Source organism: Phyllostomus hastatus, unplaced genomic scaffold (genome assembly GCF_019186645.2).
Source record: "Phyllostomus hastatus isolate PE091 unplaced genomic scaffold, TTU_PhHast_1.1 phas_scaffold_1674, whole genome shotgun sequence".
Taxonomy (NCBI): Eukaryota; Metazoa; Chordata; class Mammalia; order Chiroptera; family Phyllostomidae; genus Phyllostomus; species Phyllostomus hastatus.
The window spans coordinates 23,783,809-24,072,166 of NW_025334011.1; the positions used below are offsets into that span (position 1 = coordinate 23,783,809).

General features: G+C 43.1%; 2 protein-coding genes across 5 annotated transcripts; both read right to left on the reverse strand.

The window, feature by feature from the left end:
• Positions 1-614: 614 nt before the first annotated feature.
• Positions 615-69,793, reverse strand: NMT2 (N-myristoyltransferase 2). Of its 3 annotated transcripts, XM_045858240.1 has the most exons (13): positions 69,614-69,786; positions 43,738-43,873; positions 43,317-43,359; positions 39,376-39,520; positions 32,542-32,660; positions 32,354-32,445; positions 32,124-32,240; positions 31,109-31,279; positions 29,622-29,730; positions 21,664-21,834; positions 3,306-3,473; positions 1,279-1,416; positions 615-1,098 (listed from the first exon to the last, which is right to left on the reverse strand). In XM_045858240.1, exons 1-13 carry the CDS (start codon positions 69,639-69,641, stop codon positions 1,078-1,080), a joined length of 1,458 nt encoding a protein of 485 aa, XP_045714196.1. In that variant the 5' UTR covers positions 69,642-69,786; the 3' UTR covers positions 615-1,077. The 3 variants fall into 3 exon arrangements, with proteins under 3 accessions (XP_045714196.1, XP_045714195.1, XP_045714197.1); XM_045858239.1 differs by lacking the exon at positions 43,317-43,359 and having other exon boundaries at positions 69,614-69,793; XM_045858241.1 differs by lacking the exons at positions 1,279-1,416; positions 43,317-43,359 and having other exon boundaries at positions 69,614-69,793.
• A 33,157-nt stretch (positions 69,794-102,950) lies between these two features.
• On the reverse strand, positions 102,951-232,696 carry FAM171A1 (family with sequence similarity 171 member A1). Of its 2 annotated transcripts, none has more exons than XM_045858146.1 (8): positions 232,367-232,696; positions 158,470-158,697; positions 147,665-147,757; positions 139,275-139,433; positions 134,029-134,205; positions 109,644-109,760; positions 106,504-106,618; positions 102,951-105,884 (listed from the first exon to the last, which is right to left on the reverse strand). In XM_045858146.1, exons 1-8 carry the CDS (start codon positions 232,461-232,463, stop codon positions 104,186-104,188), a joined length of 2,685 nt encoding a protein of 894 aa, XP_045714102.1. In that variant the 5' UTR covers positions 232,464-232,696; the 3' UTR covers positions 102,951-104,185. The 2 variants fall into 2 exon arrangements, with proteins under 2 accessions (XP_045714102.1, XP_045714103.1); XM_045858147.1 differs by lacking the exon at positions 232,367-232,696 and adding an exon at positions 205,421-205,490.
• Positions 232,697-288,358: the final 55,662 nt, after the last annotated feature.

The following is a 288,358-nucleotide window of genomic DNA, read 5'->3' on the forward strand; positions in this document are numbered from 1 at the left end:
TCCCCTTGGACTATTGACAATATATGTATATATGTACACTGTGAAACTTGGTTTTTCAATTCTGGATAAAAACACCATCAGTAACAAAATTTGAATACTTATTTACAAATAAGACATTTTCCATTAGCATGACAGCTTTCATGATAAATTAAAGTCAGCATAAAGGAATATGTGCAATTTTGCATAAGTAATAAAAACATTCAAACTATCAATATCCTGATAGCACTGATAAGATCCACTAGGTATTTTCTTTGAGTTCAGCGCTTCCACTTCCTTTTCCTCCCCTATCCTTGCTGTGGCTGAGAGGAAACGAACTGGTGCAGCAGCAGCGGTCTAATCAGTTACAGTGCACGTACTCTTTCAGAGAACACATTTCATGTTTGCACAAAACTTTGCTTTTGAACTAATCCACTGACATGTTGAAAATTAAAGTACAAATTTATGTGTCTATTGATTTGGGAACTTTGCTTTTGGAGAAAAAAATGTACTAGTCACCAGTACATTTTCATCTTGCTCTACAAGTAAATATCCACCACTCATCATTGAGTTATGGAAGTGCTGATTTCGGAACTGTTCCCAATGGTAGCGTGGAAGGTGACACAAGGAAAAATTTCTCAAATGGATCCTTTATTCTGTTACACAGACAAACAGACCACCACTTGATAAACAGAAATGCAGCAGTTTATCTCCACACCTTAGCAAAGATTTTCTTATATGAGTCTGTGACTTCTGTTCCATCCATTAAAAGGGTCCCTTTCTAGAGAATGGAAAAATAGCTTCTCTTCATCAAGAGACAGCCGAAAGTCTGAAAATTAGAGGAATGTGCTCTTTGTACCCTTTCATCCCTCTTTCAAATGGGTAAGCCATGAAAAAAAAAAGAGTGTTAACATTCCAGCTGGAAATATGTAATATGGGTCAGATATGGATGGATGCTTTTTCATCTTGTCCAGTTGTTACCGACTGCATCGATTTCACTGAAGTTGTGCTTTTATTCTTCTTTGGAAAGAAGTTCCAGGAATCATTAAGTAGAATATTAACAAATGATGATGTCAGAGTTCTAGAAATGGAAACATTCAACTATTGTAATACAAGTCCAACCTAAAGGGAGGGAAGAAATGGAATAGTAAGAACAGGTAAGCACGAGAAATTAAATTATAATGTGGTATGATAGATCTGTATTTTTTAAAAGCTACTAAAAAACTTAACAATCCTAAGGGAAGTATGGAATTTCCTAAGTAAATTTATTAAGTTTACAAAGGGTATATCAACTTCTCTTACCTTTTCAGAATCTGTTCCTGGACACCTCCAATTGTACAAGTAATACTGTAAATTGCCATCTCCTATACCAAACTTGAGCTTTTCCAAGAATGTCTTATTTTCCATCAAATCTAGTGCATTGAATACATCAAATCCTTTCTGCCAATGTAAAAAGGATTTAAAATTGAAAATTTGAAAAGACTAGAGTGTTTTCTGTATTATGTATTTCAGCATAACATTGAATGCCTCTAATAACCTGAATATGCATTTATAATAAGATTCAATGTCTGTCATATATAGTATAGGTTAAGAATTCAGTTCAAAACTGTCTCATACAACTAGCAGTGAATCTGATGGAGTCAGCAAGATTGTTCAGAAATACTGAATCAAAATGTAGTACACTGCTAACAATGACATAAAATCTATTAAGAGTTCAGAAAATATTTTGTTCCTGTTTTAAAAGGAACTGTTGCCTAGATGGCTCCATCTCCAGAACTATTAGTTACTAGTCTTTCTAAATTCTGACTTATCTTAAGTAACAGCCAAGAAAACAAAGTTGTAAAACCTTTAAATAGTATATTTGTCTTTGGCTGATAGTGGGAAATAAATTCAGTGAAATTTAATAGTAAAAATGTAATGTCTTTAAAATGTTAGATACTAACTATGCAAAGTAATATACTGAGTTGGCCAAAAAGTCCATTTGGTTTTTTTTTTTGTAAAATGAAAGACACAGTCTTCTTTTTCACCAATAACTTCATTGATTTGGATATTTTGAGAATGTTGGCTGTCTCCCGTATGGTAGAACACTGATTTCTCTCAATGTCTTGATTTAATCATTATCAACGTCAGCTGGTCGGCCTGACCGTGAAGCATCGTCCAGCGAGAAACCTCCAGCCTGAAACTTCACAAACCACTTCTGACATGTTCAATCAGCCACAGCATCTTCTCCATACACTGCACAAAACTTTTTTTTTGGATTTCAGTTGTGTTTTAATCTTTCTTGAAATAATAAGGCATAAAAACATTGAAAATGTTGCATATTCATCGATATTCAGTATTAAAATGGCCACACAAAAATTCACTAGTTTTGAAGTTTTCTTTTTAAATGCACGCTGATATGACAGCTGTCACAAAAAGAATTTAACAAAATTGTTTCAAATGAAAGTAAAGACAACTAGGGCCACTAGAGCCATCTTATGGAAAAGCAACCAAATAAACTTTCTGGCCAACCCATTAGATGAAGCACCTAAATTTCTGCTTCTCAAGGTTTTTACCTCAAATAACTTATAGGACTTTATTGGGAAGTAGCTGAAATGAGTAATAGGATCAAAGAATAAGAATAATGTTGATTTGGAAACCCACTAGTAATGTATTTTTTTTTTGAAAAATAAATGATCAAATACTAGATAAATGAAAGGAAGACACTTTTGATGTGGTGTTCCCAATTTCTCATGAATGGTATTTTTTCATTTAGTAAAGTGCATCTGTTTACTGACTTCAATTTTTTTTAACGGAAAATGTTTATTTGTAGCAAGAATTTAACAATTATCCTAACTACCACACCACAGAAATAAAAAATAATATAAATATAGTAAGGTATATTATGAATTTAACTCCTTTTAAATTCTTTTAATTTGACCAGTAATCCCCTTAATTTTAAAAATAAAATATCTTTAGTTTTATAATTCAGAGACCATTTATTTAAATCAGAAAACTTGTTGCTAATTATTCATTGTAAAACAAACATTCATGTATTTTCCTTAGGTCATAGGATCATATATTCCTTATGGGTTTTATATATTCTTATATAAGTGTTTAAATTACCTACTTTATACAAAATGTCTTTTTGGTTAAGTTGCAATAGAATTAATGATGAAAAGAGCCACTAAATTCTTCTTTTGACTCATGGTAGAAAGTAAACAAACAAACAAAACAGAAAAACTCAAATGATTTCTTCCTGTGTGCAAGAAAATACAGTAAGATGCTTTATGTACTTTGACACACATACTTGGAAAAATACATAGGACAAAAAGCAGTGGATCTCTTACCAATTTAGCTATAATGAGCGCATCATTCATGAGGTCTAGCAGGGGTGTCTCGGTGTGAATGTTGTAGAAGGAGTAGGCAGCTTTGAGGCTCTTGTGAGCAGGGTGGTGCATGACTGTGGAGGGGAGTGTGTAGAAGCTCAGGAAGTCAGTAAGTTTACCACCGGAGTTCTAAAGAACAAAGGGAACATCAGGTAAATACCTCCTAGAAGAAATTTTATCCATGCATTTGAGCTAACTTTTTGACTTACACCACGACTTTCTGTTAGAACAAAAAAGCAGCAATTCATACTCCTCCCTTGGCAGTCTGATTTGGAGCCCTGTAGGGTACGCTATGTGGAGGCTGAGAAGGGCATGGGGTTGTAACCTTAGGCTAAGTGCTAGTTCATGATTTGAATAAAGAAGTTAATCAGTAGAAAGATTTAGAAGGAAAGCTTCCATTGGGATGACTAGTGAGTCTCTCTAGACTTATGGGAAAGTGATCAGAGTAGAATCATTGTTTTTGCAGAAATAAGAGAGCGCTAAGGATTTGAAGGCTGCCTTGTCTAACTAACAGACACTACATAACAGTTCACTTCATCTTGGCACAAAGTGAGAATTTTATTAGCTTAAAGCAAAGTTGGATAGAGTTTGAAGCTGTTTTTAGAAGCTCGTGACAGGCACTGGTACTGCACCAAAATATACATACGTGAATAACTGAGAAAATCTGATGCTATCAAAAATCAAAAGGGATGCAAAAGTGGTATTGATTTCATTATCTTGGGTATACTTTTCAATACAACCAATTAGCCAGTATTATTGAGCTGTTTTGGTTTTCAGAGGTTGCATATAATTCAAACATATCATAGTTTGAATTATACAGCTGAGGCGGCTAGTCCGAATGCATGCTCAATTCCATAGGGGTGGATCACTGGTATTTGAGTGTTTCTGACTCATTAAACATCTTTTTAGACATTAAATTAGAGACATTAAGCTACAGTGATTGTCTACTGCACAGGTGGCAAACGCAAGGCCCGCAGGCCAAATCTGGCCCTCCACCTTCTTTTACCCTGCCCAGCACCTTGTTTCTACCCAGAAGCAGTGCCGAGCTCCTTGCCCCTAGTTAAGGAGTAGTTACATTTGTGCAGTCCTAAAATTACATTCAGCCCTTTGAAGGCAACCGTGAAGCTAATGTGGGCCCTGGTGAAAATGAGTTTGACACCCCTGGTCTATTGTCTTGTATTAGCAGCTCAGTATTAGAGATGAATGAAAAACCTAAACTTTCAGCATTAATAAAGATTCTCAAATTAAAAAATAATACAAATTAAAAAACTCACTGGATGGGCTTAATAGTAGAGTGGAGATGACAGAGGACAGAATCACTAAACTTGAAGAATTCAGAATTTACCCAATCTGAACAAAAAAAAGAGAAAACAGACTGAAAAAAATATGAAGTCTCCGGGATCTGTGGGACAGTAACAAAAGAGCCAACACTTATTGTCACTGGAGTCTCGGGAGGAAAAGGAGAAAGCATGGAGCTGAAAGAGTATTTGAAGAAATAATGGCTAGCAATGTCCCAAATCTGACAAGATACACACAACAGGTTCAAGAAGCTGGGTGAGTCTTAACAGGATAAGTGCAAATAAATCCACTCCAAGATGCCTCATAGTTGAATTTCCAAAAAGTAAAGACAAAGAAAAATCTCAGAAGTAGCCATAGAGAAACAATGCACTACATATAGAATACCAATTTGACTGACAGAAGATTTTGCAACTGAAATCATAGAAGCCAGATGAAGTGATATTCTTTTAAGTGCAGAAAGAAAGGAACCATTAACCATAAATTCTATAGTTGGTGAAACTATCCTTTAGGAATGAAGGATAAATAAGGACATTTCAGACAAATGATAACTAGAAAAATCTGTTGCTAGTAAACATACTTTTAATATTGGCCAAAGGAAATTCTTCAAATAGAAACAAAATAATACAGAATCTTGGTGCATCAAGAAGGAAGAACAAACAACAGAAATAGCAGAGCCCTGACCAGTGCGTCTCAGCTGGTGGGGTGGCATTCCGCAAAGCAAACGGCTGCCAGTTCTGTTCCTGTTCAGGGCACATACTTAGGCTGCAGGTTTGGTACCCAGCTGGGGCACGTTCCAGAGGCAACTGATTGATGTTTCTCTCTCACATTAATGTTTCTTTCCCTCCCCCTCTCTGAAAGAAAGGAAAAAAGAAAAGGAAAAGGAAAAAAAGAAATACCAGAAATGTTGTTATACAATTGACCTTTGAACAACGTGGGATTTAGGGGCGCCAACTCCTCAGGCAGTTGAAAATCTGCATATAACTTTTGACTCCCTTGAAACTTAACTACTAATAGTCTACTGTTGACTGGAAGCCTTATTAATAACATTAATAGATAGTTACATATTTTGTATGTTTTAAGTATTATATCCTAAATCCTTACAATAAAGTCAGCTAGAAAAAAGAAAATGCTATTAAAATCATTAAAAATACATTTATAGTACTGTGTGTATGTATTGAAAAAAATCTGTATGTAAGTGGGCCCACACAGTTCAAACCTGTGTTGTTCAAGGGTCAGATGTATACTACAAAGTATGCTTCAACTCTTAAGTTTTACAAATTTACTTTATGATGGAAACAAAAACTGTAACACATTCTGATACTCAAGACCCTGATATTTAAAAGTTGAGAATGTAGAGGGACCTTAATGGAAATGAAGTCACTGGAAGTGGTAAAATGTTGATGATACCAGTAGACTATGAGCAGTCACACGTGTACATGTAATATACCTAGAGCAACCATCATGAAAGCTATACAAATACACTGAATGTGCTAAAAATAAATCAAGATGGAATCCTAAAAAATTCTCCAAGTAATGCACAGGAAGGGCAAGGAAAAAGAAACAGAGTAACAATACCAGAGGGATCAAGCAGAAATAAATAATAAAATGGCAGAGTTAAGCTCTAACATATTAATAATTATCAAATGTAAATGGTCTAAATATACCGATCAAAAAAGACTGGCAGCCCTGACAGGATGGGTCAGTTGGTTGGAGCATCATTCCATACACCAAAAAGGCTGCAGTTTCAATCCCCGATCAGGACATATACCCAGGATGCAGGTCCAATCCCTGGTAGGGGCATGTGTGGGAGGCATCCAGTCAATGTTTCTCTTTCACATCTATGTCTGTCTGCCTGTCTGTCTCTGTCTCCGTCTCCCTTCCTCTCTAAGTCAATAAACATATCCACAGTGATGATTAAAAAAACAAAGACTGGCAGAGTGGATAAAGAAACATGGCCCAACTTCATGCTGTTTGTAAGAAACTTGCTTCAAATTCAATGACATAGATTGAAAGTAAAAGGACTACAAAAAGATATATCATATAAACATTAATGTTTAAAAAGTAGAAATGGCTGTATTAATATTCAATAAAATGACTTAATAGCAAAGAAATTACTATAGACCAAGAAGGATATTACATGATGATAAAAAGATTGATCCACTAAGTAGACATAAAGGTCCGAAAGGTATAAGTACCAAAAAACCTCCAAATATATCAAGAAAAACTGCCAGAACTGTAAGGAGAAACAGACAAATACACAATTGTAGCTGGGAACTTCTACAGCTCTTTCATCAAGTAGAACTGCTAAAAAGAAAATCAGTAAGAATATTAAAAATCTGAACACAATCAACAGGATCTAATTGGCACACATGGAACATTCCACCTAAAAAGAGCAGAATATACATCTCATTAGCACACAGAACATATTAGGTCCATAGACCAAATGGGCCTAGAAGAAACCTCAAGAAGCCCAACAGAGCAGAAATCATACAGTGCACGTTCTCCAACCATAATGGAATGAAACTAGAAATCAACTGGAATTCCCTAAGCACATCAAAACTGAACAGTGGAATTTAAGTAATCCATGAGTCAGAGTCTCAAAGGAAATAAAAAAAAAATACATAGATGTGAATAAAAGTGAAAATAGAACATACCAAAATATGTAGGATTAAGGGATTAAGTTAAAGCAGTACAGAGAGGGATACTTACAGAAATAAATGCTTACATTGTAATAGGGGAAAGTCTGAATAATCTAGTCTCTCCCTCAAGGTATGAGAAAAAGTGGGGAAAAACCCCCCCTCAAAATCCAAAGCATGTAGAAGAAAATAATCACAGAATCAGAAATCAATGACACTGAAAATAGGAAAATAACAGAGAAAAAATCAATGAAACAAAAGCCTGCTTCTTGGAAAAAATATCAGTAAAATTGATGCAATGCTAGTAAGACTAACAAAAATAAAGAGAAAGTGTGAATCATCAATAGAAAGAATGAAATAAGAATTACCACTACAGATCTGCCAGCCATTAAAATAATAACAGAGGAGGAGTATGAACAAGTTTCCTCTAATTTGACAATTTCAAAGAAATGGACCAATTCCTCAAAAACCACCAACTATTAAAACTCAATCAAGATGAAACAGATTATCTGAATAGTCCTTATTTTAACAAAACACATTCTCTAAGGTTAGATGGTTTTAGCTGGAGAATTCTAGCAAACATTTAAGGAAATATCACCAATTCTACACAATCTCTTCTTGAAAACATAAGAGGAGGTAATACTTCCCAGCTCATTTTATTAGGCCCGTATTATCCTGATGCCTAAACCACACAATGAGAGTACAAAAACAAAAACAAAAAACACACAAAAAAACTCAAAACCCCTGCAGACCAAATATCTCTCAAGAGCTCAAAAAATACTCAACAAAATATCAATAATCCAAATTCAAAAATGTATAGAAAGTATACACCATAATCAAGTGGATTTTTTTCTAGTAATGTAAGGGTGGACAAACATTTGAAAATCAATCAATGTAATATATCATCAGACTAAAGAAGAAAACTCATGATCATAGTGATTGAAAAGTGAAAGTCACTGGGGAAATTTCAACACCCATTCATGATAAGAACTCTCAGTAAGTTAGGAATAGAGGGGGATAATTGCAAACTGGTAAGGTGCACTGACAAAAATTCTACAGCTAACATCATACCAAATGGTGGAAGTCTGAATGCTTTCTGCCTAATATGAAGATCAATGCAAGGATGTCAACCTTTACCACTCTTATTCAACGATGTATTGGAAGACCCAGACTCTAAATAAAAGGAATACAGATGAAAAGAGAAGATATAAAACTGTTCTAATTTGCAGATGACATGATTGTATATGTAGAAATCTCAAGAAATCTGCCCAATAAACTGGAACTAATAAGTGATTTTGGCAAGACTGCAGAATATAAAATCAACACATAAAAAGCAATTGTATTTGTATATACTAATGATGAACATGCTGAAACCAAAATTAACCCTGTGGAGGTCATGATCAAAAAAATTACACTGTAGGTCACACGTATCCAGGAGATACATTCATTACTAGTATGTGCTGAAGTGCAAAAAAAAAAAAAAAAAAAGAAGAAGAAGAAGAAATAAAAACACTGTAAATTTGCATTTATTATATTTATAGAATAAAATACATGATTTTTATTTATTTTCTGTTACAATCTATAAGTTAAACAAAGAAATATAAAAACATAAAGAATAAAAAATTTTCTTTTCAAATAACAAAAACATGGGTATTGCTAAAAATTACAACCAAAAAATGTCTTTAATGTTAATCAGAATCTTCAATAGTTAGCTTTGCAAAACATTTGTAACACCCATTGCAAATAATATTGCTGTGCTCAAGGCATAAATACTTTACACAACACTTGCAAAAATATTTTGATAAGTCACTTTGGATGTATAGCCCCTAACACATCTTTTTCTTTTTCTGCTTGTCTAGGGAGCCTTATCTATGCTGTCATTAGTTCCCTTCAATTTGTGTTTGAAACTGATAAAGTTTCAGGTGTAAAGGCTTGTGCACACCTGTAGAGATTTCTGAACACTTTACTTGTTCTGACACTAACTGCATGAGATTTCTAATAAATATTCCTTAATTTCCTAAGGAATAGGAAATAATAAATATTTCTAATATTTATTAGAAATATCCCTAAATATTTCTAATAAATACCTTATTTTCACATTGCTGTTCAGCATATGAATAGTCTGAGCATTTATCCTGCAATATTCAAAATTGTGTAGAATATAAATAACCACAGACCATCTTTTGGTGTTCCTGGCCACACTATATGCACCTATCATTTGGTCTACAGTATCAACTACCGTCTTCAGTTGATTGTAATATTCTATTATATCAGGCTTTCGTGAATCTAAATTTACAATGTCATCAAAATGCATACTTGAAACTAAAATTATGTTTTTCCTTTTTGGGGTATATGAGATATATAAGTGTGCAATCTGCACTAAAAGCAAATAAGTTGGATTTTTCAGGCCTGTTTTTAGAAGACACAAATTAAGGAGGTAGTTGGCATTTATTCTTATGAGCAGTACCTACGCATGAAAGTCACTTCTTTTTCAAGTCACGGATAAGGTTTATATCAGTGAACCAGTTACCTGCTGTAATGTTACCTCCTGAGGAGTAAATGGGTTCTGCAAGTCACTTGAATATGTCTGTTGGTTTATTACTAATCAAGTAAGGACCTTTGAGCTGCTTACTGGCATATATTTCAAGATTTCCTGTGTAAAATACCTTTGAATAAATCATAGTAAAATATTTATACCATATTTATTGGGCTCAGATGGAATATATTGTCTAAATCCACAAACCCTCTAAATCCAGGTAGCATTCCTTCTGTTATTACATCCTATACCATAGATAAATAATTTACAATTCTTTACAAATGCTGAGAAAATGTCTCTCACAGCTGCTAACTTGTCTACTTTTAGGAGTTCTAAGCAGGTAAGTTTGTCATCAAACTTGATACAATTATGAATAAATCTAAATCTCCGGAAAGATATCATAAATCTAAAAAGTTCAATCCCACTACCATTTGTAGCCCATAAATCCTGTAAATTTAGCCAACTGCTGCTATGTAAACCAGCTAGCTATGGGCCTAAAAATGCTTTTAATTCGATTTTGTCTATTCATTTAGCATCTCTTTCTCATGAAAAAAAAAAAAACCAGCTCAGGATAGAATCAATGTATTTATTTGTATATAGTAAGATTAGATCTAAAATACCAATTGTGATGCAGCAGTTCCAAGTTTCAAGTCCTGTCTTGGCATTTTTTGTGTGTTTGGCCAAACTAATGGAAGTCGACACAAAATATTCTGTGACCGTTTTCTAATTTGTCTTCTTATTGGATTTTCCCTCCATTCTGAATCTTTTTTCTTTCCAAAAAAACATACTCTTCATTCATGTCTAATTAATCTTTACTTTCTACACTAAAACTACCTTGCTCAGTATCCAAATCTTCTGAATAAACTTGCACATAAACTTCATCTTCTAAATCACTTTCATTTTAACATTCAACTTTTTCCATTCTCATCATCAGACTCGAGGAGCATTTGCTGAAGTTCTTAAATATCTCTTGGATTATTGAGTCAATATATTTTTCCAGCCATTTTCAACAATAAATTAAAAAAAGAAACAAAACACTACTTTGAAGCTCATGAAAAAAAAACAAACTAATCAACACTGACTTTGGAGTCTGTGGTATCTTTCAGATACAACTTACTATCAAATATCACATGCTTTTACAAAACACATGTTATAACCAAACTGATGGCTTAAACGTATGGCTTAACATTAGTCACATACAAACGTGCAGCTAGTCGTGACCTTGAACCTATGCACCTAATACCTAATATATGCAATAATATTTAAGACAATATTTAACAGTTTGTATCTCTCATCAGCTGCATCCTTTGCAGGGTTGAAAACAGGATACCATCATAATTACTCCAAGGAAAATGAAGCATCTAGGTATACACTTAAGAAAATATGAAACTCACACCAAGACACATTATAATTAAAATGGCAAAAGTTAAAGACAAAGAGTCCTAAAGCATTTTGGTCAAGATGGAGGAGTAGGCAGACACACTTTGTTTCCCTATGCAACCACAACAAGAATTACAACTAAATCTCAAATAATACCCAGAACTGTGAGAAAATTGAACCGTATGGAAGTCTGACAACCAAGAATTTAAAGAAGCCACATTCAATCAGATGGGTAGGAGGGGTGAAGACACAGAGACAGGGCAGAGAGGCGAGTAGACGCAGTGTATCATGGAGAGGCGGTGGTGGAATGGCCACAGTGCTTTCATATTCACATGTGGGGGATAAAAATTGGGAGGGACGCCTTGTGAGCGAGTGATCCCAGCCCCAGGACAGACCACACAGCCCAGGGTTCCAGCACTAGGAGATAAATCCCCATAATTTCTAGATGTACAAACCAGTGAGGCTTGGGTGGCAGAAGAAACTGCCGGATTTTGAGGAAACTCCGCTTAAGGACCCACACAGTCTTAAAATATATGCAAACCCACCCACTGTTGGGATTCAACACCGTGGTTAACAGTTGGAAGGGCACCAGTTGCATATGGGGAGTGGGTGAAGGGACTGGGAAGAGGGTGAACGCCGGGCAAACCTCCAGAAGCCAGGCAGTGGCACAGTCCGCTTTACAAGCCCTCTTCCCACACGGAGCCCCAAAGCCGTGAAGTGGGTTAACCCACGCTGGTGAATACCTAAGGCTCCACCCCACCCAATTTATAGGTGCCTTTTTACAATAGGTACTATTAAGATGGGGAGTCAAAGCAGCTTTACCTAGTACATGGAGACAAACACAGGGAGGCTGTGAAATTGAGAAGACAAGGAAATGTGGCCAAAATGAAAGAGCAGAACAAGACCCCAGAAAAATAACTAAACAAAACAGAGATAGCCAATCTATCGGATACAGAGTTGCAAACACTGGTGATTAGGATGCTCAGAGAACTCATTGAGTACAGCAACAACATAAAGGAAGAAATAAAGGCTACACTAAGTGAAATTAAGAAAAATCTACAGGGAACCAATGGTGAAGGGAAGGAAGCTGGGATTCAGATCAATGACTTGGAACATGAGGAAGTAATAAACATTCTATCAGAATAGGAAAAAGGAACAAGAATTCAAGAAAACGAGGATGGTGTGTGTAAGAAGACTCTGGGATATCTATACATGCCAACATCCGAGGCATTGGGATGCCAGAGGGAGAAGAGGAAGAACAAGAAATTAAAAACGTATTTGAAAAGATAATGAGGGAAGGCTTCCCTAGGTTGGCAAAGGAAGTGGACATGCAGGTCCAGGAAGCACAGAGAGTCCCAAACAAGTTGGACCCAAGAATGACCACACCAAGACACATTAAGGTTAAAATGACAGGGTTAAAGATAAGGAAAGAATCTTGGGAGCAGAAAGAGAAAAGCAGAGAGTTACCTACAGAGGAGTACCCAGAGGACTGTCAGCTGTTTTCTTGGGAGAAACACTGCAGGCAGGAAGGGACTGGCAAGAAGTATTCAGGGTGATGCAAGGCAGAGATCTACAGCCTAGATTGTTCTATCCAGCAAAGCCATCATTTGGAGTGGAGGGAAAGATGGAGTGCTTCCTAGGCAGGGTAAAGCTGAAGGAGTTCATCACCACCAAGCCATTGTTACATGGGATGTTGAAGGGACTTATTTTGGAAAAAGGGGAAGATCAAAACTATGAACATTAAAAAGGCAACAAATTTACAACTATCAACAACTGAATCTAAAAAAAACCCAAACCAAACTAGGCAAACAACCAGAACAGGAACAGAATCATAGGTATGGAGATCATTTGGTGGGTTATCACCTGGGAGAAAGAATGTGGGAAAAGGTGCAGGGATTAAAAAGTGTAATTGGTAGGTACAGAATAAACAAGAGGATGTTTAAAATAGTATAGGAAATGGAGAAGCCAAAGGGCTTATTTGCATGACCCATGGACATGAACTGTGGCGTGTGCTGCTGGAGGGAAGGGTGTACCAGGTAGAGGAATGCAAAGGGAGAAAAATTACTGTAGTAACATAATCAATAAAATAAACTTTTAAAAAAGCAGTAAGAGAAAGATGGTTAGTTACATATAAGGGAGCTCCCATAAGACTACCAGCTGATTTCTTAATGGAAACATTTCAGGCCAGAGGGACTGGCATGAAATATTCAAAATGATGAAAAGCAAGGTCCCACAACCAAGACTACTTTACCCAACAAGGTTATCATTTAAAATTGAAGGGTACATAAAAAGCTTCCCAGACAAGATAAAAATTAAAGGAGTTTGTTATCACCAAACCACTATGACAAAAAATGGTAAAGGGAGAAGAAGAAGAAAAAGGAAGGAGAAAAAAAATAAGGGGAAGGAAAAGAAGATGAAAGAGAAAAATACTTAAAAGAATAAAATGGCAATAAATACATATCTATCAATAATCACTTTAAATGTAAATGCTTAAATGCTCCAATCAAATAACATAAGGTAGCTGAATGGATTAGAAAACAAGACCCATAAATATGCTGGCTAAAAAACACCCAACTCAGAAGGAAAGATAGAGACAGACTAACAGCCAAGGGGTAGAGAAAGATATATCATGCAAATAGAAAGGAAAGAGAAAGCTGGGGTAGCAATACTTATATCTGACAAAACACACTTTAAAACAAAGGATACAGTAAGAGACAAAGAAGGACACATCATAATGATAAAGGGAGCAATCCAACAAGAGGATATAACACTTATAAACATTTATGCACAAAACACAGGAGCACCTAAATATGTAAAGCAAATACTGATAGACATAAAGGGAGTGGCTGACAGGAGCACAGTCATAGTAGAGGATTTTTAACATCCATCAACAAACAGAAAATTTTCCAAACAGCAGCCTTAAAATGACACACTAGACCAGATGGATTTAACTGATAACTTTGGAGCATTTCATTCCAAAGAAGCAGAATACACATACTTTTCAAGTGCTCAAAGGATGTATTCTAGAATAGAGTGCATTAGGACACAAAAACAAGTTAATAAATTTATGGAGATTGAAATCATATCAAAAATCTTTGCTGACCATTATGGTATAAAACTAGAAATCAATCACAAAAATGAAAAACACACAAAGGCTCGGAAGCTAAATAACATGTTACTAAACAATAAATGGGTTAACAATCAAATCAAGGAAGAAATCAAAAGATACTTTGAAACAAATATAAATGAGAACACAACCCAAAAATCTATGGGACACAGCAAAAGCAGTCCTTGGAGGAAAATTCATAGCATTACAGGCCTAATTCAAGAAACAAGAAAAAATCTCAAATGAACAATCTAACTTTACAACTAAAGGAACTAGAAAGAGAACAAAGCCCAGAGTCAGTACAAGAAATGAAATAATAAAGATCACAGCAGAAATAAACAAAGTTTTTAAAAAAGTACAGAATAAATCAGTGAAACCAAGAGCTGGTTTTTTGAAAGATAAACAAGATCGACAAACCTTTAACCAGAATCATCATGAAAAAAACAGACAGAACCCAAATAAATAAAATCAGAAATGAAAGAGGACGAGTAACAACATACCACAAAAATACAAAGGACTGTAAGAAAATACTAGGAATAACTATATGTTAAATAGGAAAATCTGGATGAAGTGGATAAATTCCTAGAAACATACAATCTTCCAAAACTGAATCAGGAAGAATCAGAGTATTTGAATAAATTACAACTTATAAAACTGAAGCAATAATCAAAAACTCCCAATGAAAAAAAGTCCTGGGCTGGATGTCTTCACAGGTGAATTTTACCAAACATTCAAAGAGGAACTAACACATCTCCTTCTTAAACTATTCCAAAAAATTCAAGAGGAGGAAAGACTCCCAAGCTCATCTTATGAGGCCATCATTATTCCAATTCCAAAACCAAAGACACTACAAAGAAAATTACAGGCCAACATCCCTGATGAACACAGATACTAAAATTCTGAAAAAAAATTAGCAAACTGGATCCAGCAATACATTAAAAAGATCATACACCATGATCAAGTGGCATTCATTCCTGGGATGCAAGGTTTGTACGATATCCTCAAATTAATGAATGTGATATACCACATTAAAAAATGAAGGATAAAAACCACACGCTCATATTGATAGGTGCAGAGAAAGCATTTATAAAATCCAGCACCCATTTATGATAAAAACTCTCAGCAAAGTGGAAACAAAGGGAACATACCTAACCATAATAAGGGTATATATATGACCAACCCACAGCCAACATCATACTCAAAGGGCAAAAGATGGATGTCCGCTTTCACCTCTCTTATTTCTTATTCAACATAGTACTGGAAGTCCTATGTTAACCACAGCAATCGGACAAAAAGAGGAAATACCATGTTTTCGGACCATAAGATGCACCTAGGTTCTAGAGGAGGAAAATAGGAAAAAAAAATTTGAAGCAAAAAATGTGGTAAAATATTTAATAACATAAATAACATAATATTTCACCAAAGTAAATATAAAGCTACATTTGGACTATAAGACACACCCCCATTTTCCTCCCAAATTTGGGGAAAAGGTGCATCTTATAGTGTGAAAAATATGGTAAAAGGCATGCAAATCAGAATGGAAGAAGTAAAACTGTCACTATTTGCAGATGATATATTGTATCAGATAACCCTAAATAATCCACCAAATAATTATTAGAACTGATAAATGAAATCAGTTAAGTAGCAGGATACAAACTGAACATCCAGAAATCAGTTGCATCTTTTTACACCAATAATGAACTATCATATAGTGAGACTAAGAAAACAATCCTATTTACAATTGCATAAAAAAAACCCCTAAGAATAAATTTAACAAAGGAGGTAAAAGATGTGTACCTGGAAGACTGTAATACACTGAAGAAACTGAAGAAGATACAAATAAGTGGAGGCATACCCTGTGTTCATGGATAGGAAGGATTAACATCATTAAAATGTCCATACTACCCAAATCAATCTATAGATTCAATGCAATCCCTACCAAGATACCAATGGTGTATTTCACAAAACTAAAACAAATATTAAAAAAATTTATATGGAACCACAAAAGATCTCAATAGGCACGACAATCTTGAGAAAGAAGAACAAAGTTGAAGGAATCACTCTTCCTAATATGAGACTATACTGCAAAGTCGTAATAATCAAAACGGCATGGTAGTGGCATTAAAACAGACATTGAGATTAATGGCACAGAACAGAGAAGCCCAAAATAAACTCATGCCTTTATGGTTAGTTAACATTTGACAAAGGAGGCAAGAACATACAATGGGGTAAAGATAGTCTCTTCAATAAGTGGTATTGGGAAAATTGGACAACTTTGTGCAAAAAAATAAAATTAGACCCCCTCTTACACCACACACAAGTATAATTTCAAAATGGATTCAAGACCTAAATGCTAGATTCTAAACCATAAAAATCCTAGAAGAAAACACAGACAGTAAAATCTCAGACATTTCTCATAGCAATATTTTTTCTGACACATCACCTCAAGCAAGGGAAAGAAAAGAAAAAATAAACAAATGGGACTATGTCAAATTAAAAAGTTTTTGCACAGAAAAGGAAACCATCAACAAAATGAGAAGACAGCTCACTAAATAGAACATATTTTCCAATGATATATCTGATAGTGGGTTAATATTCAAATTATAAACAACTTATAAAACTCAACACCAAAAAACCCTAAACAATCCAATTAAAATATGGGCACAAGCCCTACCTGGGTGGCTCAGCTGGTTGGAGCATGGTGCTGTACACCAAAAGGTTGTGGGTTCAATCCCTAGTCACAGCACATCCCTAGGCTGCAGGTTGGGTCACCAGTAGGAGTACATATGGGAGGAAACTGATTGATGTTTCTCTCTCTCTCTCTCAAATTACTAAACATATTCTTGAGTGAGGATTAAAAAAATTTTTTTAATGGGCAAACAACCTGAATAGACACTTCTCCAAAGAGGACATACACATGGCCAATAGACATATGAAAAGATGCTTGACATAACTAATCAGAGATATGCAATGCTTGAAGTCACTAATCAGAGAACTGCAAATTAAACCATAATGAGATATCACTTCATAGCTGCCAGAATAGCTATCATCAATAAATCGACAAACAACAAGTGCTGACAAGGATGTAGAGAAAAAGGAACCCTTGTGCACTGTTGGGGAGGCAGACTAGAACAGCCACTGTGGGAAGCAGCATGCAGTGACCTCAAAAAATTAAAACTCTAACTGCCTTATGACCCAGCAATTCCACTTCTGGGAATACAGCCAAAGAAACCTGAAACACTGATTCAAAAGAATGCATGCACTCCTGTGTTCAGTGCAGCATTATTTACAACAGCCAAGATTTGGAAGCAGCCCGAGTGTCCATCATTAGTTGAGTGGACAAAAAAACCTATGGTACATTTACACAATGGAGTACTACTGGGATGTAAAAAAAGAAGAAAATTTTACCCTTGCAACAGCATGGATGGACTTAGAGAGCATTATACTAAGTGAAATAAGCCAGTCAGAGAAAGACAAATACCATATAATTTCACATGTGTGGGATCTAATGGACAAACTGAACTAACAAGCAAAATAGAGACTGACTCATAGATAGGGAACAGACTGACAGCTGTCAGAGCTAGGGGTGGGGTTGGGGGCTGTGTGAAAAAGGTGAAGGGATTAAGGAAAAAAAAAAGCCTCATAGACAAAGACAACAGCACAGTGATTACCAGAGAGAAAGTGAGGGTGGAGGAGGTAGAAGAGAGTAAAGGGAGGATAAATGGTGATGAATCGAGACTTGACTTGGGGGGTGAACACAGGATACACTATACGGATGTCATATTATAGAACTGTACACCTGAAACCCGTATCATTTTATGAACCAATAAAATTCAGTTAAAAGAAAACATGTACAGGATCTGCATGGTAAAAGTTACAGAATGCTGATAAAATATATGGAGACATACCATGTTCAAATATTCGAAGACTTGTCAATTCTCTCCAAATTAATCTCTAGATTTAATGTAATTCTTTTTTTTTTTAATATTTTATTTATTTATTTTGAGGGAGGGAAGGGAGGGGGGGAGAGAGAGAGAGAGAGAGAGAGAGAGAAACATCAATGTGCGGTTGCTGGGGGTTATGGCCTGCAACCCAGGAATGTACCCTGGCTGGGAATCGAACCTGGGACACTTTGGTTCCCAGCCCGCACTCAATCCACTGAGCTATGCCAGCCAGGGCTGATTTAATGTAATTCTTATCAAAATATTTTGTAGACAAACTTAATCTAAAATTTATATGAAAAGTCAAAGCAAATAGACTAGCTAAAACAATCTGAACAAAGAAGAAAAAAGTGAGAGAAACCACTCTATCCAATTTTAACACATACTACAGAGCTTTAACAACCAGGACAGTGTGGCACTGGTAGGGGACAGATGCAGAGAACAATGGAACAGAACAGAGAACCAAGAAATATACCATAATACAAAGTATTAATTTCTAGCATATAGAAAAACTTTTACAAATTGAGATTAAGGCCAAAAATAAAAACAGGCAAAATATATGAACAGCACACTCATGTAAGAAAAAAATGGCTAACAGATTTATGATAAGATATTCAAATTCACCCATAATAACAACATAAAAATGAAAAACAAGACACAATTTGATACCCATCAGACTGGCTTACGTTTGAAGTCGGATAATACCCTCAAATGGTAGCGAGGATGTGCAGAACAGGACTTCCACGCACTGCTAAGAGATACCTGGCAATCTCTAGTGATGTTGGAGATGCGTGCGACCCTTAGACTCAGCCGTTCGACTTCTAAGTAGTTAATGCGAGGGCAGCAGTTCTCAAAATGTGGTCTGTGGGTACCTGAGACCCTTGGGGCCTGTGACGTGGAGACCCTTTCCCTAAGATCACCAGGAAGCTATCTGCCTTGTTTTCCATGCGGACATCTGCACTGGGAGTGCAGGAGCTACGGTGGGCACGACTGCTGGTGCCTCGGCACCAAACTAGGCAGTGGCACCACACCGCACCATGGGGCACTTAATTCACCGTCACCACACCCTCTCAGTTAAAAACAGGTTGCACATGTGTCCTTGATTAAGAATTACTTTCATTAACTCTCAACCCTTAACTCATCTTTTTAATCCTCTGTGGGAAGCCTTCTGCTGCAGACTGAAACACAAACGCTGTCTGAAGAAGTCCTCAGGCAACTGAGGGGTGAGCTGAACTAGCCAGTGTTCCCTGCAACACCACTTTGCTGTGGGACTGGCATGCTGGTCACTCAGCCGTGGCTGTCTGGCACATCCTGAAGGTCAATGATGTGAGTCTTAAACTTCAGGGAAAGGACTGGCAGGATTTGCTGCCGATAATAACATCTGAGCTTTCAGGAGCAAGGTAAAGTTTGGAAAGCCCAGTATCCTCCACCAGGAGCTAAATTTTGTATTTTCTGATGATACAATGGTGGTAATATCAATGAATGTGATTTTTTTATTACCTAATGAAATGTCAGTATTTGGAAGACCTATGTAACTCAGTGAACCAGTATCTTCCAAATGATTGATATATGATATTCCAAACTCACTGGTAAAAGAGTCATTCAAAAAACAAGATAGGCCTGTGGATTTTAATCTAACAGAGTATGAAAATTCATTAATATGATTCAGATACCCACAACTACCTGAAAAAGCTATTAAAATACTCATTTCTTTTCCATACTTCAATACTCTGTGTGAAGGATTTTTTTCATATACTTCAACCAAAACAGTGTGTCACAACACACTGAATGCAGAAGATGTGAGAACCAAGGTGTCTTCTATTAAGTCAGACATTTAAGAGACTTGCAAAAAGGTAAAACAATACCATTCTTTTAACTAATTTTGTTACTTTAAAAAATAGTTATTTTTCATACAAAATATGTCATTTAGGTAAAATGTAATGGACTTATTGTTATACAGTTATTAAATAATATATTTTTCCAATTATTCTTTTTTTAACTGAGCTACAATTGACATGTAACATTGTTAATTTCATGTGAACAACACCATTTGGTATTACGTATACATTGTGAAATGATCACCACAGTAAGTCTACTTAACATGCATCAATCACCTCACAGAGTTACAAGTTTTTTTTCTTATGCTAAGAACTTTTAAGGTCTACTCTCTTAGCAAATTTCAAATGTACAACACAGTATTGTTAACTAAAGTCACCATATTCTGCATCACGTGCCCATGACTCCCTTATTTGATAACTGAGAGTTTATACCTTTGACCACCTTCACACTGATCACCCCCAACCCCCACTTCTCATTTCTGGTGACTGCTAATCTATTTTCTATGAGGATTTTTTTTTAAAGATTCCCCATAAGTGAGATCATATAGTATTGGCTTTGTCTGACTTACAAAATAATATTTTAAAATTTGTTTTAATTTTGAATACAGTAAATATATGTAGGTAAAACTCACAAGAATAAAAAGTTCTTTGGGGTCCTCAATAATTCCTAAAAGGGTGAAAGAGTCCTGAGATCAAAAACTTTGGGAACTGTTACTCTGGAGAAACTTGCACAAGTGTGTACAGGTTTGTACACAAAGATAACCACTCCAGAACCACTCCAGCACTGTTTTAGAAACAAAAGTTTAAAAACAAAGGCTGCTCAAATGTTTTTCAGAAATACTGTCCGAATTCATGCTGTCTGCTCCCACCATTACTGCCTCCCTTGGCCGCCACCCTGCATCCAGACCCTGCCTGACAACGCTGAAAACATGCCTGCAGCTCCGTTCTCACAGCTGCACAGCGAATGGGCCTCTGCAGTAGCATCTACCTGACTGCCTCGCTCCTTTCTCTCCTCCAGGTACTTAACAGTTTAAATCCCAACTTCTTGACCCAACCCAACTTCAACCAAAAGACCTTCTAAGTGGAACAGCATTTGTACAGCAAATTCTAAGCTTTTTAAAAAACGGTTTACAAATCACTATGTTAAACTCATCTAACCAATAATCAGGAATTGTACTGTTACTTTTCCTTCCTTCCTCTAAACAGGGTTAAGTAGGTGAGTCTCAGACAAAGGCAGTTCAGTTCATTTTGCAAAACCAAAGGAATATTAAACTTTGGAATGTATCTACCTCAAAGGAGGTCATCCAAATTGGACTTTTTCAAAACTGAGAAAGCAATTAATCACACAGGTAGCAGCAGAAAAGCATCATGATTTCCCACTCACAAGTAGTAAAAGCAAGCTTTTAGCCAGGAATGGAAATTGCAAGAAAACTGGTTCTAGAAGGGTGAGCAGAAGCTAGTAGAGAAGCAGTAATTCATGGAAGAAGAGGAAAGAGATGGCACTCTATGATCTTTCTGAAAAAGGGACTCAATGGCACAGTCCTTTCACACTTCTCTGCACTATCATATCACCTTATCTTTACCTCCACTACAAACGTGTCAACAATGTGCTCCTTGGGGAGGAACCAGTGGGCTACTTCTTCTTCATCCATCACCGGAGCAAGATGAAACCGCTTCAGGTAACTGTTGGTTAATTCTCTAACTGCTTTGACATCTCTTGGTTCCATTGGTCTTAAGCCCGAAGTCTTTGTCACCTTGTCAGAGTGAAAACAGAACAAATTGGGAAGTTTAAATACAGAGGGGTAAAACGTACTTTGCACTAAAGTGTGGTCTGCAGACCAGCCACGTCAGCGTCACAGGGAAGCTTGTCAGAACTGCAGACTTTGGGATCTGTCCCAGACTTACCAAGTCAGAATCTTGCAGTTTAGCAAGATTCCCTGGTGATTCGTCTACACACTAAAGTTTGAGAAGCACTGAGTTAGAATATATGCTAGACAACATGTTGTATCTTATCTTTGCGTGCCAGATCTTTGGTGAATATTGCCCATGACCCAAACAAAATCAAAGGAACACTCCAGGTTGATCTATATACTAATGGCAAGAATTCTAACAGCCTAGATGACAGGGCAGAGCAATCTTAGCATGTGTTCTGGGTACTGTGCCTTAAACTGCCTTGTCTGACATTCTGAAAACACAATGGAAAAAAGCTCAGACATTTATTTCAATGATCTACGAAAAGGATATAGCTATTTGTTCTCATAAGCAACAACAGTGAAATCCTATTGATCAGAAAGGGAAGGCAAGTGTTTTAATAGCCAAGATTTGTCTAAAGGCAAATGGCTGGCTGCCAAGAACTGGTTGTGGCCTCTCATGCCATCTTTTAAATAAAGGTGATCAGCACAGGCATGGGAGCCCATTCTTTCAAAGCATCACGAATTTTCATTAAGTCACAGGAATACAATAACCTAAGGGTCAGGACATCTGGATCTGTTCGACCTCCTGTCCTGAAAAGAGATCCAGACACCACTGAGCTCTCTAGGAACTGCCTAGACACCAGCACACGAGAAGTGAGTACACCCACTCCACGTGCTTGTTTGAACAGACAAGATACCAAAAACTTAGAAATGCAATTTCATTTTCCCAGTTAATTTGATGTTTTTGAAGAAATATTAGATACATTTAATTGATAACTTGTATATAAACACTGCTACTTTAACTTTTCTGTCCTAATTATTTCTAAATATATTAGGAGCTGCCTCTGAAATTAGATCATTATGATCCCTGCATACCCCAGACTAATGGAAAACAGGTTTTCATTTTGTGTGCTGGCTCTGCTTGATGTTAGCAGTTGTGCTGAGGTCTCCAAGGTTCTGTGACAAAGAATGCTGATTGATTATTGATTGGTGAGGGGAAGGAGATGGGAAATACATTTTTTGTATCTATAGACCCAGTAGTTCTTAGCTAAATATTTACTATATAAAACTCAGTTGTAACTTAAGTAATCTATAAAGACACAGTTATACAGCTGAAATAGTTTTATGGTCTAAATTGAGAGAATCTAAGTTCTTAACACTTACAATAATAGAGAAATCATAGTTCTAGCTTTTGTGGATCTCAAAGCGAAAGGACAAGAAATCTCCAGGTTCTTGTTTCCATCCCAGGCTAACCCTTCAGGCAAGCAGGGCAATACCAGCCTGAGTCTGTACTGAATGAACGTCTGTGTTTTGTACCACAGTCATTTATAGAGAGGTGAACGCTACAGACATGGAAGAAAGTCACTGTCGGCTATGAAAAGATGATGCTTCTGTGGCCTGACATTTATATGCAAGCCAGGCGTGAAATTGCAATTTTCTTTTGTTTCCCCTAAACAATACTAATACTAAAACACAGTTTTAGTATTGGTAGAATTTTTATACTGTAATTCATGGGAAGAGGGAATCTATGTGTTTCTAAATTCTGTTAAATGTAATAAACATGTATTTCTAAATGCTACTCAGAAGACCAAAACCATATATGTTGCATACTGGAGTCATTAAAAAAGATTGTTTTCTGCTATGAGGATGACCTTGATAAATTTTAAATGACTTTTCTTAATATTAGATTTTTTTCTTTTGTTACTGGCTCAGTACCAATCAACAATATCAAGCCATTAGATTAATCAATGAAAGCAACAGGATACACAATGTGTTAATACAGAAAATTCAGAAATGAAGAAAAGGCTTGCCAACTTCCTTCTAAAGCAAAATATGTATATTTTTTATTTTTGATATTTTTAGAGAGAAGGGAAGGGAGGGAGATAGAGAAGGAGAGAAACATTGATGTGAGAAACATTGATCGGTTTGTGGTTTCCTGACCCAGGACCAAATCTGTAACCCCGGCATGTGCCCCAACCTGGAACCTAACCCATGAGCCCCTCTGCTCCGCCGCCTCAGTGTGTGGGACAATGCCCAACAAGCCGAGCCGACCATCCAGGACTAAAGCAAAATATTCGTCAGTAGCACAGTTTCCACGAATTCAACACTCATACTGCCCAGTCACTAAACCAACGTCCTGAAAGCAGCTATTCTCAAGTACTCAAAAACTAGGCTCTGAAAGATCAGGTACTTCCAAGCCCTAGCTGGTGTAGCTCAGTGGATTGAGTGCGGGCTGGGAACCAAAGTGTCACAGGTTCGATTCCCAGCCAGGGCACATGCCTGGGTTGCAGGCTACGGCCCCCAGCAACCGCACACTGATGTTTCTCTCTCTCTCTCTCTTCCTCCCTCCCTTCGCTCTCTAAAAATAAATAAATAAAATCTTAAAAATAATCAAGTACTTCCACTTTGCTAATGTGGTTATAGCCATCCACATTTGTAATTTCTAATTTCTAATGTTAGAAATTAGACATTTTAAAACAATATATATATGTATGTATATATATAGTGCTCATATATATATATATATACACACACACATATCTAATATATAGGAACACAAATTTCATACAGCCTGTGGAAAGACTTCATAGTACATTTGTAAGATAATGAAAGTAAAAAGTGCAAACTATGTTTTAGTATTATTATAAAAAGTGGTGACTTCACGGACCGCCTGAAAGGGCCTCAGGGACTCTGAGAGCTGCTATCTCGAGTCTCCAAAGGCCGGAGACATGGGCAGTGGAATGCAGAGGAGGAACATTCAGGGCAATTTCTCCCTGTGTGTTTGGGCAAACAGACAGGGAGAAAATAAATAAACTTAGCAATTTATAAGCACTTTGAGTTTTTACAGAAGCATTAAAGCAGAAAAGAACGACAGACAATTTCAGCTATAAAAAATATAAGGTCCTAGAAAACAAGGGGCAAATATTTCCTTTTGCTGACCAACGATGCCTTATGTATCTCAGGGCCTAAACTTGCCTCTTTCTGACATCATGAAGTCACATACTCTTCAAAAAGTCTACAGAAGCATGAAATAAATTTTAACATGTAAAACAGAAACATTCAATTATAGCTGTTGTCTTCAGGAAGAGATGGGAAGAACTTAAAACTTAGGTAAACATAGTAACTTTGGCATAATCTGGAGTGAAGTGGTAATATGTTCTGAGTGTTCAATAAAAAGCAAAAACTGTTTTCCAGTAACTGAGAAAAATCTCAAATTTCATAAGCAAACTCTGTATCTCAATCAGACTTACTTTCCCACAGTCCAACTAACATGCATTCCTCACTGGACTCCATGTATATTGAAATGTGTGTAAAAGCTGCCGATAAGGTCATAAAGGAATAAAGCTCAGAGTCTATCAAAAAACAGAAGCAGTGTTTGTCCAACCATGTGGCATGAATGTTGCAGGGGTGTCCAACCTTTTGGCTCTCTGGGCCACACTGGAAGAAGAGGAGTTGTCTTGGGCCACACATTAAATACACAAACACTAACAAAAACTGATGAGCAAAACAATGTTTTAAGCAAATTTACAATTTTGTGTTAGACTGCATTCGTAGCCATCTGGGCCATATGCAACCCATGGGCCGTAGGCTGGACACCCCTGTAAGCCAAGGTTCCAGAGTGAGGATGTAAGCAATGACTACAGTCACTTATTTAATTTTTAAAAGGAGCAGTAGGACACTAAACACTAAAAAAATCATCTACTGCCAGTAAATCTGGAATATCTCATTGTTTTAGCATACCTTCACAAGCAATGCAGCAGGAATGATGGGAGATTCATCTGACTCCTGCTCTTTATCTAATTCAGATTTTTCCACTTTTAAGAGCACTGACCAAAAAACCCCAACTTTCTTTTGAAATGCTCAATACAAGTTAAAGACAAACCAACGTTACGGTTGAGAAACACATTACTCTTGGAAAAAACCCTAGCATCTTACATAGCAGTAGCCAATGGTGTGGGCTTCAAGATAGTTCTGTCCTGACGTTAAACCTCTGGTAAATGAGTCTGGTGTTTCCACGTCCTCTTCTGTGAAATGGGGAAAATGACCTGCCCGTCTATGACTGTCATGAATAATAAATGAGGCCAAGGATGCACAATGTCTAGCATGATGCTGGCCACAATAAGGGTTACCCCATATTTAGGGGTCCACAACAAAGGTAGAAAGCAAGCACAAGAAGCAAAAACAAGAATAATGAATCAGAAAATAAGACATGCACAGAGCCAAAGTTGCACTCACTGAGGTTCTTCTCTTTGTGCTTAATCATACAAAACTGTTCTAAAAAGACGTGAGTGCTAGTGGTGGCATCACCCCTCTGGGCCCCCGTGAGAGGAGCAAGTTCCCTGGAGTAGCTACAGTGTCCTGCTCCTAACTTGAGAGATCGCTGTAGGCACCTTCCAATTTTCCAATCCAGTGGGACCTCAGTTCTCGAAATTAATTTGCTCTGGAAAACTGTTCCAGAAGTGCTTTGTTTGAAAACTGAATCTCTGTTTGTCACCTGAGAGTTGCGTGATTGATCATACAGGTATCAGCACGAAAGGGTTGTTGGGTAGAGAATCGAGACCTGAAATCTGTCAGACAATCAAGGCGTTTTTTTTCTGTGAACAACTTGGAAGAGAATGGAATTGTTCAAGACCCAAGACGTTTGAGGTTTGACTGTATCTGTCCCTTTATCTCTTCCACTCTTTTTTTATTATTAATTTACTCTTTATCTTTCTTCCCTTCTCTATGACTTAAAAGGGGGAGGGTGACTGGAACATGCCAACGAGAGCTGTCTGGACCCTGACGTTGTGCTTTCCCGTCTTGGCCTACGCTCTGCTGACTGCATCGGGAGACATTTGGTGGGACTGGGCCATGACGCCTGCCCAACAGGTGTGCTAAGAGTTGATGGCAGAAGCTAAGGGATCTAACAGGCAAAACACGGGATCTGGGGCTTGCATCCCAAGACCTCCACTTATGAATGATGGGCCCCGTCTAAGTGTCAGATTTATAAGCATTAGCCTTTTCACCTTAAAAATTAGGATAAGAAGTGCCAAATTCAAAAGGTTATTTTGAGAATATACTGAATAACATGTATGGGAGTACTTTATAAATTTTAGTTCACTGGGGAAAATAAAAACCAATGCCTGACCAGTGATTTATTACCGACTGTTATCTGCCTTGACTGGTTCTTACACAAAAACATGAAGCCTGATGGACACAGTCAAGTCAAAAATACTTTTAGCAGCTCTGATTCTAACTATCCTGAATAAATCAATGATAGGTACTAAAACTCCTTATTCTTCATTCCATTTTGGGCAACCTACATGTAAGTGGGTACCTTCCTTAGATACAGGCTAGACTGCCTCAGGTTCAACACGCTAAAATCTGCGGAGGTCAAAGCAGAACAGCACTGGGCTCTAGTGAGAAAGGCAGGTGTGCTTGAAGTTTCTAATTCAACTCACAGAAAGCAAAGCAGCGAACAACGGAAAAGGAAGACACTACACAGGGCGTGCTTCGTCTCAGCGGGTTGCTGTGCCCTGTTCTTCTCACTGCCATTTGCGCCCCTGTGACTCTGTCTCTCTCGGTTGCTCTGGGTCTTGGCCATTAGCAGAAATTGTTTCTGGCTCCAACAGAACCCACAAATATTGTCTCTCATGATGACAGTGTGACCTCTCTGAACATTTTCCTATTTTTCCATTTCAGAGCCCTAGCTTGAGAGGGCTGCTGCTTCTTCCCCAAGTTGTGTGGAGGCTCCTTCTTCACATCACTGCATTTTCTATATTACCATCTGCTCTGATCTATGTTCCCCCTCCCTCTCTGGCCTCACGGAGAGGCAGGGAGCTCATCCGTTTGAGCCCCCACTTCTCAACAACGGCTAAGACAGAAGGGAAGAACATTCCTTCCGCCCCATCTGCCAGGCAGCGAAGCCCACGAATGAAGACCCCAGCACCTCCAGCATCTGTTTCCTTCCCCTCCACTTCTCTCCTTATTAAATTCTGTCTCTGGTCAGACATCAGGTGATTCTCATTTATTATCAGAAAAAGACTTCAATTCACGTAGTTATTGATTACACACATTTGGCAAACATACGACTGGCCAGAAGACAAAAGGAGCTAGAGTATGCTGCACCTAGAATGGTCACAGGCGGGGCTCCCACACATTCCAGAGGAACATGGCTCCATTCTACCTGTCTCCCTCAACCAAGCTGAAGTGTGTAATAAGACTACGTTGTAAATATCCCCCAAGCAGAATAATTCTGAAGAAACCAAAACTCCAAATAAAAAGTCTCATCTGTGGTGGACAGACTCTAAGATGGCCCCGAGTGAGGTCTGCCTCCTTGTGATCCACTCTTTCAAATGTGGGTGGCCCCGGGACTTGTATCTAACTGATGAAATATGGTGACTGGATGTCACTTTTGTGATTTGGGAATAAGGTTCTAACATCCCTTTTGCCAGGAGATTCTCTCTAGGACTCTCTCCTCACTGGCTTTGGTGAAGCAAGCTGCCACACTGTGAGCAGCCCCACAGAGAATCCCACGTGGCGAAGAACTGAGGTTGGCTTCGCCTGACAGCCTGCAAGAACTGAGGCCCTCAGTCCAGCTGCCCACACGGCACTCAGGCCTGACAATGGCCATGTGTGCTCGGCAGTGGATCCATCCCTGTCAAGTTTTCAGACGAGACCTGGCTGACACCTAGATGGCAGCTTCACGAGAGACCCTGAAGCAGAGGCCATGGCTAAGCTGTGCCTTCATTCCTGACAGACAGAATCTGGGAGACGGTGAGTGTGTCATTTAAGCTGCTACGTTTGCAGTCACTTGTTACAGAGCAATAGATAACTAATGCAGTATCCAAGCCAAGAATGGAAGCACATTTAAATTTTTACAATAGAATATTACTCAGCAATAAAAGAGAATGAACAATAAAGTAATAATGAAAAAAAAGAATGAAATCTTCCCATTTGCAACAACATGGATGGACCTAGAGAGTATTATGCTAAGTGAAATAAGTCAGAGAAGGACAAATATTGTATGATTTCACTTATATGTGGAATCTAAAAACAAAAACAAATGAAAAAACAAAACAGCAACAGATCCACAGATGCAGGGAACAAGTTGATGGTTGCCAAAGGGGAGGGTGTTAAGAGAATGGGTAAAATAAAAAAAAAATTTTTAATGATAGAAATGAATACATTTCCCCCTATTAAAATAGAGACATTTTTTTTTTATATTGGGAATTTGCTACTTTAAAAAGATGATAATTTATTAAGACATTATTTCCTCTCCCAGGTCTCTCCCTCTAAACTTTATGCCTTAGTTCCATTGAGTTAAGATTTCATCAGAACTCCGAAACTTTTCTTCCCTCTTACTTAACAGACCATGAATACTCAAAATTTCAAAACTTACATGTCTTGAGATCAAGCCCAAGCAACCACAAACTGAGGAACTTAAAAAGTCTTAAAGACAAATGAACTGGTATTTCCAAGGGAACTCCCTTACTTCTCCTAGCCCTTAGTTCTATGCAGACTTCCCAGCTGCCCAGTCATATCTGCAGACACATGAGTCAGTTTTTAAGACCCCTGCAAGTAATTCTTTCTACACTAAAAGCTTCAGTTGTTACAGTCTTGAAACACTGCAAGTCACTTTTACTTACATCTGGAAGTCTGTACAGTTTCATTGTTCTCTGTAAAGTCATGTTTCTACTCAAGTGAGAAAATTTCACTTCTACCAATTTTCTGGGGTTTAGTGATCGATGCCAGTATCTGGAATACAAAAAAGGTTTGAGAATCAAACTGATTTCTAACTCTCCAAATTTTTACTCTGTCTCAGCTCAGCTGTGGTAGAACATTTAATGAACACTTACGTTGTGTCTGGCCGTTGCTGGATGCTGGCTGGCCCTCTTCTAATGCAGTTATTTTAGAAGGCCTTTTTTTTTGGCCTCTAAAATGTATCCTACATTCCTAATTCTGTTTCTTTGTAGTTTGTGATCTTTCATCTTTCAATAAAGAGGAATCTTAAAACTGTAAAAGTCATATTAATAATGACCAATTTGCAAGTATTAAATAACCATTGCTGATTCTACAGAAAGCAAACCAAAAAGTTTAAAAACCTGAAAGCAGCCCTGGCCAGCGTGGCTCAGCTGGCTGAAGCATTGTCCCATGAACTGAAAGGTCTCGGATGTGATTCCCAGTTGGGGCACATACCTAGGTCGGTCCCCGGTCAGGGCACGTACGAGAGGCAACAGATTGATGTTTCTCTCCCTCTCTCCCCTCCTCCCTTCTACCAATCAGTAAGCAAGTCCTCAAGTGAGGAAAAAAACCCAAACATAAAAATATTCTCCCTAAAGTAGTAGCCTTCATGTTTGTAACACAAACCAAAGAAAACAACTTTTTGAGAAACTAGCTTGAATTTCTTAAGTGATTCTAATTTATGTACTGGGATGAATGATTTCTATTAATATGTACCTGTGAAGTCTTATTAACTCTGTTTATTTATTAATAATTCAATAGGACACAGTAATTTTACAGTTTTATTTTTTATACTATGTCTATCTGACATTTCATTTTACTTGAATCAATAAAAATAGTGGAGGGAGAGAAACTCTGATTCTTCAGAAATAGATTAGCCAACAGACAACCGGATAAACAACTTTCTCACTGGCTTAACCTTTGAAAGCTTGATAAGAGCAGACAGAGTCATAAAAACAGAGCTTAAGCCTCTTGAACAAGTATGTCTGGGCTTTTCGACTGATGTTTATCAAGCTTTTGGAACAGCACTGCAGAGCATGGTATAAGACTGAGTGTTTAGAGAAGGGAAAAAAATGGCACCATTCTGGATATCTCCACATCACGATGCCCTGGGTTTCCCCAAGGTAGAGACAGACTGGTCTTCTAAATGGAAGACAATGAAATGCAGCTCCAGATCACTGGGATACAAGTGCCTGTGTGGTACTGAAAAGGCTGGGCTCACTGGTTCTTGCTTCTAGTCTCCATCTCTGCTATCAACCAACTACATGACCGTGGATAAGCCAAATTCCCTCTGAGCAACATGTGAGGAGAATAATATTGTACTTTTAGCAACAGGGCAGGGAGGGTCAGTGCTTAGGTGCAGTAAGATGCAAAGTAAGGGCGTTGCTATTACCTGCATGTGGCCACTGGCTTAGGGAGAACCACACCAGCGGTATAAACAGCCTGGAAAATCCCTTCCAGGTTCACTCTTCTAGTTATTTCTCGAATTAACACTGGGGCAACCCGTTTGGATCTCAATTTCTTATGAACACAAAGAAAGTTGATTTCAACCATCTTCTTCACACTAAGAAATAAAGATGTCAAAAATCAGAGAAAACATAAGATGAAAATATTTTAAAATATAAAACAATAAACATAAAATTTCAAAGAATAAGAAACTGAAAGGCCTCCTGAAATATAATATTTAAAAAAAATATTAAGAAAAATATTCTATGGCCCTGGCTGGCGTAGCTCAGTGGATTGAGCGCGGGCTGCAAACCAAAGTGTCACAGGTTCAATTCCAAGTCAGGGTACATGCCTGGGTTGCAGGCCATGACCCCCAGCAACTGCACATTGATGTTTCTCTCTCTATCTCCGTCCCTTCCCTCTTTAAAAATAAAATGGATAAAATCTTTAAAAAAAAAAGAAAAACATTCTATCATCTAGACATTTCACAAATTCAGATCAATATACTATTTCCCGTACGCCCCTGACAAAATGATTATAACTCTAGATCATGGAGATACAATGTCCCTTTTTCTGCCCAGAAATAAATCTGAAGCACCTATTTATAGCTTTATTTATTCTGCATATATGCATGTATATATAATGTGTGAATATGTACACAATACACATCTGTGTGTCTGTGTGTGTGTATGAGACTAAGAGGCACAGGGAGAAAAGAGAGAGTTGTCTTTTTCTGTTGTTCACAGGCCAATATTTTTAAAAACTAATAAACTTTATTTTTTTGGAGCAGTTTTAAGTTGACAGCAAAACCAAGCAGAATGTACAGAGTTCCCATTTACCCATGCCTGCCCCCCCACTCTCTCTAGCAACAGCCTGCAGAAGTACTTTTAAAAACCTATTACAATGGCAATTCTTGAAAAAGCAACATATCAAAGCTGACATGGGCAATCTGTAATACGTACCTGTCGTAAATCCGAATGTTGGCTGGGATGGCACTTATGAACCCTACCAGTTTTTTGTTTGAAGACACTCTGACTCCACAGTGCCACTGCAGAAGCCAGCCCGGGGGACGCAGAGCCCTGAAGTCAATGCGGGTGAGGAGAACAGGTGCCAATTAGTGTCCTAGAATACAGCAACAGCTGGGGACGTGCCTACCCCCACCCATCACGGCTCCCCTGACCCGCAGACTCACCACAGCAGGAACTCAGGCGAGTAGTCAAACCGGAACATGTTGTCGTCATCCTCCACGTAATTCTCATTTAACAAGGTATATAACTCCTTGAGCTACAAGACCAAAAGGGTGTCCTGTCTGTGGTGCTCAGAACCAACTCAGAAGCAATCCGCATGAATGCGGGTGTTGAATTTAAGAGTTTTACTCACCACTTCTGCATTACCCAAATCTAAAGTGTCCCACATAAAACCCTGTGGCAAGGAATATGGTTCTTGACGCACATTGTCTTTATCTGCTTCAATTGCACCATGAGACGTTATCACTTCATCTGCAGAAAAAGAGAAAAGGAGACAAAAAGAGAATATTCAGTTACAAAGCACTCTGATGATCCAAAATGGTCCATTACATACAATACAATCATATTTGGGGTCCTTGGGTTTAATATAATCTTTAAACAATTTCTTTCACACCACAGTTCACACCTAGTCTTTAAAAATAGACTATTATTTCAGCTACCTGTAGAGTGAAAAAGGGTGGCTAGGTAGTGGTGGAGAATAACCGCTACTTCACCACTGAAAGGAGAAATTCTCTGTCACGCAGTGATGAAGTGCATCACGAATTGGTAGTGATTTCCCAGTCTCAACCCTGAAATTACACCACCATGGGAGACAACATAAGTCTGATGACAGACTCAGAGATGCTCCCTTTTTATTCTGCACTTCAACAAGCTGGGGGTGGGGTGTGGAAGGGGAACTGGGGAGGAGGGCTGCAGGGATCTCTGACCCCTTCCAGCAAAATCTAAAACTTACGTTTTGTTCATTCCCTCCCCCCTTGACCCTGCCCCCTGCCCACTAGTTGTCATCTGCTCTCCATCTATGAGCCTATCTCCATTTTCCTCTCCAGCTTGAAGAAAAAGCACTCATGGACATGGACAGCAGTGTGGTCATTGCTGGGGGAAGTGGGGCACAGGGGACTAGATGGTAATGGAAAAATGCAATAAAGATTAAATCAAAAAATAAAAAACAGACAGTATCTAAACTGAAGATAAGGTTTATCTATTAGGACTAAGATACTTTAAAATTAAACTACCTATTATTCCCTAGATGCATCTTCCCAGAAGCTGCTAATTTTTGCTACCATAATATTGTGACAAACTAGCAGTCATAAGGGCAAAGTTTAAAAACATACAATTGGAGAGTACAAGTGAATATGAGTGTGTGTTTACACAGTGAACCATGGATTCATGTCCAAACATACCGAATTATGGATTAAGTCTAAAATGTGTTGAAGTATTCTAGAAACATAATAAACAATGAATCAAGAATATAGCTGAATAGTTTAACACTATAATATGAAATCTTAAAAGTTCTATACTTTTATTTTTTAAAACATACTTAAAATATTCTATTTAACATTGAGTTTTCTTTCTAAATAAAACAGGAGGCTCAAATATATGATACTCTCAGAAGTCAAGAACTATTGACGCAAAATAAATGTCAAATTGTTGGCTAGTCAAGTAACAAGTACCACTCATGGATTTTAAAAATTCATTCCTGCATTACATACTTTTAGCAATGGTACCTACAGAAATTATAAGTTGAACTAGAGGAATCATAAATTATATTTGGCCACAAACACACAATTAAATAGTTGTGATCAAGGACTAAAAACATAACTATAGTTCAATACCAGAAACAGAAAAAGGTCCCACAAAACAAATTAAATTAAATTATGTCTCTCCACCTAGACTGCTGGCAGAGCAGTTCAAGTCATCACCGTCTCTAGCAATTTTCACAAAGGTACCCTTTTTCAATTTCTCCTCTGCAGCTTCCCTATGTGGCTGGGATAAAACCCAGGCACACCTGCACTGCCCAGCTCCTCAGGCTTAGCCACACTGACCACCCTTAGGCTGGCCCCCGCTCAGGGCCATGGCGAGGCCCTCCCCATGCTCATCACGGGGCTGGCCACTTGAGTTTTTTCAGATACAAGCTTACATGCACCTTCCCCTGACTAAAGCTTTTTCCTACCTAGAGTATATCCTCTCCTCCAACCTCCACCTGGGCACCACTTATCCTACTTCCACACTAGTTTTGCCAGTATGTACCTCAGTGGCTGACATTTAATAACAGACACTCAACAAATCTCTCCTAAATATAACTCAGCCACGGAAAACGAAGGGAACCCTGCCTTGTGCACAGCATGGGCAGACCTTGAGGGCATTATCCTAAGTGAGATAAATCGGACAGAGAAAGACAAATATCATATGATCTCATATGGGGAATCTTAAAAAAAAGAAAACAAAAAAGCTAGAGAAAATAGACTGGTGGTCGTCAGAGGCAGGAGGTGGAGGGTAGGGAAGTGGGTGAAGGAAGTCAGAAGGTACAAACTTTCAGTTAATAAGATAAGTAAGTCCTGTAATGTACAGCATGGTCACTATAATCAATAAAACTATACTGCATATTTGAAAGTTGCTATGACAATAAATTTTAAAAGTTCTCATTACAAAAAAATTCTGTAACTCTGTGTGGTGACAGATGCTAACTAGACTTACTATGGTGATCATTTTGCAATATAGAAATATATTGAAACTTTATGTTATACACCTGAAACTAACATAATGTTGTATGCCATTTGTACAAATAATAAACAAACAAATAATAAAACCAGAAGGAGGAACCCTGGTCTCTGCTGATTACAAACAACCCTCAGGTACAGGTTCTTATCATCACAGACCTTTCGACAGATGGAGGTCGCAGGGTTTGTACCAGCTCCAAGGGGTTTCCTTTCCTCTTCTTTCTAACCCCTGACTTTGTTCCATTCATCTTATCTCTACTCTACCAGCACATCTCCAAAGTAATACCTTAGACTTCCTCCAGTCAGCCCAAGTGGCCAGATTCCCAGCTGCTCCCTTAGTCCCTTCAGACCTTTGCTTAGGGCTTCCCTATCCACACAACACCAGAGGACCATTGCGTTCAAGCAGCTGCAAATAGCCGACTGTGTTTAGACTGACCTGGGAAATAGCTCTGGAGAGAAACAGTCTCCCTGACTTTCACACATTCTCCCCTACCTCAGGCTCCCTCTTCAGTACCAGGGGTTCTCGGAACCAGAGAATCCTGCAAGGATTTAGGGGAGAGGACCCAGGCTATCTTCCCAAAGAGGTATACTGGGGTCAGGTGCCCTAGAGGTGGCTTTCTTTTCCCCAAGGCAGTGACCTAAAAGCTACCAACAGCTTGCCAAGTAGCATTCAGCCAAACCCATACATTTGGATCAATAAACTACATCCTTTAAGCTAACAGTCACTCAATTCAATGCCATTTAAAATCCTGTAAATTTACTTCAACAGAGTCTTCCTCTGTTACCATATACACTTCTAGAGCCTGAAAGAAAAGGGAAGGAGGAAAATTTCCTTCTTTCACACTCTGAAACTCATGCTTTTTAAGCTGCTTGGGGTGGGCATGGGTGGGAGACAAAGGGTAACTTCAAAAAAGTTTGAAAATCATTATTTGAAGGCACAGAGAAGAATGCTTCCCTAATTTATATGCTGAAACAGATCATTTGTACATAACTGGGCTATTAAGAGTTTTAGATGGCAATTAATCATTTATATTACACAGATTCTGGAACCCAAACAAACCAGAAAGAAAAAAATAGAAATAATTGAGACTCCTGGTCAAGATGGCAGCATAGATAAACACGGCTTACCTCCTCACACAACCACATCACAATTACAAGTAAATTATAGAACAACCATTACTCAGAACTGGCAGAGAGTGAGATGAATGGAAATCTGACAACTACAGAATTAAAGAAACCACATCCATCCAGATGGGTAAGAGGGGCTGAGATGCAGAACAGGCTGGTCCCACATACACATATGGTGGATAAAAATTTGGGAGGGTTATCTCAGGAGTCAGGAGTCCCAGCCCCATACCAGATCCCCAGGCCAGGGTTCCAGTGTCAGGACGATAAATCCCCATAACTTCTAGCTGCAAAAACTAGTAGGGATTGAGTTGGTGGAAGAAACTTCTAGAGTCACAAGCAGTTCCTCTTAAAAGAAGCCACACACGAACTTACTCAGACTCTTTCCCTCTGAAATCCAGCACTGGGGTAGCAGCTTAAAAGGCACCAGTGGCAGACAGGGAGGAACTGAAGTGTCTGGCATCAAGGAGAGAGCTGGGGGACAGTTTTCTTCCAGACAGAAAGGTAGGTAGAGCCACAGAGCCAGCACATGGGCACCATATCTGAGACTCCATCAACCTGGTTAACACTGTTTGCCCAACCCTGGAGATCCCTTGAAACTCTTCCCACCCAATTTACAGCTGTTAACAGAATCTTTTCCATATGAATGGCTAGTCTGGGCTCAGCTTCACAACTTCCTAAATCCTCTCAAACAAGCAGCAGTTGGCCTCAGTGACCCCTGAGCCCCCCCCCCGCCCCCCAACCCAGCCCTTGTACCTCTTGCTAATTGTCCCCAGGCACAGCACTAGTAGCAGCCAGCATACATTCATAGTTTGGCTTCGCATGGGAATCTCCAAGCACAGCACAAATAGCAGCCATCTCAGATTGCTTTATTATAGCTCAGGCAGGGTGCCCCAAGCCAAACACAGGTGGGGACTGACCTTGGCCTACACCACCTGGGAAACCCCAGGACTTGTGCACCCAACGGACAGCTACAGACCACGCTGGAGCACCACTACCCTGCCCCTGCACAGCTAATCTTCCACAGAGGGTGGATGTTAGTGGTCAGTGGTCACAGCCAATCTTTGCAGCTGACCTCCCTGGGTAAATCCCTCCCATTGATCTGCCATCAGGACCAAGGCTCAATTACAAGAGGAGGGTATACTCAGCCCACATGAAGGGTACACCCTGAGTACCCAACTTAGGTGATAGAGGAGGCCGTGCCACTGGAACCTATAGGTCACCTACTACATTAGGCCACACTAGCAAGACAGGGAGTCATAGCAGCTCTACCTAATACATATAAACAAACACAGGGAGGCTGCCAAAACGAGCAGACAAAGAAACATGTCCCAAATGAAAGAACATATCAAAACGCCAGAAAAAGAATTAAACAAAATGGCGATAAGCAATCTACCAGATGCAGAGCTCAAAACAATGGTTATAAGGATGCTCAAGGAACTTAGTGAGGACCTCGACAGCATAAAAAAGATCCAGTCAGAATCAAAGGATACGCTAATTGAAATAAAGAACAATTTACAAGGAAACAACAGAGTGGATGAGGCCGAGAATCATATCAATGATTTGGAACATAACGAAGCAAAAAAACAACAAATCAGAACAACAAGAAGAAAAAAGAATCCAAAAAAAAACAAGGTTAGTATAAGCAGCCTCTGGGACTACTCCAAGAGGTCCAACATTTGCATCATAGGGGTACCAGAGGAGAAGAGAAAAAGCAAGAAACTAGAAATCTATTTGAAAAAATAATGAAACAAAATTACCCTAATTTGGTGATGGAAACAGACATGTAAGTCCAAGGAACACAGAGAGTCCCACACAAGACACATGCAAAGAGGCCACTCCAAGACACATCATAATTAAAATGGTAAAGAATAAAGAGAAAGAGAAAATCTTAAAAGCAGCAAAATAAAAGCAGCTAATTACCTACAAAGGAGCTCCCATAGGACTGTCAGCTGTCAGAAAGTCAAAAGAAATTTTGCAGGCTAGAAGGGATTGGCAAAAAATATTCAAAGTCATAAAAAGCCTGGATCTATAGCCAAGAGTGCTCTACCCAATGAAGCTATCATTTAGAATCAAAGGGCAGATAAAGAGCTTTCCAGATAAGAAAAAAACTAGAGTTTGTCATCATCAAACCATTATTATATGAAATGTTAAAGGGACTTATTTAAGAAAAGAAATAAAAACTATGAACAACAAAATAGCAATAAATATACACCATCAACAACTGAATCTAAAAAACAAACTAAGCAAACAAGAACAGAGACAGAATCACAGATATGGAAAGCATTTTGATGGTTGCCAGATGGGAGGTGAATATAAGCAAATGGGTGAAGAGGTAAGGGGATTAAGAAATACAAATAGGTAGTTACAGAACAGTCCTATGTCAAGTACAGTAGCCAAGGAACTTATATGCATGACCCATGGACATGAACAGTGGTGTGGGGATTATCTGAGGGAGTGGGGAGTGCTGGATGGAGGGGGACCAAGGGGGAAAAATTGGAACAGGTATAACAGAATAATCAATAAAATATAGTAAAAATTTTTTTAAAAGTAGAAATAATTATATAATGAGGTATCATTGTTTAACATATAGCAAAGCAGCAGATTTAGCTTTAACATATTTATAAACATTTATGTGGCATTCATATCATCCCCCCCCCCTTTTTTTACATAATGTGAAGGGGGAACAATTAAATGGCATTTATTGAAACTGAAGCAGTAAAAGTCTAAGTGAAACGTCCCAGAGTAGGCAAAGTGCTGAGGAAAGAGGCCTATTATGATGGTTCTTACCTGACCCAAAGCCCTGAGGAAGTCTTTTATGAGGTGCCCCAATTCTCTTGTTATACTGGAATACTACTACATTGGTTATAATCAACACCAATGGTGAGTGTTGAGGATCTTGGTGTTAAACTGTGCAAAATTTTCCATTTCTGTAAGATTTCATACGTCAAATTTTCTGTCTTTGGGAATAACTGAGATGTGAGACTGCTAAAAATTCATGTGTAGGAAATACAGCTCCATGAAGCTCAGAATCAAAAAACAGCGTGTGGGGTTTTTACAAAAAACCCTCCTTTTATAGGTTTTTTACATAGGCTAATGTTTCAAGTGAGAGAAAACTGGATTTTTTTATAGGGGTAGAAATTAGATTAAAATTGCTGTTACTGAAAACCAATGTCACTACTCAATACATATCTACATTTTAAGAAAGAAAGTATTATGTTTGTGTCAAGTTCTAATTTGTGGTATGAAACAAGTTATAAAAGTAAAGTAAAGCCTCTTTTGTATTTTTTGTTGGTTGTTAACACAGCTTTGTTTGGGGGGGCAGGGGAGGCAGAAAAGCTTACTTAGTTTGGGTACCGGCTGTGTGTCCCAAAACTGGTATCTGTGTTTGGCAGCCTCATCGATGTTCCTGGCGGGGCCCTGGCACGCCGATAACAGCTCCATTGCTCTCTGGATATCCTGCAACTTCTGCATTGGAATGGCAGGACTCTACAACAGCAAAGACACACAGACACAAACTATGAGGAAGCTGCCACCGCTCTAAAACCTGGGGCAGAGACATGTGCATCTATCTGCCTTGGAGACTATAGCACCAAAAATTGAACAGTCCTCCTCTAAACCTGGTCAGGGCCTTGGGTTCATGTATGCTAACATATTAAAATATAAGCAAACATACGATGTTAGAGATAACCATAACTCTATAGTTTTGCTGGGGCTGTGACAGTTTGGAGAATTTAAGATAAATCAAACTACCCTTTGCTTTAGTTTCCCACCCACTGGCAAATGGTCTTCACCATGACTCGTCTGAGCGGAGCAGCAAAAGGAAGTGACATGCAAAGCATGCATACTGTCGCACCAGCCAGTCAGCCACTAGCCTTGGTTTCACTGTTAGGGTTATGCTCTGCAGTAGCAATGTGAGGACAAAGGAAGTAACTTCCAGGATGGAAACTAGGCAGACAAGGGAAATTTCAGTTCATTAAGAAGAAAGAAGTAAATCTGAATTTAGTACTGAGCTGGGAAGGTAGTGGATCAGGAAAGGAAACCTCTAAGGATGCCTTCCTCCTGGGCCATCCCCTATCTCCTAACCTGGGCGCCCTTCCTGAAATAAACCTTCCAACAGGGACCAGCAGTTCCCTCTGAGCTCAAATCCTTGGCAGCCCTGGCCTGTTCTCCCCAACCCAAGTGTTCAAAACTAACCTTTTTAAAATAAAACACATTCTCACTCTATAAAATTGAGGCTACCTTTAAATTATAAAGTTCCTTCCTCAAAGCCAATATTCCTCTCATCACTGATGATTCCCCAGCTCTTTTTTCTTTTTAAAACCCTCAAATAAGGTCATACTGCATGGAAAATGAAACTATCCTGGAAATGAGGGAATAGTATATAGGACTGAAACTAGAAATTGGTGAGTTTTTTTCAATGTGCAAAATTACTGATTAGTTTCAGCGTGTTGATGCCGTCCAAAGAATGCTCTTCACTGTAGTTCAAAGAGGTTAGAAGGAATTTCAGAGCCCTTATGTTTCCTGTATGCCAGCGCACCAGGGGCACCGAGGAGGGGGACCTTGGCCCTCGACAGTCTATAAGCAGAAGCTCTGAACTTCTGCTCAACTTGGACCCTTAATAGTGTGATCTGGGGCAAATCTTTCAACCTGGAAGCTTAACTTGTTTGACCAGGTACAAAACAGGGTTATTTAATACAGACTGTCCTGGGGATGCTTTACTCACTGGGTTCCCAGAGGATTCTTGACACTAAAATGATTCAAGGAAACAAAGCACTGGAGTCCAACCAGAGGTAGGTTAAAGTCTACCGTCTTCCCTTACAAGTCCAACAGCATCACCCAAGGCTGCCGTGATTTCTGTAAGCTATTTACCTTGTATTTTGATTTAAGTCTAAATTGTAAGGGTCATATCTCCATTACACATACTCAATTAACAAAATACTTTTGCTGTTCTAAAAAGGCTATTTTTAAATTTCCATTTGTGTCTCTTTTGAACCTCCAACATAAAAGTAACTGGTTTCTAGCAAAGTGAAACTTACATCCAATTGGAACCCCCAACACAGTGTGTTAGAACACCTACACCTCAAACAGGAAGCATATTCCCACTAATCACGCTTGAACACTCACCCACCGATCTTCAAAAAGGGAAAGCAGAACCCACTCTTTCAGAAATCCCCCTACAGTGTCTGCACTGGATGTGTCATGGCAATTCTTCTTTCCTGACAAGAGTTAAGTCCTCTAACACCAATACATCGAAACTAAACTATTTTGTGACAAACACAAATCAGCAGCTTTGTGCCAAAGGAGCCAATGATATCCCAGTCCTGTGGAGGGGCACGCTGAGTGCTTTCTGCTCGACCTCCTTAGCCTCGACAGGGTGACCAGCAGTGTTTCCATGAAATCACCATTTACACACATTTATATCCCACTGGGATTAATTTATATCCCAATAGCATATAATTACTTTAAATGCTTTCTAGAAGTAGATTTGAGTAAGCAGAATTTTCAAATCCATGGTGACAAAGCAGAAGGAAAACTCAGCTATGATAAATTCTTAAACCTATCCATCCACCTTCAGCAGTAGCACCACCTGGGGAGAAACGAATAGTGTTAGGAAAGGTGAGAGTGTACCCCAGCTCGGCATGAGCTTCTCACTATATATTCCTATTAAAGAGTCAGACAGGCCTCTTTTCGTCCACATCTGTCACTTGTGATCTAAGTACAGTGGCTGTTCTCTTTACCCATTATTTTTCAAATTCAGTACTTTGGAAATCTACAAGAATCCAGAGAAATTATTTCATTTTGGTTCTTGATTGTACACCAGAATATTCTCTAAACAGTGTCCACTATAGCCTGGCCAGGTGGTTCAACTGGTTGGAGCGTCGTCCTGCACACCAAAGGTTGTGGGTTTGATTCCTAGCTGGGGTGCGTGCAGAAGGCAACCTATCAATGTTTCGCTCTGTCTCTGTCTCTCTGTCTCTTTCTCTCTCTCCTGCTTCTTCTCTCTCTCTAAAATTAATAAACGTATCCTCAGGTGAGGAACAACAAAAAAAACAATAAACAGGGATCACTATAATATATGGTGCTATCTAGAGCTGGCATCAGCTTAAAAGAAAGGAGCTTAAGTTTTTAAAAAATACAACAGAGAGTAGCCCATATTAAAACAATTTTAACTTATTCTTAATAAAAAAGGAAAAGAATTTTTCTACCACATAATGCTAAGTTCCTCCAGCCTTGGCTGGCTCTAGTTTCTAATAAGTGACCAGAAAGGGGAAGGGTTAAAAATCACTAGGGGTTACAAAGATGGCAGAAGCTGATGGTGATGACAGAAGCAATAAGGAAATGGCCACAACGGAATATAAGTGATACCTCATTTATCTGATGAAGCAACGTTTAGAAATGGGAAAAGAAAATCTTGCAAGCTTATGGTGTACCTTATACGAGTTACCTTGGAAATTATGTCCGGTGGATAGAATATTTATTACCTGAGAACCAAGGTGAAAAGCTAGGGAGGAAGACTCCATTTTCTTCTCACCCCACAAAGGCAGTCAGGGGAAAATTGGGGCAAGTAATTTTCCTTCTCAGTGATTCCTGGTCCTTATGTGTAAAACAGGCGACAATAACAAAACTACCTGCAAGATTCACTTTATGCGATACATACAATGCAAACTTCGTACAAGAAAAAAATTTTAATTCCACAAAACTTGCATAATAGTTATAACTGCCATGTAGACAGAGTGCTTTACAATACAAAAACCATTTAATAAGAATGATCTACTTGTAGCCTCATAACAACCCCATGAGTTGAGGAGAAGTCATCATCCCCACTTTGCAGATGAGGCGATGGGCTTAGAAAGGCAGAATCCTGTGCAAAGGCCAAGCTCTAGAGCCATGAGGCCAGGACAGAGCCCGGGTTCCCATCCCACCTCCTGAACCCTTCCTGTGACATGTACTACAATCATCAAAACAACTCTGTTTCATTATGCTTCTAATTTGACCCCTTTTTGCTGTGAGTTTTGTTGCTCCAAGGAGGCTCTGTGCTTCCCTGGGCCCAGCACACAAGGCCTGTGCCCACAGCTAGGGTGACTGGGGTTGCCCTAGAGAAAGGGGTGCCTGCCATCTGCACCACCAGTCTGCCAACACAGTGCCCAGCCAGATAACTTCTGACTTGGTTTAAATGGGTGTTTCTTCAGGGGAAACATTAGGAGCTAATTCCCACCCTTGGCAATGGACTTAAGAATGGCCACTGAAGACTGGACTGATTCAAAGTCAACATAAGACTTACCCGTGGCTGCTCCCGCTGAAATCTGCTGCCAGATGGTGTTGTGCTATTCAGATAATTAGACAGACACCCAGAAAAATTAAAATGTGAATATCTTCTAAACTAAAAGTCATCAAATATTAAGTGTAGCTTCAAAAAAAAACCCCTAATAACTCACATTGAGACTTTGTTCTATGATTACAATCTACATACTAATTTGCTGAGAAATATGCAGGTGGCATTCTAGCACACCCAAAGGCACAGCATGTACCTCTTTGTTATTGGGTGCTGACGTTGACCTAAGGGTATAAGTACCCTCCAGTTACTATCAGTAGGGTCACAGCAAAACCCTAACTACACCGCTGACCCAACAAGGGCTAAACTGCACAGACCTGCTCTCACATGCATGAGCAATGACACAGATTAAAATAAACACAGCTCTCACTTTTGAAGGCTGCTGAATCTTGATCTCCTGGGAATCAGATGCAGAGTCTGACTTGGTGCCTCCGGAATTTGGTTTCTCCTTTTTTCTCTTCTGTTTCTTCTTTTTCTTTTTGGCACCCAAGTCCCCTCTGGGACTTCTGTTAGGGAATTCACAAAGGATAAAACAACAACAAATCATTATATAAAGTTAATCACTTAGAACATTTTGTCATACATGGAAAAAAACACTACGTTAGGATGTATGATACTGTGATTTACAAGAAACATATATATTTGATAATACAGATGACCAAATATATATTTTAATATATATTTAATATATTATTAAATTTAATATTATAATATTATCTAACATATTATATATTATAATATATTAAATTTAATATAATATATCAATAAATATATATTAGATGCATTATTATACAATGTATAATTGTATGATATATAAATATAAATTTATATAAATTTAACATAAATATAAATATAATTATAAATAATATATTAATATTACATATGTTATTTATTATTTATAAATATATATTTAATATATAATATAATACTATATATTAAAGATTTTATTTATTTATTTTTAGAGAGGGAAGGGAGGGAGAAAGAGAGAGAGAGAGAAACATCAATGTGCGGTTGCTGGAGGTCATGGCCTGCAACCTAGGCATGTACCCTGACTGGGAATCGAACCTGCGACACTTTGGTTTGCAGCCCGCGCTCAATCCACTGAGCTATGCCAGCCAGGGTCTTTTTTTTTTTTTTTTACAGATTTTATTTATTTATTATATTAAATATATTTTTTAATATATATTTGGTTTTCATTGATGGTTCCTGGCTGACAGCTCCTGAATCCCTTGGAATTTCCTAACAGGATGAGAGCTTAAAGATGTCTCTTACGTTAATGAGGTGACTTCTGGAAGCACCTAAAAGATGGTTGCCAGTAGAATCAATCATGTGATTAGACAGTTGGAACTTTCAGTGTCAACCACAACCCTCTGGGGATAACAGGGAGCAGGAGAATGGCCAGTGGTTTCATTGCTCATGCCTGTGTGATGAAACCTTCATAAAAACCCGAAACGACAGGGTTTGAATAGTTCTCAGGATAGTGGAGGTGCTGGGGTGGGAGGGCGTGTGCCTGGAGAGAAAACGGAAGATCCAGATCTGTATGCTTCCCTGTGCCTTACCCTGTGCATCTCTTCCATCTGATAATCCCGAGTTACTGTATTTTGCCATGTATGATGCACACTTTTTTTGCCCAAATTTTTGAGGGTAAAATAAGAATGCACAGTATACATGGGTCGTACTAATTCTATATCTATATAAATGTTATTTCTTCTATTTGTGCTTAAGGCATTAAAAGTGTAACTCTAGAAAGCAATAACAATATCCATATGCAAAATACCCTGGAATACGATAATCAGTTTTATTTCTAAACATAAATAAATTAAAAATTGAATTAAAAAATTAAAAGGAAAGATTTTTTTTCCCTGAAAGGTTGGGCCAAAAACATGGGTGTGCATTATACACAGCAAAATACAGTATATCCTTTGATAATACACTAATGATCTAGTAAGTAAAAGGTTCCCTGAGTTGTGCGAGTTGCTCTAGTAAATTAATCTAACTCAAGGAGAGGGGCTCTTGGGAACCTCTGGTCTGGCAGAAGTGCATGTAAAAACCTGGGCTTGTGACTTGTCTGAACCCTTACCCTGGGGGATCTGAGGCTGTCTCTGAGTAGACAGAATCAGAATTGAGCTGAATTCTCAGATACTCTGCTGCTGTATAAGAATCGCTTGGTGTTGTATGGGAGGCGCCCCACCACCACACACTCACATTCGAATTGGGTCCAGGAACCCAAAATAGATGTAAGTGGGAAATGAATTTCGTCAGATTAGGAAGTTAACAGGACAAGTAACTCAGGAGAGTATTAGTCTGCACTCAGTCATACTGCAGGATGCTTAGATGTCATCTCAGCAGGAAAATTGTAGATATAAACCACATTTTATAACAGAAGTCAAATTGCTTTCACAGTTATCACTGCTGCACTGATCTACTTAGTCAGCTTTTTAAAGGGAGCGATACATGTTGTAAAAAAATCCATTATACCTGGCTGGCGTAGCTCAGTGGATTGAGCGGGGGCTGCAAACCAAAGTGTCGCAGGTTCGATTCCCAGTCAGGGCACATGCCTGGGTTGCAGGCCACGGCCCCCAGCAACCGCACATTGATGTCTCTCTCTCTCCCTCCCTTCCCTCTCTAAAAATAAATAAATAAAATCTTAAAAAAAATCCATTATAAACATCTCTTGGGTAAAACAAATCACTAATCTTGACACAATAGAACCAAAGAAACTGCTTCTGTTCAGAGGGGGCAATTTTTCTTGGAAAAAAAAAAACTTTTACTAAAAGGATTAGCAATAAAAAAAACTCTACATGAAAGAAAAAAAACATTCACTGGTAAAACACTTCTGTTTGGAACCTTGCCATCTCCTGAAGAGCAAAAGAAACACGGGAGATTTAAAGCTTTCATTCACTGGGGCCTGTCCTGGCCTATACTCAGGAGGTAAATGAAAATTTAGAATCAGGGATTGTTATTGAACTTTTGCCTGATGTAGGGGAAAGTGATGGAAATAATCAGATCTGTTCCATGGTTCTCAATTAGCTCTACTGGTCCCCGCCCATTATACTTCTTGAATTTTTACCTAATTATAAAAATACATATTCATCATAGAAGACAAATATGTCATTAATATATTAACATCCTTCATATAGCATTGTCCCTTAAAGATAAATCAATAGTTGTTCTGGTATATATTCTTCTAACATTGTCTTTCTTCTCTAAGGATGCTTTTGTTTTTACTATAAATAAGTTTTAAGCAAAAGTTGAATCCTAACCATACCATTTTGAAACCTTTTTTTCTCCTTCCACTTCACAATATAATTTCTTTTCATGTCACAATATATTGAGCTACCTCATTTCTTTTTAGCTACTGGATAGTATTCCATCATGTAAATATATCATATTTCATTCCTATATTAAAAATGCTGCTGCCAAAAATATTCTGGTACTTACATCTTTGTTCATTCATGATAGTATGTCCGAAGGTGGACATGCATGTACAGTTTTGGTTTTCGTAGACAAATGAGACTACTTTAATAAATACTGTACCAATTTCCACTCCACCAACAGTAAATTGGACAGTTTCTGGCTCTGCATGGAAGGAGCTTGGAAGTCATCATTTCATCCTAACAGACTGAAAAATCAGCATTCTTCAACGTGTAAAAAGGTGACACAGGGCAAACTGCTGCCCCCAAGGCTGCAGAGACAGAGGCGAACACAGAGTCACAGCCCCAGGAGCAGAGACTCTCCAGCTGAAACCAGCACAGGAGCCACTACCCGGGTGTGAAACCTCAGCTGTAACTGCGAGACTGCATGTGGACAAGCCTGAGAGTTAAGAAGTCCAGGGGGCCCATCAGAGGGGTCTCCCACCCTTTTGTGAGTTTTACTTCCAGGAGCCCAAGAAAGTTCCCACCGTAAAGATTGAAGAAAAGTCCCCTTGGGCTTCCACCAGGGGACAGGGAAAGGGAATCATTTTGAAATAGCCAGAGTACTCTGTTCTTCCCAACAGGGTTTGCCCTCAGGAGAGACCAGGCAACCCACAGCTTAACCGGCTGGCAGACTGTCAGAGCCTAACTGACCTGGGGAAGGGAAATACCCAACTCCAGTCCATTCTAGCCACTCTGTGCCAGTTAAGGGGGCTGGAGAAAACTGACAAGTGCTTTAGTGAGGCACAGCCTCGCTAAAGGCTGGGGCCTGATCATAGAACTGTAGAACACGTCCCCTCCCCCCACATCTCACCATCGCTAAAAACCTATTTACAGCAGTTCCTTTACCCAGTATATCATGTCCAGCTAACAAGAAAAAATTACAAGGCATGCTCAGACACCAAAAATACAACTGGAAAAGACAGAGCAAGCATAAGAACCAGACATGGCAGGGATGTTGAAATTACCAGACCAGGAATTTAAAACATCTATGATTAATATGCTAAGGGCTCAAATGGACAAAGTAGACAGCATAAAAGAATAGATGGGCAAGGTTAACACAGAGATGAAAATTCTAAGAAAGAACCAAAGAGAAATGCTAGCGATCAAACAAACTGTAACCGAAATGAAGAATGCCTTTGGCAGGCTTGTTAGCAGACCAGACACAGCTGAGAAAAGAATTTCTGACTTACAGGACACAGCAATGGAAATCTTCATAGAAACCTCCCAAACTAAAAAGCGAAGAGAACAAGGACCGAAAAAACAAAACAGAATATCCAAGGACCGTGGGATACCTAAAAAGGTATAACATACACATAATGGGAATAACTGATAGAGAAGAAAGAGAAAGTACAGACAAAATATTTGAAGCAATAATAACTGAGAATTTCCCAAAATTAATGTAAAACATCAAACCACGTATCCACAAAGCTCAGAGAACACTAAACAGGATAGATGCCAGAAAAAAATCCCCTCCAATCAATCAAACAAACAACAACAACAACCTTACACCTCGGTATATAATTTGAGACTACAAAAAAAAAAATCACCCTGGCTGGCATAGCTCAGAGGATTGAGCGCGGGCTGCGAACCAAAGTGTCGCAGGTTCGATTCCCAGTCAGGGCACATGCCTGGGTTGCAGGCCACGGCCCCCAGCAACCGCACATTGATGTTTCTCCCTCTCTCTCTCCCCCACTTCCCTCTCTAAAAATAAATAAATAAAATCTTTAAAAAAATCAAAAATTTAAAAAAATCCTGAAATAAGCCCAAGGGGAAACTAGAGGAGCTTAGAAAACACCTTGCCTAAATAAAGGAACAAAGAACAGGAAACACGAATGTCGATTTCCCTACTTCTTTGCCAGCACTGAAACATTACCAGTCTTTTTACCTTCTGTCCCCAAGTCTTTTTTTCTACCCCCAAGTCTTTAGGTAGGGAAAAAACTTGTAGATTTAATTTTCTTTATTTAATCAGGTGTGAGGGTACGCATGCTTATCAACCATTTATATTTTTCCATTAATTGCTCATTCTTATCCTTTTTTCCTTAGCCATCTTTTAAAAATTGATTTGTAGGTGCTCTTTATTAAAAGTACAAATAGAATCTATCATGTATTAGATATTTTTACTTTGGGCACTTTAAACTCATTCAATCCTTGCTACAGCCCTATGAAATACTACTTTTTGCTTATACTACACTGTCTAGTTTGTTGTATATTATTTAGATTACAAATACTTTACCCAGTTTATTTTTTAGCTTTCAGCTTTACTTATGGTATCATTTCCTGTACAGACATTTAAAATTCTTATAGAGTCTAACACTTAAATACTTCCTCTTGTGGCTTCTTGGCATTTAAATCTTGCTTAGATAGGACTTCCCTATTCCAAAATTACATAAGCACACTTCCATACATTCCTTTCTATATGACTTTTGTAAAAAAATATTTCACTTCCTAATTCACTTAGAATAAAAGGTGTATAATGTGAAGTATCGTGTCATTTCTTTTTTTTTTTTTTTTTCAATTGGTTCCAGAGAGAGGAGAAGGGAGGGAGAAACAGAGGGAGGGAAACATTGCTGTGAGAAACATTGACCAGTTGCCTCCTGCAGAGACCATGACCAGGGACCGAACCCGCAACCCAGGCACATGTGCTGACTGGGACTCAAACCTGAGACCTTTTGGTTTGTGGAATGACACCCAACTAACTGAGCCACACAGGCCAGGGCTCGGGTCTGTATTGCCCAAAGACAGATATAATAAGAGAGGCAAATATGCCTACTTCGTAGATGCAATTACCTAGTGAGGTTCTCTTTTTGCCTGACCCTGCTCTACGTCCAAGCACTTTCGAAACATCTAAAAATTCTTTGATACTTCTCCTAAGAAGAGGTGGGGTCCCTCCCCCTCCCCTTAAATCTGGGCAGGGTTGTCACTCTGCTCTTAACACAGAAGAAATGACACTATGTGACTTCTGCAGGTAGGTCACAAAACACAGTTTCTACCTGGCTACTTTGGGATGTTCACCCTTGGGGCAACCTGGAGCCACGTGAGAGGTCTGACTGCCCCAACCACCAGGCTGACAGTGCCGCTGAGCATCCAGGCAGCAGCTGGCACCAGCTAGCAGCCGTGGGAGGGAGGACTCTTGGATGATCAGCTTGGTCAGTCTGCGGAAGACTCCCCAAGGCAATGTCTGACTGCACCTGCACAAGAGGCCCCAAGTGAGAAACTGCCTTTTCCAGCATGCTTACCCACAAAATCCACAAGTATGATAAAAAAATGTTTTAAGTCACCAGATTGGTAATACAAACCAGAACAGAAATTTAGAACCTGAAAATCAAGCACTGCTCTAACAAAACCCTGAAACACAAGGCATCGGCACCAAGACCAGGTGGAAAGACCCTGAGGAGACTGTTGGCAGAAGTCTGATGGCCTTGAGGAGGCTACTGGAGAGGGCTTGAAGAAAATACAGAAAATATTTCATTTCATGATTATTTCAATGATTTCTTCATTTTCAAATAAAGAAAACTTTGAGGAAAAATGACCCTTGTTATGCAGTAGAGGAGCATTTATAAAACCAGTGCCAGCAATAATGTGGAAAATAGAAGATGTTCCTAACGAACTTGACCTAACTAAAGAGATTTCTGGGCAGAGGGCTGAAAGTGCTGACTTGCTGACCATTCCAGACAAAAAGCCTTGTAGGTTCCTGAGGGAAGTGCCTTGTGCATCCTCTCTGAACAACATGCTTCCAAGAATCTGTGTGTCACGGCAGCTTCACCAGGAGCTCAAGGAAGAGAAAAACCTATCCGGAAGAGATCTGTGGGTAACTTGCGTTTAATGGACTGATTAAAAATGGAATCATAAAAAGCTCATGACATTTTTTAAAGAGTTACTTTGGCTTGGAAAACAGAGAGCAGAAGAAAATGAAGAGGACTTCGGACCCTCCGTCTTTTACAAAGCAGGAAGCAGACAGAGGGGGCCACTCAGATGCAAAGTCAGTTCTCTTTTGGAAGATGTCTTAAAGGGCACAACCAAGAACCCAGAGGACAGCGGTCTGAGCCAGGGAGAACAGCTCCCAGAGAACGGGGCTGAGTTTGAGCCAAGGAACCAGCAGCACATTACTAAATAGATTTCAGAGCTGCTACGAACCAGACCGGGGTGTGCTCCCTATTTTCCCCTTTTGGAATAGTGGCTCTACTACCTCTGTCCACCACTTCAGGATGGGCGTGTGGAGAGCAGAACACGTATCTGCTCAGTTCCCAGGTACTCAAATCGACTACGAGGGGTGCCTCACCCACACCTGGACTTGGTTTAGATGACGAGATCCTCTACTTGAAGCCTGAGCCTAATTAATACACAGGCTAAAACACAATATGATTTTGGAGAGGGCCTTAGGGAGGGTAAATGTATGCTGCATGTAGGGGAATGTAAATAATTTTCAGCCAGAAGGACTTTTCAACATGTCCTCAAAATTTTTATTGGATCCTACCCAATGAAAAATGGAACTTAGACCCCTCCCTTTGAAAGTGACTCACAGGGAATCATTCACAATAAATGTGTCAATACATGACTTCTGAGTGTAGGTGAAAAAAGGCCACGAAGCTCCTACCCACTTCTCATGAAATCAAGTTCTTTCCATCAGAGGACCTTGAGATCTGCCACGCTGGTGAGACCACAGGCAACCATGCTGGGTGAGAAACCAGCAGGTCTCTGGCCAGCCCCGTGAGGGAGCCAACGCGGAGGCCCGGGCCAGTGCAGCCCTTGGCTGACTGCAGCCCTGGCCAAAATCTAACTGCCACCTCAAGAGAAACCCCCAGTGAGAACTCCCTCGAACTGTGCCCTTTCCAAATTCCTAACCCACAGGATGTGTGAGTATAATAAACCACTTGTTGGTTTGTTATACAGCAATAGTGACTGGAGCATAAAGATCCAACAGTGAACAAACTGAAGTCCCATCCTGTGAGACATACATTCTTAGGCAACAGACGACGCACAAAGGGGAGGCTTTCGGGGAGTGACCTCGACAGGGCCTGCAAGTGTGCAGCCTAGTGGCTGGCTGGCGTGGAGTTAGTCTTTCAATCAATACTGACAATTGCTATTATTCCACACTTAAACACATTGTTTCCCCTGCTAGGACACCTTTCTACCCATCATTTCCTGGCAAATTGCTTGTCACTCAAAATGCAGGCCCGAAACCACCTCTTCCAAGAAACCTTGCTTCTTCCCTAATCTGAATCAGATGCCCCCTAGCTCAATGAGCCCCCTGCCATCTGAGCACCATTCCATCCGGCACACTCTACACCTGGTGTTCTCATCTGCTCTTCCCACTAGAATATGTGCTCCTTCAGAACAGAGTCTCTCATTTCTCTATAAAATGTGTGAATAAGAGAAAATATATATATTGCTCTCTTTCCCCCATTCCTGGCACAGAGCTCCTAAAACCCTTGTCATTTCCTGGGTGAAAAGGAGTGTCTTTTGTTCTACTAAAGTGACCTGGTGGCTTCCTGGATGGGAGCCAATCACTAGAAAGACCAAGCACCCTGATTAGAAGCTTGGTATTTTCAGCCCCACCCTTCCATTCTCCAGAGAGAGGAGAGGGGCTACAAATGGGATTAGTGATCAGTCAAGCCCACTCGTGAAGCCTCCATAAAAGTCCCGACAGTGTAGGGCCAGGGAGCTTCTGGGCGGGCAAACACATGGAGGTGTGGGATGGTGCAGCACCTGCTGAGGGCACAGGGGAAGGATGTGGGTTCCGCAGCCCTCCCACGTGCCTTGCCCTACACGCCCCTTCCATCTGGGTGTTCATCTGTATTATAATGAACTGGTTAACAGTAAGTAAATGACCTTCCTGAATTCTGTGAATTTAAATTAACCAAACCTGAGGAGCTGGTCAGTCAGAAGCACAGGTGACCACCTGGACTTGGGATTGTCATTTGAAGTAAGGAAGTGGCAGTCATGCAAAACTGCAAAATTTAGCTAAATTGCGGGACACCCAGCTGGTGTAGGAACCCCCACACCACACACACACACACACACTGGTGTCAGAAGTGCTGTGTGCGTGTGACAGTAGCATGACAGCAAAAGAGAAGCAAGGAGGCAAACTGGGTTTTCCCCACTCAGATGTGCGGTAAACATCATTCTTGCTCACCAGTATGTTGAATTCCCTCTCCTGCAGGCAACTGAGAGTATGTTGCATACACTTCCCACCCCTTGAGATGAGGCACAGGTGAGCAGTTTGCTTAGCTGATGGAAGATAAGTCATTCAAAGACTTTTCAGGCTTTGTTCCCTCAATGTTCCAAAGGCTGGCACCTTGTAAAGTGTTGCTCCCATATGAAAGCGTGGAGAGCCTTTCCAGGGGTGTCCAACCCATGGCCCACGACCCAGATGCAGCCCAAGATGGCTATGAGTGTGGCTCAATACAAAATCATAAATTTACTTAAAACCCTTTTTTGGCTCATCAGTTTTCATTAGTGTTTGTGTATTTAATGTGTGGCCCAAGACAACTCTTCTTCCAGTGTGGCCCAGAGACACCAAAAGGTCGAACACCCCTGCTAGAGTTCTCTCTGCTGAATGCCTCTTCCAGCCAAGTCCTGCACAGCCTTGTCAAGATGATGGCAATGGGGCTGATGGCGTGTGCTTTAGCCTAAGCCCGAGTCCCTCAGAGGATCAGAGGCCCCCGCCTGCACACATGTAGGGGAGGTGGCAGACAAACCTTTGCTGACTTATGCAACAGAACTGTAGTGCCGTTTTTATCACATCATAACTTAAGAGTATCTTAACTGATACAAAGTGCTACTAGCCTCATCACCCACACTCTCTTTCTGTCAGTTATCCGTGTATTAAAAATCATACTCTTTTTAAATTTAAAATGGATAATGTGTTCCTCTACAAGGCCAAAATATGAAAGGTATGTTCAATATTGAGAAAAACTGTTTAAGAGGCAACTGCTTGGGCTACAGCTTCATATTTCCCTGTTTCAAGTCCTACAATAGAAAGTGCTCATTTTTGGAGACAGATTGAGACCCTGCCAAATGGCACCCTAGTGGTCTAAAAATAGTAATGTATTCCCACCTCAAAATGAGCAGTTTATTTTCTTCAGTAGAATCAAATCTGTATTATTGTGATGTTTATATTTAAAATCATCTGGTGGCTAAGGACTCCCATAAATATCTGACTAGAAATTGGGCTAAACAAACATATCACAGCCAGATACTGGAGCTCAAAATACACCACGGGTAAGTACGTCAAAATCTCTGATTTGGGAGTTTGAATATTTCAGGCGTTGCTCCCTCAATGTTCCCATAGCTGGCACCTTGTAAAGCAGTGAACTTGCTGTATTGTGAGTACATGATTTATGTATGCATGTGTTAGTGGGGGGATGGAGTTACAAAAGAAAGCTGTTTATATCTGTCTCCCTAAGGTCTCTAATGCTTCTATGCCCAAAACATGTAGATTTTTTATAACAAAGGCTTGTTGAATGAATGAGTGATTAATTCTGGCTCTTGAGTTGGCTCTAATTACATATTGTCAGGTGGTAAAATACCTCAGAAGGCTAAAATTCTCCCTATCTGGACAGTAAAGTCAAAGGCAGATGTATTCACTGAGCATCTACTATGTGCTTGGCACTGTGTCGAGGGGACGGTGGTAACTGAGATCATCCAGAACACGGCCTTGGCTTCACAACCCAGAGAGTTATCCCTCTCCTGCCTCATCCTTTCACTACTGCTGGTTATGGCTCTTATAGAAGTCACTAGGAGCCCAGGATCTCACAGCTTTTCTGTCCAATACACCCAGTTAAAAGTATCTCCACATTTGCAAGAAGCTTTCATCCAGACGGATACAGGCTGAGAAGTGATGGCTGGCACGGGTGCCTATCCAGCTGGATGAACATAGCTACACCAATGAAGAATCCAGACATGTTTGTCCTGCATGTGAGTTAATTTTTCCTAAAACAAATAAATTAAACTCGTGGAAACTGGTATGGATATAGAGACAAAAGATAAAAATAGCAGACAATCTCATCAAAGATTTCTTAAATCTGTTTACATTACCTGTTCTATAACTTATAGGACACTTGTAAAAAGAAGTTTTCTGTTAAGGTACATTTTGGTAGCTAATTAATAGTATGTACCAATGGTATTGTTAAAATTGTGCTGTTATTTTGATATAATTAAGAAACTAGAATCATTTTTGTTAACTCTAGTTTGTCAAAGTTTTATTTTTCCCTCTCAAATATAAATTGACAGGGACCAGCAGAAATTGGCACTAAATTAGCCATTCCCTGCTCTAAACTCCCAGATGTATCTGGTGGTATTTATACAGTGATGAGAAGCAGAGCTGCCCAACCCTTAAGTTAGAGCTACTTTCCATTCCCCAGAAGCTTCAAGGAGAAAGAATTTGAGAATGAGAGCTGACAGACCCACCAACCACCTCACACTCATTAGGATAACTATAGTCAAAAAAGGTAATTTTTTGTTGTTGGCGAAGATGTGGTGGGAATATAAAATGGGGCAAGCAAGAGCTTTCGACAAACAGTCTGGCAGTTCCTCAACATGCTAAACAGAGTTACAACATGACCCAGCAATTTCACAGCCAGGAATATATAGCCAAGAGAAATGAACATATATCCACACAAAAATCTGTACACGCATATTCAAAGCAGCACAGACAAAAAGTGGAAAACACCCAAATGTCCATCAACTGATGAATAAAGAAAATATGGTATATCCACACAATGGAATATCACTGAGCAAAAAAATGAAGTATGACACATGCTACAACGTGGATGAACCTTGAAAACATTATGCTAAGTGAAAGAAGCTAATCATGAAGGACACACAGGATATGCTTTCATTTATATAAAAATTCCAGACTAGGCAAATATACAGAAATAGAAAATAGATTGGCAGTTGCCGAGGGCTGAGAGGATGAGGGGGGTTGGACGGTGTCAGCTAAGGGATGCAGGGTTTCTTCTGGGGACAATGCAGATGTTCCAAAGTTGGCTGTGGTGATGGCTGCACACTCAGTAAATATACTAAACACCAATGAAGTATAGAGTATGTGAATTATACATCAACAAAGCTGTTTTAAAAATTGGGAAATGAAATTCTTGTCTCTGGGGGTGGTAAGATATTGCTAAGGCCTCAGGACAATAAAAGAAAATACCTGCTTGTGAAGATTCTTTTTGGAAATCCAATGAAGAAAAACTGACTCAGATACCCAGTACTTAAGGCTGGTTACTGAATTACAGAAGTTTAGCCATGGATATTATGCAGACTTTTATAGATTTCTATTGGCACTTTAAGAACAGGCATTCCATTTCCCATTTCCCCAAGAATTCATATGAAAGATACACAATGAAAGCCTTTGAATTTTGCTACCCCAGAAAGGACAGATACTGTCTGTGTCTAGAGAGAATCTCTGGCATATTCAAACCCCAAGAGTAAACCAATAAACTCCTTAGCCATGCAGATGTCAAATATTCAATAAGCACATCCAGCAAATCCCTTCAAAGATGTATTCAAGGATTCCACAGAGAGGGCTTAATGGAATGAACAAAAAACACATCATTTTACAATGAAGTGTAAACATGTCAGAGTTGCTCCATGAGAAACAAGAGAGGCAGAAACTATTGGCTGACCCCCCAAATCCATCTCCCCCACTCTCCCCCTAGCTCACAGTGAGATAGCACTTCCCAGCACCTCACACTGAGGTATGGCCATGTGACTGAGTTCTGGCCTGTGGGACAGGAGTAAAAGTGACATCTGCCCCTTGGCTGGCCCAGAGACCCTCCTGGGCATGCTCCTCCGCACACACTCCTTCCCCATGCAGACTTGACGCAAGTGCAGGGTGAGGCACTAGAGGAGAGCACAGCCACACGATGGGGAAAGCTAGACTCTGACAGAATGAAGGGAAGTCCCCAGGCCAACCCTCTGAACACCTGGCCCAGGGCTGTCCCGTGAATAAGAAGAAAACGCTATTGTGCAGAGCAATTACACATTGGGGTCTCCGTGCTGTAGTGGCTTAGTCTATCATAACTAATACATTAATTTTAAGGGTGACATGCCTACTCAATTTATGGCAATGTGAATGCCAAAGGTAAGAAACAAGTTTAGATTTGATAGGATTCCACCAGGGAGATCACTGAGCTCCTCCCCACAAGAACCATTAGTAGTCTGATGTTATATTTTACAATCCCCCTCCTTGATTTCTAGTTTCCTGCATAGAATATGGTGGGATTATAGGTAATTTCAATCTTCACTGTATTTTCATGCATTTTCTAAATTGTCTACGATGATCACAACCCTTTTGCAACTAAAACATTATTAAAATACAACTGAGTTCAGGAAGAAATAAACAGATCAGGGAAACAGCACACATGGCCCAGTAACAGCCCATGGTATATGGGGACTCGAGATTTGATAACAATTGCATCATAAATCGGTGGTGAAAAATGAACTTTTCAATAAATAGTATCAGAAAAACTGACTTCCTATATGGAGGAAAATTTAATCAGTTTGCTACTTCCCATGAGTGACAAAAACAAATTCCAAAGGAGTTACAAACCCAAACTTGGAAAACAAAACCTTAAGACTGGAGACAGTGCTTTTAGTTGGTTCAGTTAACATCGATCCAGTGCCTAGAACAGGGTCTGGCATATAGTAGACGGTGAAGTCAATATCTGTTGACTGGGTAACTGAAAGAATAAGAAAATAACTTCATAATGTCAGTGAAGGAAAGAACTGCTTAACCAAGGACCCAGGGTATAAACCAACAGCTAAAAGGGGATAGCCCAACTACATCAAAGTTAAGCATTTTGTGGCAGTGATTATAAACCAAATTTTAAAGCTACAGAATGAGGCAAGATTTTTTAAAAACATATGATAAAATGTTACTAGTCAGAACATACAAGAAGCTCTTTCCCCTTCTCATTCTGTCTCCAGTACAGCACAGAGAAGCAGCATGATATCCTCACCAGGACTGCAGGTGTTAGCTGGAGCCTGGCCACTTGGTTCTGAATCCTGGCTCTGCTGCTTCCTCCTAGCTGTGTGACTTAGAGCCTATTATTTAACCTATATGTGCCTCTGTTTCCATACCTGTAAAAGGATGATGTTTTCAATAAACAGTGTTATAAAAATGGTGAGGATGACTTAATATATCAGTATTAGTAGTTGGCACATAGAAATCACACAATAAATGTTACATATTATTATAAATAATCTGTTCTATTTTTCTTCATATAACTTATAGTTAGCTAAAATGTACTATTTATTCATTTGTCTTCCTCTAACTAGAATGTAAGATCCATAAAACAGCATTTTCCATTGTATTCTCAGCACTTAAAACAGGGTCTAACATATAAAAAGTCCTCAATAGATATTTGCTGGATGAATGAGAAATCAATGTAAAAATCAATAAGAAGGCAAGAGACTGACAGAAGAATGGGCTGAGGATATGAATAAGCAACTCGCAACAGAGGAAACTAACAGCCAACGAATTATGAAAAGATGCTCGACCTCACCAGCAGTAAGAAAAATGAAAATATCTCACATTCTACTTTTCATCCACTTATTTGCCAAACATTGTGAAGTCTAATGCTATAAGAAAAATGTGAGGAAAGGGAACATTCATATATTGCTGGTGAAATGTAAGCTGATGTAACCACTTTGGACAATAAGCTGGCGCTGCCACCATCACCAGCATCATCACTGTCATGGTCACAGCAGCTAACATTTAGCACACGATGTGTCAGGCACTGTACTGAGCACCTTACAGACATCGACTTTGTAAATTGTCACAACTTTGTGTGGTACGTCCTCTGTTATGATCATTTCTATTTCATAGAAGAGGAAACTGAAATATAGAGAGGTTAATAAGTAACTTGTGAAGGTCACATGGCAAATGATGGCAAAGCCAGGACTCGATCCAGCTGACCTGGCTTCAGAATCCATGTAATTCCTACACTCTACTATTGTTTATACATTTTCACTGGCTGAACATCTTGTTATTATCAGCAGATATTTATTAGCAATTTTTAGGTCTTCTTTTATGAACTGTCTATCTAGGATCACTGATAAATTTGTACTAGCCTACTTGTGTTGTACTGAATCGTAACAGATCTTTATTCCTGTGTGTGTGTGTGTGTGTGTGTGTGTGTGTGTGTGTGTGTTCGGAAAACCAAGTTACTTTACTAGAGGGAAAGGCACTACAAGGGAGAAAACATGAGAAGGTTTTGGTGCAGTTAATGGAAAACAGCCGAGGTAACTCAAAGGCACACCACACTGCCCTGATGATGGAAGAGAATTCACACACAGCTATGGAAGTCAGCCAAGGCAGAGTCAAATTCTCCCATGTACTAGCCACAAGCCTGTCCTCATGCTGGGTCAGGGCACCCATCTTACACAAGTTGATCATGTGGCCACCCAGTTCAATAATGGATTCCGCCTGTAGTGCAGGTTCTTGAAGACATTACATGAGTGAGATGAGTGAGTCTGTTTCTTGTCAGAGGCTCATCTATGCAATTTCAGTAACAGCTTCTTCAGCCTTCTTCTCCCCAAGGGTAATGCACAGCCCAGAGCAAGAAGCAAACCTTCCACCTGCCAGCATCTGGCTTCAGAATGGCCAGAGCTAAAGACTTCAACTGTCTCATTGGTTAGGTAGCTTCATCTCCTTCTCAACGAGTCCTTCTCCCCTTGGGATTGATGTAGAAAAACATCTGTCAGAGTCTCTTCAAAGCCCCACCATCTGTGGTCAAAGCAGAAAGGCCTAAAGAAGGCCTTGGAAGGCTCAGAGCTCAAAGCTCCCCCAAAGCTTATGGCCAGTGAGGGGCGGAACTCAATAATGACCTTTATCATTACAAAGATCAACCAAGGTGGTAGGTGGCTGCAGCTAGTGAGTCTGAAGCATTGGGCAGAGGTCACAGTGGGCCCAGCCAACCACTGCTGTGTTTACACAGGTGTCAGCAGCAGGGGGTGACTGCTTCGGGGCAGTGGCTTAACCAGAAGCCCTGGGTGCAACACAGGCCTGGCTGGCGCAGAACCCCGATGACACCCTGGGCTAGCTTCTGCTCTGTGCTTTGTTAACTAATCCCCCTCTCTGAGAGACGGAGTTGTTTCCAAATTTTCAATTCTTTCCATTCTTACCATCATCCTATGTGGGAACATATGTTGTATCTCATTAGACTTCTCTTTCCATAATTATTATATTACCAGCAAACAAATTTCGTACCCCCACCCCAAAAAACCCAATTCTAAAGAGTTAACATTTAAGTCATAATAAAATTTAATCAAGATTCACTGGCCAGAAACTAGTCTAATGTGAAGTTTAGTTCGTGAAGACCTGTCTTTGCAGATTGTCCAAGATCAAAATAAAGTAGGACACTTAAATGCTAAAATGATGTTTTATATATCTTTTAGATCATTACATATCATTGAAAGACTGAATACAAATTATTCAGCTATTTAACACATAAATTTCTTAAAGGCTTACTTCTTTGCCTCTTAGGTAAACTGTTCCTAAAAATGAAATGATGAACAGGAAAGTAGAAAAATCAGTTTAAAAAAAAAAGCTTGAAGAAGCTGGCAGTGTGTATCCTCCATGGTAGTCCAAATTAGTGAAAAATCACCCTATTTCCTACACCTTCAATCCCCCGTGCTCACAAGTTTTTTTTCTGATAGAATAGCTAACATACACTAGCTCCCACTTATATGACCTTTGTCATTTCTGGGCCTTTCAGAGTTTATGAAGAGAAGATAATAAGTCACAAAAATCTTTTTCTGGCTGAGATTCATTTCAGTAGTGTTAGTATTTTATATTCAATAATATTAATTTGTGTCAGCAAAGTTAATAATTTCCTGTGCTTTTCAAATTATACTTCTATTTCTAAATTCCCTTGCATATCTAATTTTAATTCCTTCCTCTTTTCTACATCCCAATGCTGATCATGGACCTAGTCAATTCTTTCATTAAAGGAATGTTCCATATTAGATTAAAATTCTTGTCGTTACAGAGTGTGGCAAACAATTACGATTTCCGCCCCCCAGAAAAATCTTGTGAGGGAGTGGGGCCAAGCTATGGATGGTAGTGGAAAACTGCCGTCTGAGGCGGTCCCGCCCGTGAGGAGGAGCAGTGAAGCTGCGACAGGGATGAGATGAGGGTCAGTCCTAACCTGGAACAGACCCCGGCACATGCAGGCTAAGGGATTCCAGGGACAGATGGCTCAGGGGCAGAGAATGACTAGAACAGAGAAAACAGGATAGTGCCATTGAGTAGAAGGGCTGAGAGATAAGTCTGTGACATGTGACCAAAAACAAAGGCCAGAAATGAGATGGAAAACAGGACTTCCATGGGCAAAGTGAAGGGTCACAGGCAAAGGTGAGGCTCTGCAAAGGGCACTTCTCACCAGCAATCTCAAAGATACACGTGATGTTCTCAAACACAGAAGAAAACTATCTCCCAAATCCAGAAGAGAGCTAAAGGTCATGATCTGCTTTGGGACAGTAGAGGAAAGAGACAAGGACAGAAACATCCCAGAGCTCAGAGAAAAGGAACTGATAGTACCTACAAGGACAGCTTAAAGTTGGGACAAGCCAGGGGAGAAGGCAGGAATGGGGTCTCTTTTGCCAACACTTACCTTTTCCCTCTTACCCTCAGGCTGTGGCAGCAGAGAAGTAACCCACGAAGAGCAATGGGGCATGGTGGGAGCAGGAGGCACAAGGTGTACGGTCCACCCACAGGCCTGTCGTACTGATTGTTCAGCCCAATTTCTTCCTGGCCTCTGTTATCCCCGAGGGTAGGGACCAGGCCCAGGACAAAGTATGTACTTGTTAAATCATAAAACTTTGAGAGACAAACTCTTCAATTCACCGCTGAAGACACACTTTCCCAGACAGGTTAAGTGACTATTCTAAAATCAAACTGAAGGTTAGTGACAGAGGTTCCTGCCTCCTGGATTAATGCTTATTTCAACACACCACACTGCCTCCCTAAAACTTATTAGCTGAAAAAGGTTTTAAAATATTAAGAAATATTCTGAAATAAAAAAATACTCTGGAGAAGTGTTACACATTCAAGGATACTAATTTCAGCACTGTTAGTGCAAAATACTGGAAATAACCTCATGATCTATCAACAGAGCAAATTAAAAATAATGATACAACCATTCAACATCAAAACATACATCCTTTTAAAAGATGAGGTTTATCTATGTGGTTTGATATATATAGTGACTTCCAATGTATACTGTTAAGTGGAAAACTGAAGAGCAGCAATGGAACAGCATGCTACCATTTGCAGGGAATGCACGTGCAAGCACAAGCATGTGCACACACGGGTACAGACCACCACCAGAAGGACAGCCAGAAACTGGCAAGAGTAGCTGCTTATGGGAGGGAAGCTCAGTGCTGAAAGAATGAGACTTACTTTGCACTGGATACTCTTTTGTGCCTTTTAAATTTTGTACCATAGGCTCAAACTACCTATTCAAAATACTGAATAATTAAAAAATTAAGGCATCTATAAAGCCAAAGCTAATGTACAGATGTAATATTAGTTAGCATACAGGTTGGGCTGTGTTGGGTGGAGTCCCAAAATCACTGTAGCATCTGACACAGGGGCTCAATTTCAATTCTATTTCATGGGAAAGTCTCAGCTTCCCTCAATGGGCAGGTCAGGGGTAGGGATTCAACAGGAAGAAGATGGGCAGGCTGCTCCCTTTACTTTGCTCTCAGCCACCAGGATGTCTGCTTCTCACCACATGTACACTCCAGCCAGTGGGAAGGAGGAGAAAGACAGCCCATGTTCCAGGAAAAAAACGGGGTTGCTTTGGAGAAGGGGCCCAACAATAGTGGCCTAAGCAAATGATGATCCTCTCTATAGAGCCACAAGATGAACTGGCCAGCAATTTCACATGATCAGGAGAGGGCTTTCCAATGCCTTGGAAAGAAGTTCAAGGTATAGACTAATAGGAACTTCCAGGACAATAGATATGGCCTTTCTCCATTTTTGTAAACACATGTGAATAGGAAAATGTACAACTGAACATATACCACAGCACGGCTTTTTCCTTGATGATAGTCTAACATTTTATATTAATAATGGTATGCTTTTGCAAAAATAACTTTTTTAAAAAACTTCATTTGGAAAAACAAAACTCTGCTTTCACTGGCTCTTTCTTCAGGTTCTATAAAATGTTAATAAGTACCCAGAGGGTGGTTAAGAACAAGTATTACTGCTACCCTCCCTACAGCCCCCAAAAAACCAAATGAAGAAACTATAGGAAATTATCATATTAACTGAATCACAATCTTTCTCTAGGAAAGTACTACCTGAGCTTGAACACTGAGTGAACACAGTGGTGGGAATAAAGGGGCCCATCCGTGGTGTGTGTACTAAACCAGTAACAGAAGCACAACGTGCTAACAAAACAGAAACTATTGAAGCTAAAATCCCAAGTCAGTAAGGGACATCCACCAGATCACTTTTGCACTGGATTTCCTCCTGCGGCTGGGAGAGCATAACATGTCACTAACTTACAGGGGCTCAAAGCAGCCACAAAAGCACTCTGTAATACTGTAATAAATAATACTGTAATACAGGTGGGTATGTGAAATATCAGGGGTATCACTTTGTAAAGTATATGATTGTCTAACCACTATGCTGTACACCCGAAACTAATATAAGTAATATTGAATGGCAGCTGTAATTGAAAAATATAATTTAAAAAGAAAAAACACTGTCCACCCATCTCAGGAGCCAAACAGGCAGGGCAGGAGAGCTGGTCCCTGCTTGCTGCCAGGTTTCCTCGTCATCCAGAGATGCTCACATCACATTCCACAGCCCACCTGCTGCCTCTTAGAGGAAACTGACTCTGTGGAGGCCTGACTGACTACAGGGCAGAGGGTAGGGTTGTGGGGGCACCTGGAAGATGCTAATATATCTGAGGCTACACTGGGGCAGCTACTGAATGAACCTTACAGAAAGGAGATGAGACAGCTGTGAAAGAAAAATAAAAGAAAAAAGATCTCACTGCAATTGTAGTGATGCCATAATTAAAAGCAATCCTTTAACCCTGACTAGGTGGCTCCACTGATTGGAGCATCATCCCTGTGCACCAAAAGGTTGAGGGTTCGATCCCTGGTCGGCACATTCCTATAGGAGGCAACCAATCGACGCCTCTCTGTCTCTCTAAAAATCAGTGAACATATCCCTCAGGTGAGGAATAAAAAAATAAATAATCCTTTCAGAGACTTGAAGAGACCCTTTAAAGGGTTCTCTGTAATCAAACTGCAATATATTTTTAAACAAATAAATGCTTTCAATTTTTAAAAAATTCAATGACATTAGTATAACCATTACACTGGTGGATTTTGCCTCCAGAGGCACTCAGGTTGGTAATCTAGGAGTTATGGAAAGATAACCTTCACACATTATCAAACAAATTGCTCTATTTTGTTTATTTATGGTCCATGAGACCATGAAGTTTACTGAAAAGGCAAGAGTTCACAGTCAGTGAGAGGCCCAAGACCTTGGTTTGAATTTGAGATGTGGCCTGCATAAATTATTTAGCCTCAGTTTCCTCATCTGTTGTAATGATGCAATAAGAAAAACTGTATATACAAAGCAGGAGGCACCAACCTGTACTTCAAAAAATTAGCTGCTATTTTACCATGGTGGGTCCTATACAGCATAGACACCCACCACCACAAACTCTACAGTCCAAGTCCATTTAACTAGAATTGGAAAAAGAAATCCTTCATATGTTAATATTTCTAATGCCCATAGGGAACATTTTTTAAATTAGAAGTTAATTTGTCAACAGGGACTAAGAACACCTGGGATACCTTCAATAAACCTTTATGAAGCTACCAATGTGTGCAATGTATTGGATTGGCCAAAAAGTCAATATGTTGTGTTTTTTTTTTCATAAAAATAAAAAAAGGACACAGTTTTTATTTTCACTAGTAACTTTATTGATGTGGCTATTTTGAGTATGCTGGCTATGTCCCTGTATTGGTTTCTAGTGGGTAAAGGCCAGAGGTGCTGCTAAGCATCTTCTAGTGCATAAGACAGCCCCACAGCAAAGAATTATTCTGCCAAAATGTCAATAGTACCAAGAAACTCCACAAACCACTTCTGACACATTCACAGAACCTTCTCCATACACTGCACAAATCTTTCTTTTGCATTTCAGTTGTGTTTCTACCTTTCTTGAAATAACAAAACATAAAATGCCAAAAACGTGTATTTTTCCTGTCTTCAATATTAAAATGGCTGCACAAAAATTCACCAATTTTGATTTTTTTAAAAAATGCACGATGAAACGATAGCTATCACAGTATAATCTAACAAAATTGTTTCAAATGAACTTAAAGATAACTAAGCACTAATAGAGCCATAGTACAGAAGAACTAAACAAACTTTCTGGCCAACCTAATAGCACCAGCTATTGCAAGCATGGGAGACTGCGAGTGCTGTCTCCATGCTCATAGTCTACCTGCAGGCAGACAGGTAGACAAAGACTCATGTACTGAAGGTGTCAAACTCATTTACTATCTCCTTCTGTGATAAATACTTTGACTGCAGACTTCAGTAAAGGTGTGGCCCTAAATGGCCTTTGCAAAGGTGTACCATGTGATAATCCCCTCCCTCCACCTTCCCACCTTCTCCCACAGCTGAATGGACCAAGCCTTGCTGTCCAGAAACCAATGAGATCCTTTCTGCAGAATGTGAACCAAAATACAGAGTCTTCATGCAGTTAGTAGCTAACTAATGGAAGGAAGAAGGCTAGAGAGATAGGTAGACCCTGAATTCGTGAACTGCTGATCCTCAATTTTAATTCTAATATAGTTCTGCCATACTTTATTTTGAGGTAACCTACTGCATGTTTAAAATAAAACCTTCCTTAATTTGAGTCAGTTTGTAGATGATGTTACACACACACCTTCAACAATGGACATAAAGAACTCTGTTGCCCACTTACCAGCCATGTGACCCTGGACAAGTCACTTATCTCTATGAGTCACAGATTTTTTGCAGTAAAACGATGATCTGCCTGAGAAGATGAGTGGGGAGATGGGGGCAGGGGAATGTGACTGGTGGAAAGGTGCCATGTGAAGGATACATTCAATAAAGGCTAGAGGGCCTTTGGTGATAATGACCATGGAAGGCTTCATAAAAGAAAGGACAGTGGAACTGGACCCTGAATTTGGTGAAGAGGTGGAGTTCTCACAGCCAATCTCAACAATGCACAGAAGTAACAACATACTGCACAGAGTCACTTCAATTTTTTGGAGAAAAGAGCAGTGTTTTGGACAATTAAGAGACTACTCTCAGAAGGAGAGAGGACTCCCAAGGACAACTACAGGAAATGATACAACAAAGGAACATGGGCAGTAATAAATCCCTTTGGTGAACAATGATGTCTGGTATTGAACTTGAAGTTTTCTGCCCTATGCTATAATCAAACACTCCCTCATTATTTACAAAACCATCAGAAAATGATGTGCACAAGCAAATGCTTTATATTAGTGGTTCTAGAGGTGAATCACAGCTAACTGCATTAGCCAGGGTCAAGTGTTTGAGGGGAAATACTAAAGGGGTCCAAAACATTAGGAGCTAGTGATGGGGGAGCTGGCAGCAGCCTGGATGTGCCAGAGGACCATGAAAATCCCAGTCCCCAAGAAATCCTCAACCATATGCATGACCCCAGCCATTCTGTTGATCTATTAAAGAAAAGAATTATCCCAGAAGGTAAAAGGATGTGGAAACCCTTGGGTTATAGAAAGACAGAGAGAAAATCCTAGAGGCTTCTAGATTAAAAACATGTCCAAACAAAAAAAGAATAAGGTTTCCCACAGAAGAAATGGAAGCAGATTGGCAAAGAAACAACATCTGTGCCACTAAAGCTAGAAGATAATAAAAACAATTTTATGGAGATTGAAGGAAAATGATTATCATAGAATTACATGCATACCAGACTGTGGCTTACTCATGAGAGCAAATGAAAGGCATCTTCAAACATATAAGAATTCAGAAAAAATAAGATATAAAGAGAGTGAGATGCAAGTATTTTATCATACATAAACTACTACTTTCAATTAACATAAATCATATTTCATTCATGGACTTCCAGTATTACCCACAAAATGAAATAATCTTTTTAGTTCATAAAGAAAATTCTATGAAAATGAAAGAAAAGCATATACAGGAATATTTGCACTGGGAGCAAAATAATCTAATGTGGTAGTTTCCTTTTATCTGAGGCTCTCGTTTTGACTTGATATGTCTGAAACAACTAGGAAATACATTATACTCGATTGTGGGGGTAAATTAATTGTTTCGGGCCACAAGGATGCTATTTAGTAAATTACTGCTTTGTGCACTGACCCATTCCTAGTTGTCTCAGTGATAATTCACCTTTAAAAGGTAAAGCATTTACCTATACATTCCACCAAAGGCTTTTTGTCATTTAATTTAAATTGGCAGAGAATGAAGAAGCTAAGTGTAAAAATGGAGAGTTAATTTTCTTAATTTAAATTTTTTTTCCTTAATCTTCACCCAAGGATATGTCTTTTATTGATTTTACAGAGAGTGGAAGGGAAAGAGAGAATGACAGATAGAGAAACATTGATCAGTTGCCTCCCACACACACCCTGACCAGGGATGCAACCCACAACTTAGTTATGTGTCCTGATCAGGATGGAACCACAAACTTTTGGTGTATGGGACGACACTCCAACCAACCTAGCCACCTGGCCACGGCAGGAGGGTCAAATTTTCACATTACACACATGAGCTGCTTAAGAAAAAAAAATCTAGGTTTATACTGATCCATTAATGCACGAACCAAAAAACCCATAAGTACTATCCCAAATTTGGCAGACATTATCTGAATTTAAACCCAAAAAAAGCAGTCCAACAAGCAAAGCAACTTGAATTTTTACTACTCTCTCTGTATCTTAAGAGGTTTCAAAAAAATCCATGATATCAATCTCTCCCCCTAGGAGCTATGTTATCTGCTCTGGGTTAAGACATTTCAGTCTACTGGGCATTCTTAAATTTTTAGTGAGCATGTTATCATATATTTAATGTGCTGATGTACAAAACTAAAAACTGAAGAGGGCGTGGAGATGACTTTGGGTGCTAATCTGGGAACTTCACACAGCCTATAGCAAGGTAGCTAGGGACAGGCCCAGATCAATGGCAAAGAGATGAATAATTCTTTGTACTGTGGGCATTCTTAACTGTGTAAACAAAGAAGAACGAATCAAATCTTCAAAAGAACAAAGCAAAACAGACAGAAATTACGGGGGAGAAAGGAAAGTCCTAGGTTTTCTCTAGAAAGATAATGGACAGGCAGTGAAGTTTTGGGGTAATCTATCACATTTGGATCTGAGCCCATTTCCGGCTATTGCTATTGTTTCAAAAACATATCTACCATAAGGCAAATTTCTATCACTGCATAAACAAAACTCAGTCTCAAGATTTCTGTAGAATTTCCTTGACTTGAATTATAACACTGGGTATTGACAGCTGCCACTGAAATATTCACTGCAAAAATAATTTCTTTAAAAAGTGACTCACAAATAGGATATACATTTACTCAGCTTCTCTTTTTCTTGATCTTTTAATATTTTATAACACATTGAAGCTCAGTAAAAGTTCCTTCCTTAAATAAATCTTCCAGCAGACGTTAAATAGAATATAAATGATTTACACTTCAAATCACCAGTCATTTACAGAATCCTCTGCATGAACTGAATAAATAAGCCATCTGTGACTAAGGCCTCCCGTATCATGGTTTTTAAGCTGACCCAGTTCTTCATCAATCACCAGGGTTTGCAAAATCTCACTTCTAAGGGGCATCATGAGATACCCTGTGCCTGCACATAGTTTGAATCCAACAGGGAAAAGGGTAATGTGAACACCACCTTGAAGGGCGCCAGCCTTTATTTAAAATAACCCCCGCATCCCCTGCCACTAAAAAGAGAACTTCTATAGCACCCTTAACCGGAAGCAATCTTTTCTCCAACGGAGAGCAAGTGAAGTCTGCGGGGGAGAAAAAGGAGCTCGTGAAAAGCCAGGAGAAAGCCTATCAGGTGTGAAAACGCACTGCGTGCCATTTGGCCTTGAAGATCAAAAGCCGGCCCTATAAGCTGCGTCTGGTCAGGGCTGCGCGAGCGGACCCCCAACCCGCAGTAAACCAGGGGATGGGACCTACTCTTAAGAGCTTTGCAGACATGCTCTGCGGACGCCCTCGGCGAGGCTACCCTGCGCGTTGTCAAGGGCGGCCGGGCCGGGACCCCCTAGGCGCCCCCAGTCCGATTGGGCTCCGGGCGGGGGCCACGACGCGGGTAACTCAACTTTCCGCAGTTCCCGGTCCACAGGAGCAGAGGCAAATCTAAACCACTCCCCTGCCAGTAGCTTCCCTTTTTTTCTGGTGGTGGCGGTAGCTGGAGGAGGGGTGGGAGGGTTTGGAGGTACTTCAGGAGAGGACGACAAGGAGCGAAGAGAGGACGAGGACTCCCCACAAGCCCGGCAGCCATAAAGGGAAGGGGACCGCGCCTCCCCTCGGTCCCACCGAGTCACACTCGGGCCGGGCCGGGGGCGGGAATAGGCGAGGTCCGGCGGGCCGCAGGGCAGGTGACAGCGGTGTCGCGAGTCCCCGCACTGGGGCCTCCGGCCTCCCCGCCCACCACGGGGCCTCGCCGCCTAGGCGCCACTGAGCCCGCCTGCCGCGCGACCCGACCCACGCGGGGACCCCCGCCCCCTCGGAGCGGCCGCCGGGCGCCTCCCGAACCCCGCGACCCGCGTCCGAGCGGAGCCCGAGGTGCTCGTGCACCTACCCCTTGGCGTGCTCGGTCTCCTCCTCATTGTCCCCGTCTATCCCGCAAGTGTCCTGGTCGTCCAGCTCCAGGCTCTGCTGGCTGGCCGCAGACTCGCTGTCCTCCGCCATCGCGGCGGCGCGGGCTGCGGAGGCGGCACTGGGGCCGCGGCGGCTACGGCGGCGCGAGCAGCTCCCTCTAGTGCCTCCCACCGTCTTTTCAGAGCCCGAGTCTTCGGCTCCCGTCAGGCCTGAGCCCGCCCACCGCGCCGGGGGCGGGGCTGGGGCTCCGCGCGCAGCTTGCCGCGAAGGGTAAAGGGGCTGGAAGGGGCGATGTGGGGGAGACCAGCGAGCTGCGGCTGAAAGCTGTAGGACGGGCGCCAGGGGCGAGCCCTGGAACCCAAGACTGTCCGGTCGGTGTCTCAGCCTTGGGCCTGTCTCCGAGTGCCGCAACCTGAATGCAGATGTCAGATCCTGCAGTCTTCATTTTTGGATCACAGGTCACACGATTTCACATCTCTACAGGTCAGCGAACGCTTTTCACCATTACAGAGAATTTTGACTCAGGAGCTGACGTGGTAGGGACAGAGATTTTTAGAAGCCATCCCCACCCCATCCCCCATGTACATTTTTTAAAAATTCCATTGTATGTCTATAGGTAAATTTCCAATACAGTAGCAAATCAAAGTCAAAGTCAAAACAGGGCTTTCAGCCTTTCCTTCTCCTCATTCCAGCCAGGCTCACAGCCCTGAACTCTTTACAGAAAAACTCTGGAGCTGCCCGTTTTCCCTGTGAAACAGGTAGAATAAAATGTTCCCCCAAACTGCCAAATTGCTCCATCGAGTTAAGCCCTGCCAGAAAGATGGCAGTTATCAATAGGTAGTTACAAAACAATGGTCCAGAAATTACCCTGCATTCTTTCAAGTTTGTTTTTCATATCTAAAGCCAAGCCATCAATCACGAGGTCCAGCTCAATACCTGATGGGGCAAGTGCTTTCCTGCATGCCATAATAAGAGCTCCACAATCTCAGAGTGCTTAGCTTTGCTGACATATGGGGACATGTGTTCCAAAGAAGGAAAAGCCTACTAAGCTACTGCCTGATGGGTTAACCCCAGCGACTTTCTTGTGCACAAGCCATAAACACCCTTAAGCCCCACATTTGGGACCCTATCTCAGTGTTCTCTCCCTCTGCAGAGCCTCACTAAATCTACTTTTGCTTTTATCAGTGTTCCTAGTCTAAATTCTTTTACACCAGGAGACAAGAACCCAAACTTGTTGGTAACAGTTGGATACCACAGACTGTTGGCTCAGACCTCTCCGGGTGGGGCAGGGGCAAGGAACGGTGATGTTGTCCATGATACTGAGGAATTATGCTAGAGGATTGGACAGTTTCAGGCAGACCAATTGGGCTTCCCCAAGTCTAGGTCATGACCTAGACCTCCAAGAAAAACTCAGTGCTTTCTAGGTTGAAATGATCTCTTTCTGTAAATGTGGGTGGCAAAGGAGGTGTTCCATGGATTGCCACATAAAAGGCAGGTGAAATTCAGACTCCTATTTGCTGTTGCTCTCCGTACACAGAAGCCTTTCCTTTCCTTTGCTGGTGTTCAAGGTCTCGCCAGGCCATGGAAGATTTTACAGAGACAGTGGAAAGATAGTTACCAGAAAGTACTCAGTGAGGGAAATAAGACTTTTAAAAACCACCTGAAATTTTTTTTGCATAGGGTATTGGGAGCATTTTGTGGCTTTTCCCCCCAGAATGGGGTCTATACCTTTAAAATGCAATGAGAGAAGCATCTAAAGACAAAAATTACGGAATGGTTTCAAGGTCCACCAGCCTTTTATGACAGACTGTTGTTCCGTAAGAAGTGCAAAATGGGTCAAGACACGAAGGAAATTCAACACTGCCTTTCAAAATCGCTACTGTTTCTGAGGTAGTAAGTCCCAGGTAGCCTCTGCCTTCAAACTTTAGGATAAAGGCAAATACAGATTAATGAGTTCCCTGCACTCACCCCTGTAAACATGAAGAGTTGGGTAACAAACTGGGTTGGGTAACCAGTGGGTTCCTGACAAAGTCTATTAGATCAGTCACTATAGCCTATCAGAAGTGGTCATTAGAAGATTTCTAAAACTAGAAAGCAAAGGAAACTCAGCAGGCATATTTATTTGAATTTTTAAGAAGCTTTAACTAAGAACCTCTCAAAAACAATAAGAAAAAAATAATCCCAGGAAAATAAAATCAGACCATCAAAAACAATGGCAAACAGGGGCCATCTCTTCCCCAGGATGAAAAGGAGTTGGCTGAGATGCCTGCTCCATATCGGATTGAGGTATTATATAATAGAAATGTTTGTCATTGTCAGTCATTTGAAGGCGGTCAAAGTTGGCAGACGCCCTGGAAATGACCTTAAATCCTATTGTCATGTATAGAAACCCACTCTGCTTCTAAAAATGTTTGTGTCTGGTTTAATTCCAGCGTGTGGGGGATTGGAACCAAGCAGCATCTGCTGGAATCTCAGATCCAGGATTTACTTGGGGAGAGGGAGTGCTGTAGAGGGGCTATCAGGGCACTAAAAGAGGTGCTTGGGAATTTCCTGTCTGCCTGACTCATCTGCTGTTACAGATACAAGACCATAGTTGCATAATTGGTCTTGTTTTATTTAAACTATTATAATTTTATCTTTCTAAAAAAGTTATAGTAGTATACACATAACATAAAATTTACCATCTTAACCATTTCTAAACGTGTAGTTCAATAGTGTTAAGTATATTCACATTGTCGTGTAAGCAGTCTTTAGACCTTTTCATCTTGCAAAACTGAAACTATTCAGGTTCAACATATTCCCCTTTCCCCTTCCCCTCAGCCCCAGGCAACCACATTATACTTTCTATCCCTGTAAATCTGACCACTCTAGGTACTTTATACAAATGCATAGTAGTCATACAGTACTTCTTCTTTGTGAAATGGCTTATTTCACTCAGCATAACATCCTCAAGGTTCATGTATGTTGTAGCATGTGTCAGAATTTCCTTCTCTTTTAAGGCTGAATAATATCCCATTGTATGTATGTATGTATATACTACATTTTCCTTATCCATTTATCCAACAATGGACATTGGGTTGCGTCCACATCTTGGCAGCTGTGAATAATTCTGCCATGACCATGGGTGTATAAATATCTGTTTGCAACCCTGCTTTCAATAATTTGGGGTCCATACACAGAAATTGAATTGCTGTGTCATGCAGTAGCTCTATTTTTAATACTTTGAGGAAACACCATGCTGTTTTCCATAGCAGCTTCACCATGTTACACTCCCATCAACAGTGTGCAAGGTGGGGGTGGTGAACCACACCTTTAATAACGAGGAGTAAATATGCCTGCTCATTGCTCCAAAGAGAGACACCATCTCTCTCCCAAGGCTATTTGCTATATAATTATCCTTGTAAACATTGTCCAGAACAAAGAACAGTCAAGTGTCCTGCTTTCGAGATGTGGAGAAATATGTTTGACCCTTGGAGAATTGTCTCTGAACAGTATGCCTTATCTCCTCAATTCCCTTACAGTCTTCTTGAAGTCAGCAATCATGTCATACTAGTTCTATAATCCACATCTCTAGTAAGTTGATAGTGGTTCCCAAAAGATATGTCTGTGTTCTCTCCCCCTGTAAATGTGCCCTTGTTCGGAGAAAGGATCTTTGAGGTTGTAATTAACTTAAGGATCTCAAGATGAGATCACTTGATGAGATCCTGGATTCCTCAGGTGAGCCCTAAATCCAACAACAGATCCTTCTAAGAGAAAAGCAAAGGGAAATTAGAGAGACAAAAGAGGAGGGCAGTAATTATTTGGGAGTGCTACTCCTTTTGATGGGCTTCAGAAAAGAAAAATTAAAAATGCAACTGTTGATCCTCACCCCTTCTATGGTTGAAAAGCCATTGTCAGAAACATAAATAATAAATCCAGTGAGGTATAGGGACTTGGTAGACACTTCCATGATGAGAGTTGAGGGGTGTCGCACATATACCACAGTGGGCAGGCAGCTGGGGTAAGCAGCGGAAGAGTACTGGACTGCACGGTAGAATGCCAGGGGCATTTCAGGCTCAACCCCTACTAGCTATGTGACCTTTGGAAGTCTCTAAACCCTGTAGAGCACGGGTGGCAAACACAAGGCCCCTGGGCCGTCCACCTTGTTTTATCCGGCTTGGCAGCGCCAAGCTCTCACTTGCCTGTTAAGGAGTAATTATATTTATACAGTCCTAAAATTATATTTGGCCCTTTGAAGGCAACTGTGAGGCTGATGTGGCCCCCGGTGAAAATGAGTTTGACACCCCTGCTGTAGAGTGTCAGTTATCTTACCTATAAAATGGGACATTATTATCTACCTTACCTGTACCACCTTGTTACTCTAAGGCTCCTCAGCTAGTTATATAAGAAGCGGTGCAAAAGGAAGTACTTCAGAGATTGTCAAGCACAACACAGATGAATATGTGGCAGGAGATAGAATAGGAATCCCTGAGACACTGCGGCTGTCATCAGTCAGTATCCTGATTTCCAAGATTCACCTTGTCACCCCTGATAATAATTATCATTGTAGTTCCCTGCCTGAGTGGGCCATCAAGGAGGATTGTAGGAAATCACATGTATAGAAGCTTAAGTAAAAACCCTATAAAACCTGTGACCCCTCAATAGAAGGGAGCCATTCCCTGGCCAGAGAGGGCCTGCTCCCATTTCTTGGGAAGCGTTTTCCTTAATAAATGTCCCGCTTGCTTTGTTTTACAATATCTGTGTGCTCAGTCCAATTCTTTGTTCACAACCACCAAGAGCCTGGTGCTATATCCAGCTGCAACATACAGAATTCACACAGGCTGGGCATGATGTCAAGCATGGCAGCACTTACCTTCCAGGGAAATACTCTGTTTGTCACTGTCCATTGTTGTTGTTTTTAAGCCCTGTCGAAGTTTACACATTCAAGTAGTCCAGTTTAGTGTGACAGATATGACATCACAGCATTGCTGGTATGTTTTCCAGAGGAGGTAGGCTTTGAGATGAATTTGGAATAAAATAAAGACTTCTTGGATCTTGGGTAGAGAGCAGGATTGTCTGATGACATGTCAGAGGAGAAATAAGAAAATCGAACATCTTTTGCATAATTGGCAGGGAAAGGATCTGTGAGTGCAAATGCAAGGTGATGTAATTAGGATAATTTGATAAAGAGTCTCAAAATCAAATGTGAATAAATTGGATCCACTGAAGAAGCATCCACCAATTATGTTGTCAAGAATGCAGGTGGGAGAAATGAATTTAACTACAGTGTCTGCATGCAAAACTGCCATTTAGTGTGATTTATTTCATATGAGAAATGACCTCAGACTATCCCAGAGATTTACAGGGAGGAAAAAAAAAACAAGACAAACACACACACACACAAATTTTAAAAACAAGAAAAATCCCCTAACATTCAGCAATGAACCAATTTGCAGGAAGGAACGGGAGATTGTTCAGAGGTTCCATGCCTGAGGGAGCGTGGCAACGGTAATCAGATGATCTGGGGACATGTGTTGTGTGCTTAAATGTAGTTACCAAGCTTTCTTATAAATACAATGAGGTATAATTGCATTTTAAATTAATTCCTATCATGCCAGCCTTTCAGTTATTTATGTTCATTTTTATTTTGCATGTCAAATAGATTTTTTAAAATATATAATACAATTCAAGAGGATGTGTTCGAGGTAGGCACTGTTTTATTAACAAGTATATATTGTGTATTTTCTCTGTAGATGATGATGATGAAACAAATGTGTATTTACTACATGTCAGATGTCGAAGTAAAGACTTTCAAATATATTCTATCATATTAATCTCTACAACAGCTCTGTGATGTAGGTATTATTCTCATTTTCCGTTTTGGAATCTGAGCCTCAGAGAGGTTATGTAACTTATCCAAAACAGCGTCTTAGCAAACCCTTACAGCACTGTGGTGCTGTGGGGCAATTGCCTGCTTTCTTGTTGGAGCAGACGCTTGTCTACACAATGTGCCACTTTGTGCTTGTCATCAGAACCCACCATCCTTGTCAACATTGCAGATGCCAGCTACTCAGTCTAGTTGCCTCTCTCCCACTCAGAGGTGGCACTTAGATCCTGTTTGGTTAATGACACATAAAGATGCCTCCTGGGGGCCACTGGGGGAATTTTAAGCCACCTGGCAGAGGGAAAATATAGATCCTCTGAGCTATAGGACTGTCTCTTGTTGGCTTCTTTGGGGGGAGAAAAAGAATCTCCTAGTGTTTCTGTGCCTTGTGCCTGGATAACATCTTACTTGCAGCTGACAGCATGCCATCAACAGAGGCAAGGCAGGCTTGCCTGGGTGCCTGAGTTCTCACCACCCGCTTGGAGGGGGAAGTCTCTCCCAGGGAGACCAGGGCAGCCTGCCTACAGCTACAGGCCATCAAGCCACCCTGCATGAAAGCATGACCCAAAAGAGAGTTTGAAGACCAAATTAGGTTCCCCTTTTTGGGAATTTGAACTGAAGATACAGGGAGATGGTTGTTCATTTGGCACAGGAGGGAGTAATAAAAGCAAAACAAAAATGGAAAGCACATAGGCTAAGAGAAAAGCTGAGTCATGTCAAGGCAGAGCAGTTCACTCCAGTGAATACCATTCATAAACTACTAATGCTCAGGGGAGGGCAGGCAACCAAAGGGGAGACAGTGGGGGCCAGTTACCCCTGTTCACTCTATGTTCTATGATGCTATGGCCAGTGCACCCCCAGGACTAGGACTCAGGAAACAGAGCAGCCTTGGCCTTCTGCTCCATCATCAGTACCATGCTGTTTCTTTGGCGAATCTCCAAACACACCAGCATGTTCTTAATTTGCTTCAGACTTCCTTGTCATTCATTGTCCCAATCAGCCCCAAACCTGTACACCAGTTGCTGTCAATGTCTTGGACCCAGAGCAGCCACCCAGTTCAGCTGTCTCTGTGAGGCCTGGCTGTAAGGCCTATTCTTTCTGGTTTCTTGTTTGCTTCACTGTTCCAAGTAGTGATAGGGGAAATCCCACCCCCAGCCCGATGTAGGCTGAGACACGTCCTGCACACAAAACAGCCTGCCTACCACAGCTCATCAGCCTCTTCTACTAAACCCCGATTTCCTTAACCTCGTATATTAGTTTGCTTGGGCTGCCATAACAATAAAAGTGGCTTAAATGACTGAAATTTATTTTCCCATAGTTGTAGAGGCTGGAAGTCTAAGATTAAAGTGCCATGAGTGTTAGCTTCTGGTGAGAGCTCGTTTCCTGACTTGTAGGTGGCCATCTTCCTGCTCCGACCCCACACGGCCTTTCCTGGGTTGGTGTGCAGAGGGAGAGGGAGCCTCAGTGAGCTCTGCCGTCTATTCTCACCAGGACGCTGTCCTACTGGATCAGGCCCCACCCTTATGACCTCAGTTAACCTTAATTGCTTCCTTAGCACCATCATCTCTGAACACAGTCGTATTGGGTGTTAGGGCTTTAGTATATAAATTAGGATAGGGGGATGAAAGTTAGTCTGTGGCGCCTTGAAAGTAGTAGCCATAACTGACTCAGCTTTTAACCCCCATCAGAGCCCAGTCCTGACATTCCTCAGTGTCTAGGGACTGCCATTTCAGGGAAGTCATGCATGAAATGACAGAGCTGGAATTTTAATTCAGGTCTTCCAAGCACCAAATCAAATGTTGGACACCTATGGGACCTAAAGGAAGAATAAGATGTGGTTTGTCCTCTAGGAACTTAATCTTGTTATGGTGGCAGGCCAAATAATTGACATAAATTATAGTCTAAAGCATCATGCCATGGTGAGTGGCCCCAATGGGAAGCATAGAAGAGGGTTCTGGAAGGGGTAGGACATGAGTGGGCCCTAAGAGGCTGGTTTGCTTTGGGACTTTGGGGAGGAAAAGGAAGGGTACTGTAGCCAGAAAACCTTGGGATGTGAGATCTGAAATGGAGGTCTGAGACTCAGTGTGGTAGTCCAGGATGTATGAGGAGACCAGCTGGGCTGGACAGAAGTATAACATGGGGCGAGAGTTCAAGAATAATCCAGGCAGGAGGGACCAGATCTGGACAGTTTTGGAAGATTCTGAATTTGAGGATGACATCTTAAAGTCTGAAGTAATTTTTGCACTCAGACCAGTAGTTCTGACATTTTAAACCAACCATTTAAAAATTACTATAAAATGTATTCATTTCTTTTAGTCAAAAGAATTATTTCATGGCTATGGCAATCAATGTTGAAAAGCTTAGGAAAGATATATTTTATCATATGGATTATTGATGTGGTTGTGCAGAAGGTGCTATAATTTTAAAGTTAGAAGTATACTCAATATTCTTAAGTATATTTTATTAATTATGCTATTAGAGTTGTCCCATTTTTTCTCCCTTTTATCCTCCTCCACCCTGCACCCCTCCCCCAGCATTTCTGACCCCCCCCCCTTAGTTCATGTCCATGGGTTGTACCTATAAGTTCCTTGGTTTCTCCATTTCCTATACTTCTCTTAACGTCCCCCTGCCTTTTTTTGTGCCTACCATTTATGCTTCTTACTCCCTGTACCTTTTCCCCATTCTCCCCCTTCCCCTCTCCACTGATAACCCTCCATGTGATCTCCATTTCTGTGAGTCTGTTCCTGTTCTAGTTGTTTGGTTAGTTTTTGTTTTTTAGGTTCAGTTGTTGATAGTTGTGAGTTTGTTGTCATTTTACTGTTCTTATTTTTTATCTTCTTCTTTTTCTTAGATAAATCCCTTTAACATTTCATATAATAAGGGTTTGGTGATGATGAACTCCTTTAACTTGACCTTATCTGGGAAGCACTTCATCTGCCCTTCCATTCATTCTAAATGAGAGCTTTACTGGATAGAGTAATCTTGGATGTAGGTCCTTGCCTTTCATGACTTTGAAATCTTCTTTCTAGCCCCTTCTTGCCTGTAAGGTTTCTCTTGAGAAATCTGCTGATAGTCTTATGGGAACTACTTTGTAGGTAACTGTCTCCTTTTCTCTTGCTGCTTTTAAGATTCTCTCCTTATCTTTAAACTTGGGTAATGTCATTATGATGGCCTTGGTGTGTGCTTCCTTGAGTCCAACTTTTTTGGGACTCACTGAGCTTCCTAGACTTCCTGGAAGTCTATTTCCTTTGCCAGATTGGGGACGTTCTCCTTCATTATGTTTTCAAATAAGTTTTCAATTTCTTGATCTTGTCCCTCTGGCACTTCTATGATTTGGATGTTAAAACATTTAAAATTGTCCCAGAAGTTCCTAAGCCTCTCCTCATGTTTTTGAATTCTTGCTTCTATATTCTTTTCCAGTTGGATGTTTATTTCTTTCTTTTGTTCCAAATTGTTGATTTGAGTCCTGGTTTCCTTCCCTTCACTGTTGGTTCCCTGTATATTTTCCCTTACTTCACTTTTCATAGCCTTTGTTTCTTCCTTTATTTTGCAACCATACTCAATCATTTCTGTGAGTATCCTGATTACCAGTGTTTTGAACTATGCATCTGATAGGTTGTCTATCTCCTCATCACTTAGTTCTTTTTCTGAAATTTTGATCTGTACTTTCATTTGGGCTATATTTCTTCATCTCAGCACCTCTGTTACATAGTAAGGGGCAGAGCCTTAGGTATTTGCCAGGGTGGGGCAATGTTGCTGTGTGGTAGTGCTATATGTGGGGGAGGGGTATGAGAGGGAACAATGTCACTTGCTAGCTTGCTGGGCTATTGCCCCACTTTCTGTCACTTCCCTTGCTTCCCACAAGTGGCTTGTGCCCTTTCAGGTGCTGATTCCTGGGTGGGTGGGCTTTTGTATGTTCTAGGATCCTGTGGGTCTCTCCAACGGATTCTCCTGTGAGACTGGGATTTTCTCCTGCTGCCACAGCTCCCACAGATTTGTACAGCCAGAGGTTTTGAGGCTTTATTTCTTTGTGCTGGATCCCTGGATTGTGTCATCTGTCTCACTCCCCAGTTGTTCCTCCCAGCTAATCCACACGCAAATGGGGGATATTTCAATCCTGCAGCCACACCTCACCTGCTCCACCCCAGCTTCCCATCTCTGCCCCTCCTACCGGTCTGGATGAATGTTTCTTCTTCAACTCCTTGGTTGTTGGACTTCCATGCAGTTAAATTTTCTGGCAGTTCTGGTTGTTTTTAGATTGGTTGTTTTCCTTCTTTTTGTTGTGAGAGGAAGTGAGGCGTACCTACCTACACCTCCATCTTGACCAGACAGAAGTGCACTCTAATTCAAGATGAAATTTCAAGTGAATTCTTTGTATAACGAAGTATAACTTTTCATATTTTTTCAACCAATATATTGGATTGTATAACACCTATAGTCATGCTTTATTCTATAACTTGCTTTTTGTGTTTCTAAGGCTATTTATTATTTGGGAGGAATGAACTTGTGGGGATATATTTCAGAGATCAAGCTTGACTCGAGAATTTTCATATATATATTTCAGGAGAAAACTGAAGAACATTATATATTTTAAAGAGAATAACATGAAAGACTGCATGTTTAATTACATGCAATTCCTTAGAAAAATGGTCAAAAGCCATACCTACTCTTGGGAGAATATTCAGACACTGTGATAAAATGAACTGCTCTCTAAATGTTAAGAAATTCAAAGCTTGAAGGGCACTCACTACTCTCCCACTCTTCACTGTCAGCAGTGTGTCATCATACTGTCCTCTAACACTCATCCGGATCTGCCCCTAAAGCCAGTGACGTCTGAAAATTATTGTGAGACATTTTGCATTTTTAAACACAAATTTAAGTCAGAGCTTTTAGGAAGTGTGGGTATTTAAGAGAACTCCTTCCTTTATATGTATGTGTATGTCTGTAACTCTTTCAATGGTGTAACATTAAAAGAAGTTACCTTTTTAATATTCACATTGCTTTAAGAGATAATCCTTTTGGATGACATCACACAACCATCCATATTTAGCTGGTACTTTGGTTTTACTTATTCTTTCAACATCTGACTGCATACCATTTCCCCAACCTTGGGCATGTTTGGAGCTTAGGAGAACAGCCATTGGGACTATAAGACTCAAGCTAATTGTACCTCCTCCCCAACTCAGTGTTAAGTTTAACAGTCAATTTTGGATTGAGTGTTCTGCATCCCATTATTTCACATGCAGTCCTTTCTTATTCTCACTCTTTTTCTTCATTTAAATCAACAAATGGTTACCCTGCTAGTCTCTGCCCCTAGCCTTTTCCCTTTTTCTTTCTCTCCCTTTGGGTAACATAAAAACATACGATGGCAAATGTCATTCTACTTCTTGGAGTCTTCAGGAACCAGATATCTCTGGAGGGCAGATGCAGTATAATAGGTGGTGAAGGTCAAGTTGACTATGTGAAGCTCAGGCTTTTGTTTAGCTCTCCTATGGGTTCTTCTACTGGGGCCCAGAGCCTTTGACTACTGCAGTTTTTAGCAGAGGAAGAACACACTGGTACTTTAAAGTCCTTCTGCTGCTTTCAACATAGATCAGTCCAAAGGAAGGGACAAAGCGAGAGTACGTGGGTTTCAGGGCAGCTGAATATTCAGTTCCCTTTGAAACCTCTGGTGAGCCATCCTTCATTCTTAGACAAGTATGAGTAAGGACACCTTGCAGCTGAGCACAGGCAAAAGTGCTGGCTCCTACCTGCCTCCTGCCTGAGCATTCACGGTTCCTAACCAGGCCCTGGCTCTGACTTGACACATTGAATCTGGACTGTTCAATCAAGTTCATTTACTCCCTGGCTCTAAACTGCCTGCATCTCAGCTTACCCTTTTCTGGCACTTTACCTCTGGCTTTGATCCTGGATTTCAGAATGTGATACTACTTTCTTCATGCTGATTTTCTAGCCTAGATTTATTCTCCCTGCTGTTCTGGATTCCCAGCCTTGGTTTCAGACAGGACAGGGCTGACAATCATGACCAGATCCTTGTTAAGCATATGGGTCCTTGGCTCTCTGTGCAGTTGGCCATTGGACGCAACCATACAGATGCATTTAGGCTCCAGTCTCTTCAGATCTTTCAGGCAAGTCGCCACACAAGTGGCTGCGTTTGGTCACCGGTTGTGCAAGGTCTCAAATGAACCCTTGGTGATTTGGAGGACCAGCATTATTAGCAGAAGCCTCATCAGATAGAAAGTGTGATGGAGACAGTAGAATGCCTGCCGAGAGTCGGGTGACATCAGCTGTGAAGGCCTTCTTTCTGTTTCCAGATGGGTCAGGAGTTGTAAACAATGGTTCTCCCTGCTGGTGGTGCCCCTAAGCCTGCACCGGCCCCTTCCCGCCGCTGGCACTGTGAAGTTCCACCTTCGGGTTCCATCAGAGAGAGCACACCGTCTCACCCCACCCCCAAGTGTCCAGAGTTTCATAAGACTTTTATTTCAACTCAGCTTTACAAGATAATGCCCTGCAGCCCCAGGGCGTCCCCAGGCTCCATTTCCATCCCCACCTAACAGGATAAGCAGGAGAAGGTCTACCCTGACCCTCTCTCTAAGTCCTTCGGTTCCCCACTATGGCTCGGAGTCTCAGGACCCGGACTCGCCAGCCCCACCCCGTCATGCTGAAGGGGTGTTCGGACGTGGAGCTGGAGAAGGGTTCAACATCACCCGGAAGCTGGTTACTTCAGAACAGGCCTCTCTGCTCCCACAGGTGCACAGAGGGAATTCTGTTCTCCACTGCTGCTGTTGGCAGGGTCTACACTTGGAGTTTCCCCAGACAACCCCTTCCCTGGGGTGTCTGCCAGCCCCCAGGTGAGGTTCTACCACTTCATGGACTGAACCATTCTTGCCTTGATTTCCCCTTTTGACCCAGAGCAGTGGCCCACTCATTGGTCACATTTTTTTATCCTTAAAGTCATTTTTTTCAGAGACCCATTGCTGTGGGGGTTCCCCCCACCCGCTGTGACTAACAAGCCCCTCCACCATTTCCTTAACTTTAAGTGCTGCAGAGAAGGGGTTGGGTATGAGTTGCCCAAACGGCACTAAGCACCTTACATAGATGGGACTACTCCCCAGGAAGACAATTTTGCCAAACCAAAGACAAAGGTCCTACTAGACCTTTCTCCCAGGCCAGTGACTGTTACTTGCTGTACATTTAGGCAATTTAAATAATTCTTCCACGAATTAAAAGGTCCCTACCTCTAGTCATTGTGAGTAAGTAGGAAATACGAGTAGTAGCTTCTGCCTTTATAAAAATTTGGGTATAATGCCTTTCTTTCTGCTGAAGGGAAGGGATGTCAGAGTCTTATCTCCAGCATCCACGAGCTGTATAATCCTGGGTCTTATTTTCAATTCCTCTCCTTTTTTACAAGGTAGAGAGTGTTCTCTGTGTCTGCCTGGGAGCAGAAGAAATTCTTTGTGCGGTGGGTAATTACAGATGAGGAGAGAAGGTTTACTTTCATCAAAATTTTCTAAATTACCTGTTGTACTGATCGCTCCAATCACACCTCGCTTTCTTTTTAAGTAGCTGTGACAGTGCAAGCTCTCCCACAGCACATTCTGCACGCCTCTATTGTGGCATTTCTCAGAGCTGTAGTGCATTAGAGGTGACTTCTGGGGGCTTGTGTGAGTAATCCACAGACATTTAATTTCAGTTCTCCTTGTATAACAAGTGACTGAATCAAATGAAGCATTCTTTAATACCAGGCTTTAGGAAAATAAAAAGCCTATTCATGAGGATGTGGACAAAGGAAAAGATAAAAATTGCAAATGAAAAACTCTAATTTCATAACCCTGGCTCTACAGAAGAAGGTTCTTAGGGGCTGGACATTTCTCTTCAAGAAAGATTTTGTGGGAAAAGCATCAATAATGGCAATGACTTTCTTATGCCAGGACTTGGCTGCCTTTGGCTTCCCCTCTCTGATACTTTTTTTTTTGTTCTTATGGAAGTTTGGGAAGGGCCAGGTTGAGTCTCAACATGTCATCTGAATAAGCAACATGTCACTGCAGCAACCCCTACGGGGGCTTAGCCCTCTGGGTGAGCTCTTCTGTCAGCTCGGGTTTTTCAGAGCATCCCCACTGGTCCTCCTTCCCCAAGGCAATTGGCAGCACGTGGGCATGGCTCGTCTTTTATCATACTGTTTACTTTTACATGCAGGTACCATACTTACTAATGCCAGACCGTGATGCATCTCTCTGTACCTCTGTGCTAACCACTTCCTACCATGGAACGTCTTGCAACCTTTCTACCTGAACCCGGAACCTCAGCATGGCCACACCAGTTTATAACACACACAGCCCCAACGCACAGGGAAACTTTTACCTTTCATGGTTCCAATAAGATGAGATCATCACAAACAGAACTTGAGAATGATCCCTTACACTTGACGCTATGACTGCTTGCATGAGTGACCTTTGGGGACAAAACCCTGTCACATTTATCTCTGATTCCCAGGACTTTGTTTAGTGTTTTTGGCATAATTGGAACCTGAGAAATAACTATTCTAAATATCGAATGACACTGCTTGAACTAAAACAACACACGCTGTTATTAAGGATTTATTCTCTACTTTTTCAGCCTTTAAGGCTGTAGGTATACACAAGAGGACTCATTAGAAAAACTGGAAAGATAAAGAAGGACCAAATTTCTTATTCAACAGGGAATTATTACTTAGCAGAATTCACCCAGCTTCTCCAAATGAGAAAGGAAACAGGGATTAGTTAATGCAAATTCAAATTAAAAATAGCAACATAGATATGCATAGATTTTTTTTTTCAGTGCTCACTCCTCCCCAAATATCTTGGGTGTTGAATGCTTTGGATAGATCATGCCAGAAAATCCATATGTAGGACAAATAGCATGGGAAAAATTTCACCAGCTATATCAAGTTCCTGATGTATTGTCTTTGAAGGTTCTCAAATAATTCTATCTTTAGAGTAGAATATCTGTTTCTAATGGGCTCAGCTTGGGCTAGTTTCCCACTGTTGTCGTTCACAGCTGTGCATCGCCTCTATCTGGTCAGCGGAACCAGACCTGGTCTAACCTTTCATTAAATCTGCAGCTGGGGAGATTGGACCAGGTGACGTCTGAAGGCCTTTGCCTCCTCATTCTGTGATGACATGAAACTGTCAGACTAGATCTGAAAACAGTGATCCTCTCTCTGCATGTTTTTCTCCCATTTCTCTGGGTCACAGCTTGGAGGGAACTTGCTGAGGTTATTTTTTTTAATAAATAAATAAACAAAGTTTATTTTGGATAAAATATGTGAAAGTCAAGCCGATTCTCATTATTCACAATAGGAACATTCTGTAAAGTCAACATGAATGCTGAATTAGTGAATACTGAACTATTACACCATCAAACTCTAATCCCAGGGTCATCAAACTGTGGTCCCGGGGACAAATCCAGCCTTCCATTTGTTTCAGTAAATAGATTTGCATTGGAACACAGAAGCAAATGCCCACTTGCTTACGTATTTTCTATAGCTTCCTTTGGCCACACGGCAGAGTAGAGCAGCTGCAGCAGAAATGATGTCCCACAAAGCCTAAGATATTTACTCTGTTTTACTGAAGTTTGTCAGCCCTGGCTCCAATTTGTTCAATGAGCACTGATTGAGTACTTACACTACGTGCAATTTCTCAAATTTAAAATATTACCTATGTAATCATTTGACTTTCTTTCCCAGTGATCTTATCTTGAGTGAAGTTAATTTTTAAAATCCCTTTGAGGGCTCAATTTTAGTACTTTTGCTCTCCCTAACCCTTACCTGAGGGTTAAATGTAGAGATCCTGCTGCTAGCCCAGAAGACCATGGCTGGGTGCTAGCTCCCCAGGCCTTTTCTCCTTCCGGATGTGAGCCCCATTCTGCGCGCAGTGAAATGCCCTTCTTGGTGGTATCCCCCTCTCCTCCTTCCACTCAGTTCTCTCTTTTTGATACTTTTTTTTTTTTTAAGCATAACAGTGCAACTAGTAGCTAAGAACAAATCCTTGTTACCACTGCCTAGGTCAAGAGTTTTCAAACTTTTTTTTTAATTGAAATTGTTTTAGCCCTGGCTGGTGTGGCTCAGTGCATTGAGCGCCAGTCTGTGAACCAAAGGGTCACTGGTTCAATTCCCAGTCAGGACACATGCCTGGATTTTGAGCCAGGTCCCCAGTATGAGGTGCGAGAGAAGCAACCACACATTGATAGTTCTCTTTCTCTCTTTCTCCCTCCCTTCTTCTCTATCTAAAAATAAAATAAATAAAATCTTAAAAAAATTAAAGTGACCATTTTAGAAAAAGTAACTACACAAGGTCCCTAATATATATAAATCAGTAACGATTTTAAGATCTGTCTTGGCTTCCTATCTCACAGGACCCCAGAACACTTTAGAATAATTTTAACATCCATTGTTTAGGGTACTGAAGAAACAAATTATGGAAAAAGTACATATCAGTGAAAATACGCCTCTTGCTCCTTTAGCTGTTACAAACGTATGGCAAAATGAAATAAGACCAGTTTAGGTCTACTTTAAGGGAGTTTTCTTTGAGTTCTTTTATTTCCCCATTTATATTTATGGAGGCATTATGACCTGGGTCAACCAAATAAAAAAAAAATGGAATAGGAAGCCAAAGACTGTGAGTCATGCAGAACCAGATCCAATTAAAAGAATGATGAACAAGAAATGTCCAACATCACAGCGTGAGGTTGAGGTTAAAGAATGAAACTCTCCTGTAGTGTAACAAGAATAGAGTCAATGTCATGGGCTTGTAACCAAAGTCAGAGAGAACGTCTAGTATAGACTTTCAGTCGGGAACTTTCGGCTAGCTTACTTACCCATTCCTGGAGCTAAGTTAATGGCCAGGCTTCCATCTAGGCTTCTGCTGCAGGGGAATGCAAAATAATGACTTAGGCTGGGAGGCCACCTGCTCTCTCTCTTGCTCCTACGATACCACCCGCCATCCGCATGCCTCTGTGTTTAGCTGGAGAATCATGCCTCCCTCAGACCCTGCACCTCTGCTGCCAGATAGTCCCCTGCTGATCTACAGTAAGAATCTGGCTTTTCTGACCACACCAGACTCCAGATTTTGACATTCTCAGATATCTTGAAGTGCAGGCTCTATTAAAACATTTGTTAACATCATATATTTGCAAAATAATATTTTCTTTCTCTGGTAGCCCAGGCATGTCTGTTTCTTGTGGGATCTATGGAAAGCTGTGATAAGCAATCAGTATACTCCAACACTTTGAATTTTTCTACCAAATCTTGTGTCAGATGTTGGTAGGCATGTTATCTGAGTTTTGATTTCTGCCACTACATAAAAAGGACTGCCAGCTTCTCAAACCATGTAGAGTTGTTCTCGTTATTTTCTACTCTACTCAGCCAACCTCACGTTTTAGGGTCTGTTACTTATAACTTCCTTCTTTATGGAAAAAAACTGTATACATGAAGATGAAGCAGAAAACACAGTTCTCACAGACAATAAAAGGAATGCATTAGAGCACATTTCAAAAGTTTAATGGCATTTAGTTCGATCACGGCTCCAATTCAATTTCCCTGTGATTCTGTTGACTTTTTCTCCTACTTTCTGTCAGTTGCATTGTCTTTTTTTTTCTTTTTCTTTCTCTGGTAGCAAAATGACTCTAGCAGTTTCAGTTTTCACTGTGCAGAAAGAGTGTCTTTTTCCTCCAGTGGGTGAACAAAAGAGTGTCTAATTTCATTCTGATTAGACCAGTTTAAACCACATGCTCATTCCTCAACCAGTCACTGGATGAGGAAGGTGTGTTGTGTTCATCATCTGCAGCCAAATCAGGGCCTAGCTCTCCAATCAATCCTACCTTAGCCGCACAGCTGCTGTGTAACAGGGTTAGGACAGATGGGAGCAGGAAGGCCACCAACCATGTGCGCCATACCCCTTGGAGAATCGATGGACTAATCAACTGCAGGGGACAGTGTTGTGTTCTGCATAGGTGGAGGCCGGCAGCCCACTCCCGTGCCTAGTGATGTGGTGAGATGGGAGAGCAGCATCCAAAGACGGGGGGCCTGGCAGGCAACTCCAGGGTGTCCAAGACACCGAGAGAAACACGTTCTTCTGCTTTGTCTAAAGGACACCTTAAAATAGCATGACTGCCAATGCAGTGCCCTGGGAAGAAAAAGCTTTTAAAAATAGTACAAAAAACTAAATCTTGGAACTTAAAAATCATACTTTTGTGAAGATTTCAGTCTGCTGCCTGCCTGCTGATCATTTCTTTGGTTGCCCATCAGGTAGTAAGGCCAAAAAGGTATTCTTATTATTGTGATAGTTATGGCTCTCAGTCTACAAACTTATAGAAGGGACATCCATTTCTTTATTTTCTAGGGCACCTAGATGTAACTCTGAGACCCAGTCCCCTGGATTAGTGGGAAGCCAATCTCAGTCATTATGGGGCCATCTCCAGTCTCTCAAGGGTGTACAAAGATGCCAAAGGGTCTTAACTGGCGCCATTGCACTGGGGTGCCAAGTAGGTACTCCTTTGCTGTATCTTTCCTCATGGGCTTCTGCTCGACAGTTGTGGTCCAGGTCTGCGTGACTCCTCTTGGTCCAGCAAGAATAGTGCCCCTGAGCGTTGTTAGGGCAGGAGCTTCTCAGGCAAGACTGGTCAGTCTGGTGCTCAGCATCCTTCCACATACGCCCAACCACCCCTTGTCTCTTCACACATTTTCAGCCTCCTTCACCTCTTCTCCCTGCTGTTGACCTTCGAGTCTCTAAAAACACCATTTCTCCTCCTTGTCAGAGTTAATAGTGTCAGGGCATTCTTAACACAAATTACTTAAATTAGGTGATGCTTTCACGCAAGATGGTAATCTGGGTGCTCTGAAGAAATGGAATAGACTCTCCTACATGCTTGAAAGAGAATGGAGGGCTAAAGATAGGCCACACCAGTGTAACCTGGATGTAAAGAAGTCTGACTTATCGCATAATCAAATACAATGTATGCTTTGTTTCTCTAGCACTGTCCCTTCATAGGGGTGGGGAAAGTTTCCTCTCTTGAAAACTGTCGGGTGGGTGACATTTCTGGTCAATCTCAAGCAACAACCATCTTACAGACCATTAGTGACACAATCAGTCTCAATACATTAATCAGAATTCCCAGTCAGCCTTGTGAGCAGTCAGAATTTCTGCTGGTTTTGTTATTAAATCTTTTCTCCCCAGGTGGGACCGGCCGTAAAGGAGACTATGTGGTCTAGCTTCTTTGCTCACTGAGGTATCTGGACCTGGGCATGGGTGCCGGCAGCTGGAGTTTGCAGCACCATTTTGTCTAAAGAAATCCTCCAAAATTCTCCCTCTCACTGTCTCATGAGCCTTTAATACGTGGACTGACACCTTTCCTTTGTAAGTGCCGCACCCTGAATGGACACTCTGCCACACCAGCATCAACCTCCGGCAGAGTCCCTTCTGCCTGATTCGTTCAAAGCCGTGCACACAAGGTGATCTTTATGCTCAAGAGGTTAGAGCCTGGAGTTCGAGGGTAATCTGCGCCTGACCGCCCCGACCCCTCTGAGCTCTGCCACGTGTGGCTGCACCATTATTTAGCAAGAGGTGTCCCCACTCTGTGCTTCTGAAAATGCCTGTCACCACTGGAACCAATAAGCAGGGACAGGGATTGAATCTTCATGGGCACTTCATTCGGATGGCCGGTGATCTGAAGATGGTGGGTTATACACTCTAACAGATCGTCTTACATTCCATTTGAAGCCAACCATTTTTATAAGGAGAAGAAAAGTGTAGGTAAGGGATTTAGAATTCACAGAAAAGGCTAATCAGATAAAAAGCTGCTGCATTTTTTCATTCGTTGACCAGCGATTCGTTATTTTTTAAGGTTTTATTTATTTATTTTTAGAGAGGTAAAGGGAGGGAGAAGAGAGGGGGAGAAAAATCAATATGTGGATGCCTCTCATATGCCCCCTTCTGGGGACCTAGCTGGCAACCCAGGCATGTGCCCTGGACTGGGAATCAAACTGGTGATTCTTTGGTTCTCAGGCCAGCACTCTCTGCACTGAGCCACACCAGCCAAGGCTGACTGGTGATTCTTTAGCTGTGCCCTGGGCTGTGGACGTTTCTCCCTGGGACACAGTGGCTCAGACACTATCTTGACGGCTTGCAGTCTTCCTGGGGCACAAAGGTAGAACGCTTATGGTCTCCTGGAGGCAGAGTGGGTTACACTTTTAGTTCCTGAAACAATAGCTTTTTACATACGTTAATTACTAAGCTTATTGATTATTACCTAAAACCAAAATTCTCCAACTCTTGAGCCCCCCATCATTTCCACACGCAGGCAGCTGATGTTCCACCTTAAGTCGCACTGTATGTGTATTTTCTCTAACCATCAGAATTTGTCTTTCAGAGATGCTCATTCTGATCACAGCTGTTAAGACCTTGGACCATTCTGAGAGGGAAGCATTTCCACAATCTTCTAGGGGTCTAGGGCTCCTATTCTGCATGAAACCCATATTGCCCTTCCTTTGACTTTTTCCATGTGAATTAGCTTCAATCCCTTAGTGGGTTGGGTCACCCCTCAGGGGAGAAAGTTTCATTTGTAGCCTTCAAAGTCTTACATCCTGTTTGCTTGCACTGTTCGTACCTCAAATACACACATTTGTGTCCTCAGCAAACGTAAGTCATTAGGAGAGCCAGGGAGGAGGGCTCTGCCTTCTGTGGGTCACAGCAGTTTTCTGGGTGAAGGGGTTGGAGCACCTTCCCCAGAGCCAAGTGCTGTGGCTACAGGATCTGGGGGACCTGGGACTGGTCAGCAGTCCCACAGCCTGCAATAAGAAAGCAAATTTCCTATCAATATCCATTTAGACAACCTAAAAACTACCCTGGGGCTGATTGCTCTTGGATCTCAGAGGCCAGACGAAGTCTTCACTCTGTTATTGTTCCAGCCACCAGCACGCAGGCCTGCGAAGAGATGACAGGAGAGCACTGGCAGGGTTTTCGGCTGCAGATCCACACACTGAAACGATCAGCACTGACTTTGTCATGGAAACAGACACCAGATAACCATACTCCTGAGTGACCTCATTGAGAGTGTGGTGACCCAACCCACTAAGGGTTTCTGGAATCCTGAATTCTTGGGACAGGTCACTGTTATAGGCGTCAGAGGACAAAGGGAGAAAAAAATATTGTGTCATATGGAGGCATTTTTCTAATGATCCCAAAGGTTATTCTCAAATGAAAATATTATATCACTACTCTGGAATTCCTGAAATCCAAGAGATCCTGACTCAGCAATGGTGCCGTCCTCCAGGAGCTGATGTCCCCAAGGACAAAGGGCAAAGTTTTTTTGGTGAAAGGAGTCCTACCGTTTAGTTAATTAACACATCCATCCCCTTGCCTTTTTTTTTCCTGGTGGAAAGAATTCAGTCCCCACTGTCTTAGTAACTTTCAAGTATGTAATACAGTGTTATCAGCTGTAGTCACCGTGCTACAGACCTTGTTCATCTCGTAGCTAAAAAGTTTACACCTTTCTACTGACCTCTGTTCTCCTAGCCACTGGCAACTACTTTTCTCTGCTGTTCTATGAGTTTGACGTTTATTTTCCCTATAGATTCCACATACAGGTGATACCATGCAGTATTTGTCTTTCTCAGGCTTACTTCACTTGACATAATGCCCCCTAAGTCCATTTGTGTTGTTATAGATATCAGGATTACATTTTTTATTCATTTAAAATAAATGGCCCTGGCTGGTGTGGCTCAGTAGGTTGAGTCCAGGCCTGTGAACCGAAAAGTCGCCTGTTCAATTCCCAGTCAGGGCACATGCCTGGGTTGCAGGCCAGGTCCCCGGCTAGGGGATTGCACGAGGCAGCCAACTGATGGTTCTCTCACACGTTAATGTTTTTCTCCCTCTCTTTCACTCTCTCTTCCCCTCTCTCTAAAAATAAATAAATAAAATATTTAAAAAATAAATAAATGAAATGAAATGAAATAATTAAGGTACAGTAGAAAAATTCTGAATGTTATGTGGTTGTCAGTTCAGCTCTCCATCTTCCAGTACATTTATCTGGAGTCCTGGGCCTGAAGAGAAAACATCTGAACAAATGCAACTTGGGAATCAGAGCTAAGTCCTGGCAAACAGACTAAAAGCCAACCTCATCCTATCCTTGGTTCCTGTTGCCTCCTCTCCTCTGTTCTCTGAAAACTCTCTTGACTTCTGGAACTGAGTGCAAGTCTCACCTGGTTCTTGGAACTTCCCAGACTTCTTTTCATCTTAGCCCTTATCTGCTTCACCTTTGGATTTTGGTGAAATGTACTGGACTTTGTATCAGCAGACAGGGCACCTACCCCTAAAATGACAGCTGTGGTTGACATTGACATTGGAGCTCGGGTCAATGAGTTGGCTGTGTTTATTTTCTGTCCTTGGGGCTTATTATACGAGTGCATGTTAAGGCAACATGCAATCATACAGACAGTTACAAATGGATTTGGCCCTGGGCAAGTTCATGGATGTATCTTGCAAGGTGCATAGAAGATTTAATGTAGGTTTTAAAAGAAACAAAAAAAGCTGAGTCAGTTTTTTAAAAAAAGGAGGTGGGGGGACTTTTAAATTAATGAAAACTAATTAAATAGACAAAAACATGGGATTTAAAAACTTACTTTCCACATTAATCAGATAATTTCTGCGTCTTAGCTTTGATGAAAATCTTTGTTCTTACTCCATCCTTAATATCAAGAGCAGAGACTGTGTTTCTTGCAAACTGAGTTAGAGAATGATTTTGATCACCATTCACAACATTCACAATTTTTATGCACCTTTTGTGTATCCATCATGGGGTAATACTATATATAATTCCAAGGCAGAGGAAGTCAAGAATGCTCTTCAGCTTTCATTCACAGAATGGCCAGTACCTAAAATCTAGCAAAATAAGAACTGTTGTTCTGTCATGGTGACTTATGAGAGCAATAATGTGGTTGTATGAGTTATTTAGGATTTTATGATGGTAATTTCCATATACTTCCATAGGAGTCAGGGTGAAAACTTCCAGAAGTATATATTCCAATGTATTTACTTTTTCAAGCACAAACATGCTTTCAAATGTCTATGTTGTAATGCATTTGCATAATTTAATGCAAACAGATATCCCATTTTTACTGACTAGGTTATTTGTAGAGCTGAACTGCCAGGTGTGGGTCTGCTCATTGAGACCACAAGCCAAACTGAAAGTAAGTCTTCTGTAATCACGAATTTCAATAGTAAAAGCAAGAGTCCAACAGAGAGAAGTGCCAGCTCTCCCAATGTTCCATTTTCCCCATGGATTGGCATGAGGAGAAAGTCAGCATGGACATGGGGTATCTTACCGCAGAAGGTGCTGCCGTTTTATGGACCCAGGGGCACGGGGCAGGGCAGTGCACCAGATCATGAGTGGGGAGGACAGCTTCCCCTCTGAGGTGAGGCCTGCCGGGAAAGCTTTATAAATTGCTTATGGTTGGACCTGAAAATCACACATTGTTATTTTATTTTATTTTATTTTATTTTATTTTATTTTGTTATTGTTTCAGACAGAAGAAGAAGAAGGAGAGGGGGGTGGGGGGGAACAGTGATTTGTTGTTCCACTTACTTATGCATTCATTGGTTGCTTCTTCTATGTGCCCTGACCAGGGATCAAACTTACAACCTTGGCGTATCAGGATGATGCTCTGGCCAACTGAGATACCCAACCAGGGCAGCAGACAGGGCTGCACATTGGGTTTTAACCAGGCACAGGACTTCCCAGTTTATTGGGTTACATCTGGCCTATAGTATGCTTTATTTCTGAGTTCTGTTAAATACTAGTGACAAGGAAGCTTGAACTAACTGAAAGGAAAGGGGAATTTATTAGAAGGGTATGAAACATTTTAAATAATGGAAGGAAGAGGATGAATAATACAATTATAGGGATGACAGTGATGTGGCTGCACTTTGGAATCAACCAGAACCAGAGTCTTGAACGTGGCCAGGGCTCTCCTCCCAGTTCTTCTCCGTGTGTTAGTTTATTTTCTCTTCTTGCGGCCCGTCTGCCTTAGGCAAAAGGGAGTCTTCACTGGAAAGTTACTGGGGTGGCTCAGGTAATGAAGGGAATATGGCTAATAACAGCAATATCAGAGCTTCATATATTGTAGCTCCACCTTCGCCCTACCTTTCCCAGTTCTAGTTAAAGAAAAACAACAAGTCTGATTGGCCCTTACCTGGATCAATCACTGTGAATGTGAACCAATCACTCTGCTCTCATAGCAGAAACTTGGCCATTGGGCCTCACCTTTTCGGGCAGTGTTCCCAGAGAGGAAAGGATTATTACCCAGAAAGAGGAATGTGTCCTTAAACACATGAAAAGAAATGTCATTTTGTTACTCTAAAATCATAAAGGAAGGATTATTGAGAAAACTTGGCAAACAACTTTGCATCTGCCAAAATACTTATTTTATAAATAGAGGAACATCAAAAGTCACTACATGGTTCATTAACTTTGTTTTTATAACTTTTTAGTAAATTCATTTATCAGCCAGTTGGGTTTTTTTTGTTTTTTTTTGTTTTTGTTTGTTTTGTTTTTAGCTCTTATACCTTCTCTCTCTCTCTTCCCCTTTACACACACACACAGCCCACTGTGCAAGCCCCAGGAAACAAACTGAAAGGAAGGTGAGCTTTCTGTTGTTGGAAGGAATCATATTTTCTCTTTCCCTCTTGATTTCCACCTTCCCTGTGCTACAGTTTTAGTTAAATAGCCTGTATCATTAATTCAGTAAGTGTATCTTGGAAATAAACACGCCTTTTCCAACCATAAGATCTTCCTGAAGTTCCAAATTTTATTCCGTTTGCCCAGTGATGAAGTTGTTTAAATCAGTGTGCTGTAGTCCTACTAGACTGGAAGGAACCACGGTAGTTCTAGCTCATGTGAGGGCAGCTGCCGCTCACCTGACATAAAACTTCATTGCCGTCCACGATGCCACCCTGGGCCATTTATTTATTGATGTTCTGTCTCATTCCCGTAATGGCTTGAGAGGAGCAAGCTTCAGATTTGTAGAATATAATCTTTTAAAAAACAACGATCTTTCATATGAGACTAAGTGTCACATGGCGAAAAATCATTCCTGCTCCGTGTTGTTCCTTTTCTGAAGATGCCTCCCTCCAGCTTCCTTTTACCCTCCAATCCAAAAAAGGGCAAACCTCCTCCCTGGGAAATAACTTTTCCTCTTCTCTCGTAGAAGAAAATGAAAACCTGTCTTTCTGACCTCTTTCAACGTAAAATGTAATTGATCTCCAATGCAATTTGAGCTATTCCCTATTTCCAGCTAGTTCTTTTATACCCGTCATCAGCTGTGCCCCCTTTGTGTGTCTCCTGATGTCAAACATGAAATTTTCCACTGCTGGGCATTTGATCTCACGGTAACCTACTTTCCCGCCGTCTCTGGCCTTTAAGGTGTGACTGGTGTCCTAGGGTGTGAAAACACCCGGCCTTGGGGAGTAGGTATCAAGTTATCTTTCTGAGGCTCAAAGGATCCCTCAGGACCTCAGTTACTGCCACCAGGCTTCTTTGAGGAATTTGAAATTGAAACATTATTTATGAAACAAAATTTTTAGCCTTCCATAAGAAAATACCACTGTTTTGTGTGAATTTCAGAGTAGCAGAGAGCATAGGGAAGTTAGTCTGCCTTTGAAATGACGGAAGAACTGATCTCACAGGTCGTGCTGAGGATGCAGTGAGCCCACCCGTGGGTTTTTGTGGAGGTTTCTTTGCACAGACATGATCAAATCATCGGCCACTCAACCTCCAGCCCCTCTACTGTCTCCTGAGGTCAGGGGGGTGGGACTGAAAGTTCCAACCTTCTAATCTCTCGGTTGGCTCCCCTGACAACCGCCTCCCCCCTCCCTCTTCCTTAGATGCGTTCCAGAAGTCCTGCCATTAACATAAACTCTGGTATGGTTTAAAGGGTTTTGTTGTGACTATCAAGACACTTTTATCACTTAGGAAATTCCAAGGGTTTACAGGTCCTGTGCCAGGAACAGGGATGAAGGCCATATATATATATATATTTCTTATCATAAACCACAACATCACACCTTGTTTCACCTGCCTCCCAAACCTCCCTTAATGATGAAGTCCCTCATTTAATTTGTGCTAGTTTGAGTTTGGTGTCTGTCATTTGCAACCACAAGAACATTGTCAAATGCCAATGGGACGTGATTGGTTGGAACCTCACACACGTGGGCGGGTGTGGGTGGTGAGACTGCGACTGCGGTGGGAGACAGTGAGGGGCTATCACAGCTGCGCCTTTTAGAAACGGGGTGGGGACAGGCCCAGGAGACACTAGCATATGATACTTCTCTATGTAAGCATTTATTTTACCCTACAGCAAGCACAAGGCTTCTGGATCAGAGGCAGGCCAGTATTTACTTACAAAATACCTTTACACTGTTATTCCATCCCCATTTTGCCCCTCGGAGATGCAAGGGCACGGAATGAAGGCAGATGGTTTCTTTTTTGGACATATAGTGAGTGACTTTACTATAGACAGAAAACCCCAAATTATGATATTTGGTGTTAACATAGGAACAACCTTACTACACCGCTGACTACCGGATAGCACAGTGTATCTTCCGCCTCTCTTAACCACCCCCCCTCCTCCCCCAGCCACCTTCTTCTGCCACAGAGGGAAAGAAACTTTAGCTTTCTAAAGGATACAGATCCTCTCTGGGAAGAGAAGCGGGTGGTTCCTCTGCATTACAATGAATGTAAATGAAGATAAACGTTGGCTAATGAATGGCTCCAGGGCGGATAAATCTGCTACTCTCTCTGCAGCAATCCACTCCATCTCTTTCAGGTGCCGAGGTGGCCAGTAAATTTGCTCAGAAAACCCTGGCCAGCCAGATACATGAAATATCCACCTTGTTTCCTGACACCAGGTGGAACTGATAGGACTTGGTGCATGAATTTGGGTGGTGAGGTTGGCATTAGTTTGTAGGGTGACCCTGAGGGTTCTGGCTAGGGAAAGTGTGTGTGGTGAGGCTGTTTACTGGGGGAACGGATGTGGGGGGAACCTAGGAGAGCTGGGCTTGGGGGGGGGGGGCAGGGAGAGCCACAAGAGGACGGCGATGCCTCCATCTTGGGACAAACTGAGTTGGAGGTGCTTGACGGTCATGTGGATGGAGACGCACGGTCAGCAGCTGGGAACCAGGGTCTGAATCTCAACAGCAGACCCAGGCAGCAGACACAACCGTTGGAGTCCTTCACAGGCCGTGGGCGCGACACCAGGGGAACGTGCAGCACCTGAACAGAACACAGGACAGTTCAACCGGCGGTACGAACAGAGCAGAGGAGAGCCCCGGTCACACCTGTCAGGAATATACACGCCACTCGGCTTGGGGGACTCTCACTGAACACACTTGCCCTCCCCAACTACAGATCCAGGGTAGCACAACCAACCTGCTCTGGAAACAAGGGGAAAAACCATCATTTCCAGAGCGTTCCAGTAGAAGGTGCCGCAAATTATATTCAGACTTTCCAAAACAGCGGTGTAGAAGCCTGACTGTGTGTCCGAATCAGCTGGAGAAATGCCTTAAAAAACTTCCAGTGACAGGTTCCACTTGCAAAGATGCTTCCTCAGATGGGTCTGTGGCAGTGCCCGATGGCTTCAGTATTTTTTTTTTTTTTATCTCCCCAGGGGATGCATGTGGATTTGTACTGCTGCTCTAAAGGTATTGGCCAGTGATTGTGGTCTTCCTACAAGAGCAACTAAATAAAGAATGAAGAGGCCACTGCTGTGTTTTTGCAAAGATATTTACCTTTGGGATTAGTAGCAAGTAAACTATGGGCATTGGGCTCCTACCCTAAGTTACCGCTTGTGTAAGCAGTGCACTCATAAGCGTCTGTACACCAACATGTAAGGCTGCACCTTCACGGAGCCCACTGGCTAACGATGAACACTTGGCAACCATCCTGCTCACACAAAGGAGAAGCTTGTAGAAGGCAGCAAGCAGAGGAAAACAGAGACCCTGTTGTTTTGCCTACCATTTTCCAAAAAAGCTGAGAAGCAGCTGGTCTAACACAGGATGATCATTGTTACACTGTAGCAAGAGGCTCAGGGAACTACAGGATACAAAGAATGATTAAGAGAAGTAACAAATTGTATTTGTACCATAATTTACAAGGAATTTACAAATATTGGTTGTGTTACTTGAACTCAACCCATCCAGAGAGGTGAGCAGAGCAGGGACCACCAACCCCCTCCCCAGCCAGACAAGTTAATTAGCTGTCTGATCATTGGTGACAGGGCTGACTCTCAGAGGTATTCTGAGCCCAGGGGACCATGCAAGTCCAGGCTTCTTACCAAAACCCTGGAATTTTAATAATTAGCATGGCTGCCAATGCCTTCTATTCTAATTGTCGAGTGTGTAATGGACACAGAAGGTGAACAGATGGTAGAGGGTGTGGAAGGGCTGGCAGGAAGCACGGGGCTGGAGGGGCAGCATGAGGTGGACACACACAGGGCTAGGTGTTAGGAGATGGGGCCCTGTCTCATGCTATGGTCTGAGTGTTTGTGTCCCACCAAAAATTCTTAGGTTGAAATTGTAATGCCCAAGGTGATGGTATTCAGAGATGAGGCCTCTGAGAGCTGCTTAGGTCAGGAGGGTACAGCCCTCATGAATGGGTTTGTGGCCTGTGAAAGAGACCTCACCGAGCTCTCACCCACCCTGCTATGTGGGGTCGCAGTGAGAAGTCTTTGACCTGAAAGAGCGTCCGCACCAGAACCTGACCACAATCATAGACTTCCAGGTTCCAGAACTGTGGTGGTTCATTACTCACCCAGTCTAGGGTTTTGTTGTTGTTGTTGTTGTTGTTGTTGTTATAGCTAAAGACTGAGTGGACTAAGACACTCCATGCGGTCACGGGGAGGTCATCGCAACACTGTTGCCTTCAGTACCCTACTGTGAGGTTATCACACCTCTTTCCTGTTCTAGATTCTCAGGCTCTCTAACTCCTGTTCATCCAGCTGAGGTGTAAATGGTGTTACAGGGATGATTAGCTACTTCTCAGGTACCAGAATACCAGCATCAAACAAGTCACAATCACTGTGAAGAATAACAAAAAATTTACCAGGAACTTTGGTGTGTATTTATATCCATAGCTTTGAAAATAATTTTTCGGGGGGGGGGGGCGGGAGGGAAGGCTTGCAGTTTCTCCTTCCTTTAAAGAGCTCAGCTGGAGCTGCCCAGCGTCTGCTCTGTCCTTCTCGCCCACCTGCTCCTGTCGTGCCACAGAGCAGGGCCACCAGCACGCCCACCTCAACAGGTTCTCTGTGGTGTGGTAGGCTGACACCAAAGTCTCAAAACACAACTGCAGCTTGTTTTAATTATGGTGTCAAGAGCAAATAAGAAGTCATGGAATTTTGAAACAGTTGAAAAATCACCACCCATTTCTATCCATGCACTCATCTTTATCCCCTTGTCCTCCAATTGGAGAGGTCTGCAAAAGTAAAATCTAATAGAGGGTGAACACGAGAAAGGGCATCGAGTTTTTCATACCTGTGGCCTGATTACTTTTAGCTTTTATGGTCCTACTTCCTTTTTGGTTCTGGTCTCACTTTCCCGAGTGCTTTGCTTCACTGCTTTAGCATTGATCTGTTTTAGTTCATTACAAGTGAAATCCCAAACGCACAAGGTCTTTGTCATTTAAATGATGCTGTGTATCTCCTGTTATGGTTCATGGCACATTCTTTCATAAATTCCTCCACCATCCAGCAGCCAGACCAGGACCATGAGAAGGCAGGTGGTTCTTTTCCCCATGAATGGCGCACATATTGCACCCTGAGTTACATTCACGCCCGGTGAGCAATTCCACCTAGATTTTTCTGTTCTAATTAGAGGTTTCCATGTGAAGCTTCAAAACAAACAAGAGACCAGGTACTGGAGCCAGGCAGCCCTTCGTTCACATGCTGCTCCCTCGGTGCTAGTGGTGTGCCGGAGGAGACTTAGGAGGGATGACTTGAAGTGTCAGGGATTTCTCAAGCTCGTTGTTAGAAAGGGAGATTATTAAAGTTTTAATTTTATAAACTTATGACTAATTATATTAAAAACAGAGGTAATAAATACTCAAAATTCATCAGTCCCTCGTATTTACTATACTTGATTCTTCTCATTGACGGTAGTTACGCTCTATAAAGTTGCTGAGGACACTGAATGAGGGAATGTGATGTTAGATCACCGTTCCGAGCAGAAATACAGAGTGAGGTGCCTGCGAGCCTCTGGTCACAGCATCCTTATCAGCTGACCAATATATAGTCTTGTTTTATGTATTAGTGCCCTAACATTGAACTCATGGCCAGTGGCACTGCATCTCATGCGTGAATGAAGCTTACCTAACACGTGTACTTCTTCTGTAAGGCACATTGTAAATCTTCTGGACCTTCGGAGAACTAGACAAACACTTCAGCACTGGGCTTGGGGGCCACCTCACAGTGCAGTCGCCAATGAAAGCACATGAATGTAGAGAATGTGGGAACATGGTATTGGGCAACTCAAATCTTTCATTGCTCTGCACATGTCCATGAATGACTGCGAAAACACGGCAAGGATTGATTTTGGGGTTACAAATAAATTTCAGCAGGTTTGCACATATGGAACCTGCAAACAATTAGGATCAACTATTTGACTATACTCTTGAGGTCACTTACCTTTATTGTATCTGTGGAAATATAGCTGTGTGCAACAGTGCATTTCTTCCCAACACTTAAAAAAATTACTGATTTTAGAGAGAGAAGGGAGAGAAGAGAAACGTCAATTTGTTGTTCCACACATTTATGCATTCGTTGGTTGATTCTTGTGTGTGCCCTGACCAGAAATCGAACCCACAACCTTGGTGTTTCAGGATGATGCTCTGACCAACTGAGCTACTTGACCAGAGCCTGGCCCCCCAACTCTTGAGAGCAGTGATGTCACTCGAGTTGCTTGAAACTGGCCACGTTGGAGTGTTCACACCATGGAAATCGGCAACGCCACAACCAAGGCTTGATTTGTTGACTGTCTAGATTTAAGAAAGCTATGGAGAAAATGCTAATAATGCAGATTCAACTTAAAACTGTGTCACGTCTAAACCGTGTGGTGATTGCTGGGAGGAGGGTGGTATAAAGGTAACTATATGGTATGGGAACAATTCAATAAAGATTAAATTTAAAAAACTTGGGGAGGGAATAGAATACTGATCCCTACTAAAAAAAAAACCAGTATCATGTCTAGACCATTAGACTGTGACAACACAGCAAATTGAGGAAATATTCTTACAGTATCCAGAAACTGTTACCTGACTCAGCAAAGAATCCAGACTGTGGTGGATGAACAAGTGACATTCTGGCTTGTGTCTTTGTTGTTGCAGCTTCATCTTAACCATTCATGTAAAAAAATTCTATTAATGTTCATGTCAGAGCTACATCCCTTTGTCAATTGCTATATGACAAAAATCCACGAAAGCATTCTCTGAGAACTGTCAAATGGAATTTACAATTATGTATTTTGTTAGGATTTGTAAGTTGTACCTTTAATCAGGAGCATTTATAACTTAAATTCACTCATGTCCAGAGACCTGGGGGTTTAAGCAGCATGCCCCTGCTTCTAGCTGAGTGGCCTCAGTTACTTAACCCTCCAAACCTCAATACTTACGTTTAAAACAGAGTAATAGATAGATAAACCTTCATAACAAGGTTTTGAGAATTGAATGCATTGTTGTTCCCAATATATCATTTCCAGGGTAGATACTCAATGAAGGTCAGACCCCCTCTCCTCACCTGGAAGACCAAAGCAGGTCCAAGCCACCCCTGGGCACACCCATCCTGTCTTCTCATGGCTGGCCCTGGACCAGTTATCCCCATTAAGTCTCAACTAAGTCAGGTGAAAACTCACCACTAGGTGGCACAAGCAAGATGCCTTTGATGGCTTTAGTTCTTCAGGCAGTGTGATTGATGCAGGACATTACGACATATTTTACCCTCACCAGGCTAGAGAAGGTAAATAAAATGTTTACAGTCTGCAGCCACAGTGCTCTGTGCAGGCAGTTCGGGTCTGGTGATCAGTGCTGGCACCCGAGTGAAAATGTAACCCTGTGAGCCTCATTTTTGGGCCAGTGAAAATGATTAAGCCCCATCTTTGGCAGAATCACCTTCCCTTCGGCAAACCCTGTTTTCCTAGACACATGGTGTCTTCTGGCCACTGCTGGCTGCTCCACACTCTCCATACTCGTGGTAGACCCGGGTGCCTCCAGCCTGATGGGAGGCCAGGAAAGCCCCCTTGCCCCCAACTTCCTGCCAGATCTCCCACAACCGGTGCTGTCAGGTCCTTCTGGAGACCAATGCTCTAAGGAGTGACTGCCCTGGCAGCAACCTTGGGCAGAGTGCGAAGGGCTGGGGACCTCCCAGCATCCCCCGTCACCTCGGTCTGACCCTGCGTACTCTTGGACAGGCCACTTACCTTTTCTTTGGACAGTAGGTGACGAAGGGCCTCTCCCTGTGGTCTCAGTGGGGTCTGCAAGGGCTTGCCTGCCACCTATTGGTGGGATTGTCCACTCCCAGAGGTTCCTTCATTTGTTAAATCACAGACACCCATTTATTTGTTTATTTTTTAAATCACCATCTGAGGGTATATTTATTGATTTTTTTTTTTTTAGAGAGAGAGAAGAAGGGAGGTGGTGGGGGGGGGGAGAGAGAGAGAGAGAAACATTGACGTGAGAGAGAAACATCAATTGGTTGCCTCCCATAGGGTACTTGAATCGGTTGCCCCAACCGGTTATGGAGCCGGCACCCTTTCGATGCACAGGACAACGCCCAGCCGAGCAACCCTGCCTGGGCCACAGACACCCATTCAGACGTCCCGACACTGTGGGGGGATCTCTCAACAGCTTTCCCTCTTAAAAGCAAAATACTAAACATCAACACTTTAGAATTAAAGTATTAAAAATCAGCCTGGTTAGTTTCCCGCCTGCCTGGAATTCACGAATAAAGATTTTGTAAAAAAGCTATTCCTATAAACATAGCTAGCTTCATTTATTTCCAGTAATCTCTTCCATGTTCCGATGTCTCCATTAATTATTCTGAGGAATGGTTTTACACATCTGGGATGGTTCTGGCCACTTAATGAGGTCTTTTGGAAGCTATTCCAAGGTGAATCAATACTGAACATAAAAGAAAACATCAGTTTCCTGTGAAGTGCAGACATCTCTCCCTATCTGAAACAGCTCACGATGTTATTTCATATTCTTGAATGAAATGAAACACAGCAAAGGTAGACTTTTAAGGACTTAAATCATAGTGTAAATGTATGGTCTTTGGATATAAGTCTAACCAATTGGCATTTAGACTGCCAAGAAAGGAACAGCAGATTCTTCATAACAACTTTGAAACAAGTAATGGCTCAGATGAATGAAAAAGACCACAAGATAGCTTTTTTTCCCTTCAGAGTTTATTTTGAATGTTCATTTTTGGATAACCAAGCAGCTCTTTAAGGAGAATGCACAGAAGAGTCATTCTGGCACTTTTGGATAGTACATAAGATTCTTTTTTTTAATAGTCACACTCAGTCCACTTGCTCAGTCCATACTCCATGTTAGGAGAGCAAGATCAGCCCATAGGATTCCAGCGTTAATACGTAACTGTATATACAAACAGCCAATAAAACCATAATGGTGGCCAGGGGCCAAAGGGATGGGGGGGTCTCTAAGGTGTCCTCTAGTCTATCTTAGCTACACAGAATCCACGTCACACAGGAGAACGAGAGTACACTGCGCTGGAGTCAGAACTCTGCGCACCAACGGGCACTTGGCAGCATGCAGTTCAAAGAAAAGGGGCATCGTTTAATAACTTTATAAAATCCAGGCAGTTCCGTTACAGGAGTTAAGAAAAACAAAGAGGATAAGTGAGGGACTGTCTGTTGTCACTGTAAAAAAGGCACTTGGAGTTAATGGGACCAGAATTGAGGGATTCTCAGCTGATAAAAAATTTCAGTACAATTCTATTAAAAGGCTTGGATGTTACGAGATGACACTCAGGAGTTCCTGAAAAGAGACACAGAAATAAACCACCAAGAAGCAGAACGGATGAAAACGAAGGACTAGAACCTTGACAACCAAACTGGGTTTTATAAAAATAGTGAACCAGAAATGAAACCCAAGCAAAGCAAAAACCTAAGCAAAGTAAGAGCATGAAGCAGCAATGCATAGCTTTCCTTTGAGGTAATGAGTACCTCGAGACACTAAGTGCCAAGCTAATTTCTCAATCATAACTTCATAGGAGCATCATCATGATAAAACTGACTCAAGCAATGCAAAAAGAGTTTCATCTGTTCCCAGAATCTGAAGGAAAACTGAGGTTATCATTAGAACCCAGCAACATCACTTGGGGTTTTTCAGTGTCCTCGGAGGGGGGACACATCGAGTATGTGGAGGGACATTCAGACACTGCGTTTGGCCACCTCCCCAGTGGTGGCGAGGCGTCCCTTTACTAACCGTCTTTCTTCTGAGTCGTCGCTGTGATTCCTTTCTGACGTTCACACGGACGACAACGGAAACGCCCGCTGGCCACGGCTGCCCTCGCTCAGCTTCCTCCACAAACACACACGCACTTCCCGAAGTAAGACTTTTTGGCAATTTTGTTAGACAGGGTGACTCTGCGTGCACTCACTTAATGTTAAATGCCATCAGGGGTCTCTCTTCCCGCTTCTGCCAGGGGCTCTTCTTGTCCTCTCCTTGATCATCGTCGTCATCGTCTTCGTCATCCTCGTGAGCAGATCTCTGATCGGGGCTGGCTAAGGGCTCCGCGGGGACGTCCGCAGTTCGTTTGGTCGTCTCCTCCTGCAGGCTGGGCAGCTGGCCGCCGCTTCTGCGGCTAGAGCTGTCCAACAAGCATCGCAGGGCACTGTCATCAGGGGTGCAGACGGTGGTGCCACAATCACTGCCACTTTGGTCCATGTCTTCCAGGTAGACGAGCTGCGTGTAGGCAGTGCTGTCCGCCGCCCTTGGCTCCTTCTGAGGATGCTCCTGGACTGGTGGGTGGTTCTGTGGGAGAGACAAAGGATCTCCTCTTCCCTTCCGGGCGGATTTTGGTTCATTCATATCCACACCCGAGTCCAAACTGGCATCGTTACTTCCGTTCCTTCCAGCTCTTTGGAGATCTATGTAAGAGTGTCTGACATGCGCGTTGGACCTGCCGTCCAGGGAGACGAACCAGGCCCGGGGGTGTGGGAGCGGCTTCCCGCCACCGAGTTCCATCAGGGCCTTCTCGGTTAGGAGCTGGACCTCGCTGTTCATCTGGGCCAAGGCCGCATCGTTCAGGGATGCTGGGATGGACAGAGACTCCGACATGGACGCGTTCTGCGGGCTCCACTCCCGGCTGCCTGCGTCTTGCAAGTGCTGCTGAGAGATTGCCTGGCAGGATAAGGGCTGGGCTTGGATCTGGGAGGAGGGGTGCGGGAAGATCCCCGCATGGGGGCTGGAGAGCTCGGCCTGTAGTCTCTCGATTTCCAGCTGCTGGTCTGCCGGGACGACCAGGGGCTGGCCCACGTATGAGTGGTCCCCGGGGAGTTTCATGTAGTGAGCGGGGATGACCAAGGCGGGCAACACTTTTCTGTAAACGCTGTCATTGACCTGGTCAACGGAACTGCAGCACACCAACTGGCCGGGCCGCGGAAAAGACGTAGGCCTTTCCAGGTGGTCTACGGATCGAGACATCATACATTCAGTAGGTCTGCGGTCAAGCAGCTGTTCTTTTTCGGGAGAGGAGGGCGTGGGGTACATGTGTTCCTGAATGGTGAGCTTACTTGCTGTGGAAATATGGGTAATGGAGGCCTGGCTGTCTCTATCTTGCTTCTCAAACAAAGGCTGTGACAGCATGGCATTGTAACTCCTCCTGTAGTCACTGCTGCCAGGGGACTCATAGCCTTCCCTTTCCACAGATTTCCTGGACTTTAAGGGGAAAATCTCAACGGACTTGTGGTAGTCCTTCCCCAGCGTCCCACTCGGCGTCAGGTTATCAAAGGAGATTTGGCTTTTATCCTCTTCCTTATGAGACAGTAGTTCCTCCCGAGAGCTGAATTCTTGGGAGGTGCTGTAGGAGAGCTTTAGCATGGGGGTGTGCATGTCCACTTCTCCGTTGGAAGACATCATTTCCAGATGGACGCCGCTCATCAGCTCCTTTGTGCCCGGGGCATCCGGGCGGCTGTGGCTGGTGACGGAAAGTGGGCCTGGGAATTCCGACTCCCGGCGGGCGAACAGCAAGTTGATGTGAGACATGGAGGTGGACTGATCTCTTTTGGAACTCTCCAAGGCTGCGGGAAGCTGCAGTTTTCTATGGTGCTGACGAGGTTTCAAGCACTTCCGCCTGCAATCAAAGAGACAACAATCCAAACCCACAGATTAAAGATGCTCCTCATGGTCAAGTTTCAAGTAAAACCCTAACTCGCAACTGCCAAAGAAAGAAACAAGACAACACAACTCATCGGCAGCGGCGGCAGCCGGAAGCCTGCTCTCCCCACACCCTCAGCCTGATTTTGATTCACAGCAGCACCATCCACAGACTTCACCCTCAGGCTTTATAAGTGTATCCGAGTTATTCATTCAAAAGCAGTTACCCGAAGAATCGACAATCAACATTCTTGCAAACGGAATAGACGAGGCATCACGATAAAAATACTTCTGCTTTGTCCTTGAGAATTTCATGCCTTAATCAGTGTTTAGGGATATTCTGAACAAATCACAGGACAACTGTCAGACATTTCTGTTATAACACCCCTTCTAAGCAGCGTTATATACAGTGTGCCTCCCGTGTCCTTTGCTCGTTTGCAAGTTAGATGACAAATGTTCCATTTGTAGACATTTTTTTTTATGAGGAAAAAAGGGACCTCAATCAGAGAGAGGGAAAAAAAAAGAGATCTTCATATCAATACTTGCACAAGACATTCTAAATGAAAAAAGATATTGCCAAAATGGTAAAACGTTACCTGCAGTAATATAAAAGGAGACACAGCAAAACCAAAAGTATGAAAGCCATTCCTCCTAAAATGGCCAAAAGAAACACCGTGTGATACGTGGTGATGTCCTGTGTGACCACGGGACCTGGAAGGCCAGAAAAGGGCATTTTAGATTGGTGAACCCTTCAAGTATAAAGAGGGATAATGAATAAAAACGTCATGTTTTTATTACTGTTACGGGCCTGGAGCAGGGCAGATGCAAACACCCTTCAGACGATGTCACAAGGTCACGCAGCGAGGAGGGATGACCGCGCCGGCGGCACTGAGGTGGCCGTGGCCAGGGGCACCCTGAGTGCTCACACTGCCTGCAGCCTGTCAAGGGTCCCTCCCTGGCTGAGAGAGCCACATGCGTTCAGCATTCTGAACTCGTGAATTTAATAAAAGCAAATGGATGCACGATAATATAACGAGTGGGGCTCTTATGCTCAGAGAGACATGGCGTGGGTATCAGGAGATTTTATATGACAGGAGAAAAAAATCACAGGATTTTATTCTCGCTTTCACTGGGTGGTCGTTAGGACAGTGTGCAGGCCCTTTGCCTAAATAAATCGGTTGAGACCTACAAAAGGAACGGACCCTGACTTAAATCCACCCCTAGCTTATTACAGGGTGTCAAGTGTTTCTGAAGGCCTTCCATTTTTTAAAAATAAAATCCTCCTCTGCAGTGACTTTTCAAAATGATTAACCTTATGTGGCCACAGATCTCCCCAGAATTTATAGACCAGATTATCAGAGATAAGCAGACTTTTTCATTTACATTGTAAAGAATCTCAAGAGGTGCTGTGACTTAACTCTTTATGTTCAGTAGTTGTAAGAATGTATCTTAATGTCACTGGCAGCGGATCCACAGTGACAGCACCCCCCCACCCACCCGCCCCTGGGGCCACATCACGCTCTCTGGGCCCTTCCCGGTGCCCAGGTGCCCTGGCAGGGCCCTGAAGGCGGGAAGGCAGGAGTGCGGTTTTATGTTGTTTCTGAGGCGTAAGGTTCTGATTACTAAACACCAAAAACACGCATTTGCTTATTGATTTTTGATACTCTAAGGGATAGATTTCTTGAAAAATCTCTTAAAGGAGACAAATCTCTTAAAAGCTTGACAAACCCAAAAAGGTTTACTAGTTTTTGTAAACAGTGACATTACTGAAGTTCCCAGATGACACCATTCTCTCTCAAATGTAATCCGCTTCAGTGGGGTGGAGTTTATATTTACCAAAGTTGGAAAAATGTCTGACAACTATATCCTGCCTTAATCACACGGAGAAACAACTGTGTTGCACAAAGACCTCCATGGGCATGGGGCACACACAACAATCACTTCCAAATCACTGAAGCTCGATTCTTTTAAGTGCTTAAAATGTTATTATTTTAACTTCTGCCCATGGAAACCTTTATAAAATTCACAGGCATACTTTATTTCCTTCTTAGCCGGAGAATTAAAGAGGAAAGCCCTAATTATGTTCTAGCTGGTACAGGGCTCATGAAGACACCGCCTCACTGTAATTTGTTTTAATAACAGCGACGGCTGTGAGATTAGCAACATATGTGTTTCTACATTAAATGCCATTGGGGCTGTGCTATGCACGCTTTTTATAGATTTTTCCTTCCCTGCTAGGAAGCTCCAGCGGACCCACACCCAGCAGTTCTTTCTCCCCTCTTTACAAAAGTACCTATTAATCTGTCACACGACGGGAAAAGGGATGGCCAAGGTTGTTTGAAACAGGTCTAAAATGAAAGTTGACTTTAATGCTTTGTGCTCTCTACTTTGGTGCTTAAGGAATTTCTTTTCTTCCTTACTCTTCATCATATTCTAGAGAGTTCCAATTTGGAGATTGGGTCACGCCTATATTGCTGCAAGAACAGTATCCTAAAGGGAAGCACTCTGTCAACACAGACGTGACGTGTGCACTTCCTCAGTATGGGAATATAAAGTAGATGGTGACGGATCTTTCCACACCCATCTAGGAATGGCCTCCAACAAATTAGCTGCTTTGGGAGTCTCAGTGTTCAGCCCAGTGGTTATTCCATGGCTAAAATATTCTGGACTCCCATTTTGGAACTGCCTTCAGGATTAATTTACAAGAGGCTCCTTTCAATCCCAGCACACTTTGACCTAGGCTCAGTTGCCCACTTCACTCGCCAGGCTGGGATGTGCATGACTTTCAGATGTGCCCACGAAAAACCAGGAATCGTCTGCACATAAAGATGTGCCATCAGTGAGGAGTTTCACCAAGGAAGGCAGTCCAGGGATACAGATTTGAAATGCATTTTGAGCAATGGAACCAACACTGGAAATAACTCTCCTAAGGTGACCATTTCGAAAAACGATGCTGGTCCTGGCTGGGTAGCTCTGTTGGTTAGAGCACCATCCCAAAATGCTAAGGTTGTGGGTTTGATCCCTGGCCAGGGCCCATACAAGAGAGAACCAATGAATGCACAACTAAGTGGAACAGCAAATTAATGTTTCTCTTTCTCTAAAACCAATCAGTCAAAAAATTGGAAAACAAAACAAAACAAAACCAAAAACCCAATTCTGGAATGCTCACTGGGATAAATTAGGGCACAAAGGTTAAAAAAAAATAAACTTTTAGTCACGCTTTAAAAAATACAAGTTCATTCACATTTCCTAAATGGAGATGCATATTCTTCTAGATACAAAGCTATTGGTTGGCTCTTCCTAACCCTTTCAGAAACGCCAGATTGAGCTTTTTGCCCCAAGAACTCCATGACGACTTTCTGTGAGTCCCTCTGTTGCATGCCTTTCCCTGCGTGTTCGCTTACACCAGGCCACAGCTGTTTCAGGAATGAGGGAGGAGGTCTGAGCTGCCTCTGTGGGCTTTAGATTAAGAATTTCCTATGGCAGCTGTCTAAGAAAAACAGAGCCACGAGACAAGATGATTTTCTATGCATTATTCTTATCCTACATGGGAGAGTTCCAACCAGAACTCCCCCACCCCCACGAAATAACTCAGTTTCATCATCTGATTTTTCAGACTCTCAACCATTCCTGAGTAAGATTTGATGTCACTGCTGAAGTTATTTTCAAAAGCGCACTCAGCCTGACCCCTCAGAGACATCATTCCCTGTGACTGCAGGTGCTGGCTGCATGTTACCTGGGTTGGGAGGAGGCATGGCTGCCACCCAGTACCCCAGCTGAGGGGCGATGTACGTCCACGTCAGCTGGCTGCCCTCCTGGTGCACGAGGCCTAGGCCACTCTTCAGCCACGTCCCTGTGGGGTGCAGAGAAAAATTTCAGTTCTAGGCATGCTGACTTCCTATTTAAGGCTTAGGCACGTTGTACAAGTCACCTAAAATGTCACGTTCACAACCGATGAGGTGGCCAAAATGGGCTGCATACAGCTTTCTGTAGAGATTCTTTCCAACTTGCTTCACTTCAGATTTTCTTTGCCTTCCTTACTAAATTCCCTTCAACCACTTTATCAAACATTCCTGCTTCCAAACACAGACAATTTTAGCAGAAGTCTTTGGAGTTTAGGAGGAGCATAAAGGTAGCATGACAGGGGTTGGTGGAAGTGGGAAGTGGGGGAAATCCAGCGCTGTTTATATTATTTAACCTCGAACATGTAAGTGAATTTCCTATATGGAATCACAGACTGGCTACATCAGAATTGCCTAGGAAAGGTTTTTTTTTAGTATATACATAGATTCATTGGTCCATCTTTGCCAACACTGACCCAGAAAGCCTGACGTAGGTGACTATTTTCAGAAATTTCCAGTTGGTGCTGGTGCTGGAAGAACACGGAGTAAGTCCAAGTCTGTTCTTTTGGTTATTACTTTGACTTGCATTTAACATTAACGAGAACCCACTATGTGCTGGCTAGTCACAGTAGGTAATGTTTCATAAACACTCATCTCTCGCTCGGTATCCGGAGAGGATCGGTTCCGGACCTCCAGAGATACCCAGACTCAGGGACGCTCCAACCCCCTGTGTAAGAACAACGGGTGCAGCTGGCCCTCCGCACCTGTGGACGCCCAAGCTCGAATCGAAAATACGTACGGTGGGAACTCGGTTCTTGAACTTAATTGATCCTGGAAAACTGTTCAATAAGCAATTTGTTCGAAAACCAAATCTCCTTTGTGTGCCACCTGAGAGATGTGTGACTGATCGCACAGGTATCAGCCTGAAAGGGCTGTAGGCAAGAATTGAGACCTGGAGTCTTGCTCAACAACCGAGACATTTTTCCGATGATCAACTTGGTCAAGAATTGCATTGTTGAGAACCAAGATGTCTGAGAACCGCGTTTTGACTGTACTGTTTTCAGTCTGTGGTTGGTCGAATCCACAGATGCAAAAACCATGGATACAAAGAGCTGGTAGTACATTATCTATAATTCTCACGACAACCCTGTGAAGTTGGACCTTTTCCCTTTTCGAATGAGGACACTGAAGACTGGTGTGCTACGAAACTCTTCTAGGGCCTCCCAGTGGTCGCAGCGGAGCAGGGCGCCTAGGTAGGTCCTTCCACCCAAGGCTGGTGCTCGTGCTTCCGCTCTCCTGTGCTGCATCCTAGATGACTTGAATCAAAAGTGTTCGATGACTTTTTCACTTTGTAGGGTTTCTAGGAACAGACTCATTGCCCAGTCATTCAGCTGTCACCTGTCTTACCTGCAGAGAACCTCACTTTGAGACCCGTGATGGAGTCTGGCAGCAGACACAAGGGAGTGTGCTGGCCAGGCCCTGCAAGGGCACATGAACACTCACCCCACCAACCAGCAAAGACACTGGCCATCTCTGCAGGCTCCTGCTCTGCCTCAATGCCCACGGTGCTCCTGCCTAGCTCAGCTCCCTCCTGCAATCATCTACCATGTGAAACAGCCCTCGTCCACTTGAGACTAAATGCACCAACTGTGCACCAAACAATCTACCCTGCAGGCTCCAAATCCTTGCCTTGCCTGTGTACACATATCACCGAGGTGGCAATCATGGATTTTTTTTTCTTCCTCTTGAAGAAAGAAATAATAGTTGGGGCTGCTTTAAGGGACTTATCAGTTGCCATAGCAACACTCAAATGCAGTGGGAGGAAAGGTGCACACTGATGCCTCCGAGCTTGTACACCTCTGCTGACTGCAGCTGAACAAAGAACTGGAAAAGCCGGGGTCAGCAGGCGCCTTGCACCATCTGACTATCCTGTGTGACAGGCTGAACCACGGCTCCAGGCGCTTCTGCTCAAGTTAGATGACAATACCAACGGGAAGATTTCCAAAATGAGTATGGGGACAAGGATGCCTAATTCCAATTCTTCTACTGAATGCCAACCCAGAGATGATTAAGCCACTCAGGGCATCACTCACTTCTCCGAGGCTAATGAGGAAACAGATGCAGAGGACGTATGACACAGGAAGTGAAAGGGTTTCTATATTTGGTACTAACGTTTCCTTGAAGGTAGAGAACGAATTGCTTGTGACTGTTTCCACTACTCCCTGCCCTCTGGGACCCCCTACTGAATAGCTCATGACTTACACACCACACCCCACTCCCACACATGCTCTCCCACAATAGCAGCCCTGCTGGGATCTCCGTATCAGCCAGGAAGTGGCTGCACATTCTTTGGTTTAGTTTTCCCCAGATTAGAATTTTGAGTCATTGCTCTTCAAATGGAGCGGATGCTGGGTTAGGCTAACGGGGACCCACACGGAAAGGTCTGGAAGCTCAGAGTCTTAATTCCTGTACATTTGAAGGCAAACTACCTAAATGAGTCGCTAAGTTGTCTCTGCCTTCTACAACACAACACAGCACTGGGAAACACTTTAAAAATGCCTCCCAGTTACACTGGGGATAAGTCTCATGGGTGGGCACAACACTCCATCCAGCCAATGAGTCTCTACATCCAGCCTGGAGGGCCTTCTGTCCAGCAGCAGCAGCGGTGGTGATGCGGGTGGGAGCCAGAAAGGCCAGTGACGAAAGGACATGCAGCTGCTTTGGGAGCACAGGGAGGAAAGAGTGTCCCCTGGGGTGCGCAGAGAAGGCTTCCAGTTGAATTGAGCTTTGATGAACTGGTGGGGACTGTCAGTTGGTGGTGGAGGGGGTGGAGTAGAAGGAAGGAGGAGGGGATTGCATACAAGAAGGCTTGCAAGATGTAGTGGGTGGGATGGAGGTGCAGGGAGGGAGGGAGCTGCTGGCGGGTGCTGGAAAGGAGTTTAGTGCTTGCTTGCCAACGGCTGGGTGGGGCTTCAATGCCATCAGCAATAGGAGGCCCCTGGGACCTGGAAGTGGAGGCACAGCTGGTGGAGCTTTCCTCACTGCCTGTGCCTCTGCCACTGCTCCCACCCCCTTCACACTTCCTGGTCCGTCCTCATCACACGCTCTTCCACCCAAGCCTGTGTGTGACCTGGCCAACAACGGTTGCTTCAGCCTCACAGTTTCTGTGTTTTCCAAAAATCTACCAATCTTTTAAGGTTCAAGTCACACCATGCATTTTCCCAAGTTCCTCCAGCACTCAAGAATCTTCCACAACGGTGCCCTCCCAGGGTGTGTGTTCCTGCATCACTGATTTTCCAGAAGCATCTGCCCCCCATTGGCCTACCTCACCTCCTCTCTCAGACCAGAGGCTCTGCATGAGTGGGCCGAGTCTTAGTTTCCTTTGTCTTCTTCTCAGCACACAGAAGTCTCCTTGGTGTGGGAGACCGGTAGTACTTAAGGAGCAGTGAAAACTAGACATGCAACTTCAAAAATAATACCAGATGACCTTCTGTGGAAAGTTGGGCTGGTCAGCAGGCAAGATCTCCTGACAAAACTGAGGTTCAGATTGTGACTCCATCCTTTCCAACTAAAGGGAACAGAGCCAGCTGAGTAAGAGGCATTGCTTTTGGCCTAAGTTTTCCATAGAATGTACTCGTACTCAGGATACAAAGGGTGACGCTACTGAGATTCAACGATCATGCAAGCATCATTTTGTAGGAGGAGTAGGAGGAAACAAGCTACAGGGAACACGAGAGTGAAGGAACTGCGTACTGGAGATTGTGCCTCCCGTGACTGAGTCCTGACGCTGCAGGGAGAGGACACTTTCCCCAACTGAGCAGTTGGCGCGCAATGGAGGGGTTTCTGGTGCTCACAGCTGGGGAACTGCGCCTGGACCTTCCTGGTGACACCAACAGCAGAGCACAGACCTCTGAATAGGCTCCTTGGTTTGATGAGGTCATGTGACTGCTGGATCCAATTCAGCCAGGGTGCTTAACGGGGGTCTCTCTCATCCATATGGGGCCCCAGGCACAGCTCGACAGAACTGGAGAGGGACCAGGCTGCTCCTGCTGTGTGGACAAGGAAAGCTCCACCCGTAAGGCCTCTGCTTGTTCTCCTTTTCTGCCCCCAAGCCTGCTGAATGGGGCAGCCACTGCGTGCTCCCAGGTTGGAACAACTGCCCGAAGGCCTGTCCTGACTAAGCTCGTTTCCTCTGTGGTCCAGACACAGAGCAGCCCCTGACATCATCACAGCAGCCCAGCAACTGCTTCCTCTGTTCACTTCACCCCTGTGCTCCTCTTTCTCCTTGCTCTGGACTGGTCCCTCCCAGCCTCTTCCCTTTGAGGCCTTGCTACTGACTCACTCAGAGTCCTCTTCAAAAGTGGGCAGATGCTGGGAACATGCCGCGTGTCCGGGCAGGTCACCTGATACAGGTGTGCATGCAGGACCCTGTGTTTCCTTGTGTTGTCCCACGAGCCCAGCCCGGAGGCCACCTTCTTCCAGCACAGCTGCTCCAGCTCAGAGCATAGCTGACTGTCAGCTGGGTCACTTGGGAGTAGGCTGGTGGCCAGGAGCACCTCTTTGCTCTGCCCAAGGTCTGTGGCATGTCTATTTCCGGGACCATATGTGTGTGGAGGTTATACGGCAATCCTGGCATCATCACCGTTTGGAAATTCTGCATTACAGAAATTTCTAGCCTGGTGGTTTCCAAATAGTTTTTAAAAGCATTTGAACTCCATAATGCTCTTTCATGTGACCTTAAGCCATAGTTAATACACAGAACAGATCAAGGATAAGCCTTTCTGCGTGAAGGTGAAGAGAACCCCCCCTCTCAACAGCAACTCCCGACATCTCCTGAACACGGTTTGCCAGTTATTTTTTGTGTAACTTGGGTCTGATTTGCCATCATTGAAAAGGCAGTTTTATATAATTCTAAAAAGCATCATTTATTCCTGCCTTATAAAACAGAATATCATTTTGATTTTTCCCGATAGCTCAGGGTCATGATTATGACGGACTACAATGTGAGGCTCTAAAATACTGCTGTCCTTAGGTCCCTACTGAGGAACATGGCATCGTTTGCTCTCACACTGAACTCCCACCCACACCCGTGTTCGTTTCCCATCCCTTCCTTCCCCTTTCCCCCCTCCCTCTCCCCTGCTCTCTTCCTCCCCCTGTCCTCCCCCGCTCCCTGTGTGCTGTCGTCAGTGTGTCTACAATCCGCCCTGCTCCCTCACCACCAAGGGCCCCCAAGCCCCACCCAGGGTGGTCCGCTGCTGGGACCACCTAGCTAACCCACCTCACTAAAACTGTCTGTGGAAGATTGTCTGTGGAGCAGGCAGGGTGATGGACTGGGGAACAAGACAGTGGTATTCTGAATCCAAGTCTGGTATTTTTTCGTCTTCCACACTACACCCACAGGTCAGTTTCTGTGTGAAATGTCATTCTCTAGAGTTAAACCTTACACAATGGAAAGGTTTAGAGATATTTTTGAGAATAAATGCTTTGTTGAAAAATCATCCTCATCCTTTGAAAATGACTTAGATATGTATTCAGCTGGCAAGGTTCACTGTGTATAAAGAGCACCATGAGCTCCTAACTTGGAAGCTACACCAAACACCAAGGATTATCACACACAGCAACTGATGGACAGAAAAAGATACACCTCGTGCTGGTCTGTATGATCTGATGGGGCCTCTCAGCAATCACCAAGGGTGCTGCTGGCTTGCTTGGTTCCCAAGCAGTGATGAAATCAACTTTTATTTACAAAATACAAAGAAAAGTGAGCTCAAAATGGTCATCAAAACGGAAAAGAACTCTACAATATGAAAAACGGCCCAGCACACAAGGTCTAATTTGAACACGACCCACAGAGCTCAGCCTGGCCTGGTTTTCCTGCCTGGAAGCCCCACGTTAGCTTACCGCCAGGCTACCACATCTCAGCATCCGCTAACAAGCAGAAAAACCTGGTATTAGGAGCACGACTGATTTTGAAAAGGAAACTGTAGGTGAAAACCCACTCTTGACCTGATTACAAACTGAAGTTGGTACCTTGCACAGGAGCAATGTGCAGGGACACGAGTGCCCACTCTGGCGCTGACACTGGTGACCATGTGGGACTGCAGGTCACTGGGAAAAGAGAAGTCCAGCAGGGAAAGGGTGAACTGGCCCCAACATAAGATAATCCTGCACATGGATTCCAGCTGTGCCTGTGAATTCCAGCTGTGCCACTTTCTGGTGGTGTGACCTGGGGCCTTGCCAAGGGTGGCCAGCAGAGGACCTGCAGGTCCTCCGTGATGTCACTGAGGGAGGGGGGCAGTCCAGGAGCTTTGGTTTCACATCTCTTTTGTCATGTAATCCATGAACATCCTCATGGTCTAAGTACTCACAGTGGGTGTTCTGCTTCCTGTTGAACATCTTCTAACTGGCACACTTTCCCTGAAAGGGGCTGGACTGAGTTCTACAGGATCTATAAGCTGGGGCACATGAAGAAATTCCACAGCCACTCAGAAACCCATCCCAGAGCAGTTCTTTGAAATTAAGAGGTGGACATTCACACATGACATTTGGTCATCTTCACTCCTGAATTTAATTTCATTGTGAAACAGCTGGTAACATCTATGGAGAGAGGTGAGACACATATGTGCATGACACAGGCAGGAACTCAGACAGCAGGAGCCCACGGCTGTCCCGCCACCCTGCTCTGGTTGGTGACCCTTGGGCTGCGGTGACTACTGCTGAATAATCAGTATGGTGTGGGCATTAGCTGGTTTGAGGAACAACCGTCTCAAGAGAAGTGTGCGCCTCTCAGATCCAAAGCTAGTGCTTATCAGCATCACAGTCGCCAACTGCAGTCATGGGGCCTGTCCAGATCCCCCAGCATGCTAAGTTTCTCTAGGAACCACATGCCTGACTTTTCCAGGCTTTCATCTGTGTTACCTTAACCTATAGCCTCTACCACACTTTTCTACCAACTGTGCACATAGGAGTACTGAGGTCTCTCTTATGCATGCCTTAACAAAACTGGGACAAGATCGCTTACTACAATCAGAATGTAAGAATCCATCATATTCATCAGAGTAGCAGAAACAGGGCCAATTTCTACTTTTATGATATTGTGCAGCAGCCTTCCTTTTTCCCAATTGAAAGTCTATGCCTTCGAGTATCTATGTTTCCTTCTTTGCATTATTTTTCCATGAAATCTGTAAGAAACATTCCTTGTTAATTACATAGCAAAGCATTAACCTGGTGGTCAATTATCTAATCATTCTTGTTGAAAGCAATCAAACTGAAGAGCAAAAGTTTTGTACAGATGGCTGGATTCGTATAGCTTTAGGCAAGTACATTTCAGGACCGGTTTAAACAAGAATAAAATTAAGGGAAACTTGCTATAAACAACATCCTTCTGTTCAAATAATAAAGATCACAGATATGTTGAATTATTAGAAATTAAAACAAGAAAGGAATCTATGCTCAGCTACAACATGTTCCCAGGGTACTTTTAGGGTAGTTTTTTAAAAAATAGATTCTTAAAAATAAATGTAATTAAGCAACTGATCCCACTCCACCCCCTACCCTTGCTGCTTTAAACTTTAGATGAGTTATCACAAGATTACTGAAACAAGTTTTGGGAGACAGCAATAATGGGAAACTATACAGATTCTGGCAGAGTTATAGAAAGCTTATGCCTTAAATAGTAGCCAGAAGTAGTAGAATATATAATGGCACTAATAAAAATTAATGAGAGAATTCTGAACTTACAATAGGTATACATAAATTTTCCAGAAAGTAGTTCATCAGACTACAGGCTAATTAGGCCCATATGGAGAGAAATTTTGTTCATTAGCTAGTAAATCTAATATCCATCTTGCAATTACATCTCAGAGGGGACAGGGTGGATTAGCAGACCAGGATTCCAGGAGGCACAGCCACTGATGGCCAGCCTTTGAAAACCTGCTCAAAATGAGGGATAGTGCGAGAGAGAAGTTTATAAACAGCTGGACAGATGCAGTAAGATGCTCCAGACCAGTGCTTTTGTTATAGTGGCGATCTGGTAAAAATGCAGATTCTCACTCAGTGGGTCTGGAGTGAAGCAGTAGATTCTGCAGTTCCAGCGGGATCCCCATCTGTGGACCACATTGTGAAGAGCAAAGCTCTAATTTAGTCACACTTTTGTGGGTGTGGTGATTCTTTCAGAAACCCCGAGGCCACTTCCCACCATGTGGCTGTGGTATATCAGCCAGGCAACCAGTGCTTGAAGCAACTTCAGAAATATTTCTAAGACATTTAAGAAATAATGTAGTTACTTGTCTGACAACAGGCCAGGAGCTGGCAAACTGAAATACAGCAGATCCTCAAATAATGTCGCTTTCTTATAACGTTGATGGTGAGATGCCTTGGGAACTTAACTCTGGTTCACATCAAGTAGCCTATGGTACAGTTGGTTTTGTTACATGTCCTTTTGCTTAAAGTTGTAGTTTCCAAGAGCCTACCGAGGAGGATGTGAAGTGAGGACTCCCTGTGCCTACAGGAAGTAGTACCCCTGTTGTTGCGCCCTTGTTTTAAGGTGAGGCAGGAGATAGGCAGGAAGGAAGCTCCAGAGGCCCCTCAGGGCTGAGGTAGAAAACACCTATACATGACAAAGACCCCCTAAGACGGGTTGTTCCTGTTTTCTGGGATAACTCTGAATCATAGAATGCGTCTGCACGCTACCCCTGATTCATTATAATATCATTATAATGAAATAACATTGTGGGACTCCCTTCTCCAGTAGCCAATCAAGAAAGTCATGGGAAACCACGCATGCGCAGTAGCTTTGAAATCCAACTCCTTGTACCTGAGCAGGAAAAGCCCGCCAAAGACTAGCAAGGGGGCTTCTGCCCCTATAAGAATAGAATCCCCCAGCCCACGTGCCCTTTTTTTCTGCTCAGAGCTGGCCCACTCCCGTGTCCTGTGGAGTGTACTATCACTTAATAAACCTCCCCTCTTTCTTTATGCTATAAACTTTGTGTGTTCGGTTCAATTCTTTGTCCTCGATCACTAAGAACCGGGTTACCTGTGCACACCTGTGACAAAAGGGCAGTGCTGCTTAGTGAGCTGGTTTGTTTGTGTGTGGCCAAATTCGTTCTAACCTTAAGATCTTTGTGTTGACTGTTTTTTCTGCCCAGAGCATGCTACCCACACGACAGTCCCATGTTAGGCTCCTGGTTCAGGATCTCAGCTCAAACATCACCTCTCCAAAGGGTCTGACCAGCTAATCATTCCCTCTGACATCACTGTGCTTAACCATCTTACTGTACTTATGCCACCTGAGTAAACTGGCTCGCTGTCTCCATTTAGAACAAAAGCTTCATAATTGCAGGGACCTTCCCCGACTTGTTTCATCATTGCTTTATCCCAGAGCCTAGAAGACAGTAATATCAGGCACAAAGATGTTCAATAACTTTTTGCTGAAATGAATGGTTTGATTTTTTTTTAAAGAGAGGCCAAAAATAGAAGTCGATGGCAAATCTTTCAACTTTTAAAAGTTGGCCAGGGTATTAAAGCACAACAAACAAATGCCCCCAGATCAACTGTGTGGGCCAAACTGAACACACCTGGGGATGGGGTGTGGTTTGGCATTCCCAGATTCAGTCCATTATCATGTTAAGCCACTGTAAGTCTTGCCACAGAAGCAGGGATGTACAAAAATCTGATGTACTACAGAAGGAACGGGAGCTGAATGCTGAAGGAAGTCTGGTTTGCACCCCCCTTTCTCTGCTCGCTCTGATCCCTGGATGTGCAAATGAGCACTTCACTGGGCTCCGTTTCAGCTTCTTCCTGATGAAGGAAGAGTGTGGCCCCCGACCTACCGGGTTGTGTTGCAAATAGTGATGAAAACTGTTGGTTTATACTAACACCTGTTTTGCTAATGGATAAGCTCAGCTGAGCATGAGTAGGAAAAAATGCTTTTTTCAAATGATATTCTTTCCAGCCCCTTCAATTCAGATACACTTCAAACTGCACATTTGAAATGGCTGGGTCACCACATACAACTACATCCATGTGATATATAACAGAGTAAGCAAGGATGCTTTTGGGGAGACCTATAATGAAGCATCTTCTGTGCAGGCTGGGTTTGCAAAATATCTGTGTTCTGTGTATGTGTGTGCATGTGGGTGGTGCACAGGAAGGGGTGATTCACGGGAGGAGGCACAAAGAACCAAGATATTAAGAATGTAAACACGTCTGGTGATGTTTTGGGTGTTTTCTGTGCTGTCTCTCTTCAGTCTTACACAAGCCTGAAAGGTAGGTATTCTAGATCTCATTTCGGAGGGGAGAAACATGAGGTGCAGAGAGGTCCCTGATTTGCCCAAGAAGAGGCCCACCCCTAATATTTGCAGAACTCAAGGCAAGAGTACAAATGAAGGTTCATATACAATATATCTAAATATTTAATTTATAAAGCAAGTGATCACATTGTTAAATAAATGTGCCCTCTCCTTCCACCATAATTTTAAAATAGCCTAAAGGCCAGGGTCCAATGTAGAATCCCTAGATTTCTCAGAGCTCACAGGAAAGGAGAGTTAGCTTGTGACCTACCCCCCTTCTCTACTCATGCCCAACCTTAAGCACAAGGATGAAGACCCCCCATCCACTGACATGTGCAAGCTCATTTCCCAGCCACTTCTTTGCAATGTCTCTGGCCTGGGGGTGTGCCTGTGACATGAGTATGTGAGTGGACAAGTTTGCCCTTGGGAGATGGACCTGAGGGAAAGGACCAGGAAGCCAGATTAGACCTGTTTGGGCAGGGAATTCTGGGGCCTTGGGGACCAGGAAGATGTTCTATAAAGGCGGGCTCAGCTTCCAGGTGGCCACACCCCTTTGGCTCAGAGGACATCTTATCCCATGGGGAAGGGGCACAGCTAAATGAGGACCAGAGTGAGGCCCTCGTAAAAGGGGGCTGAGAGCCGGAGTCCCTCTTGCTCTGCCCAAATAGCAAGGCTACTAAGAGGTAAAATTTTATTCTGAAAGACCTATCTAAAAGGTTTCCTCGGTAATGTACACTTTCCCAAGATTAAATCTTAAGTGTTGATGAAACTCTACCTAAAAAAGATACGAGGTAAGGACTACGATTCATACCAATGAGTCCCAGATGAGACTAATGTACAAAACTACTTTTAAAAGAAAAATAAATATCCCTATACAATGTGTTGACTTTATTTAAAAAATCATAGTGTGTTAAATATGCCCTCATATGAAAGAGCTTAGAGCTCAGACAAAAGTATAAAACTAAAACAAATTTGTAAAGGGAACCTGAAGCCATGTTACTGAGGGAACTAGTCACCTGCAACTTAAACACTGACAACAGGTGGCCAGGGCAGGGCTCCTTTCGAGCTCGGTGCACCTACGGTTCAATCTCCTACCACTTTTCTCTAGGTGAACTCACCATGAAGTCTTCCTCTTTCAGCATACGCTGATTTCCTGCTTTGTTACTATGCTAGGTTGTGTCTTTCATGTATCACATCTGTCACTGTTCAGTTCTCACTAGTCCTATTCTATTACATAGTCCATTCATACATGCAGATAAGGCAATACAAGTATCCGATGGTTTTAAATTCTGTATTAAGAGGGTGAGGGACAAGGAGACTTGGAGGAAGGAGGTCAAAAGGAACAAACTTCCAGTTACAAGATAAATAAGAACGAGAGCTGTAATGTACAATATGATGATGTAATAACATGAGAGATGTAACATACAACTTGATTTCTAGTTAACGCTGCTGCATGGTATATATGAATGTTAAGAGAGTAGGTCCTAAGTGTTTTCATCACAAGAAAAAAACCTTTTTCTTCATTTTTGCATCTCTATGAGATGATGGGTGTTAACTAAAGTTATCATTTTAATCATTTCACAATGTATGGTAAGTCTAATCATTAGCTGTGTACCTTGAACTTATAGAGTGTTGTATGTCAATTATAGCTCAGTACAACTGTAAAAAATTCTGAGCTCAGATGAGGTAGAATCTTTTGCATATCAACTTTTAAAAGATTATTATCAAAACCAAAACCCAGATTTAAAAATCCTGGTGGACAATTCCCAGACCCCAAAGAAGCTCTTGGGGTCTACAGGCCCCCAGTGGGAGAAACATGGGGTCTCACTCAAGAAGAGCCTGGACATCTGGGATCTCCATCCATCCCAAGTCCCAGCCTTGGTTTCCTCCCCTGTGGAGTGAGCACAACACTACCCATTGCTGGAGAGACCATGGGCACTGAGTGTTACCCAGGACAAGAGCAGGGTGGGTAGAAGTTCGGATTGCTGGCTGCTAGCGGGCTCGCTCCTGGTGAAACACCTGCTCTGTACACCAGGGGACCGGCAGCTCTACTCACTCAAATTAAAAGGCATCACTTATTCTGAAGCATTAAGAGTTATTTGAAAATAGGGAAAGAGCAGTAACATTCAAAATATGGAACAACTGGTAGAGCACGGGTACCAGCTCATCAGATTGGGTGTCTGGGACACACCAGCCGTGCAGCAGTCCTGGCTGAGACGGGGAGACTCAATTCAAAGGCATTAGGCATTTGCTGTGCCTGTCCTTCTCTCCTCTACGATGCTTCACCAAAAACGTGCTAAACAAATACGGGCAATAACGGTTATAACAGTAATGGCTAACACTTACAGAGAGCCCTTCAGCGAGTGCCAGGAACTACTTTAAGTGTTCTCCATTCACAATAAGTCCATGAGGTAAGGACAAAGACTGTTATTCCCATTTGGTATATCAGAAAACCGAGGTTAACCCAGAGGTTAAAGGACTTACTGAAGATCACACAGCTAGTAATCCAAAGAGGAGCCAGTATTCCTGTCCAAGCTGCAACTGCTGGGCTACATGCTCTCCGTATCCTGTACTCCTGCTGTTGGGTTGGCCAAACAGTTCGTTTGGTTTTTCTGTAAGATGGCTCTAATAGTGCTTAGTTGCTTTGAACTTCATTTGAAATGATTTTGTTACATTGTATTGTGGCAGCTGTCATATCAGCATGCATTTAAGAAAAGCTTACCAAAATTGGTGAATTTTTGTGCAGCCATTTTAATATTGAAGATGGAAGAAAATATGCAATATTTTCAGCATATTATGCTTTATTATTTCAAGAAAGGTAAAAATGTAACTGAAACGCAAAAAAGGATTTGTACAGCGTGTGGAGAAGGTGCTATGGCTGACTGAACAAAGTGGTTTGTGAAGTTTCATGCTAGGGATTTCTCACTGGACGATGCTCCACAGTCGGGTGGACCAGCTGAAGTTGATAGCGATCAAATTGAGATATTGAGAAAAATCAATGTTCTACCATGTAGGAGGTAGCCATCATGCTCAAAATATCCAAATCAAAGTTACTGGTAAAAGTGGAAAATGTATCTTTTTATTTTATGGAAAAGATCATATGGACTTTTTGGCCAACCCAAGACACACTGTACAACCAGAGCAATATTCAAATCTATCAAGAGCACTTTTACCTTTTAACTACTCATTTCAGCGGCAATAACTGAAAACAGAAGATGTTTAAAAAGTATTTGGTTCTGACATAAGCTATGGCAGCTTTACTTCCCTAATTATTTTTCACCCAGGCTGAGAACAGAGCAACCATGTTGGATGCAGGGCTTGAAGTTTGGACCAAGCGGCCCCAAAGCAAGAGGCCTCTGGGCTCCCAGGTGACGGGGAAGCCAGCGGGAGGATACAGACTGGCCACAGATAATCCACAGAGTGAATATTCTGTAAGTGGTAATTAAGAGTTGACCGTAACGTAAGACACATTTTTTCTTTTAGGAGGAACATATTGATCTAAGACCACAAAGTGGGCAACAGTCATTTGTAAAGCTTGCCAAAAATGGTTTCAGTTAAACTCAAGCATGGAAAGTTCTAGCTCTATATGAAGGGACACTTTAGGAAATTAAGTCTCTGCGAATAAGGTTTCAAAACAAAAGGGGCCCCGGACCGCCACCACAATATAGCAAGCGTGGTGGCATTATTCTCTAAAAATTCTCATTTGGTGGCGTGGGGGGGTGGGTGGGCTACAAACACAAAAGGCCTGACAATTCTTAGGAATGGATTGGTATTACAAGATTGTTTTTGAGTTGCCAGGCAACATTGAAAAACAAATGTCCATGTTCCGAGATCACTCTCCATTCATCCTCCCCACGGACAGCTCGCGTGTTCGCCGCCGCACTCCCCTCCTCCTGGACCACGGAGCGGAACCCCGCAACTGGGATGCGGCCGGCCCGTCGTGGCAACAAGACACCAATCTGTGTCTCAGGCACAAATCCCAGTTTGTTGGCCACCCGGCAGCCAAGGTCTCAGGCAAGACAGTGTTCTCACCGGACTGTTCTCACTGGCACCCAGATCGAGCCCTCTGCCTTCAGCGCTCTCTGCTGCTGCGCGGCTCCGGGCAGCCTTCCTGGAGGGTACACTGCCACTCTCTCCCTCCTGCACAGCGAACCGAAGCCCCGCCGCCGATCCACTTACACGGGCAATTGTCACATCTGGGAAAAAGAAGGTAGACTTTCCACGGGAGTTATTTCTTTGTTTCTAAGGAAGAGCCTTCCCTGCGGGAAGAACACCTTTCCCAGGGCTGTGTTGGCAGCACTCTAAAAGACAGGTTAGTCTGCTCTGCTCTGCTCTGCTCCCCGGTGTGTTAAAGGACAGGAAAGTCCGTTCCCTCAACCATCAAGTCTCTTCTTTTCGAAGAAAGTAAAGATGAAGCATCTGGTTCAAAAATTGACATCACACATGTAAATACATACTTAATATGACAGAAACGAGCTCCCTTCTTTCGTTCTAACTTTCACCTAACACACATAACGCAGTTCACCCGGCAATTCAGTCGCTTCCCCTCAGCACTGCGTGTCCCTTTCCATCTGGGCACGTGGCTCGTGACATTTACAGAAAAAGAGATGCTAGCGACATTTCCATTTTCTTATGTTACAAACGTAATTTAGAGCTTTAAGAACTCCCACCCCTTCCTCCGAAAAGCAATGAAATGGAGCAACATCTTAGCTCTGTGTTTTAGATCCAGCTCCACCTTCCAGGGCGGCTGGCCACGACTTACCAAAAGGACTAGCTCAGGGAGCCCAGCATCGACAGGAACACTCACGCTCTGAAGCAGAAACAAACCCACTACAGGCCAATCCTGAGTGGGCATCCCTAGTGCCCGATCCATATGTGCCATACATAAGACGCTGGTTCAGTAACCACCATTTCTATAGCAACCCACACACACTCTGCAGGCTGTGCTTCGGAAAGGCAGTTAGAACTGGATTCCACAATGCAGCTTCGCTTAGAACACACTTTTATTTCTGTCATCTCATTAGAATGAGTATTCAAATCAAGTAACCTAAGTTATCATCAGACAGCAGAAACCTGTCACACACGTAACAGTAATTCTCCATTTCTTTGCCACTCAATGTCCGTCGGTGCCTTTAAATTCAAACCACTGACCTGGTTTGCTTGCACAGCAGGGACCATTCCCCAGGGCAACAAGTCAGATCACAGGCTGACAACCTGGGACGTCGGACAGCCATCTGCCGTCCCAGTTATGGGCAAAAGAGAGCACATGCGTGTAAAAGCGAGCTGACACAGTCATCTCTCACTTTCCAGAAAGCCTCAGCTACAGCACGGTCACCATGACCAACACGTCAAACTGGCCCCTGCACAGGACAGATCTGAAGGTGTGTGTGTCCACTGTGTCCCTCCCCTGAGGCACATCCTGACCCCCTGCCACTGGCACCGGCCTTGCACCTTTGCTCAGAGGAGGGAGCACCATTAGAAGACTATAAATTAAAGACATCTGCGAATTCCTCAAAGGAAAAGACTTGCTAAATCGAGTCCCTTCTTGCATGATAAATCAAGTGGCATTTTAACACAATGGCTCCAGCACTGCATGTAAATGCAGCAAAAATTTCAATTCCAGTATATACAACTTGAGCTTCTTAAAAAAATTTTTTCCCCAAGGGTACACATAACATTAGCCAACTCATATTGTTGCAACATACTAGACACAATCCAACTTTATGTTCTAAGATGGTGTTAATCTGTTATGTTACCCTCTAATGAGCATGTGGGTTGAAACATGGAGATGCTAAATAATGGGAAATTCTTTGCCTGTTTCAAAAGAAAAAATTAAAAGACAACTGTAGCCACTAAACATAAACGACAATCTTGATAAATGGCACTGCCAATACTGACTCCACTCTACGGGGGCCTGGGGGCAGCAGCCCCAGGTTTCTCTCCCAAATGTTCAGTCACTCACCACACATGGATTGAAGTATTTGGGTGAGTGATAAAATGTGATTTTATTTTTTCAAATAGCAGTCCCAGAGTACTAAAAAAGAATTTCATCATTCTTTAGAGAGTCTGAAATCTTGCCCTACAAAGAAGGTGTTATCACTCTGAGCATCCACAGTCACTTCTGGCAGAATGCTGGAGGGTTCTCTGGATAAGGGCAAGTGCGAACGGTGACTGAACCAGACACCCCGGGTTGGTCCTGCACAGTGTGTAGGGTGTATCTGCATTCTTATACTGAATGGTAAGAGCTTCCCTGAGGAATGCATTTGAGATCAGGGAAAACAAAATGTTCTGCAACAGGCCAGAGAGTAAATATTTTTAGTTAGTGGGGACATACAGACTGTCACAGCCCCTCAGCTCCATGGGTGTAGTGAGACAGCACCCCCATAGCCCGTTTGCGAACAACTGGGCACAACTGTGTGCCTATGTCACAGTCTATCAACTGAGTGGCTTATAAATAACAGAAATTCACTTCCCACACTTCTGGAGGCTAGAAGTCCAAGATCAAGGTGGCATGAGGTTTAGTATCTGGTGAGGACCTGCTTCCTGATTCATCGATTACACACACCTTCTGTGTCCGCACATGGCAGAAGGGACCAGCGATCTCCCTGCAGTCCCTTTTATAAGCGCACTAATGCCATTCATGGGGGCTGTACCCTCGTGACCAAATCCCCTCCCAAAGGCCCCACCTCCTAACACCATCACACTGGAATCAGGTTTCAACACGTGAGCTTTGTGGGGGTGTACAAACATTCAGTCTCTAGTATCCAATAAAACTTTATTTAGGTAAGCTCACATTTCAATTTTTGTAATTTTCATGTGTCATGAGATACTCTTTTTCTTTGGATTCTTTCAACCATTTAAAAATATAAAAACCATTCTTAGCTTTTGGGCCACAGTTGGCTTTATACTTATTTAGGTGAAAAAATTTTAATGAATTCACAAATTTCTATCTCTGGCTGTTAAACACTTTGAAATTGTAATTACTTAAACATATCTCAAAAGTAGATAATTTAAAGTGTTAAACTGGTTTGAAGTGATTATCATACTTGAATTAATCATAAGTAGCAGTTAATTAGTAAATAGTTATATACTTAAGATGTATTCCTATTTTTTTTCCTGATCTGATAATACCACCTTGGAACTTTTTAACTGAAATAATTTAGTTTATACTTAAATAATATTATCGATTACATATATTAGTAGTAAAAAACATGAAATATATAGGCTTCTATTGAGTTTAGTAAGTGAAGAACATATGGTTATTTGACTGTGTCCATCCAATCTTAGAGATAACGTTTACAGAAAACACAACTTAATTCATTTGATTATTTTTGAATAGCTATTCAAACATTGGCTTTTTCTCTGCACACAATCTGTGACGGCCAGAAATCTGGCAGTTATGTTCTTCACTGTTGATGCTGAGCTAAAAAGACCATTTACACAGAAAGAGATCACCTACACAATGAAGATTCCCAACGGGAACAGGCCCCATGCCGTGGGAATGACTTCTAGAGGACTGGATAACTTCAGAGGCTTCAATGATTTCTACTTCGTGTTAGTTTTCTATTGCTGCTGTAACAAACTACCACAAATTTCGGGGCTTAAAACAACACAAATTTATTCTCTTACAGTTTCAGAGGTCAGAAGTCCAGTTTCACTGGGCTATAGGGAAGGTGTCAGAAGGCAGGTTCCTTCTGGAGGCTGTGAGGGGAGAAGCTGTTTCCTTGCCCTTTGCAGCTTCTCCTGGATGCTTGTACTTCTTAAATCGTGGCCACTTTCTCCATATTCACTCCTAGCTCTGCTTCATTGCTGTCTCCTGGTTCTGGCTTCCCCTGCATCCTTCTGAAGGACTGCTGTGATAGCAGTGGGCCCATCTTGATGGCCCAGGAGAATTTCCTCATCGCCAGACTCTTAATCACATCTCCCCAGTCCCACCACCATGTGAAGGAATACTCACAGGGTCCCAGGGATTACGATGTAGACGTGTTTGAGAGGCCATTATTCAGTCTGCCCCACATACAAATTTTTCCTAAAATAAATTTTTATTTGTGAGTTGTATAAAAACTAATATGAGGAAGGCTGGTGCTCCCATGGGCCTATGCCACATTGTTGTGACACATGAGGTCTGTCCAGAAGCCATCCAGCCAGGTACTATGAGAAACAGAGACACTTCCTGAAGTGCACACGAGACACAAGAAACACTGTACAGAGGACAGTGATGCCTCAGTTCCCTTCAAAGTAGGCATCTTGGCACCTTACACAGTTCTCCCAATCACCATCGGCTGACCCTGAATCTCATCAACAGTCTGAAATCTCTTCCTTTTCAAAGATGATTTTAATTTTGGGAAAAGCCAGAAGTTGCAGGGTGCCAAATCTGGGCTGTAGAGGGGCTGAGTCAACCCTCTACAATCTGGGTGATTTGATGTGTTGCCCAAAAACTCTGCATGAGACGCAATGCATGAGTGGGCATGTTGTCGTAATGAAGCTGCCAATCACTAGTTGCCCATAGCTACAGCCTTCTGAATCATCCGAATAGTTTCTGCAGAGGAATGTTCAAGCTTAACACAAAATTTGATGCAGATTTGTTGCTCTACTCGCTCAGTCATTTTAAATGTGATGGCCACACAGTACACAAGCTAACTCAACAGCATCTACTGTCCCCATTGACTAGTGCAGTGAAGTCGTCATTGTTCACACATGCACATTCCAGTCCAGTCTCCTTGGCTGCCAGGGTACACTGATGTCATGAAAACCATCTCATTATATTAACAATGGCTAACTTTTTCCAGACAAATGTTGAATATATGTATAAATTCCTAGAGAAAGCTTCATTGTACAGTTGATACTGGAACAATGCAGGAGCTGGGGAGGCTGATCCCCTGCACAGTCCAAAGTGCTGTGTATAATTTTCTATTCCCCCCAAACTTAGTCATCCCTTAGGATCCACAGGGGGTGACTGGTTTGAGAACCACCCTCACAGTTACCAGAATGTGCCAACACTCACGTCCCTTATAGAAGATGGCACAGAACAGTGCACACAGCGGCCCTCCGCATTCGTGGATTCCCAACCACAGGCTGAAAACACTGTTTCAACCCACAGTTGGTTGCATCTATGGATACAAGACCTGGGGATATTGACAGTTAACAGTATGTTTACTGGGAAAAAAATCCATGTATAAATGGACCCATGAAGTTCAAATTGTTCAAAGTCAACATCATGTTATTAGGCACATAAACTTTTACACTCCCAGCCCTACTTATCTATATTTGAGTATAGTCATTCAAAAAAGAGGAGGCAGGAAGAAAGAAAAAATAATGGCAGCAAGATGGAGACAATCTGATACAGGGGTCCTTTCTCTGAATACCATGTGTATGCACACAGACAGGTGAGGGTAAACTCTATGTGTACAGTCACTGTAAGTGCAGATGTTACACTGTCACAGCTTTACCTGTCCTGACTCTAAAAACATCTGATTCAATAAATATTTTAGTTGGGTACCTAGTATGTGCCCAAACTATTTTTTTTAAGATTTTATTTATTTATTTTTTTAGAGAGGGGAAGGGAGAGAGAGGAGAGAGAGAAACATCAATGTGTGGTTGCCTCTCACCCTCCCCCTACTGGGGGCCTGGCCTACAACTCAGGCACGTGCGCTGACTGGGAATTGAACTGGCAACCCTTGGTTCGCAGGTGGGCACTCAATCCACCGAACCATACAAGCTAGGGCCAAAAACTATTCTTGATTACAAGGATTCAAAGACTTGACAAGGACACAGATAATAACTAAGAAACTACAACACCATGTCCTTATATGCTTCTAGTATCACTATAATAGGTACAATGTGTCTAAATAACTGTTTAGTGGATAGAGAAAGGGATTTGAAAGGCGAGATGGTGCTCACACAAAGTGGAAGGCTGTGAGGGAGTCCTGAGCATTCGCAGGAAGGGTGAGTAGTTGATTGTGGCAGCAACAAGGGCGTGCAGGACACAGGGGATGGTCAAGAGGCGGGGAGACAGGCGGGCCAGCTTTGAGGAGATGAGCGCCATGAGAGGCAGCGTGGACTGCCTCACGGTGAGTTGCTCTACGACACTCACAGGTGGGAAAGTGGTCTGTTATTTTGAAAGACAGCTCAGGTAGCAATGCAGAAGACCTACTGGAGGGAAGGAGAGGCAGACGGCAGTGAGACCAGGGGCGGAAATTGACCAGAGAAGAGGGAAGCTTCAGAACTAAGGCAGCGGTACCATTGAGGAGGAGAGGTGAGGACAAGGTGGAGAAACGCCGACCTGACATTCACATGACTCTGCAGGCGTCCAGACACGGCTGCTTGGGGAAGTGGAGAAAAGAACACACTGGGGATAACTCAGGTTGCTATTGCGATGGTCTGGTAGATGACACCCTTAACCAGAGAAGAGACACAGATGAACAGGAGACAGGTTGGAGTGAGGGGAGTTGCTGAGTCTCAGTTTTAGACACGGAGAATTTGAGTTTCGGGTAGGACACCCAGAAAGAGATGTCTCACAGACATGAGACACCCAGAGCAGAGACTCAGACAAGGGTGCGCAGATAACTGTGGGAGTGTGAGAAGTGCTGAGATGCCCCTCCGACTGCACAGAAAGTAAGTTAGGAGCTGGGCACAGGGCGAAGCCCAGGGACTGGCAGATGATGAGGACGCAGCGGGGGCACTGAGTCAGAAAGCCAAGAAAGGTGGGCCCTCTACAGAGGACAGAAAACCATCAAATGCTGCAGAGGTATCTGTCCGAGAGGATGAGAAGGTCACCTCTGTTCACAGTCAGGCTGCTGCTGGCGAACTCAGGACATTTGCTTCAGGAGAGTGGCAAGGTGGAAGAGGGACTGCAGTGTGGAGAGAAATGGGGGCAGCACACAGGAAGCAGTCCTTCCAGAAACCTGGGAAAGCAGCTTGGATGGCATGGTACCGGGAAGCCTCTACAGAACGGGGAGAACTTTGCATACCTAACAGACTCTTAGGGCATGCTTGTTTGGTGCACCAGGCACTGTACTGAGCTTCTTACAATATCAACTCATTTACTCCTTGGTGTGGTTGACTTTATGTGTCAACTTGGTTAGGCCACAGTTTCCAGATATCTGTTCAAGTGTGTTTGGATGTTGCTCTGAAGTTATTTTTAAGACAAGACTAACATGTAAGTCAGCAGACTGGGTACAGCAGATTACTCTTTATTACATCGGTGAGCCTCATCTAATCAGTTGAAGGCCTTAGAAAACAAAGACTGACCTCCCACAAGGAAGAGGAAATTTTGCCAGCAGACTACCTTGGGCTCAAATTGCAACACTGGCTATTCTCTGAATTTCCAGCCTGCTGGTCCTCCCTGCAGAGTTTGGACTTGTCAGCCTCCATAGCTGTGTGAGCCAATCCCTTAAAATTTCTCTCTTTCCACACATGCAGGCACACATTCACACACACAACACTGTTTCTCTGGGGAACTCTGACTAGTACACTGTTTGTAACAACACTGGGTACTATTATTATCCCCACTGTACAACTAAGGAAGCACAGACAGGTGAAGTAACTTGGCCACGGCCATGCAGCATGTGGGTGGCAGTGCCCTGTGAGCCCCTGCTCTTTCATCCTCACCTGAGGACATTTGTTCATTGCTGTTAGAGAGAGAGGAAGGGAGAGAGAAACACTGATAGGAGAGACACAGTGATCTGTTGCCTCCCATATGCACCCGGACCAGGGACTGGACCTGCAACCTAGGTATGTGCCCTGACAGGGAGTTGAACCCACAGCATCCTTCGGTTACAGGACGGCGCTCCCACCAACTGAGCCACACCGTTCAGGGCTGATTCCCGGCTCTTAACCACATGCTGTGCTGCTCCAGAATGACTCAATGATGTTCAGGGTCAACCGGAAGGGCTAATGGAAGGGGCAGAATATACAAGGAATGAAAATAAACAAATGTAGTCTTGTTCAAATGAGAAAACAGGCACAAGTGATTTGCCCAAAGTGGGACTTACAATGTTACAAGGAGCAGAACCCAGGTTTTCAGGGTATAAAATGCAAGCTTTCCCCTTTCTCTTTCCTATTTTCTCTCCATTCCTCTTTGCCCATGTCCTTTGCCCCATCAGAAGTCCCCTGCTCTTCACACACTCTCTCTGTCACACCCCCCAGCGTTGCTCTCTCCTGGTGGCCCAGGGCTCCTTCTGTCCTCAAAAGCCACCGAGCTGCAGAGAACACATGCCAGTGACAAAGTGCCCTTCTCACTGAGGGCAGCGCAACCACCCACCCACCATCGCCAGGTTCCATGTGTCTGGTAAACTCACTGAATCCCACACAAAGAGTTATGGGGTCTGTTAGTAATTATTCAAAGCGTAAAAACAAAACAACTCCCCACCCCTACCCCCAGAAAGACCAACAGGCATTTGGTTCCAAAATTAAATTTCTATAAACTACTCAAGAAATTAGCTGTCTTTGTAAACACACTTGGTGTTAAAAAACCTCCCAGTAATCTGGATTGGGCTGCTTGAAAGCCAGTGTTTTCAAGCGTGACTTCCTGGGACCGGGCACCAAAGGCTGCGAGGCCAAGGTGCCGCCAGGGCCCTAAGCACACGCACGAGCTGCCGCAGCGTTACTCTGAGTGTCGATGACAAAACGTCCTGAAGGAAAATCTGGAAATGTGTAGTAAAGCTTCCAAATGTGCACATTTTTAACCCAGCAATTCTACTTCTTCCAAAATTTTATCTCAGAGAAATAATCATGACTGTGTATAAAGGTTTACTATAAAGATAGTTATCATGCGTTGGTGAGAATATTAATGTTCTTCCTGACTGTAGGGGATTGAGCCCCTGAATCATAATGGACCCATGTGATGGGATACTATGCATTCATTAATGTTAACACTGCAGAAGAGTAGCTGATGCTATGGAAGGACGTTCATGACATGCAAGTGATTTTAAAAGCATGTTATAGAACAGTACATAGCACATAATCCCATTTCTGTTAAATACGTACTTTGTGGAAGGCAGCCTCCTGGAGGCCCCTACATCCCCACCGCCAAGTGCACACGCGCCTGGGCAGCCACCCCACCCCCACTGTTGGGCTTCCTGACCGAGAGCGTCTGCAAAGAAATGACAGTATGCTACGCTGACATCAGGTTATAAAAGACTGTGACTTCCATTTTATCCACTTGTGCTTTTTTAATTTTAATTTTTATTTCTTCTGTTTTTATTTCTGTTCTTCTAATTTTATTTTCCCTTGGATCATTCAGTCTGGTGGAAGCAAGCTGCTGTGCTGTGAGCAACCCCCAGAGTGGCCCACGTGGGGAAGGACTAAAGCCTCTGTGAGAGACCAGGGGCGTGCTCGCCAGCCCCCGTTGAGCCTCGAGACGAGTGCGGCCCTGGCTGACAGCCTGTCTGCAGCCTTGCCAGAACCACCAGGCTGACTGTGCCTGTGTTCCCGACCCTCCAAAACTGTGCGATGACAGGTGTTCACTATCGTCTAAAGCTGCTGGGCTTGGGGGCAATTTGTTACCTGGCAATAGATAACTAATCCATGTGTGCACTGTGAAATGACTGAAGGAATATGATCCAAAATATTGTTAGTGGTTCTTTCTAGGTGGTGGAATAATAATTTTTCTTTTCTTTTTTTTTTTTTGCTGTGCAATGTTGGCAATGTCTTCCTTTTTTTCAGAAAACAGTAAAAGACAACCACAAGACCAAGAGAGATCATATACCTTCTAAAGAATCAAAGTATAAAGATTAGGGGAGCCATAATAACATTTAAAGATTCTTTTCAAGTAAATTAGCTTAAATGTGCAAAAAAGGGAAAGAAAAAAAAACTCCAAACAGCATGCCTGAACGGCACAGTGGAGTAAGCGCCACCCACCGGAACCACGCCACACCTGTGAGCAGTAGCGTTCAGGAGAGAAGACTTGCACGAGCCTCCCGAAAGAAAAACCAACCAGAAATGACGAAGTCATCTGTTAGCCGGCTGTCAGCACAGGTGTCTCGCTTACCCAGCTTCTGGTCAAATCGCCATGCTGCGACATAGGCATTGTGCCTCAGACTGCTCTGTGTGGCCAGGGGCACGGTGACATAGATGGGGCCGTCCACCAGCACCGGCGTTCCATCGCTGCTGAGCAAGTGCACGCTGACCGCTGTGACTGGGCTCAGGTCGTACCGGGTGCCGTTTCCTGTAAGCAAGAGGCATTCTCCATCACATGCACACAAAGACCTGCATGGGTGGGGCTGTGGGCACCGTCTCCAAAACTAAAACAGACAGCTACCAGTTGCTGGGTACTGTGCCTCCCATCTGCCAGGGACTGTGCTGAGCACTTGACACCACAGTCCTCCCCTCAACTGTCTAAGGTAGAGAACATCCCCATTTTACACAGAGAGAAACTGAGGCTCAGAGAGGGTCCTAATGGGAGCTGGACTAATGGCACAGAGTAGTTGGTGTTAGGGATCCACAGTCTGGCTGCACATTCTAATTACTGTGCCTTGCTTTAAAAAACTGCCTCGAAAGGGGAGGACCGTCCCTAATGTGACAGGGAGGGGTGTGTGGAAATCCCTGAAACTGACCCCTACACAGAGGGAGCCCCATGCACATGTTAATTACTTGGCAGATCGCCAAAATGAAACCCAGTATTTTTAAGTAGAGATTGCCGTAAAAAGAAAAAAGTATATTTCTTCAAGGAGTGCTTCAAAATATTAACTTACTTCTACTAAAAGTACACCATTGAAAACTTGGGCTTGAAATATTTATGAGTTATTTTAGTTGCCAATGTTATTTTGATCTGTTTAAAAGGAATTTAATACACCAATTATTCTGCATTAGAGGCCTTTTATCCAAGCCAGTGCTTTAATGACTGTCTACTTTACAGATAAATTAGGCAATGCTTATGAGAGCAACATTATATTTATACACGTAAGCAATCCATTTTAGAAAAACTTTTTTTCCAGTGAAATGTAATCACAAAATGTATTCTGTCATAACTGTAAATCTTGCCTTAAACACAGTGACAAAAACACAATACTAAAAAAATTTTAAGCTACATTAGAACATAGTCTGTAGGATTTCTTATTAAGTTATTTACATACTTACCTACCCACCAATTATCTGAGCAAATTCAAACCTTCAATCAGGACTAAATTTAAACATTTAAAGCCTGTGAATGAAAAGGGGGCCCCATACTAAACCTGACCAGCTCAGGGGAGGCCTGTGAGGCCTTGCAAACTCAGAGACCTAAAGTAACCACACAGGATGGTCTGAAATGAAACCTTCTGAACTGAAAGCAAGCTAAGACAGGTAGGTAGTCTTGTCCTAGGGCAGAATCTTCCCTGACAAAGGTCAATATCACCTTAACTGAGCCTGTCTGTTGTACTTTTGCATCTAAGATAACACACCTTTGGATTGTCAGAGTAATTCCTTTTTTTGCTAGGCCCCTCGGGGCACAACCGCCCCTCCCCAGTGCAGGACCACAGAGCCCTCATGGTCACCTTGTTCTCCCTCACACCATCTCCACCTGCCGTCAGTATTAACTGTTACCTGTCCCGGACCCACCGATGGAGAAGAAGTATTTCTCTCTTCATTTTTCTCTTCATCCAGTCTCAGAGATTTCCATGCTTTGCTTTCTTTCTCCTGCCTCCCTGATCTACTACCAGTGAATTTTACATCACCCTCCTTTCACCCCCTCCTTTCATTCTGATGTATAAAATGAGCAAAACTGTGTTCTCTGGAGCATTTTCTTAATTTGTTGAGATTTGGCTTCCTGGCGATTGTCAGTTCAGCTCAAGTAAACTCATAAAACATTTTAATGTTTCTTAGTGAACTGTAGGGTTTCAACAAGTTAGAGCTAAGCCCTTCGTGGGGCAATGTCTGTGCAGCGAATGACAGCGGTATCCTTGTGATTTATGCCAGCATCTGTTTTTCAGTGTAGGGAAAGGTGAGGAAATGGGACTCGGATCCAAAGGTCCGCATTGGGGTCATAGATTCAAGTTCTGAAATCTTTTTGTCTGACCATTTCATTTCAGATAAAGAAAGCCAAAACCCAGAATTTACCAGGTTTCTGGTCAAAACATCCTGTGGTGGAGTTGACCTAAACGTGCACGAAGGTGACACAGAAGCAGAGCCAGGTCTGCAAGGGGTACCTCTCTGCTAGGTTCTGAGGGGTTCTCTCCATGAGACAAATTAAGTTACTTACTAGACGCCACAGAAACAACTCAGAGATAATGGCTTCAGCTAGGTAGTGCTGCCTCCTTCCTCAAAGCTGAGGCGGGAAGTCTGAAGAGGGAAGCAGCAGGTAGAGTGGGAAAGCATTCCAGACTCGGCGTCATCCATCCTTTCCCCCACTTCACTCTGCCTCCCAACTCCCAGCAGTGGGAGCCCTGGTTCCCCCACTCATCACCTTGGCATTCTCCCTTTCTGTTATCTCGCATATTCCTGGCCCAGGAAGCAGGGTTCCTGTACCAGGCACTTAGGTGGCCTCCGGCAAATGACTTCACTCCTCCCAGGTTTGTTTCACTTATCTGCCAAACTGAGGGGGTTGGACTACATGCTTTCCTGTGAGTCTCCGGGAAGAAACAGACTCAGCTATAAATATTTGGAAGTTAAGTGCAGCCCTGCAGAAAAGGGCATGTTAATTTAATGCAATATACATTAAGTTCATGTGATTCAACGTTCTTTTAAAAGTCCTCTGTCTGAAGACACTGCAGGCACGTCTGTCTGCATACTGAGGCCTCCCCTCTCAGTGCCCCACTACATGCCTTCCAGATAACCCTCTCCCAGCCCTCCCACTTTCCTTACTCTGGAAAAATTCATACTCCGAAAGGCTAAGTTGTTCCTCCTCCAGTCCTTGTGTTGAGACTGTAACTCTACGTAACATTCTGAGCTCTGTGTACCAGGGGGTCTTTCCTTTCTGTTCCATCTTGTTATCTGGCTCCTGTCATGTCTGCATGAAGACAGGTGTCAGGCCGAAGCAGCAGGGCTGGGACAGCAACACTGGCCCACACTCGGCACCTCCAATTTGTAACATGAGGGGTTTTGCTCAGACAGCATTTAGGGTTCTGTCTGGCTTTGAATCCCATTACTGACTTTTCTGGACTGCACGACAGTTTCACCCATTAGTCATTTAACTGACTCCCCTCTGTCTTCCTGGAGTTACCAGAAGTATCAACAATTTCTAGAAAACCCATTGGGGCCATCCCAGAGCAATGCTGTGCTTTCTTAGCAACCACAGGGGACAGTATAATGTTGTGCAGGCATGGTACGTGGCCCTACGTGACGCCAGGAAATTAACAGAGCAGATGGAAGGGCATGAGCAAGTGAGGAAGTGACTGACATCTCCATGTGGCTACATCTCTCTATTTACAGTTCTCGAAGTTCCCTCCAAACTGGACACAGCCCCCTTAGGACACTCCAAGGAAGCCAGCCTTCAGAGCACTGTCCCACTGCATCCATGGCATCCGTCCGCTTTCACGGAACTCTAGTTATGACCTGTCACCTCACACAGGTACGTATGGTCCAGGCTCTCACGCAAAGCTGAAATTTCCTAGATGCAGTTTATAAAACAGGAGGCAAATGGCTACGGGGCAGAGGAGAAGCTGTGCACAGTGACCTGGAGGTGGGTGCCCAGTGGGTGAGCCGCTGGGCTGGTACAGGGGGTCCGCACGGCCACACTCTCACAGGTGCTGGCGACCACACTGTGGGCGGCTGGCTGCCTTTCCTGTTAGCACTGACAGAATTCTTCCCAGGTCAACTTACCCATTATTTCAGTGGAAGAGAAGTTGAATGTAACCTTCCAAAGACCTCTCTTCCCTCTAAAATAACAGTGATTTAAAAAAAAAACTGCACCAAAATCAATGGTCCTTTGCCTTTCTGTTCTTCTTTCCCCATCATCTCAGATTTCATAATTCATTCAAGAGCTCTAGGAAGTGGGGCACAGAAAAACTAATGAGCTCCCTGCAATGAGGTCGTGTCTCCGAGTTTGGGTTTTGTGGTTGTGCACCACTTTGTCAGGGAGACTGGGGGAGATCCCACCATGGCCTCAGGGTATACTTTATCATGTTCAAAACACGAGTTTTCTCCCAGGGCTGTGCATTGAAAGTAAAAATGAACACTTTTTCCCCATAATGTTTACTTAAGATGACTACCATGCATCTGTCCGATTACTGACTATGAATGGCATCACGATCACATAAAAATTAAAGGAAGAAGAAAAATTTCCAAAAACAAGTACCGCGTATGGAAGGAAAGTAAATGACAAATCACCAGGTCATCGATCTATAACCAGTAACTAACTAATGTTCTACAAAGTGGATCAGACGTTGCAGGTTCAGAAGCTTTTTCGGAGCGACCAGTTACCCAGTTACGTAATCATTCCGAAGTGATATTCAATGGAAGTGCCCCTGGGAAGTGCAGTACTACCTACCCATCAGGATCAAACCCAGAACAGCCTCTGGTTTCCGAGTTTACGCTGTGACTAGACAGACACCAAGTGTCCGGGAAAAGAAGAGTGGAGACAAGAAAGTGATTCTGGACTTGAGAACGCACCACGCTGCCATCGCCAGGAGGACTGGGCCCCGGTAGCACCCATCGCCTGATGGGCTGTGCTGCTGGCCGTGAGCAGAGGCAGGAGGCACCTGTCTCCAGTCTTTACTGATCAGATTTACCACAAATTTTCTGGCTGGTGGCTTTTACTTTCTCTGATATTTTGGGGGTGGAGAGCACTGGTTTGCTCACCTCAGATCAGCCCTAGTGCCACCTTCCCTCCGGGCTGTGACTGACACATGGGTGGGTGGGTGGGGCTGTGCACCTCTGCAAAGGCCAGCAAGGCAGGCTGCTCCACCAAATACCGGGTCCCAGGGTCCCCGGGGTCAGGTGGAGAGAGTCCCCAGGGTCAGGTGGAGAGAGGCTGAGGGCAGAGGGGCAGAAAACCAACTCTGATCTTATACTTAAAAAGAATTACAATTTCAATTAAAAAAATTCTACTCTGAATTAAAGGTAGTCAGTCTACCAAAGGAGAGTTCAGAGAAAGGGCTTAAGGCAGTTGGTACCAGCAGAAAGGCTCAAGGAGACAGTCACTAAAACTCTGCAGTGGTGCAGAGTGAATTCCTTAAGTAACAGTTTCAATGCACTTGAACTTGGAGAAAGAGCTCCCTCCCCTTTGCAACTTCACTTCTCTCATTTAGTGAAAACACTTCAAGCCACATACAAAGATTCAAACACAGAAGCCTGGCTGAAAAAGGAAGAGACTCAAATTACCTGTTCCGTTTCCATCTAATCCTCGCAAGTACGGAAAACTGTCCACCTCGGAGGGGGAGCCGGCGGCGGTGAGGAAGGCGGTCAGGTCGCTGTAGCTGGTGTTCTCGGGCAACCGCAGAGACCTCCTCTGGAAGTGCACGCGCGGCTGCGGCCGGGCACCTGCGGAAATTAACCTTTGAGTTGCATCCCCAAGGAGCAGTGTCTGTTTTCAGAAAATGCCGAAGGAGGAAGTGCTTCTCCAAGGTTTCAGCAGGGCTTCCCCTGCCCCGCCCTCCCCTCATCGCCTCCCATCCCCCCTTCACACAGGACATGGAGATGTGACAACACGCTATTATGGGGATAGAAATAATAGCCCATTGTCACATTCGTTTCAACACAGGATGTTATTTAGGTTTTTAACAAAAAGCTTTCCAAGTGCTATTTGTGAGCAGTCTTTTCACTGCACGCACTCGCCCGTGGTCAGGGGTGACATCTTGGGAAACAAAGCCCATGTAAGGGAAACAAGCAGATGACACTCGAGATCCCCTTTGACGGGGTGCAAACACATCCCTCTCTGTCTGGTAAAACCTGGTCGAGCTCCCAGACCCAAATGAAGCAGGGCCAGGGAATGAACTGTGCGGCCTGGATGAGAAATGCAAAAAAAGAGCCTGGCAGGAATGAGCACATTTCCCTCCATGGAAGCTGCCGTTTGGCATCCAGTCTCCTCCAGAGGGTGCATCCTATTTGTGACAGATCACAGTGCAGATTTTATGAGGAGGCTCTTCTAGTAATGTGGAGTGATGCTCCTTCCCCAGGCCCCACTCTGTGCAGAAGGACGGTGGAGATGGCAGGCCCCGTCATTCCCGTGACACTATCCGCAGTTTGACTTTGCTCTGGGCCTTGTTTTGATTGTAACGCCTGAACCTGTTTCACCTAACACTGCGGTGACAGTCACAGGACGAAAAGGTGCCGAGTCATTTTGCATAAACCCAGCAAAAACATCATTTAGACAAAAATTAGTAGAAATAGAAGTTACAGCATTTGTCTAAAAAAGTACATGTTCCTCCCAATTAAAGTGGTTGCTCAAAGGCAGGAGTCGGTCTCTACACCCTGGTCATCATTTATGCCACCCCCGGGTGGAGGCGGACCACACGGCTGGTGGGGGTCATGCTCCCCAATGCATGGTGGTCTGGCCCAAAGCCCTGCCCAGAGTTGGGCATCCCTATGCTTGAGGGTTCGTTTTAACTCCGGACCAGAAATTTTTAAAGGCACACAGCTATCTAAAAGCGTTTTAGAACAAGGGAGTTCTACAGCTCAAAGGTGCAACTAGCCCACGTCTCTTCCCACAGGTGAGACCACGGGAGCCCAAAGGACTGACCGCCACACAGGCATGGGGGGCAGGCTGCCTTGACCACGGACAAGGTGCTCACAGTGCTCCCCAAACTCCTAAAAATCACTGATTAGATTTCTCAAAGGACTGCTTCTCCACTCCGTAAACCGGCCCAGCATCAGGGTCCATGGCAGCCGGGTGCCCAGAGCCACGACAGTCCTGTGCAACTCTGGTCACCCCTGAAACTAAGGGGGCACACGTGGCAGCCCTGCTCCAGACCATTGGTGGCCCGCCTTCACCCCTGAAACAGACCTTCGGTCATGTACTAGCAGCCATGTGTCGTGTGATATGTTTATTTCTGTATCTTGTGACTTGCATCTCTTGGTCTGGTCTTCTTTCCTCGGCCTTCCTGCTGTCACCTCCTGGGTCTGCACAGAGTTTGAATGCCACACGCTTCCCAGGCCTGGAGCTGTTTGCTTCTCACAGTCCCTTCCCTCCACTCCCCAAAGGTGCTGTGGCCTCTTTGGTCCCCCTCCCCACTGCCCTCAGAGATGGAAAGTCAAAGCCAACCCTGTTTTTCCCCTCCTCACTCCCAACTACACAGCAACGGTCATTACTCCTGATATATTTTTTCAGTGAGAGTGAACTTTCTGAGATTTAATTTCCCTTTCTCTACTGTTTGCCAGCTTAAAAATGTTGCTGATGCCTGGATTTCACACAGTGGGGGGACAAAGGACCTACTAAGATAAAGAGTGATGTGTCTAAAGTGTGACAGGGCAAAGAGGGAGCTTGTCCTTGTGAACGTTAAGACAGAATGCAGAGTCCCACTGGTTACCCCAAACAGGGCGGGATACGTGCCCCCTCCTGGGCCTAGGAACAGCCCCAGTGAGACGGGCAGGTTGAGGTCCTTGTGACGTCTCCCTGATTACACTAGACCAGGACGAGGAGAAAGGGAGTCACCCTGCACCCAAGGAAAGCACCCCAGCCCAGCCTTACGGGGTTGGCCTGGGACCCGGAAACCACGACCAAGGCGGCTCCCCGGCTCCCAGGGGCCCCAGGATCTTGTCCCAGTTCTGTGCCTGTCTGTCTGTCTGTCTGTCTCTCTTGTACCTTCTCTTGCTCTCTAATGTGCCATGCTTTTTAGTGGGAGATGCATCTCTCCACTCCCTACATCAGTTCCCTCTCTCCCCCTGCTGCCTCTCTTCCCTTTTGTTCGGGAGAAGTTGGTCCCTGGCCAGACACCTGGGTCTGCCTGCTGTGGCTGGGGGTGGGGGGCACAGAGGGGCCATGCTGGGGCAGGGCTGCTACAAGGGTATGTGGCCGGCCCGGCTGACTTGACACATGCTGTGGCCAGCAAGGCCTGGGCACCGTCTGCTGAGGGAGCAAACACGCACCACCACGGAGCTCTGGCAGGGCCTCTGCCTGGCGAAATGACCCAGGAAACACCTGAGGGGTGTAAGGGTTGAGGCTATGCTAAGCCGTGGTGTAAATAAAATTTAAGTGGTGTGTGTGGGGTTGGGAGAGCATAATGTCCTTAAGTTTATCTTCATGTTGGAGCGGCTAAATTCCCCACTTTTCAGGAAGGGCGGCGACTGTGTGGGAAGGGAGAAGGAGAGTGGACGGGACAGTCTGTGGGTCTTCTCCAGATGTCTCTCGCCCACACCCCCACCGCTGCTGTTCCAGCCTTCCTCTGGTCTTCTCCACCGCCATCCCCCACATGCTCAGACCCTCCTCTACCGAAAACACTGGGGCGCCCTGCCCTCTCTCGGCACTTTAAAATCTTCCTTCCCTCTTTTCTGTTTGTTTTCTTCCAAGGTCAACCCAAGTACCTAAACTCTTGCTTGTTTTATTGTAAGACTTGGCTCAACCAACTATTTTTGCCTTTGTCAACAACCTTCTCTACATCCTTTTCCTCCCCAACCAACAAATATACCCATTTCTAGGTGAGGACCTAGAAAAATAACAATAAAACGTGATTTTAACTGCTGTTTCCATAAGCAGGTGTTTTCTCTCTTTCCACCCAACCCCAGTGACGCAGCTTCTACCCCCAGCACCCACTTCCCCGGGGTGGGGGTGGAGGTCAGCTGATGACGGTGTGATCTGCTGACCCTACGACCATTTCCCAGCCCTCCTCCTCAGCCGACCTCTTCACAATGGACAACACTGTTCCCCGCCCCTGCCCAGCAACCCTCCTCCTCGGCATTCATGGCCCTGAACTCTGGTCTCTCCAGAGTCAGCCCACTCCTTCTTCTGCAAGTACTGTTCTCCTCCTCCTCCCTCCGACAGAACAGCCCCTGCCACCCTTGCCGCGGCCATTGCTGGGCTCTGTCCTCACCGACTCCCCTCCGCTGCCACACACTGGGCTGTCACCTTCCTCTCCAGCCGGGGACTGGCTGCCAAGCTCCGTGTCTGCATTTCCTCTGCCTTCTAGGCACCGCAACCCGGACGCCCACCAAGCCCTCTAAAATCCTCCTCTGCCTTGCCTCCCCCTGAACAATAGCCCATTTTCCCCAACCTCGGGTTCGACTCCAGGTCGGCACCATCGCTTGCCCTTCTTGCTATCCTGCACATTGGCTCCAGGGCCAGGATGGGCCGACCTGCCCTTGTTAACATTTCTAGCATCATCTTGTCCTCCCCTTCTGCCTCCGCCCCACATCACCCCACATTACCCCTGGCCTTAACTATGGCAAAAGCCTCTTAACTGGCCCCTTGCTTCAGACTTACCCCTTTTCGTCTACTCACATAATGACTTTTCTAAAATTCCACTCTGCTTACGTCCTTTCCCTGCCAAGAACTCTTCAGTGGGCCCATACCACTTACCAAAGGAACAATGGCAGCAACCACGAGAGACCAACAAGATCCAAACTACTACTCCATCTGCCCATAAGTTCAGCGCTTTAAGAATTTCAAAAGTTTTTATATACATATTATTCTATTTAATATTCACTACACACAGTCATGTGAAGAAGGAACTCTCGCCTCTATAGGTGAGAAAATTGAGGCTCAAAGAGGTAAGTGACTTGCCCAAAGTCACTCTGTCTGTAAGGGGCAGAATGAATTCTGTCCATTCGGACCTCCGTGTCCCCGCCTAGCACACCATCCCACATCAGAGGGGATGGTCTACCACTGCCAGCCGGCTCTCCGCCTCTGCCGAGTGGGACTGCCCAGCTCTCGGCTCCTGCACACGTGGCCACACTCCGTGCCGTGGCTGAAGCTTCTTCCCATCCTCGACTTGCAAATCAACATTCTTCCATGTCGCCTCCTCTATGCAGCCTTTCCTGATCCCACCCCAGGGCCTAAACTCTATTCCCATCTTTCTCACAGCCCTGATCTTTCCCTGTCCTGTGTTATGCTCATTTGTATATCTGCACATCTCCCTGATCAGTGGGCACCACTGGAGGAGAGCACAGGCAGTGGAATCACCTTAGCTCTATTTTTCAATCTTTCCTCTACCACCTTCTAGTTCAGTGACTTTGGCCTTCAGGTTCTTTACCCTTAAAATGGACATAAATCACATCTGTCTCACAGTATGGTTGTTAGGGTGCCAGATCAGGACACATATGTGTGACACCTAATGGTACCCCTCTTGGTACGTAACAGGTGCAGGATAAGCAATGATTCTCATCTCTTCTCCCCTGTCAGACGGAAGCTCCTTAATCACAGGTACTCTGTGAAACCCATCACACTGTGTCCTGTGTATAGCTGGTACTCAACAAAGTTTACAGAACTGAATGTAAAGCTGAGTTACACTGAGCAACTCACTATGTACTAATAATAGTCTGTCTCAATTCCGACTAGGTCAGGGTTCCTCAGTCTTGGCCCCATTAACATTTCGGACCAGGTGGTTCTTTGTTGGGGAACAGGGGCCATCCCACACATTTCAGTGTGTCCAACAGCATGAGTGGCCTACACCCACTTAATGCCGGTAGCAGCTCCCAAGTCAGGACATCACCAGACATTGCCCAATGTCCCTGGGGACAAAAGTGCCCTTAGCTGAAAACCACTGTACACGACACGGTGAGCACCCTCACGCTGACCCAACGACACGGCCGAGGGTATCCTCTGCAGCGGGCCCAGGCTGTGGAAGGGAAAGGACACAGGCTCTGCCATCTGGAACTCAAGAGTAAAGAAGATAGTCATGGAAACAGCTTAGTTCTCACAGTGTTTTCACTGCTAAAACAAGAGATCTATGCTAAAAAAAAAAGTACAGGAGAAACTTCAAGAGAGAGCCACCAACTGTCCCAGAGAAAAGAAGTTCCGTAGGTGCTACCCGAGACCTATATCCGAGGCTGTGCGGAGGCAGATGGAAGCGACTGCGCACCTGGAAGAAGGTTTTTGTGTCCGGAAGGCTGAGGACCTCTGTGGGAGCCAAGTGCGGGCTGCACGGGGCCCAGGGGCAGAGGGCGAGGCTTGTGAAGGGCCTGGTATGTCCACTCAGGTGTGGACTTGATGAGGCTGGCCCTGTAGGCTCTAAGATAAAGATGACATACTCCTTGCACTTCAGGTTTAAAAATTCTAGTTGGGGAGGTAAGGCATACTCCCAAATATGGCGGAAAGCAGGGTAGCATAATAAGATTGAGAACCCCCAGCTGGAGGGTTAAATCCATGCTTCCGGTTACAGATTAGAACAAGAGGGGCAGCAAGGGAGTGAGGGATGCGTGGAACCCCAGGGCAGGAGCCAGAGGGATGGAAGACCTAGCGGCGCCTGGCTCTGGGTGGGCTCAGGGCCGCTCTGGGACGACAAGGCAGGGGTTCGTGGATTTCACCGGAATGCTGCGGCTCTGACAGGACGCTACTGATCCCCAGTCTGCTTCTCTCTCCCCTGCCACCACCTGGCCCCCTTTTCTCACGCACACTTCCTATTCCTTTCTCATTGGGGCTGTGGGTGGCCTGGTCTGGCTGCAGACCCATTGCACCACAGGACCTTTCAGCTGAGATTCTCGCTTCTTCTGGGTTCTTACTTACTTAGTGCAATGTCATTAAAAGAAAGAGGAAGAAGTGCTGATGGCTCCAGCTTTTCTCTCCCGGTTGGACCCCAGCCCCTGGCCCCACTGTGGGGTGGGGTACAAGCCCCCTGGCAGCTGAGGCTGAAGAGCAAGGCACCAACGTGACTCCCATCTCCAGAGAAGGCGCAGAAAAGCCCTCCTACACCCTGAAGTAAACGGGGGAGCACAGCTTGTCTGTATTAGAGACATTAATTACAGCTGTTAGCCTCTTGCCATCGTTTCAACCGGACTAGCGAAAGACTACAGTTTCCTGTGTTAGTAAAGACCATGAGAAGGAAGCGTAAACATTCCCTCATTTCAAGAAAACTATGGTCTCACCCCCATGTTCACTGCAGCATTATTTATAATCCCCAACACATGGAAACAACCTGAGTGTCCTTCAGTGGGTGAATGGAGAAAGAAAATGTGGTCCATATAGACAATGGAGTATTATTCAGCCATAAAGAGAAAAAATACTGCTGTTTGTGACAACATGGATGGACCTTGAGTGTGTTATGTTAAATATAGTAAGTCAGACAAATATTGTATGACGTCACTTACATGTAGAATCTTAAAAAGAAACAGAGAACAGACTGGTGATGGCCAGAGGTGGCAGGGGGTGATGCGTGGGTGAAATGGATGAAGGTTGTCGAAAGGTACAAACTTCCAGTTATAAAATAAGTAAGTCCTGGAGATGTGATGTATAGCATGGTGCCTCTAGTTCATAACACTGTATTGCACATCTGAATATTGCTAAGAGAATAGATCTTAAAAGTTATCATAAGAAAAAAATTAGTAACTATGCATGGTGATACGTATTAACTAGACATAGTGTGGCGATGATATATATGTGTGTGTGTGTATATAAATAAAGTACTTATATATATATAAAATCATTATGTTGTACACCTAAAACTAGGAGAAAAGGAAAACCATTATGTTTTAGTTGTGAAACAATAAGAGCAGAGCTAATCAAAGAAAAACTGGAGGGACCTCGGCTGATGAGCGTAGGCCGCGGTGCGGTTCTAATCAGAATGGGAGCCGAGGTCCTGGGTCTGCTCTCTCAGGGGAGAGAAAAGAAGGTGCCTCGTGGCTTTCACTGTGCTCCTTCCCCACCTCGAGTTACACGTCTATTGGACGTGTCTACACATTTTCTCTTCAAACCCATCTTCTAGGAGCAGTGGCTACACGCTCACCTCAGCTAAATAAAAAAAGAAATGAGTTCGGCTCATTTGCAAATGGCACACGAGTATGATTAGATAAAGAATTAGTAGCATAAATAGCATTGGAACACAGAAGTAAGTAAATAAAAACTAATGTGGTGAAGCATTAAAATCCAGGAAACAGCATTTTTGAGGCCCATGACTTAGGTGGAAGAAAATGACCTCAGCACAGAAACACATTTGACACAAGCTTTATTCCCATTGTAAGCCAACATCAACCAAAGGGAGAGTCCCTCAAGCTCTCTGTGTCCCCTCAAGAGAGGTTAGAAGGGGGAGGCATAGTTACACACATTGCTGTATGTGACGTGGATTAAACTAGGGACAACACAGGATGAAAAGCCACACTTGAATGCTCACAAATGTTTTTCCGTTTTGACTGGGGGGTACTTTTTATCGTGATAAAACCCCTGTAACATTAAATGTACCATCCTAGCCATTTTTCAGTGTATAGTTTAGTGGTGTTAAGTGTATTTACATTGTTGTGCAACAGATGTCTAGAATCACTTCATTTTGCAAACAAACTGTATGCTCGAATGCTGACAGTCCTTTCAAGAGCAACCGTGTCTACTGGTTAGTGAGGCACAGGCCGGGTCCTGGCTCTGACCTCAGGAGGCAGACACCCTCTCCTTCAGAGAAAGAAAGGTGTGGTGTGGACAGAGTGGGGGGGCCCCTTCTTTTCTCTCAACATGTAACAGTTGTGCCTATAAAACGAGATCACACCCAATGGACAGTTTTACCAAAATTCAAGTGCGCCGTGCCCCAGCTTTGGATAAATTCACTGTCGTCACTATCTGACAATCAGCTGTCCCTCAAAAGATTTTCGTAGTTAGCCCTAAAGTGACTGTTGCTTCTCTTTTTAAATATTCAGCATACCTTGGAATCCTGAGACTATTTGGACAACATCTTCATAAACCATTAGCGTGGCGGACCGTTCCGGAAGCAGACCAAGGCTCAGTGAAGAAAACACTGCAGAAACAGAAACAGACATTAAGGAAATTGTGACATAAATATATGTTTAGTCTCTGCCCTGGTTCCTGACACAGAGCTCCTAAATCCCATGTAATTTCCTGAGTGATGGGGGTGACAGGGGTGTCTTTGTTTTAATGAGGGGACTCTGGGTGGCTGCTGCATTGGGGCTGGTCACCAGGAAGATCAAGCCATGATTAGAACTTGGGAATCTGAAGCCCCACCCCCATTCTCTGGGAGAAGGAAAGGGCGGGAGATTGAGTTAATGACTGGGCATCCCTATGTGATGAAATCTCAAGGAAAACCCCCAAAGTAGGGGATCTGCAGTGCTTCTGGGCTGACGAATACACGTGCGTGCCAGGATGAAGCAGCACCCCAACTGCACAGGGACCGAAGCTGCTGCACTCAGAACCCTTCCAGATCTCGCCCCATGGACCTCTCCTTCCAGCTGTCCACCTGTATTCTTTACAATATGCTTTATAACAAAGGATGATGTATGTTAAATGTTTCCCTGAGTCCTATGAGCCATGTAGCAAATTATTGAACCTGAGGGGGGGCTCATGGAGACGTCTGATTTTGGCTGGTCAGTCAGAAGTCAAGAGGCAACCTGGGACTTAAGTCGGAAGTGGAGAGGGTGTGTGGGACTGAGCCCTGAACCTGTGAGGGCCACACTAACTCCGGGTAGTTCACTAGTTAACGTCAGAACTGAAGTGAGTGGCAGGACGTGCAGTCAGTGTCCAGAGAGTTGGAGAATTGACCAGTTTGAGGAAAACACCCACTTGTTTGGTGTCAGAAGTGAGAGAAGGGAAACAGCTTTTCCTTTCAGAGAGACTTTCGCTTTGTCATGGGAGTGCCGCCATCCCTCAGGTGACAGTGGTTTATCCTACAACTGCCAGCCACTGTTTCATTTGTTAAAGGTTTTTGGTAAAGCATTTGAATCTCTTCACATAGGAATATGTAAAAAGTTATAATATACACACTATAAACATGTAGAATACTCATATATATATCATTAGATATTAACATGAACAAAGACTTCAAAAGTATGTGCTAAGGTTATTGTGTGCCTGATGATAAAAGAATATTCTGGGAACTAATAAGATGATAGAACTCGTGCTATTTCACTTTATTTATTTATTTTAAATTATACTTTATTGTTAATGCTATTACAATAGCACTAGTTGTCCCAATTTCTCCCCTTTGGCCCCCTCCACCCAGCCCTGCCCCCCAACACCCTCAGGAAATCCCCACACCGTTGTTTGTGTCCATGGGTTGTGCCTGTATGTTCTTTGGCTACTCCATTCCCTCTGCTATACTTTGCATCCCCATGGCTATTCTGTAACTACCAATTAGTACCTCTTAATCCCCTCACCTTTTTCACCCAGCCCCGACCCCCCTCCCGCCTGGCAACCATCAAAATGTTTTCTGTAGCTAGGTTTCTGTATCTGTTCTGCTTGTTTGTTTATTATTATTTTTAGATTCAATTGTTGATAGATATGTATTTATTGCCATTTTAGTCATATTTTTTATCTTCTTCTTAAAGTAGACCCTTTTATTTAAAAAAAAATAATTTATTTACTTTTTTTTTGGAGAGAGGAGAAGGGAGGGAGAAAGAGAAGGACAGAAACATCAATGTGTGGTTGTCTCTCACATGTCCCCCCACTGGGGACGTGGCCTGCAACCCAGGCATGTGCCCTGACTGGGAATCAACTGGAGACCCTTTGGTTCACAGGCCTGCACTCAATCCACTGAGCAACACCAGCCAGGGCTTAAAGAAACCCTTTAATGCAGGGGTCTCCATGTAGACTGGGCTGTGGACTTGGACCAGTACTGGTCCAAGCTTGTTAGGAACTGGGCCGTCCAGCAGGAGGTGGGCTTGAATGTCACGCATTTGAATCCTCCTGAAACCATGTCCCTGCCCATCCCCCTGACCCCATCCATGGAAAAACTGTCTTCCATGAAACCAGTCCCTGGTTCCAAGATGTTTATGAAATATTAAAGTTTAAGATTTCATATAATACTTTTTTGGTGGTGATGAATTCCTTTAGCCTTTTCTTGCCTGAGGGGCTCTTTATCTGTCAATTCTAAATGATAGCTTTGTTGGGTAGAGTTATCTTGGTTGTGAGTCCTTGCCTTTCATGACTTTGAATACTTCTTTCCAGCCCCTTCTTGCCTGTAAGGTTTCTTTTGAGAAATCAGCTGATAGTCTTATGGAAGCTCCCTTATAGGTAGCTAACTGCTTTTCCCTTGCTGCTTTTAAAATTCTTTGTATTTAACCTCTAGCATTTTAATTATGATGTGTTTTGGTGTGGGCCTCTCTGGGTTGATCTTGTGTGGGACTCTCTGTGCATCCTGGATTTATATGTTTATTTCCTTCACCAAGTTAAGGAAGTTTTCTGTCATTATTTTTTCAAATGGGTTTCCAAAACTTGTGCTATTTCAAAAATTAAGTACCCCGGACTTCTAACTAAAAGATTCACAAAGCCTACAAGTTTCTGAGTAAACCATGAATTTAAGAGAAAACAAATAAACATATTATGGAATAATAGTCACTAATGTTACTGAACCCTTCCTAACTTGCCAGACATTGTTCTGTGTTTTAATTTTGGTGATTTATTGAAATCTCAAAACAACTCTGTGCAATAGGCATTATTAACATACCCATTTGACAAGTAAGGAAACAGGTTTATAGATAAGGGATTAACTTGTCCAAGATCGTGCAGGGGGAAAATACTGGAGCTGGGATTTGAAGTCTGGATTCTGTTCTCAATCACCATGCTTCAAGAACTCATATTCAAAGTTCAAGTGTCTAAGTTAAAAGAGGACAAACATGAGGCCTGGAGAGGTAAAGTGACTTTCAGGGAAAATACTAGGAACCAGAAATATTAAATGCCAAGAATATCAGTGACTTAGCATTACTGGCTCTTAGTTGTGCCAAGGGAACCAGTCAGCCGGCCTTGAATGTAACCCCTCTACAGAGGCACCATACTTAGCTGCCACTACCTACAAGGCCCAGTGGTCCATGTGTGGAATAGATCAGAGCTGGAGCCAGTGGGCCTTCAAGGGCTCTTCATTAGGAGGGGGCTATATGGCAAGTGCCATGAGAAAGCTAAGAAGGCACCATGGTGCTACCAAAAACAGCCTAGCAGTTCCTGCAAATGTTAAACACAGTTTCCATGGGAGCCAGCAATTCCACTCCCGGGTATATACTCAAGAGAGCTGAGAATATGTTCCCACAAAAACCTGTGCATAAATGTCCACAGCAACATTAGTCATAATAGCCAAAGAGTAGAAACAACCTGATGTCCATCAACCAATGAAAAGGAAAACAAAGTGTGCTCTATCCACGCAATGGAATATTGTTCACCCATAAAAAGGAACAAAGTGCTGATTCAGGCTGCAACATGAATGGACCTTGACAACATTATGTTAAGTGAATGATGCCAGATACAAAAGGTCATGTATTACAGGATTCCGTTTACCTGCACTATCCATAGTGACAGATTAGTGGTTGCCAGGGGCTGGAGAGAGTAAGAAAGAATAAGCTGATGCAAATTGGTGTGGGTATTTTTGAGGGTGAGGAAAATATTCTGGGATCAGACAGTGGTGATTGTTACATAAACTTGTGAACTGAACACTTCAGAATGGTGAATTTTATGGTATATGAATTATATTCCAAATACAAAATAAAAACAAGTATTTAAGAGAGAAAAAAGAATCCATCTTAGGGGCTCAATGTTGGGAGAAAAATCCACACCAGGTTGGAGGAGTGGGGATCAGGTAGTGCCTGAGAGCTAGAGCTAATGGGAGGAACCCTAACTGAGACAAATCTTGCAAAACCACTTCAAAGGTAAACTTAACCTTCGTTAACAATAACACCTTCACTTGGTAGGACCATGCCTAATGGCCAGAGAGAAAGGGCCAGATTATTCTGCCTGTAGGAAACTACTCACCTCAAAGCTCAGGCAGGTGTTGCACTCCCTGTGTCTCCAAGCACAGGTGCCTGGACACTGTCCTGCTCCATGAGAGAGCTCGAGACCTCTGTGCTGGCTGGGGGGCAGGGCGGGGAACTCTGGGCTCTGAAACCACCTGTGATCATCTCGGATGTGTGTGACCATCACAAGGTGTTTTAAAAACGTTTCTAACAAAAACATTTGGTACTTCCATATAAGAAGCATCTGTTCTAGCAAACTGTTTCTCAAACCTTATTTTGTATAGGAGGAAAAAAACACATTTCTTGTCATGAGTGTGCTGTGTGGTGGTAAAGGCACCAGAAGGGGCTTCCTGAAGCAGGAGGGAGAGGACTGTGAACCTCCGATGGACCGAGTGCCCCAGTGGGAGGGAGGTGGCAGAGATGCTCAGGTCTGCTGGTAGGTGGTATTTTAACCGTCATAGGGGAGATGCTGACTAGCGGCTGGAGGTTCTTGTCATGCCAAGGAGAGGTGTGTTCTCCGATAGGCAGAGAAGAGGGGACATCTCACTCTACCTGGGAGAGTCAGGAAGATTTAATGCCACACTGGGCACTTGAGGACAGAAGGCAAACTTTCCTTCTTTTTTTTTTTTCTCCCAATCTGTCATTTGCCTTTTCATATTCTTTTTTTTTTTAAGATTTTATTTATTTAGTTTTAGAGAGGGAAGGGAGGGAGAAAGAGAGAGAGAGAAACATCAATGTGCGGTTGCTGGGGGTCATGGCCTGCAACCCAGGCATGTGTCCTGACTGGGAATTGAACCTGCGATGCCTGGTTCGCAGCCGCGCTCAATCCACTGAGCTATGCCAGCCAGGGCAGAAGGCAAACTTTCCAAGAGAACAACGGTGGAGTAATAATAGTGCAGGCAAATAGGAAGAGAGTATAATGTCAGATTCCTGCAGAGAATAGCAAATTGCTCAGGATGACTGGACCGTGACATATGTAAGGGAGAGGCGGCTGGGGCAGGAGGGTCTGTGTGTTGTGTTTAGTCTAAACATTATCCCAAGGACACCAAAAGACTTTAGGAAGATGTGTAAATTTATATATACATGCGCACATGTGTGCGTTTATACATATACCTGTATTTTGCCATGTATAATGTGACTTTTTTGCCTGAATTTTTTAGGGAAAAATAAGGATGTGCATTATACATATGTACTGCTAATTCTATATTTATATAAATATTCTTAATTCCTTTGTTTTGCTTAGGCATTAAAAGTATAACTCTAGAAAGCAATAATGATATCCATACATAGAATAATACCCTGGAATACGATAATAGATTTTATTTCTAAATATAACTAAACAAAAATTGAATTAAAAATTTAAACAAAAGATTTTTTCCTGAAAGTCTGGGTCAAAAATGTGGGTGCACATTATACACGGCAAAATATATATAGGAGTTCTCTCCAGAAAGTATCCAGCCATGTACTATGAAAAATAGAGACATTTACAGAAGACAACACAAGATACAAGAAACATTGTACATCAGACAAGGATGCCTCAGTCCCCTCCAAAGTAGGCAACTTGGGACCTCACACAGTTCTCCCAGCACCTCTCCCACTGTTCAAAATACTTTGCAAAACCCTTTGTTGTAATCGCCATCAGCTGCCCCATTGTATTTCCCTGAATCTCATTGACAGTTTGAAAACTCTTCCCTTTCAAAGGTGATTTTAGTTTTGGGAAAAGACAGAAGTCGCAGGGTGCCAAATCTGGGCTGTAGGTGGGCCAAGTCACCTGGGTGACTTGAAGTTTCACCAAAAAAACCGCACCAGACGTGACGCACGAACCGAAGCATTGCCATGATGAAGCTGCCAATCACCCGTTGCCCCCAGCTGTGGCCTTCTGAATCATCCAAATAGTTTCCATGGAGGAATGTTCAAGTTTAATGCAAAACTCTATGCAAATTTGTTGCTCTACTCAGTCATTTTGAATGTGATGGCCACACAGTATATGTGTTCACTCAATGTCATCTACTGCCCCCACTGACTAGTACAGTGAAGTCATCATTGTTCACACATGTGCATTCCAGTCCACTCTCCTGGACTGCCAGGTTACATCAATGTCACACAAACCATTCTCGTTATATTAACAATAGCTGGATTTTTTCTGGACAGACCTCACACACACGTATGTGTGTGTGTATATGTATACACATGCACACATATATATACACACACACAAATATCTATATATAATGACACCAATGCTTAGTAAAATAGAGGGTGGTTTGAATAAGCTAGCCAGCCACTGCTGCAGTAGTCCTGGACCACTGCAAAAGGTCCAGGGGGCAATCACTATGGAGATGAAAATAATCAAGATGTGGAATTACAGTCCTTAGTTGATGGATTACATTTTATATAGCTAAATTTGTTTTACCTATTTGCCAAGCTGAGTCATCCACCCACCCTGAATCTATATGTCCTTCCTTGAAGGAGAAAAATATGTGTATCTCCCAGGAACTAGTCAAGGATGAAAAAAGAAATCCACTCCAAAATCTCATATGCATGCTTATTCAAACAAAACCATGTGTGTACATGTAGTAAAGAAAGCATTTGTTTTCTTTAGTTTCAAGTTTTTAACATGCAGGGTGGTCAAAAGTATGTTTACAGTTGTAAGTATGTGAAACAGTTTGTTCTTTTATTATTTACTTATTACATTATTTGCCTTCTTATTATTATTGTCATTACTTTGTATCCTTACTTATGATTTGTCTTTTAGGTTATGATAGCTGATAATTTAACCTGTTTGTCCACCCCTGCATTTTACAAGAGGCTTCCAACTTTTCTCTCTTCCTCATCCAATTATCTGGAATACCAGAAGTACTAGTTGGCTTCCAAAATTATGCATGAAAAAAATAATCTTCTCTGCTTTTCACAACAGACCAGTCTAAATTTTGGCCACATTTTCTGTGAGAGCCTAGTCAAAAGAATCTTTCTTATGTTGACAAGGCAACTGGAGAAAAATAACCAGAGACATGGGAAGGCCCTTGAAATTCAGTCTTATTGTTACAGGATGCAGCCAAGAGGGGGAACCCCAAATAAGCATTTGAAATGGGGTCCAGAACTCAAGGTGTCCAGGAGATTTTAAGATGTCTCCATCCCTTCCCCCACAGGTGTGAGTTGGCGGAAGGGGCACACAGAGCAAGAACATGCAGGGCAGCTTTGCAGCTAATCCATGGCATGGTCATTTAACATACCTATAGCCTTTGGCTGGTCACTTAGATATGCTATACTATGGTCATGCTCAAGGCCAGGGGGATGGAAAGGGACCTCCCCCCAAAGATGTGACTTGGGGGGGAGGTCCCCAGAGTTACAGCACCTGCGTGGGAGCTTGGAGAAGATTGGCTCCATGACGTGGGGTCACACCTGCCCAGACCCACAATGGCGACCAGAAAAGCTGGAGAAGACAGCAGATTGAGGGCAAGTGTGCCCAAGTGTAGGAGGAGTTGGAAATGGGGCTGCAGAGGAAGATTGGCGCGGGGATTTAAACCCAGACACGGCAGCCATTGGTGGGGGGAACCACCCAGCCTTGACAGAGTGGGGACTCCCGCAGCCCTGAGGGAGAGAACCATGCGGTTTTGGCTGAGTGGGGACTCCCGTGGCCCTGGGAGAGAGGACCACGTGCCTTTGCCAGAATGGGGACCCCGCAGCTTTAGAAGGGGAACCACCACCTGGTTTTAGCAGAGATCCCGGCGACTCAGCTGAGGGTGCTGGGAACCCAGGGAGGTCTTCCAGTCAAGATCGAGTATTAACTGGGAATAACCAGAGGACTGCCTGAGCCATGGACTTCTATTTCCTTTCCTGAGATATGGTACTCTGGACTGGGCAAAGGGGGAAGGAAGGACTGTGTCTGTTTGTGGGTGTTTTAAGGGACTTTAGGATTTTTGATAAAGAGATTAGGTCACTACTTTAAGTTTGTATAGCATTAAATAAACATTTCCTTTCCTTTTCATGAATCTCTGGCATTGAGAGACGTCTTTCCTCGGGTGGCGGACATAACGGACCTGGGGGCTTCTTTCAATAATAGTATATCGTCCCAGGCCCCCCTTGTTTGTTCTGTAACATTATTAATTTAGGTTAGAAATGAGAAATGTGGGCTCAGAGAGCACGATGGGCCCACACGTGCAGGGCTGGCTGCGGCAGGCAGGGGAGAGCCAGGTACCTTCATGCCTGGTCCAAAGCTCTTCCACTTAAACTACACTGTCCCCATTATTTGACTCATTTAAGAAAATGTACACTAGGGGAATGACTGCTTTTTCTCAAATGATCATGTTAACAAAGTCCAAATGAATAAATTACAGTTGATTCTCATTATTGGTGAGTGAGCCACCTCACTAAGATGTATCTGCAATCTCCAAATCAATACTTGTGGTGCTTCACCTGTGCACGCACAGAGCAGTTGAAGACCTGCGCCTCTGACGTGCACATTCCCGGTTCAGGCCAAACAAGGCAACACCACGCTGCCTTCTTGTTTTAGCTCTCAGGCCGCAAGCATCCCTTTTTGTGATCTCTTTGGGCTTTCTGGATTTTGACTGCTCAGTATTTCTTGGATTTATCCCTATTTTTCTAAAATTACCCTAAATGGTCTTTTCAGTAATATCTATATGATCTTCTATAGCTCACAAAAACAGTGGTCTCAACCTCTAGTGAAAACTTTTATCCATAGGAGGAGAGGGGTTGTTTGTTAAAATGCAAACTCCTGGGTTACCCTCCCCAAATAAATAGTTGAGTCCTGACATCTCTATGTTTTTTACAAGCACCTCCTGGTGCTAATAACCATTCACCCTCAAGACTCAGTTCCCCTCTCACGCCCTCTCAAAAGCCCTCGTTCACTCACCTAGGCCGGTTAACAGTCCTCCTAGGCACACACATGTGCACACACACACACGCCACACTTAGCTCCCATGTGTCCCCAGAGGCAGCAGGGACCTTGGTGAAGTGCGTCCAGTGTTCTGTGGCACAGAGATGAGCACTAACGTGGGTACTTTGCCAGGCGCTGTGCTGGATGCCGCATATTTACAGAGCACCTATTGTGTTTTAGGCACTGTAAGCTAGCTCACGTATGTTCACTACTTTTTAATCAGAATGACTCTGTGAGGTGGTACTAGCTCCAATGTACAGACACTGGCATCAAAGCTAGAGGGGCTCAAGCACAGCCTGGGAGCCAGAACCCAGGTCACTTGGTGTCCCAAACCCACGCTCCCCCTATTATCCTGCCAGCCGTCAGCCTATCCCTGTTGCTCTTCTAATGGTGTGAATATATGTATGTTGTGGTCTGTGCACTGGATGGAGCCTTAAGTAAGGGGACAGGAGAGACCTAAGGGCTGCTCCCCACCTACCCCACCCCAAGCCGAATCTGTGTCAGGCACTATTCTCACTCCCTGTGGTGGACAGCTACTTTGAAGTGGTGAATGGTAAAGTGACACTGTGATGTAAAATAAGGAATATGTATTTGGTCGTGGTCTCCATTCTGAGTACAGAGCTTCTAAAACCTTTGGCATTTCCTAAGTGATGAGAGCTATAGAGGTGTCTTTTGTTAACTCATAATAAGCCCCTTTTGGCCACGCTGGAGTTTATGTTATAATGTAATACAACATAACATATTATATACTATAGCGGTCTTCGGAAAGCCCACTTAAGTTATCTAGGGATAACCTAAGGATGGGAGGTGGTTGCCAGGAACCAACCACACGTGAGAGGGTTGGAACTTTCAGGGGAGGGGACAGGGCCTGGAGGTTGAATCCATCACCCAGAGCCAAAGATTTAGTCAATCATGTCTATGTACTGAAGCCTCCATAGAAACCCAAAAGGGCAGGTTTGGATAGCCTCTGGGCTGGTGCACGCGTGGAGGTGTTGGGAGGGGTGCACACCTGGAGAACCTGAAAGTCCTGTGCTCCTTCCCACACACGTTGCCTGATGCATCTCTTCAAGCTTCCAGTTTCTTTAGTAGCCTTTATAATAAATCAGTAATCTAGTAAGTACATTATTTCTCTCAGTTCTGTGAGCTATTCTAGCAAATTGGTCAATCCCCAAGGAGGAGGTTGTAGGAACCCCCGATTTATATACAGCCAGTCAGTCAGAAGCACAGGTGTCAACCTGGACTTTCCATTGGCATCTGAATCGGGGTGTGTGTGTGTGGGGGGGGGGTTGTGGCAGTCTCATGGGGCTGATCCCTTAACCTGTGGGTTCTGACGCTGTCTCCAGGTTGACAGTGTCAGAATTGAGTTCAATTGTAGGACACCCAGCTAGTATCTGAGAATCTGAGAAGAGTTTGATGTGTACAGAAAGAAGCCCGTGTTTGGGGATGAGAGGTGTGCAAAGTGAAGCGGAGTACTGAGTGAGAGGAAACACACAGAAGTGTTTCCCTCAGCAGGTGAGAAGGGGGAGGAGAAAGGCCGTCTCACCAAGACGCCCCTCATCTTTGGCCGGCTTTGCTCTGAGGGCCAGGGCACTGCCCCATGCATCGGCCTGGTTGTGACCAGGGAGGTACAGAACAGGACGCTGCAGAAGTGAGCAGACGCGCTAAGGCTTTGACGCTATAGTTCGTATAGGAAGGTGGCGCCCCACCACCTTCACAACCAACCCCAACTTTCTCCCTATAAAGAGGTCCCACAAGGTAAAGCAGAGACTAAGCAAATATTTTCCTGATTGTCTGACTTTCACTTTCAAAATAATTTCTGTGTCTGACTGTCACTAGCCTGACCATGAACTCTGTCTTAGAGAAAGGTTAAGAACACCTTACCAGGTAATCGGATTGGCTTCCACGGGGCAGAGTTTGGCACGTAGGCGTGTTTCGTGGCGGTGACGATCAACTGACTGCCCAGCTTATACCGGAACTTGATGAAGACGACACCATCTGTCCCTGAGGTGCCAGAGGCGATGGAGACCTGGTTGGTGAAAATCTCGATGCGCGCATCTGGGACTGGCTGATGGGTGCTGGCGTCACTGATGTGGACCTTCAGTGTGACCTCTGCAAGAGGAGAAAGCAATATAAAACCAACTGGGTCCCTTTGTTACAGGGTGCAGCCAAGAGGGGAGCCCAAATAGGGATTTGGAATGGGGTCCAGAACTCAAGGTGTTAAGGAAATATTAAGATGTCCTCACCCCCACCCCTTCAGGTATCAGTTGGGGGAAGGGACAGATGGAGCAGGGCCATTGAGAGCTGTTTTGCATAGCAACAGCTTTGCAGATAACCTCTGCCTGGTCATTTAACATATCTGTAACATTTAACTAGTTATAAAGATATGTTAAATAGCTGTGGCCAGGCTCTGAGCCGGGGGAATGGAAGTAACTTCCCCACCAAGATGTAAGGGGGGGGCAGGTCCCCCGAGTTACAGCGCCTGCGTGGGAGCTTGGAGAAGACTGGCTCCCTGACACGGGGCCACACCTGCCCGGACTCACGATGGCAGCCCAGTAAAGCTGGAAGGATATGAGAGTGATGGCAAGTGAAGCCGATTATGGGAGGAATTGGAAATGGGGCTGCAAAGGAAGATTGGCGTGGGGATTTAAAACCGAGCTGTGGCAGCCATTGCTGGGAGAACCATGCAGTTTTGGCTGAGTGGGGACCCCCACAGCTTTAGAAGGGGGAACCACCACCTGGCTTTATCAGAGATCCTGGTGATACAGCTGATGGTGCTGGGAAGTGAGAGAGGCCTACCAGCTGAGACGGATTGCTGGGAAGAACCAGAGACTGCCTGAGCCACGGACTTCTATTTCTTTTCCTGAGATATGGTACCCCAGACTGGGCAAAGGGGGAAGGAAGGAAGGACTGTGCATGTTTGTGGGTGTTTTAAGGGACTTTGGGATTTTGATGAAGACATTAGGTCACTACTTTAAGTCTGTACAGCATTAAATAAACATTTCCTTTCCTTTTCATGAATTTCTGGCATTGAGGGATGTCTTTCCTCTGGCAGCAGACATAACGGACCTGGGGGGTTCCTTTCGGGTAATAGTATATCGTCCCAGGCCCCCCCTTGTTGTTCTGTAACACCTTGAGCAGTGATTCTGCTATAGATGCTACAGGAGGTGGCAAGTGCAATATGATAAGAAAATTGAGGTCTACACCCAAAATATTTTAACAAGGGAAAATCTCCTTCTTAGAGATCCCATTTTATTTTACATGATTTCCTATTTTGTTCAAAACCACTGGCCCTCACAAACTGTGTTCTCTTCACTCCTCCCTGCTCACACCAATGAATAATTGAGATAAAAATTCCATCCCTTTAAGACATTGTACAGCAAACACAATACTCTTTTATCCTTCCCAGTGCTGCCTGCAAACACGGCCTGAAGAGGCTCAAGTTGCTGCAGAAAGACCCTGAAGGCTCAAAGATGTGCAGCCATAGTCTTCGAAGGTCCCAGCGAACGTGGACATGACCAACCCAGGATCACTGGGCTGCTAATCATGAAGACGACCCAAACGTGGTCCAAAATGTCATGCAAAGGGAGAACCCATAGAGTGGGAGGAGAGAAGATCAGAAGAAGAAAAAAGTACATATATGAAAAGATAAATGAAGCTGAGTCAGTAATATTGGCAAGAAAACATAATGAATGCAGAAAATGGACAGATCCAAATTAATGTTCAAATACTAAAACTAAATGGATCATGTTCAATCCATGCAAGAGATGTTTACTGAGCTGCTGCTACTCTGTGCCTAGAATTGAGAGTATGTGTGCAAACGACTACACTAGTGATGAAGAAAAGGAGTACACGGGCACGTGCTAAGCCTGGGGGACGTCTGGTGCAGGCACAAAGGGGGCACTGGTGGAACAGCATGGGCAAAGGCTCAGAGGCAGGAAAAAGCCATGTGTGCTCCCTAAAAAACAGAACAGGTTCTGAAGGCTGGACGAAGAGTGCGAGGGGCCTGGGGCCCCGTGGGAGACACGGCTAGAGAGGCCAGCGGGGGCCGGGTCTCTCAAGGCTTTAGAAGCGATCTGAAAGGATCGTACTCTACCCCGAGGGCAATGGGAAGGCATGGGGGTTTTAAACAGGGAAGTGGACATCAAACTTACATGACAGAAACATCTGGCTCTAGATAAAGGACAAACTGGGGCAGAGACAAGACTGAAGACTGAGCTTCCAGTTAAGAGGCCTCTGTAATACCCCAGAAGAGGTACGGGGCCCAGACTCCAGCATCACAACGACGTCAATGAAAGGACCATGTCCCGAAACAGCCAGAGGTGTATCCTGCTCCAACAAACGTCATTTTCTTAAAATGCTTGCTATCCAAAGCTCTTCCACAAATGGGGCAACCACACTGAAAAGGGTTTCTTTTGCTTCGAGAACCTCCACCTTGGTAACTTGTCAGCTACCTTATGATACTGAAGCAACCTTTTCAATACCGTGAATGTCAGGTAGTCAATCATCTTCTCACTCATTTTTTCACATACTGACTTAATACATTTCTGGACTAGATGACCATAAAGAAGAGCTAAAGATCCCTAGACCTAGGGACTCCCACGTCTGTGACAAATAAATGTCTCAAAACCTTGCAGAGAAAAAAAAGTGCTAGGGAAACTGAACTTGGTTGCTCCATACTACAGAAGAAACCCAGTGCCAAAAGAGTGATAAAACCAACACCATGAAAATCAAGGACACGACATCACAGAACCTATGCAGTCAATTCCCTCCAATCTTATCACTGCCGTGTTAATGGAGGTTTGCAGGATGTACCCCACACTCGTTTTCTCATTAACTCGGTCTTCCCTGTCCGCAGGCGGTGTGCAGAGTTGTAACATCAATGACCTCAGCTTTCATTAACATTCCCACAGCAGTCCTCTACACCAGGGCATGAGAAGGGGGCTTTGTAGGGCTGCATGGAGGACTCGTGCAATGTTATGGTAATGCAACATTTATTGACAATCGGGGTTACAAGATTTCTGCTTGGTCTCCACTGTTTGCTGGAAGGGCAAAAACAGCTGAGATCTGGAAGAAGCTGAAAGATTCCTAAGTAAACACAGAAAGAACGAGTTCTACTGAAATCACTGTCCTCAAGTCTACCACTTGATTTTTTTCTAAAACAGGAAGCCGAATTTATGTTCTGCGATTGTGTACTTTGAAAGCGATTATTTAGCTACTTCTTTTAGTGTGACAGGACATGAAAAAATGTCAATATACCTAGGTAATAACTATAGATCACCGGGGTATTTTGTTAGTTTTGTTGTTTGCTTTATTCATATGATAGTATATCATGAACAGTCCTCCAGTTCAACAGCACTAGATTGAGTTCATTTTTAAAAAAACAGATTTTACTTTTTTGCAATAGTTTCAGATTCACAGAAATATCGAGCAGGAGTTGTTGAAATTTCCCACTGGGGTATCATTTTTCTGGAGTAACACTTAGAATTAGATTATCCATTCAACAACAAAGAGAATTATTCATACCACAGGAGTAACCTTATGACTAGGTGAGTGAGTCCCTATTTACTGCCCCTAAATCACTCTGCAGGTCAAAGGAAGATGCTACAAATGGCTCCAGGCCCGAGTGTGCATTGAGATGCCCCGTGCTCCTCTGCTGGTCAGTGAGAGCTTCGGGACCTGGCTGAGCTGGGGTACCTGACAAGTAAACCCAAGCTGGAACACTGTTCTTTTACTCCTTGCACTGCATCCCCATCACCAAGTTCTGCTGATTTTAATTCTACAATATATGTTTCAGAGCTGGCCCCTCCTTCCCATCCTTGTTAACTAACTGGCCCCTGCCATCTGTCACCCAGACTGCTGCACAGCCTCTTCACAGAAACTGCCACTGTCCTCAGACCTGCCCCTTGCAATCCCACTGAAGCCAGTGGGAGCCATCTGAACTCCTGATCTGATCACTTCCTGTCCTGCTTCACACCCTTTAGTGCCCCCAGATGTGGCCAGCTGCCTATCTTCCTATGGTCCATGAGGTAAGAATGGTTTTTATAGTTAAATGATTTTTTAATCAAAAGAATAATAGTTCATATCACATGAGAATTACCTGGAATTCAAATTTTAGTGTCTATAAATAAAGTTTTTTTGAAACACACCCATGCCCAGCCATTCACACACTAAGGCTGTTTTTGCATTGCAAAGGTGGTATTCAGAAGCTTTAACAGGGACTACATGGCCTGCAAAGCTTGAGCTATTTACTTTGGGCTCTTTGAAAGAAAAAGAATGTGCCAACTCCTGACCTAAGGAATCCATTTCACATACCCCAGGTCATCCACCACCACCCTTCTTGGTCCCCACGTAGTGCCCACAGGCCCGCGGACGGTGTCCCTCCCTGTCTCCCTTCCACTTCCCATCTCGGTGGGAAATGCCTTTCTGCAACTTTACTTCCGTGTTGCGAATTCCTATTCATCCTCTAAAAGTCCTAGTTAAGGTTTATTTGAGAGACCACTCCTGACTCACCAAACCCTCTCCAAACTGGGTCGAGGGCCCTCATCCCCATCCCCCCAGACTGCCTACTCTGACACTGCTTCCCCTCCACTTCCAGGGCAGTCGGCCCTCGCTGCAGGCAGCCTGTGTGGGCCAGCCATGGTGGGCAGACCCCTGGGCCCGAGGAGCTTCCACCTTTAGATACTACATAAATTCCAGGTATAATCACGAAATGGGAGGAGAAGTGCCTCAAAGGAAAACTGGGCACCACAGCAGAGCATAATGGATGGAGGACCTACTTTCAATGGAGTGGTCGGGGAGGGCCTTTTGAGGAGGTGTCCCTGCAGCTGAGGCCTGAAGGATACACAGGAACCAGCCAGACAGAGAGGCCCGGGCTGAGGGGCAAACGTGGGTGTAAGAAGGCCCTGGCTGCCTGAAGGTGCAAGGCCTGCACCACACACTTATCCCTGTTCCACAGCCTCTGATGTGCTCTGTGGGTGCCTCAGGAATAGAGGTTCTTGTTTTCTTAAAGTTAATTTTTATAACCTTAAGGCCTAGCCTGGCACCTAGAGCAGGGTGTGTCAGTAAGTTTGTAAAATGAATGATTGCCAGAATGAAAGAAACCACTCTGTAATGCTGTACTGTCCAATGTGGAATCCACTGGCCACTCGTGGGCACACACACATTTAAGTTTCAATCAATGAAAGGAAGTTACATCAGAAACGGAGCTCCTCGGTCACACCAGGCACACATTTCAAGGGTTCAACAGCCAGTGTAGTAGCAGTAGCTCCCGTACTGAACAGGACAGACAGATTTCCTTCACCGCAGGAACTATTTGTGTTGCGAACTCTTACCTCAGAATCTGAGTAAAGAAATCCAGAGCATCAGGATAGTTCAAGGGTCTGAGCCTGACTCAGCCCTCGGGGAACTGACCTTCACTTGAAGTCCTCGCAGTGACTTGAAAGGCTCTGTGTGCTCTCCACCCACGACCACACGCCTCCCTGCCCCCATTCCCTGTTCCTCCCCGTTTCAGGGAATCCAAGTGGCTCTCCCTGGCCTGGCACACGCTCCGCCGCCCAACTCCAGACACCCGTCCACGCAGCTTGTTCCCTCAGCTCCTCCAGTTGCTGTTTCAATATCACCTCCCGAATGAGGCCTACACTGACCAGTAGCTAAGTTTTAAAACCATTACAGAAATTTTAGAACCCAGATAAAAGTAGAGAGAATAGCAGGAGGAAACCCTCTGCACTGATAAGTAAGTTTCAATGACCTTTTGCCCAGTTTTGTTTTATTAATTTTCCTCCCTATTCAATTTTCCTCCTTCCCCACCTTTCCTTCCTTCCTTCCTTCCTTTTTTGCTGGAACGTCTTGAAGGAAAGCCTAACTATTATACTCAATTCCATTATTTCCCCATAAATATTTCAGTTTACAACAGATAAAGACTTCTAAAAATCATACCCAAAATGACATTATCATACCCAATGTATAAAATAACCTCTTTATATCATCTCATACCCAGCAAGCATTCCATTTTCTCTGATTTTCTGAAACTGTAAAAGGGTGTAGAGCAGGGGTCCCCTGGAAAGTAGCAGAGCATACTCCCCACAAACCATGACTGGGGAGGGGGAAGTGGATGATACAGTGTTTAAGATACTTTGCATAATGATGGCAAGGTAACAGCTGTGCTGCTGCTTAGGGCACAAGGTGTATGTGACCTTAAGAGCGTATCATGACTCCTGACAAAGCCAGAGGAGGCTGACGCCCCTGTGTCAGGGGAACTCTTGCCCTGACTAAAGATGGCAGCTGAAAGAAGATAAAAAATATAGGGAACTGGCAAAAGTCGCACCTCATAGGAGGGGCTGTATATGAGGTCACATAGGAGGTTCAGGGCAAACATTTAAAATAAGGGTGGGATGAGAGAAACGGGGGAGCAGCCATATAGTCTGTAGTAAAGCAGCAGCCATGTGGTACGGAGGAAAGGGTGTAGGAGAGGGTCACACTACAAGGTCTGGAGTAAGAAGGGGAAGACGCAGAAGAGCTGATGGAGCTGCAGGGACCTGCCTAATCAAGCACAGGTTTGTGGGAGATGCTTGGAGCTGAACTGTGACCGGGAATGCTAAAGTACAGACTTCTGTTTCTCTGAAGGACGTAGGGAGAAGCCACTCTCTTGGGACGTGTACCTCCCTGGACTCCACCACGATCCAGTGTAACACAACACATGTTTTCCTGAACTACTGTATGGAGGCTGAGAACAGTGCACCCCAGATCCTGAAGGAGAGAGCTGCTGCAAGAGGATGGCAACTCTGAAACCCACAAGAGCACATTCCAGAGAGGATGGAGATCCATTTGTGCAGCTGGCTTAAGAGCAGATAAGGATATGGGGAACTTCTGGGCATGGTCTTGGCGTACAGCCTGGTGGGGAGCCAGGGAAGTGCTGGGTGTCGTGGGAGAGCAGGGCTCTGAGCAAGAGTGCTCTCATCCCCCCTGAGATAGGCGCCCTGTAAATAAAAACCTGCTCCTTCAACTCTTATCGTTAGGCCATGTGTTAAGGCGCAACATGGCAGAGCCCTGGTTCGCTCGGTTACAAAAACAATTAAAAAATAAATAAATCTGATCATCCTATCTAAAATGTCAAACCAACCCCACCCAGCACATCTGATATTATCATGCTCTACTTTTTCTTTTCTGCATGACACATCAGTCCTGGCATGGAGGCTGTTTATGGGTTTATTAACTAACTGATGACCAGAATATAAGCTTTGAGAGAGCTCTTTTGTCCACTCCTTTTTTCTTCTTTAGTCATGGATCTCAAGCATACAGAATAGTGTCTGGCATACAGTAGGTGCTCAAGATATGTGCTGAATGAGTCACTAAAACTAAGAGGCATTTCTGGATATCATCTGGTACATGACCCAAATGTCCCTGGGTTTTGTTGTTGTTGTTGCATTTACTTCTTATTCATGATTGTTTTAAATAGATATGATCAAAAATTCATTTGAAAAGCAATAATCAATTCAGATAACTAATTGTAATTTAAGCAGAAAATCTTTACTGATCAGCTATTGTATACAGAGTATGATAGGAGGTACTGTGGGAGATTTTAAAAAACAATAAAAAAGAATGGCTCTTGTTTTCAAGGAGTTTACCATTGTTTTGGGGGTAGGGGTAGTGAGGACCAACCCTTGGTTCAGAGAACAACAAGGATGAGACTGGGTAAGACAGACTTTAACAACACAGCTAAGAAGACATTAATGGGGCCTGGAGTTTATTAACAAAAACAAATACAAAGAAAGTAAAAAGATCTGAAAAGTATCCTAGAGATAGAGGTGGAATGGGGGTGACATTATAAGATTGAACCAGGGCACCCATGAGCCACACTGTTGAAGTAGAATGGGCACTGGCTACACAGGGCCGCACTGTCTGGATATCGGCCCTGAGTGTGGCTTCCCAAGTTCACAGGAGGATGTTCTTGGAAGAGGTGAAAATGGAAGCCGAGGCTGGAAGGATGGGTAGCATGGGAAGATGGGTCTGGGGGGGGCAACCCAGCGTCTCCTGAATGCCTTCTTCCATTTGAATTCTCTCTTACATCACACACTGGGCCCAAGGCAGAAGCCAGAAACTTGCTTTCCGACCTCCCTGGTAGCTAGGAAGCAGGAATGGACTTTTGTCTCTGCTAATCTGATGCCTTCATGCTGGATTCTGATTTGAAAGACAGCAACATAAAGAAGCAGTTGCTTTTCCTGACAAAGGGACCATGGAGGCATCTGGCTGGGGACAGCAGTGCAAGCTGCCCTGTCTCAGTGCAGGAGGATGGTAGGGTGTCCCTGGCTCAGTCTCGCCATATGGCCTAGGCATCCTTCCGGCTGTGAGCCTCCTCCTGGAAGTTCTATGAGCTCTCTAAAAGCTTTAATAAACATTTTTCCTAGTTAAACTAGCTAGAGTGGGGAGTAGTGTTCCACTCTCAGACTCTGTACTGTCCTGGCAGGGCACTATATGGCTGAGGATCTTTCCTTGAAATTGTACCATCTGGTTCTGCCTCCAGCCGCTGGCTTTCCTTTCCAATATCCATGCTAGTTAACTGCTTGAGTCCACATCACTGGGCCTCAGGTCCCCGGATATATGGCCAAACATTACCCTGGGTATTTCTGCTGGGTGTTTTTTGGATGAGATTAACATTTAAATCGGCAGACTGAGTAAAGCAGATTGCTGGTGGGCCTCATCCAGTTGGTTGAATAGAATAAAAAGGCTGACCTTCCTCTGAGTGAGAGGATTCCTCTGGCCTGACAGCCTTTGAACAGGCACTGGCTGCTTCCTGCTTAGAGACTTGAACTGAAATTCTGGCCCTTCCTGGGTCTCAGGCCTGCTAGCATTTGGACTGGAACTCCACCATCAGCTCTCCTGAGTCTCCTCTGGCTTGCTGACTCACCCTGCAGATCCTGGGACTTGGCAGCCTCCATAAGTGCATGAGCCAATTCCTAATAATATATCTCTGCATGCAAATATATACATCTGATTGGTTCTGCTTCTTTCGGAATGATGACTGACGTAGTACCCATCATAGGCTCCCATTCTGCTCCTCATCATGGATGGACCATGAGCACGTGCTCAGTTCTCTTCCTCTTACACACCCCTTCTCAGCACACTATTTCATACTCAGGAATCTAGTCACTGCCTCTAGAGCATTCCAAAATTTTCATCAGCCAGCCGGAGAATCAAGAAGGAAGAAGCCAGCGCTCAGGAATTCTTCCTCCGCGTGATTCAGCACTCCTTGGCACTTGGCAAACACAGCGTTTGGCTCTATGGGCACAAACTAGTCCTTTCTCAGTACTACAAAGGACATCTGCTTTGTGGGTAGAAAACTAAACATTATCTTTGAGCCCAGCATCATCTTTTAGTCATTTCCTTTCCACCTGCCCCAGATTTAGAAGTAAATGCAACAAGGCCTTGTCTAATTGTTGGCTTGCAAGAAGGCGGATCTCAGTAGCAGGCAGAGCGCAAACACATGAGGAAGGAGCGGAGGTGCACAGCCCACAGGCGCAGGAGGACCCGCCATCAGCGTGGGACAAAACTGCCTGCACACATGGGCAGGCCCTGTGGAAAGCATGCTTTGTTTTTCCTTCTCCCCCTTCCTCTTTCAGGAACGTGTACCTTGAGTTAGTTTTCTACAAAGGCAGAATGCACTTATTTTATCACTTCTCATCTAAGCTCCAAAACCAACATTCTCAACGTCTCTGTTATAGTCATGTGCTAACTGGTTCTCCTCCAGATCAGGGTCCCCTGTGGTCTGCACTGGGCACAAAGCTAGAACAATGACTTTTCCCTGTGTTTTTCACAGTCTGCACTTCCCACTTTTCGACAAACTCTGGCTTCATCTTGGAAGGCAATGTGAAGTCATTAACTCTCATTGTTTTTTTGTTGTTGTTTCTTTTGTGAAGTTTTGGCTCCCTCTCACCATTTTTCATTCCCTTTATAACTCCTCAAACTGGCTGGTGTCCTGGGATTTTAATTTTTTCTTTCCTCCCGGTTTTTAGAGCTGTTGGTTCCCACAGCAGCCCACCTAGCAGCCCACCTGGTTGGTTCCCACAGGGCCCAGTATGTTCTAAGCAGCCATGGGCCCTGCAGAAAGAAAGGCCATTTCCACTAGATCAGGCAAAAACCTTTCTCCCAAGTTGCTTGGAACCTCCATGGCTGCCTGTAGCCAGGGAAAATGTGGGAAAAGAAGTCACTCTACTTAATCCCCAGCACTATGATGGGCTATATTTAACCCAAATTCAGAGGAGTCACAATGGCTTTTGTCTCTTAAATAAAACAATAAAAAATTTACTTGCTCATTTAAAACATTTTCCAAATGGGAGGTTATTCCTGAAATGTTACCAGACCTTTGTTCTAAGAGATTTTGCCTTGTTATTTGGCATTGACATTTTACATTATCAGAATACCCACTGAACTTCCACAACTTTATATACCAATTCCAGGCATGTCCTAGGACGCCCAACATGTTCAGAAGCAGCTTTCTGTGCATTTACTTTATACCCATGAAAGGTTTGCTTTACATTGTAATCTGATGAAGTTAGCATGTGCTTCATTCCACCAAAGCTTTCTTGTCATTTGTTCTCTCCCGTCTTACACAGTGCATAGTACAGCCTTATGTTGTTCAATTTTATTATCTTTCAAACTTCAGTAAATCATGTCCTTAAAGTAAATTATGTATATTCTTAAAAAGACCTATGTAAAGTACAGGGTGGGGCAACAGTAGGTTTACAGTTGTTCATATGGAAAGTAACACAATAATTAATAATACTAATGTAAGAATAAACTGTTTTGTGTACTCACAACTGCAAACCTACTTTTGCTCTACCCTGTATATATGATGTATATCATATCATACATTATGCAATCTATTATATATAATTATAGCATGTATTAATATATTAATATATACATTATACATAAATCTTATATATAGTATATGAGCATAATATTTTACATTACATATTACATATAATATAGTTTAATAAAAACCTGCTACTACATCTTGGCTATTATAAACAACACTGAAATTAACAAATGGGTGCACGTATTCTCTTAAATGGTGTTTTGGGCTTCTTCAGATACATACCCAAGAAGTGGAATCACTGAATCATGAGGCCACTGCATTTTAAATATTTTGAGGAACCTCCACCCTGCTTTCTACAGTGGCTGTACCAGTCTGCATTCCCACCAACAGTACATGAGGGTTTCCTTTGTTCCACATCCTCGCCAGCACTTATTTCTTGATTTATTAATGACAGCCATTTTGACAGGCATGAGGTGATATTTTATTGTGGTTTTAATTTTCATTTCTCTGATGATTAGTGACATTGACCATTTTTTCATATGTCTATTGGCCATCTGTATGTTGTCTTTGGAGAAGTGTCTATTTAGGTCCTCTGTCCATTTTTAAATTGGATTTTTTTTTGGTATTGCATTCAATAGGTGAGTGGATAAAAAAGTGGTGGTGCATATATACAATGGAATATTACCTGGTCATAGAAAAGAATGAAATCTTACCATTTGCGTGAGAATGGATGGACCTAGAGGGTATCATGCTAAGTGAAATCAGTCAGTCAGAGAAAGACAAACACCATGTGATTTCACTTATATGTAGAATCTAAAAAACACAGAAAATGAACAAACAAAACTGAAACAGATTCACAGATACAGAGAACAGACTGATGGTTGCCAGAGGGCAGGGGTGACTGGGTGAAAAAGGTGAGGGGATCAAGAAGTACAAATTGGTTCAGAGAGGTGAACTGCAGCACAGGGGTACAGTCCGTCATACTGTGAGAACTATGTGCGGTGCCAGGTGGGCACTGGAAGTGTCAGGGGAAACACCGTGTGAAGTATACGATTGTCTAGTCACTATGCTGCACACCTGAAACTAGTATAAAATAATATTAAATGTAAAAAAAACACCCTGTTAATCCTATAAATCCCAGACTTCCCTGAACCCAGATTCCAGCCCCACTAAAGCATTTGGCGATCCTGTATGTGTTTATATAATTCTAAAAGTAGCAGTTTGGTGTTCTTCTGCAAAGACCGAGACTTCAGGATTTTCACCAGGAAGAGAAGGGACAATGCAGACATGCCTCCGAGGGACAAATCGGCTGGCACCGGTCCTCCCTGGTCCCACAGGTCCCTCCCTGGTCCCACAGGTCCCTCAGCTGCCTTCCTCTGCTCAGACACCCCTGCTCTTGACTGTGCTGGGGGCTGCCCTAGATTCTCTCCACTGATCAGAGGTCACGACACCTGACACAAAACTCCCACCCATGCGGGCTCTTCCTTGTCAACGGGACCCTAATTTTCAGTGGAGGAATATGATCTCTGTAGTTCCATTTGAAGTTCTAAGCACTGTAAAGCACATGGGAGACAAGTTTGCTGCTGCAGCCCCTGGGAAGTTAGAATCCACTTTGTGTCTTTTTGTGTGTACTGTCTCTGGCACCTGACTCACCCCCTAGAGCCCCCGAAAAGACAGCTGGGTGATCCACTCAACAGTCCCAGCTGCAGTTCGGAAGGAGGAAGACGGTGCGGGGTGCTCCTGCTGGCAGCCCCGCCCTCTGCAGGGCCTGTGCTCATCCCCCTCCACCTCCCTGGTCTGTCTGTCCCTCCCACACCTAAACCTCTGTCCTGGCAGGGGTGCTAGATGTCTCCAGGCCATCAATCAGCACATTACTACTGCTTCCCTCAAGAAACTTGTACAAGGATTAAACTGATCATCCTTTTAACAATACTTTCTAACCAACATCACCAAGTTGCCAAGGATGCTGAAATACACAGCAAACATCCGCACAAGCACAGCAATTCCAGAAGCTATGACGTATACACACAGAATGCGTGATATGTACATGCACAGCATGTATGACACTAGCTTTCTATTTTTTCAAGTGACAGGATGCCTTTTTCTCCTCACTGTAAAGAAACTCTGTAGTGAACTCTGTAGTGAAAACAGAAAATGTAATACTCAACAGCCTGTTCTGAATTTTTGGCCAAGGATCCTGTTAAGTCTGTCCACCCATAAGATGAATGGCAGCGGTCATTCTCTGCGACTGCACTTGGTACAAGACATGGCTTTCTGGAGCTGCTTCCATGTGCAGGCTATGCTAGTAACCCACTTCCCACTTAGGGAGAGGGGTACATGGAAATACCACTACTAAAGACAGAATGCTATAAACAGAATGATGCCGCTTGTTTCCAAAGGCTATCGTTATATCAGAGTGATGTGAAAATAGTAATAAAAGTGACACATTTTGTGGCCAGCTTTGGGGTTTAGCTCAGTTATCTCAGGGTAAACGCAGCCACAAGTGCCTCTGTGCTCCCGCGAGTGCCAGTGAGTACTCTTGGGCAAATGGGAAATGGGTTAAAGCAGCTATAAAGTGGCTACATTCTTGCAACTAACCAAGGGGTTATTTAGGTAAAGGTCCCAGGGTGATCTGAAAACTACTGGCGGATTTACTTGATTCGAATGTACAATTTACATGTGAATATAACCAAGTGTCATCAAGCAAAAATACTGACAGTGTTCCTGTGATAGCACCTAAAAATGTTATCTGACAGCAACCTAACGGGACATTGTTCCAAACCTCTCAATGTGGTGGCAGCAGGAATCACTCAGGTGTAGCTTTAAAATGCGAATGTGCTTCTCTATCTTAGGGGGAGCATCTCTAAAAATATGAAACCAATTTAAGATAAAAGAATGCTTTAACAGTTGAAAAGAAATAACAATATCCCTGGCTGGTGTGGCTCAGTGGATTAAGTGCCAGCCTGCAAACCAAGGGGTCACTGGTTTGCTTCCCATTTGGGGTACATGCCTGGGTTGCAGGCCAGGTCCCCAGTGTGGGGCATGTGAGAGGCAACCACACATTGATACTTCTCTCCCTCTCTTTCTCCTTCCCTTCTCCTCTCTCTAAAGATAAATGAAATCTTAAAAAAAGAGAGAAAACAATAGAAGCAGGTATTGGACAGCGAAATGATGCCAAATATAGCTAAAAAAAAAAGCCGTGGTTCCAACTTTCAAGAACTTTTCCCTAAAAAACGATCAGCATGTAAAAACCTAACATATCCTCAGTATAACAACTGGAATATGAAAAAGTGAATATGGTGCATGTGTTCACAAGCTTCACACAACATCCTCCACAACAGAGCTCTGATGACGCAGTGCTGCAGTGACAGGAGGACCCTCAAGTAGAAGGAAACCGCTGCAGCCACAGAAAAAGGGTTCTGCCCCGCTGGTGTGACGTTCTCACCACAGCACAAGGGCCACTTAGGAGAGTCTGGAAGAATCCTGGAATTGTGAAGTTCATGAGTGATATTAAGTACATCTATAAAATTAACAGAGACACCCTGCCAAGCTTTAAAGCTCTGTTGGAAGATGCTAGTTAAATGGTTGCCAAGGGAACCTGGTGGAGGAAAAATTCTTGGTGTGTGTTCCCAGATCTCCTTTTAACTACAAAGATGCACTTTTAATAGTTCTTTGTCTAGGGCTAGATCAAGAGTAAAATTACATGGCATGTATTTTGGATAAAGAAACCTTCAGATCAGGTGGGACTTATCTCGAATATGCAAGGCTGATTCAACATTTGAAAGTCAATTAATGTAATCCATCACATCAACAGACTGAAAAAGAAAAATCACATGATCCTGTTAATAGATGCAAAAAGAAAAAAAACATTTGACAAAACCCAGCACCTATTTAAAATAAAGCACTCAGTAACCTAGGAATAGAGGGGGACTTTCTCAACTTGATAAAAGCTAGCTACAAAAGCAAAAACAAAAAACCTATAGCTATCGTCATACTTAGTGATGAGAAACTCAAAGCTTTGCCTCTAAGCTCAGAAAAAAAAAAAGAAGGAAAGCTTCAGATGTTTGTTTTTAATTTTTTTTAAGGAAGTCATTTCTCTCTCTAGGAAGAGACCAGATAACAAGTGCTAAGAGGGAGCTGGGGGGGACAATGCTGACTCATTGATGACTTTGAGAGTTGAAGACACGGGCCAACCGGGCCAGCTGCAGGGGCTTGCTGGGGAGCTGTGAATGACTCAAGTGTGGGAGGCTCTCTGGCCCTCGAAGTTTTATGAAAGAAGATAAAGGTCCTTGAAGGAGCTGAGGTTTAGTCAATGTGGTGATTAAATTACACATATGTGCTTATCCTTTCAAAGAAAGAGATATTTAACAAGCTACAAAGAATCTATTATTAACATCTTCTGTTTCAGAAGAAGCTTAAATATCTGAGGGCAGTTTATGGTCTTCGACATGATGCCCAGGGCAATGGGAGGAGTGTGCACAGAGTGTTTTGTGGCCAAAGAGTCTGGGGCTGGCTCCCAGGCTCCTCAGGTATTTGCTGTGTGATCTTAGTCAAGTCCACCAGTCTCCTTATGCCTCCATTTCTTTGTCCACAAAGCAGGAATTCTAACTGTTTTGGAAAACACTGTAGCATTTGTTGGAGGACAGGCGATGGTATTCGTCAGGGGTTTGCTGGCTGAACATCATCCCTGGTCTTGCCTCCTGGCCCTCACGCCTTTAAATTGCCCTGGTGAAACAAAATCTCGAGACCGCCACCACCACCTCTGAATGAAAAAGCGTCTCAGTGAAAGAGAAACAAAAAAGGAAAGATGGTATAGTTTTCTGAGCATTGGGCTCTGACAACCTGTATTTGAATTTCATCTCTCTACTTCCTGCTGAATGCTAACTAGAATTTCTTATCTATAAAAGGGGAGACACCCCCCAAACATCTCAGAGGGCTATAATGAGGTGTTAAGTATAAGGTATCCAGCACACAATGAGTGTTTAATAATTGTTAACCATTTTTATAATTAGCATATTGTTTCCCAATATTTGACTCAAATGAGGACCACCTAGGGTCTCTAGAAAGTTTATAAAAGGCCTCCTGAAAGTATTCATGGAGGGAGTGGACAATGCTTGACTACAGTTCATGGAAGATTCTCCTTTCTCTTCCACATCCACCACCGACACTCCCTGAGGACACGGGAAGCTGGACAGAACAGCAGAAGCCACTGTTTGGAGAGAATTCTCTGGGGGTTCTTTGTATTTTTGCACATCTTGTGAACGAGGCACTGACTACCCTTTGTTGTGGAGTCTCTTCAAGGATGTTTACTTAGTGAATATTCATATACAACAGACAGTGCCTCCCTCTGAAGCAAAATAGAAGCCTGATCACAATCCCAACGTGTGTGTGCCTGGGGCGGGGGGTCCACACCACCAAGAATTTGTGGGACATCAGCTGGGTGCCCTACAATTCAACCCAATTCTGACTCTGCCTGGAGACGGTGCTGGATCCCACAGGGTAAGGACTTCAAGGCTGCCCCCATTTCAAATACCAATCTCAAATTCAGGTTGTCGCCTGTGCCTCTAACTGACCGGCCACAGATCAGCGGTTCTAACAACCCCCTTGGGTTTGACTGATTTGTTAAAGCATCCCACAGAACTCAGGAAACATTTTACTTGGCAGATCACTGGTTGACTATAAAAGGATACAATACAACTCAGGAGTGGCCAGAGAGAAGAGATGCGTGGGGCGTGGTGCGGAGGAGGGTGTGGAGCTCCCATGCCTTCCTCCCGCATGCCACTCCTCCCAAGTCTTCATATGTTCACCAGCCTGGAAGTTCCCCCAACCTCCTTCTTTTGGGTTTTTATGGAGGCTTCATTACGTAGGCACAATTGATTAGATCACTGACCTCTGGGCACCGATTCAACCTCCAGCCTCCCTTCCTTCTGGGGTGTCTGGGGAGCGGCACGGCAAATTCCAACCCTCTACAGACACGGGTGGTCTCTCTGCTGAGCAGTCCCCATCCTGAGGTGTGTTCAGAAGGTTATGTCATTAGCATACCAAAAGACACCTTTATCACTCTCATCACTTTGGAGAGTTCAAGGGTTTTAGGAATTCTGTGACAGAAACAGGGACAAAGGCCAAATACATATTTCTTCTTATAAATCACAATATCATAGGTAGGCACACCCACTGCCTATTATAAAAGATTCGGCTTCCTGAAGCTCAGGGTTTCTCACCTGTGACGCAACCCATTGCATGTGCAGGTACCATCTGGCCCTCTCTGAGTTGCCCCATGGGAAACGGGGCTCAGGGAACTGGTACAAGAACGCTGATGCTCTGGCTTCCGCTACTGCTGCAACGAAGAGTCCGTCATCTCTGACCCGGAAGTATCATGTCTTCTACCGGCATCTGCACAACTGTAGCAGGCTAACTTATTAGCTACAAGTAAGGCAGAATCTCAAACCCTTCACAGTTCCTGACAGCCTCTAAAAAACCCCCAAGGAAATCCAGGAATTATGAAGGCACTCAGGCAGGAAAAAAGTGTCTCCAAGGGTCCTTGGAGAAGGGCCAGGAGAGTCAGAGAATTAAAAAACAAAGACAAGAGAGTCCCAGGTTTAGGTAATGTCTTTTGGCTTATAAAAATTCTTTTTTTTTAATATCAGATTTTGGATGTTCAAATTCTTAAATGACCAAGGTTGCCCTTTTCTCTTGGCAAATTATAACCACCTGCCCTTCTTATACCACACCTACTCCCACCTGCCAGCCACTCCCCTGCATCAGTGTAACACGGTCATTCTGGTAGGTTCCATGTGCCCAGCCTTTCCCATAGGACGACAGAGACAAAAAGCAGAACCTGAGGGTTTTCCACTCCAGGCATTGGTGGGCACTGATCATTTTTAGTTCCCTTTTACATCTTAAGAGTTGAAAAGCCATATTTTGATCATCACAAGCAATACCAAATGAATAGAGTTAGAATCATATGCCAATTAGATTGTTAGCTGCTACTCATTTAACAGTTGAAAATACCCATTTGTTTAGTGAAACATCATTTCTGCTTTTTAAATCTGTTTGAATAAATTCTGTATCAATGAGACTGAAAACTATGCTTACTTCTACCCATTACAAAACCTTACAATGTCCTGATAGGCACCAATGTTTATGAATCCAATCGATGGGGGGGGTTTAAGAAATTTAAAACTTTTCACAATTCAAATCTCCTGCTTAATCTGAGGGTAAAAAACATCTGACCATTCTAAACAACAAAATACTGCTCCTTGTGGGTTTTTCCCATAGTGAACACCAATGTACAATATTTTCCACAGTTTAAATTTATAGAATTCTTAATTTGTGCCAAATGGATTAACATTTCGCCTTCCAATCTTTATAGCTCATGCACTTGTATCAGTGTCACTAAAGGGGTTTCATTTTCCGCTTCTGCCTTGAAAAATGAGTTCCACATTCCTCTTCACTGCCAAATCGATTAATAATTCTGCAACATAAAATGGAGATTTTTCCAACTTGCAATACAGAAGATCTGCCATGTTTTGTCTTACACTTAAAAGTCGATGCTATTTTTAGCTCTCCTTCACCAGGGCATTATTAAATGTCACCCATTAAATGGGTCACAGACGTATATTCAGCACTGAATAATCATTTGGCTTAGACCAAGAGCTCCAAAGCCATTAGAGTGGCAGGGCCACAGCCCAGAGAGAGCCCGCTGGCCAAAGGCATCAGGAATGTAAGTGTAGGCGGGAGAGTCCACGTGTGAACCACATTAAAAGGAAGTCCCAGGTGGCCCCACTGCTGACCAGCCTTCCTTGCTCACTAGCCAGGGCGAGAGAGCTAGTCTACGTGCATTCATGGCACTTCCCGGGGCTGAAAGTGCACCTTTGCACTGGGAATGTGACCCAAAAGGACCTGGGAATGGGGGAGAAGTAGCCGGAAGTGTCAGGGGCTCCATCCCCACAAGGAAGAAGCAGTGGGTCTTGGCTGTGCTATAATCTTGAACCCTTCACTTTGCAGACCGAGGAACTCCAGGGTCTCACCCAACGTTACGCAGCTTGTTTGTAACTGAGATAGGGCCGTGAGGGCTAGTAGGTACCTGTATTTCGCTGTGTATAATGCACACTTTTTTGCCAAAACGTTTGAGGGAAAAAAATAAGGATGTGTGTTATACATGGGTATAACAATTACATACCACAGGTATATTAAGGCATAATAATACTGTGCACAATGCGCACAAAAACATCAGTGTGTATTATACACGGGAATGCATTATACAGGGCAGAATATGGTATATTAGTCATGTCTTTTAATTCTGTATGTCTGATGCTTTGAACACATTGGGGCTTTGCTGACTCTGGAGGGACTGCCCTTCCCAGGACCAACTAACTCCTAGTGATAGCAAACCACTGTCTTCGAGGGCCCACCTGTACCAGAGCCCACACCCCCACATCCTGCTCTGTGAAGCTCTCACACTCAGGGTCACTACCCCCCTGCCCTAGTCACCGCAGGGCCAGAGACCAGATAATAAGAGCCCCTGTGCCCCGGAGCCCACTGAAATCACTCAAAGCCAATCCTAGCCCTGCCTACCCTGCTTACCATGCCTTGCCCATTCCTCCCCAAGAAAACCACAATAAAGGCTCTCGTCCATGTTTCCCTCACTCCCTCTGCCTCCTGACTGATGTGGTGCTTCCCCAAGTGGCCCCCCATGACATGCTATGACCGGCCTTCTTGGAAACTGTGAGTGTAACAAATTGTCTTTTCAATGACAGTTGTCTCCTGATCTGTTGTACCTGAATAATAGCAAAACCTGTGTTTTAAAACAGATGACTCAAGGTTTTGCTGGCTGAGGGATAAGCCCTGAGCAGAACATTGGCACAGAACTAGAGTTACACTTGCTCTGAGGGAGAATGTTCTAAAATTATGGGCTGTGAGAATAAATGGTATGTTCCACATCACAGAAAACACTCCAGCAGTGCAGGGGAGAAGACGGCTCATCAGAGAAGAACAAGAGGAACTCTGATCAGGCCTGATGACCCTGTATGCTACCTTCCAAACTCTGTGGCAGTCTTAAAATGGCCTAAGGTATCAGAGCAGTGAATGAGAAATTGCAGACTTTCAACAGCAGAGGATCACTGAAGATTTCTGAGCAGGGGGGACTGAAGCAATTCATCTTATAACAATATGCAACAATGGACCACAGCAGAGGGAGGCTGTAGGTGGAAGGAATAGTGAGGAGATTATTGTTGCAGTTCAGTCCCAAAACTGCAGTGAGGGGCTTGCTGGTGCATATGTATGTGTGTATGACAGTGGGGACAGAAATAGGAGGAAAGGTAAACTTGAACTAGAACTGACTGCCTCTCACCACAGGTGAGAAGAGACCCAAGCAGAGGCTCTTAGTGGAACAGATAACATAGCATCATGAGGGCAGGGCCTGATAGCATGGACAGAAACCTGCAGAGGGCCCACCCAAACAGTGCACATTCCGTGTGTGTGCGTGTGTGTGTACATGGAATATATATCATATATACATGACAGACACATCACGGGTGTCATTTTAGTGTGCAACCAGACTGTACTTTTCCTGCCGGGTCCAACCCCCACCTTTACATTCAGAGGCACATTTATCCAAATCATTTGATTCAAAAATTAGTTTAAGTTATAGACTTAAGTTCAGGTGTTTCACAGCAAGGCTACAACAGATAGGATATTTTGGGTTCTCTTTTGAAAAGGTCATATGAAAATATTACCATCATGCAGAGGAAAAATGTTCAAATCACCCTTTCATCAATATCAGTAAATTTAGAGGAATTCATTCATTTAGCTCTTTAAGGATATGTTCTTTTAAAGCTGACTGTCGAGACCATCTGATTTGGGGTGAAGACTCTGAAGGATGACCCAAAAAATAGAAGTGAGGACACTGAGAAAAAAATGCACCCTAAACACCACAATCTGCACCCAGAGAACCAGCAATTACCTCCACATTCCCATTCTTCTGCTCAATTAGGTCACAATCACCTTCTCATTGGAACTGAATTGGGCAAACATCCATCATGGCTGCACTCCTACAGATCAAGCTTCCTAGACCGAGGCTTTCCATCAGGCCCGTGCAATTCTGGAGTGAACCTGAAGGGCCTTTCCAGGGCTCGGAGTTGGGACACTGTTGGCAGAGACACACACTGAAATCCAGAGCGGTGCTGAGACGGTCTCTGCTGGGCCACCTCACTTCCCGCTTCCATGTGCGGACCCAGGAGTGGGAAGAGGACACGACCCACACACCCTCAACGGGGCAAACACTTTGGCCTGTTTTTCGGGAAGCTGTGTGTCAGCACAAATCCCACGACTTCCCACTCGCTTGCTGGAGCTGTTGGATGCCATACACAAAGGCCATCTGGGGGATGAACTCATGACCTTGGTGGGACACAAACGGGGTTCTGAAACGCTTGAGCTAAGCGGCCACACACAGAATTAAATAGTTATGATTTCGTCCTAAAACAGGAAGAGACTTTAAACCCCCCAAACCATAACATCCATATCACAAACATGTGAATATACTCTTCCAATACTGTAATGTTTGTTTGTTTTTTTCACAACCAACCAACTAGTGAACATTCAGAACTTATTTAGGAGCATGGAGGCGATGGGGGGAAATGAAAATTTTTCTTTTTAATGATTAGAAAGCAGTAAACATTTTTCATGCTGACGACACGCACACATTAATGTTACAAAATCATTGGTTCCTATGCACACAATCCAATGCAGTACGTTATGTTCCACGCCCAGTGTACAGCCAGAGTGTGCAGGATTTACTTAGGAAGGGTGTGTACTCTATTTAGCCAGAAAGCAAAGCTGTTATGTCATTGTGAAAGTTCATAGATGCTAGGGGGATAAAGAGAAAGTCTTGTAAATAGACAAACATCTGTTAACATTTAATTTTTAAAAGCAGAGAGCTAGTTTTTAAAGATATGGAAAATCTCAGACATGTTATCTCGAAAAAGTCTATTTTGATCAGTATTTCTCTAAGGAGCGGATCTGGTTTTTCGACATAATCTTAAAAAGGCAAATACAGTCTTAACATGAACAGCTATTCCTTGTTGCAAACCTGGTCGTACTTTAAACTGTGAGCATTCTGTTTTCTTGCTCATTTCTTATTATTATGTAATTTGTAAATAATTAATTAATGGATAGAGATAATTTAAACATAAATATAATCCAAATTAGAGGCAAGCAGACACCAAGTCTATCGTATTTTCTAATGCACATATTTACTGAAATAACAGATATTCGAGTAAGCTAAACAGGTGCTCACAAGTCACAATTTAAAAGCAAATCAAAGTTTTCATAGTCTTGGCTGGTAGCAACTGCCTACGTTTTAAATGAGATACTCAAGGTGGCAAAGTAAATCGACCAAGGAAACAAAGTATTTGGAGGTGAAGAATCTAACTTCTAAATGTTTCTCTCCAGACTTAAGAAATTAGCATTTGCTATGACTTCTTTTCTGCAATGTGAAAAAGAGTTTATCAATTAAAAACATAGGAAACATGAAATGCTAATATTTTAACATAAAAAATTTTCAGTGGTCATTGAATTATTTTTGTTTAATGATAGACACAGTCCTCAACTAGGAGAAAAAAAGAACATGTAAGGGTAATGTTGAATTCCTAAACTTTAACCTCTAACTTTGATAGGTCTCTGGGGTTAGTTCTTAAGCAACAGATACAAGTTGTCTTTTGGGGCTGGGACCCACTAGCCTGATGGTAAAAGTGAGTTGAGCTTAACTAGCCAATTGCACTCGATAGTAAAGTTTCTTTCTGGCCTTAGAAAAACCTACTGTGAAAAAGAACGACCCCTTTCCCATCTCTGTTGCAACACTTGCAGTGCCGGGGTGGGGGGCAGGATATAGGGGGCGTGAGTGTTGATTTGCGCAAAAGAGTTTGGTGAAAGGAAATTGGTGGGAAGGAGTAATATACAATTGATCATTCAAAAAAAAAAGACCTCATAAATGTACTGGAGAAAAGTTTCCAAATAACTGTCACATAGGTTCTATTATTTGATCTCAACAGTAATCTCATGACACAGAGCAGGCATCCTGGGTTTAGAGAAAAGGGAAGTGTGACCCACAAAGCTTAGTGATATCCTAAAAATGGCAGAGCTGAGGTGCAAGCTGGTCTGGTCCTGTGGCCCAGCAGTGCAGCAGAGCCCAGGCCGGCTCTGCAGAGAAGCAGCTGCCGCCCTTCTCAGCTCCAGTCCTGCTCTCCCTCAAGGGCCTGTTTACAACAAAACTTTCTTCCTGTATAAAGATCTGCTGGACCTAGGCATCAGTCCTCCAGAGGTCTTCTGTCTCCCTCTCCACCTCCCTGAACCTGGTAAGCACCTTTGTAGCAAGATGGACCTCAGTCACTATGGGCAAGACAAAGGAGGGAGATTCCCAGGGAACAGACAGAGCCCAGGCAGCACTGCACACTGGGAACTGAGGGATGCCGGCAGGGAGTGTGGAGGGAGGCGGCCGCGCACACTTCTCTTCTGAGCCTCACCCCTGTCTTTCATGTAGTCACAGCCCACAAGGTTCTCCCTGTGCCCCCAAATAACACACATGTACAATTACTGCCTTCTTTTCCAAAAGGGACCACTTTTACACTTGGAGTCTAAGCATTTCTGTTTGAAAAGACTGAGCATGCTTTTTTGCTTCTTTGTAAGCACAATAGGGGACTTGAGTATGCTTTTTGCCATCATAGGCATAATCTCAATGTTATCATTTCAAATGCTTTCATTTGCATTTAACATTTAAATAAATTGGGAGTAGAGGGAAAAGAGAAAAATGATTAACTGGCTAGTGTGGCTCAGTTGGTTGGAAGGGTCACCCCATAAACCACAAGGGCACAGGTTCGATTCCCGGCCAGGGCACAAACCTAGGCTGCAGTTCCATTCCCATCGGGGCATATGAGAAACACCGGATTGATGTTTCTCTCCTTCTCTCCCTCCCTCCCTCCCCGCCCCCTCTAAAATCAATAAGCATGTCCTCGGGTAAGGATAAAAAAAAGATAGAAACAAGTTTAATCCATATTCCCTTTTAATTATTTTTGACCCACTTGCTGCAAAAGTAGGTAATGATGTTTAAAGCCTCCAGTCTACGTGAAGTAACCTTTGTCTTCTCTGTGCTTGTGATTTTGTTTCCTCCTCTAAACAGACCTGGTCTCCCTCCTGCCATGAAAAATGTGCGGTAAACACAGATTAACCTCCATTCATCCTGGGACGAGCTCTGAAACACCGCTCTGGGGGCTGAGGCTGGAACCCAGGCGCTGATTCCTTCCTCCTCCAGGAGGGAGCAAAGGCGGTTGCTCTCGAGATCCCAGGAAGGAGACCCCGTGCCTTCCTCACACTTACATCTCCTCCTGCAGGAACAGAAGTTTGCCCAGGGAGAAGAAGGGTCTGTTTGTAAGAAAGACTCAGCTCCCCTCTGTCCTAGTCTTTCCAGTACATGGGACAAGGGAGTCATTTCCAACCGTTTCTCATCTGTGGTAAAACATGGCTTGACAACAGCTCAAGCTAAGAAAAATGGCGAGTAGACAGTGCTTGGCCCAGGGAGGCCCAGGTGCTCCTGGGACACCTAAAGCCCCCACTGTGCACGTAACATGTTCACACATCTCATTCCACTGCTTACTTTCACTGTGAGGTATGTGACACACACCCCATTTTGACAGACATGAAAATACACCCGGAAATGCTGTGACCTCCTCAAACACACAGCAGAGCGGGGATTTGAGACCCATCTGCTGAGCCTGGGGCACTCTGTTACACTCAGGCTCTTGCTAGTCAAGTCCAGGCTCTGCTCTTCTAATCTGCCCAGATCAGAAGGTCACCACAAAAGGCGACAGAAAGCCCCCACTAACAGAAGTGTGCCTGAAAGAATGGCTAAGAGAGTGTGTTTCAAGTTCCACACAGAGCAGCAGGATTAGAAAAGGTGGTGACGCTCTGCCGTGTCACCCTCACCCCGAGACCCTCTTTGCCCCCTGGAGCCTGCTCTGGCTGGAGCCAGCAGCCTGGACCTCCACCTTTTCTGAGACCCTCACCTGCCTCACCATACCTGGAGGACTGTACCTGTCAGGCCAAGGGTCACAGAAGTGCCCTCTGCAAACTAAACTGCAACTTATAAAAAAATTTTTACAACAGAATGTAAATCCACTACCACTCGGAGTACAGCACTGATTTCCTTCCAGCAGGAGCTGTGTATCTCCCTGCCAGCCAAGGGCAGAGCACTGGTCCAGGGAACCAGCTCTAGACAGGCCTGGAGTGGGACAGCAGGAGATGAGAGAGCTCTTCCTCTTCGGCTAGAACACACTCAGAACTCCTACTCCGCATGGCAGGAGTGTCTCCTTCATGCTGCTTTGAAGCAGAGGAACCTCCCTAGTGTTCCAGGACTCAGCAGCCGGTGGAGGGAATCGGGACTGCCCCGGCAGCCTCGGGAGGGAGAGTCCTAGCTCCCACGCTGAAACGCCTCCTGGGTCCGCCACCAGCTTCCTGGCCCCCGGCTGCAGCCTGTCCTAAAACTGGACAGTGCCGGATGTTAGGAAATCCTTCCTCTTCCCGACTTAACTTCTCTCTCCCCACAGCCCTACGTGGGGCCTCAGGAGTGGAAGATGAACACTTAGTCTCCCTCCTGCAGACCCCACCTAGTGAGAACGCGGAGATGACAATATCCAAACTACGGACTGCCTCCAAATCAGCTACATGTACTTGAACGGGTCGAATTTATTGCCATAAATGAATTGACCATTTTCAAAATGCAGGAGACCTGGGCACTTGGAGATCTTATGTGTTTGCCTGTATTTCCAAGTCTTTTATAATAAAGGACATCCAAACTAAAAGGAAAATTAAGAGGCATCAGTAATATTCCAAGGGTAATGAAAAACATAGCCTTCCCAGGTAAATAACTCCATTCACAATCCACACTGTCCTTAATTTGGAAAAAATAAAATATAATAGACTTATGGAGGCCACTTCCGAATCTGCAGGAGTATGATTCGTTTCCTGTCGGAGCAAAGCAGAACTTTGCTGAGTCCACACTCTAAGAGAGTAGGAATTGCTCCTGTCCTATTTCCTCAGTCCCCAGAGCTCAGCATGGGGGTCACTTGGGGACCTGGTCTCTCCGCCCGGGATCTCTCCTGAAGTCTTCTGTGTCTCATGCAGACATTTCCTGTTGACAATGTGCTTCCACGATCGGACCAGAAAAGCCTGTTTTCACTGCCAAAGCCCGATGGTGAAGGGATGGCATGCCAGCAGTAATCACACGGTACACAGCAGGACAAATAGCCACCCTGTGATTGAAGGGTTTCAAAATAGGTGACCACATCATACAACGCTTCAAAAACATAGGTCTGAAGGCTCCCAGTAGACCTGGGAACTTGCAGACTTTAACTGTTGTGGTTTTGCCCACTTGCAAGTCTTTTTGAGGCTGGCACTGTGGAGAAAACCGTAAACTGTCTGGGATGTGAAGCACATTCACTGTGTAAGGAAGGCGGTTACTGGGCCCACCTGGCTGACTATGCAACACCAAGGCTGAACGTGGCAGGGGGTTTCTGTGCGAGTATCAAGTGATTTCTGGTGACAGAGATCAAGGGACCTCAGCAGCCCTCATTCCTGGGGCCGATCAAGGCATGTCATTCCAACCCCACAGAGGGGGACATGGCCCCAGAAATGGCCCACCTTCCTACTGTGTGTCGGAAAAGGTCAGGGATCATCTGGTGCAACACCCCTCTTTGCTCTCGAATGAGTGCCATTAAGACAGGCCAAAAGTGACCCCCGAGAGCTGGTCCCCTCTCACTGCCCAAGCCTGTGAGGCTGCAGCCACAGGGAGGAGGCAAAACCTGCTCCATCAGGGCCCATCTCTCTCTTCTTCCTCCAGAGTCGCGGGTGTGCTGTGGACTGAACTTGCCTTTCCTCCTATCACAATGGAAAACTCTCTGACTCCAGTTCGGAATTAGGAAAAGAAGTTGCCCTCTGGTCCCTGTCTCTCTTTTTTAAATGAACTTTTTGATACAGTTTAGATGTAAAAAAGTCCACCCATCGTAAGTATACAGCTGGATGAACTTGGACAAATGCATTGTGGTGGTAGAGTAACCCCCACCACAATGCCTACAAACACAGAACGTTTCCGTTACCTCCCAAAGTCCCCACGTCTTCTGGCCTGTTTGACCCGCCTACCAGGGAAAGGCAGAACGGGTTCTACTCCAGAGCTAAGCAACTCTGCCATTTACTAGCTGTGTGACTATAGGAGTTGCCTAATCTCTTTCTGTCTTGCTTTTTCCATCTGCAAAATGGAAACAGTGGTAATATTTACAACATTGTGCTTTGTGTGTGAATTAGATGGTGTGGTAAGTGCAGAGCATTTACATTTGTGTCTGGCACACAGGTGTTCTTCCATATGCATAGCTGTCATCATCATCATCATCACCTTCATCAGAAATGGATGAGCTTCCTTCTCTGTGACTGCTTGTCCCTATTTCGGAGGGACTTGTGACAGGGTCCTAGAGAGATCACCTTTAACACCACATTATCCCATTATTCTAATAGACTTAGTACATATGCAAATAAGGCTCTATTCACAAAGGCCTCAGAAAACACTCCTCTCAAACAAGGACTCACTCTACCTAATCAAGACAACTGAGACCTTGATCACTCTTACAACCAACCACCCCTGCCTCCCTGAGACTAACCTGGTGTCCCCTCCGGCTAACGTGTAGGTCTTAAAGAGCTCTGATGTGCTTTTTATTGAGGACAAGGAGGAAGTAATATTTACAAATTTAACATTTTGGTATATTTTCTCTCAGTTCTTGTTTGTTGTTGATTTTCAGTCATTTTCCCCCACATAGCAGGAAACTTGTATTACATGTGCATTTTTACATTTTAAATGTAAATCAGCATATAAATATTTCCCTTGTCATTAAACACTTATGTTAAAGATTATCTAACATTTCATCACATGTCATAGAATGATTTCCTATTTTGGACTTGGAGGTTGTTTCCAGTTTTCATGACTATAAATAATGCCACCAGTCCCCTGTGCATAATTTACATGCTTTGAGTGACAGGCATCTCTGGGTTTATTGACAAGCTGTATTTTCTGTGCAGACCCTCTGGGCTGTCCCTGGAAAGCACAGGCACCAGCCCAGAGGGTGGCTTCCCTCCTCACTCACCAGGCCACTGACTCTGCGTGTGCTGGAAGGGTACGTTTCAGTGCCCTCCCAAACTGCAAAGTCGTGTGTGTGAGGCAAAGGGCTTCTTGTGGCCCTGCTCTTAGCACGAGAGCATCCCTCTGAGTGGTCCAGTGCGCGCGGCTCCTTGAATTCTAAGGAGCCGTTCCAGCCTTTATGACTGGCTCTCTCCACGCCGACTTAGTGACTGAGGCAGGATGTACACTCCCATCTAAAAGCAGCCTTTTTACTTCTTAAAACCCAACAACTCTCTTTTCCAACCTTCAATAAGAGGGAGGGGCTAAGCAGAATCACTGAAAAAGCTCCAGCTGTGAGATACCATTTTTCCCTTAAAATTTTCAATTTTGGGGGCAAGGTCAGAAAGTTTAATGATATACTAAGTTGGTTTAATTTTGGCAGAATAGGCACTGAATATACATTACTTGCTGGGAACATAAATTAGTATAACCCCTCTGGCAATACCTGTCAAAGTCACAAATGCATATATGCTTTGACAGGCAACTGGGCTTTTAGAAACTTATTCTCTGACACATGTAAGAGAAAAGGTGTTCTGCCCATCAGTGGTCCTGAGCAGGCCCTGGTGACACAAGGAGGAAATATTCCACCAACGTCTGAGGTAGTCTGTCTAGTAAGAGAGTTGTTGTCTGTACAGGTATCTTCCAGGCGGAAGCGGAAGGAAACTTACAAGGTCTTGACCGTTGTATTGGGAAGCAAACCAGGCCTGTGAGACTCCAGGGAGCAGGGGAGAGGAAGGTCATGCCAGACAAAATGCGGAGTGTGTAGAAAGAAAGACACGTGAATCAGGCAGGCCTGAGGACAGGCAGGGATGGGGAGGCCAGAGCAGAGCCACACAGGTTGCCTGGTGATGGGGAGCAAAGCAGCACTGTCTAGAGAGGTGGGGCTGGTTGGCCGTAGGGAGTGTAGGCCACAGGGCAGGTCCGGGTTTGTCCTGTGGGCCCGTGGTCATGAGTGAAGTGTAAAAACCACTCACATATGTTTCTATCTAAAAAAGAAATCCAATTGTATTAATACTTTTTACTGATACACATGACACAGTTTATAAATAAACAGACACATGTGGGGCATATGCCCTATTTCATTGCAAGAGTATGCAGTCAAAGAAGTACAGAGACAAATAATCTCAGTGATGGGAAGACTGTAACTTTCTTACTAGGAAAAGTGACATGATTAAATGCGTTGTTAGCAAGGCCACCAGGGGCTGGGGACTTCTCCTCCTCAATTCCCAGAGCAGTAAGTCTAGAGAAAGAAAGGGACCAGGGCCTCCTCCTCCCAGGTGACCCTTCTGGGAGGGGAGGCGCTACTCAGATCCCTGCCCAAGTTCCACGGCCACACAGAGAAGGGTCAGGAAGCTGGTTCATATTGGTGGGTAGCAGGTTTAAACAGGTAAAAACACAGTCAACGCCTGCGTTCCTTGCAGAGAAATCCATTCACCTTCTTCCAAGTGGTCACCCAAGATGCTCCCCCACTCCCCTTTGGGAAGAAGGTGCTTGGAAAAGGTGAACGGATTTCTCTGTAGGAGGCAGGAGTTAACGCCCCTATCAAGTGCTCAAACTGGTTCCTATCACGGGTTTCAAAACATTAACTAGATCCGTTATTTTTAGAAGCTTTGAGGTATATACAGTCTTGTGTTTTCTCTGTTATAAGGTGCTTCATTTTATTTCTCTCATATCCTTCCTAAGCATGTCTCATTATTTTAATTCTCTGTCCATCCCTTTAAGGGTCTTTCTAAGGGTCTAAGCGTGACTGCTGTGGGCTGTAGACACCCTTACTGTCTGACGATCACACTTGTACTCTCTCTTGCAAAAAGCAAAACATAAGGCAACCCTGAACTGTTCCTGAGAAAGGAGGGACACCCTGATTTTGACTGTCATAAGGGGGAAACCCAGAGGCCTTTTGGTGATTCCAAGAAAGATCAAAGGCTGCAGAGGGGACAAAGGGAGAGAACAAGAAGAACCCCAAACTTCCCTGTGGGCGGCCACGCCCACCCCACTGCAGTATAGAGGGGACCATCAGGATGTCCACAGAACAGCCAGGAAGGCTGGTAGGAGGGCGACGGGTCTGGAAGGATACAGCTAGATCCCAAAGGACGGTGAAGACACTTCTGGAAACCTGGCACGCACGTCCACTTCTATATTCGAGCCTGACAATGGGACCTACCCTGAGCCGAGTCGCCGGATCTCCGCCTCTTTTTCGCCACGGTTCATTCCATCAGAAAGCCCAGGTTCACCACAAGTGAAAAAGGACACATCTGCCCCCAGCAAAGAAATGAGACACGGCTTGGGGTTTGAACACATATGAGGAAGACTCTCTCAAAAGTAGGAACAAGGAAACCAAAAGCACAAACAATCCCTTCATCCAAGAACTAAAGGAAGGAACATAGAGAGTTGTTGTTTTTTTTTTTAAAACAACATTCTTGGTCCTTTTGATTAAAGAAATAAGAATAGTAGGTAAGAATATTTAACTTTTTATATTGCAAAGGCCATTTTAGACTACACGGCAGTAATGCCCATTAAAAAATCCTCTCCTATTTCTACCTAAATAGTTACAGTAATACTACGCACGTACTGAAAATCACCAGTGAAACTCATGAAGGAGTTTAGGTAGCTCAGACAACTCTTGATTTGTCTAAATCAAATGATTTCTAGATGACATATTTGAACAGAGAGTCTAATGGTGATGTGCTGTGGGCAGAACTCTGTGTCAATCGGGGCATCCGAGGCCAGAATCTCTGTCACCCGTGCTGGCTGAGTCGCCTCTGATCATCTTGTGGCCTGACTCAAGGAAGTCACCACAGAAAAGAATGTCCTTGTATGTTCAGGTTTGCTACTTGGGAAAAGTGGTCCAGAAAATGGACACTCATTCAGATACTTAAAATACAACCCTACATGCTTTCAATAAGAGATACGCTAGCTTATGTGATTTCCCTGGGGCACAATTTCTGCTCACGAAGATGGGGGAGATCTGAAACTCCAGCAGAACCCACAGGTCATCGCTTCATCCGACAAATGCAGGGCTGTGTCCAGGGTCTTAAGAAACAAACCCTTCTTCTCAGGTGTGTTGTGTGTCCTCTCTCACATTCCTGAAAGGACACTTCTCAGAATTCGTTCTTACAAACGTAATGAGAAAGCCACAGTTTCAGCTTCAAATCCCACAGGCGACCAAATACGGCAGCTTTCTTTGTAACTTTTTTCACTAAAAATACGACTTGGTTTCACAAATAGTGGATTTACAATTTCGTACAACTTTGACTAAAGTAAGAACTCTTTGCAAACATTAAGCCACAAAGAAAAGCCCAAACCCAAAACATTTTGAATTTCTGTGAGTCTAAAATGTTGATATATACAAATACTAGCATTCCCCATCAGGAACCAAAACTGTTTAATGAAAACAGAGAGAAAAAAATTGAGGCTTAAAAATCAAAATGGTTTCTGCCTCAAGTCAGAAACAAAGACCATGTTGACTGTATTCTGTACCATTATGAACTCATAAAACTACACAGAGCCAGCCCCTGCAGGAGGAGGTGAATGTTAGAATAGAAATTGACCTGCTAGCTCTTCCCAGCTCTGTAGTTATATAAGAAATACACATAGCTCTGTTTTTTTCCATGCATTATTTACTGTCATTGAGAAACAAATAGTAGATACTGTTGCTGACTATCAGCCAAGACAGCTATCTATGTGCCAAGGTGCAAAATTTTGCAGGAAATAAAACTCTAATGGTTATAATTCCTTTTGCTTGAACACAAACCCTGTCTCTTTATGCTCCAGTGGTAACCCCAGGCCTGATACAAGCATGGGTTATTAGATCTTTTAAAACCTTTGCAGAGATTAGAAGGCTGCAGAAAAATACCACTGGGGGTTAAAAACAGCTTTCTGAAATTATGCTAAATGGACAAATAATGCTTTGCTTTTTTTGACAGCTGTTCAATAACTGAATACAGCTGAGAGAGTCTGCTGCCAAGAGATTTCTATTTGGTTCGCTACCAGGTTTTCTTTTCCAGAATGCTTTCCAACATTCAAACTAGTCTTATTTATCTTAAGTGCATTAAAAAAGATAATTCTTATTTTAATTCCTTTCTAGCATGCTTCACCCATGTTAGATAACATAAACTGTGTATTTCAAGGCAGTAGCCTTATGGTTAAGGCTATTCCAGCTGGACACGGGGGAAGGCATAGCTGATTATCTTTCAGTTACCTCTGTGGGAATGCTATATATTCTGCTCCTTCAAACCCACTGATCCCTACCTGACACAGTTAGTCACTATCACTGAAAGTGCTTAATAGTAACTGTTACTGTTTCCAATGGAAAGCACAAGTATGGTACAGCTCTTCCAGAAGTGGCAAGTGAGCTGTCCGCCACGTGGTCTCCCAGAGTGGGATCAATTCTGGTAAATTCATCTCAGTGTCTGGTCTGGTCTTCAGCCCTGACAGAGATCTTGCCCCCAGACAGGGCTCCTTTAACAGGGTGAGAGAGACTGATGCATAAAAACAAAACTGACGTCTTAATTTGCAATGCAAAATACACGTCTCCTAAGATGGCAATCTTCTCATCAAATAACCAGTACATTCTCTTCCGTGAAAGTACACCAACCCAAGAAGCCAACTTATTATCAGAAATTTACTTATTAGGACCTAGAAAAAAGGAGAGTTAACTATAGGATTTAAATGCATAATGGCGTGAGGCTAACTTAGCCCAATGCATACAAGGTCTGTCCAGAAGGTATCCAGCCATGTAATGTGAAAAAATAGAGACGTTTATTGAAGAAGATACAAGATACAAAAAACACTGCACATAGGACAATGATGCCTCAGTCCCCTTCAAGGTAGACACCTTGGGACTTCACATGGTTCTCCCAATTGTCATCAGCTGCCCCATCATATTTTCCTGAATCTCACTGATGGTCTGAAATCTCTTCCCTTTCAAAGGTGATTTTAGTTTTGGGAAAAGCCAGAAGTCACAGGGTACCAAATCTGGGCTGTAGGGGGGCTGAGTCACCTGGGTGATTTGATGTTTCATTAAAAAGTCTGCACAAGATGTGATGCATGAGAGGGTGTATTGTCATGGTGAAGCTGCCAATCATCAGTTGTCCATAGCTGCGGACTTCTGAATCATCTGAATATTTTCCATGGAGGAATGTTCAAGCTTAACACAAAATTTGATGCAGATTCATCGCTGTACTCACTCAGTCATTTTGAATGTGATAGCCACACAGTACACATGCGGCGTCTACCACCCCCACTGACTAGTACAGTGAAGTCATCATTGTTCACACATGTGCATTCCAAGCCTCTCTCCTTGGCTGCCAGGTCACACTGATGTCACACAAACCATTCTTGTTACATTAACAATGGCTGGACTTTCTCTGGACAGACTTCATGCACCTCCACAATCAGAACAGTCTTGTGAAAGGGGCCGTGATGAGGTCTACCCTCTGTGTTGTGATTTTACCCAAAGTGAATGGGAAATAACGCAGGCAGGAGAAAAGAGCATGGTAGTGGGATTCTAGTGTGATACAGTACCTGGTCCAGTTTCAACAATTTAAAAAACTCTCCAAACACAGTTCAAAGAGTTTAAAAGTAATAGCCACACACATGCTAAGAAAAGCTTCCAGTTCTACTAAAAATATGATGGTGAAAAAGCCCACACAGGACATAAACTATTTCAAAAACACACGGGGTGGTGGTCAATCAATTTTGCATGAGTGCTATCATGTAATGTTTAGCTAGAATTCTTGTTAGCTAGATTCTTTAGCTAGAAATTCATAAATAAATAGCAAAGTGAATGACAGCAAGATAAATCTGATTTTTAATCTCTACCCCAAGATGTGTAAGATTTGAGATGGAAACTGACACACACATGGTCTGCTTCGGATTAACAGGGAATGTAACACCTAGGCATCTACTGGTCACATGGCCGACTGCGACCCAGCTTTCTTTTCTTCTTCCATCTAAAGTTATTCAAGCAGAGAAGTCCACCCCAAGCAGGGCACGGATGGTAGACCACCCCAGTGCAACACAAATCCTTCTCCAGCCCTCAAATGGCACTTCCCCCCCTATTTTCATCTGAGGATACATTTATTGATTTTAGAGAGAGAGAGGAAAGGGAAGAGAGAGAGAGAGAAACATCGATGTGAGAAATACTGATCAGTTGCATATGGGCCCCAACTGGGGGTCGAACCTGTTACCTAAGATGTGCTCTGACCAGGAATTGAACCCACAACCTTTGGATGTATGGGACAATGCTGCAACCACTGAACCACCTGTCCAAGGCTTAAAGGGCACATTTTTAAAGAGGTGCATCCTACTTCTTCTTTAGGGGAAACATTCTTTATATATTGTAATCGAATATATTTTATTTCTGTAGCATAATGCATTATCAGTATCACAAATTTTAATCATATTCTTCTGGCAACCAGCAATCTCTGCACTGCACTAAGCACTTCTGGCAGCATTAGCCCAATCCACCTCTGGCCTCAAGCACGACCCCGCTATCGTGTACAGCCAGCTGAGATTTACTGTTTGTTTTCAGTGGTGGTTTTACTCACATTACTCACATCTACCCAAGGAATGGTTAAGAGGTTTCCTATTGACAATCTTAAAATCTACTTAACCACCAGAGTCTATTAAAGCCTTAGATGCAAGGGTGAGGACAAAAGAGTCCACAAAAAAGAACAGAAAACCCAAACCAGTGCGTGAATATCCTTGCTGTCATGATAGAACCACAACTTAGTCATGGATTTAATAACAAATTGCAGGCAGACTAGCCTCAACTAAATCAAGGCCTTTACATCTCTAATTACTCCCTGAGTAAAAACATCTGCACTGATGCCTTCCACCCAGTACCTGCTCCCGCATCCAAGGACCCAGAAGAAAATGGAAAAGCAATGGCAGTGACAGGAGGTAAGGAAAGTTAGAGGCACGTCATGGAACACATCTGCCTAATGACCAATGACTAACAGTAACAAACTGGTTAAAACGGAGCACCACGATGTCCTCTCCACTTCTTCCTCCTCTCCTGATAGCTGACAGAGTCTAATGTCACCTTTGTTGCAAACTCTGTATACCCAGGAGCACGGTCTACATGTTCCAGTTTCTCTGCAAGTGGAGAGGGAACTTCCAAAGACCCCTGAACAGCGATCTGATGCAGACTCATCTAGCTTTCAATGATGCCCCCTGCAATCCTTCCCACAGTGGGCACAGCCAAACCGTTTTCAGTGGCAAGCCTTTACTGAATCTTTCCAAAACTTCAACTTGGTCTCGCAAAAAGACAACTTTCTTTTCACACTTACATGGTTTATGTAATATTTAATCAAAGTCAACCAATTACAAACAAGTTCAACTGGCGACAGCAGTTTGAGAACACAATTCTCAAAGCAAGCCCTGAGCTCCCAGGCCCGCAGCGCAGATGGGGTGGGGGCAGAGCTGCAAGCGGGGTTCAGCCAGCCTCACGCACCAACCCCGTGCTCCCCAGTGCTCCCTGTGCTCTCCGAAGGGACATGGGTGACTCTGCAAGGTCAGAGTGCTTCTAGCACCCGATCTACCACTGAGTAAACTACAGATTATCGTCCAATTTTAAGATAAAAAAAATGCCTCATTTCTTTTAAGAGATCTCACCAGCTCATCTTTCTGCTCAAGACACCGCAGCCGTCAGCTGGTCTTCCGCATCTAGGCTAAACCACTCTCTTCGGCTGAGGACTCTCACCCGTCAACCCCGCCCCCACTCCTCTCAGGGCACTCCCCTCCCTCCACCTCCATTTCAGGTCCCTCCCATCTTCTCTTTGCCCGCTTCTCAAGCCCTTCTGCCCCCAACTCTGAGTTCTCCCAAACACTTAGAGTCTATGGCACAGTTTTGCACACTGTGCCGGAACTCAGGGTCTCCAAAAGGTTACTGTGTTTGGCGGGAGCCATCGAGTAGGATTACCCCATGAGACGGGCTCAGTCCCGGGATGTGTGTCTCATTTCCCTTTTTCATCTCCAAAGACACGCTCACCTCCGCCTGTGGCAGGGCTCGGCTCCCATTCCTATTAGCCGGGAAGGGACTGGGGTGGTGGGGCGGATGCTGGGTTTGCACGCTGTAGGTAGTCACTGCTTCACTCTGACCCAATGGGAGATGAGTCAGAAAGGAAAGAGGACTTGCTTCAACAGCCCATCCTTCTATCTTCTCACACTCACTTTTACACAGCGATTACTTCAGACTCCTACTTGTAAACTACTTTACAGATGAAACATATCTAGTTCAAATCGCATTATAAATACTCTAAGGATGCTCAGGATTAGGAAATCCATGATGAACTGTTCAGTAAGAAAAAAGTCATTCTCCTCTGCAGCTAATTACCTCCTAATTCATGTGTTGGGCAAGTTTAGATTCCTCTTTTATGTTCTATTAGTAAGTGGTACAAATCAGTTGGACTGACCTCCCTTCTCCCTGCCTCCCATCACCTGCTCGTTCATTCACAGTTGGTGTGTGGACGCAGGCTCAGCCAGTGACTGAAAATGTCTCAGATGACTGACTGCCTTGGTGCGGGGGAGTGAGAGCTTCCTGCTGTTCTCAGTTTTTCTGGTCAGGAGAACGCAGCCTTGCAGGTGGTTTTCTACCACTAAAATTTGCAACAAATGTGTGTGCAATGATTAACCATCTCTCTCTCCTGAAGTACCAATCAAAAGTCAATGGAAGTCCTAAGTTTCAGATGAGGCAGTCCCTTAGAAAAAATGAACTGAGATCCAAGCACTGAGAACTGGCAGAGTGTGGGGGACAAAAGCTCCAGAACCACACGAGCAGGGTGCAGATCCCGGCTCTGCCCCTTGCCAGATGAATAACCCAGGGCAGGCCGCCTGTCCTCCCCAGGCCATGGAGCTCACAGGTGTCAGGGCAGTAACAGGTCGGGGTGCACGGTGCTCAGAACAGCGCCTGGCGTGTGCTCAGAGCCCACCCAGTCCTCGCCACTGATTTCATTTCTGAGGAGACTTGACTCAGAACAGCCTAGACAGGGATAGCTACATGTATCCTGCTTAAATTGACCAGTACTTTGGCACTCTTTAAGAAGAATATTTTTAAAAATAAACATAAAATTATTGGTTTGCATCAGGAACTGGGCTATTCTGAACAAAAGTAGACAGGTAGTTTGGAGTTTAATCCCTCGTCATAGACACACCGATGACCCCAAGTGCGGATGGAGCGGCATGCTCTCTGGCACGGGACCCTTCTCGTGGGAGAGGAGCAGCCTGAGCCCCGGCTCTCTGGAGCTGCTGCCCTGCAGGAATCTGGCTGCTTCCACTTGGTTGAGGTCATTGCTCTTCCTTCATCAGCCTCCCTAACTTTCTCACTGATTTCTGTCAGAGATCCCTCTCTAGCCCCCAGGATTTGGTAACCTGGTTTTCAAACCGCCCAGGCCCTGGCCAGCATCGCCACCCCAAGTTCTAGTGTCAAGCACCTGCAGGTCTCCCCAGGCACCTTGAGACCTGACCTCTGACTGTCAGGGTGGAGATGAGAAACCACATGTCCATCGCTGAGCTGCTCCTTGTGACAGATGTGGCACCTCGGAAAACAGTCAGAACAACCTGTAAAGAAGGTCAACTACACAAAGAACCGTGGCTCAGAGGCCACATAATTCGCCCTTGCTCATGCAATTAGTAAGGAATGTTGGCAAAACCAAGTGAGTCTCCGGGACAGAGAGACTCTAATATCGTTCTGGGGGAAGAAAGGCTCAATCCAAGGGCACAGGGCAATGCAAAATCTGAGTATGACATGTTTTATTTTTGTTTTCTGTTTTTAAATAGGTACTCATGAGTTTAAAATATGTATACTTACTCAAATTACTAAGAGTTTACCAAGAGGAATCCTGATGAACCAATCATAATAAAGGGAGGGGACTGCAGGGAGACCTCTGTGGACTGAGTCCCTGATTTCCAGTGGGTGTTCTGTTTGGCCCTGGGAGTGACATCCATAACATGGGTTCAGCCAATCAGCACAGCCCATTCCCTTGGCCACCGTGATTTCTGTTCTGGGTACATGACCTGAGCAGATCCAATAAGAGCAAATGGCAGAACTCTTCCTGGGGATGCTGAGCACAGGGGTACATATGGCTCTATGACCTACTGGGACCCATTCTGGGGTCACAGGGGAGATCCTTAAATGAACCTGACACCATGGGAAGCAAAGCAGACAGAGAAAAGAAACCAAGACACGCAGTGGCACTGCTAAGCTATATCAAGGCAGTGCCTTTTGGCTTTTAATTTCATGAGCCAATACTCCCTTTACTGTTTAAACCAGCCTTGGGTTGCCTTACTTTTTACTTGCAATCCAAAGACTCCTGTCACAAGATGCATTCAAGACAAGCACTTTTTTTATTGCACAGGATGGCCTTGCAGCTTGCTCATGGCCTATAGATTTAATTCACCCGGTAAACATTTTTCCCCTTAGAGATGGCTGGTGTAAACAATAAGCTTCGGTCTATTTCCGACTCAATTATTTTACTATATTATCAAAATCACAATTCCTTAATATTTTTAAAGGTATACTAAGCCATTTCTTTGGGAGCCATGGAGAGGGCAACAGAAGTGAAAGAGAAAAAGCAGAAAAGCTTCTTGTAATAGTCCAGGGAAGAGCTGACAGATATTCTGTCTCCAGATTAGCACAAAACTTCTTTCGGGCATTATTAAGATCACTGTGGTGATAAAACAAGAGCAGCGCACCAGGTGAAAGCTTTTCAGCTCATTCCTCTGGCACACAGGTGAAGGCCACCCACAGGCAGTCTTTTATTAACCTTCCCCCGCTGCCTGTGCTGGTGTGTACGCCTCTGCAGCTTGTTCTCACACTCACACACACACACACACACACACACACACACACAGCATCTTACTGGAATGTAAAGATGGCGTTCCCATGGACTGGAAGGCGTTATGGGGCCCATATCAAAAACGAAGAGACTTGAGGTCTACAAAACTTGAGTACTGTCCTCAAGATCCAGGTCTTCTAACTCCACAGTCTGGAAGTATCTGCTGCCTACGAATGTGAACAGGCAGACACCAAAGAAATCAAGTACTAAAAATCGGTACTAGAAACACACCCCTTCATCGTATTCCCAGTTCCAGCAATCATTCCTTACCCCCGGAGGGCACAAGGCTTGAGATGGTACCTGGATTGCTCACACACAAAAGGCCCATATATGCTGATTACAGCTCTGATTTCATGTTTTTAAAAAATACAATTAAAATTCAAGAGTTCAAGTATCATTATCTACAATACTTAAAAACCAGTGCTAGCACTTTGAGGTGTTTGTATGATAAGCTCAACTTCTTGGAGATATAACCAAACATGATTGGTCTTTTCCTTTCTAGGACATGGGAGAAAACACATGCTTCCCTTGGAATTTCCCAGTTTAGGTGATGCCCAGTGGTTCCCTTTCATTCTTTCTAAGCCACATAGTTTTCATGCTTCTTGGTGCTGGCTGGGCTCCAGGAGAGACAGGGCTACATTCCTCTTCAGAAGAACAGATTCTGACATGGGGCCTGCTTGCAGAAAGCTCTCTTTTGTACGACATACAAATTGTTTTCCAAATTTACTGCATAGAAGTGATGATACTAATATAAAGTCTTCACACCAGGTCTGCCCGGAAAAAGCCCAGCCATTGTTAATACAATGAGAACAGTTTGCAGATCATCGATGTAACCTGGAAGCCAAGGAGAGTGGACTGGAATGTGAATGTGTGAACAATGATGACTTCACTGTACTAGTTGGTGGGGGTGGTAGATGCTGTTGAGTGAGCATATGTACTGTGTGGCTGTCGAATTAAAAATGACTGAGCGAGAAGAGCAATGAATCTGCATCCAATTTGGCATTAAGCTTGAACATTGCTCTGCAGAAACAATTCAGAAGGCCACTGCTATAGGCAACTGGTGATTGGCAGCTTCATCACATCAATGTGCCCATTCATGCATCATGCAGAGTTTTGGGGCAAAACATCAAATCACCCAAATGACTCAGCACCCCCTATAGCCCAGATTTGGCACCCTGTGACTTCTGCCTTTTCCCAAAACTAAAATCACCTTTGAAAGGCAAGAGATTTCAGGCCATTGATGAGATTCAGGAAAATACAGGGCCTGCAGCCCTCCCTCCTGACAGGGCAGCCGATGGCGACTGGGAGAACTGTGTGAGGTTCCAAGGTGCCCACCTTGAAGGGGACTGAGGTGTCATTGTCCTTTGTACAATGTTTCTTGTATCTTGTTCAATAAATGTCTCAATTTTTCATATTACATGACTGGATACCTCTGGGCAGACCTCATATACCAACCTGAAATAACCAACATCACTAAGTAACTCATAAATATAGCCTTCCCAGTGCAAATCTGCCCAGGCTCACAGTGGGTCCCGAGCATTCCAACTGCTCTGCTTGGTTATCCCCTGTGGCCTGACTCCATCTGTCCTCTCCTCCTGATCCCCTTCATAAAGGTCTCTTCAAAGGAATGGGCAGGCTGGGAGCAATGACTTTCAGCAAATCTGTCTGGGTCTAGGCAGGAAAGAATAGTTTGGAATCACTTTTCAATCTTATGGCATCTATGTTTTTTTGTTTTTTAAGTGAACAGAACCTATTAAGGGATGTTCCAAGCAAACCGATCTAACTTTCCCTGACATCCTCAACACAGACCTGACTACAGAGCTCCCACACTACACATTTTTCATTTTATCACAACCATCTGATGAGACAAGCTGGACAAGTCACCTTTAACTCTCCTCCGGCAGTCCTCAGCTGCTCTCATTACAGCCCCTGAACCCCATCTCAGCTCCTGGGAGAGCTCCGCCCACTCTAGGCATCGCCTTCCTTGGGGTGGGGGGAGGCCCTCCACATCCCTGGGGTCTAAGACCAGAGGCTGTAAGCTTATGCTTTTAAAACCCTCTTCCCTGGCCCCTCATACTGCTTTTCAACTTACACTGTCACTGCTCTCTGTTGTCTGGGAAATCCATTTCAGGGCTCAAAGTTTCGTCATCAGCCTCCTTACCAGGATCACTAGCCCAGGGTTTCAAGGCTGCCTCCTGGATTCCCAAAGCCCCTCACCTCAGGGGGCCCTCCCTCCCGACCTGCAGCCCTGACATTGCCAAGCCGGAAAGCGGGCGCCCAGACCACCTCACACAGATGTCACAGCCACGCTGTTCTGGCCTCGGCAAGACTGAGGTTTTGGTTTAACTGAGGTAAGACTTTTCTGTGGTCCAGCCCCTTTTTAATGAGAAACACAGGTCTAGAAAAATGGAAAATATCCTCTAATCTTAAATTTGAGAACTTGGGTCTGTGATGTGAAAGGAGACACGGCCACCTCCTCGAGTGCCATTTACTGCCTGGCCAGTGCCTCCCCATCCCACCGTCCCGAGGGGGCAGGCGGTCTGGAGTGAGCATCTCTGAAACCTTAAGTAAGTGATTTTAAAAATTCCAATGAGCAGACATTTGGTGGTTAACTATTAAAGTTATTCACCTTCCTTTTGTTTATAATCTACTGGAATAGTTAACTAAAATTAACCAAGTGCAACAGTGCATTCACAGAACATGCAAGATACATTTAAAGAGGCCAAACAAAAGTAAACTCTCGAGTGCTCAGAATGGTGTTTCCCAAACTCTCCTCACAGGACACCAAGAGCTATTGGGGCTGAAGGAAAGGGGGGCACCAATACATCTGGGGGACTTTGTTTTAAAAAAAGGTGATTTTCTGGAAGGTGGCACCTACCCCTCGATCTGTGAAACCCAGGTCATAACGCGGGCCCAAAGCTGTTTCTGCCACATCATCTTGTGTTTCCAGAGCATTTCTGCATGTGCTGCCTGCCGTCCGAACATGCCTGGACACACTTTCCGCCACAGCACCGTTCCCAGAAGGCCGCGTGACTCAGGACCCACCGCCCGGGAAACGGCCTCCCAAAGCGCCTTGTGAGGTGTATCGAGGATTCTATAAAATCTGATTCGGGATGTGCAAAAAGAGGTTTCACCTCTTACACTGTGATAAGAAATCAACACACACAAATGTGCTGCCTCATTAACAGTGCTCTCTTATGTTTTATCAGGAGAAAACGATACCAACTGAACGAACAATAGGCCAAATCGGTAGTCGCTGTGGGAGGAGGGGAGAGGGCTGAGAGGGGTGAAGGTGGTCAGAAGGTACAAACTTCCAGCTACAAAATGAGTAAGTCACGGGGACGTAACATACAGCGTGGTGACCACAGTTAATAATACTGCACTGTATACAGGCTGAGACAAAAGTAGTTTTACAGTTCTTCATATGAAAAATAATACAGTAAAGAGTAGATAAATAATGCAAGAATAAACTGATTTACATACCTACTGTAAGCCTGCTTTTGCCCCACCCTGTATTTGAAAGCTGCCAAGAGAACAGACCTTAAAAGTTCTCATCACGAGAAAAAAAAATGTAACTATGGGGGGGATGGATGTGAATTAGACTTAGACTGTGGTGGTCATTCCATAATATATTCATGTATCAAATCATTATGTTGTACACCTAAAACTATTACAATGTTACATGTCAACTACAGCTCAGATTTAAAATAATAAACTTACACTAAAAAATGCTGCTCTAAAAATCTATTTGCTTAATGAAAAGGTTTTGTTGCTACAATGGAAATACAGAAAAAACCATGACCCTAAAGCACCGCATCAGGGTTTTTACACAGAAGGAAAATAAAACATAGGACCAAAGGGGTTAAATTTTAAATGGCAATTAAATATTTACAAGATGAGTGCTTGTATTTAGAAACAATATTGAGATCTGAAAAATCTCAATAAGCTTGCTAAGCTTGTTTGATGCATAGCCTGAAAGTGAGAAGAGATTTTCATTCTTTTTTCATTTGTGCCAGACTCCAGAACACATTCTTTGTGTGTGAACTTCTCAGCAGAAGCAAAGGTGTGTACAAGTGTAAACTGAAGGAGGGCCCTGCCTGTGTGGCTCAGCGGGTTGGACATCATCCTGCAAAGTGAGAGATCACTAGTTGTATTGCTGGTCAGGGCACAGGCCTGGGTTGTGGGTTCAGTCCCTGGTTGGGGCAGATTGAAGAGGCAACTGGTCAGTGATTCTGTCACACATCAGTGATTCTTTCTCTCTCTTTCTCCCCCACTTCCCCTCTCTCTATAAATAAATGAAGTCTCTAAAATATTTTAGAAAAGTGAAAGAGGAATTAGGAATAAATTCCTAAGACTGATAATGCGGGGTCCAGCACAAATAATGCCTTTTTATTGCAAAATCTTTTATTACAAAATCATAAACATATAATTCTGTAAGGTAACAACAGCACACTCAAGCACACCATGTGACATTTTAGGTGAAATGTTCAAACTAAAACTATAAATGATTACACCCATATTACTACCCCACTGCCCACACTCACACAGGCGTCACTCTGCCAGACCCTGTAAGCATTATTAGGCTCATTTTTACCTTCCACCGAGACCCAGTTTCTGACTTGTTTAAGCTTTCATTATTTACCTGGACTGGTGAGACAGAGAAATTGTTTTAATAATCTCTGCATCTGCCCTCGGGTCCTTTCACTCAACAGTCAGGAGCTTAATACAGTGTCTGGTGTCAGAGGTCCTTATGAGTGACAACTGTGAAATCTTTGTTTTATACGCCAGTCAACAGCACAGCCTTCTGAGGGAGGAGGGCATGATAATGCAGAGGATGTTCTTCAGAGCAGGGCGCCCTCAAACACGGAGTCGAGAGAGGGAAACCTACAGGGATGAACCAGGATGTCGGGCCACCATCTGGGCCCCTCTCTTACCCCCACGTTGGCTGGTGTCATTGGTGTTTTGTATATGTCTCTTCTGAGGCGAGAAAAGTACCCAACCCCCAACTCCCTGAAAAGAAGAAAAGGAGGACCTCATAGCGCAGTTTTTGCAGTAAAATGGGTTTATCTTCCACACGCAAAAGGGAGAAAAACCCGACCTGACCCTCAAGGATGGGTGGTTGCCCAGCACATACACGGGGGCTTCGGAGTCTGCAAGAGTGCAACGCCATGCGCAGAAGCACTTTCTGTGGGTGGGAAACCTGTGTCACATGTGCTTCTCTGAGTTTCAGATGCAGCTTTTCCACTCCGCTTGACTATTTCTGAAACAGAGATAGTTTTATAAGCAGTGTGGGCCTATGATGGGGTGGAGTCTGACCAAATTGAGGAAATGCTGTCTGTTAGAATAAAGAAAATACCTCCCCTGCCCTCCCATTATTTTCGGCTCTATAGAAATGTGGTTTGGGTCCATAAATGCTACTTAAATGTGAGGTGTTAGAACACTCACAGAACCAGCACATTTTCCCCTCTCAGTGTGATGCTATGCAAGCAATGGTTATGGTGGAGGGGAGGGGTACCTACAGAGTGCTTGGCTTGTTCCGTACTTTGGAAGTACTGCTTTGACAAGAAATAGGCTCTGTAATTTGAAGTCAGGTAGCATAACATGTGCTGACAGAAGATGGTTTGACTTTAGATGGTGGGCACACAGCGTAACATACAGGTCTAGATCACAGAAATGTGCATTTGAAACTTTTATGATCTTATTAACCAATGTCACCTCAATAAATTTAACAAAAAATGAAGAAGGAAGAAACAGGCTTTCAAGTTCAAGGATCTGGGGGTCACTGTCCAGGGTTGAGTCTTCCAACCACGTGGAAACTGACAGAACGGCAGCTACTTTCTCACTCCTAAAGTGCGCCTGCGCTGTGCTGGGCATCCCTCAGCTGACCCCGATGGCCCTCCAGGGCCATGCCCAGTCTGACAGTTGGAAAGGCCCGTGCCCAGGAGGTGCCCATGAGCAAGGTGAGAAACTCATGCTGGAAATAAGACTTCCCTCGATTTTTCTTTGAGAAGATACCATTTTTGACCCCCTCAGCCAACTACCCTGAGAGCTGAAATCTTGGGGTTCCCAAGTCAGCACTGAGAAACCTGAGGAAGGGTGCCCCTCAGGGGCGCCCAGGCTGCTCTGAAGAGGTCTGGGTCTGGGACTGGACCACAGGCAGACACAACCTGCCAGCACTGGGTTTGGGTAGAATTCTTGTAGGTTTCTTTTGCCTGGGTCATTATACAGGTGTGTGCTATAGACTGAATTGTGTTCCTCCCCACAAATTTATATAATGAAGCCCCAGTCCCCAATGTGACCCTAGTTGGAGGTGGGGCTTTTAAGAGGTGATTAACGTTAGGTGAGGTCTCAAGGGTGGGGTCCTAATCCAGCAGGGTTGGTGGCCTTATAAGAAAAGGAAGAGAGACACAGATCCCTCTCTGTGTCTCTACCCCCGTGCCCCCTCCACGTGAAGGCACAGAGGGACCAGTCACAAGCAGAATCAGCCAGCCCCTTGATTTTGGACTTCCAGGCTCCAGAGCTGTGAGTGGTGAACTTCTGCCGTCTAAGCCACTCAGTGCACAGGATTTTGTTACAGCAGCCAGAGCAGATGAGCTCAGTGTGGGAGCAGAATATTAATTATTTAGATAAGTTGAAGCCATATCCCTGAACGGGGGAGAGTTCAGGTTCCAGAATAAATTTCCTGGAAGTCACCACAAGTACTTTGGGCACTGCTAGATTTATGATCACACTTGCTCCAAGTGTGTCAATCTTTGTAAAGGTTCAAAGCCCTACCCCAGAGGAAAGGCACTCATTAGTGGCTGAGTACAAAGGGCGGGGGGAGGGGGATGATGGGGTGGGGGTTGGAGCTACATTTGAGTCCCAGCTCTGCCTGTTTGTCAGGCAACCCTGGGAAAGTTGCTTGACAACTGTAAGTCTTCCTTTTCTCCCAGGTAAAACTGGGATAACACAGCAGCTTCGGTTAAGGATGATTTCAGCTGCAAGTCCTAGAAAGTTTGGCCAGCAGTGGCTTAAACACAGGACAAGAAGTCTGGAGGCAGAGCAGTTGCCGGCCGGGCTCAGATGCTCAGCGGTGCTGTCAAAATATGGAATTCTTTCCCAGGATTCGCTGAACCACCACCACCCTCAGCACGCTGGCTTTCTGTCACTTCCTAGCCCAAAGCCTCCTGGCTCGAGCATGGGTCATCACAACAGCGTCCAAGCAGAAAGGAAGGGAGAAGACGGCCCAGCTCCTCCTGACGCTTGTGAGAGAAGGAAAGCTTCCCAGAAGCTCCTAGTCGAGGGGGCGAGCTCTGGAGCCCCCAGGCTGGGTCCCCTGCGGAGCAGCTGCAGCCCTGAGGCCAAGCCCACCACCCGACCAAGAAACAACACCAGGGCCCTTCGAGCAAACAGGGACAGCAGAGACTCCTACTAGGTTTAAAGGGAAAGTTACGTGTAATATGCTTAGCATGATAAATGTTGACTATTAAAAAACTTAATTTTCATGTTTTACGATAGCTCCAAGTTATCTGATAAGCTGCCCTTCCTTCGCTGAGATCACTCGATGCGGTCTGTACACAAAAAACGTCCAGAGTCTATGTTCCGAGAAGTCAGAGTATAAATATTTGGATGAAATTCCCGAGGAGGAAATGTGAGCAAATGATATGTTATCTGCAGTTTCATGCTAGAACCACACGTTTTTCTGGTGTTCTTCAACCACAGCTCCTATCACTGGATCCCTTTTTGGTGGCTTCCACTGAACACGGTCCTCAAAGAGTATCTTTCATTTAAATACACCAAGGGCCTTTGGGAAATGGGGAAAAGAACCCAGCACTTTCATCAGCAGTAGGGAAAAAAAAACCTCCTTTAAAGTTGTTATGGTTTACTTATCATGGTTTTAAATAAACTTCTACTTAAAAAACAAAACATTCTTAGCAGGCATACCACATAAACAGTTCAATTAAACAATTTCCTGGAAATACTCACTTTGGAGTGAATCCTGAGGTCTGATTCAGATGAGCACGATCTAATCGTGGAAGTTCCAGAGCTATAGAAACTAAGTGCTCACTTGGATCTCACGGATTCAAAAAGTGAACTTAGTACAGGAGAGTTGTTAATGGTTATGTGGCCTTAAAACTGGTAACTCTCAAACCCTAGCAGAATTCATCTTGTTCTAATTCAGACCTGGAATAGTTGAGGAGAAAAGACACTATTTTGTATGCTCTTTCACGATAGGTATAAAAACAAATAATGCTTATGATGTGCATGTCAGACTAAAATATGAATGCCAATTAATAAAGGAAACAGCAATTAGCAAAGTCATTAATTATGACACTGCCTTTGCTTCTGTTGTCATGACTGATGATCTGTTTTGATATCTTTTGCCTTTAGTATATTCGTTAATGCCTATAAATAAATAAATTCACAACACAGACCTAATAGTTCATATACATTTTATCTGAAATCAAAATAAAGGAGATCAGCGCTGGCTGGTGTGGCTCAGTGGATTGAGTACTGGCCTGTGAACCAGAAGACTGCAGGTTCGATTCCTAGTCAGGGCACATGCCTGGGTTGCAGGCCAGGTCCCCAGGTGCGGCCATGCAGGAGGCAACCAATCTATGTTTCTCTCCCTCTCTTTCTAACTCTCTCTGAAAATAAATAAATAAAATCTTTAAAAAATACCGTAAGAAAATCAATGACATTTGTGAGGAATATATTCTGACAGTATTAAGAACACAAGAACTCAAATATCACATATATTTTCTCTTATAAAACTTGTATTTTTAGCTAATAAGTATCACCTCCTACAACTATCTCACTTCTACTCCCAGCACCAACAGTTACTTTCCTTATTGGGATTATGTTATTTTTTAATACATATTTAACTTTAAAAGAGTTTTAGATTTACAGGAAAATTGAAGATAGCACTGAGAGTTCCCATACGCCACTCACCCGGTTTCCCGTTATTAGTGCCGTATAGTAAATTGCTACGCTTGTTTCCATTAATGACCTATATTAATACATTACCATTAACTAAAGCTCATACTGTGTTCAGATTTCCTTAGCTGTCCCCTAATGCCCTTTCCTGTTCCAGGACCCCCTCCAGGGCACCACCACCACCTCTCACTGTCACGTGACAGTGTCTCAGACTGCCCTTCTTCTTGATGGCCCTAACAGTTTTTCCTGGTCAGGCATTTTGTAGAATGTTCCACGATTTGCTTATTTTCTGATATCTCCTTACAGTTACACTCAGTTTTGGGTTTGGGCAGGAAGATCGCAGAGGTGAGCGCCATCCCCATCACATACTTTCCACGGGGCTTATCAGGGTTGACGTGGCCTCAGCCCCTGCCTGTTTGTCAAGTCTCCCCAAGGGGAAGCTCCTTCCGCCCTTTCCACACTGTGCTCTTTGGATGCAAGTTCACTGTGCTCTGCACACAGGTGGGGCTGGGGACTCCGTGCCCTCTCCTGGAGGACAGAGTATCGGCACCAGTTACTCAGAATTCTTCTGTGTAGCTTTGTCTCTTCTTCTCCATTCATTCACTCACTTGTTCGCTCACATCAGTATGGACCCTCGGATACCCAAGAGTTAATTTTTTAGGAAGAGGCAGGAAGAGATCTTGTTGCTGCTTGTGCACATGCAAAGGCCACAGAGGACAGAGGCCGCCTGCCGATGTGGCCACGGGAGAGTCACTGGCCTCCCTCATCACTGTGAGGGTCTCCCACCACACCGGGCCCAGGGCCCACAACACTGGACTTCTTGCTGCAATAACATTACAAAGTCCTAGGTGTTGCAGAACTTTGGGCTTAGTCTGAGCAACTGAACTGCAAATACTAGGTCTACCCTGCCAAAGGCCTGCTACTCATGTTAGTGCCCATCCTTGCCTCCATCCTCAACCCCCACACACAAGCAACTCACAAATCACACACGTGATACAGGTGAACACCCAGAGTTGGTACCCTATCAGGAGAGTGGCTAGGACCGGCAACCCACGCTACAGCCTCACACAGACTGTGTACACAGCGGCACATGCAATAAATGGGTTTTCAGTCTGCACAGTGAATTCAAGATGACTATTTCCACACATCTGGATGGTGCGTATATTTGGGTACTGAAAGCTGAGCAGCAAGGGGCACCTGCCTGTTAAACGTGGAGGTTTGCACCAAGTGCTAAGTGAGCCCACAGAGACGTCATTCAGAGAAGGTGACAGCTCAGATGCAGCTAGAATCACAAGGGAAGCTGGGAGATGGAAAAGGGGGGTGGATTCTAATGCAGAGCCGTGCCAACATTTTCAGTATAAATAAAGTCTCTCAAAAATGAAATCTAATGCATTCAAATTTGCAATTTTGCTTATGCCAGCAGAATGCAAACTTTTTAGGTGGCAGAACACCTAGAAGGGAGAGTGAAAACTGCACTGATGTGTAGGCTTAAAATAAGTTTACAATTTGGGGTGAGACAGAATTCATCTTACAAAAAGTTCTGGGAGATAAGCAGCACGGATGGACTAAAACAATGTACTGGAGGAAAATTTCAGCTATGATGTTTTCCAGTACAAACTGGGGAAAGTCCTCAAATGTTCCATTTTTTATATCCAAACACATTGGCTGCCCTCCCAGTGAGAACTGCTGGTTCGCACTACTCATTTGTGTAACAGGAATGTTCAGCTAACTGAAGGATATACTTGAGGGGCCATTCTCTAAATGACCATAAAATCCAAATTAGCAAAAAAAATTAAAGAGGTTTCACAAGATACATTTAAAAAACGTTACTCAAGAGTTTTGTTATTTTTTTTGCAATTGCTGGCAATAGCTACTCTTCTGTTTTTAGCTCAACTATGCATTAATGAAGATTTATGATAAATACATGGAATTACTTATGAGTTAAATGTGGAAGACTCTGTCCACAGTTTTGTTTGTTAATCATTGTGCCTTCACAGCAGTGGGAAGAAAGCATTGAAGAGGGAAACAAGACCCTGCTGCCTTGGAGCGGACCGAGGAGCTGTGCCCACCCCATCAACCACCGGCACAGCTGGAGATGACCCAAGGGAGACCAGGTGCTCCTGAGGGTCCCCACGCTGTCCTTAGACACGTCACAGGGTTAAAGGGACCCTTCTGGAAAGGCAAATAGGTCAGACACCACTGCCCAAACAGAGGGGGTCTATAAGAATAAAAATAAAATAATAATAGCCTAGAAGGTCGGCCTCTACCCCAATCTGGACTTCAGAGTCTGCTGCTGTTACAATGCAGCTCAGGTTAACCCCTTGGCCCCAGTACAGAGATCCAGGGACTAGTTACTGCATTCCTAGGCCCATGCCCAGAGATCCTGACCCCGAGCTCAAGATATCACCCAGGGGTCTGCACATTCAAGTAGCATCTCAGGGCGCAGATGAAGGAGGCACAGAGGTCCTGAGGACACTTTGAGATACCCCAACTTGGGGCTACATACCTTAGGTGATCTGTGCACCAAACCAGTCCGCTCCACCTGGGAGTTGTTCCTCAAGACTTTTAGCCACAGGACAAAGTTGTTAACCTGATGAGGTGGCACCAAGTAGAAGAGGTCTAATCAGCAGCCTGGTGCGACCACTTGCTGTACAATGGTTAGCAAGCACCACTGCAACAGGCTTCTATCAGTCAGTACTTACATTTAATTATGTTCAGTGTCACACTTATCCCTTTAACTATCCCATAAAATTTCAACTTCAGCTGGGAGCATTCCAGGTCTGACCCTCACCAGTCTCACTTAGCAGTGACTTGAGAAATGCAGCTGGCACATACTCGGGTTTCTGATCCCGTGGACCACTGCCGAACGAGCGTGGCAGCCCCACCTGTGAGTCTCAGCCCAGGGTTAAATCTGCATGTGTTTGTTTACTCCGCAAGCAAAGATCCCGTCTCTCAGTCTCTCACCGTTCCTCCTCCGAGCTGGCACGCAGATACTTCAAGACAATACATGGTGCTGGAACTCAGCCAGTCTCAACTCATGAGCCAGAGGAAGAGCTTTGGAAAAGTGGGGCCTGTACAGGCCCAGCAGACCCCGAATCAGAATCTCTGGGGTGCATCCTAAGCATCGGTTGGCTTTACAACACTCCAGGTGATTACAGTGTCCACCCCGGGTTGAGCCCCACTGGGAACACTTCTTTCCTTCCAAAACTTAGAGGTGGACAGTTTCTCACATTCTACATCACAAATGGAATCCTTGAGAAATTATTGCTGAACTAAACTGAATGTATTTACTGGGTTGCCATCTGTGATCTCGTCTTCCCAGCCACGCAACACTGTATCACCTCCAGGGCGAGGGCAGTGCCCTGGAGGAGCCAGTGCGCTTTCTCCTCACTCTCCCTCCAGCTTGGGGCTGAGGAACCGTCTCAAAGTGGGGCCGATACTACAGTTGGTAAAGGAAGCAGCTTTCACCAAATACAGTGTTCCTCTGACCCATCACCACGACCGAGAATGAGAGCCAACAGTAGTGCTTCCCAACAACTGCCTTCTGCCGTAATAAGCATTGCCAGATTTAGTGAATACAAATGTGGAACGCCAGCAACATTTGAATTTCAGAGGAAAAGGTCAATAAATAAATTGTTAGTGTAATTATGTCCAGGGCAGTATTTGAGCACACTCACACTAAAAGTATATTCGTGGGTTACCTGAAATGTCACTACACTGAGTGGCCCGTATTTCATCCGGCAGCTCAGCCAGCACCAGCCCTCGATGAATGGTCTAGCTTTTGGGTGCTTTGTTTTGGGAGAAGGGGGTGATGGTTTTACAAGATAAAAACATTCGAGACCCTTGTGCTTATCTCCAACAACGTGCTTTGGTGTTCAGACACAGGGACCATCCAGAATAAGATATAAGCAGAACATCCCTTCCTCCTAGTGACTTTTCAAAGACCTCTGAGTCCTTTGGCTCTGAACAAAGGACACAGCACAGTGAACTTTCGCTGTCCGCCACAGCTGAGCAAACTCACCAAACAAAGAGAGCATTCAACTCACACTTTACATCACACACCCCCCAAAACCTCAAGGAACTATATGTAGAAACCAGAAACAGGGATGAAATTTTATCTGGCTCATCTTGTAATTACAAATTCTGTTTCCTGTTCTTGCTCCTGAGAGAGCTGGAGGAAAGACATGCAGTAGAAAAAGGAGAAGGGAGAAAAGCGGCATAATCGGGTGTGTGCCCTCAGCACACACAGGCCGAGGACCCATGGAGTGAGAGGCAGCTCTGGCCTCGGAGAGACGGATGGATTGTGGGCGTTTGCACACGATCTCTCAATACAGGGCAGTGAGCATCTGGACCAAGTTTTCCGCTGTACCCTGAGCAGCTAGAGCAGTGCCTGGAACACAGCAAAGGTATGCACAGAGACCTGGGGAGGGGGTATGGGGAGGGGAGCAGAGAAGGTTCCTCAAAGGCAACGATGCCTGATGTTTTAGGAAACGTGAAATGAGTCAGGCCAAAGCTTATGAGGCAGGCGGAGTGGCTTGTGCAAAGGCACTGCAGAGAGAGCTGGACTCCCACAGATAAAGACACCCAACAACAGCTAAAGTACCAGGTGGTGTTCAGAAAGGAGGTCTGGACTGGGGATGAGATCTGGGAGTCCATCAGGAAGATAGCTAGAAACTGAAGGCCCAGTAGAGAGCTAGAAACTGAAGGCCCAGTAGAGAGAGGATGCTCTGGGGGGTCCAGGGACAGAACCCTCGGTTGCTTCTTCCTCTCAAGGGGAAGCAAAGGGGAGGAGGGACCCAAGGGAGACTTAGAAAGGGCAGTCCTTACAGGGGGAGCCAAGCCAAAAGAGGCTGTTGCCACAACAGCTGGGAGAGCATGTCATGGAGATGGAGGTGCCTTGTCAAAGGGGAGAGAAGGCCGAGCATTAAGGGGTGGAAGGGGGTGGTGAGTGGAGAGACTGAGTGTGGACAGCAGCTTTTCTGGTGATGGAATGGAAGAAATGCACAGTCTGAGCGGCCCCGGGACCCAGGGAGTGCCGTTTCCCAGGTATGTCCGTAAGGCTGGTACGAAGAAGAGATGGAGCACGGGCAGGGAGACGCTGCCTTTTCCCTACTTCCTCCCCCTCAGCGTCCCTCCCGAGCCCCCCCGACTCCCTGAAGCACACACTGCGAACAAGCCACAGGACGGCTGGGGCTCGGGCCCACTTCTGAGCGCCCTGGCTCGTGCCTGGGTCCTTGGTACCTCTTCCAAACGCTAGGAGATGAACATTTCAAGAGGCAAGGGACTAGGGGACTCAATGCCACTTCATTCATTTAAAAACACAGAACAGCCCTGACCCATGTGGCTTAGTTGGTGGGGCATCATCCTGCAAAGTGAAAGGTCGCTGGTTCGATTCCCTGTCAGGGCACATGCCTGGGTTGCAGGTTCGGTCCCTCGTTGGGGCATGTGCGGGAAGCAACCAATTGTGTTTCTCTCCCTCTCCTTCTACCTCCCTTCCCCCCTCTCTAAAAATAAATAAAATCATCTTAAAAACACAAAACAAAAACATAAACTCCTGTGAACTAGAGAGACAAGAGCTCACACTGATCATTGTTCTACTGGTTCCTCGAAGGCCTTTTGGAACTCTGCAGGCCGCCAGGAATCTCCAGGGAGATAAGTTACAGAAAAGTCACTCGGGAATTCTGCCGCCTCAGCGGAGCCTGACCACCCTCCACTCAGGGACAAAGCAGAAAAGGCAGCGCTGGGCAGAGCCTGCCTGGTTATCTGGGTGTGGTACACAAGCTATGATTTTTTAATGTCTTAATGATTGTGTATATTTACTTTTAAAATCTTTTTACATATGTTAATATGCATTACTTTAAAAATTTTTAATTAAGGCTATGGGAGTAACATTGTTCAGTAACAGTGTGTAAGTTTCAGGTGTACAATTCTACAATGTGACACCATCACCTGTACATTGCGTTGTGTGTGCGCCGCCCAAAGCCCAGTCTCTTTCTGTCACCATGTATCTGGCCCCTTGACCCTCTTCATCACCTCGTTTCCTCCCCCTTGGTCCCCACCACACTGCTGTCTGTCCAAGTTTGAAAAACCACATCTTTCGAATAAGGCAATTCATTTCTCCTTAAAAAATATATGGAAAAAAGTCAGGAACTCTACATCTCCGAGTATCAAGTCATTATTATTTCTTTAAACAAACCCCAAATAGTAGACAATAAATGACTTACTCAAGATGGTGTTTGCACAATACTAAAAACTGCTCCAACAGAAACCTGATAAAAAATGTGCAGGCTTCATGGCTTATAATAGTCACACTACATTAAAAAAAAAACAACAGTATAAAAAGGCGGTTCAATACCAGGTGCAAACTAGAACCAGGGTGACATCAGTATTTTTGTTGCTCCCTGAAATCGTTTTTGGGGTCAGAAATACATGCAGTATGATTGGGGGTGGCCTACAGGCAGATTAAAGATAACCGAACCAAAGGCCCACAGTGAGGATCACAGAAGGTTCTGAAGAGTTTTCATCACGTACACAATAAATATCCTAATTCTATGAATGTGTAATCAAGTGCACACTGACCTAGAAAAAGATGCGTGATACCCCTTCCACACAACACTTACATGCACTAAACCAGCCACCTTTCTTGGAGAGAGGCTTTGACTCAGGTGAGAATAAATTCTCGAGGCAGCTTTCTTAAGCTGAGAAGTTAGAGATCTCAGGAGAAAGGAGCGACTCTTTACAGGAGGGCAGGTGGCAGCACAGCCCAGGCGCATGCAAGGAGCCGGATTCGGTGGACAGCTTCATGGGGCAGTCTCCCTCTGCCTCTGCCGTGCAGCGAGGAGCCTGGCCCGCAACAGTACAGCCCACCGACCAGCAGCAGGGTGAGCGCTGCAGCGCCTGAGGGGCCACACCGGAACCACCGAACCAGAATCGGCACGTGGTTTGTATGCGTGTTGCAGTTTGGGAAGCCGCGGTTAGAAAAGCAAGATCAGAGGGTTTTCTGCAGGGTGGCCCCACACCCAGAGGTAATAGGAAGAGCAGGCAAGTTATCAAGTGCTATTTTCATTATACTACATTTCATTTTATCACACTTTTTGGTTTTATTTACCTTTTCTTTGGAGTAACAGAGCTGTTTTCCTCTCCTTTGCAGAGAGGAAAACAGCTTCACAGAGGTGAACTTTCTGTGCCCTTTCGGCTGCTGTGATGTGGACACTTCCCATTGACCCAACTGAAAAAGCAGGAACAAGAATAAGAAAAGAAAGTAAAGGAGATCAGTCACAAAGACGACTAATTGTGTCCAAATAAATGACGTGAGATTAGCGGAGGAGGCTGGGGTGGAGGAAGGTTGTGCTGGAGGGCCAGACCCTTTGATGTTGGGACATCTGGTTGAAGATTAACCAACCAAGCAGAACACACGGGAAAAGCGGATTCATAGTAATTTGGGAGGGAAGACAGATCAGCCCTGGCCACTGGTTCACAGACTTAGAATAACACCCACTACTCATATCCCTACAATCTGAGACGTGAATTTATTAGCAAGCTCAGCAACTCCACTGGTCATTTTGCACCCCACTCCCCCAAAAGGGCTCTTTTTCAAATGCTTCACAGAGAAACTCAGGAGGCTTGGCTGTGAGTGATGTTATTATTCTCTCATTCCCCCAACAGCTACAACTCCCCAGGACAGCGGTGTGGTTCACATTGTGCCATCCTTTCCATGTCCACACGACCCTTAGCCTTCAAACCCCGGCTGGAAAGCCTCCCTCACTGCCCAGTTAGCCTTTCCCTGCTCTGCGCCCCGACACATCTTGTTTGACAGCACTTTTTGTTTATCTGTGTTTCCTCCATAGGAGCTTGAGTTCCTGAAAAGCAGGGGCTGGGTTTTAATTATCTCTGGAATGTGGTAACTTGGAACCAGAAGTAGTGACTGAAAAGCATGTGAGCTATGCCTGGTGGGCAGCGGGACCCCTGCGTGGGAGCAGGGCGGCTCTGCCTGGAGGCCCCGTGCAGAAATCATGACGGAGTCGGAGAGTGCGGCTGCCTGGCGCAGCCGAGGGGCACACGCTACAAGGAGAGAGGAGGAAGACAGAGGGTGTGTGTGTGTGTGGCCGGGGTGGGGGGCGGCGGTTACCGCTGCCAGCCACACTGGACCAGCACGTGATTTCAAGCCACAGTTTTTTCATGTATAAAAAGGAGTTTCTTCTGAAAACCTCTCAGGATTATGAGGAGCAAAACAGATAATGGATCTGAAAGCACTTGAAAATCTCTAATGAATCATACGAAGTTAAGATAATAAAATCAACATTTCGGGGTGAAAAGTGAGGAAAGCAGACTCTTTGCTGGATGGATGGGTATGTGGGCAGATGGGCAGATGGATGGGTGGGTGGGTGGAGAAAGAATGGCTCATCAGCCATAAAGCAGCCAACGGGAAGAGAAGGTCAGAAACTGCCTCGCTTCACATTGCGCCAGTCCACTCTCTCCTGTGCACATCTGAAGGGCTGTGATTTTAGAAATGGGGAGATATGAGTAGGGAATGGCCCTACCTAATTAACACAATGTTACCTAATGAGTGCACATAAACAATACCCCTGGTCTGAAGGGTACTAACCCCTTTCTCATGTTTACTTAGTTATGTGATATTTTGACATGTACTGACTTATAATGCATAAATGTACTATTCGGTGCAGCAGCTAATATATTTCCATCAAGACACTGAAAGAAACAGCATTACAGAAAATGATTTTATTTTTAAATTTGAAGAGGGAAATGAGATTCAAGATGGTAAAAAAAAAAAGAAGCTGTTTCAAACAGTAGTTATACACTAGGAACTTTTTATCAATGCTAAGTCCAGCCAAACACCTAAGTTACAGCACGAGAATCAGTTCTAACGAAAATACAAAGCACGTGTTAAAAGCCAGTTCAACAGTTTTTTCCGCCAAGAGGTGAGGGAGCTGAAGGATCACTTTCTGAGTTTCATTTCACTAGGCAGTCTTTGCGTTGATAGTAAAGGGAAAAATGCGTCCATACACCTGCACACAGAGTATACGCCTGGGTCCAGTGAGGTGGTTTAGGGAGAAGCTGTACTAGTAACACTTGGACCATCCGTGGGGGGAGGGGGTCTGCAAGCAGAGCCTGGAGAGCAAAACCACTTTTGAAAAGGGCTCCCTGGGTCCCAGCAGATGGCCGTAAACTAGACCAGACTGCAGACACTGCGTCCTCCGCCCTGCCGGTTGAATGCATTAACTTTTCTATCCCTTTCCCATATGCTTTCTCACACATCCAGATACGTGTGCAGCAGACGGGAGGTAGGTAACAAAGAGAGAGACTGGTCAGCGGGAAAAGAGTGGAAAATCTTGTCTTGAAGGAAACATCTAGGAACCAACCACCTCCAACCTCTGCTTAGATGGGAATCTTTTAAATAATCAAGTGACAATAAGCACAAGTGGTTTCTTTTATGCTGTCCTTAAGAAGCAGATGTTGCCCTTCCATATTACAATATTTGGAACGACAGACTTGCACTTCTCTAATGCTATTTTGTTTTCCTAGCTTGAAGTAAGGACAGATTTTCCTAATATCAAAAAATGTGAACACAGTAAGAGTGACTGACCCGCAGTTCCCAGAGGACGGCTGTCTGTCGCATCAAACACCAAATAAACGGAGGACTTGACTTCCTGCTTCAGCAATCAGGCTGAACAAAGGTATCTCATGAGCATCAAACAATAAACTTTCTATGTTCCAAAAAATCCTCTCCTTTTACAACCTGTCTTAACAAATAATAGAAGGGTTGTTTGTGCCACTAATTCTATCTGCTTAGAAGTCCAAAGACGCTAGGTAGAGGGCTCTGGGAGAAGCATCTCACGAACAGGACAGTGGTCTCCACAGCAGGGCGACCACATACAGGTGTCACTGTTCTTTGCCTGAACAGTTTCTACAGAGCAGGCCGCTTTGCAATAGAATGAAAGCTAGAAAAAGCCACGTGAGAGAAGAAACAACGGGAAAGAGAGGACTTGACTGGAGTGCCCACCCCTTTCCCCTCTCTGAACCAGCTCAGTTCCCGGAGACAGGCACATGGACAGGCACATTCATTCCACATGTCAAGTGTTTATTGTTAACACAGTCACCCAGAAAGTGAGAATTAATGAGTTAGAAGCACCGGGCTGCCCTGCCCCCCTAAAGTTACTTGTGGGTCAGCACTGGCACTGCTTCTGAGCAGAATGGAGTGGACTGAGTCGGACAGAGCCACCCCAACAGTGTGGGCCCGCCTCACCTGCAAGGACGCCGGTGATCGCCACACAGCAGCAAGGACACGCCCCTGCCACATGTGTGCTCTCGGTCCCTCCCACACTCCAAACTAGGGCTTGGGGCTGGGCACGAGAACTCGAGGGCAGTGGCCTTCAGAGACAATGAGCCTGGCAACTGCCTCCCTGCAGGTCTGAGAGAGAGGCCTGGGGACATGCTGCGTCTAATCAGCCCGCTCTTTCTCCACCAGCACCTCGCAGAGACTCCGGCTGAAACAGCACCTCTGACAAATCAGGAATGCTGTGGCACCGCCAACTTTTGTTCGACAACAGGTCATACTTGCTGCTTGAATAAAACCCCTCTCACTAAAATCTGCATCAACCAGCCAGTAGGCTGATGGCACAAGCAGAGGAAATAAGGAAACAATCACATATCTTGTCTAAATTTCCCAATGGTATATCCAGTCTTTAGGGGAGCTTTGTAAATCTCAAAGAACTCAACGCAGATTCGAATTTTGTTGAATATGTTTAGAATGTTATCCTGACTTTCTGTAACTTCTTAAAAAATGATTTATTTCTTTATTTTTAGAAACAGGAGAATGGGGAGAGAAAAAGAGGGACAGAGCCATTGATTGGTTGCCTCTTGCACGCCCCCAGCTGAGGACCTGCCAGCAACCCAGGCACATGCCCTGACTGGATCCACCTTTCAGTTCTCAGGCCGGCACCCAGTGCTCTGAGCCTCACCAGGGCAATCCTAACTTCTTAAAAAGGCTGTTAGAATACTTTGAGGAATTAACTCAATACAGTAATGATGCAAAAGACTCAATGAACTGTCCTAAGTAACTTGCAGAAGCTGCTTCATCATTAACAGATTCTGGCACCTGTTCGAGTGTGTGACTCTCACACCTTCCAACTGGCATATATGTTTTGGTTTTCTTTGAGGAGGAGAACGGGTGTGGAGGCAGTCCTGTAATAACCTCTAGCAGTGCATCAGCAGGATGCAAATATTAGCCTCTGAAACAGTTACTTTTATTTTCCCCTTCTGTCCCGTTCCTTCCCCATCTAGACACACGCACATGCACACGACGAACTACACGGCTCATCTGGTAGGTGCGTGATGATGTGGCTCTACCTGGTCAGACTGGATATTCACTGAGGAGAAAATCTGGCCATGGGATTGACTTTAAGAAAATATTTTTTAAAGGTCTACATTGAAACACTGTTTAGAAAACATGAACATAATAGTAAAACCTCAGTTTTGATTCTAAAAGTGCTAAACACTCTTCAAACACTAAAGCTGTTCATAGCTGGAAAACAAAATGTATGTACTCTGTTGTCTGTCTGTCTGTCTATCTATCTATCTACCTATCTATAAATCTGCCCACCAAAATGGACTAAGTTAAAAAAATTAACACCACCAAATGTTGGTGAGAATGTGGAATAAAATTTTTCACACTTTTTTTGTGTGTGTATGAAGAAAGATACAACCAATTTGGAAAAAGGCCTAACAATTTCTTATGAAAGTAAACATTCACCTACCTAGTAACCCAGAAATTCCTCTCCTTGGCACTTCCCCAAGAGCAATGACAGCACAGGTCCACAGAACAACTGCATAAAATGTTCATACCAGTGTATCTGCAGTAGCCAAAAACCAGAAGAACTTGTCTATCAATAGGAGAATGGATAAACAAACTGTAGAACAGTCATACAGATGAGTATTAGTCATCAATAAGAAGAAACAATCTACTGATAAAAGCAACAAATTGATGGTTCTCAAAAATATGGTGATTAAGAGAAACAAGAGCATAAACTATATGTTTCCACTTACATGAAGTTCTAGAACAGGCAAAGAAAAAGTAATCTATGGTAGAAAAAATCAGAACAGTGGTTTCCTCTAGGAATAAGGCAGAGATTTACTGACAAGGGGCATGAGAGAACTTTCTGGAAAGATGGTAATTATATCCTGTATCATGATGGGACTTGGGGTTGCACAGATGTATGCATGTCAAGATTTGCATATTTCCTCATATGTAAATTTCCCTATGAGAAAAAAATCATAAATAAATAGCTTGAACACTAGTTAATGATATGCATGCTGCAGTATTTGGAGGTAAGACCACTGATGTCTTAGACATACTTTTAAAATGCATAAAAAACAAAGTCAATTAATAGATAAAATAATGAATAAATTATAGATAAATAATGAAGCAAGTAAAATATTAGTTGTATAATGTAAGTAAGTGGTGAGTATGGTATTTGTAAAATTTTTTCCATTTTTTGTATGGCCAAACATTTCACGAAATCAGTTAAAAATAATGTTATAGTCCTATAATAACATTTAAACATTTATTTTTGGGATCATTGCATAAGAGGAACTAAGTAGCTTTTTTTAATGTAAAAGATTATAAAGTTTTGCCAGTAAGTTCAAATACCAAGTAAACACAAGTGTATTTCACACTTACTTCACAGTCAATACAGCCCTCACTTAATGCCAAAGCAGAACAAGGGCATCTCATTATGCTTGACAAATCCAAACATACCTGACAGGACTGTTTTACAAACAACCACATCCTTCCCTAGCCCCAGCTCTCCACTGATGGGTTCTAACAAGTTTCTCTTGTTATGTAAACAGTTTGCCACATGCTAATGGACTTGAAAGGCAAGACAGAAGATTCCCCCACTCCCAGCTGGGTGTAACCCTAAATCCCACCCTGCTGGACTGGGCCTCCCTCAAAGAGCTTGTCAGAGTTGTTTGAGGGAACTTATGGCTTCTCTGCATCCGGATCTCACACAGCACCAAGCACAGAGCTGAACTGCTCTGCAAATAACCGTTCAAGGTTGGCTTCCATGGCAGAGGCAAACACGGACCCTCCCCCACCACACACACACCCAAGGGGATACTTTTGTCTTTCTGCATAAAAGCGACCAGGCCCATTAAGAGCCCCCTTTTTATATTGGTAAAAATGCTATGATGATTAAAATTGTGTAAGACTATCATTTAATCCTCCAAGACATGACTGCTGCCTAGTCTGGGGGTGAAGTACAGACTGCTCGGTGTCACATGGGGGACTCTGCCACTCACTTCGGGAAAGTGGTGTAACTTCCCTGTGCCTCCAATGCCTCTTCTGATCTTTGCACCTCACGGGGTTGATGTGAGGATTAAATAAAATAATCCATTCAGGTACGTGGCACCATGCCACGCATGCAATAAGCACCCAATACGTGCTGGCTAATCACTATTAGTTTTTCATGTCTAGGTGACTGGAGCTGAGAGGGCCTGTCACTATCACACTGATTCAGCATTAAGAAGAGCAGAGAGAGCTAAATATTTACCATTCAAAGAATCTAGTATATGAGTTATCAAAGTAAACCTTATATTTCAAGTCTTTCAGGGTCAAAATACAAAAACTCAGGACCACTTTAAATATAGCATTTGGTATCAAATAAGCTGCCTTAGGTTTTCCTTGCAAGTGAATGCGCAGAATTTAGAACTGAGTCCATAGAGTTTACCATCTAAAGTCTCAAGGCAGAAGAGACACAGAAGTCACTCACCCAAACCCTTCTCGGGACCCAGTGAAAGGACCCCCCTCGCCCCCCCGGGGTCCTCCTCCCTGCTCTCCTCAGCCTCCCCTCTGGCAGGGGGATCTGCCGCGCCCACCCCCTACCCACTGGAGCCCGACTGACCCGCCCTCCACATTATGGCAGAATGAGCCCCCTAAAGATGTCCACGCCCTCACCCCTGGAACCTGCGAATATATGTTCTGTCAAATAGTAAAAGGACCTACAGAGGTCATCTAAGGTTACAGGCTGTAAATTAGGGAGACTTTCCTGGGTTATGCGGAAGGCCCAATCGAATCACAGGAGCCCTTAAACGCAGTGAACTTCCGCTGGTTGTGGTCAGAGAGACAGGCAGCAGAGATGTGTGAGAGCTGTGGGGCATGAGGACTGCACGTGCTGCTGCGGTCGGCAAAGGAAGGGGCGGTGTGACAAAGAATGCACCGGCCTTAGGGAGTGACAAGAGGCTCCCACTGACAGCCAGCAAAGAAACAGGGAGCTCGGCCCTCTACCTGCAAGGAACTGAAATCTGACAATTTGAATGAGTTTCGAAGCAAATTTCTTCCCAAAGCCTACAAAATGGAGCACAGCCCAGCTGATGCTTTGATTTTGGCTTTGTGAGACCTGAAGCAGAGACTGGCCTGAGCCCTGCATGCTGTGCTCAAACTTCCCACTGATGGCAGCCTGGGGGACAGCAATGGGTGCTGCTGCAAGCTGCTCTATTTCGGATCACCTGTGAAGGCAGCAGCAGAGCATGAATGCAATAGTCCTTAAAGTATCTGCGGTTCCCTGAATGCTCTCCCTGGATCTTTTCGAACTAGACCACACCTTCTCTGGGATGGTCTTTCATAAGTAAGACTTTGAAGCTACTTATTTATCTGTCTTGCTTTTTGAAACAACAGCAGCAACATTCCTGGAGGTCCAGCACCTGATGAACTTAGTTCAGTTCTTCAGGGGCTGAGCCTGGGAGGACCAAAGGGGAGGAGCTTGTGTGGGAGGGCGGTGTGACCACTGGGGCTGGCAGGCCCAGCCATGCATTCACGAATGTCATGGATGGATGATCACATGACCTGGATAACCATGGCATACAAAGCCAAGCGACCTGATTTCAAGCTCTCCTCTGAATGTACTGCAGAGGGTCAATCCATCTTAAATCCGGCATCCAGGACCAGAGTCCTTCAGGTACAGTCCCGCCAGCACACAACAAAACAAGATTAGGTCCTAATCTTTCTAAACACCAGGCATTCGTCAGGGCAGCCCAAGGTTACCCTGGCAATTTTGGTAACCAAGTCACACTTCCTGCTCACTTTTTACTTAACTAATCTTATAGTCACCTAAAAGATCTTTTTTTTTTGTTAAATAGGTTTCTTCCTTTCTATTCTTCAATTTTGTTAACTTTAACCCATACTTACTAACCGCAGTTATTTTTTTAACCAAACTTTTGCAACAGATTGAATGTTTCTGTCCCCCCTGAATTTACGGTGTATGTTGAAACCTAATCTTTAATGTTACTATATTTGAAGGTGGTGCCTCGAGAGGTGACTATGTCAGGAGGGCAGAGACCACATGAATGGGATTAGTGACCTCATAAGGAGACACCACTGGGAGTTTCTTCTGCTGTGGGAGAACACAGCAAAAAGATGGCTGTCTTTTAACCACTCTGACCAGACACCAAATCTGCCAGTGCCTTCATCTTGGACTTCCCAGCCTTCAAAACTCTGAGAAATAAATTTCGGTTGAATATAAACCACCCAATCTATGGTATTCTGTTTTAGCAGCGTGAATGGACTAAAACACCCCTTTTCACATTTCTTTCATTAAGAAAGTATAATCAGACTTCCGGTCAAGATGGAGGTATTCATCCAGACGGGTAGGAGGGGTGGAGACAGGGAGTTGGGGCGAAGAGGACACGGTGTAGTGGTAGCGAGGCAGCAGCAACCAGGCAGCAGTGGTGGCGGCTGGCGGATCAGGTGGTTCCACATTAGGGATACCTGTGGAGTGAGCCTCAGGCCAGACAGCAGAGCCCATGATTCCAGCTCCAGGAAAATAAAGTCTCATTAACTCCTGGTTGTAAAAATCAGTGTGGCTTGGGGCAGCAGAAGGAACTACAGGTCTCTCAGGAGAGTCTGTATAAAGGGCCCATGGGGTTCTAGAACATACATAAACCCACCTACTCAGGGAACTGCCACCAGGGCAACAGTTAGATGGGTGCCAGTTGCCTGTGACTGGAAGCAGGGTGAGTGGCAGCAAACAAGCCTCCAGCAGTCAGGTAGTGGCACTGTCCCCTCTCTGACCCCTCCCCCAACACAGAGACACAAAGCGCTGAAGTGGGTTGCCCCACCCTAGTGATTACCTGAGGCACCAACCCATACAACATAACAAGTGCACCAAGACAGGGATTCAAAGCAACTCTACCTAATACACAGAAACAAACACAGGGAGGCTGCCAAATTGAGGAGATAAAGAAATATGGCCCAAATGAAGGAACAGAACAAAACCCCAGTAAAAGAACTAAGTGAATGGAGATAGCCAACCTATCAGATGCATGGTTTAAAACATTGGCACTAAGGATGCTCAAAGAACTCATTGAGTATGGCAAAAGCATAAGGGAAGAAATGAAGGCTACATTAACTCAGATAAAGAAAAACCCACAGGAAACTAACAGTGAAGGGAAGGAAGCCAGGGTTCAAATCAACGAATTGGAACATAAGGAAGTATAAACAGCCAGAACAGAATAAAGAAACAAGAATTCAAAAAAATGAAGAGAAAATAAGAAGACTCTGGGACATCTCCAAATGTGCCAGCATCTGAACCATAGGGAGGCCAGAAGAAGGAGAGGAAGATCAAGAAATTGAAAACTTATTTGAAAACATAATGAAAGAAAACTTCCCTAATTTGGTGAAGGAAATAGATGTAAAAGTCCAGGAAGCACAAAGAGTCCCAAACAAGATGGACCTCTTTGCAGAGGACCACACCAAGTCACATCATAATTAAAATGCCAAAGGTTAAAGATAAAAAGAGAATCTTAAAAGCAGCAAGAGAAAAGCAGAGTTACCTACAAAGGAGTTCCCATAAGACCATCAGCTGATTTCTCAAAAGAAAATTTGCAAGCAAGAAGGGACTGGCAAGAAGTATCTAAGGTGATGAAAAGCAAGACCTATAATCCAAGATGACTCTAACCAGTAAACCTATCATTTGGAATTAACAGACAGACAAAGTGCTTCCCAGACAAGGTAAAGCTAAAGGAGTTCACCATCACCAAGCCCTTATCATATGAAATGTTAAAGGGACTTATCTAAGCAAAATAAGAAGATCAAAAATATGAACAGTAAAATGACAACAAACTCACAATTATCAACAAATGAATCTAAAAAACAAACTAAGCAAACAACTAGAACAGGAACAGAATCATAGATATGGAGATGATTTGGAGGGTTATCTGTGGGGAGAGGGAAAGGGAAGAACAGGGGAAAAGGTACAAGGATTAAGGAGAATAAATTGGTAGGTACAAAATAGACAGGGGTAGGTTAAGAACAATATAGGAAGTGGAGAAACCAAAGAACTTATATGCATGACCAATGGACATGAACTAAGGGGCGGATTGCTGGAGGCTATGATGGTGCTGGGAAAGGGGGGAAAAAGGAGAAAAACTGGGACAACTGTAATAGCATAATCAATAAAAATATACTTTTAAAAAGAAAGTACAATCAATTTCCCAGAAATGTACTCATCCACATCATTAATAAAATATTAATAAGCTATAAATCATAAATGAGTAATAATCAAATTAAGAATAAACAAATAAAATGTTAATAATAAAATATTAAGACCAAGTTATATGTACTTTAATTACTTACGTTAAGATAAATTTTCATTAGAAAATGCTTCTTGTTGACCTTCTCTTCAAGAGATATAATCTTAACTGCCGTACAAAGGAACCACACCACAACCACACTCTAGTCTAACCAGTATAAAGAGCAAGAGAATAAGCCTCATCCATTGAGACTCTGCTACTAATTACTGCTTCGAAATCAGAAGTCTTACTAGTCTGACTCACCTTATTATTGAGAATAGCTTTAATCAGTGCTCAGTGTCTTGAGCTCAGCTCTCCCAGAATTGTATTAAAAATTACATTAAAAATCTTTCCCTCTATATGAATTCAGTAACTTTTCTACTTAACTTTTGAGTTCAAAAAGTAAGTTCAACCAAATACAACGTTCGTCTGACTTGGAAACAGTTGTTTTTCCTCATAAACTCATGCTTCTCTTTCCCTGCAGGACACAGCACAAAACAAACAAAATAACAAATCAAACCAACTTGTATAAAATCAATACTAACTTCCAAGGTATCTTTTCTCAAACCAGCTTTTCCTATGCCATTTTCTAGGAAAATATTTGAATATGTGTTTATATGTTTTATATAAAATACAGAATTTGAAATGTTTGAACATATTAAATCCATATTCGATCATTTTATCTCCCCTTGCAATTAAAGTACTATGAGCTTCACACAGTTACGTCTTTAATTATTTTATTCGGAGCATCCGCTGCCATTGGGAAGCACCGCAGAACTGGTATTCTCCAGTCTGTGTGTCTCTGCTTAAATAACCGACCACTGAAAGGAGCTCTCTTACAGCTTTGAAGAGCACTCAGTGGTGTGCTGAATACTTATGCTCTAGAAAATAAAACTGCCTCTGTCCTACCACGGATACATTAGAAATAAGCATCACAGACAGCCAATAGCTGGACTTGAGTCATCCAAGTGCTAGTGGGTTTTATCTTATTCAAGAAACTCATGCCTAATTACACAAAAGTATCTTAGTTTTGTCCTTCTTTGTGAATTTATTTTTTTCATTTCTTTCCCAACTGGATTATAAAATATCATGGGGTAAAGACTTCTAAATAATCAAGCATACGCAAAAATACATTGTCCCCACACCACCTTTTGGTCTAGTAAGTAACATACTGTCTTCATACAGCAGATGCTCAATATTTAGGATTTCAAGAGCAGGAAAGAAGAACACAGCCGTATGCGAAGGGAGGGGAGGGTGTGCAACAGTCCCCCAGGGGATGGGGAGTGGTGTGTTCTAGCTGGAGAAGACGATTTACACTGGTGAGGAACAGCAGCTAAAGCTGAAACAGGCACAGGAGCGAAGGTGGAAAGGAGGACTGTAAAGGCCGGACTTGGTAACTTAGACATACTTTGGGCAACAAGAAAATACTAAATGCTTTTCTGCAGGAAAGAAACAGGACTACAGCGGTGCTTGAGAAGGACGTCATGGACGAGACACTGGGCTGAAAGCACAGACTAAAACAGAAAGATATGCTGTCTTCATGAGTACCCTCGAGGGACTACGGTACGCGCGGTGGTGAAAATGAAGAGAACTGAATGATGAATGTTTATGAGATATGCTGGGAAGATAGGTATGATACCTTAACAGGTGGATAGGTCTTCAGCCTATTCCCTCCCAATCTCCATTATTTATTTACTTCTTGACTAAAGCCCTAAAATCAGGAAGGTTCAAACTTCTCTCCAGTCTTGAGCTCACTTCCTTGGGAAGACTGGAGCCAGGACACTTCATTATCCTTGTCCTTCCCCCAGCCCATGAGGTTCTCATCCCCCACTAAATCGCCAGTGACCCCCTCAGCTGCTGTTGTGGGACCTGCCAACATGTCACATGCCTTCCTTCTCTGGACCACACTGAACTTGATTCGTTTGCCCCCAGTGAGATAGAAAATTCACAAGACAAGCAGTTTCATGCTTCCTGCATTACCCAACAGGTGTAGTGTCAAGGATAATCCAGGTGTTTCCACATTGCTCTGCCCTCTGCCTGCACCAGGGTGTCTTCAATCGTTTGTGCAGACCAGGGCCAGAGCTGGCCGGGGGTGGGGGGGCAGGTGGGGCATGCGTTTGCCTGAGAGATGCAGAAACACATCAGAAGAGCTGTGCTGAGCCTCTGAGACAACACCTGGGAGGCCATTCCAAGGTGGAGGGGGGACCCCATCATTTCATTACATGAAGACATGGGGGGTCTATGCTGACATTCAGTCATGACTTTCTTTTATCTCACTTGCTACCAGTAGATACGCTTCAGCAAAAATCAGAGCAAAGCTTGAAAGCCAGCAAGAGCTCCACAAGTGGCTTTCAGCAGGGATTTGGAAGCTACATGTTCTCCCTTTGGTGTGAACAATCCCAACCCTGGCCAGAACACAGAGGACTCGTGCATCTTGCTTGCAAATACCACCCCCTGCGCCCTCCACTGATCTCATCGGTGAAAAAATTGGTTATTCTGGTGGTTATACTACAGGTCCTTGAGGAGATCCTCAAGAATCCCCAACACAACTCCAATTTGGCAGAATGTTGTTAAATAGATGTGAAAACTTCAGGCATTTCTCCAATTGTTAACCTTCAGGGCTTGGTCCTGGGAAGTAGTTGACACTCTGCATTACCCTGACTGTATAGGTACAGTTTTTTTCATAATTCTTGAGGATTAGGGTCTGTACCAGTTTCCTATTGCTACTTGAACAAATTAATCAGTGGTTTAAAACAATATGGATTTACTATTTTACAGTTCTGGAAGTCAGAACCCCAAAATCAGTAAAATCAGGCTAAAAGTGGGATGTTGGCAAGGCATCTCCCCATGGAGGCTCCAGGGGAGAACCCCTTCCTCTGCCTTTTCGAGTTTCCAGAGGCCACTTGCATTCTGTGGCCATGGCCTTGCTCCGCCTTCACAGCCAGCTGTGTAACATCCTCAATCTCTCTGCGACTCTTACTCTGCTTCCGTGGCCACATTCCAGACTCTGCCTCCCTCTTGTAAGGATCCTTGTGATTACAGTGGGTCCACTTGGATAATCCAGAGTAATCTTCCCACCTCAAGATCCTTAACTTAATCAAAGTTCCAGGGATTGGTGCATAGGTATCTTCGGGGGTCATGATCCCACCTCCTACAGGGTCTTTGTGGTTAGAGAGCACCATTATCGCAGGTCACCCTTATTCTCTCAGCCTGGGGTTTCTCATCTGCAGAACAAGAAGTATAAACTTGACCTTCAAGATCCTTCTGATAGTATATACATACATCTCTCTTGATCTAAAGACATCTGTGTAAAGATGCCATATAAATGCACCCATAAAATTATAAACTACATAGATTATAAGGTAGAAAGGACCTAAGGGGACACCCAGATTTCAAGGCTCATCGATGGAGAATTTCAGCCTTGGAGTTGGAGACGGGTTGGAGAAGGATGTTGGAAGATGAGGAGTTAGAGGTATGCTTGGTGCACCGAAATGAAGGTGAATAGTAGTCTATTGGACGTGAAGAAATAGAGCTAGGGCACAAGGTCAAAGAAGAGTTAGAAAAGGTAGAGTCATCCACATACAAGGGTTTAATTAATGGAATCTGTAAGGATTAATAAATTCTGTAAGGGGTAAATGAAAGAAAAAGAAAACTTTTTGTAGACTGACTGAAATCCATGAGGAAGAAGAGCTAGCAAATCATTTCAAGCAGGGGCTTGATCAGAAGAAGGTGGAATCATCTTAAATGTGTTGACTAAACTGTTTATTTTAAAAAAGACCTTATATATTTATTTTTAGAGGGGAAGGGAGGGAGGAAGGGAGGGAGAGAAACATCAATGTGTGGCTGCCCCGAGTATGTCTCCGACTGAGAACCTGGCCAGCGGCCCAGGCATGTGCCCTGACTGGGAATTGAACTAGGGACTCTTCGCTTAGCAGGCAGGCACTCAATCCACTGAGCCACACCAGCCAGGGCTGAACTGTTTATTTTTCAGGACATTTATTATAAACCACTTTCTAATCTATTTAATTGCCTCAAATTTTGCTTATTTATAAAAATTATACTTTTCTTAACATAGGGCATACTATTGGGTCACACCATATAATTTCTTTTAAAAAAACAATTATTTCATACAGTTAATTGGTCTATTAGAGTGCCAAGTTTAATTTAAAAAATACATTCAGTTCCACATTTGTAGGACCTGAATAATTTAGCTAGAACTGGGGTCTTTAAAAGTTCTGAAACCATATTCGGTGATGTCAAGTGTAAAGGACTTTTTCACAATATTAATCTATAACTCAATCAAACTGCGATAGCATTATTGGACTGTATTATAATTTGCATTAAACATGGTTTACAAAAATACAAAAGGTAGTTGTTATCACAGGATGAATTCTCCCATCTAGTCTTCTGAAAAATTTTTATCCATTTTTCCTTCAATATACAGTATTAACTGTTGTCCCTCCAACTTATCTCCAAGTGCTTTTTTAGTAATATTTACTAAAGTTACTAAATTGGTATTTATCAACAATAAAGATGTACAGATTTACAAAGATATCATCAGTACTTTGTTCAAAATAAAGAGTTGATTAAAACTTAGAAAGTACTTTCATTTGTAGGCTTCGGTTTAAAAATCCAGGCCTCCCTTGTATTACAGGACAAGTACCAATAGGATACAAAAATAATTCATAAAGTCATTTCAAAGACCTTGCCAGAAATTCCCTAGATTTTGCTGTTGCTTCCAGACAGCTTTCACACCTGGCTTCAGCGAAGTCCTGTGGTTTCCCAGGGTGTGCGTCTGTGAGTTTTATTTAGATGATACGTTCTTAATATAATGTCAGCCTAAGTCAGGCTTTGTTGGCTGATCCTCCTCACATCTTATGTTGCTTCATGGACTTTCAACTGATCAGGGGGTTTTAATAACTGAAATTTGAGTTTCACCAAGAATAGAGCTCTCAGAAAGAAGAAAGACAGCCAACCATTCCCCTCAAATGTTATGACATATTGTAGCTTCTCTGAGATGAACAAACAGTTAACACATCATTGCAAAATTAGATAATGAGCAGCAAAGTCAAGATCATACATCAGAAGTCCAAGCCCGAAGTCCTTAACCTAGCTCTGACCTTTTCTGGCACATGAAGCGAGCTGGGCTCCGAACACACATCCCTACAGAGCACATCTGCACAGCTAAGTGTTTTAAGGACAGCCCCCTCTATCAGGCCAGGCTCAATGCACAGTTTGTAAAAGATGGAGAAAGGCAAAATTAGTCAATGCTTTGGAATAACAGTTTCTGTAACATTTCCAAGGAAAAAAAAAGATACTATAAACACTTTAGAGCAACCTAGATGAAACACTTAATAAAAATATGCAATCATATTCTAGAACTAGTTCAAATTCATGATGAGCAAACCCTCACTGTGACACCTATTGCCTTTGAAATCCCTTCACTGATTCAAAGCAGCTACAGCAAGAAGAGAGAATCTGATGCCAAACCTTAAATCTTGTCTTAAACATATAAATAGCAAAGTTATGCCAAGAAGTTTTGCAAGATGTTAGTTTCCTCAGACAACGCAGTAAAGATTCATTTCATGAGGAAGGTGTCATTTAGTCCCAAGAATCTGGCTGGAATACCACACAGTGTACATCTGATCTGTGTGTTCTGGGTCTCTAGGTTTTTCCCAAGTAATTTCTAAGTCCTGTTGGTACACAATGTCTGTGTGCACAATTCATGTTCAAAGCATGATTCAAGCAAGTTTCAGCCACAGAAGTAAAACTCTTACAAATTAGGTTTCAGAGAAGGTAAACTTTGAAGTTTTCTCCTTAAAATGCGTGCTAATGACAATGACTGCAAGTTGCACTAAAAAAATCATAGGTGTGCTGCAAGAATTTTTAAAACATGCAGGACCTGACTCTTTAGTCAGGGACACTGGCCTCTTTTCCCTTAGATTGTCAAATTTAAAAATGACAACAGCCAATACAACAATAACCATCAATACAAATGAATCAAAACTATACGTTTTTTTGTCAGATTAGCAAAAAAATGTATTTTGGGGTGTGCACAGAATTTTACTAATTAGTTTGTGTGCCATGAGATAAAAAAAGGTTGAAAATCACTGATCTACAGTACACGTACCAGCTGTCTTCAGCCCATCATCAATACAGCACTGACCATGTATGTGCAGAACAATCTACAAAGTACTGTAGAAAATGCAAAGTGGAATCAGATGTGGCATTTGTCTTCATTGTATACAATCCAGAAGAGTAGATAAAACATGCATTTTAAAACTATGTTACAAGTGTCAAGATGGTTTGAAGAACTCAGAGTGGTGAAAGGGACCTTAGGATGTCAAAGAAGATACTGTCCATTCCCATAAAAATGGTACTAGCTCAAAATCCAGATGCCAGGTGGTGAGACCCTGACTTCGGTTGGGGCTCCTGGGCTCAGCTCTTTAAGAAGCCATCCTCATTCAATCAAGGAAGTGATCCAGGTCAAAAAATATTCCACTCGACCATCCCATAACCTAAGATTCTCCTAGCTACAGCATATATATCCTTACAGTTGTCATTCCTCTTCCGCTTCACAGAACATCCCATTTCTGAGAGTCCAGTTACCTCATCTGATGTTTAGCAGCAAAAACTCTGTAAAATGTGGTCTCCAACCTAAACCTAATAGGTTTTTTTCATGACTCCCCCTGCCACCAGTTGAGGCCTTCCCTATTTTACAAGTACACAAACTTAATATTTCTATACATAGCACTTCAAGTGGAAAACAAAAAAATCAACCCCTTCTTTGAAATCAATGGCTTCCTTGAAACGCAAAATATCACTCATGAAAATAGCTGATTCAAAGAGCAGTAGGGTATTAATGAAAGAGGCTACAATTCAACACCAATGACCTAATGTCCTAAACATTCATTTCCTACATGAAGAAATACATGGGTCTTTGTACCTTGTCAATGCCCCCCCTTTCATAACATACGTTACTACATTTATATGCAATTCATAATATGGTATGAATTGGTATGAATATGGTATGGTATGATCATATCATATCATAGCTACAGCAAAGGCAATGCAATAAAGAGATGGCGGCAAGAGATGGATATGAAAACCTTTAATTCAACGTGTAGGTAACAAATTAAACCCAGTAGACTGTGGGTAGAACCTTACTCCCTGATACAATGTCAGGAGTAGAAAAACACCCAGGTTCTCTGCTCCTATATTTGTTATAAGGGAAAAAGAGGGTTAGCATGAGGATGGGGGTATGGCAGGGTCTGAGTAAGAAGTCATGGGAGGGAGGCTCTTTATTCTGCTTGCAAGACTGACTTCACAGGACACGCACCTTTCTGCAAGAAAAGGGCATGGGCAAGGAGGCTGGGATGGGGGGCGCGGTGACCTCCGGGGTTACAGGGGACCTTTGCGGGAGGCCAGAGAGGGAGAGGTCCTCGGGAAGCAGGCAGTGGTGTCCTGCGAGGAGGCAGATGCTCCTCTGCAGCGGCCTCACTCACCCTTTTGGAAAGGCAGGCAACAGAGAAGCAATCGATTCTGTCCCCACAAAAGCGTGCAAAGAAGGCTTTGGGGTTTCCCCCAAATAAATTCGTGCTTTAAAAACAAAAGACAGGCGCCTAGCCTTCCTCAGAGGCGACCACATTACTTCCAAGGCTGGAAAGCAGATTTGCAGAGGCCAAAGATTAGACAAAAGGCAGGAGCTGGAGACACAGAGACCTGGAAATGATTGTTGTTGTTTTAAAGTGATTAGGGCCTCCCAGTTCCAATTCCTTCTCCCCTTTCGGGGGTGATTCCTTCGGCGATGAGGAAATCCCTCAAGGCCTAGAGAAGACGTCGAATGGGGAGGAGGAGGAGACCCCCTAAACTTTCCCGAACTGCGGCAGGCCGGTGGCTGGCAGCGGCCGTGGACCTCGGGGTCCCGGGGTGCAATGGGCATCCCAGGGGTAGTAGCCACCCCCTCACCACTACAAAGAAAGAAAGAAAAGAATCGAGCATAACCTGAGCTCCCGGGCTTCTAGGATCAGAGATCAGGGGGCAGAGCGGGCAGCGGCGACCTGGGGGCTGCCCCTGTGGCTGGGGCAAAGGAGATGGAGCCGCATACCCGAGTCAAGGCATAAAGAAAAGGACCTTCGGAAGCATTAGAACGCGCCACCCGAAGCAGCAAAGCTGGTGCCACCCGCACCCCCACCTGTCCCCAGCCTCTCGGAAGCATCTGCTCCAGGCCCCTCGGCATCCCGGGGCGGTGCCGCCCCCTCCGGAGCTCAGCGCGGGGGCTGCAGGCCGGGCTCCGGCGGCGGAGACACAATGCGGCCCGAGAGCCTCCCCGCCGCCACCTCTGCGGCAGGCCCGTGGCCCACACAAAAGCCCGCCGGGCCCGCCTCGCCTTTCGCCCCACCGCGCACCCACCTTGGGCTCCCGCGCCCGGATCCCGCAGCGTCTTGGTCACCGCCTTCCAGACGTGGCAGCCCAGCAGGCAGAGCAGGAGCGCCACCGACCTGCTCATCTCTGCGCCGCGGAGCCCGGGCCGGGTTCGGCCCCGCCGACCACCGGGACGGAGCGGCGCGTCAGGGGCGGCTGGCTGCCGCGCCTGCCTCCATGTCGCCTGGCTCCGCGCGCGCCGGGCCCGCCGTCCAATTGGCCGCGCCCCCGCCCGGCGCGGCGCCGGGCTCCGCAGCCCCCGGCCGCTCCCTCCTCCGCGCACCCGGGTGGGTTCTTCGAAGCGCCGGCGCTGCGGCCCTACCCACCCATTAACCCCTTCACACCCTGCCCTGTCCGCGGGCAGCGCCCAGTTCCTGGGTCCTGGTGCCACCTGGCGGCCGCCACGCCGCGGGGGAGGACAGTGCGCCCCAGGGCAGGGCTTCTGCCGCGAGACTCTGTCCCTTTCCCCGCACCCTTGTGTGCCCGCGAGCCGCCGCTAGAGCAGGGAGTGCGACCTTTAGCAGAGGTACAGCCCACATTCCCCCACTCCCCACTGCTTTGGGGAAAAAAAAACACCTGCCTTTCAGATCTGGGGACTTCACACCTGGTTAACCGAAGGTCTCAGGGTGTGACCTGCCTCCGTTTCCTAAGTGTAATGCGGTCCAGCAACTATTCTTGTCCCAATCCTTGTATGCTCTCAGAGTAGATTTGACAACCAACCTGAAGGTCAGTGGGAACGGAATCCTAAACCTGTGTAAACTGTCTTAGGCCCTCAGTGCCTGAGTACTGACAGGTGAACCCTTCCAGGTTAAACTGCGCTTAGATATTTCTAGAAGATTAAAATGGGTAGGAAAATTTACCTTGATTGAGGCCCTAGATACTTTTTCTCCAGTTTTGTTTTGCATTCATTATAATATGATCTAAGAGGTAGGTACTGTTATCCCCACTTACAGGTGAGAAAATAGAGTCTGAGGAGGGTTAAAGAACTTGTCTTTAGCACACAGTGGCAGAGCTAAGGTTCAAACAAGCTGGTCCCATGTATGAATCTCTCCACAAAAACCACATGCTTCCCTTAAGCAGAGGTATACTCACTCCGCTCCGACCTCCCATTCTCTCAACTCACTCCTGTCTGTATGCCCTCCTCCCCACAACCCTCCTGAAACCTTTGGGTCTCTCCACCCTGTCTCCAACCAACACTGCGGTGACCCCAGAATCTCTGCAAGGGACCCAGGCTCTAAGGAAATGCACACCAGATTCACCCTCTGCCTAGTGCTACCTCCAGAACTCTAGACCAGAGGAGCATTGTTACTGAAATTTTATTAACTGGGCATTTAAGCATGGAGGGCATCGTACCAAAAGGAGAACTAAAGATGACACTTGCCCAGTTGGCTTATAACAGACAAATTATTGTGAGACACAATAAGTGACAGGAGATGGAGAAGCCCGTATATACGGGTTTTATCATCACCCTCAGGACCAATGTTGCAAATAGTGCTAATTGCACAGCTGCACAGGGTGGCAGGTAGCGAGGGATGCAGAAAGAAGAGCCACCATTGGGGACCATCTGACCCTGCCTTCTTGAAACGTCCAGTGCCAAAGCTTCAGGGTCCACCTCAGAGCCAGGGGACGGAAATGAGTGGATGGCAGCCCAGCTCACCCTCAACAAACAGCTTGGGTGCCAACCCACCGGCGTAGAGTCCAGGCCAGCTAGATGGCTGTGGGGAGCAGGCGGTCCCAAAAGTTTTCAAGTCACTGTCTTGGCATAGGCAGCTGCTTCTAAGAAAAGTGGTATTAAGTCTATCTCAGAATTGAAACTTTTCACTTCAAGTATTTTCAGGATGTGCCTTTGTCAGTAGACAGGAACAGCCTGAGGAGGTGGGGAATCCAGAACCAGGTTGATTTTGAGGAGATCACCTGGGACTCACAAAATCCTGATAGCTGAAGTATAAAGTCTCCTGAAGGAACAAAGGACACTTATAGTTGAGGTTCCTAAAATGTGCTGCTCTCACTGGACTGGAGATGTTTCCTCATATGAATGTATTTGGGTAGTGTTATATTTCCTTTCATGTAGGTAAACATACTGAAGCTCAGTGAAAAATAATTTGCGCAGATATGTAGATCTGATGACAGCGAACTCATTTCTCCATACCAGGTTACCCCAAGGATAAATTTAATGCAAATATTCAAGTTACCTCCAGCTGTGCCCAAGTGGTTTTAAAAACCTGTTCAATCTCTGTAAGGTCTGAATCTGGTGAATAGTATCTAGTGAGTGGTTTTGTGCCTGTGCCAATTTCCTGGCTTTGATAATGTACTGTAGTTATATAAGGTGTTATACTGGGGGGAGTTGGGTGCCTGGTGTAAGAGACCTCTCTGTACTATTTTTGTAACTTCTTGTGAGTCCATAATTATGTCAAAATAAAAAGTAAAAAAAACATTAAACCCTGTTTTGTATCACTTTTTATGAGCTTTACTATTCACTTAAAACACTGGAGTTTGTGATCCTAGCACAGAGTATAGAACTTTTAAGAGTGGGAGAAGTCTCAGTAAACACTAAATGATTGATCTGATCAAGTCTGGGTCACAATCATGACTATAGATACTTGGGTATAAAGGTTGCTATTACCGTGTGTGTAACAAAATTTTTGTGGATTACATAGCACTTTAGGGGAAGTTTATGTACCTTTGTAGCAACATTGAGGCTTATATAAATAGTTTCAGAACCCTCCTCCCATTTTTTCAGAATAAACAAAAATAAATTGAATACTTTGCATAGTGCTCCCTCAATCTGCAAGTCTCAATGCCAGCGAGAGAGCTGGGACCCTCGTGGGCATTCCCTCATCGGGTGGATGTTTTCCAATTGCCTGGGTGGGAGGCTAAGGAAGCACAAATTCTGCTAAATCACACAAACAAGTGCACTTTGCATATCATCTGCCCAGAGTTATGGAAACAATCTGCCCAGAATTAAACAATCACCCTTCTCCTTCACTGGAATAAAAGAATATGGCTTACCTTTTCTTGTGTTCCAATAAGCAGACTCCCACTTAGCAACCAGGGAAAAAAAATCACTGCTCGAGAGGGAGTGTCTGCAGAACAATGGAAATTAGAAGTGTTCTTTCCTTCTAGAACTTTTCCTGTTGCTCTTATGAAATTCTCACATTGTTTGACTGGAGATGAATTATGACTGTATTTATTGGAAATTGCTTAGAAGTTGCCTGACTGCACAGCATTTGATGTTAATTTGCAAGTTCGCTGCCAAAAGCAGTGATGCCGTATACAGAACTTTTCCTGTCTGAACGTTCCAGAGACCTTGATTTCACAGGCTCTGTGTCAAGGTTTCTGAGCCCAAGACTCTTTATTCTATTGAAACCTTTCCAGAGGTTAGTGACCATGTGGTGGAAATTTAATTGTCTGAATTTACTTCAAGAGGCATTTTCCTTCCTTCTCCTCTTTCTCCTCCTGTCTGCCCTGCCCCCAGTCCCTCACCCCACCATCTGCCCCTGAGTAAAAAGCTGCCTGTGAACAACAAAGATTTTATAGGTTTGTACAGATCAGGAAGCGTGTCTGGGACATTCCCACTTCTGTGGGGTGCTGCTTTTATTGAAGTTAGATAAAATGTAGCCACAGGTAGACATTATAAGGTCTCAGCATCTTTTTCAGAACTTGTTTGCCATCCCTTTGAAAGAGGAAAAGGTGAAGAAATTATTCAAAAGGAATTGCTGTGTCTCTTTTAACCTTCCAGCACTTTCTGCTCTATTTGTGGCTCAGCACACATAGGTCAGTCTTTGTGACTTTCCAACAGTATCTTTCTTCCAAAGACATCCTTCTTTTTTTATTTTTTTACACAACCTCCTTTCTCCTGTTCAAGTTGTTGGCCAGGAGTAGGATCTTGTTAAGGAAATAATTCAGTGAATGAATGTCTGATGTCAGCTTCATGTGAGATGTCTCAAGAGTACATTAGCCTCCAAGAATGACTGGAAGTGCATTTTCAGATCCACTGTGTGGCTGTGCCCCTTTACACGTCCCATGGCGACTGTATGAGTCCAGGATGCATCCCTAGGTTCTGGCTGTTGGAAAGAATAGAGGCTAGTGGCTCACCAAGAATCTGGCTGCTCAGAGATGTATTTTAGGCCTGTTCCATCAGAGCAAGGGAAAGTTTCTCACACAACCCTTTGCTAGCCTTTGAATTGCTGCCATGTAGACAAGGAAGGCTCATGGACAGTGGGAAAGTGGAACAGGAAGAAATATTTATTTGTGATTACTGGATCTGCCTTCAGAGACTTCTAAGGAAATATCAATCCAGCAAGGCAGAAAATAGAAAGGTTTTATTTTTGTTTTTCCAGAGAAAACTTAAAGAGTTATGGAAAAAAAAACAGGAAAGTAATGGAGAAGGCAATTAGCATGAAACGAACTCTTGTTTCGTGGGTTATTCTGTACCTGAAAAGGGAGGAAAGCTTCCTGGTGCCAGAAACCCTAACCCTCTGAGTGGCATTTCCTTATCCTTATTTTCCCTTTCCCTTCAATTCCTCTCTTAATTTTGAGGCTCTTGACCCAAAGCTATCTGCTGCCAGGCCATTTCTTTTAATGCCCTAGTCCTGTTTAATTATTAAACAAGAGTCTCTCCTGCCAACAATCCCCTTCATTATAAGCCCCATAAACCTGGAAATGGGGGTGAGGAGGTGATTTGTCCAGGCAAATAAGTAAATAGGTTTTGACACATTCACTTTGAAAGTATATAGCCTCAGGAGATCATTTTCTGTATAAAATGAAAGGGTTGAAAGGACTATCGCCCTACAGGCTTCTGAAATTCCCCTCTGTGAGCCTTAACCTAGACTGCATTAGCTGCTAGTGTTCTCTTCTCACCTTCCAAAGGGATGGAAACTTCTGTGGACAAAGGAAATTCACTGGTATATAAAGTTTCATGAAAATTTTAGTAAATATTTTAGAGTGGTAGTCTTCTGAAATCTTCAGAAAGTAAATTTTAAAAGACATGCCCCACTTTCCCCCACCAATAAAAGAACAAATAAAAATCAGCTCAAACTCCTAACTTTTCTGTTGGGGAAGTACTGGGTAAAAACCAATGGTTTTCTTCAAAAGGGGAAGAGGAAGAAAGAAAAATCATTCCTTCATACTCCTTGAAAGGTCTGGCTTTATGTCTAAAGAGGGATCCTTAGTTTTACACATGCAGTTTGTGTCTCGATGGTGACTCAATGTTTGTGTCTCAATGTTGACAAATGCAGTTTGTGTCTTACTTAGTTACAAATTCTGATTAACTCCTCTCCCCAGTAACATGTCTGAATGAAGGGCAAATAGTTCTCATCTAAATATGCCCAAGCCCTATTTATGCTTTTGCTAGAAGAATATTTATTCCTGAGAACAATGGATTGGGCAGAGGGAGAGAGGTTCTTCATGTAGGGTGTATATTTCTTGGTATGATGGTTAACTTTACATGACAACTTGACTGGGCCAAAGGAGGCAGAGAGCTGCTAAAACACTATTTCCGGGTGTGTCTGTGAGCACGTGTCTGGAGACAGAGGTTAACATTTGACCTGGAGAACTGAGTAAAGCAGATGGCCGTCTCTGACATCGGTGGGCATTATCAAATCATTTAGGGCCCCAAATAGAACAAAAAAAGTAGAGGGAAGGTAAATTTGCTCTTGCTTGAGCTGGGACATCATCTTTTCCTGCCCTCAGTAATCAGTGCTTCTGGCTCTTGGGTCTTGGGACCCTGGATTGGGACTTACACTGTGGGCTCCTCTGGTTCTCAGGCCTTTGGGTTTGGACTGAACTATATCACCTGCTTCTCTATCTTCCAGATGACAGATCATGGGACTTCTCTGCCTGCATAATAGTGTGAGACAATCCCTCATAGTAAATCTCTCTCTCCATCTCTCTCTATATATCCTATTGGTCCTGTTTCTCTGGGGAACCCTGACTGATACACTCAGGAACTATGGGTTTTCTAGTGATTTAGAAATAAAGATGTATAAAGCTTTCATAACCATGGTCTGAAAGAGCATTTCCTTTTTCTGAACATAGGTTAACGGCTCCCTGAATATAATAAGGGTTCAGTTGATGAAAGAGAAATCTGTCTAGATTTCTAGGCAGATGTTCTACAGAGAATTAGGTCTCATGAAATCTGTGGAAGGACTAGAGGAGATCCTCCAGGCCCAGCCTCCAGGACAGACCTCCAGAGCAGCAGGATACCCAGGGAGCTGCTTCCTGGGCCCCAGGTAGGAAGCTGCACAGCAAAGGTTGCATTCAAGACGCTGCACTGTTGCTGGGTGCAGGGATCAGACAGCAGGGCTTCACCCTGCCAATCTCCTTCCAGAACTTTAGGAAAGTAACAGGGAAACAGCATTGTCTCATTTTTGCTTCCAAAATCCCTACCAAGAACATCTAATTGGCAGAATCTAACTCCTACCCAGAAGCCTGGCTGCAAGGAAGTTTGGAAATGTCATTTTTAAAACATTCAACTTCATGAGTTTATGATAGCATACCAGAAGGGCGAGGCATAGGTGCCCACTGCCAGTTTACCACATTGCTGCAGAACCCTAGAACCTAGTGGTTGGATGATCAGACTTGGTTATCACCCTAGTTCTAGGTTCAAGGATAACTGAAAACATTAGTGGTCCCTTACAACAGTCCCAGTATCTTTTCTACATTTTTGAACATGAAACACAATGGTAGAAATGGAAGGCTAGAATTCAAAGGAACATGAAAAAACTGGTCCATCCTCTCTGTTTCGTAATTAAGAAAACAGAAAATTATAGCAGAATTAGGGGCCAGTCTAAAGTCACCCAACTAAGCTGGGTAGGACAGGCTACCTTTGCAGAAGTGAGGAAGGTCCAGGAGAAGGTACCTCCAGGCCTAGTATGGAAGGTGTGATTGGACAAGAGAAACACATGGAGGAGGGAAGGCACCCTTGGTGTAGGCACAGTTCTGTTTGATGTTCCTTCAGAATGTTAGCTTGGTCATGTTACCTCCTCAAATACCCTTCTGATCACTCTGTTTAAAGTAACCCTCTTCCTCCAAATTACTGTCCATCATTTTATTGTCTTCCTCACACCTATCACTGTCTGAGAGGATCTCAATATTAATTTAGTTATTCAGCTTCTTACTGTCACTCAACTCTCATTAAAATATAAGCTCTATGACAACTGGGCTTTTTGGCTAGCTCACTATTAATATGCAGGGTCCAGCACAAATAACACCTTGTTTTCATTACGAAATCATAAGCATGTCATTCTGTAGCATAACAGTATCACACTCAAGCATACCATATGACATTATAGGTGAAATGTTCAAATTAAAACTATAAATTATTACACCCATGTTATTACCCTATGAACCACACTCAAGTGGGCCTTACTCCTGCCAGACCCTGTATTTCCAACATCTAGGAAAAATGTTTGAAGCTCAATAACTACTTCACAATGTGAAAAATCATATCTTACCTTGAAGAAATACTCCTTTCCAGTTAGTCTACTTATACCTCTGCTATACTGGATTGATTTATGAGTTAGCAAGTATCTATTGAGTCCTTACCCTGGGCCCAAAGTTTAAGGTAACTGAAGATCCTCTCCATCCCAACACTCTTCCCTCTTCCACCTTTTTGAACTTCCCTCTCAAGGTTACTTTCAGAGACCCCACTTCAGAAAAGTAGGAGGCACCTTCGGACTCTGAAGTACACTTGAACATTCCCACCATGAGCCCTTGGCTGATGCTGACCCTCTAATTCCTTCCTGTCTTTCAAGGTGTGGTTCAAGTCGCTCCTCTGCCATGACCTCCAAGTCCACACTGCTTTCTGATAGGTAAGGTTTATTTCATTCATTAACTACTTTGTAGAGTTATTTATCATTCTAATTACATGTTACTGTGTGATGGAAACAACTATGTTACATGTATAAGTTACACCATGTATAGAAAATATGTATAGCCAAATTCTGAAGTGAGTTGGGTCTGCATTGCCCCAAGTGCATGCAGTCTGCCTATAATAGTCAAAATGGTAACACCGGGTAGGGCTATCTGGGAATGTCTGTGCAAACATTTGACCTCTGGAGCTACACTATTCCTGAGTTTTAACATCAGTATTTAGGCAAAAGGTTTATGTATGCAGTAACTCTCCAGAATCTTCTCCTCAAAATAAAGCATACTTCAGTCATTAAAAAAAAACATTGAAAATCTGAGTCTGATATCTTTTTCACAGCAATAATCTTCTCTTTCCAATGTGCAAGCTCTTTAAAGGAACCTTCTCTTCTACATCTCTGTCAAGATCTTAACAATGCCTTACTTCGAGATGACTTTCCACACTTACCTATTGGCTTACCTATTGGTTGGTATAAATAGATTTGATGGGTTGGAAATAATTCAGATGAAATGTAAGATGTCATGAGGAGTGCTAGATTTTGGTGAACAAATGATAAAAAATTATTCTTTCAGTTTATAACACCTAAGAAAGATGTTATATAACAACAACATTTTTTTTTGTCTAAATAAAAATATTTATTTTTCAAATAAATATTTGAGTTACCATTCTGCAAGACTTGGGCATTGTCTCCCTCAAATTCATCTTCTCCAGAATCTGCTTTTACCTGGGGTGAGGGTGTCAGCAGATCTATGAGCAGTGGTCCCGGGTAGATTTCCCTGAAGAAGTCCATTTGTCTCCAGAGATAATGGAAGTTGGGGCCTTAGAGAAATATAGTCAAGAGACAGCAGTCCTTGAAAGGGGAAAGGAAGGTGTCCAAGCCTCCTGACAGAGCCCTGATTCTCACTCTGCACACACTGAGAGCTGGTTCCCAGGGAGCCTGGTGGGAAAGCACCCTGTAGTAGCATCAAAGGTGGCATTCCTAAACTCACCAAAAGCATCGAACAGACTGAAAACCTCACAACCTAGAGACTTTTCCTTCACCTACCTCCAAATCAATACTTTGCAAAACATATGATTTGACTTTTTTAAAATTTGAAACTCTTGAGAGAGAGAGGTGGGCTTTTCCAACTGGGATTAATGAGAGGAGAGGATAAAGGTCACCAACCCCTGGCAGCCATCTTGCCCCCATGAGGTAGGAACCTATGAATGGAGTCAAAACAGAACAAAGCAGAGCTAAGAGACAGAGAGAGTGAGAGGAGCCCCTGAACCTAGTATCTGAAGCCAGCTTTCCCTGGGACTTTCACTTGTTAACCTAATAAACTTTTTTTCCTTTTAGCAATCTTGCATTGGGCTTTCTCAATTTACAACCAAAAGAATCTGACTAAACCATCCAAACTGAGATAGTGGATGCCCACAGTTTGCTGGTCCTGGATGCTGCCTGGAGGATACGGTGGCATCTACCTAACTTCCTATGCCCATGACTGTGGTCATTAAAAACAGTAAAGAAAAACTTTCTGGAAGACCAGACACTTTCAGGAAGGCACTTTTAGGATATTTCTCATGAGGATAAGTATCTGAGAGACACACAGGAGCCAAACTGGAAACGCTGGACATGCTGGTCAATCACTTCTTTGTATCGTCATACCTGGTAAAGAAAGGTCTTTAAATCATATTAATTCTTTGTGTATTGGACAGTAAATTTTTATTATATTTTGAAATTTAATCTGCCTACCACATCATTTTCTCTTTTTGTTTGTCACAGACACTGATGGTGACGGATCTGCCTTCTCACTTCCTTAGTGCACACCTATGTCTTTGGTGACCAAGCACTCACTCCACCGCCTGTGAGTGCCTTCCGGGTGACTGAAAGGCAGTAGCCACATTTATCTAGGGTGAATCGCAAAAGCCAGACCTAGTTTGGTAAATAGTTTTAAATTCAACCACCAGCTGAAAACTAAATTTTCGATTATGAATGTTATCTTGGCCAACAAAAATAGAAGTCATTGTGGAGGAGTTAATTAAACATAATAAACAGTTCAGGCGGAACAGGAAACCAGGAAACTATCTTTCCTGTCTCCACAGCTTCTATTACAGGGGAAGGAAGAGCTAATCAGCAAAGAGTTAGGGACATGAGAAGGATGGGAGACTCACAGCAAGGACTCAGTGTTTGGCACTGAAGCCAAGTCATAAATTTAATCCCCAGGGAGTTGAAGCTCACGCCTGTGGGGAAGGGCAGGAGATGAAAAACTGTGCAGAACAGTTACCTACAGAATTTACCACATAAAATGACAGTTATGGTTACAACTGGGATTTGTGGGTGAGTGTGCCAAAATACTTTTTTGGTGACAAGATGATACACATCCAAGGACTTTGAAGACTGAAAAAAATAAATGTGGAGAAAGGCACTGTGCAGAGAAAGTAGGGGATGAGGTGAGGGAGAGACAGAGAAGGTGGAAGAACATTAGAAAGAGAAGCCTTCCTCCTCTTGAGCTACAGAGTTAAAGACAATGCATTTAAGAAGCCAAAACCAAAATGCGCTGCTTTCCCAAAGACGTAGATAGTGCAGAGAGTTTTACTAATTTAAAAATATTCAGTGTGAAAGTGGACAGAAGATTTCCACAGGATTTTCCAAAGATCCAAGGCCCTTCCCCCAACCACCAATCTCACAAACTTCATGATGGGTGCACTGAGCAAGAAACAAGGAGCGGGCCACCTCTTTCCACCACTGTCTAGAGTCCCACACACCGAATGCCATTTGAAATGTGGCTGTTGGTTGTGAGAACAAGGTTGCCCTTTGCTAGATGTGAGGAGGCTGGGATTAGAAAACATCCCTTTCTGCGTTCCTGGAGCACAGGCCTTGTGCCTCTCCCACACAACCTGAAGATAGCTGCTCACAGCTGCCTCGTGCCTTCCCCACTGAGCAAGCCATCTGTCCTGTGAAAGACATGGGAGGCCTCGTGGCTGAGGAGCTGCGGCAGACAGAGTCCGCAGAGGACTCTGGGGTCCAGTTATGAAGGGTAAACCTGAGGAAAAAAAATCTTCATGCTGAGCTGGTTCTTGTTAAAAGTAGGATTAAGTGAGGAGGGATAAAAACAAAAATTTTTCTTGGAATTTCAACTTGTCCCTAAAATATCCATTTGTGCTGAGGTCCTGAGAGCTGCAAGGGGTACAATTATAAAGAGAAGGGGGCTGGAGGTAAATCTAAAGAGGAAAAAGGATGAAATGCGACTTTTCCACTTTACTACTATGTTGCTGTGCCAGAAATGCAGAAAGAGGTAGGCAAACTGGAGAGGACTTAAAGGGCACTGGGAGCATTTGGGAGGAAAAAGATTAATAGTTTTCCATAGCTGACCAAAAAGCAGTTAAATTTGTGCATAGGAATGAAGATGAAGATGCATAATGAGTTATGAAAAGAGGATGAAGACAAAAAGAAGTAAAAATATTTAAGCAACTTTTTGAGGTTACAGTAGTTCAAATAGCCAAGTAAAACTTGAGACAATAATTTATGTGTAAACCTCCCCTCAACCAAATCAAAACAGAAGCCACAGCTTAACTGGTTAGTACATTGGGAATTATTTTCTGAGGAAGTCATTACAACACTCAGGATCTTCTACAACTTCAAGAACTTCTCCTTGATTACTTGCATGAATTTTGCCAGGTTATTCTCTATTTCAGACTTCCTTTCCTCAGTTCTGAACAAATGAGATGAAAATAACAACTACCTCACTGGGTTTTGGAGGTGATGAACTGTCACTGCCTGTGAAAACGAAGTGCTCTGCAACCTGAAAGCTCTAAATAAATGATAATAATGTCACTCAACTTCTTAAGATATTTTGAATTTGAACTTGTATTCATGGAGTCACATCCATGGGAGTCATGATTTTTAAAGTTAAGGATCAGGTGCTCAATTCAGATGACCCTTCACCTTGGCCACTGATAAAATGAGAAACACCAGCACACTGGAGTAGGCATCAGAAAATTCTAAAATTGAAAATCACCGTGGGCTGTCTTTAGATGGCTTTCACAAACCACCAGGCCTGATGCCAACCTACAATGTAGGTGTACAATATTTGAAGGTGAAAGTAATCATTGGAAGACAGTGTGGTCAAGCCAAGGGGGATGTCATGCTGTGTGGTGGTGATAATCATCCCTCCAAGGGCTCAGGCTGAAACCCATGAGTTACAGGGAGGGGAAAGGGGGCTTGCTGTTTGCTAGGCACATGGTTTCAGTTCTGTAAGGCACAGAAAGTTCTGTGGATGGATGGTGGCCATGGTAGCTCAACAGTATGAATGTGCTTAATGCCAATGATCTATACACTCAAAAATGGCTAAGATGGTAAATTTTATGTTACCTGTTTTTTGGCACAATTTTTATTTTTATTTATTTATTTATTTTTAGAGAGGGGGAAGGAGGGTGAAAGAGTGGACATCAATGAGAAACATCGATGTAAGAAAGAAGCATTGATTGCTTGCCTTTCATGTGTGTCCCGACTGGGGCCTGAACCCGCAACCTAGGCACATGCCCTGACCGGGAATTGAACTGGTGACCTTTCAATTTGTGGGATGATGCCCAACCCACTGAGCCACTCCAGCCAGGGCTTGGCACAATTTTGAAAAGTTATGAAACCCCCGCCCCCAAATTGCCTTTGATTTCCATTTTCATTCATTAATAAGACGAGATAACCCAAGGAGAGATGTTGAAAGGATGGGAGATGCAGTCAATGAATGTTGCTGTAACTCCTTTGACTCCTTGGTGGGCAACCCGGAAGCAGAGGTGTTTCTGAGTCCCACGTTTTTCCTCGCCCAGGTGATGCCTCCCACACAGCTTCTGTCCCCAGATCCTCTGTATCACCCTCATGTGTTCAAACCGCTGGCCAGGGCTAGTATCCTCACTGCTGATTCCTCAGGTGGGCTCTGGGTGAGAGAAGTGGGAAACAGAGGGGAAAGACATTTAAAAATCTAAAATAAAAAGGAAACAATTCAGGATTTGTTTCCATGAAAGAATGATATGACTTGCAATGATTTTCCATGTATTCCTGGACAACAGGAAGACTTACCATGATTGTGTAGACTCTGGAGTCTCACATTTTGGATAGCTTGCCCCGGATGGTTTCACTGTTGAACAGAAGCAAAAAAAGCAAGTGAATACTCTGGGAGCAGGATTAAAGACTGCGGCCAGAAATAATCTCCCAAGCCCTGTGTCAATAGGTGACATATAACACACCACTCTCATCCTGGCAGGTCCCAAACTAAGAATAAAAACAAATAAAACCAAAGAAACAGCAGACCAGGAAGCCAATGGAACTTCCCATACTTGATTTTTTGAAGCGTCTTTCTAGAGAGGAGATACAGACTTCCACCTTGGTGCCTGTTGCTAACACTGGAAACCGCTGAAACCTCAGGCATTGGCAGTGGAAGAAACCTTTGCCTTTCTGAATGATCTATAGGGAAGCAGAACATGAAGCAGGAGGTACTTCAGGTGGGTCCTATACGAGACCTACGGTCATGACGAGCCAGGAGTCCAGAAATGCTGTGACTTACAAAGGTTCATTACCTTCAAAGGGAGGGTAATTGGAACAGCATTTTGAGGATGTTAAAAAGTTGTGTGTGTCTGTTTTTTAATTGTTTACTCTTGATCCACTAATTCCACTCAGGATTTTTCTTGTGAAAATAATCAGTCAAGTCCAGGATATTTTTTTACAGCATTGCTTATAACAGCAAAGAAGAAGTTGGCAATAAGTTAAATATTATACTGATTAAATAAATGATATCTTAATACAATGGACTATTATGAAGGCATTAATATGATGGTGGAAATTTATTTACTGATGTAAAGAGACACATAGCTTGGTAACATGTATCAGTGCTTCCAAGAAAGTATATAGACTTTAACTCCTCCTCTCTCAGGAATTTACTTTCAAAAATAACAACAGGACAGGCTACCCAGCACAGCAGTGTGTGCTGTACACGTGTACTGCTGCAAACACTGCTGTTACATGGAACTCTGTTAACTGAGACTGATTGAATACATTATGATGTAATTATATCACAGAATATTATGTGAGCATTAAAATTATGCTATAATTTATCTCCATTATAGAGAAAGCTAATGGTAATATTAAGTGGAAAAAATTTACAAAATAGTAATTATGGCATAATTCCACCTTAGTAAACGTAAAAATAGTATAGAAAAACTGTGTGTGTGTATGTACACACACATACACACTCCTAATTTTTAGCAACCTTTTTTCTTTTTTATATTTGTTTTTCTAATGGGAATGTATTATTTTTTATAATAAGAAAATGCAACAAGCCATTTAAAAAAGCATATAAAGATAATACTTAAAAAGTAATTCTAAAATAGTATTTCTCAGTCTTTTTTCATTACCATTCCATAAAGAGACTTTTCAGACATATTTTTCTAAAGACCACCACCATGAAATTTTAATGCCACAGACATATTGTAAATATTTGTGCATATGTGTATATCTGCTTTATACAAAAAAAAGTATGATTTTTGGATCATCAAGAACCAATCCCTGCCCCTCATATGCTCTATCTTGGAGGCAATATTGTCCCTGTGAAAAGTTATGTTCTTAAAGAAGAACAGAAGTTTGTGTGCAGGAACTTCTTAGTGTGGGGGAAAAGCCCCGAAAGTTTAAGTTCAGGATGGATTCCAAAGAACTGACACATAGCCTTATTCAAACTCATAAGAGCTTCAGTAGGATAAACTTACACACATGAGCAAATCAGCTGCTCCCAGTGGTGGTGGGCCAGGAATTATCCACACCCCTCCCAGGACAGGGTCTCTGTTTCATAGGGGGTTAACGGTAAAACCATTTGATGGGTAGTCATGGAGACCACCAGAAAGAACAATGCATTCCTAAGTTAACAGATAACATCAGGCAGTTATCACACTCAGTGCATTCATTAACCTCCTTCCTGGGGGCATGGCATTTATTTTTGGGCACATTCTGGGTTTCTGGGTAGTCAGCCAAGCCTGAGGCTGCAGAGGGTTAAACAGTCACAGAAAGTTACACAGAGTCCAACATTTCCCAGATGCCTTTGTGGCTGGAACCATATTGCATCTCAGTGAGATTCCCTATACTTAGTTATCCTAAGACATCCTAAATTTACTTACCCTAGATTTTCTATTTTATTTGTTTGCACATATATTTTTAGATTTTATTTATTTATTTTTAGAGGGGGAAGGGAAGGAGAAAGAGAGGGAGAGAAATATCAATTCATATGCACCACACTGGGGACCTCGCCTGCAACCGAGGCATGTGCTCTGACTGGGAATCAAACCAGCAACCCTTTGGTTCACAGGCCAGCGCTCAATCCACTGAGTTATGCCAGCCAGGGCCTGCATGTATTTCTCTTTTTCTTTTCTTTTCTTTTCTTCCTCCCTCCCTCCCTCTCTTTCTCTCTCTTCCTTCCTTCCTTTCTCTCTCTCTTTTCTTCCTTCCTTTCTCTCTCTTTCTCTCTCTCTTTCTTTCTTTCTTTCTTTCTTTCTTTCTTTCTTTCTTTCTTTCTTTCTTTCTTTCTTTCTTTCTTTCTTTCTTTCTTTTTCTTTCTTTCTTTCTTTTCATATATACACCAGCCACTACCTCAACATACTCTACTGTCCAAGTTCTCTTTGACAACCAAATTTTCTGAGAGGCCAAGTGGTACAACATGAGAATAGTGGACTCACATTCTGCCCGATCTTGCTTTCTGTCTTTAACAGATGTTAAGCCCAATAACACCCCCTCAGTCCAATTTCTGCATACTAATCTCCATCTGAGTCAGCCTTCCCCTGTCACCCTAGCCTGTGACCAGGCTCAACCTCAAAGAGTATGCCAGCCCTGATTCTAGAAGTCCAGGTGGGTTGGCCTCCAGCTCATCTCCAGTATGAGAAACAAAGGCCTATTTAACTTTTGCCTTCCTTGCAATGATCAGAAAAGTTGGGTTAAATTTCATTTTTTAACTCATGTTATACAAATACATTTTCAAAGCTGACATTTGTTCTCCTTTCCACATCTCCTAGGGAGAAATGATCACATCCAGAACTTTGAGAAATTGCCTATGCATCTGAGGGAAGGAGGAAAGGACTGGATTATCACAAAGCAGTGTCTCTGGGTCCTGCCAGAGAAAGCCACAGGAATTTGCCAGAAGACAATCTTACAGAAGAACTAACTGATTGCTCTCTCTTCCTTCATGCTCCACCCACTGCAAAAACATTCTATTCATATGCTCTCTCATGCTTACAGTTGTGAGTTACTGCTAAGAATCGGGCTGAAGGACCCAGTTAATGATGCTAAGCTCTCCTGTGGGCACTGAGGTTAAGAATACACACAGAAGAAGGACGGGGCCCAATGTACAATATGAGCATTATTGCTGTGTGTGGACCTGTGGCCAAGCGTGCTCCTTGCTGCTGTCATTTCCTCAAACTGAACAAACGCCCTGGGTCCCAGGCACGGGGTGGGCCCCCTCCCACGGAGGCCCGGCCACCCCACTGTGCATTTTGATTGTAAGAGGCAGGACTGACAAGTGAGATGCGCTTGCAGAGGATGACCTTCTAAGAAAGAGTCAAAGAAATATGGCCTTTATTGAGAGTGTCAACTTTAACAGAGTTTACCAGTCATGAAGAAAATATGGAACAATCCCTGTCTCCTACCAGACATAGCGAAGAGCCAGGGAGAAGTGGAGGGGAAGCAGCAGCTTCCTCCCTCCAGTTCCCTGGGAAGATGGGGGTCTTGGCAGAATTTCCTATTTGATGGAGAAACTTCGGAAAAAGAAGAAAACGATGGCTCCCATGGAATACAAGTTTTTCCATATAAATTTTGTCCATTTATTCACTCAACATTTATTGAAGTTTTACTGTGTGACTAGCATAGTAAAAACATAGTGCTTCAGTTACCATTTGGTCAGGTAACGTCCCACCTCACCCAGCCGCTCATTCCCAGGTCTCTGCAACCGCAAATGCCAAACCTACAAATACTTTAAAAGGTGGAGGAAATGGTTGCTGTCTGAAAGTATTCCCATTACTGTGCTCGAAACAAACAAAATCCCACCACCAAAATCCAAAACACCAAAACCTCCCCAAACTAAAGTGACTGATTCCACAAACATGGAGGCCAAGGATATGTTCCGCTTCAGAAAGAATACACGGAAAAAACAGTACTGAGACCTACGAACAAAAGGGAGAAGTTAAGGTTGATGGGCCAGTGGGAGAAAAACAACAAAAAGTAGTAAAAACTTACTACTAGCAGGGGAAAAAAGCAGCCTGGACTTTTGCTGGAGGTGATGTCTATTGTTTTCAAACTTTATTGACCCCTCTTTCAACACTAAAATAATTGAAGCATATATCCATATATACAATGGTATGATTTATGTATAACGATTATCTCAACACTTTTTTTCAAGAAAAGGTTAATTTACAAAGTATTTTTATTTTCTAAGGGAGTATATAATGTTTCAAGAAGTTTTCTAGGAAAACTATTTTAAGCACAGAAACAACCTAAAGTTTTGTTAAATGTATGTTCATCTAAAGATCTTATTTCTGGACTGGGCTGAAAAATTAAATGTTACTGCACATTATTCACCGTGAGGTCGGTCTTCTGAAGTTCCCTTTGTCTTAGAGGAGTGAGAAAGGTGAAATTAAAAATAAACCTGAGAAGTGCTAGAAGGAAAAGTGGTTGCATTTTTATAGTCTTGGCAGGGAGGGGTGGGAGGTGGAGGGAAAGGGCTTTCTGCAGGTGTGGCAGAACTCTGAAGTCAGAAGGGGAGAGTTTAATCAATTTAATTACATCAATATTAATACTTGTGCATAACTAAAATTCCAGCTAGAGCTGTTTCTATATCCTTATCAGCACTGAGTTCTGAACATTTCAACTATGGAAAAATACGTAGAAAGAATAAGAGGGAATACAAAAATAAGATTACACGGCTACCTTTTGGTTGTGACTGTGGGTAATTTTTTGTTTACATTCACATTCAGCAAAACTACTAAAATGGTAACATTAATGGGGTACTAAAATTTTTACTTCCTAGATAGGTTTGACTGGCATATGATTAAAAACAAAGTGTGTTTACAGCTAATTCTTTTTGCAGACATAAAAGGTGATTTTCAAAAAAAGTGGTGACATAACGCATGAGCTCATAACTAGGCCCCTTATTTCCATTATTTGTATAGCATTTGGACACTGAACTGAACCACGATGTTCGTGAAATTCATTCAAACAAACACAAAGGCTGGAAAGTATACAAATATCGTGTTAAAACTGATACTGATATAAAAGCAAAATTGATGGCTTTTTATCTGTTGTTTGGGGGAAATTGAAGCCACTTGGAAACAATGTTTACTTGCTAGTATTACGTAAATGCAAATCAAAAATAAGCCAAGGCCTTTGTTTGCTTATCAACTTGTCATAGATTTAAAATAAAGATAATCCTTTTGAGTTTGGAGCTTAAATGGATCACAGAGATATAAATTAGATCTACTTTTTGGAAAAGCAATTCGACATTCCAAATCAATATTTATGCAATAGAATCTTAACTGTATAAAAATTATATAGCAAAGTCTTAAGAGAATATATACTAAAATGTTTAGTAATGATCTCTGAGTGGAAGTAGTAAAAATATTTTAATACTGTTTAATTTAAAAAAATGATTTTTGTGGGAAACAACTAGAATCAACCAAAGTGCCTATCTACAAGAGAAAGGATGGATAAACTGTGGAATATTTACAGAGTGGATATTCTCTTTTTATATGCCCCCCATATATTTTTTGCTCTTCCTTAAAAAAAAAAAAAACAAGTGGTTAGGCATTTCCCAAGGTGGGCAACAGGTGGAGCCACCTGCCCCCATTTTTTGGAGTCCAGTGAGAAAATACAGCAAAGTTGTGAGGATGGCAATATCTTTTTTAAAAAGGAAGAAAGAACAGTCCCAGTCTCCACATCTCCATGAAAGGGACCAGGGCTGCTGGGCAGCTCGGTCCTGTCCCGCCCCGCCCCGCCGTGGCCAGAAGGTGCAGCCCGGAGAAGGGGGCGGGTGGCTAAGGGAGGCCCGGAGGTGCTGGGGGCAGGGCACTTTCATGCCTCATCTCCGCTTGTCTCATCTTCTTTTCTTTCTTTTTCCCTAGAAAAAGGTGAGCTATAGTCAGGGCCAGGAGGGAAAAAAAGGCAGCCTGTGCTGCTGACCAAAGGTAGTCAAATGAACTACTATAATAATAAAGGCATTAGTAACAGGGTTAAATCTTAGCAATACTGTATTAAGTGAAAACCTAAGTTCACAAAGATTGTGTTAAGCGTGAATTTCTTTCTACATTTACCAGTATTAAAAAACACGTGTTTGTATTAGTCAAGGTTATAACTCTATTAGAAGACATAACCCACTTGAGCAAGTTAACTTGCTTTTAAAATAAAGTATCAGATTGTGGTCTCTTGGGCGTCAAGATGGGCTGTGGATTCAGCCCTGCGGAGAAGAATTCCACTAGCTTCTGCTGGTGCCTTTTTAGAAGGAAATTCCTGCCTTGTGGTTTTCCAGACTTCAAATAGCGCCACCCTCTCCTCTTATACCCACAGACCTGTTTCTTCACCATGGCCCCTGCCACGCACGACAAGGCCTTTTCTCATGGGCATGTCCTCCGAGGCTACAGCACTGCCAGTTCTGTGAGCAGGGACTGCGGACGGACGGGGTAGGGGGTGGGGTGTGTGACCTGACTTCCTGCCCTGCTTGAGCTCCTGGCTTTGCCGCTCATCTTCTCTGCTCTGGGTCACCTGCTATTAGTAGGTACCCCAAGGTAACATATGGCATCAGTGTCCACTTACCCTAAATGGGCCTGGTTTTAGACACTTACCTCATTATCTTGTAAGTGCACTTATGCACAAAAGGGCAGTTTTTATTTTTGACCTAGTACTTAAAAGAAAATCTTTATTGTATTTTTTCCATTGCCACTTAGTTCCCTTTGTACCTTCCTCTCCCAGCAGTCATCACACTGTTGTCCATGTCCACAAGTCCTTTTTCCTTTCTGCTAAATCCCTCCCCCCGACTAGCTGTCATCTGCTCTCCATCTATGAGTCTGTCTCAGTACTTTCAGTATGAACATTTTAGGCCATCTTGTCCACACTGTATTTCCAGGATCTGAAGTTCTACCACTTGTATATATTCTCTTAAAATTCTCAAGTTTGCGTGATTATGGGAACCATGGACTTCTTAACTGCTGACCTTGGAACTGAGGAAGTAAACAAGGGAGACGTGAACAAGAATCAGGGAGTCTAGAGTTACTAAGTAGCCTGGATAGTTGGTGCATGTGCGTGTGTGTGCACATGGGTGAAATGCAGCGGAGGGGGATGTTGGCAGCAGGACAGCAGATAGCAGATGTCAAGTCTTGGCAACCCTGGGCTTGAGGCAGTCACCTGAGTGAATGGCACTGGTGCTCAGGAGGCAGAGGAGGGTAGAATCTGCCATAACCTCAAGATGACAGGGGGTCAGATGAAGTCACCTTGTGAGGAGGGCAGAAGTGTATTTGGGAAGGAACAATACAGCACAGAGGTGTGTCCTGGAAAACATACTGAATTTAACATCAAAACATGAGGATTCAAGCCTTGGATCTACAACTAGTAAAACCTTTGGCAAATGTCTTGATCTCTTTGGACTGCAGCTTTCTAGTTTGTCAAATGAAGCTTTAACCATGGTATCTGTGGGGTCCCCTCCAGCTTCCATATTCTGACTCTGTGAAGAGATATAGGAATAAGAAATGGTGGCTGCCAGTTTTTTGGTGTGTGAAATAATACCATTTTTTCACAGTACAGTATTTATAAATGTAGGCTGTAAGAACATATGCCAGGAATGGTATATAATATAACAAATGTCTTTTTTTATTCTAAATATAAATTTTAATCACATTTTACCCCCCAAATGCATTAACGCAAGTCTGGGTAGACTAATTCATTATTATCCACTTAACAAATATTTACAGAAGTTTGGCCATGTGCCTGGCTCTGTTCTGGATGCTGGAGAGAAGCAGTGAACAAGCCTCCATGGACCCTGCTTTCTACTGGGAGAGCACAGCATTCACAGGCTACATCAAATGGTTCAGCAACTATTCATATGATGTCCTGTCCTGCTGGTATTCTTAGCTAGAATGAAGCCTTCTTAAAAGCTGGGGTCATGGCTTATACTTCTGACCCCCACATGGCCTGCACCCATGAAAACCAGGCTGATGAAATCACATACATTGTTTCATTCTTATCTCACAACCATTTGATGAAGAAGAGTAATTGTCAGCATCTTCTTTCCTTAGATCCAGTAACAAGACAAGGACAAGCAAAAATTAGTGTCAGATGATAAACCATTCCCTTGACTCTTAGAGCACTGTTATTTTTATAAGATCAGCCACACTGAGCTTCATACGTCAGCAAGCAATACCTACAGGCTACAAGGCAATTCAGGATGATGATGAAGAACTTGGGCTTTAACAATGCAAAAACAGTATGGAGGTTCTGAAAAAAATTAAACACAGAACTACCATATGATCCAGAAATCCCACTTCTGGATATTTATTTAAAGGAAATGAAATCAAGATCTTGAGATACCTTCACCTCCACGTTCATTGCAGAATTATTCAGAATAGCTCAGATATGAAAACAACCTAAGTGTCATCAACACATGAATGGATTAAACAAGTTGTATACACACACACACACACACACACACACACACACACACACAGGTATATTATTCAGCCATGAGAAAGAAGGAAATTTTTACCACTTACAACAACATGGATGGACCTTGAAGGCATTATGCTAAGTAAGATGAGTCAGACAGAGAAAGGCAAATATGATGTGGACTCTGGCCCTCGGGGTCCAGTTGTTGCGGCTGCGACGAACAAATTCACACGGACTACAGAAGTCCTGTGGAGAAAAAGGGATAGCATGCCCACTCTCTGAGTGAGAGAGAGCCCTTACCCCTGCCTGGACAGGGTTTTATTGCTTCTCTGGGTATATTACATTGAAGATGGTCCTCATTTACTATGCACAGGTTTGCTTTAGGTGATTACCTTAACAGATAACAAAGGAGAGGAAGTTGCTAATTACTACAAAGAAAAAGGATATTTACAAATGTAAAGGAAAGGGTGGTTGAACTGGTTACACACCATCCTTGGGAGGTTTAGCATAGATTTTAGGAAGTTACTTTAAAGACATGCAGTAAACATTTGCTGCCTCAATTCAGGGTGAGGGAGTTTTAGCAAAAGCAAGCCTCATAGCAGCCTAGGTACAATGCAGGCCTGATTCCCCACATGGAGAACCTATCCATGGGTTTGGCTTCCTGTGTGCTGACTCGCACCTGTCAGTTTTCCGATAGGGCTGGGCTACATTCGCCACACCATGCAAAATAGTTCGCCATACAAATATTGTATGATTTCCCTATATGTGGAATCTAAAAAAGCTGTACTGAGAGAAACAGAAAGTAGAATGGTGGTTACTAGGGGGTAGGGGTTGGGGAACTGAGGACATGTTAGTCAAAGGGTATAAACTTGCAACCAGTAGATAAATACGTCCTGGAGATCTAATGCACAGCATAGTGATTGTAGTCAACAATACTCTATTATAAACTTCAAAGTTGCTAAGAGACTAGATCCTAATTGTTTCCACAACAAAAAGGAAATGATAATTATGTGATGTCATAGAGGTGTTAGCCAGCACTCTTGTGGTAATCGTATTGCAACATAAACATGAATCAAGTCAACTTGTTGTACACCTTAAGCATACACAAGGTTACTTGTAATTATATCTCAGTTAGAAAACAACCACATGGGCTTTGGAGTCAGACAGATCTGGGCTCAAGTAGTTGATTCTGGAGCTTGACTCGCTCATCCATGAAACTAGATTAGTGATACTCTCCCTCTTAGAGTATTGTGAGAATTTGCACGATTGCCAAATTGTTAAGAATTTTAAAAAAGGATTTATTATCTTTCCACAGTTGATGGAAATTTGGGCGTCAATGATGAAGATGCGCTACTGGGGTTAGGGTGGCAGCTACAGCAAGATTATCATCACTTTACGTCCTTTTTGTCACTGGTTATCTTTGTTATTTGCTTTGCACTCAGAATTTAAATGCTTTCTCTGATCTGGTTTATGTTTTCTCCTAATAATACTAAAACTCACAGAGCTTGGACCCTATGTTGATGCACATACTTTGTTGATTCATGATATAATTTTATTGGTCCTTTGCGTTTTTGGTGATCCCAGAATATCTGTTTTAGATTTTAAATTTGTGTTGGACAGAGATAAGATGTGCATACTTATTTTACTTCGTCTACTTATTGTTATCCCATTCTGTGCACTGGGTTTTATTTTTTTGTATTCCTGAGTCACTATTTCTTTAAATAAAGTTCGTATAGTATAGAGTTATAATTTCTAATAAAAGAAAATGTAAAGAATCATTCATTCAATTCATTCATTCATTCATTCAAAAAGTAGTATTGAATTCTTACTATGCTTGAGTAAGAATAAGAAGGCAAATGAGCCAGGTTCTTTTTTCTTAAGTTGGTGCTTGGTAGAGTAAAGGAATAAGGGGATATGCAAAACAAGCTTTCTAATTTGATCAACTAAAAACTACAGGAAGACTGTCATTATTAATTTCTGTCCTTTTCTAAATGAAGTCTTAGCTTTGGTAAACACAATTTGATTTTACATAATTTAATTAAAGAAATACATCTTGATGACCAACTAGGGTGAGTCCTTGGGGATGAAATAGGCGATGCACTGGTCCTCAAAGAGTCGAGAGGGCTGGTGATGTGGACTTGGGCGTCCCTGTTCGCTCAGCCCTGCCCCATTGTCTCCGTTGACGGGGTTCTAGAGTAAACCAAATGTAAGGAATTCAGGATCACTAAGTTCTCTACGTTTATTTAGTGTTTTCCATATGCACAAAGATCCTCTTCTTATTATGCCAAATTATTCCTGTGATGGCTGAAAACATTTAGTTGAACTGCCAGGACCTGTGATTACTGGTATTTTGGCTAGGTTTCCAAGTGGAATTCCCCTTATGCTATCCTCTATGAAACAAAATATTAAAGAGTTGCTTGGCTTGGTGTCTTGATGAATAATCATTGAGATAAGATTTTCTCTGAAATGGAAAATATTGTTTATCTTCCTGCTGGACTTGGCTGATAGTTTCAGTAATTGTTGAACTTCGTGCTGATTTCTCTTGAATGGATCCTTTTGTTTTGATGGCTCTCCTTATGTAAACCATCTTTAATTTCTTTGGAGAGTCTATTGCTAGCAAAATTACTTGTTAATATTACAAATTTCTTATTCCAATTGGAAGGGAAATAACTGCTGATCTCTTCCTTTTTTTGGCATCTAAACATTAAGAAAGAGTATAGTACCTGCCCTAGAATTGTAGACTCCATCTTTGGAAAACTATAAAACAGCAAACATTTTTATTGACTTCTGGGAATTCAGCATGCTCCTCAAAACATAATTTTTATTACAGGAAATTTCTTGTTATTTTCTAAATTAAAGCATGGGTTTTCCTCTTATATCAATAACTCACTTCACTTTTTAATTTTCTTGCTTTAGTTATGTTGTTAGATGGTTCAATATTTACTTTAACTTTTTTCATATGAAATCAAAACAATTATTTTGATTCACCCACACAAATGATAATTTGTGAATAAGAGAAATCAAATTAGAAAACACAAACCAAAAACCACAAGATCATTGTTCCGGTAGTTCATTCTATCATCCCCTAAATATGGCTTCTTAAAAGTCCCACTTTCCAAACAATACTGATATAAACTGTCCCAAACAATGGGACATAAAGAAGGCTCTGCACCCAGCTCCAAACTGGGGATTTCCTCTCCTGCCACAATTCTCGGACACCAATCGGGTACCCTACAATTCAAGTCAATTCTGACACTATCTGCCTGAAGATAATGTTGGATCTCTAAGGTTAAGGGAGGGGTAGTCAAGACTACCCCACCCCCAACACTTCAGGTGCCAATTTCAACTTCAGGTTGTCACCTGTGTTTCTAACTGACTGGTGATAAAAGGAAGGTTCCAGCAACCTCTTCCTTGTGTTTAATTAATTTGCTAAAGTGGCTCATAGAGCTCAGGGAAACATTTCACTTAGTCGATTGCTGATCTATTCTAAAAGGATATAATTTAGGAACAGCCTAATGGAATAGGGTAAGGCATGGGGTGACACTCTTCTAGCACTTCCATGTGTTTAGCAGCCTAGAAGCTCTCGGAAACCCCTCTTGGTTTAATGAGCTTTTAATCAGGATCTTCCTCTTATTAGTCAGTTCAGGTTGCTGTAACAAAATACTATACACTTTGGGGCTTAAACAACAGCAATTTGTTTTCTCACAGTTCTAGGGGCTGAAGTCCAAGATCAAAGTGTTATCCAGGTCGGGTCCACTGAGGCCTCTCTTTGTGGCTTGCAAATAGCCATCCTCTTGCTGACTCTTCACATGGTTGTCCCTTTCTGTTTGGGACACCCCTGGTGTCTCACTGAACATGCTTATCTCTTCTAATGGGGGTGCCTGGCATATTGGATTGGGGCCCACCCTAACAACCTTGTTTTAACTTAGTTATCTTTTGTAAGACCTTATCTCCAAATACAGTCACATTCTCAGGTACTCTGAGTTAGGGCTTCACCATAGGAATTTTGGACTTAGGTGAATTTAACAGGTTGCTGGATATAAGTTCAGAATATAATTTTCAATTGTATTTCTGTATGTTAGCAATTAACAACAAGAAAATGAAATTTTTAAAAAGGAATTTACAATAACACCAAAAATGTAAACTATATAGTAATGTATCTAAGAGATGTGTGTGATATATGCAATGAAAACTACAAAGTATTGCTGAAAGAAATTGAAGAATATGCTATATTCATGGCTTGAAAACTCATTATAATTGTCAATTCATCCCAAATTGACCCATAGATGCAAAGAAACCCACCTAAAATCTGAGCAGTTATTTTGTTAGTTCTTGATGGAAATTGATAAGCTGATTCTAAAATTTATATGAAAATCCAAAGAACCTAGAGTAGTGGAGTCAGTCTTTAAAAAGAAGTACATAACAAAGACTTATACCACCAGAAACCAATTTATTATAAGGCTATAGTTCTAAGATATGAGTGGTACTAGCACAGGAAAAGTCAAGTAGATTAGTGGAACAGAACAGAGAATCCAGAAATAGACCCAAACTCATAGTTTAGCAACTACCTGATTTATGGCAGAATCTCTACTGAAACTCAGAAGGAACAGGACAACCTTCTGAAAAAATGATGCTTGGCCAAGTGGATACCAATATGAGAGAAATAAATTATCCCTTTTCCTTACTGTGTCCCAAATTCAGCTGAGTAGTACTGTATACCTAAATATGACAGGTTAAAGAAAGCTTTAGGACAATAACAAAGAATAATATCTTCATGACGTTCAAATTAGAAATGATATTGTAAACAGACAATTGGACTACATTAAAATTAAGAACTTTTGTTCAACAAAAGAAACCATTTGGAGGCCAAAAAGGCAACCTGAGAGTAGTATACAATATTTACAACACATGTAACAAATTAGTGGCTTATCTATCAAATATATTGAGAACTACTACAAATCAATAAAATACACACATACACAACAGACAAACAGGCTTGAAAAGGCACCTCAAAAAAAGAGTGTATCCAAATGGTCAAGAACATGTGTTCATCTTATTATTAAGCAAGTAAAGGAAAATTAAAACAATGTGGTGGCATTGTATATATGCCCAAATGGTCAAAATTAAAAGACAAATGGTGTCAAATGCTGGTGAGGAAGTAGAATAATTCTATCTGCCATATGCTGTTGGTGGGCATGTAGATTCCAACAGTCACTTTGGGAAACTTCCAGTTTCTTTTAAAGTGAAGCCTGGGCATTCCCTGACCAGGTGACCATGCCCTGGTTTTCCCTGAACAGTTTCGGCTTGTCCATATTTACTCAGAATGCTTTTCAGTTTAGCATTTGCCCTAGACCTTTTCATTTTTAAACAAAATTTTATTTTAAAGTTGCATTAAAATAAGGCAGAAAAGGTTTAGCAGACTTCTCTCCTCTTCCAGCTTCTGCCAGGATCTTGTCTAGTAGCACGGGATATATAAACTTTAACACATTGCTAAATCTTAAAGGCAACCAGAGATAACACACTTTTCTTTCCCCAAATCTCTCCTGATGCCACAAAACTAAAATTTCCTTTTGTTTGGATATAATTCAGAGTGCTTTAAAAATAAATATTGGTGGGACACAAAAGTCTAGGGAGAACTATCTTCTTTCAGTTTTGAATTGTAGTGAAAGAAGTTCTTGACATTGCTGCCCCTGCTGGCCATTTGGTATAATGGCAGTGAATCACGCTGCGGTCCGGGCCACTGGCCTGCGACAAGCATGAAGCCCATAAAGTGCCAGGTGGTGTGAAGCCCATAAAGTGCCAGGTGGTGTGATCAGTGGGAAAGTTAAACAATTACAGTATTTGAAGTATGTGTAGAAAATGGTAGCTAAATGGTCCCATTAAAGAGTGAATCGAGACTAGTGTAAATCCTCTTACTATGGTGGTTTTGTCATCTATTGCACAGTATAAATCTACAACTGTTCATCTATTTATGTCATTCTTTGGTAAAGATTTTTTTGCTTAATAAACTTTCTTGGGAGCAATGAATTCAAATAAATGGAAGTGCATATTTAACAAAAAATAAGACTGTTCCAATTTCTTAAGGAAGGTGGTGATAAATGTATTATTTTCACAAAATATTTGTTAACATCAACTATCCATTATGAGGTAATATCATGGGCCACAGACACAAATGTACCGAAGAAATGTCTGCTTACACATGAAAATGGTAGGTATTTTAGGAAGGCTGTAAGCAGCCACAAAAGACAAGTTTACATATCTTGCACGAAGCATGGCTTTACATTAAGATCAAATGAACATTGCAAATTCGTTTTGTTCATTTTTAAATTTCAAATTTTCTTGTGCAAACACAAAACAACACAAAACACTAAATGATAGTTGTCAGTGTGTTTGCTCCTTTAGCAGAACAAGAACTTTTAAAACAGTTAAATAACAGTATTACAGCAGTGTCATTGATGTCACAAATAGAAAAATCACTTCTGCCCTGGCTGGCATAGCTCAGTGGATTGAGCGTGGGCTGCGAACCAAAGCATCGCAGGTTCAATGCCCAGTCAGGGCACATGCCTGGGTTGCAGGCCATGACCCCCAGCAACTGCACATTGATGTTTCTCTCTCTCCCTTTCTCTCTCCCTTCCCTCTCTAAAAATAAATAAATAAAATCTTAAAAAAAAAGAAAAAAGAAAAATCGCTTCCATAATGGTGGAATTTTTATCTCTAACTCATGGAGTCACAGTAAAACTTTTAAATTCTTTCTCTCAAAGGAAAATTTTATGACATTATATCAAAGAAAATATCTATAAAACATAGATTTAAATCATTCAACACTGAATATTTTTGTGGTGATAATACAAATACAAATTACGGTATAGCACTGCATTGAGGTTAAAACAATATTCTCACTAAACTAAGAAACCTATGGAGTAGCAACATAGTTGGGATTGGTTGTGGTCCATGCATAATTTATTAAGGTGTCAAAAATATGTGCTGTTCTTTTGTGCATTAAAAGACTATCAAAAGAGTGAAAAGACCCACAGAATAGGAGAAAATATTTGCAAATCACATGTATGATAGGGGATTAGTATCCAGATTACATAAAGAATTCTTACAGCTTAACAACAAAAAACAAACAACCTAATTAAAAAATGGGCAAAAGTTTGGACGGGGCAGGGGAGAGTAACGGGGAAGAAAGGGGACAACCATAACTGAACACCAATTTTTTAAAAATGGGCAAAAGACTCATATATATTTTTCTCTAAAAAAGATATATAAATGGCCAATAGGCACATGACAAAATGTTCAATATGGCTAGTAATTAAAGAAATGTAAATTAAAAATCATGAGATCCATTTCACACTCCCAAGGATGGCTGTTATAAAAAAATAAAATGGAAAATAGCAACTGTTGGTGAAGATGTGGGGCGACTGGAGGCTTTGTGCATTGCTGGTAGGAGTGTAAAACGGTGTAGGCACTGCAGTCAAGTTTGGAGTACTTACAACTGTAAACCTACTTTTGCCTAACCCTGTGTATCAGCCGATAAATTTCCTTTTACCTTATTTCAGTTTGGGGCATGTTTTCTTTCATTTTCAGTAGAAAGAATCTGCTTGATAATCAGCATTGGAATCTCACGGAATTGTCTTTTAGCTTTGACCATCTTAACGTTAATGTAGTCATAGATCTAAAGGGACCTGAAGTGAGACTAGATGTTCTTTTATCTACGGGGTGGTGGGGGGAACTGGTTAAAACAGCTCTTGAAAGATTTTTTTAAAAAGGATCATTTCCAAACGTGTCTCAGGCACAGGAGACGAGGGGCTGCAAGGAAACTGCCACCACTGCCCTTTCTCACAGGGGCTTAACTTGAAGAAGTGCTGCTGCTGCCCTCCTGGTCTTCATTTACTGAGCAAACCTTCTCTTTCCTTAGAATGTTATAATTGAGACTGAAAAACAATTTGGGAGTGACTTACCAGCCTTTTCAGACATGGAAAAATTAATGTTTGCAGAGGTGACATGACTTGCCTTTTCAGTATCTGCTTAATGGTAAGGTCAGGACGAAGAGGCGAGCTGGAGCCTGTGCGCTTGCTGCTGCTCCTGGGAGACAATCAGCTCCCTGGGCGGAGGGCGCCTTTTGAAACTGGCCAGGTTAGGAGAATTTACACCGCGGGACTGGGCAGCCGCAGCGTTCCACCCCTTCCCCTAGGTCCTAGAAGGCTGATAGTTAAGCCCTTTCCAGTACACCCCTCCTAGCACTGTAAATCCCACTTTCTGCTACACCATTGTGAAGTAAAAGACATTTTAAGACTGTCTTTTTTTGTAACAGTACAGTATTGTAGTTTGTACAAACAAAACAAACCTCACCGTTTGAAGTACTTTTATAGCATCATTATGTTACACGGTCCTCTTTACCACTTTAATTAATGTTAAAGGATAAAATAAATACGTCAATTATCAAAGTTTTTCTGAGGCATACTTTTATATTTTATGCTTCACTTCAGCCTACTTTTTCTATACCTTGGGACATTTCCCAAGTTTCTGTGTGAAGTTATCGAGGGCTCAGTAGATGGCACTGCTACACTGTGGTTTTGGTCAGTTTTCAGAATCGTTGCTTTCTGGGATATGCATCAGAAATTTGTAATATTCCTAGTACAGGGGTTGAGAGGGAAACCCAGGTCTGTTCATCTAGTTCTAGGCAGGTACCAACTAAGATTCTAAATCTTTAAAAAAATACTCTCAAACTCTGTGCCTTGAGTACAGAGAGATACTGTCTAAGCGTATGTTCCTTGGGAATTTGTATTTAAGACCTCTCACCTGAGATTCTAAAGGTATTCTGCTAGTATTTTCTCTCCACTTCTTAGAATTTAGAGGGGTAGGTGAATTCCCTCACAAATTCTTTACTCTCTTTGTCTACACATAAAACAACAAAGTCCAGAGAAGTCATGTTACTCTGAAAATTGAATTTTCTCTCTTAGAATACTGCCTCTTGATTTTTAAAATATCACCAATGCTCTAAAAAACAAGATAAACTCTACCTGGTGAATGAATGAGTGTGTGACAACCTGGCTGGCTGCTGCCACCCCCAGGCCCATCGCTGCAGCTGGCCAATAGACATCTTGTTCAAATTTTCTTTTGTCTTATGAAATTTTCAGGGATACAAGAAAGGCCAGCTAATTTAACAAACATGCATGCACCTACCACTTAGATTAAGAAAGGAGAGATCACAAGTATATTTGAACCCTCCATGCATTATTCCTATTTGCATTCATTGCCCTTCCTCTGTAGTATTTAGAATTCAATTTTTCCATTCGTGTCTTTGTCATCTATCCTAGTGACGGATGACTCTTGTCCTTTTGTGCTTGCTTCTCCTTGATATTTACTTATTGAAAAATGATGGCTTTTCCTACAGTTTCCCACAGTTTGGATTTTTGTGGGAAAATTGATTGTGTCCCAGGTTGTTTTTTCACTTGCTCCTCTGCCTCTGTACTTTCTGAAAACTGATGTCAGATCTTGATCAGATTTTTGGGTCCCGTAGTTCACAAAGTGCTTCTCCTCCTGTATGTCCTTTCAGGATGTCTTTCCAGCTAAAAAACGGGGCTTCCCTTGAGGATGAAGGTCGCATTTCAAACAATGAGAGGCACATTCCCGGTTATTCGTGTACATGTTCTACGTGACTTTCCTCTTTTTCTCTTTATCTAAATTCAACAGTAATATTGAAGGGAGTTGTTAGATTGAAACATTTACAGCATAAAAATAATAATTTCTAAGCCAAAAACAACTGCTCATGTACTTTGAATTCTGCAAGTCCCTATTCCTTCTGCAGTTGGTAATCTAATTTTATTTTTCATTCATCCCGTACATTCAGATTTGGAGTCAGAAAAATTCTTTTTATTGTTCTACATAATTACTCAAAAATAAAGCAGTTCTCTTTCCATGTTTCCAGGCTATTTGGCTGAATTAGGAGAAGGCAAAACACAGAGTGAAAGCTAATTGCTCCCTCTAAATCTCAGAGAAAAGTAAATGATAGGACATTCTTTCCAAAAGTCACAGTCTTGGTGAACAATACATTACAGGGAAAAAATGTCTATGATATTATTGAAATTTAATTTCTTATTTATGTCTTTTCTCTTTAAATTCTCAGTGCAGGAACTAAATCTGAGAAACCAAGTGAACCATAAAGGAGAAGAAGAACTGGTTTAATTAGATGTGAAGATTATAAACCTAGAGTGGAACCTGACGTTTTCATGCTTAGTCTAAGTAGATAGGGGTGTCAAATTATCACTGAAAACATAAATAGAAAAGGGGAAAATCTTTCTATTATATTTCTAAGCCTTGGGATGGAGTTTGGGGAATAATAATATAAATACATTTTGAGGGATAGGCATTATTTGAGTCATTACTTCTCATAGTCCTTTGAAAACTGATCATTTTTATTGTCTTTATTGCTTTTGTTCAAACTCATTTCAGTGAAGTATCCTCCAAAAACAAAATCTTAATTTTGATCAGTAAATAATTAGATGACTGATTGACTAAAATAAACTTTTTTACTTTGAGACTGATAAGAGTATGTGTGGACACACAAAGGTAGTATTTCATAGGGTGGAGATATTAACTAACTTTTTATGATGAAGTGTTGGGCTTTCTAAAGTTATAATAGCTAAGTTATTGAAGAGTTTCATGAAAATAATTATGAACCATTCTCGAACACAAAGAGTCCACTAACAATCTATCTTACACACAACTCCCAGCTGTAGGGAAGTAAGCAGTCAGAGGGCACACCTGCTGAATCGGTCTATTTCCACCAGGAAATGGCGAGGAAAGGCTAAGGTTTTACTAGACGACACAGAGCAGGTTAGAGCTGGGTGGGACCCTAGAATTATTTCATCAATAGGAAAACCAGGGTTTAGAAGGCATAGCTGAATAGTTTAACATCTCAGACCTCATTAGAGGCAGAGCAGGGAGTAAAACCTAGAAACTTTGTTTTTGAGACCCTTTTCAATCCATTCTGACGACTTACTAAGGCAGGTAAAGGACAGCAGGTAAAACCACTGTTATGACTAGACAATTAGGGCCACACATGAGAACATAGGCTTCAGATACAGGGTGTGTTAAAATGTTTTTTCATGCTTTTTCATTTATCCGCTTGAAGAATAATAGCATGTCCAGCAGAATTATCTTTTACAGCAGTGGTAAACTGTATACAAGGACACACAACACAAATACTTCCATTTGGGGAATTAGTCACCAGAGGGGGACAAACTTTCTTTCTCCATCTAGGATAAACATGATCTGATTTGTTGTTGAGATTACTTTCTCCCTTTGAGGATCTGGTCCCTTTCTGCCTGTTTCCACTGTCCCTGTGTTTCCTCCCCTCCTCATGTGCCCTGGACTGGGCTGTGTCAGAGCATCCCCTCTGTTCCCTTGGTCTTCACTCTTCCATGGTGCCGCCAGAGAGGTATTTATGACTACGGAGCTTTCCTGTTTAAAATCCTTCAAGGACGTAGCCTTTCCTGGGATTCCATGGCATTTTGTAAGTGCCTCTATTTTAGCCATTTATCATGCAGAACTGCATTGATTTATTTATGTTGCTACTTCCACATGAGCAGATGAACTTCTCTGGGACCAGACCTTGCCTCTGTTTGTTTGTTTGTTTGTTTGTTTGTTTGTTTGTTTATGAGGGTAGCCTTGACTTCTAGCCTGATGCATAGCATGCTATTGACTGATTAAATGGAAGTAAATAAAGTGTCTTTATTTATTGCCTGTTCTATTTTACACACACATAGGAGTTCACTCACTCTCCTTGCCATGCTTCTAATTCACACAATATGAGACTAAGGAGGGGCCTGAATTGCTACCTCAATTGAGGCACCCCTCATTACATTCATTTAAAGAGGGCTCTGGAGTTAACTATTGCTTTCAACCCATTTATGTATTTTTTAAAAATGAACATGCCCTGGCTGGTGTAGCTCAGTGGATTGAGCATGGGCTGTGAACCAGGCATCACAGGTTGGATTCCCAGTCAGGGCACATGCCTAGGTTGCAGGCCATGGCCCCCAACAACCGCACATTGATGTTTCTCTCTCTCTCTTTCTCTCTCCCTTCCCTCTCTAAAAATAAATAAATAAAATCTTAAAAAAAAAAAGAACACCTTTACAGGGATTAGTTGACAGCTGAGAGCAAGGGGGAAATTTGGGCTGGAGATTGAGGAGTGTGAGGGGGTGGGGGTGCCGGGTAGAACAGGAGGGTATGGACAAGGCATCCTAAAGGAGTTTTCCAGTAAAACAGTCATATCTCACAGCCAAGGCAGTGCTAGCTTCATTTGCACCAGTAGTATCCTTTTATGGCCATTTTGACACATGGGCTCTGTTTTGCTAACTTTTGAACAAAACAATGATGCCAAATGATCAATTTAAAATGTTTTAGTTTTTTCAACAAAAACAAAAACTAAGCAAACAACTAGAACAGGAACAGAATCACAGAAATGGACATGGAGAGATTTCAGTGGGGAGGGAGAGGGGAGGAATGGGGGAAAGGTACAGGGAAGAAGCATAATTAGTAGGCATAAAATAGACAGGGAGAGATAAAAAATAGTATAGGAAATAGAGAACTCAGAGAACTTACATGTATAACCCATGGACATGAACTAAGAGGCAGGGAATGCTGGAGGGTTGAGGGGTGCAGGGTGGAGGGGGGACAAAGGGGGAAATTTAGGAAAACTGTAATAACATAATCAATAAAATATACTTTAAAATGTTTTAGGTTTTTTAACCTGGTAATACATGCACATGATTTAAAAAAAAACAATTTAAGTAGTACAAAACAATAAAATTAAATTTGTTTTAAACATGGCAAACAAAAATTTCTTATTTTGTCTATGTCATCTTCCTTAGGTTTTGTTTTTTCCTTGTTTAAAATTCCTCCTTCCCCCCAAAGCTTGGAAAAAAATTTATTTTCAAAAGGACTGGTCTTTCATCATTATAGTTTTAAAAACTTTACTGATCAGAGTTTTAAAGAGGTCATATCTAAAGTGTGGTGTTGAGGGAGTGGTGGGGGGTAAATGCAGACAACTGTAATTGAACAACAATAAAATAATTTAAAAAATTAAGTGCAGTTAGGCAGTCATTCTACATATGCTTCTTAACTTTGGGAATACAAAGCTCATCAATACACTTTCCAAAATCAGCAGTGAGCAGCTAGTATAGGGTATGTGCCAGAAATTAGGATGACAGGTGAATCAGATGTGTTCCATTTGCATCAATTGGTTATAAAATGAAAGCAAGATTACCGCCCCCCCTCCCCAGTGTGGTTTATCTGTATTTGCAACCTTTTCTTCTTCACATCTTGCTGGCAAATGATATTCAGGGTGAAAAAAATCTGGGTTTGAGCACTGCGATTGTTCTGTTTTGTCTTGGCGTGAAAACTGTGCCCAGACAGCTATGAGTCCAGAATAAAAGCTGGAAGTTATTGCTGCATCTAAATAAGTCCCAGTCGCACAAGTTTGAGACAAAAATATTTTCATGGAATGTTGATATTTCAAAGATGTAATGTGAAGAAACTTCTAGATTTTGGACATGAATGAATATGATTACTTTGCATTTACTCCATTTTGAAGACACAGATTTTTAAAGGATGTTGACAATTTAAAAATTTCTTAATGTGGTCCCTGTTGGCTTATTTTAAAAAACTGTGGAAATGGAAAAAGGATTCCAGACTAAAGACATGCTAAAACTTTGGGGAAAGTCCAGGCGTGCGACAAAATGAATAGAGAGAAATATGTTGAGACACAAACTGAGAAAACCCAATGCATAAGGAAATTTTTATGACAATTGGAGGCTTCCACGGCGCACTGACCTGCACGCTGGTCTTTTAAAGCGAAGGTGCTTAACATGCTGCTTCATGCAGAGCGGTCATCAGTAGATATTGTTGGTGGTGAGGAGAAGTTTATTATGGAGAAAAAGGGAATTTTGTGGATGAAGAAAAATAAAATTGTGAGGCAACATGGTCAAATGTCTTCAATGATTTTAGAATATTTTTTGAAATATAAGTAATCAAATAAAATATATGATTGAAGTACACAATAAGAATTTGAAGTGATGGTCTCAGGGAATAATTGAGTTAATTTGGGCCCAAGACATTTCAGATAGAAATAAAACTGTAATTTAAGTAACATTTTATTTACACAAAATGTTTAGTGACTCACATAAACCTGGTAACAACATATGAGAGGAGATTCCCCCTCAAATGGAATTTATTTATTAAAAAATGTTTATTTATTTTTACATGTTTAAACTTCAGTCGTCTTCAAAGTACTCTCCATTTGAGGCAACACACCTATCGAGATGGTTTTTCCACTGCTCAAAACAGTTTCTGAACTTGTTGATTTTGAGGCTGTTTAGTGCTTCTGCTATTTTGGTTTGTTTTTTTTCACCTCTTCCACATTGACAAAATGTTTCCTTTGAGGAATTTCTTTATCTGGGCATGCAAAAGAAAAGTCGCTCAGGCAAGATCATGTGAATAGAGAGGGTGGCGCAAGGGAGTCATGCCGTTTTGGTCAAAAACTGCTGAGCACTCTGTGTGGTGTGGGCAGGTGTGCTCGTAAGTCACCCCTCAGGAAATGTGCAAAGGGGTTGGAAGAATGCTCAGAAAAATTCACTGAAGCCTCACGCAGCCTCTCACAAGATGCCAGTAGGTACACTGACACAGATGGGTTCCTAGAACACTCATCTAGCAGGGGAAGCCGGAACTACAAGGGGCCTACCCTCCGAAGATAATTCTGGGTTTTTTGGGTTCCCCCTTGTAGTGTGCAATATTTCTGAATGCTCACATATTGACTCTTGAAGAAACATCTCCAAGTCAGATTCTTCTGTTGAGATGCTTTTCTTCCAGGGAGCATCTTTCTTATTTCAGTATTTACATGAAGATAATGGCCTGTGTTTTTCCATTTTAAGGGAGCAAAATTGGTCGTGGGAGAGTACAGGTCGAGAAAAACGACAATTTGAAAAACACACATCCCTTACTTTGGAACTTCGCACTGGATTTCCTTCTATGGCCTAAGTCCAGCTGGCCCACCTTCCTTACCTTGTTTTGCCTCCTTGGATTTTGTTTGGGATGAAGGACTGAGAAACAGCTAACAGAGAGCTGGATTTGAAGTGGACAGCAAGGGGAGGCTGCTGGGGCCCCTCTGGCTGGGGAAGCTGCCTTCCTTCCGATAGAGACCAGGGCGTCTCCCTGCAGGCAGACCCCACACAGGTTGTTTGAGTTCTCACAGACGTCAGCAGAACGTTGTTCCCTTGGGGTCAGCACTCATTTGTGTCCTCTCCAAATCTCTTCTTAGTGTCAGACAAACTCCTAACAACGAGCTGGACAGAACTACAGATGATAGGGCTCATCGCCCCACGTCGTGGTGCTGGAATCACAGAGCTCACTTCCACAAGGGGGGAGAGTCTGCCAAGTGTCGGCAGCCTCTTCCACCTCGATGTGCAGGATAATGCGGATGTCACAGAAACCCTCAGTGCCAAGACAGACGCCCGCTCCTCTCCTTACGGAGAAAGAAGCCAGTTCGAGGAAACCAGTACAAACTCACAGAATAGAGGGTGTGGAGGAATATTAAGTAGGAGGAACTCCAAAAAATCTTGTGGTTTTGCTTTTGGTGGGGGGTGTTTTGTTTTGGCTCACTAGAGCATGTAGAAGTGGAAATCGGAGAAAAAGGGGTGAGAAGGGAAAGAGAGGACTCAGGCTTCTGTGGTGAAAAGCAGCCCTAGCATAGGTGAGACTGGGAAGCTGGTCAATATAATTTTACTCACCTTTCAATTACTTGATTAAAAAGTATTTCTTGAGTGGCCCTCTTTGGTTGCCAATGTTCTAAAAGCCAGAACTACAGTAGTGAAAGATCAAGTCCCTGACATTATGTCATTTATATTTTTATATCTACATGTTATTATTTGTATATAGTAATTTATATTCATAAATATATTGTTTTATAATTATACTATTTCAGTAAGAGAGGAAAGTAACCAATTAAATAAGTAGATCATGCAAATTCAGCTAGTGATAGGTGCTGTGAAATAAAATAAAGCAAGGTCAGCAAATAAAGAGGGGTGTGTGTGTGTATTTTAGTTAAGCAGTCAAGGAGGGCTTCTAGGAAGTGACATTTGGAAAAAGAACCGGGAATGAGGGGTGTGAGTGATTTGTCAATAAAATTGGGAAGTGCTTTTTTTCCCCACCATCCCAGGATGTGTGTTGTCCCCAGAGCTGGGACCACAGCGTCGCTTCTAGAAGGGGGTCAGAGCTTTTCTGCTGTAGCTACTGGGGCCGACTGACCTCAGGGCTGTGGCTGCGCTGAGAGCGCTCCTTTTGAGAGAGGTGAAGGGGTAGCAGTACCTTCAGTTCCCTTGCAGCTCAGGCTGAGGGCAGGGGTAGAGTCCAAGAGGCATTGTTAGCTTTGGAAGTGTAGGGCTTAAATCCCAGCACTGCTACTCATCCACTGGGCGAGCTGGGCCAGTTGTTTAACCTCTTTTTGCAGAAGTTTCTTTATCTGGAGAATGAAGTCAATGAGTCTGTGTAGGGTCCTTAGGACAGTGCCCCTGGCGCATAATTAGTTCTGTGTAAGTGTTGGTTGTAATGAACACATTGCCCTCCTTAGGGGCCCTAGCTCTTCCCGCTCTTCTGCACCCCACTGGAAAGGTTGATTAAGAAGTGCCTTCAATAAGGTCATTATTTTACGCTGTGGAAGCCAGTGTCTTCAGGGCCTTCTTGGGCTCAGCAGCTTTCCTCGCTGGACCTAACCACAAAAGGGCTGACTGTTTTCACCTCCCGGTTACATGGTGTCCTGAGGGCAGACTGTGGCTTCCGGCATCCTCTCCCGACTCTTGGAGAGGACTTCTCCCATAAGGATGGATGCCCCTTTCAGGCCTCTTCCTCCCTAGACCTGAGGGAAAAAAATTTACAAATTTAATCTTCCTTGGGAAATCTGGCTACGTTAAGCACCCGTATGTTTAAGTCCATATACAGAGAACTGTATATAATAGTTCATAGGAAAATAGAGAACCAAAGGCTGACCTGGTCCTGTCACTTCTCTGCTTAGGACATTTTAATACTGAAATTGTCCCATCGTCTACTGGACACAGTGCCCTGCCCCCGCCTTCCTCTCCTGCTTCATTGTTCCACGTTCCATGGGCCTCCCCTGGAAGTTGCAGCCTCCCAGGAATTCTTTCAGTCTCTGTCGCTGGACAAGGGCTCTCTGGCCTCCAGTTGTGCTGTGTGCTACTCCTCAGCCTGGAGCACTGCCCTGTCCCTGGTCACTGCCGTTCTTTACCTGACCAGCTCGAATTCACCCTAGAAGTCTCCATTTATGCATTTCTCCCCGGTCTTCCAACCCCAGGTCAAAGGCCTCTCTTAGGTGCTGCCTCAGCAATGGTCGCTCCCTCCACCACTGACAGTGTTAACTTGTTACTGAGAGAGGCCTGAGCCCCTCACCACAGGTCTGTCCCTCATCCCGTTGCACCCGCAGCAGCAATGAGGAGTAACGGAGGAGGTTGTTCACCGAAGGCATGTTCTTCGCTTTCTAGGAGTTTACAATCTGTTCACTGGGAGGGCTGAGGAATGCACTGCACACACACATCTGCAAAGTGACTCCCTCCAGCGAGTGGACTTCTCTGAAGATTTTGCCCAGATTCGGCTAGAACACAGAGGAAGGGCAGGGAGTGCTGAGAGATGCGGCTGCAGAGGAAGCAGGGGTCCAATCATGAAGGCTTTTGTGAGAGAGATGAAAGAGTTTGGATGTCATCGAAGCACAATAGGGGCAAGGAAGTGTTTTAAGCAGGGGAAATTGGCTATCCTTTAAGCTAGCCATGACAAAACAATTTCACACATCTTATCTGCAGAGACCAACCCTAACCAGCTTCTTTTCCCACTATGTGTGGGAAGCCTCGGTTTAGGCTCACTCAGAATTGCCTTATCTCATGGCTGTTGCTTATCAGCTGTGAGGCCTCCTGCAAGTTAGAGTCCTCCAAATGTCAATATTGTCAGAGACTAACAAGAACAATAACCAAACTTACTTATGTGACATTATGAGAACTAAAGGAGATAATAGAAGTACAGTACTTGGCGCAGTGACTGGAACAGAATACAAAGGGAACTGTAAGGCCAGCTGTCAGTAGTAGCAGTGATAGTAATAATAGTAGTGGTACAGATACTCTTTTAACCTACAGCAGAAAGGAGCTGCCCCCAGGACCCGCACTCTGGGCACTGAGGAGAGGTCTCTTACTCTGCAGATGCTGTTTCCTGAGGGCGGACCGCAGTGAAACCTTCTTCCCCTCGTCCCTCCTTGACTTGTCCAGGATTGACACCCCTTCAGCAGAGAGCACCTAAAGTTAAAGGACCTACTTCCCTAGAACTAGAAGAATGGGATTTGGAGGGGAGGAGCAGAGGGGAGAAAAGCACAGAGGGATGGTGGGGGGTGGGGGCAAGAAGAGGCTGGAAGTCCCAGGAGAAAGAGGTTTTTCCTCCTTCTGACAGGTGGGATTAGCCATGCTCCAGCCCCCCATCACCCACACACATTGGTGTGGAGGAAGCTCATGGGAAAGCATGAAAAAGGTATTCCTAGCTCTCCTACCTCTGGGGTGGACTATGTAATGGGATAAAACTCCTTTAAATTAGACCTCAAAGGCCATTTTACACACTTTTCTGCACCCCATTTGAATATGTGCATCTGGGCTAGTGGCACAGTTTTCCCTCCTTTCTCTTTCTAGCACTAGGAGGCTGTGGTGGGGGTGCATGTAGTACTAAGGTATGCTATTATTACCACTGCTGTAATTATTTCAACGTAAATGCAGGGAGGGATCCTTCCACTGAAGTCCATGGGAGATCTGGATTTCCTTGGGTGATCAAAGTGTAGATGCAAGGTGTGAGAAATGGAGGTAAGCCTCAGGTCAATCCTCCCTGGAAATGTGTTTCTATATTGCAAATCAGCCTTATCTAAATCACTAGTAGAAAAGGCAGTCATTCTTGTATCTTAGGATGTACACCCCCAAGGCTGCATTTTCTGTTCAGTCTCCCTCCCACATTCCTCCATCCCCTTCCAAAGCCATTTATTTCTTCTCTCTGCTATTTAGACTTCAATCCTTTTAGAAAGAAAGATTGACATTGAGAACAACGATTGAAACAATTCCAGCCTTTTTTTCCCCCTCCCTAGGAAGAAGAGAACAAAGTATTTAGCCTCTTGTCCATTTCAGCTTCACGTGATTATGGGGAATCTTGGCTTGACACCATTCATAGTCTGCAGATACTGGCTGCAAATGGGGAGTAGTCAGTCGCTCACAGATGCCAGAGTGGCAACTGGCTGTGGACTCTGCTTTCAGAAACAGCTCTCCTTGCTTGCCAAATTCAGGACAACTACTTTAGTTGGTTGGGAGGGAATTTCTAGGAGGAAAAGATTGATTGAGTCTTAAGGAGGATTTAAATAGCTTTCCAAATTTCTTAAATTTTGATTTCTATAACTAAGCTTACTGCTGTATATTCTTCCAGCCACCAAACTGCTTGTCTGTTTATGCTTCATGGGTTACTGGGCAGAGGATACCTGTCTTTTCTCCGCTTCTCTATTTTAGACTTAAAAAAGAATTCCAGCATTCCTCATTGGAATGTTCTGAGAGTTCTAAAGAATTACTTGTCTTCCTGTTTAATGTTCCTGTGTTCTGGGAAATCTGTGAGATTTAAAACTTAGTGACAGAGATGTGACAGACATATGAAGAGATGATAGAAGCTCAGTTTCCAAAGTGCGGTCTGCAAGATTTTTGTTATTTTCCTTCCATGTGTGGGACAACAGTGCTCTGCCCATGTTCCTATCCCAGACCAACAAGTGACAGTTGAAGGGAATTGTCTCAGATAAGAATGAAGCCCTTTGCCCGAAGCCATGTGCAAGCTGAAGTATGTTGATAAGCACTCCATAAATTGTTACATTAACAACTCATCCTCCCCTTTTCCAGGGAAGCCAGCACGCATCAGCTGCACAGATAACAGTCTCAGGTCCCACGTCTGGAGAGGAAAGGTTATAAACAATCCTCCTTTCTCCCGGAGCTAGCTGCTGAGCAAAGGGAACTAGCAAAACAATGCCAATAGCCACCAGAATTGTTTCCAGTTTCTGCAAATCACTCTCCCCAAGAGTGGAAACCACTCGTGCAAACCCTTCCCGAGCCGTACCGCAGTGTCCTGTTCAGGCTATTAATCACGGCTCCCAGCACCGGAGGACCCTCTGGTTGATGGCGTTACTTCCTGAGCCAGGCTTCTCACTATCAGCAGGCAGGATTTATGCCTCATTATTCTCTTGGCTAAAGAGTTCCTCAAATTTCATAAGGTTTTCCTCTTCCCACAGGATGAGGAGGAAGAGGACAACTCCCATTCTGGGGGGTGCTTTGTTTTTTCCTTTTGAATTACAACTGATCTATGCTCTTCTCCCTTCTTGACTCGCACAGTGATTGATGGGCCTCTAGATTTATTGGTCCAATTAAGGGTCTATCTACATGACACCAGCTGGTGGGTTTGGTCACATTCCTGTCAAAGCAGTGAATTGGATGGTGAAAAATTTGGTTCCATTGTTGGTCAATTGAATAAAACCTGTCAGAGTAGTCCCTGAGCTGTGAGTAAGTAACCCACAGAACATGTTACAAGAGTGTCATGGAAAGCACATCTGGAAACTTTCCAAAATGTTTTCTTGATGTGATGTCTTCTTCTCCACTTTTTCCTATGGTATTGCAGTTCTCATCTTGTTTCTACCATATCGATGTTCTTGTACACCTGTCTGTTATTTTCTGTAACCACCTATCAGGGTAAATAAAAGGTGAGTTTTGAGAGTTCAGTAATAACAATCTCTTTCAATGAGTTTCTGCTCAACTAAGTTTCCCAGACCAATGTCCTGGACTATCCAACCTCAGGGAACCATTCAGATTATTAGATTGGAAAAGTAGTTGGTTGAAACCAGCACGAATGCTATAGCAGACTAGGTGGGTAGCCTGTCACTTTATCATTTCCCTAGCCTTCCTTATTAACAGGACCCCAATGTGTTGATGCATTTGGAGGCAGTGCGCTCGGTGGGTCCTGCCAACCCCAGGAGTGAATGCTGGCATGGCAAGACCCTTGTCCTTGCCAGGTTTAGGTTTGTGCTTGTGGCATAACTTCAGTCAACAATGCATACAAGGGAATCTGCTGGGAAGATTTTGAAGATGTTTTTCTGCCCTAAGACAAGTCAATACAAGAGGAACAATTGTCCTTTCTGTCTTTGGATGAGCGTTTGTGAGGAGGTGACCTTGGGAGCTACAGCAGACTTCTCACCACCATCGGTGCGATGTGGAGGGAGGGCTGGAGGTTCCAATAAACTGAAGACAGCAGGGCGGAAAGTTAAAGGAAACATATTTACCCAAGTGCTGAACTGCTCTGGAACAATCTTGTCCTTGGATTTTTTTTTGGGGGGGGGGTTATATGGGACTATAAATCCCTTATTGCTTAATGTACCATTATTGAGTTTTCTGCACCTTAAAGCTGGAAAGCCTTCCAACAGGTGTGAACACAAAACCAGTGTCATATCCCCAGTGGAAGCATGAGCCAGCATGCTGAAACCTTGAGCAAAGCCAATCTTCAAGATCCTGGTATGAAGCTCTGCAAAAACAATTTTAGGTTCTGGATGAAATATCAGGAATCAGGGAAGACTCTCTAGTTCAGAGAGGAAAGCAAATCTAGAATTATAATGTGAAGGCAAAAGTGATATTGATGCTCACTGTCAAGACTAAAATATGCCCATTACGCTTAATGAAAGAGGCCAGACACCAGAAGCCACACGCTGTTTGATTATTTACGTGTAATAAACAAGTGTGCAGAGGCAAGAAACAGGTCACGTCTGCTGGGTGTGTGAAGAACGCAGAAGGGCTATTAAATGGGTGTAGGGTCCTTTTGGGGAGATGAGATGTCCTGCAACTAGATGATGATGACGGCTGCCCAACACTGTCCATGTACTAAAGATCATGGAATTGTATGCTTAACTTGGATAAATGGTAACTTTTATGTTATGTGTATTTTATCACAACAAAAAATTTTAAAGAAACATGAAATAAGCATAATGTGGCAATGACATGGTAAGGAGATGCATTCCTTTTCATGAAATAAATTCATCAAGTTTGAAAATTTTTTAATTTTAAAATTATTGTTTTTTTCCATATTTAAGATGAATTGAATAGATGTTATTTACAAAATGTATTATCAGTTGTTGGTCAGTTTAATTAATTTTTTTACTGAAATTAATTTTTAAAAATGACAACAAATATACCACCTGTTTTTGCAATAGTCTAACTACTATGTGCTAAGGGATACCAACCAATTGTGAAACATTTATAGGTCCCTGAATACACCAGAACTGACCTATGCCCTGAAAAAAAATGAAACCTTTGAGTTTCTTAAGAAAGATCTTTTCTGCAAATAAAAATTTTGATTCTGTAGTATAAACCATTTTTACAGAAATAGGAAGATGTACCACCTCATGAAGAAAGAGGGTAAAATATTTAGCTCTAACTGTAAGTGAATATATGGTGTTGATTGATACATTTAAGCTCTAGAGAGAGTGGGAATCAATGATGCCATATTTTATGTGGTCTGTTAGGGTAAAGCGGTTTCATTCCAATTCAGTATAGTTGTTCAATATAGAGACAGTCTGAGATTATTTAGCTGAAAACATGCTGTCTCTTCACAGATATGTAATAGCACTAACAGCACTATCAATATCTCTGATACACTGAGTTTTGCAATTGTCAATTAAACAATTGAAAAGAATAAGAAAGCTATCATTAAGTTATTTAACTGAGATGAGTTCCATATTTGAAGCAGTTACTGTTTACTTATTTTTCAATAAGGACTAATAACTTTATTTTCCCAAAATATTTCTTTAGGAGCACAATTGACTAAAGTAAGTCAATAAGGAATGGAAAGATTGTGTGGAGAAGTTGTCTTCCAAATTGGGCTGGAAGCATGAGTAGGTTTTATTTGATACCTTCCACTATGGACTTGGTTTTGACATCTTTTTCAAAGGCACATGTTATTGTTTCCTAAATGTGGATCTATTTTGAGTGAACATGGGTCATCTTTTTTCAATTTTTCGTGTATTGATTCAGTCTCCAGTCTCGCTTTCTCCTTAAATAAAAAAGGCCTGAAGGGAAGTTAATGTTTTGCCTTAGATGTAGAGCAGAGAAAACTATTCTTATGAAGAGATGAGGTCTGTCTGGAAAAAGTCCAGCCATTGTTGGTTAGTACAACGAGAATGGTCTGTGTCATATCCATGTAACCTGGCAGCCAAGGAGAGTGGACTGGAATGTGCGTGCATGAACAATGATGACTTCATTGTTCTAGTCAGTGGGGGCAGTAGATGCATTGCTTTAGCATGTGTACTGTGTGGCCATAACATTCAAAATGGCTGAGTGAGTAGAACAATGGATCTGCATTAAATTTTGCATTAAGCTTGAACATTTCTCTGTGGAAACTATTTGGATGATTCATAAGTCTGCAGCTAGGGGCAACTGGTGATTGGCAGCTTCATCACCACAACACACCCACTCATGCATCACCTACAGTGCAGTTTTTTTTGGCGAAACATCAGATCACCGAGATTACTCATCTTTCCCACAGCCCACCTTTGGTGCTCCTCGATTTCTGGCTTTTCCTAAAACTAAAATTGCCTTTCTAAGGGAAGAGATTTCAAACCGTCGATGAGATTTAGGAAAATATGATGGGGCATATGATGGGGACATGTGATTTAGAAGAGATCTTAGAATGAGGTCCTTTTATAGAGATTGGAACTCCTGTAGATAAACAAACATTTTCTAGAAAACACAACACTGGGATTCTCAGTGGCTTTGGGAAAAACTATTTAGGAGTGGCTTTATTTCTTCTTGTGTTGTTACAGAGGTGCTACAAGGGGATCCGTATATTTGACTTTCTGAGTGTTTGTTTATCAAGAGAGAACAGAGAAATCTCCGAGAGCAAGACTCACACCCAGTCTTTTAGTAATTTTCCAACACTAGACTCTGGCCATAAATCTCAGCAGAAAATGGTTTCCTTCCTTCTGTTGGCGGCTAGCCTCATTTACTCAGGCCATTAAGTGGTGGGCAGTATCCCCAGATCTTTTGCTCTCGCCTTCGGAATCCCATGGTCCCGTAGACCAGGAGAGAGAGACTACAGCTGACAATCTTTGTTTTCTCTTGCGTAGGAGCAACCTCCCTTTGATCTCAACCCTTGACTCTATGGCAGCCAGCCACATCCCGGAAGGAAGGAGCGGGACAGAGTCAGGGCAAGTCATATTTACTTTAGAGGAACCAAAAGAGGCAGGAAGAACATTTAGACATCAGCAGGTATGCCACGGAGCAGAGTGAAGCAGAAATCTGGAAAATGTAAGAAAAGTAGACACTCCTAGAAGATTTGAGCACCCCACAGTATCATCTTTCATAGGGACCAGATACACTCTCAGGAAGGATGCACGGCCCAAGATGAATTACTTTTATGAGATTTTGTGACAACCAGGGGAGGGGTGGACAAAAATCAAAGGATTCGCCTTCCTCACTGGCATGGTTTCCAGTCCCCGATTCTCTGCTTGTTATGATAAGTGGACTGGACTCATGTTTTATTCCTCACAGTGCCAACACCAACACTGTGCGCCAGGGATGTGCCACAGATAGGGCTTTCTCCCCAGCAGCTGCCTTGTGTCTTATTTTGCGATCATAACCCTATATAAATCAACAGGAAAATCTCTGCCTGGCTCCTGGAGCAAAGGGTAGCCCTGTTATCTCCTTCTGGTGAAGTGGAACTGAAGTCATCTGCACGTGCTCCAAGGGACCCTGATCCTGGCCCTCAGCGAACCACCTGTTCACTAGAGAATGGGACTAGCTCCTCATTGGGAGGACAAGAAAGGTGAACCTTTTGCTTTTTGACCAGGGCAGGTTTGTACGGTGTTTGTTTTGTGACAGTTATCAAACTACAAATGCTTGATTCTAGTTGAGAAAGTATTTATTGGGAAACCACTTGCCAACATGGGAAGGTACTGTGCAGGCTTTCTGCATCCCATCTCTCGCCTCCGATTTAAAATTTGGAGATCCTTCAGAAACCTTTGAAAGTATGTTCTGCTCCCTTCTCTGATCTAATTTGGTTGGCTGATCATTACTGTGTTGGTACAGGCTGATGCTGCAAATGCAGCTAAATGATCCCCCCACCCCCAACTCTATGATTCTCTGCCTTGAATGAAAAAAAAATGCAAACTGTTAATTGTTGAACTTGAGTAAGCTGGTTTTAGTTAGCATTGGTGGAATCCTTCAATTATAAAGTGAATGATTTCTGTAAGTGAAGTCCCTTTAAGAATTCTGGAGAAATATTCGTGAAATGTTGTCATTTTATTAAATAGTTTTCAATATTTTCTATTACTTATATCGCCCTAAATTGCATTTTTATTTTAGTAATATATAGAAATGTATCTCTATACATATATGTGATATTTAGTTTAATAAAAGGAGTGATGTTTAGGTGAAGCGTTTAGACATTCCTCCATTCTCAGTAGCCATGCAGAGAAAGTGTCACCGACCCCACACTCATGGCATCCTCACTGTGGTCACACCCTTTGGTTTAAGCAAAAGCACCTGGGTATGGCGTCAAGTCCCAACCCACCGCACACAATCACTAAAGTTTGTAGGTTCTACCCAAAAAGTTGTTAGCTTTATAAGTGCACTGATTGTGGGGTTCAATTAAACAATGAGATCCCCAAATGCTATTGTCTTTTTTATAATGTTGATTGCAAGAGTTTATTGTAATAACATGTACTTTGCAGAACATTTTAAAAATTCAGATAATAATGAAAAAGAGAACAAATATCACTTGCAATCCCAGTTTCCAGGATAAGCACTACTAAAATTTTGGCATGCTCCCTTTCAGTCTTATTACATATACATGAATAATTACAAAATGAAGAACATATTTTATATATAATTTTTATGTCCTGTTGTTTTCATAACCTTCCAGTAGCTTTAAGTTATTATTTAATTTTCAGGGAAACTTTTGGGAATTATCTGGTACACAAAGTCATTGGACAGAATGCCTGTATATTCTATCAATAGTAGGTTGGTCAGCATTTGTTTCCAATGCTTTATTCAACATTATTGAAAGTTCAGCCGTGTTTTCCCATCAACTGCTTGCACATCTGTGTCAGCATTTACCCCACCACTGCTGTCACTTTACTGACATTCAGTTTCCTGTTTCTTGACCCTTTCAGAGCCACGGAACTTATATAAACCGCTCTCCACTCCTTAGTAATATCTATTAAATCTAACAAATGTCTCAAAATTTAGGTCATTACTTACTTTCTCCCACTCTTATGAAAAGCATGGTGTCTAGCTTCTGGGATTAGTCTGTTAGCACCGTTGAATATTTTGCAGCTCATTCTGTTACCAGACTGTCCCCACCCTGAAGTGGTCTTCCACTGGGCCACTTCCACTGGGACAGACCATCTCTATCTCTTTTCCTCTAAAAAAAGCCAAGAGAAAATAAAACATTTGACCAAGCTGTTTTGTATGGTAAACATTTTCATTATGCTTCATAGAATTTATTTGAGAAAATTTCCTTTTTATATTGATTTATTTTACATATGAAGTTAAATTATTTTGATAAAAATAAAAAATTCACTCTACTATACAGATTTGGAGATTTAAAAAGAAACTTACCAGAAATTTCAAGATGTCTGTGGAATTCACATAATATAATGTAATAAAGCGAGTGATTTTTTAAAATACTTTTCCCCAATGCATTGTCACTGTGTTGATATAATTGTTTTTCTTTTTTTTCTTTTTTCCCTGAAGATATTATATTGTCATGACATTTTTGTGGTTATGAAACAAGGATGCTCAGAGTATAATTTCCCAGGGTCCAAAGTAGCCTACACTTTCCACTCTCATCACTGACTCCCTTCCCCTGGCTGGACCACTTTAGGGCCTTTTGATATCAGGCTGGATTGAGTACAGGGCATGGTAAGGGAACATTTAACAGTAGACGGATTGAAACAGTGATGCTACCATCTGTGGTGTGGCCACCCTGTGCTGTGCGAGTCTAGTCATGGAGTCTACTTTTCTGAGCAGCCAGTTTGGAAACAGGCAGACTGCTTGGGTTATGGAGAGAGCTCATCTCAGGAAACGTGGCTGAGCTGGAGGTGGGAGCCCTGCTGATAGTCTAAGAGTTGGAAGGCTTAACTTGTAGTTGTGGCTCTGCTGTTTAGCTGTGTGGCATTAGCAAAGCACTGTATTCTCCTGAGAGTTCATTTTCTCATCTGTAAAATGAGAATATTGATACCAGTCATGTTTGCTTGTTTGTTTTTCTTCTGTTCTGTAGGTTTGGAAAACTGTTTTCAGTTTACAACTCTTAATTTTTTGTCTATTCTGGACACTTCATAAAAATGAAATCAAACAATCTGAGGTGTTCTGTGTCTGGCATGTTTCACTTAGATGATGTTTTGAAGATTAAGCCATATTGTAATGTAAATCAGTATTTCATTTCTTTTATGGCCACATAGTATTCCATTATATGCATGTACTACATCTTGTTTCCATTCATCACTTGATGGATGTTTGGATTGTTTCCACTATTGTTTTGGCTGTTATAAATAATGCTGGGGTCATGTACAAGTTCTTGTGTAGACATATATTTTAGATTCTCTTGGGTATATGTACTTAAGAATGGAATTGCTAGATCATATAAAAACTCTAGTTTAACTTTTTAAAAAGCCGTCAAACTCTTTTCATTGTGGCCATAGCTTTTTACATTCCCATTGCAATGCATAAGGGTTCCAGTATCTCCATATATTTGTCAACACTTGTTATTGTCTGTCTCTTTGATGCAGCCATCCTAGTGGGTATGAAGTGGTATCTCACTTGGTTTTGATTTGCATTTCCCCGATAATGTGCAATATCTTTTCACAGCTCTTTGTATATGTTTTCTGGAGAAATGTCTATTAAAGTCTTTTTCCCATTTAAAAGTAATCTATTACTCAGTTTTAATTATTACATATTTTGAATTCTAGACCCTTATCAGATACTGATTTGCAAACATTTTACCATATTCTGAGAGCTGTCTTTTCACTCTCTTGATAATGTCTTTTGATACACAAAAGTTTTTAATTTTGATGAAGTCCAACTTTTTTTCTTTGGTTGCTTGTGTGTTTGGTGTCATATTTAAGAATCCATTGCCTGGTGAAATGTTCCAGAGCTAGATAGTGGTGGTGATTGCATGACATTATAAATGTATTAAATGCCACTGAATGGTACCCCTTGAAATGGTTAGAATGATAAATTTATGTCATGTCTCTTTAATGCAATTTAGGAAAAAGAAAGCATTGCTTTATCCAAGGTCACAAAGATTTACATCTACATTTTTTTTCTAAGACCTTTGGATTTTCTATCTCCTTCCAGTTAATTTTTGTGTGTGGTGTGACACAGGATTCCAACCTTGAGTGCATTTCTAACCATCCCAGCACTGTTTGTTGAAAATCTCATAGTGTTTTGTCTATGACATTATTACACCATTTATCACAGTTTGCTTGGTCTCGAAGTTATTTGTGCATGTGTCTCTCCCCATAGTAGAATATGAACTTACTGCTTATCTCTCTATAATCCTCTCCTTTTCACCACACACAGGTCCCATTTGCATTCAGGATGTTGCATACAAAAGATGGTCGATGTTTTTACTAGAAAAACTTTTAGGCCTTATCTTTGCAAGAGCTGCTTTCCTTATCAACAATTGTCAATTACTATTTATATAATAATAATGTCTGTATTACCTGTGCATTGGGACTTTCCAGAATCAATAATTAGAACTTATCTCTTTCCTGGTTTTATTTTATTTTATTTACTTATTTTTTCCATCCCCATTTACACCCTACCCATACCCTTTTCCACCTCCACCCTCCCTAATCACTACACTGTTGTCTGTGTCCATGAGTTCTTTCTCTTTTTGTCTTTTTTGCTTGATCCCTCCACTGCCTGAGACACTCACCAACCTGAGCTATCAGCCTGTACTCTATAAGTCTGTCTCTATTGTGCTGGTTAGTTCAGTTTGTTTATTAGATTCCACATATCGGTGAAATCATATGGTATTTTTCTTTCTCTCACTGGCTTACTTCTCTTAGCAAAATGTTCCCTAGGTCCATCCATACTGTCGCAAAGGGTAAAGTTTCCTTTTTTGTGGCCAAGTAATATTCCATTGTATAAATGTACCATAGCTGGTTTATCCACTCATCTACTGATGGGCACTTGGGCTGCTTCTAAATCTTGGCTATTGTAAAAATAATGCTGCAATTAATTAATTGGAAGATAGGCTCAGGAGTCATGTGGGTATGTAGAAAATAATCCCCCTTCATTGTAGGGTTAAGATTTTGGGAGAAAGGGCTTGGATCTGTAGCTAGATGGGTTTTCTATGACTTTGCCTAGAGTTAGGTGTACATTTTTTTAAGAGCTATGGGCACAGCTCCATAACCATAGTCTTTCCACGCAGGGTAGATAGCTTCCCCTTAGCAGAGAGCAGATCGGGGCTGGATTGGAAAGCTAAATTTCTTCTAAATTCACTGATCAGATATTTTGTTCAGGGTGAAAGTGAGTGAGGAACAGAGAGAAGAAAAGAGATGGAATTCTCTGTGCTTATATTCTTTAGTAGGTGAGATTTGCCTAGTTGGGAAATGTGGAACAATGTCTGTCACATATAGGTATGCATACTTTCCCTGTGGAAATAAAAAAGGGAAGGGGCAATAAGCCAGGAGTGTTCCTCTGTTGGAGGTTCCTCCACAGGGAAACGTGTGGAGTAAAGGGAAAGAGTTCCACACAACAGCAGGCTGAATTGGTGCCTCATTCCAAAGCAATGCTTAGCTACTAGAGAACCAAATACTGGTAGGGCTAGAAGGACATTTTTGAGATTGATTGTAAATCTCACTTTACCTACTTTTCACTCCTGCTAAATTGCATTATAAAGTTTTGTGACTGACCTCATGAAGACAAGCATTTCCCTGTATTTATTTAGCTAAGAAGAATTTTCTTAATCATTTCTTAGCACACATCTATTTATGTCACTCTCTAGATTAGCGTTTAATAATCCTTCATTTTGTGAGGGATCCTAATGTCAACTGAAGTGAATCATGTGAGATCAGATGATGGATTAGGTCTGGAGTCTATAAGACTTCAGTTTTATTTGTGAAAGTTAAGGAAGTTCATAATTTTGTGTTTTATGAAGGAAGCCTCCCTTACTGTAATTTCCTTAATCAAACAATAGTTATGTGGAGATGCAATGTCTTTTCTGTGATTTTATTATTTTTTTCCTCAAAGCCACTTAACCTTTTAACTTGAAGTTTTAAAGAGACAATCACTGGAGTCCTATAAACTCATTGTTTCTGTTCTGAAAATACATTATTCAGAATGGGCTCTAGGAAATTCACACACGATGGCCAGGCAGAACCCTGCCATCCACTGCCTCCTTGTTGAGGGGGCCCTAGGAACTCATTCAGGCTCTTTGAGGGAAGGGCTGTGTCATATATTTGGCTCATCATACAACCAAAAGGAATGCACATGGAATGACTAGCTTATTTGGCTTATAGAAATTTAGGGAATCCTCTGCCCTGGAGGAGAAGAAGAGGTGGAAAATGAAGAAGTTGTAGGAAGGAGACACTAAATAGAAAGAAGCTGAGGCAGTTTGACACTCCTCGCAACACGGAGCTGATGAAGACACTGTCTCTCTGCAGGTTCAAGGCCTTTTCTCCTCCTTGCTTGATCCCTTTCAGTCAGCCCCTGATGTCTCCTTTTTATTTTCTCTGTAGAGGTGTTCCGACTAATCTGTTAAAGCATAACTCTGATTACACTTACTCTCTGACTCAAAAACACTTAATGTCCCTCATTGTCTCCTGCACCAGCCAAGTTCATTGGCTACTCCATTGCCTATACTTGCTCTTAACATCTCCCCACCTATTCTGTAACTACCAAATTTGTAACTCAATCCCTTCACCTTTTCCCCCATTCTCCCAGATCCCCCTCCCCACTGCCACCATCCCAATGTTCTCCATATCTACGATTCTGTTTCTGTTCTGCTTGTTTGCTTAGTTTGTTTTTTAGATTGAATTGTTGATACTTATGTATTTATTGGCATTTTAATGTTCATAGTGCTGATCTTCTTTTTCTTAAATAAGTCTCTTTAACATTTCATAAAATAATGGCTTGGTGATGGTGACCTCCTTTAGCTTTACCTTGTCTGGGAAGCTCTTTATCTGCCCTTTGACTGTAAGACAGCTTTGCTGGGTACAGCAGTCTTGGCTGTAGGTCCCTGTTTTTCATCACTTTCAATACTTCTAGCTAATCCCGTCTAGACTGCAAAGTTTCTTTTGAGAAATCAACTGACAGTCTTATGAGAACTCTTTTGTAGGTAACTGTCTGCTTTTCTGTTGCTGCTTTTAAGATTCTCTATTTATCTTTAATCTTTGGCATTTTAATTATGAAGTGTCTTGGTATGGTCCTCTTTGGGTCCAACTTGTTTGGGACTCTATGTGTTTCCTGGGCTTGTATGTCTATTTCCTTCACCAAATTAGGGAAGTTTTCTTTCATTATTTTTTCAAATAGGTTTCCAACTTCTTGCTCTTTCTCTTCTTTTTTTTTTTAGCACCCCTATGATATGAATGTTGGAACATTTGAAGTTTTCCCAGAGCCTCCTTATACTATCCTTGTTTTTTAAATTCCTTTTTCTTTTTGCTTTACTGATTGGATGTCTTTTTCTTCCTTATGTTCCAAATCATTGGTTTGATTCTTGGCTTCATCCACTCTGCCGTTGATTCCCTGTAAATTATTCTTTATTTCAGTTAGTATATCCTTCATTTCTGCCTTGGTCTTTTTTATGCTGTTAAAGTACCCACTGAGTTCCTTGAGCATCCTTATAACAAGTGTTTTGAACTCTGCATCTGACAGATTGCTCATCTCCATTTTGTTTAGTTCTTTTTCTGGAGTTTTGTTCTGTTCTTTTATTTGGGCCATATTTCTTTGTCTCCTCATTTTGGCAGCCCCCCTGTGTTTGTTTCTACATATTAGGTAGAGCTGCTTTGAGTCCGTGTCTTGGGAACATGGCCTAATGCAGCAGGTGTCCTGTAGGGTCTAGATAGCCTCCCCTATCTCCCAAGCAGTGTACTCAAGGTGCTCCCTCCATGTGGACTGAGAACTCCCTCTTCTTGTAGATGAGTCTTGATTACTGTCAGCAGATCAATGGGAGAAATTTACCCAGTCTAGACAGCTGGTAGGACTGGATGTGACCCCTGGCCAGCAACCACCTTCCTCCATGGCTTATGGAGGTGGCTGTGTGATGTTCCAATGTGGTCTGTAACTGTGCACTGGGTGTGCAGGCTCAGGGGTTTTCCTGGTGGTGCTGGCCAAGGTCAGCCTCCACCTGTATTCTGTCTGGGGCCCCTTGTCATAAGCTATAAGGTGATCTGCAGATGGTTCTGCAAGTGCCACTCACTAGTGGCTCTGAAGCCACTCAGAGAGAGATACAGGGGCTGGGCTCAGCTGTTGCTCATTTGAGTGGATTAGGAAGGTCTAAAGCCTACACCTAGCCAACCATTCATACAGAAAAGCCACTGTTACCAGAGTGGGATGGTTGCTTGGGTGGGCCCTTAAATTGGATGGGGCAGACCCTTAGGTAATCATCAAGGTGTGTTTACCATGTGAGCTAGGTTGATGGAGATTCAGATATAGCACTACTGCACTGTGGCCATATGTCGGGGGAGAGCTTAGGAAAGGTACAATGGCTGCTGTCTGCAGTTCTGTCTGGAAGTAAGCTCTCCCCCAGCTCTTGCCCTGATGCCAGACACTTCGGTTTCTCCCTGTATGCCACTGGTGCCTTTCAGGCTGTTGCCCCAGTGCTGGAGCCCAGAGAGAGTGAGTCTGAGTAAGTGCATGAGTCATGTAAGGCCCTTTAATAGGAGAATTTTGAAGTTTCTTTTGCTGACCCAGGCCCCACTGGTTTTTATACCCAGAGTTATGGGGACTTATCTTCCTGACAGTGGAACCCTGGGCTGGTTTGTCTGGTGTGGGGGTGGGATCCCTGGCTCCTGAGTCATCCCTCCGTTTTATCCACCACACATGGGTTTGGGACCAGCCAGTTCCACATCTGTGTCTCCGCCCCCCTGCCCCTCCTACCCTTCTGGATAAATGAGGTTTCTTTTTTTAAATTATATTTTCTTTTTAAAAATTATATTATTGTTGTTCAATTACAGTTGTCTGCATTTCCCCCCCACCCCAGCCAAACCCACCTCCCTCCCTTGCTTCTACCCCCCACCCCTTGGTTTTGTCCATGTGTCTTTGATAGTTGTTCCTGAAAACCCTTCCCCCCATTATCCCCTCCCACCTCCCCTCTGGCTACTGTCAGATTGTTCTTAATTTCAATGTCTCTGGTTATATTTTGCTTGCTTTTTTCCTTTTGTTCATTAAGTTTCAGTCAAAGGTGAGATCATATGGTATTTATTCCTACCCTTTGCGACAGAATGGATGGAAATGTGATTTCTTTAATTTCTTAGTTGTTAGACTTCCATACAGCTCCATTTTCTGATGGGCCTGAGTGATGGTTGTTCTATATTTTAGATGTAATGTTGCTGTGGTGTGTGAAGAGGTGAGCCACGGCATATCTACACTTCTGTCTTGACATGCAGTCTAATCACCATTCTCAAATATCCTGAGACTATAGGCAGTAAGCTTTATGTCAACACTGCATACAATTTTAGAGTGTATTATTAAAAAATGACTTGTGAGTTCTTAAATAAGGAATTAATGTTCACCAGTATCAGTTCTCTTTAGTATGTAAATCCACCAAATACTTAAGCTGTCACCTGTTGAACAAACTTCTTTCAGTAGCAGTATTTGCAGAATTCTGGCTCAGGGAATGATACAGTGTTTTTAGATTTTAACAGGGCATTTGATGAGATTGCTCCTAATATGAATGAAATGGAGGGATGTGGCTGGAAGTCATAAGGAAATCATTTTCAGCTTAACACTGAGACTCTTTAAACAGAAGTAACTGTTGCAAGAGCAAAAGCATTGCTTTTGACCCTAGAGATATTTGAGCTCAACTTGAACGAACACTTGTCAGGAAAGGTGTAGAGGGCACTTGAATGCCAAAGATGTGTTGGAGTTCAATGTCCTTTAATTTTTCTTTAAATTCTTACAATCTGTGATTCTTGCTATAGGTAAAGGCATGGTGGATGAGATATGTATCAGTTCCCAGATATAACTTGTGCCACTTAATCCAGCCAGGTTCTCATGGACAAGTCATTGTGGGTGTTAAAAAGAGAGTGCCAGTGGATAAGGGCAAAGTAGTCTGAACCACAGGAAAAGTCTAATGAAACATGTGTCCTACTGACAGTGACCTGACATCTCATCATACTAAGAAAAGG

Excerpts from the sequence above, each read along its gene's own strand:
- FAM171A1 (XM_045858146.1), bottom strand. The coding sequence starts at position 232,463 with ATGAGCAGGTCGGTGGCGCTCCTGCTCTGCCTGCTGGGCTGCCACGTC. Across the intron at positions 109,761-134,028 it reads GCGATTTGACCAGAAGCTGG|GGACGTGGCTGAAGAGTGGC; the intron begins GTAAGCGAGACA and ends TGCACCCCACAG. Across the intron at positions 105,885-106,503 it reads CTCCTTTTATATTACTGCAG|GCGGAAGTGCTTGAAACCTC; the intron begins GTAACGTTTTAC and ends CTTTGATTGCAG.
- NMT2 (XM_045858239.1), bottom strand. The coding sequence starts at position 69,723 with ATGGCGGAGGACAGCGAGTCTGCGGCCAGCCAGCAGAGCCTGGAGCTG. Across the intron at positions 39,521-43,737 it reads AGATTCAGCAGCCTTCAAAA|AGTCCTGCCATTCCAATGCA; the intron begins GTGAGAGCTGTG and ends TTGCTGTTGTAG. Across the intron at positions 1,099-1,278 it reads CAGGAACAGATTCTGAAAAG|GTTGGACTTGTATTACAATA; the intron begins GTAAGAGAAGTT and ends CCCTCCCTTTAG.